This window comes from Cydia splendana, chromosome 18, assembly GCF_910591565.1.
Source record: "Cydia splendana chromosome 18, ilCydSple1.2, whole genome shotgun sequence".
NCBI lineage: Eukaryota > Metazoa > Arthropoda > Insecta > Lepidoptera > Tortricidae > Cydia > Cydia splendana.
The window spans coordinates 4,758,161-5,046,518 of record NC_085977.1 but is presented as its reverse complement, the minus strand read 5'-3'; the positions used below and the strand labels follow the sequence as shown (position 1 = coordinate 5,046,518).

Sequence of the window (288,358 nt, the reverse complement as noted above, 5' to 3'; positions counted from 1 at the left end):
AAAGGTTTTTAAAGTGTAACACCTCTGGAGTTGCAGGCGTCCGTAGGCTACGGAGACTGTTACCGCATGGTATGCTTGTTTGCCACCGACGATCAAAAACAACAAAACAAAAAAAAACGCAACAAAAACTGAAAGAAGAATAGGTAAGAAAATCCTTCGTCTGAATCAATTTGACACGCTGTCACAGAGTAGGCATTTGTTCATTTGCTCGACCACTGGCTTGCGAAATTGCAGAAAGGCGATGCCCTTATATTGAGTCCCGATCTTAATGAGATATTTAGAATGGCGTTTCATCATCATCATCAATGGCGTTTTCGAATGAAATGGAAATCTTTTCCATTCTATGAAACTATAAAGACTACTTAAATTATTACTTTAGGGCACTAAATTCAGTGGATAGTGGAAAAAGAATTTACGATACGCTTTGCCTGAACTTATGCCTTATTAACTATAAGGCATAAGTTCAGGCAAAGCGTATCGTAAATTCTTTTTTGAAAACGATATCTAAGTAAATTGTTTTGTAGATGATTGGGAACACATTGCCTTATACTAAAACGCAAATACTATCTCAGATCCGTTGTGGCTAAAAATGATAATTATAATGAATAATGATATTAAATATAGTACTTATCTACTAAAAAAGGCAAACGATTCATTATAAAGAAGCCGTTTAAATACGATTATTGACTGTCGCATGTTCACACATATTACGATATCTTGCGCGATCGAAAAGCTCGTAGCTCTCAGAGGGGCTACCGCGACAACCGAAATTCACAAATTGCGGGGATCTTTCTTTTTTACTCCAATGAAGGCGTAATAAGAGTGACAGAGGAAGATGCCCGCAATTTGCGAACTTCGATTTTCGCGGTTATAGCCCAGTTCTCCTCAATCGCATTTAATTGCCTATTTTAGTATACATACCGGACAATGAAACGGTTCCGAATCTTCGGAATAAACGTCTCAATTTAAGTATATATATATATTTTTTTGTAATATTACTTTAAGTACCCAATGACAATAAGATATCTATTACATTTTATTTACACTGTGCCATTGACTATTTATATGAATACAGTACCTACATACTGCATTCATTCCAACCCTTCACAAGCGAGTGTGTGGTCACGACCACGAATCGCATGAGTTGAGCGAGCAAAGCGGGAATGCCACGGCTCTCGACTGACGAATTCCAATACTGACTGATCACAGCATGTATGAGCGGGAGTGTGCAACACTTACCAGTGGATTATACGCTTTCAAGCGAACACGGTCAATGACATGGTATAATATATTATTGTTATTACTAGCTACTGCCCTCGAATTCGTCCGACGATGATTGATAAAACGTTTTCTATGTCCTTCCCCGGGCCTCCAACAATATTCATACCAAATTCCATCTAAATCCGTTCACCAGTTTGAGCGAAAAGAAGTAACAGACAAAGAATTACTATTGCAATTATAATAGATTTATATTAGTAGGAATTACTCGTTATTTTCTGGGAAATTCCGAGATTTTGATAGTGTTTCAAGTACCATCGCTACGTAACGTAAATCTCTCAAAAACAAAATAAAGGCCTGCCAGTAGTACATTTTAAATTCAGCTGATTCACGGCGTTACTTTTGGTACCTATTGTGTGAAGATCAAGTGAACCAAAATAAAAATTGTTCAAGGAGAGATTTTCCAATATGAACATCTTTCTGTGGTCTGTTGGTCCACTAGGTTTAGCACTGTTGTTGTAACATTTTCAAAATATCTCGGCGTGTATTAATAAATCCTCTCAGGACATTTATTATTTTCCGGCACTGTACACAGTCTAGTGTATGTAATATCCCTAAAAGCTAAGACGGTCGTTTGTTCACCCGGTAACAATATCCTTTGTCAGCAAGGAAAGTAATCCTCGCTCTAAACCGCTTTAAAAACTGCGAAAGAACAGTGGCCCAAGGAAATTATTTATTTAAAGGGTTTGAGACTTTGATTGCGCCTGCCAACGTATCTGCATCACAAAGGAGACTCTTTTTAATTAGCAGACAATTCCAAAGTCTCCTGCGCATATAAATGAATGAAGATTAGCGCGGGCCCGTGAACAGTTCACTTCCCATTTTTCATTTGACAGGGGTTTGAAGATTCCACTTTATTTTAGGCACTTAATTGAACGAAATGAAGATGGCTCTTTTCCGCACCTGATAAGAGCGAAAGTTTTTACAAGGTTCTTAGCCCTTAAAACTTTCTTGCACTTGTGTTGTTAGTACTTTTTTAAGGAATATGAGAAGTTCAGATAATATACATAAACGTTCGTTCAAAATAACTCTTGTGAATACATTATCGAAGAGTTTGACGGTTGCTCAGTATTTTTTTTATGATATAGGAGGCAAACGAGCAGACGGATCGCCTGATGGTAAGTGATTACCGCTGCCCATGGACACCCACAACACCATAGCGGTTGTAAGTGCGTTGCCGGCCTTTAAGATGGGAGTACGCTCTTTTCTTGAAGGTTTGAAGGTCGTATCGGTCCGGAAACACGACAGTTCATTCCACAGTTTAGGTGTGCGATATTATCTGACCTAAGTAAAGGACCTCCAGATAATTTGTCAAATATTTTTTTACGAAATTGAGGCAGTTGAAACGCTCAGAAACAACATCTCGCGGAACGGACTTTTTTATCCAATCCTTTAAAATGCAAATGATTCAGTATATGAGCAACCTAATCAAACTGAGTTTAGATGACGTTTTTCGAACAAAACAAAGGTCTTACATACTTACCAGGATTTTCAACGTACGCATGAATTTTACTCATACGACAGACAAGATCCGCTTCCCAATATTTATGTTAAACTTACCAAAGACGAAGTTGAGAAACAAACTCAAGCTTAGACTAAAGACACTTCCAACCGCACACCGCACGCCGAAGCAAAAAAGGACGATTACTTAATCCTCTAATGATCAACTTTCACAATAGCGGCTCAAGTTGCTTACTACCATGAAACCAAACAGTCGTATGTGACATGACTAAGTCAATAAGATAAGCCCATTTGCTCCAAGTACGGTACGGTAATTGAAAAGTTTGTCCAGTGCGAACTCCTGCTCAACTGCTGCATTTTTAAAGAGAAAGTTGCACTTAATTCTAAAACAAAACAGAGGCCCTACCGCGAAACACGTTCGACGTGCTGCCTCCCTGTCACATTTACGTACGAATTTACAAGTGTGACAGGGAGGCAACACGGCGAATGTGGTTCGCGGTAGGCCCGGTATACATTGTTAACAAACAACTTTGGGCGTTCGACACTACGGCGTAAACTGTTAGATACAGCGTCTAACTATACACTAAACTCGTGCATAATAAAAATATGTGTCAGCTGCAGAGAAAAGGTCCCCCCTGAATAGAAGTATGTAGCAAAGGTGCTAAGCTAATAGTATTGCTGACTGCACTTGGTCGTTCGCGCTGTACCGAACTCTCTATACTCTCTAGCTCTACTATACAACACGTCTGTAAAAAATTTTAGATTTCGTCCTAATATTAAAATTGCTATCATCAATCTGGACTCTGGACTTGGGTATAACATAGAACCTATGTTGCTGAATTTTTGAGGGAATGAGGTATTAGATAGATAACTAACTTTCATGTTTTGTGCGACTGAATACTGTACACCACTTAACAAAACAACACCTATGTAATTTAGAAATAAGTATACTTGCAAATAAAAAATTTTTATCTTTATCTAATGAATGTTTTTTTCCAATAGAGGACATTTTGAGAATACAACTACGACCAACATGTAATCATGTATGTCCTACTTCGGTAATACTTATATTTGTCATATGAGTTATTTTCCTTGAAAAATTATGATAGTTTATCATAACAACTTTTGTTTTTGTTATTATTTGATTCCCCGAAGTTTGTAAAAGATATCGCGTACAAAAAACAGCATTCAGTGAATAAAACGTTAACTTATCGAATAATAAAGTCCGTTGGTAAATATTTTTACTACAGGAAAAACGTACCAAAGTAGTAAATGAAATATCTCTCCTATCCACAACTTCCCCGCCATAACGTCTGATCTCGGCGAAAATAAAATTTACTACGTGGCTGAAACGAATGTGTTCCGTTGCTCTCGGAAAAAGTTAAAAAGATTACAAAGTTTCTTGTGGCATGCGATCGCGGTGGCTGTCTCGGCGGACGCGTTATTGTTTATATAGGACATAAAGACGGCTAGATGTGTCCGGTGCATTTACCTATCGATGCGTTTAGTGCTAAAACATTTGAACATCATATTATAACAGGTAAGTCATGTCTCATTTTTCAAAACTAACGGAGAAAGGTGTATGTTGTTTCCCTGTTCCTCTTAGGAGTAAGATGGCAGAGAATGTCAAGCGAAAGGATAGATGTAATAATCCCATAATAGGTGTATATTTGATGCGGTTTCTCGAGGGACTGTAAGTAGTATGGCGTTCATCAAAAAAGGTGTATACCTACAGGTACCTAGGGGTCAGCAACGAGAATGTAAGGTGTGGAATTGCAGACGTTCATAGACCACAGTAACCGCTTACAATCAGCAGGGCCGTAAGCATGTCTCCACCGACATGGTATAAAAAAGATAAGTTATTAGAATTTATGTGACAATTTGTTTTCAAATATGATAAGACTGATAAGGCTGGATTTTTACTTTTTTACGAATAAAATATGTAAGTCATTAACTAAAACCTCTTCAATAAATTTGGTTTATTCCAAACTTACCTAAGCCCATCATAAAATTGAGTCGGTCCGCCAATACCCTCCATAGTTACCTGAAAATAAAATCCAACGACGTTATCCAGCTCGTTAAATGTAATGATTCCTAACCCCCACTAATATATTTTGATTTAATTCTAGGATGTCGTTCCGAGCGCCGACTATCCGAGGCCACAGGGAAACCAGTGTAAATGGTATCTGTGGTAAACATAAGTAGTTCATCATCATATTAATCGAATGACGTTATCTGCTTAACACGTTCACTGTCCCGATACAAAAGGATATGACAAAGTCACACATACTTACGTGTGATTTCACTTTGATGTTGTGAACCCATAGTGGAAGCACGGACTCCTGAAAGCCTCATGACCCCACATTGAGGGCAACCGGACAGGGCATGAGTTAATGTCTTCCGCCGTCTAATGTTTGCCCTGTCATGCGCTGCCCACATCCAACGGTTCCCTACTAGAACTACTGGGTCCACCCAATTGGGCCCTTAAGTGGCTGCGTCCTCCAATTCGCTGTCGCCACTCAACGAGCAATGTGCCTGGCACGACTTGGTTCTCTTGATTTCAAATTAGAAATGAAGAGATCCCTTCATAATTTGAACCTGCAGAGAAATTTCGATCTTTCCTAATTACCCCAGTATAGTAATATACTGAAATATTTATTGGGTATAGAAATTTGATATTCGCTGATTTGGCTGCTGTCACAGACAGCGCTTTAGTGTTTATGTTTAGTTCTTAAACTGACCATGTGGCGCTAGTAGTACGATGGTGGACGGTCGGTCGCACACGTTTACTTACCGGCGTTAATCGATATAATATATTAATTATTTACTAAAGTCTTCTTGTTTTTCTTATATCGCCAAGTATATGACTAATAACAGTAATAACTTTTGGGTAAGATAACTTTTTTGTTTTGTTCTTCTATTGCACATGTCTCGACTTACGCTGGTTCAGACGAGATAGATTCGGGCGTTCGCGCATTAATGGACAATACACGGGTAGAATCAGTATTAGGTAGTGCCGCCTTGGGAACGGCTGCCCCCGCGCTGCAGATGGTTACTTGAGTTACATTAATGGGAGGCAAAAGGTCTACAAAATAATACTTACGAATATACTTCTATATTGGTATAAATAGACAAAGTCAAATGGACAATTTTCCACAAGACGTATTCACATATTTATAACAATAATAAGTATTGAAACCAGATTCTTATACCTTTAAACAAGCAATTCTTGAGTATGTATTTATTTTTTTCGGAGATCTCGGACACGGCTCTAACGATTTCGATGAAATTTGCTATATGGGGGTTTTCGGGGGCAAAAAAACATTCTAGCTGAGTCTTATCTCTGGAAAAATTACGCATTTTTGAGTTTTTATATGTTTTCCGAGCAAAGCTCGGTCTCCTAGATATTTATGATTAATAATAGATTTAGATTTATTTATTTCATAATAGCATAACACATAACTTTATAAATTGTGATCATCATGTGATATTATGATCGTCAAAAGGGAACAAAAATAATGATACCTACAATAAAAAACCGGACAAGCGCGAGTTAAACTCGCTTGGAGAGGGTTCCGTACGTCGCGATAAGGAATATAAGTCTAAAAAAAATAATGTATTTATTAACCATTAAGACTAATAGTTACTATACCTGTATTGTAATAATTATTAATTTATTTGAAGATTTTTATAATGAAATTTTGTTGTTTTAAATACATGGTTAGTTCTGAACTTGTCAAAGGGCCCTTCAGGTCTTCTTGCAGAATAATTTATGTATTAGAATTTTGAATTTTTAATAATGAATACAAAAAAAAAATTTACTAAGTTAGAGTCTGTTTGGAAAGAGAAGAATAGTGGAATGTATTGAGCCCCATCTATATTGTGGTATTCTGCCTTGTAGTGTATTCTTTAATTTGTGGGCTAAAACCGAGCGATAAAGGGTATTGTGATATTTCATTTTTTGTCTTATCCCGAAAATTTATATTGAAATCTCCCGCTATAATAATCTCTGCGGCACTCAGATTAGTGACGTCAGGCTGCGCCCGCCGTTCAGATCGCCCCGCATGCGCGTCCGCGCTGGGTGCCTGCGGCACCCAGAGTAGTGACGTCGGGCTGCGCCCTCCGTTCAGATCGCCCCGCATGCGCACCCGCGCTGGGTGCCTGCGGCACCCAGAGTAGTGACGTCGGGCTCCGCCCGCCGTTCAGATCGCCCCGCATCCAGATTCCGCGCAATCGAGACGCGCGGCGACTGATTTTGTGACACTGACATTGATATTAAGTTAAACATAGTGCCTACATTCTTTTTGCGTTGGTTAGGCGTAGGTATTTCTGTTATTTCAAGATAACAGATATACGTCTGACACAGCAGTTCGGCCTTGTCATTTAGCTACTTAAACCAATTATTTGTTATATGTTTGAGCACAAACCTCTCTCGGATGCTTCAGGCCTTCGGCCCCACGCAAAGCTTGGCCCTCGACCTTCGCACTAGCTGTCCACACCACGTTTCACGTAAACAATTGCGGTTGTGACTTGTGGCCCTGATACAGCCTACCCGCAATTTCTGTTCTTAAGTCCGACTCACGCTTGACTGCAGACTTCTTACAGGTTTTACACTATAACTTGTATGTACACTATAACTGTTCTCTGTTTGAGCACTAACCTCCCGCAACTCAGCCTTCGGCTGCGCGTTTCAATGAGCCTCTGCGGGATGCTTCGGGCCTTCGGCCCTACGCGTAGCTCGGCCTTCGGCCTTCGCAATAGCTGTCCACACCACGTTTCACGTAAACCATAACGGCTGTGTCCCTAAAACAGCCCAACCGCGTTTTTTTTTCTTAAGTCCGACTCACGCTTGACTGTAGATTTCTAATAGATTTTCCTGTCATCTAGAGGTGAAGAACTATTATGAGTATTTTTTTCAAAATTTTTGACCCAGTGGTATCGGAGTTAAGGGGGGGGGATGGTCATTTTTTGCCTATATTCTTAAATAACTTCTAAATTATTTATTATAAAATTATAAAAAAAATATATTTGAGAACCTTAAAATAAGCCCTTTCATTTAATATGTAACACGATATGGTTTGCAAAACTTTGTTTTATTAATTTTCTTATTTTGCCCCCAAAAGGACCCCCTATATTTAAAATTCATTTGTTTTCATTACATGTCCGTCTTTGGGTCACAGACTTTCATATGTGTACCAAATTTCAACTTAATTAGTCCAGTAGTTTTGGAGAAAATAGGCTGTGACAGACGGACAGACAGACGCACGAGTAATCCTATAGGGGTTCCGTTTTTTCCTTTTGTGGTACGGAACCCTAAAAAGAAAAATAACAATTAATAGAAAGTAAGACTATATTAATCATACTGGGTAGGTATCTACTATATGGGCCTCTTCAAAAAAGGGTCAGACCTTCCAAAACCCCGTAAACTTCACGTATGCCTGCACAGTAACTACGTTCTATGCGTGTGAGCAGTACGCTTGTTTGCCCCTTGGCTAGATGAGTTAGATTTATAGGGGTTAACAAGATAATAAAATAGGAAGGGAAGAATAATATTCGTATACTTGCTGTAGTTCAAGAAATAAGAGGTAAATTATTACAGTTAGACCAAGAAAAGTCTGCAGTGATTTTAATGACCCACGCAATGCAAGTGTTATTTATACGTCATAATTTCATAGAAGTTTGACGCTTAAGATAACACTTGCACTGCGTGGGCTACCTATCAAAGTCGTTGCAGACTTTTCTTGGTCTAACTCTAGTTGAAATGGTGGTTGAAAAAGTGAAATATTGTTTCCTAATTCCCTAAATCCAAAAAAAAATTAACCCATAATTAATGTAAGTAAGTAAATATTCTTTATTGCACCAATAATTATACATTTTACATACATGTAAAACTACAAAGAAATGTAATTAATTAATAATAATTGTATGTAATTAATTTGTAGGAATGTAATTAATTATGTGTACAAGACGCGAGAGTTTAAAGTGTTATTTTAAGCCATAATAACCCTCAAAAAACTCAAGAGTCCTAATTAATCTATGTATAAAAGCCATGGCAACTTCTAATCAAAATAAACCAAAAACAGCCTGTTAACTAAAAAACAGTGCTTGATATTGTTTGTTGTCTGTCTTTACCCAAAACCGGGAAAATAATGAACCATTACTTACTAAAATCTATACACAAAACATGGTTTGTCGCTCTCTCCCTCATACGAGTAACAGAGTATTAGGTACTCGTATGTATGGATAGTAATTATTTGTGAGTATGCTTGTCTTTAAATCCATCTTGTCTTCTACAATTGAACAAATCTTAGAGTATGTTAAGTTTAACGCCGAGGGAAACGATAGGTACCAAAATTTAAGGCAATTTTAACCGCCTACTGACAACTCTCTACAGTATACCAGTACCGGCAACTACTTTAGTTCTCCTGTTGATCTCCTGACTAGGTTTCGCAAAAAAATCTATGCCTTATCTCGCTCTAATACATTATTTCATAAAATGTATTCAAATTGACTTAACTTTTCCAGCAGTGCCGATATTCGTGTAGCCATGACAAGTTCGGAGACCACACAGTTATTCTTAAGTGAGATATTAAAGTTCACTCTCATCCTTAGACATTTGACCAGTAGTGTAGTACGCTGGCGTAGCATATTTAAAGTGAATCTCTGTGAAATTGTTTAGATACAGACGGATTTTTCGCACTGTCTCATGTTAGATATTCCTTCACAGGGTTATTTTGTTAGGGTCCTTAAATCCTGAACTTTATAGATCTAAAATCTTTTTCCGGCGAAGGCAACAACGACGAATATTCTTAATATTGAACTTGGCTCTCATTTCACATTTATGTTGTTGATGGGATACTTATTCACTGACTTACATAATCTTGATAACTCAAAGGCTGTATGCAGCTGACGACGACGTCAACCATAATTAAACGTGTTTTAATGTATCTCAGTTAAATCCACAACATTGTGCAAGGGTCCATATTGGGTTGCATACTAGTTTAGGTCATATCTTTGATGCGCATAACAACTTGTGTCATAATCATCATTGCGCATACAAATGAAAAGTCATATTATATTGTGTCATACATTTTCAGCCATAATATTTGATGACATACTCAGCAGTTGTCATAAATTTTTTGTGCATATAGGTTTTGATTATAGTGAATCAAATGTCATACCAGCTAAAAGCATAATTATCGATATTTATAAGGTTTTTACGTATAACGTTTTGTAGCATAATAATTTTCAACCATAATGGTTTACATAAATAATTTAAGTAACTAATTTTAGCTTCTCAACAACTCCTCGAATAAAACCTTTTCCCTAATCTCCGTCCAAACACTTAATTCGACGGAGCTCCGCTCACGCGGGGCTCCTATTTCTGCGTAGTTTGCCCTTCGGGCATCTAAAGCAACCTAACGAACCTAACCTACCTATTATGATTAGTTTCTTTTATGACCACTAAATATATGACTTAAGTTTTTATGTCTACATTAATACTATGCACTGCAATACTTCGAACGAAAAACAATTATGGATATCAAGCAAATGACTTATAATTTTATGCGAATTAAATTAATGAGTACAAAAATTATGACAACTAATTTATGACAAAAACTCAGTTATGCTCTGGAATAATTCTGACTAAAGATTTTTATGACTTACAATTTTATACATAAAGTGTTATGACAATTAAAAATATGACAAAAGTTGTTATGCGACCAGAGGGAGTCCCATTGTGCAAACATATATTATCTAAAAGCAAGTATACTTAGGGCATACTGAAAATTCCTGGAACGGGCCACTTAGAAAAAATAAGTCGTCTCATATATCAGAATCCAGAAACTTTCAGTATGGCCCACGTACTATACATAGAGTAGCTACACGCGTGCGCCCGTGAGGGAGAGAACATACGCAATGCGACGAAATTAAAAACACTTTTTAATAAAAACAACGTAATTTAGTCGGGTTCACTGTCGCCCACCAAGCTTAGGTGGGATAACAACAATGCGTCTACCGTGGCATATAGGAGGAGACTATGACGCAAAAGTGAGACTATGAGAAGGAATAACGATAATAGCGGTGTATCTGCTTGGCTCCTATTGAAAGTTCCATAAGACCATCCAGTACAGACTTGGTCACCTCTATAGAATACTTGCTTTTATAAACAGACGTAATTTAAACAGATCCAGTAGGGATATTATGATGGTCGTTCTTGTCTACGTGACATCGTGATAAAACGGAGTCCGTCACTTTCTATCCTACGGTGTTAAAAAGTGACAGTAATTTTATCACGAGATGGATAAAGCCGTCCAAATACGCCGGCAGAAAAGTCGGCCAAGTTACTGTTTATTAAATATAACGCACCTATATTCTTGCTCCAATATTTAAACATGTTTCGAAGTAACCTGACGCACCCGTCAGGATTACCGTAATGGATTAGTTCAATTCGGGAAGAAACAGTTACAAAGTAAAGTTTCCTCGGGGGAAATGTACAGGGTGAATATGGTACGGGATAAACCTGTGCCTTTTCAGATCATATTGTCAATTGTACAATTTTTTTTTTTAATATCTTTATCATAAAAGAAGTTCCTAGTTTTATTAGATTTCCTTAACTTTGCGACATCTACAAGAAAGACGTGAACAAGTTAAGCTCTATCCATACTATCCATACTAATATTATAAAGGCGAAAGTGTGTCTGTCTGTCTGTTACCTCTTCACGCTTAATTTACGCGTGATTTAGTTGAAATTTGGTATAGAGATAGTTTGAGTCCCGGGGAGGGACATAGGATAGTGTTTATGTCGGAAATCATCCCTGAAGAGAGTGCAAAGGGGGGTGGAATTGAAAGAGTTAATGCATTGCCTAATAATGAATGATTCTATTAGCATTACCAGGCGCTATACCTACTTAAGCTGCTGTCACTAATTCTACGCAGACGAAGTCGCATGCAAAAGCTAGTATTACATATGTATGATCCACCTAAATAGTAATAAGCAGAACCTTTTAATTACAACATACAATGCTCAGTGGAATATATCGACGCCGGAAAGCAAACACGTAGTAACCCACACAAGGTCAAAAAATGTTTTATTGCATTTTTGGAATTTCCAATTTTTTCTGCGTAGATAGGTCGAATCCACGTGCCAATACGATGAAAAATGGGGAAAATAGGAACACAAAATTTTCTCGTTTTTCTTGAAATGTACTCAGCAAACACGCAGTAAATAGCAAATAAAACAAAATAATTTAAATCATTGTATTTACAGCATTTTGAATTCCATACAATTTATACTTTTGTCATTTACAACCTCCGTTGGTCTGACGCAAGTGTAGGTAACTACGTGTTTGCCGCTCATGAATGTGAATGTCTTGCAGTTACGCTATTTGGTGGGAAATAATGTTTAGTCGAGTAGTGGTTTAACACAAATTCACACACTATTAAAATATGAGAAACATGTCTTTTACTACGTTTACAAGGATCAAGTAAAACTACCACATATTAATTACTTCACTGTTGTAGGGCGTAAGGTTTAAACTTCTGCGCCTTATTTCGTTTTAACGCGGCTATCGCGGCCATTACTTGAACGTTTGCGCCGTCGCTCAGTCAGTGCGGTTCGGGGGGTGAAAGTGAGTCGACGTGTTTGTAATCAAGTAAAATATTACGGGGATTTTGGATTAAAGTGATTATTTTTATTTGAGAAAGGAAGTTTTTTTTTTCAATTGTAAGCATGTAAAATTGCAATATTTACGGTGTGTGTATCGGTTTTATGGTACTTAAATAAAATTTGGTCTTATGGTATCTGATGAAAGTTTGTTTTGTCTCAAGTGGACTAAAAATTTTATAAGAGGATGTAGACACCACTTTTTTTTAATCAAACGTCGTTGTTATACTTTGGTTAGATTTTGATCTCCCATTACGTTATGTCTTTTCCAAAGTGGACTTCTTATTTTGTAGTTGGTTTTACAATAACATTATTAGATTTAATTATATTCTTGAAAATTAAACAAAAGTTATGTGTTTTGTTTGGTCTTAAGAATGCTTATATTGATTTTAATAGTTCAAGTCATCATAATAGATGTGTTATTTTCGTTTATGAATCCCGAAAACATCTTCACATTTTAGAAGTATACATTTGAAATGTCGTGCAATTTACTTTAAGATGCCATTAAAGTCATTTTTAAGGGTGTGTTAAAAATTTTGGCAATACATTTAATGCATTCTAAATTGCATCCAAAAAGAAAAAAAATACTGTTACAGCATTTTGTTCACCCAAAATTTCTAAACCACAACGCTTAAGACTTTATTCCAGATATCTTTTGTCATATTCAGGTGGATTACTGCGTTTTTGCTGTCCATACAAATTTTAAGGAAATGCTATCCCATACATTTGGTACTGGCGTTTACTACGAGTTTGCGCACAGTGTAAAAAAGATCAAAACGTAGTAACCCACAAAACATGGTCTTGTAACAACTTGCGGTTAAATTTATTTAAATGAATTTGAAGTCCAGAAAATTTTGAATGTTGCATCCAATTTTGAGTTAGTTATGTTCATAAACAACGTAGTTATGATTTTTTTTCAAAACTCGAAAAGTTTTTCGTCTCTGGTGAACAATTTGGTTTTTGTGGGTTACTACGTGTTTGCTTTCGGGCGTCGATATTAAATTCACGACTCATCTAAAACAAATTTGCTGTTAATAGATAGCAAGTAAATATTTAATAAAATTAGGGTAAACCCTCAAGTGAATGAACACCGCCCAGTGAATGAACAAAATATTTTTTTGTCTAAAATAAGAAATATAGGCATTTCTACCACTTGTCGTATTTTTTCTTATTACCTATGCAATTGCAACACGTGATAAATCTATTTTCGACCAGTTGGAGTATGACTGGCGTTTGAAGTTTACGTGTTTCTGGTTTTTAGGTTTTGTATGGAAAAATTAGATCCCAAGTATGAATAGTGTATATTTGGAGCAACATATGAAGAGCTTATTTAATGTTAACCTTTAGAAAGTTTTGTTATTTGTTTAGATTAAGAGTTAAACCTTCTATAAATGTACATTTTGTTGACTTATTCTGCGATTAAGTCTTTATTTTTTATAGTTTCATTACTGGCTTATCAAACGTTCAGAAACCAGTAAATGGACGGGTGTGTTGATTTACTGGAGTCGTCAAGATTTTTTCTTTTCCAAATTTAAATGTAAACGTAATGTTAGTAGAAACTATTCCCCGATTCTGGCCCCACCTCTCAGTGGTCGCCGATCCTGACCCCAGGGCCGATCCACCGCCCCCGCTGAACCTAAAAAAAAAAAAAAAAAAAAAAAAAAAAAAAAATAGCCCCCCATTTGAATTGATTGCGCTAGGTCTCAGCAGTGCCCGGCGCCTCCTTCAGGTACTTACGAAATACGCTAATTAAACAATACACCTTGCTCACCACGGTAACAATAGGCTTATCGACCCTTTTCTATTGTTCGATCTCGACTCGGGCGCGTTATTGTGTTACCGAGTATACTACCTGGATGGACCCTTCACCCACCGACGTCTTCATTCATGCCTTCTTTATGTGTGTATTATACTGTAGGTGTTTGTGATAGGTATTAGCGATAGGTATTTGCAATAGGTATTACCGATAGGTATTTGCAAAAGGTACTTATTTGCGATTCATTATCTTATTATCTTACAACCTCTTGGAGCTATTTCGATTTATAAGGAATACAGTTCTAACCTAACCTAACCTAATTAGAATTTACACAAGTAATCCGTCGGTAGCCTAAACTAACCTAAACCTTCTTTTACCAAACCTAACTTGACCTAACTAAAAACCTAACCTAACTAAAATCAACCTAACTTCTCATTTCAAACTAACCTGCTTTCACCTAGTCTTCGTTCAAGTTATGTTTTAACCTAAATACCTAAACTTCTTACCTATCCAAACTAAAGCATCCTACATATCGTATACATACTTACCTATATTGTGCATATTGTATTGTGTTATTTTATTTAGTTTTACCTATTTCTAACTCACTATTTTTGTCTGCGATAAATGCAATTCTACCTAATGTAGCCTTTTTTATTCTTAAACTTAGTATGTAAGTATGTCTCATTATCTAATACTATATGTTTATTTTCACATACATTTTTATGTTCTTTGTAACACGATAGAAAGTAAACTCGTAGCTACTTGTTTCTTTGTATTATTAAAATAATAACTAGGCGTGTGAGGCATTTCTTGTGCACTTGTTTTCATTGTTATAACAGCTTAATTGCTTTATTGATAGACGTCTATTATATTTTATGCTGACAATGGATTATTATGTGGATATAATTTGGGTTTGAGTACAGGGAGCGTCTGTTTAGATGAACTTGTTGAGACATGTTACTTTGTATGATTTTAAAAAAATAACGAGACGTGTCAACTGGTTTCAACATGATTTAGTCTAATACGTCGGCATTTCTTGTGTGTTGGTATTCATTGTTATAACAGCATAATTGCTTTATTGGTAGACATCTATTATATTTTATACTGACAATGGATTTATTGTTTCCTATTATGCTTTTGAATTTGGGTTTTAGTAAAGAGAGCGTCTGTATTAGATGAACCTGTTGAGACATGATTTGAACGATACTGTATCCTGCTCACTATCACAGTATAAAAGCCGAAGAGAAATGGCTTTGAGTAAGTATTACTGTCGTGGCAGTCCTCTGTATCAGAGCTCCTTGTATCTACTGCAGTATATAGAAATATAGTGTTAATTCAACAGTGAAGTGTTTAAGTGTTTATAGAAAGACCCAACAATGGATGTAAGTATGTCTTTTATTACCGTAACTTACTTTGTTTTGTTTTCACTTGTGTTCTTTGTGTTTTAATTATCAAGATTGTAGACAGTGTGTAAATTATTGTTTTATATTGTTTCAGTTCACTGAAAATACTTTCAAGAACTATTACTACCCGGATGATAATAAAGACGAATCAAGCGATGAAGAGGGTACGCTTGGTCTCAAAGTTAAACAAGCCATCGCAAAGAAACGTTCAGGAAACAATATCGATAGCTTCTTTGAACGACCTAAAAAGCAGTCTAAAGTTGTGAAACGGTCTTCAAATGTGAGCAAAAGTTCACCAGACGGTGTTGCAAACTTGTCATCCGGACAAGACGACGGGGCCTATGCATCACATTTGATTAAAATCGAGATATATGATATGCATAAAATCAAAAACGTCCCACCCATGGAACACTGGAAGCATGCGGACTTCAGATTGAAATATTTTGCGTTGGAAGACGATTTGGAGCTACAAAATACGCGAAATATTATTTATAACATAACAAAGCAATTAGCTTCTAAGGACAGTAGTGTGAAATATTTTATAGATAATAAGAAACAGTGATAGTTATAATTATTAATGATAGTAGTAGCTTAATGATTGTGTTAACGTATTTCTCATTTTTTACCTCTCCTTAAGTACATTTTCCATGTAACAGATTTTTTTGTGTCGTCTCGTTTTTTAAGTAACAAAGAATGTTAAGAAATATTTTGTAAATAATAAAATTAAAAAAAAAATGTGTGGTTTAAAAGGTCTTTGTATTATATGAAAAAATAAAAAATCTTATTCAAGTACACGTATTATTTTATTTCACAAAAAATGTTTTAAACATATTCCTTAATATAAGGTCATTACATACAGAATTATCAGAAAACAAACTTAGCATATCTGTCATAGTTTTTCCATGATATTTAAAATACAAATAAACTAGACAATATTCACCACAAACTGAAGTAAAATGGTTTTGAAGAGGTTTATTGTTATAAAACCACTGTCTGGTGTTTCTTTTTAAAAATAAGTTATGGTAACCTGAAGGTTTCCGTCCGAAGGAATCAAAATATTCTCCTATACCAGTAACATCAATGTGTATGGCAACCCAGTGAGAGCCTGGTTTCGTGTCAGGGTCCAAATTACTAACAATAAAGACAGGTAGATCGACCCAAATAGGTATTTTGTTAGCAGCAAAAACATTTGATTCAAAAAGTGGGTTTAATTTCTTCATACAAAATTGAATCTCATTAGTATCCATAATTACTTAATTAATAACAATTTATGTCTTGATGATGCTGCAAACAATGACTACAACAAAATAAAGTAAACGAAAGAAAACATTGTATTTATATAATTATGTTATTCAACTATTATAATCTACAGACACATCACGGTTTTTGTTTATTTCAATAATGTTGTCAAATTCTGCATACACGATACAATTAATGGTGCTAGTTAGAGCCGAATCAAAGCGTACTTCTATCCGAACACTTCCATGTCTAACAAGATTCCAGTGTGAAGTTGAACTAGCAGATAAATCAGGGGTTAAATCAAAACATAACAAACAATATCCTCCACCATAATCTGTTCTACTTATTCCATTACCTTCGTTGTGAAAATGAATACCAGTTCCAGAAAATAAGGTGTGATATGCCGCCGCTATTAAACCAGAACTAAATGACGGTTGTAATGTTTTAGAAGGAATTTCATGACCATCTACAAACAAACTAAATGAATTCATATTATAATTTTGAAAATTAAATGGATTCAAAGCTAAATTTCCATTAAAACCTGAATTTGATACAAATCCAATAATACAGCGTTTAGGAATTTGCCCGAGAAATATATTATCCAATGTTTTACCCTGGACCCCTGTTGGTATTGTGAGAACCTTAACTTCTGCTCTCGTAATGGGGTCCTTCGCAGTCGTTGTTGCCAATACTTTTTGATGGGCTAACAAAACGCTAGGATTGATTTTTGTTCTTCTAACAATGAGACTAGCATCTGTTATTTGTACTTTAAGTTTTTTATCTTGATGACAAATTAAATTAAATGATTCTTTTGATCGGACTAACTTAATACGCAATTCAACACCATTTATCAAGAATTTCTCTTGGTTAAATATATCGCCATGCAAATGTCCAATCATTTCCACTTCCTTACTCTCTTTGATAAATTCTAGTCTTTTCTGAAATCCTTTGTTGTTGGCGTCAACGGTATCCATAAAACCTGGGGTATCCTCATACCATAACCCACAAGTAAGATGGGTTTTTTTGGCTGCCGGTCCATAGTTGAGAAGATTTTCCATATAAGCACGGTAAGCATATGTATTGTTTGGGGGTGATATGAGTTTTTGATTTAAATATACATCAAGTTGGTTGAAAAGGGAATGTAGCCAGTTATTGGTGGGTCCAACTCCGGCATCTGCTTTTAATTTTGTCCCATCTTGATTCAATACTTTAGCAGTAATATGTAACATTGTGTGTGATAGATCAATGTAGTCATCTCCTGATCCAGGTACTTGAAATTCAATGGGGCCATCATCACTTAAAGATGAAATTGGTTTGTAATGAATCCAATGTCCGCTTTCAATACTTGTTTGAGTTGATGGAAGGGCAAATATATCTAATTCAGATTTTGCACATTCACATGAATGACTGTGTAGAAATGACATTATTTAACTTGAAAATATATCGTTATTTTTATTATTATTTCTACTTCCTCTTCGTCGCGATGCTTTTCGAGTAATGAGTGGTTCTCTTCTTTTATTCGACATTTTATACCCAGATCCTGACATGAGAGAATCAATTTTTTCATCAGCCTTTCTTTTTAGGTTAGCGCTCGCTTCCTTAAATCGTGATCGAATGGAACTATCCATAGGACGAGAATTTACCATATCAGTTAACAAACCAACCCCTGCCCCTAAGGTTTCTTTTCCAATGGTTTTTAAACCGCTAGATAACAAAGGGAGCACTGATCTAAATAGTCCACCCAAAAAACTGCCTATACCATGTCCTCGTTGATATGGAACTCCCTTATAGACAATACCTATCCCAGAGCCGGCTTGGTGTGAATAATAATGTTCGTAAGGACAAGAGACTGACGATCTGTTGTAAATCATTTTACTCGTTGAAAGTGTAGCTTCACGCAAGAAGATCCAAATTGAAATGGTACTCTGACACCAGTCGTTGTTCTTATATCTATTTCAATGGTATCGAACTCTCTTCGTAAAACTGGTACATAATGAGCGGGTGAGAAGATGTGAGTTTTATAAGCTCCATAAATGAACTTAGTTGGATCTAAAGGTATTATTCTGAGTAATGAAGTAATAACATCTCCGACTACTTGTGGGTGTATTATATCAGTATAAACAAATATTTGAGATGGTAAACCTAAATATAAATTTGCAGGGCTTTTTCCTAATGTATTTTGTTTTAAATTTGTTTTCGGTTTAAAACCCAATTGCAGACTTAGTATCGGAGTTGTAATGATAGATGTTATTTCTTTATTTGTTGTTGCTATTCCAACCAGTTTTGTTAATCCATCATATCGAAATTTCACGTTATTTTTTAACTGTGGGTTTTCATTAAACGCTTGAAGAAAATGATCTATATTATCATATGTAGTGGCTGGTATATGAGTTTTTATATCTACTATTTTTGTAGTTTTGTCGGTGGGTGATAACACCTTTTTCTTTAAATAAATGATGTTTTCGTGCTCTTGAACATTATACATGGAACAAGGATATTGAAATTCCACCAACCCAACTACCCATTCTCCATCCAATTTAATGGTCTTTGGTAATTTAGTTAAGAAATGTGCAGTCGTGTTATCCGTGTAGTAATCTGATGAACTATTACTTAACAAAGTTAGATAAAAACTATTTTCACTCATATTTTCTTTAAGTTTGATTCAGGTATCCAAGAATTAAATTTATTAGGATAACCTTGCCACTTAACTAGTATTTCCTTTCTGCCAGCAACTCGACGCGAGCGTATTATTTTATCAATTTTATACTCGTTGGAGGGGAGGTAAGTTACCTTTTGTAATTCTTTAGAATAAAATGTACCAATGATGGGTTCACCTTCTAAATCCTTTATTGTATAAACAACTCGTGGCGATCTGTTAATAATCGAATCAATAATAAATATTTCATCACTCCAATTACTTTCATAACCTTTTTGAAACACATGCTTATATTTAGTGATTCTAACATGATCACCTACATTTAGTTTTTTAGTTTCTAATGAAATTTGCCTATCTTTTTTGCGATCATATAAATTACACCAAACAGTCATAATATTATTAGAGCTAACATCAACTGGGCGCATTTTAATGCTAGAATGATAGCTATGGTTGTAAGAATGTAGAAGATCTTGTAATATATTTGTGTAGTTATATGTATTCTTATGAGTGAAGTAACGCCACATTTTCATTTTAAGTGTTCTTTGAAACCTTTCTACTATACTTGCTTTAATTTCGGGGTTATTAGTGGTATAATAATTAATATTTTTGCTCTTAAAGTAATCTCTAACCGCCTTTGAAACAAATTCTGTACCTTTATCAGATTGGATGTGACGGGGAACAGAGCTGGCTTCAGTAAATATGCTTTCAAAACATTGTTTAACAGTTGCTGAATCCTTCTTCTTCATGGCTCTTGCAAAAGCATATTTACTGAACACATCAATAACACAAAGAATATATTTATACCCATCATTATATTGACTATAAGTACTCATATCACTTAAATCAGCTTGCCAAAGTTCATTAAAGTTCGAGAGAATGTATTTATTTCTAGTAAATCGTCTATGAATAGGTTTATGCAGCGTGTGCGTATCTTGAGATTGTAACCATTTTTTCACTTCCTCTTTGTTCATTTGACCTTTCATTTCCTTTGATAAATTATTTAAACTGCTATAGCCAGCTGGATTAGAGACGTCATAATAGATTCTGTTAATATCTAATAAGGAGTCCATCTTTCCCACTCTATTTTCTTTCCGGATCGCTTTTGCTCCCGTGTAGCAAGAGGCGTAGAAGTATTATTATCTTTATCTGTTGAGGCTCTCGTCTTCACAGATGTGGAGGGGGTAAAGGGTTCAATCAAAGGAGTACCATTAATAAATGCTAAATTTGTAGGATTACCTATGCATGACCTAGGAACTTCGATATCTTTTAAAAGTAAAGCAAACACTTCCCATCCAATTGGCTTAGGACGTTTAAGACATCTAACGGTGTCGCTTACCAAATCAGTAATATTACTATTTTGAATGGTTTGGTTATTTATAACAACTTCACCAGTCTGTTTCCACCAAATTTTCGGTTTACTTGAAACAATGTAATCTAACAACGTTCGAGCTTTTTTTTCATAAGATTTAGGTAATATGTTTATAATTTTTGACGGACTAATTGGCATTAGTTCTTGATTTATTTCGCCAGGTGGTGTATTAAACGATGACGGTGTGGCTGCTTCAGTTACATTATCTGTAACTGACTCATTATTTTCAATCTCCTCCTTTTTGTTCACTTTTGTTTTTATAATATCATTACTTTCGTTGATGACTTGATCTACCCCCTCCATCACGATGGGTATTCTAAACGGTTTTCGATCTGTTTCAATAAAATGTAGAAATCTTTGTAATGCTTGAGAATATAACGTCCACTTTTCGCGATCATTCATTTTACTTTTAAGGATTTTTTGCATTTCTCCATCTAGCCGAGATGAGGAATTTTCGGGTGGACTCTCATTCCTTTTCAGCCTTTCAATAAAATCTGATTCAACTAATAACATTTTTTTTGTGTTTTCCATTTTGTTTATGATAAAGAGTTCACTAAAGCACTTAAAACTGCACCTAAAATAATAGGTAGAAATGCACCTCCTTTTTGAACTATAACAGTTTTTATTATTTTATGTTTCCCTTTCGAAACTAATTTTCTTAAAATATCTTTATATTTTTTTAGTTTCGTCTTTTCTTTTTTTTCTAATGGAATTTTCCCATTTAGGACGTTATAAATGCACTCACAAATAATGTTGATCTCTTCATCGTCACAAGATTTAAGTAATGCAGTACGATATTTGGGTTTAAGCAACTGCAATGCTTCAAGTAAATGTTTATATGTGTTTACTCTTGCATGCATCATGTAGAACTGACTAAAATATGGTGATTTTTATCATATTTAAACCCCTTTTTAGGTACATACACTGTGCAATGCCCATCAAACGGAAATATTTTTGTTTTAAAACGGCATATGTCATTTGTATTTTGTTTCAGGTCAATCATGAGGTAACCATGAGCCTCCTTTGTAGCATCTTTGTAGGCTTCGTCCACAAACTTTGAGTTTTCTGGGTAAACTTGTCGTGACAGGTAGCGTATTTGAGTTTTGTCCCTGGGATTTTTAAAAAATATAATGTAGCTTGTATTCAATGAAATATCACGTTGACCTCTACCTTGATGAAATACGTTTTGTGTAATATAAAAAACACTTAAGTTTCTATGATGACTACCTTTCGTAAAAATGTCAACGATTCGTCCATCTGATTCTCTCATCAAATCATCTATAATAAGAAGTTTAGGTTTCTTCCCATCAAACATTGAAAAATCTGGTATTCCTTGACTATAATTTACATTTTCCAGATTGTAGAGAGGTTGCATTTCATCATAACACCAAATAATTTCATCAAATTCAACATTACATATCTCTTTGGAGTTATTCAAAAAGTTTGTAACAAATTGCGTTTTACCACACCCACTAGGACCTGCGACAATGGTGGTGAAAGGATGATAAAAGTGAATCATTATTAAATATCGTAATCTATGTGTATGTGTGTATGTGTGTGTGGGTGAGTGTTGATATGTTAACGGATGGACTTTAAATGGTAATATTCAGAAAGATGATTACTATTTAAACAACTCAGATATAGTAGACAAAAAAACAAAACAAAATGATTACGTAAATTTTTTATTATTATTTATGATCACACTTTTAACATTATTTTTTTTGTTTCATATTTACAAAAATACCTTAAAAGATACAATAAAATAAAATTTATACATTTTTTTACATGTTTACAAGTAATACCGTAAAAAATATACAATGTACAAACAATAATTTGGAATTCGAATGTTCTGTGTGATTATATTACAACTTTGAAACTTTTTCATTATTGCGGTATTTTATAATGACCCCACGCTAGAGTGTCAGAAGAGTTTTCTAATAAGTACCGTTTTGTATCTTCATGCGATAATGATATTTTATTTATTTTTTGAGTGAATATTATATGTTTTATAGACTTAAATCTTAGCATTTGGGCGCGTTGCAAATTTTTATTAAATAAACACGTTTTGTAATTGTCAAGAGTAAATTTTTTTGTATCACATTTATTGACTCCTTTGGCTTTTGATAAAACACCGTATTTTTCGGTTTTCTCATCATTCTCGTCATATTTTTCAACATCTAAGGTATACATTTTAGATCTCAGACCTACAAACTCTTTTAAAATTCTACCATTATTTTCATCTTTGAAAAACCCTAATCGCTTTTTATTTATTAACGGCAAATCATATTTATTGTTAGGAGGATAGTCAGATGTATCAAAATATAAATTAAGATCTGATTTTATATCTGCGTAATAATTTTCCGTGAAAATTTGATATACTAAGCTATCAGTATCTGTATAAAGAAGCTTAAGATTGTCTGGATATTTGGTTTTCATGTAGCTGTAGTGAAAGTCATACATCAAAGTTTTCGATATATCTAATACGCAAAATCCCAGATAAATCGGTTTATTATAAAATATTTTAGTTTTATTCAATTGAACGGCCACTAAATTCTCAGAGAATATGGATAAACTATGGAACTCAGGTTTCGCTATCAAAGATTGAACCCCCTGCGTTTTTCCTCGATTTTCCCAGTGATTTAATAATTTGACATTTACGCGTTTTGCAACATTTTCCATGGTTTTACCGAACACTGAATTATTCATTAGTTTAAAGAAATCTTTTTCAAAATCGGATGATGCCTGTGATCGCATGTGGGTGTTCAAATCTATGTAACTTTTTAACCACATAGACTGCTGAAATTTAAGAATGCGATGGATTTTACTCAATTTCAAACCATTCTTCAAACACTGTTTTAGATTTCTATAATGAATGACATAATTCGTTTTTTTATTTAAATTAGGAATTAATTTTTTTTCTTTGGAATTACCCAAACAAACGTTTTCAGGACAAAATGGCAAATCTGAATGAGAGTCATGCAACTCGTTAGGGTATTCGAGATCAACTTCTAAAATTAAACCATGATCAGCGTCATCAGATATATTAAAGTCAGTATCTGTATTAACCCATTCAAATTTACCGGTAGGAAGACATTGAGACATAGCCCACCCGTAAAGGTTATTTGCATCAAAGTACATAAGAAATGACGATGGGATATTTTGATTATAATCTTCCAAAAAAATATTATTAGCCTTCGCGTATCTATTACTACATTGTGATATGCCACCTCGAATATTTTTTGATATAAAAGCTATTTTATCGATATCAGTTAGGAGTTCTAGTTTTATTTTTGTAGTTCTTAACATTGCATCCCAACTTAATCCCGGAGCAGTATAATAATGAGCGGGGTCTAATCCATACGTCTTAAGACAAAGGTTTCTAAAATTTTCAAATATATCAGTTAGTAATAGAACATCAGTTTTTAAATATAAATCAGAATAATCACCCATATTTTTGCATTGAAAATGAGACCAAACATCTTTTGCGTGATCATAATCCTCTTCTGAGATGTGACTATCAGACAAGGAACTAAAGAAATCATCTTTAGAGGGAAGAGCTGTTAAGTTTAAAGAATCGTATGATGACATGTGTTCATAGGGATAGACACCCTTTCGTAATAAGCGTTTAAAATCCTCCTCGCATGAAAAATTCAATTTTAATTCATGAAATTGTTCAGGCAACAAGTTTTTTGCCAATTTGTCAAGACTACTGGACATAAATTTAAGTGAATCGACAAATCTCAATTTAATTGTGCGATTATTTATTTGTAAGCTCTTAGAAAATGAAATGTATTTCTCTTTGTTCTCTGGAATCAGTTCAATGTCGCCTTCCGCCAAACCAAGCCCATGCACTATAAAATGACTATCATAGTTACACAAATTATGGAAAAATACAGGTACAAAATTAGGTGCCCTGTATTTTTCATAACAAAATGTATGTGCCACTCCTTCATAAAGACCAGTATGGTAATTATAGGAAATGACTGAATCCTCGTTTAAATTTTTATCACAAATATAACATGTACTACTCTGAGCAATATGCACATTATTTGCATTAGATAAAGGCAATGGAGTTTTTACAAAAGTATTTCTCCTACAAATGGCCTTTAAGTCTTGTTCCATATACTTCATAAATTCCTGGGTGCAATTTTTGCCTTTATATGTTCTGTACACTGACAATTTATCATTATAAGAACATTTAATGTAGTATCCAAAACTATATACCTCATGTTTTTGTACATTTGTTGTTGAGGATGTAGTAGGATTAATTGTACCTGTTTGAATCGGGTTTAGAAAGGCCTCGAAATCAGCATAAATAACAAAAGGTACCCTTAATTTACGTTCATAATTATCGAAAGTAAGTATATTGGAGGAAACGTTTTCATTGAACCAGTTTTTCTTTTTCTCCTGTTCTGAAGGTAAATGTGTACAAACATGGAAACAATCGTTTCTTTGATGATTCATTAAATTGTTGCGAGTTGTAAAGTTCGACAAACAACCATCACAAATATGTGCAGCATGCTGTGTATTTGATAATTGTTTAGATACTAACCTAGATAAATTTTTGATATAGCAATAATGCCCCTTACTGTCTTTGGATATGTACAATAAATTCAAGTGGGTAGCTTTTTTGCACTTTGTTAAGTGTAATGGGCCTACTACGTCATGTTTTTTACTTTTCGAATTGTATTCAAGACCAAAAACGTTTATACTTATATCATTCATTTTTTCAAATTTTTGAATATCTCCAACCTTAAGTGGGAAAGTTAAATTTCTAAAATTTAATTTATTTTTATGCGCTATATACGATTTCGCAGTGTTTGAACGATGACTTGTAGGTGGATACAAGCCTGACAATACAGCCCATCTAAAACATTCATGATCATTATTTTTTACATTAATAACTGCTTTTCTGTTCTGAATATCACGTGGTAATTCGATATAGGAAGAACCACGCAATGGATTAAATTTGTTTACATTGACATCTAGATAGTTAAATTTTACTAAACTCCATCCACTGTCTTTTCTCTCAAAGTTAAATAATTTTGTTAATATATCTTTAACAACTGACTCGAAAATATCAACTTTGTCGCTGCTAACATCAACTACATTGTTACATAATTGGAAATCAAATGTATTATTTACTTGTTTGCTCTCTTGAGTAAAATCCGCATTCAAAATAAAGTTTACTTTTAAAGCATGGTGATCAGTGAGGGAACGATCCAATAATGCAAAGATTTTCTCTTTATTTCCTAGTAAAATGGATTCGGGAGTAAATGGTTGGTGAACATTTTCATTTAATAGTATTCTGTAAGTGGCCACCCTATTCTTAAAAGCATTTTCAATTAACTGAACATTAACCCATTCAATGTCAGCCCTTAAAACATTATTTTTGTGAAGATTACTATTTAAATGATTTTTAAAATATCTTTTAGAAACAAACTTATTACACACAGAACATTCAATTTCATGATTATTATTTGTACTCACAATGACATCGGGAACTGGTTCGGATGATGTTGATGCTACAGGTTCAGCAGCTGCTGAACGGTTTTTCTTCACCAAGAATTCTTCGGTCTCCAAAACTACAGCTGTCCTTTTTACTCCCCGTCCTATTTGAGAAGATCTATAACAATACATAATAAACATAAATATCTTAATGTCAGATAAAATAAAAATAATTACTAAAACGGTTGGTTGTATATACTAACGTAAGTCTTTTCGACACTGCTGGCAATAGGCCCGCATCATCAAAACTCCATCAATCACATCTGATGACTGAGTATTCCCCTTGGAATTTTTGATATGCCCATCACATGGTGTATAATACGGTATAATATCAGAATCTTCCAGTAACGAGTGAGGTAATTTGTTTGATATATACCACATTCTTATATTTCTATGAAAATATGCTAAAATAAATTCTTTACTTAATTCCTCAATCTTATTACGAGGCAAAGTGAGACCAATATGATAGTAAGTAAACACCATTATGGAAAAGGATATCACAGTACAAGCACGGCACCAAAACACTGAATGATATGAACTCGAGATACCCCGCTTATATAACCAGCACTCTCCCACCCCACGTTTATCCTAACAATAAGTTCTGGTCACAACAAGTTAGGAGGAACCCATCCTTTGTTAAACAGGTACTGGTTAAGAGTTATAAACATGTATGAACAGGAATACTTTTACTTACGCCTCTCGATGTAGTTGGCTCACAAGACGGGCAGCCTCGCATAGATCTTCATTTTCTTCTATTTCTTCACAGAGTCTGATAAGTTCAAGATCGTAGACATCACAACTCAAAGAGTCCATTATGAAATGAGAAATCATACAGTGCTTTCTTTCATTTAAATAGTTGACTACAGGTATAAGATTTCTAAGAGTGGGGACTGTAATCTTTACAAATGAGAAGTATTAAATTAAAACTTGTTGTAATGTGATACAATAAAAATAATCTGTTACATGGAAAATGTACTTAAGGAGAGGTAAAAAATGAGAAATACGTTAACACAATCATTAAGCTACTACTATCATTAATAATTATAACTATCACTGTTTCTTATTATCTATAAAATATTTCACACTACTGTCCTTAGAAGCTAATTGCTTTGTTATGTTATAAATAATATTTCGCGTATTTTGTAGCTCCAAATCGTCTTCCAACGCAAAATATTTCAATCTGAAGTCCGCATGCTTCCAGTGTTCCTTGGGTGGGACGTTTTTGATTTTATGCATATCATATATCTCGATTTTAATCAAATGTGATGCATAGGCCCCGTCGTCTTGTCCGGATGACAAGTTTGCAACACCGTCTGGTGAACTTTTGCTCACATTTGAAGACCGTTTCACAACTTTAGACTGCTTTTTAGGTCGTTCAAAGAAGCTATCGATATTGTTTCCTGAACGTTTCTTTGCGATGGCTTGTTTAACTTTGAGACCAAGCGTACCCTCTTCATCGCTTGATTCGTCTTTATTATCATCCGGGTAGTAATAGTTCTTGAAAGTATTTTCAGTGAACTGAAACAATATAAAACAATAATTTACACACTGTCTACAATCTTGATAATTAAAACACAAAGAACACAAGTGAAAACAAAACAAAGTAAGTTACGGTAATAAAAGACATACTTACATCCATTGTTGGGTCTTTCTATAAACACTTAAACACTTCACTGTTGAATTAACACTATATTTCTATATACTGCAGTAGATACAAGGAGCTCTGATACAGAGGACTGCCACGACAGTAATACTTACTCAAAGCCATTTCTCTTCGGCTTTTATACTGTGATAGTGAGCAGGATACAGTATCGTTCAAATCATGTCTCAACAGGTTCATCTAATACAGACGCTCTCTTTACTAAAACCCAAATTCAAAAGCATAATAGGAAACAATAAATCCATTGTCAGTATAAAATATAATAGATGTCTACCAATAAAGCAATTATGCTGTTATAACAATGAATACCAACACACAAGAAATGCCGACGTATTAGACTAAATCATGTTGAAACCAGTTGACACGTCTCGTTATTTTTTTAAAATCATACAAAGTAACATGTCTCAACAAGTTCATCTAAACAGACGCTCCCTGTACTCAAACCCAAATTATATCCACATAATAATCCATTGTCAGCATAAAATATAATAGACGTCTATCAATAAAGCAATTAAGCTGTTATAACAATGAAAACAAGTGCACAAGAAATGCCTCACACGCCTAGTTATTATTTTAATAATACAAAGAAACAAGTAGCTACGAGTTTACTTTCTATCGTGTTACAAAGAACATAAAAATGTATGTGAAAATAAACATATAGTATTAGATAATGAGACATACTTACATACTAAGTTTAAGAATAAAAAAGGCTACATTAGGTAGAATTGCATTTATCGCAGACAAAAATAGTGAGTTAGAAATAGGTAAAACTAAATAAAATAACACAATACAATATGCACAATATAGGTAAGTTTGTATACGATATGTAGGATGCTTTAGTTTGGATAGGTAAGAAGTTTAGGTATTTAGGTTAAAACATAACTTGAACGAAGACTAGGTGAAAGCAGGTTAGTTTGAAATGAGAAGTTAGGTTGATTTTAGTTAGGTTAGGTTTTTAGTTAGGTCAAGTTAGGTTTGGTAAAAGAAGGTTTAGGTTAGTTTAGGCTACCGACGGATTACTTGTGTAAATTCTAATTAGGTTAGGTTAGGTTAGAACTGTATTCCTTATAAATCGAAATAGCTCCAAGAGGTTGTAAGATAATAAGATAATGAATCGCAAATAAGTACCTTTTGCAAATACCTATCGGTAATACCTATTGCAAATACCTATCGCTAATACCTATCACAAACACCTACAGTATAATACACACATAAAGAAGGCATGAATGAAGACGTCGGTGGGTGAAGGGTCCATCCAGGTAGTATACTCGGTAACACAATAACGCGCCCGAGTCGAGATCGAACAATAGAAAAGGGTCGATAAGCCTATTGTTACCGTGGTGAGCAAGGTGTATTGTTTAATTAGCGTATTTCGTAAGTACCTGAAGGAGGCGCCGGGCACTGCTGAGACCTAGCGCAATCAATTCAAATGGGGGGCTATTTTTTTTTTTTTTTTTTTTTTTTTTTTTTTTTTTTTTTTTTTTTTTTTTTTTTAGGTTCAGCGGGGGCGGTGGATCGGCCCTGGGGTCAGGATCGGCGACCACTGAGAGGTGGGGCCAGAATCGGGGAATAGTTTCTACTAATGTTTGTGAGCTTGTTTTTTGTGATTTTGCATATAAAACGCAAACGCATTCTGATTCTTTCAGCCAGTATTGGAACAAACCAATTTTCTTTAGTCCATTTACTAGACTTTTCATGCCTATGTATGAACCAGTAGACTACTTATAAAAATTTGGCTTGTTCATTTATTAGATTTCTACTAATTCTATGTATGAACAATGTAACGACGAACAATGTTTATTATTTTAAGCATTACTTGGGTCCAGTGGCGTAGCTAGCATGGGTGGCACCCGGGGCGGAAATTGTGGGTGTCACCCCAAAATTCAATCAAAATTGTAAAATATGTTTAATATTTTACAATTATAAATTTACGTTTAATATTCCATAGCTCACAATTTACTCCATCGCTTTCATTTTAGATTCCATGAACTCTCAATAATCCACACCCGCGGGTGTTGCCTCTGCGCGCGTTCTATGACACGGGCAAGGACAGCATCCGCTCGGTGTAACCCACATTTCACAAGTGTCATAAGGGCATCTACATGTTGGCTTGGGCTCCGCGCACGCCTCGCAAAGGTCCGAGTCATCATTGTCCCGTGAAAGATATACAAATAATTTACGTTAAAAAAAAATTAAAACTTTTTTTGCCAAGTGCGCGATTTGAAAGAGATTCTGTAAAATCCCATTTCACAATGAATTTCAAATAGTCCAGAGTCACCCAATTAGAAATAGTGACATAGCTTCTCAATTACAGAAATAATCACATAATAAAAAAAAACTTTTCTGAATAAAAAAACCTACGAGGCGCCAACACATTATTTTTACATACCAGGAACCCCGAGACATTTTAACCATGCATTTCTGAGGCCAAAATAAGGAAAAATACGAAAAGAGTTTACGTCAATTTCGCCAAAATAAAATTGTTTTTCGATTTTTTGTACATAAAATATAAATGCTATAATTTGTAAAACTGTCACCCAAAAATAATTTTAACTTTTTTTTGTCAATTACAGAAATAATCACATAATTTTAAAAAAACCTTTACAATGGTCCTGAATTAAAAAAACCTACGAGGCGCCAAAATATTATTGCTACATACCAGGTGCCAACGAGGAACCCGAGAGATTTTAACCACGCATTTCCGAGGCCAAAGAAGGAAAAAAATATTATAAGAGTTAGAGTATTAGGTCTTATTGTTTTCGGGGGCCCTTGCGGATACACTTCGACCCATAGGGATCTTTTGTGCAGTTACCCCCTAGAAGAGATCCGTCAACTACTCAAGAGCTTTTCCCACCATATCCATGTGTCGGATGATGGAGCTCATGGGTAGCGTTTTAAAGTCCTTTGGTTCCAGGTATCCTGCTCCAAAGTCCTTTATTCTTTGTCTGGCGAGGGCGTAACATTAAGTGTCTTACTGTCTGTTCCTCTTCGCCACACATACGACAATCGGTGTTGTCAGAGTGTCCCATCTTGGCCAGAAATCCTTTGACCCCGTAATGGCCAGTAAACACCCCCGTTATGATTTGGAGTTGTCTTTTGCTAAGTTTCCAAAGCTTTTTGCTCCAGCCGGAGTCTATTCCTTGCATAAAGAGCTTTGCATGCTTTAGACCCGTCAGACTATCCCATTCTTCCTGGTGTTTGGTCTTGGTATGGTCTTTAATAGCCGTTGTGATGGTTCCCTGTGAGAGCCCCACGAATGGTTCCGGACCTATAAGGTTACTTACAGATCCGGCTCTGGCGAGTTCATCTGCATTTTCATTGCCTATGAATCCCTCGTGCCCTGGGATCCATACCAGTTGCACCCTGTTTTGCCTTCCAAGCTGGTTCAGAGCTTGGACGCCATTATATACCAGTCTAGAGTCCACTCTGGGAGCTTTGAGCTCTTTGAGAGCGGCCTGACTGTCGCTGAGTATATAGATAGTCTTCCCTTGGGTTCGCCTAACTATATTCTCATGCACACAGGCAATTATAGCGAATGTCTCGGCTTGGAAGACAGTGGCGTAATTGCCCATGCTTATACTACTACTAAAGTCATTTGCATAAATGCCTGCCCCCGTACCAGATTCTGTCTTAGACCCATCTGTGTACCATATGATTGATACGATGTCGTTTTTATCAGAGATTGGTGCTTCAAGACCTTCGGTCCACTCAGCCCTTGTTGGAATTTTAACGTTAAAATTCTTATGGAACACAAACTTGGGTTGCATCTTATCGCAGCCCATGTTCGTAATCCTTTTCATGAAATTGTCACATTCCATGTTTGTGTGTTTGGTCTTTGGCTTGCTATCGCTCCAGAGGTCTGTTAGGGTCAACCTGTGTAGCGATTTCCGCGCCTCAGATTGTATCACTAGGTGTAGCGGCGAGAGGTCTAGCAGTACCTCCATCGCCGCTGTTGGCGTCGTTCTAAACGCGCCAGTAATAGCCATGCATGCCGTTCTTTGTATTTTCATAAGGGCATCCCTGCATGTGCTCTTTAGTGTCCTTGGCCACCATGCCAGGCATCCGTACAAGATGATTGGTCTTACCATCATGGTATAGATCCATCTTAGTACCTTTGGGTTTAGACCCCACGTTTTGCCATAAGCCGATCTACACATTCCAAACACTCTAAGTGCCTTGGTGGTTGTTAGTTCGACATGCTTTCTCCAGTTCAGCTCTTTATCTAGTGTAACGCCTAGATATTTCACTTCATTGGACATTTCCAGTACCCTTCCATAAAGCTTCAGCTGCTTCATGCCATTAAGGGTCTTTTTCCTGGTAAACGGTATTACCACTGTTTTGCCTGGGTTTATGAGAGTTGATGACAGTTGCACCATCTCTCCACTTGCTTCAGTGCTTTATTCATGATTTCCGATACTGTTCCCGGGAATTTCCCGTTTACAAAAATCACTAAATCATCTGCGTACCCTACCGTATGTATTGGGCCGTTGTTTAGTTCTTCCAACAGTGAGTTAACTACCAGACTCCAGAGAGTTGGTGAGAGAACCCCACCCTGTGGACAACCCTTCGTGGCCGTAGCTAATATTTCATCTCCCATAAGGGAGGATTTTATTAGTCGGCTATTTAGCATAGTACCAATTAGATATGAGCGCCGCGCCGGCGCGCCGCCGCCGCCGACAAAATTTACGCGCCGCCGCCGCCGACGCTGCGCTATCGGCGTGGCATCGGCGTGACCTTGTTAGATACTACTACTTTCAGAATCATATAATATATATTTTATCTAGTTTAGATCTTTAACGGCGCCAGTCTGAATAGCTTATAGACATTCAAAAGGTATTTTAGGACCATATAATTCTAAAATATCGATGGTAAATTCAAACTTTTCTGTTTGGTAACCGCGCTACTAGTGTTAGAGCAACGAAATGACTAATTTTGCCAGCTGGCTAGCTCATCCGTCATTCACCGCGAATTCAATTATTGCAAGCATGGTTTAAATGTCTTAAAAAGGTGTAAAAGGGGGTTAATTTCAGATATTAAGCATTTTCACGCCCAAAGGTCCGGCCGTTGGCTTTGCACGGAAGGCATCGGAAACGGAATCAGGTCTCATTTTAAGCTTGGCCATTGTTCAAATTTCAAGCTTTGCTCTCTCGCAGACCAATCTTTGGCCTCGCATCGCTCGCATAGAAGTAAGCCGCTATCTGAACCTCCAAGTTTTCGGCCCTGTTTGGAGCGTAACTTTTGGCCTCGCCTTTAAAATGCTTGGTTCTTCTCCAATCTTAGCTCCACTGCAGCACGGCCTTTGGCCTCCCACGAATGCAGCTACAGGAGAGCCCCAGAGGTCCTTAACACTGTGGCCACGGTCTTTATCGGCCTTCGGTCTTGCTTACACTGGACCAATTCCAAGCTCTGCCCTCTTGCAGCTTGGCCTTCGTCCTCGCACAGAAGCGCGCCGTAATCGGCACTCCGCGCATTCGGCCGTCAGCCAAGCTCACACTTGGCGTTCGATTCTAAGCTGTATGCTTACCTGCAGCTCAGCCTCTGGCCTCAGATGGGAAGGCGTCCGAATCTGGTCTTCGGTGTTAGGTGGAGCTCGGCCTTGGGCCTCACTTTTTGACATAAACCGGTTTGTTGGGTCGATATTGGTTAATAACGGAGCTTGATTTTCCTCACTTCGGCTCTTTGGACAGTCGACCAGATGTTTCCTGATACAGTCAATCCGCTACTTTTTACTTAGGGGTCATCCATTTATTACATCACACGTTTAGGGGGAGGGAGGGGGTCAAGAAAATGTGACATGTGTGACAAGGGGGAGGAGGAGTCACAAACTTTGTGACGTCACTTTAACTTCATCAGTAATCGAAAATTTATTTAAATTATTTTATACGCTAATATACATTTAAATAACAAGTTTTTGAAACGAGAATCGTTTTTATTCGTTTAATTTTATTTCTTAATCAGTTTGGGTTATAAAATTACTAATATTTCTTTTGTCAAAAATATTTTGATAAAATATTAAATAAATATTTGCCGATTTCGTTGAAGAAATGTGACGTCACACCAGGGGGGAGGGGCTTGCCAAATGTGACCAAGTGTGACAAGGAGGGGGGAGGGGTAAAAAAACCTAGAAATTCGTGTGACGTAATTAATGGATGACCCCTTAGCACAATAGATAAGGGCCTCGCAAAGATCTTCCGGCCAGGGCCTCGCCAAGATTAAGACCGCCTCTGATGCCGCTCGATACCGTTTATACTATATAAAACTTTTTTCGTACCTTTATTCAATAAATTTTGCTTGCAATTCAAAAATGCACTTATTTTATAACTTTCTTACAGTAAAAACGTGTAAATTCGGTAAAATTTTGGTTTTAATTATTTTTTCATTAATCAAAGGTGTTTCAAGGCCACGCCGCCGATTCGCCGCCGCCGCCGACCGATTTTGACCGGCGCGCCGCCGCCGGCTAAATGCCTATCGGCGCTCATATCTAGTACCAATCCATCTACAGATTGTTGGTTCTATGCCATGTTTAGATGCTGCAATATTGATTGCCTGATACGTGGTGCGGTCAAATGCCCCCTCCATGTCTATAAAAGTGGCCAGACATAGTAGAGTATTAGGTACGTCAATTTCACGAAACATAAATTCTTTTTTCAATTTTTTTGTACGTAATGTACAGTCAGCCAAGAAAGTGGTCTACCACTTTTCGACTCTATCATCTGATTGATAGAGTCGAAAAGTGGTAGACCACTTTCTTGGCTGACCGTAATGTAAAACATAAAATATAAATGCTATTTGTAAAACTATCACTCAAAAAGAAATTTAACTTTTTTTGTAAAACCTAGTTTTTGCAAAGTGTACTTGTCACTTTTTTACATTATATCAATAAGGGTATTTAGACTAGGTCCCATAGTAGCAACATCGCCATAAAAAAAACATTTTGCACTAAGTAACAATAAAAAGATGCTTTTTTTAGCCTGCTGGTGGTACTGGACTATGAAACTAGGCGAATTCCAAAACAGTTTATAGGACATTTTAGTCTTTAAATATGATCAGGAATATTCTGTCAAAATCTCTCGGGTTCCTCGTGGGCATGTTGTATTTTATTTCCTTAATGGCGGTTGTGCAATCTGCCACAGTTTTACGAATTTTTATAGATGGCATTACTGATGTTCACGGTCGGGTGTCACCCCCCAATAGGGTGACACCCGGGGCGGGCCGCCCCCGCCGCCCCCCCCTAGCTACGCCACTGCTTGGGTCTAACCTTTTTCTGCAAAATGTATTGTTCCAAAGATTGATTTTCGTTTTCTTATTCATTATTTAACATATTCCTGTTTTATTGGTGAATAACATTCATTTGATTACATTCTAATCTATTTGAAATCAATATGGACGGGTAAAAAATATATGAACGCTTTCGCTTTATCTGCTAAAAAATGCTGAAAACGCTTTTCTTGTTTTACAATGTATTTTTAATGCTGATTAAACACATGAAAATAATGTTCATTCACTGGGTTTTGCGGTGTTCATTCATTAGTTTTTATGTTCATTCATTAGGTTTTTAGGTATGTTTTGATAAATTCTTGGATAACTCCAAAACTACGACAATAATAGTAAATCGCAGAAATTACATTCTTGCTTATTAAATGAGGATTGATTAAATAGCTAATTATTATTCCAATTATCAATAATGCTAAGAATATTTTTTCAAAATTGGAAAATTGCTTAAGTGTTCATTCACTGGAGGTCTTACCCTATGTTTGAAGATACAAACTAACTAAACATATACAATAAATAACTAAAAAGAAATATTAAGGAAGGATGAGCTTCTTGAAAATCTTTTCTGAATTTCTACAGAATTTCCTCGCGTTATCGCGAAAAGATTAGAGCTTTCATTGAAAACTAAAACTTGTGGAAGCCAAGTTAATAATAAATGACTTTATAACTGTTTCCATTTAAAACGTAATTAGTCACTTCTTATTTTATTTGAATTTTAAAGCAATGTAAAGATTACTATTAAGATTAGATTACAAATAGATCACAATAAAAAAATTAGGTACTTAAGACTTATCATTTGTATAAAATGAACTACACTTACTTGATTATTATAATAAAAATCAGCTTTCAAGCCTTCATCTGGTTCATTACATAGATGACCATAATAACTCCTTACCAACCGTCTCAGTTAAACGGGAGACCAAAAGGTTCTTCTCTCTCTCTTCTCATTGTGTAATATTTTTAAAATGCATACCAAACCACACCAAATATGTATACTAATACAAAGAACGTTACAATTTTCCCATAGGATTTTCGTAAAAGTCTGCAAAGATTTTGACAGCACACGCAGTGCAGGTGTTAAATTATTTTAAACGTCAAACTTCTATGAAATTATGACGTATATATAACACTGGCACTGCGTGTGCTGTCAATATCTCTGCAGTTTTTCTTGATCTAACTCTAACTACCTAACGCGGAACATTACATTGCCTCTATGGGGTATTTGACTACTAGTCAAATCAGTTTCTTTTTTCGAACTGTCAAAACGATTCTGCTACTATGGAATTTATATGAAACACTAGCATGTAACGTCACAATCAAATCACCTACTCTTTATAGTTTTATACGGGATTTAAAATATAAATTGTGTCTAAAAATAACTGCTGTCTACGTTTCTCTATTAATCTTCTGGTGCTTTATTTCATGCATGGTGTAAAATAATTTATTTTTAAAAGAGTTAAATACCCTATTGTACCATTAAAGCTAAATATGTATTAAAATCCCAGCACCCCGTATACATAAGGTAATATCAAACGAAATATAAATAAATTGCCTCCCCAGAATTGTCCCGGAGACGACATTTATTGGTTTGTTTGCGTTGAAAGTTCTGTTGACGCCGCTACCTGGAGCCCAATTCGGATTCAACAACTTGTTACGGTTTTGATTTTATTTTGATACGACCTTAACACATTCACTGCCCCCGACGCACATGTGCGTCCACCGTCATACAAGTTTGTTCCTAGGCCACGCCCCCTGGCAGTGAATGCGTTAAGAGCCCATCAAGGTGTACACTAGCGCCACTGCTAAATAGTCGTGATTATATAAATTTAACGATAGCTATTAAAAAAAGGAGGCCGCTACGTACTGTATTTTGTATTTAAGTACCTACCTTTTTAATACATCAAACTAGTTTTTAAGTGGCTGGATTCGTCAAAATGTTATGCGTCCAAAGTTAAAACGGCCGTTTTTGTTTTGAGGTTATAGATCGACGAATCCAGCAACATAAAAACTAGTTTGATGTATTCAAAAGGTACTTAAATACAAAATACAGTACGTAGCCGCCCCCTTTTTTAAACATCTTTCGTTAAATTTAAATAATCACCATTATTTAGCAGTGGCGCTAGTGTGCACGTTGAGGGGCTCTCAACCTTTGAACGCCAAGAACATCTAAAGCTGTCGCTACTAGTAGTGCCCACCGCGCCAAGGACTACAAGTGTTATGGCGGACGCTGTCAAAGTTACCTTCACACTTACGAATAGGGTTCACATTAGCTCTCTTGCACCCGGGATCTTGGCGTTTTTTTTTTGTTTGATGTGGAGGTAAATTTGGATATTGCTGGCCCGGTATCCGGCAGCATGCCCGACTCGGCTGCGTTGGAGATTTTTCTCCCAGCCGCCTACGGACTAAACCACTCCACCCTGTTAAGTATTTTGTTGCCAGAAACACAGCGGTATCGGTATACGCGTTGTTTCTGGGTGTGTAGTTGTGTGATCCGGGAAAGATTTGAGTGTAGAGTACGTGATGAATTGTGAAGTGTTATGTGTGTCTTGAGTGTAGGGTAGGTACGTGTGTGTTTATGCATGAGTGCAAGAAGCGATCGTGTGACCAACTCTATACACTGCGAAGATGAAATTAGAAAAGCAAGGAAAAGGTAAGGTATATCAAGGTTTGCAGTATCTTGGCGTTTGAGTGATGTTTGTGTTTATGACATAAAGCGTTCAAAGGGTTAAAGATTACTCACACTGATCGGTGCATGCGAAATGAAGGGAAAGTCGTACGCTTAGAGAATATAACTAAACGGCCTTGTCTATAATTTTCTGTACAAAACAGTCTGCCGATTTTTGCGAGGAAGGCGGGGAGGGGCACATCAAATGTATACGTAACGTAAAAATTGCCATGTCAGGTAAACGTCAGTCCATACATTGTGTATGACCATTGGCCTCCTATTCTTGACAGAGGGGAACGCCTGTTAATGGCTACTCCGTTTGGTTATATCCTCTAAGGTTGTACGTGAGATACGCGCCAATCATCGAGACGATCGTCAAAACCAGTTCAGAAACGTAACAAGTTGTCTAGTCTGAATGGGGGACTCCTGCCCGCAGCGATAATACAAGAGTTGTTTATCGGTGTTCGATCTGCACAAGTTTTACGCTGAACGTTACTTTTGTGGTGTTTTTATGAAGATTATTTTATGAGTAGTCCCCTGGGGGGCTACCGCGAAAACCGAAAATCGCAAATTGCTGGGATCTTTCTCTTTTACTCCAATGAAGTCTTAATTAGAGTGACAGAGAAAGATGCACGCAATTGCCGAACTTCGATTTTCGTGGTTACAGCCCTGTAGGGAAAAAAGTGCGATATTACCTGTGACATTCATACTTGGGGCCATGGATTCGAATCCAGACTAGTAAGCACTTGAAACTTGAAATCATACAGGAATATTCCTTGAACTTAACTATGTGCACTTTAGCATAGAGAAATAAGGTTAAGAGTGCTCAATCCATACCTACATGACTATCATTATTTATTAATCATAAGCTGTATGGGAGGTACGGTAAAACTTTTTACTGACTTTTATCAAATGAAAACTGTGTGGGAGTTGTTGAGAAAGAAGAGATTGAGTGATTCGGTGAATGGATACACGAATAAAACCATTCGGTCCAATATATGGTTGCGTTCAGAAACATCTTATGTTTAAGGTAGAAAGTTAAAAACTTTTAAAACATTTTCTCTATTTGTCTTTGCATCTAGCATAAACGTAAGTAATGATGATTGTGAAAGCCTAATTAAACACGAGCAAACATAAACAAGTCCGTATTGTTATAAAACTAAGTTTGAAACAACACTTCTCGGCAGATAACACCGGCCGTTCTAGTGTTGGTAAAGACTCGAGTCTTTATTCGAATTCTCAGCCATAGAGCTTGGCTGAGTTTTCTACACTTTACAGCTGGCAGTCGTATTGTAGTACACGCCCCGTAGACATCATGCCAACCGCTAACGCTCAGTATCGAACGAAACGCAACTGTCACTGTCACACTAATATGGAAGAGTTATAGAGAGACACAAAGCGATTCGATAGCGAAGCGCAAGCGATTGTCACCTTGGCTAGGCCGCCAGGTTTTAGCAATCTTATTAAAGCCCCGTTGGCACTCAATTCAAAGTCCTTAAGGTGCAGTCGGTTCAGGCAGCAGAGTTATTGATAAATCGTAGCGCTTTTTTACATCACAATACGGTTGCCAAAAATTTAATTAGCAATTTTGAGGCATTTTTCTAGTAACTTCGTCGATTCGAAACTTGATTTCATGGCTTTCGCTCGATAGAAAAAAAAATAACGAACTTAGGTCTAAAACGCACCTTAAAAATTTGTAACAAAACGGGGCTTTAAGGTGCATCCACACCTGCACAACAGGTGCAGGGTGCAGGTGCAACTTTTGTGGAGCAACACCTGTGCAACACGGTAATATTTGGTAACTTACCTGGTCACTTACTTCAAACTTTTATATTAAAGGAATAATCTATTCAGTTTGCTTTTTATACGTCCTTGCAAATAGTAATAATAAACTTTATCTACACACATATCATAAACTGTCTATGATGCCTTCAAAATCCGTAAATAATGGCCCACATTACGATAAACTGTTTTGTTACAGCAAATTTCTTATCTGTGAAAATGTGGTAATAGTTTCATTACTATATCAAAATCGATTTGGTAATGCATTCAAATTTCGAACATCTCTGAAAAAAAAAGCAATTTGATTTGACCCCTATTCTAAGTATCAGTCGAGATGACGTTTTATTCAAAATCAAATGACAATTGCATACAATATTGACAAATCTCACATGTAAGTTGGTATCGAACGATAATTGCGGTAATCGACCCCGACTCTAGTTTGTCTCTGAATTAAAAAAAAACTACGGATGTGGGACGTGCGTGAAAAAAGTTTTCATTTGCTGCCATTTGACGTACAGTTTATCTTTTAATTAGTTTGTAAATAAAAAATAATTTGTTTTGTTGTTTTCAAAGTAACTATGACAAAAGTTTCGTGTAATATGTGCGATAAAGATATTTCGGAGACGCCATATCATATCCGCGAGTTCCGCCAGAGAGCAATGTCGGCTGTAATATGAGGTTAGTGAATGTATCATAGAAAGTTTATAACATGTGTGTAGATAAAGCAGTGTATGTAACTGTACATAATTAGGCATTAAAACACTCGTGTGATACTATTATGAAACTCATTTCATTCGTTTCATAAACCCAAACTCGTATTTTAATGCCTTTCATTATGTAGCAGTCACATAAACTACTATTAAAATACACAAATAAAAAGAAGTTGAAATTCGCAATTCAAGAATGAAGCATGTTAAGCGTAGTCTCGTAAAAACTAGTTGAGTTTTTTAATTTAGACTCTTAAGACTCTCTATCAACTCTAGCTCCCTCGATGTACAGTCGACGTCAAAGATATGTTTACATTTTTCGCCTTATTCCAAAGAAGTAAGGTGCAAAAGTGTAAACATATCTTTGACGTCGACTGTACTCTTGCTTTACGAGTACGCAGCTCCTTACAGGATATAATCAAACGGAGTAGCCATTAACAAGCGTACTCCTCTGTCGAAAATAGGCGGCCAATGGTCATACACAATGTATGGACTGACGTTTATCTGACATGGCTATTTTTACGTTACGTATACATTTGACGTGCCCCTCCCCCGCAAAAATCGGTAGACTGTTTTGTACAGAAAATTACAGACAAGGCGTCTCCGTTTGGTTATATCCTCTAAGCGCAGCTCCGTAGCGCTACTAGCGCTTTTACCGAGCCCCGCGACGGGCAGTGGCGCCCACATAAATTCCCATTTATCGCTTTACCTGCCGAACTTTCTGGACGCCTCACCCACTCCCCCAAGGAAACCCTATTTTATATAACTTCTTTATTCCGTTCAATGGATTTGGGGTTTCCGCGCACCGCCGAAAGTTAATTATACATGAACACAGATGTTTATTTTTGCGGAAATAAGTATGAATTTGTTTGTGTTCCTTTGTTAAATTGCCGGGAAATTATTGCCGTTCCATGTAAGACGCAATTCCTTGAACGATGGCGCCATGGGATTGTGTACACCTACAATATCTACATCTCGCATAATAACAAAGAAAATAAATATTAGATTTTCATTGTAAAGCAGGGAAAATAAGAACTGGAGACGAGAAAATAACGGCCAACCTCGACATGCCTGGATTTAATAAACTAACATGAATTTTAATGTTTATTCACGCTCAAATGCTATACGAAACAGCTATGTAAATATATACTGGAAAAACAGTGTAGAAATATGTATAATACGAAAGTATCATCGTCTCCTAAAAAACTCAACGACGGAGAATACTTGTATTTATTTTATGTAAATGTCTGTTTTATGAAAATTAACCGGAGTGTTTGGGTAGTGTATTCCGTCCGAGACCGCTCTTCGGAGAAATATGTTATCAATTTGATATTATCCTCAGTGTATTCCGCTCGTGCATATTTATTTATAGCATGTGCGATGGATAGACATATAATTATTTATCTAATATTTTAAACTAGCTTCTTCCCTAAACTTAGACGACGTTTCAGTAGCTTTCACATCGTTTCATGAAGTTGTGTGCTTATTTTATAACCTTTGCTTTCCGGTCATCAAGGTAAAAGTGAACAACCGTAACAAAAAAGTTAAGTGGTTGACAAAAGGTATACGGAAATCATGTCAAACTAAACGTAAATTATATCTTAGATACAGATTAGTAAAATCAAATAAATTGTATAACAGTATTGATCTAAAAAAATATGACAATATATTAAGAAAATGTATTACCAAATCGCAAAGAATTAATAATATTAATTACATAACAAAACACAAAAATAAATGTAAAGCAACTTGGGATGTCATATCTGCCAACTCGACAAAAGCTAAGAATTTCAATGAAATTGACTGTGTGAATTTTAATAATAAGACATTTAAGGATCCTCAAGACATTTGTAATTTATTCAATAATTATTTTATCGACATTACCTCATCAAAATCTAGTATAAATAGCAACCAGGCAAATGTTACAGAAAACATAAGTAATCATCCTTCCACAATATTTTTAGAACCTGTAGATGCTAATGAAGTCTTTAAAATTATAATGTCTCTGAATAATAGTAAGGCCTGCGGTTATGACGACATTACATCAACAATTCTTAAACTAATTGCTAATTGGGTATGTCAACCTATAGCTCATATTATTAATTTATCCTTTTGTCAATCTATCTTTCCGGAACAATTGAAACTATCTGTCGTCAAGCCCTTATTTAAGAAAGGCGACCATAGTGATCCCAACAATTATAGGCCAATAACAATCGTTCCAGTAATCGCTAAAATATTTGAAAAGGCTATGTGTGCGAGATTAATAGGGTTTCTAGAGAGGAAAAATTTGCTGCAACCGGAGCAGTACGGTTTCAGAAAAGGTCATTCTACTGAATTGGCATGTTTCGAGTTTGTGAAGCATGTGTCTGAATGTTTGAATAGCAAAGTACCTATAGTCTCGTTATTTTTAGACCTTAGTAAAGCTTTTGATTATGTTGAACATGGCAAGCTTCTCGCGAAACTTGAATGCTATGGAATTAGAGGAGTAGCACTTCAATGGGTAAAAAGTTATTTATCTAATAGGAAACAGTGTACAGAAATAGTAAAAATTGAAAAAATTAAGAACAATTATGTTAAAGTTAAATATCGGTCTAATTTTAGAGAAATTAAGACTGGAGTACCTCAAGGGAGCAACTTGGGCCCCCTTTTATTCTTGGTATATATAAACGACCTTCCTCTTACTATTCCCCACAAGTGCATATTATTCGCGGATGACACTACAATATTAGTAAAGGGAGAGAATATTCCATCATACGAAAATAATATTAATGATGCCTTGGCTGACATAAAAAATTGGACATTTTATAATAATTTAAATATAAATATGACAAAGACATTTTTTATTCAATTTCATTCATATAATAGTAATCCATTGCAATTAAATATTAATTATAATAATGTTTCTATATCGAGTTGTGAAAGTATTAAGTTTTTGGGATTATATATTGACCAGCATCTTAATTGGAAGGAGCATGTTGATTATGTCTGCAGCAGATTAGACCGATTCGTATTTGCGTTAAGAAAACTGAGACACACTATTAATGCTGCGGCGTCGATTACAGCCTATCACGGTTATGTGTCCTCGGTGCTTAATTATGGATTGCTACTTTGGGGCAACTCTGTAGATACTGAAAGAGCCCTCCTGTTACAAAAGAAGTGCATCCGTGCTATAATGGGAGCTTGGGTGACTGACAGTTGCCGGCCACTATTTAAGGAATTAAACATACTACCATTACCTTGCATGTATATTTTAAAAGCGTGTCTATTTGTAAAGAATCGCCCAGACATATTTAAAATGAGATCTGAGTTCTTCTCAGGAACTCAGAGGTCTCAATATCAAAATCTAATATATCAGCCAAGATGCAACACGGCCATATACAAAAATAATGCCTATAATATGTGTATCCTTATATACAACAGTATGCCTGTTGATTTCAGAGGTCTAAACACAACTGAATTCAGGAAGAAAATGACAAGCTTTCTGTTAGAACATTGTTTCTATAGTGTCAAGGAATATATTGAGCACAATAATGCAGATAATTAATATTATTTATTATAATCTAATTCAATATAAATTTTATGTAATGTAATGATAATCAAACAATGTAATGTGATGTATTGATAATAGTCCAATTGATGAAGTAATGAAATGTCCTATACAAACTTTAGAGTGTAATTTATTTTATCGTAATTGTTATTACATGTATTAAAATAAAATTCAATAATATAATTATTTTCTGTCTCGCATATGTGCAAGACTGAAAATTATTATTGTTAGGTAATATAAAATTTGCGCATCGTTTCAGTACGATAGAATACTGGACAATATTCTACAAGAACATCCTGTAACTATAATTAAGTATTCTTGCAAATAAATGATATTGATTGATTGATTTGATTGATTGAAACTTCGTCTGCGTGGAATTATGATGATGATTGACAAAAAGTATTTTAATATCTTTCTTCGGGTGTCAAATTATATCCATACCAAATTTCATCCAAATCGGTTCAGCGGTTTAAGCATGAAGAGGTATTAGACAGACAGACAGACTAAGTTACTTTTGAATTTATAATATTATTATTAGGGAGTAGAAAACATGCAAACACAAACAAATCTGTATAATCTGAATGCCGCTCTGTTTATTTATCTTGAAACAGGTAGGTTGGTAACAACTTTGCTTACTTTAGTAAAGCGTAGTGATACAGAAAGCAGCCTGTGGCTAGGTTGGTTCTATTATTCGACTTTCGGTCGAATAATAGCGTTTCCAATGTATAATACACTACCTAGTACAATGTTAGCAACAAAAACTAGTAGGTACTAGACATAGATAAATATGTTACTTGACAGTTTCAAGTTATTATAGAATGTCGTTTTAAAATCACAGCGTAACTTCGATATACATAGTGGCTTCTAGATTCGTGAGACTTAAAAAAAATCCAGTATCCTACCCAAAACCCAATTCTTTAAATCTTAAAAAAAAATAAACGGTCGTAAGCGACACTATGCCTTTGTGTCGTGTACCGTAGTGTACCTATTCAATCGGGACTCTGTACAATTTAGACCTAAGTATTACGGGGTCAAAAGAGTTTTGGCCAAGATGGGACACTCTGACAACGCCGATTGTCGAATGTGTAGCAAAGACGAAGAGACAGTAAGACACCTAATGTGTGAGTGTCACGCCTCCAGATAAAGAATTAAGGACTTGGAGCAGGCTATTTGGAACCAAAGTTCAAAAGGCTATCCATGAGCTCCATCATCCGGCACATGGAGATGGTCGAAAAAGCTCTTGAGTAGGTGACGGATCTTTCTTAATTAATTCGGGGGTTATTGCACAAAAGATCCCTATGGGTCGAAGTCGCATAGGGCTGTCGAAATTATAAGATAGGTAAGATAAGATCGAAACACACGTTGAAAAAAGAAAGGATCCAGCGTTATTTAAGCGGAAACACAGTTAAACAACAAAAAGCTACCTCAACAAGGTTCCGACACTTAATAAAGGAAATTGAACGTCCCTGATAGGTTTTTCATGTAATATATACAAATGCATAATTCAGAGATAAATGTAAATGTTTGCTACGCCGTGATTCGCGCGAAGCCGATCCACCGTAACACGAGACGTTGTATTATGTATGAGGCCTTTTCAATTCATTTGGGCAATACTCCTGTACCTTTGTCCTTTCCGGGTCAGTTATTTATTGCCAGTCATTTACACTAAATCTGCCGAAAGTATACACATGAAGAGGCGTTAGCCGCTTTCAATTGACTTCGTCATGTGTTAATGTGTGACGGTTACTTGGTAAATTAGTTTTGAGTTTAAAGGTGGGTATGGGCACCCTTCCGCAGGGCACAGACTTGGGGGACCTTTCATAGGCCTTTCATATTTTTTCTATTGTTGTTTAATTTTTAAGTAGGTTTATTTTAATGTTAGTTTAGTTTTGTAGGTAGTTTTAATTTTAGGTTACATTTATGTTATCTCCTCTGTTATATTATGTTCATCGAACCCAAAACAAATAAAATTGAGAAACCTATTCAAGGTGGGTTCAACCCACTCGAATTCGGATCCGACACTCGTTCCGACACCGACCGAACGATTAATCGTTCGTAGAGGAACGAGACGAGACGTTATCTGTGACTCTTAATCATCCACCAACATACGGTCGTATCAAAACCTGTTTTAAACCGTAAAAACGTAAGTCTGCATCAGAATCTAATTCTCGTCAGTAGTACCAAGCCAATTCGAGATTTAGTTATTACATCTCATTCTAATATCAAACATCAAACATTTATTCAGCAAGTAAGCCACACGGGCAATTTACATGACAAATTTTTACGTAATATTTTTTAAGTAATAAAAATAACCAAAAATTACAAAATACAATTACAAATACTGATCTGTCAGTATCAAAAGTGACGTTATTGGTTGAATGTTGACATAATGCGCAAAGGAGATTGGATCCATTCCATATTGGAATGATGTCAGATCCATGTTAGTTCAGTATCACATTATACTGTTGGAATTTGCCTGTAGTCTCTTGTACCCTGAAATACTTTGTGTGGCAGCACTGGCAACCATTGCCATTTGTCGGCTCACTAGCGGCAATGGCGGCCGCGGTCATCAACAAATCCTCGCACGTCACTATGATTGCAACTGGAATTGAATGTTAATTAGCTCGTATCTGAGTTATTTTGATCACTGACTGCTTCCCTCGTGTTCAAAGTTAGATATTAACTTAAGTAGGTACAGTTGCGGGACTTGCGGGTGTGTATTTCATGAGACTACCGCGTTATTGTATGAATTTTATGCTCTTAATGACCTTAACTTATTTTTACCTACATATGTATAGTCTGACATAAAAGAGTAGACATTAAAAAGTGGCAATACCTACTGTAGTGTCGTCCCTTTCAAATCAATCTTTAAGTATTTAGTACCTGGAGACGCCATATGGCTGTCATTTTCTGCATGGTATAATATACTCCGCCTGGTACTCCATTCCCGTCTTTTCTAGGTCACCTAACTGACACGGGCCTACGTCATCATGCGACAGCGCTATATGATAATATGCGATAGCGCTATATATAGCGGCCATGTTGTTGTGACGTAGTCCCGTGTCACTCTGGGAATGGAAGACCATGTTTTATTAGACTATGATTTTCTGTACAAATCAGTCTGCCGATTTTTGCGGGGCAGGGGCACGTCAAATGTATGGCTATTTGTACATGATTTGTACGGAACGTACAAATAGCCATGTCAGATAAACCTCAGTCCATACAAAAGTTTGCAGAGTTATGCCAGGTTTTCGGCGGGTAAGCTCTTAAAGACGACTCCGGTTATTAAATGCCCTAAGAAATCAATATATACGCGACGACACTACAGTATTGCCACTTTTTAATTTCTACTCTTTTTTGTCAGACTATACCTGCTCAATCATAGTTTTACGGTGTACGAAGAAATATAGTTGGTCAAACCAATTTGTCAGTCAGTAAGAACCAGTAAAACTATACTCATCCTTTTCTTTTGGGTAAGTATAGGTAAGTATTCTAGTACTAGTGTAAGACAAAGATAGTATGATTATCTCTGTCTATGATTGAAATGAGACAATCCATTGACAAACTATAGGCCTCGTGTTTCTGCCTCATGTTAGGTATTCATCATCATCATTGGCCTTTACGTCTTCTTCAGATGTTTATTACAGCTGCTGTGTATTCCGAGCGTCGCATCTTTTCTTGTGACTTGTTAGGTATTATAGGTAGAATTTCAGCTCACTATTATAAAGCCATTTCAACATGTCCAAAAAATAAAGTCCAGTCTTAAATTAATATTTGGGTACCTACCATTCAACAGAACATTGTGACCGGTGCAATCCAAGCAAAACCATAAGGCTGCCTTTCCACTGAGGCGGAGATGAGCGGAAATGAGAGGAGACGAGCGGGACTCAACCGACAGCAATGGTTGTAATCCAACGGAGCGGAGGAATCAATTGCAATGACCTCCGCCTCAGTGGAAAGACAGCCTAAGTCATTTACGCATAAGTAATAAAAACTACTTCCTACAATATAAAAGCTTGTTTTAGGAACCATCCCAAGATCAAAGATTTCAAAAGTAAAAATAAAATTCCGAGTGAACATTGTGCACTAACGAACATGTGCAAACGCGATATGTGCACCAACGAACTGGCCCAATAGGGAATATTAGGCAAAGCTCTGCGTAGGTGGCACAACTAGCACATACAGTAAACAAACATCAATGACACATCATGCGTCACTACGTCAATCACATGGCCTACCGTGAAACACGACAATCGAAAGTTCGGTTTCTGCCTCTCTATCACTCTTGCATATTCGAGCGATAAAGAGGCAGATAACTAAAATTTCGATTTTCGCGTTTACCGGTAGGCCCTTGTTAACAAACCGCCTTGATTCATCAATGTCATATTTTATTGTCTGTGAAAAATGTCAAAAAACAATTTAAGGCACAGTATGTATAAGTTAGTCTATGAATCGAAAAAGAAATTCATAAGAAATGCATAAGAATCCTAAGCAACATAAACCTAACAGATAGTTGTCGACCTCATTTCCGTAAACTCAACATATTAACATTAACATCTTTATACAAACTCGAGATAACTAAATTCAAAAGAAAATATAACGACTTCTTTCCACTACCAAAAGACCCGACTACCTCAAATTTACGCCCTAGAAATACAATTCCAGTTCCATTTTCAAATTTAAGTATCCATAGCTCTAGTCCATATATAATGTGCATAAAGATTTACAACAAGCTTCCAATAGATATTAAAAACGAAAAAGTTGACAATATATTTAACAAAAAACTTACAAAATATTTACTAGACAACTGTTTTTATAATATGCAAGAGTTTTTTGAAAGTTAAATTTATGTTAGGTATATGATACATATATATAATTGAAATATAAAGATCTCATGAATGCAATATTTCTACAATTATTTATATTGCGATTAAGTTTATGTTACGTAATATTATTGTTAGATTGTAAGTTACATACTTAAATTGTAGTGCCCTTTCTGGGTTCATAGCTTGTTCACCATTCTAATGTAAGACCTAATTGTACCTATGAAAGCAATAAATTACTGATTACTGAATTTACTAGAGTCGGTAGTGCTGCACGCTGGCCGCAGAACATTGCAGTAATATCCCCTATTCGTAGTGCCCATATGGCCCGTCTTTATGGAGTAATATACTTATAAGTAAGTCAATGCCCAAGATACTAACAAAAAGTAAGTATTGAATGCGACTCCTATAGGTAAAGGTTAGACTTTTCCCCGCCAATTTGTTTCAATTTAAAGTAAGCCGTTTGTCGATATGCCCGGCCGGGAATAGGTATCTTCCGGGATCCCAGGAAAACACAAAAAGATAAATATATTGTGGTATTACGCACCAGGAAAACGGATAATATATATTAATGTTTTTTTCGTTGGAAATTAATAAGTACGTTTTCGATTGGTTTTGAGGAGGGTTTAGACAATAGGTAAATGGTTTAACTTGTAACAAATTGTACGAAAAAAATATCTTTTTTATTATTAAGATACTTATAATTGAGTACCTATAGCGGATTAAATTAGAAGTTGGTGTATGTATGAAAGATATACTAGAGAGAGAATAGAGGTATTGGCAGATCCCAAGAAAAAACTGTATTATTTAACTAGTCCTTCTTACAACACAGCCTATAATTATAATGTATACTGTACCATAACTTTAAATCTAAAAATATTTTACAGAGTTGAAAATTAATGAGCATAAAAATAGGAAAAAAATAGAACTCATCCTTTTTTTCACACAGATTTTATCTATTTATGTATACACACATTATATTACAAGGTTGTAAAGGTGCACTTAGAAAGGATTACTTGAAATTCAAGTCCTAAAGTGTGAAAATACGGTTGAAAGTTTTGAACGTCTTCGACGCGGACGGAGCTCGGAGTCGCAAGCAAAGTCAAAGTTAATGGTATGAAAAAAAAAAAGTAACTTACATCAAGGTTTTAGTTTCAATAGATAAGACAAAGAGAGACCCTACACTAGCGTCTCCCAAGCGACACCGTCTAGTCAACTCCGTGGCTGCTGCTCGACGCAACGCTGGCGCAACTGTGCATCAATGACATCATTTTCCATAGCGCTAACTAGTCACCGACGCTCAAAAGACGCTAGTATGGGGTCTCTCAAAGTGTGAAAGGGTGAAAAGAACCAATGCACTGAAGAATGACGTCACGGTCACGGTACGGTGTTGACTATCTAATTAACTTTGAAGAGGTGCCTGGTGTGAGCCCAGTTTAAGAAGGTCTTATTTAAACGTATCTCTTAATTTAGTTACGACTTTTTATCCTAAAGTGCTGGTTACGTGACACCAGTTTAAAAAAGGCTTAACTCAGTATAGCTTTCAACTGAGTTATGGCTGTTCATATTGGTGTGGGCACGAGGATAGTAAGGTTATTTATAGCGGTTATAGAACACTTTAGTTCATTAGAGTAGTACCCATGTCGGGTAACTGTTGGGACAATGTTCTTGTATAAATGTCATCTTCTGTACACAGTTTGTCAATAAAGTGTTTCTATTCTATTCTATTCTATTCTATTAGAGTGAGATGTGTTCATATGCAAGTCTTAACTATTTTTAATAAGGTAAACTACAAAGGCATTTTTGCCCAGCAGTGACATAGGTTGTTGTTGTTAACTATAGTCTGCATCTTTACGTATTTAAATAAAAGTAAACAAAACCTACCCTAAATGGCTCCTTAGACCAGTTGAGGGTAGATGAAAACATTACATGATCAAATAATGTAGGTTAAAGTCAGGTCTTGCATTGACAGATCCAGGCGGTTTTGTATTTGGTTGGTTAACCAATAAATGTTAAAACTACCCGAAACGGTACAAATTATTTGTTTACATTTATTTAAATACCTAAAGATACAGAGTATAGATAACATTATCTTAAAACACTACTTGGGACCTTTGAACAAGAGACTAGGCCTAGTGACTGCACCTTATAGTTTGCCCTATTTTTTTCTCCTTTATCTTGTTAAATTACATAGGTACGTAGTTTACCCCCTAAAGGTGACGTTCCATTTCCAACGACAGCTCCAACTACCGTCGCGACGTTACTGTGAATTGAGATTGTCATTCATTTTACTATGCAAATTGACAGTAACACCAACGAGTCGCCACGGACTACAGCTGTCGTTGGAAACGAAACGTCACCTTAATACTTAAAACTCAATAAGTCTCAATTAGTTCATTTATGTTTTATCCCCTTTCTTACAAATATATAAGTCAAAAACGACAAACGATTAATTAGCAAATTGAGGCTTTCAGCATGTTTAAGAATATCGCCATTATTTTCGAACTCAACTTATGTGGTTTTCATCAGGCCCGCCGTTACACCAATCATGATAAATTCTTAAAACGGCGTAAAAAGATTTTGTCATAAACATTGTATAAAAGAATTGGTGCAGTCTTCGATAAGCACTTGAACTGGAGTGTTTGCGAAGCAAATGCCACTGATTGCCTGTTTGCCGATGTACTACATACAACATTTTTATTTCCTTCGACATTCCGCCCCGTAAGCAAAATCTGTAAGCTTTTTGTACAGTCGCCATCAGATATATCGGAGCGGCTAAGGCGCTCACAAATATCTGAACAGGCCTCAGGTTTGTTTTATGGGTTGCGAAAGAGTACCTCGGCGTTCCTGGGACCTCGCCGTATAGCAGCGAGGCGGCAACAGAGGGGTTTTAGTGGGTAAACCTGGGGTCTCATTAGCCCACAACAGGGAGTCCCACATAACCATCCCGGCCCGTCCCCGCGCCGGGTGGTATGCATAAAGCATTTCCCCTCTTAAAAAAAAGTTTGTTTTATGGAAATCCTGAAATGATACGAGTTTCTGAGAAAAACCAAATTATGACTTACGAAAATGCGGACAAACAATACATTACGACTTAAAACTTTATGGGAAACAATAGATACCCACTTTATTCTGCAAATAAAATATTTTGTTTGTGTTTTCGTAGCTCGCTGTGGAGAAATGCTGCCAACAGCGACGTCAATCCGCCCTGTCATGTGCAAATACCTATTATCGGAGGAATCGAGAGGAAGCGTTTAGATACTCTTGTTAACCCGCGATTTCATATTCTGATATCCTTAACAGTTTTGAATTATTCTCGATTTGGTTCACTAGACTTATATAGACCGGGATATTGATATCGGGAGGTCGAAAACAATACAAAAGGTAATCACTGTACTGTTCGCGCGAACACGCTAGTTTTCTCTCCTGTGGGCAATAGTTAACAGCTTGTGGGCATGTAAGTAATGATTTTATCATAGTTCTCTAAATAAAAGGAGGACCTTTTCACGTGGATAAGGGTTAAATAAGAAAATTAACCTTTATAGCCCTTAACTCTCGTGTATGTCTACAGGAAAGACATAACACAGTGATCTGTTTGACCTTAATTTAATGCAAACTACGTTAGCTAAGAAATTAACAGGTCATTTGTTGCGCCTTAGGTTAATTATAAACGATATCGTCGACTCGTTACTATGATCAACTTTTATTATAGCAGTAACTCTGAAATCAAAAAAAAATCCCTGCAAATGTTTGATTGAATTTTAATGTGGTTCATCTGATTCTTTTTGCGATTTCCGGGTTGCTCTCAAAACAAAGGTTACAATAATGAGTACAGTTGTCTATTATACCTACATATATCTTGTATCACCTAAAAATTAACTTACATCCTGAATAGTATAGAATTTTAAGCTTATTTTAAATAACTTATTGCTACAGGCATAGAGAAAAAAATACATAGATTGCTCACTCCATACATCAGTTTTGGTACCAAAAAGACTAATATTTTCATAGTCGACATCTAGCATCGAGTAGCGAAATTATTAGCACTACTAAGTAGCAGTAGTAGTACTGTCAAGTGACAATAGATGTACCTAGCAGCGACCGGAAAGTCTTATGTTGTTGAGCATTAGACTTTCCGGTCGGTGCAGTGCTGATAATTCCGCTACTCGATGCTAGATGTCGACTATGAAAATATTAGCCTTTTTGGTACCAAAACTGATGTATGGAGTGAGCACTCTTGTCTTACTATATTTGTCTATGCTACAGGCTATTAGACTACGTTAATTATAAAGTCAACAGCGAGCCATTCGCCGCGTATTGTTCCAGACAAAGGCCCGACTGAGATCTGCCGCGATTATCTCGCCCCCAACCGTTCAGCAGTGAGCTCCGACCAATGAATAACCTTCATCTTTAACCAGTTTGAAGATTTATTTCTTGGAACATACCTAGATCCAATTATACAGATATTAATTAAAGCAAAATACCTGTATTTTGAGCCGTGGCAATAAGTATACACACATCATTATTATTTACTAAACAGTTTATTATAATTTTAGTCAATAGCGTATAATTAAGTTTTAAAATTACCTCTGACGCTTCGAGGACGGCGTTGTCCCGTGATTTTCTCTATTCGTGAGTCGTCAAATTTAAATCCGTGTGTCACACATACCTTAACTATCACATTTTTTTTAGAATGGAAATATAATCTCGACGAGCCACCACGAAGTTACTTCTTCTTCTTTTATTTTAGAGGCGGTCTGGCCAAACACGTTGGCACAAATTTGCCAATGTCAATGTTTTTTAGACTTCTACCTTTCGCAATATAAGCCCGAGAAGACATACATTTCGATTTTTCGACTACCCTGTAGAGGGTAAATCGCAAGTAACAGATAACCGCAAACTCATAAATATCGTCAGCGGAGGCGAGCGAGCAATGCGTCAAACAGCAATAACATATTTTTTTCAATTACGATGCAATCCCCATGTATCATGCGCCGCGATGACCCGAATTGGAATATTTGTGCAGACCTTGCGGAATCCACTTTAGCTTTGAATATTTTATATCAAACTTGGACGTTTGATGGAGCGTTTAATGCAATTCAGTAATGAATTTTAGTTAACAGCTCGATTATTTGATGCAATCCCTAGTAAGTCTAGTAACACACGTCATACTCACTACTAGAGTCTGTTTGGAAAGAGAAGAGTCGTGGAATGTATAGGACCCAATACATTCCACGACTCTTCTCTTTCCAAACAGACGCTACTAGTTTTATAGGCACTCTATTACTTTTATCAATAAGTAATAACCTAATAACTAAATTGCACATTTGAGAAACAGAAAGTGCAGTTGATTCAATAAAAGTATCAAAAATTGGTACAGACCGTATTCAATACTTACCTACTCAAATAATGTTAAACCCCAAAAAAGGAGCATAAGCATGCAAGTAATTTCCCGATAGTTCAATAAAGTACCTTATTGTATGGTATGTATGGTATGTATGGTAGTATGGTTGAGCAAAATAAACTGCTACAATAAATTCCGGAAGAAAAAGTATCCCCCGCCCCGTCCAGTATCTAATAAAGTTATCTTTAAATCGATTAACAAAATGAATATAATCCCTCTAAAAGCGATTTTTGATTACTTCCAACCTGACAGCTGGCAGGAAACCGAGGGGCAAATTAATTAAACGTATTCAAAAACCGGGCGCCGAGTAATAAGCTTAAAGTTTTAATTGGCCAATCTAGACCCTTTGAGAGCAAAAAAAGATTATTTGAGCGTAATAATATCTAAAATTAATTGGACTGAATGAGAAAAAACTTATTTGCAGCCGCCACGGCATATTTGCAAAGCTATTGAAGGTTTTAATGTACAATTTTAAGAATAATGGAATTTCTTTATAAATTTGGATAAGTAGTTCGTTTAGTTTTAAAAACCGTTGAAGATTTCTCTAGTAATACCAATTATAATTGATCAATTTGAAAAAAAAAGGTCTTACAGAAAAAAAGGAATCACAATTTTGGGTACCTAAGTACTCAGTCATATAAAATAAGCAAGCATAGTTATCTATAATTACATAAATATTATCATTAAGCTTCTTATTACATTTATAGCAAGTTAATACACGTACTAACTAAAATGAACACAAACATTACATACATTATAAGTACAAACATATTTTTGCCAATTAGGAAAATCTCTTCCTGGCCTATTTGAACTTAAGGACTTAACCTTTTTTAGCAATATTGTTCATAAATATAATAGTCACCCTACAACAGAACAGGTGACACAGCAAAATATATATAGCAAAATTTTGTGTCACCAAATAGTACGGGAAGTAGTGTCATAAGGTGCAAATTTTGGTATCGGACTTGGCACAGATGAAGTATACGTAAAGCTAAGCCAGTCCAGCCCGGTAGCCATCCGCCACCCCCGGTGGGTGTCTGTCTACCGGGCTCAATTAGCTTAGCTTTACGTATATTACATCTGTGCTAAGTGAATTCATCCGATACCAAAATTTGCACGTCCCATACATTGGGTGACACTACTTCCCTCACTATAATTGATATTTAGTTTTTAAGATTCTAATTATTATATGCATGAGAGTCTATGATATACCTTTGGGCCTTTCTTACTTGACAATATAGGTAAATGATATTTGTTTGATTTGATACAATTATTAAGGGTGCCCAAACATCGGTACCCTAACCAATATTATGGGCTGTATAATGTAGCAGGCCACTCGCAGACAGATTACTGGCGCGGGTCAGCCAATATCCGGCAGGTGGGAGGAAATCAACTCGGCGCAGGAAATGTACTCGTTTGCTGCCGATAACCGCTAGCTGCAGTTATGGGCTTCATTACAGATACGGAGTGTCAGCTAGCGGGGAATATTTGCGGGTATCATGACAAATTATTTGGCATGTATTTTATTGCAAGAGTCATCATCATCTTCCTCGCGATATCCCGGCTTTTTGCCACGGCTCATGGGAGCCTGGGGTCCGCTTGCTAATCCCGAGAATTGGCGTAGACACTAGTTTTTACGAAAGCAACTGCCATCTGACCTTCCAACCCAGAGGGGAAACTAGATTCCTCATGATGTTTTCCTTCACCGAAAAGCAACTGGTAATTAATAATTATATCAAATTATTTTATTTAATATTGTTTGCGATCGTAACGTTATATTTTTAAACGAGCTAGCACAAAGCGTCGTGATCGAAGCGTCTCGTGTTCATGAAATTTAGATTTTTGTTTTTCGCGGCAGGTCCACAGGTCGGTTACCGCCGGGTGATGCCGCGGGATGCAGAATTTCCCAAACTATGGGTCGCGACCCATTGGTGGGTCACGTGTAAATATTGAGTGGGCCCTGAAACTATGAAATCTGAGCGTTACCAATATAATAAAATTTTATGCCCCCTTTTAAGACGACCAAGGTGGGTCTCGAATTTGCCATTATTTGTTAGGTGGGTCGGAGCCCAATCAACTTTGGGAACCACTGATTTACACTAATTTCCACACATGTCTGCATGTTATGTATAACTAGCAGGTGGATTTAGTGCCCCAATTACTGCCGATCGAGCGCAATGATTCCATTAAACATGCAAATTGTGTATGATCGTGGTGCGTTACGCGAACAAGGCGTGCGTTAAGTGGCTCACTGATTAACAGTCCGCCGGACGGTATCGGCCTGTCAGTTAGAACAAAATTTTGACAGTTCCGAACAACGGACAGGCCGATACCGTCCGGCGGACTGTTAATCAGTGGGCCCCTTTAGCGCTGTTCTCCTACATAGCTCGTCATTGCCCAACAGGCCAGTTGAATTAATTTAAAAAACCGGCCAAGTGCGAGTCGGACTCGCGCACCAAGGGTTCCTTACCACCTACGCAAAAAACGGCAAACAAATCACGTTTGTTGTATGGGAGCCCCTTAAATATTTATTATATTCTGTTTTTAGTATTTGTTGTTATAGCGGCAGCAGAAATACATCATTCTGTTCATCAAAATTTCAACTGCCTAGCTATCACGGTTTATGAGATACAGCCTGGTGACAGACAGACGGACAGCGGAGTCTTAGTAATAGGGTCTCGTTTTTACCCTTTGGGTACGGAACCCTAAAAAAAGACTCATACCAACATAAGCCTCTTTTGTTTGCATTGCACGGCATTGCAGCTCTATGAACTCGTTTAATTAATAAGGCTAAACAGATACCTACGTCCGTAATCCAAACCATTCTATAAATTACCCAGTCGGGCAGAACACAAGGCGTATGGTAACCAAACGTAAAATTTTCGATTATAGTCCCTTTAGCCGAGAATATCTTGACAAATACCCTAATAAAAAGGCTCGGCGCCCAGCCGGGACGTTTGGAAACCCATTTACAAGCTTTATCGCGGCCATGGAAATAATAACTCGGGCCGTTATCGTCCCAAATTGATCTAATTTAAAATTATTGTTATCGCAAACCTTTTAATTTTATTACGGAGGATCATAACGGTTTTTTCGCAGATAACGCATACATGTTACTTTGGTTATAAATATTTGTTGTTTCCCGCCGTACAATCGCAATCATTAAATTACCAGAGCGCTGTTTCGGCATTCGATAAAACGTCGCAAACTGAATTACATCTCGGTAACTTTTTAATGAACTTCCACATGTCAATTATTCCATTCGAGATCAAATCGGGACATTAATTTGAGTAGATATCCGGGCTTTTATTGGGTCGCAATCGGGCCGCGGCAGGCCGGGCTCCTTTTGATTGACGCCGTATTCACTCGGAGATATAATTGCCTCTTAAGAGGAGAAAACATTGCTGAAATGATAAAATATTATTTGTGTGTGACAGGCTTTGTGGCGGAATGTGTACAGGCCATATCTCAAAGACACCCGTTGTAATTAAGTAGACAATGAGAGTTCATATTCGGCGGTGGGCGGGAGGGGTCCATTGTGCCTGGCTCGTTATCTGCAGACCAGTCTTTTTAGCTTTGTACAACAAATTGCCTTCCCTGTAACAGTTTACTTGGAGATCGTTACTTGCTGTCCGAGCTGTTACGTTTTATATTGACGTCAGGCGGTAATAAATGGAGACTAGACAGCGATGGAGACTGATTATACGGAGTGCCTGCTCATCGAATATCATCGTCAATTAGGCTATCCTTACACGTACCTACATCAGCAGTTTATTGCCTCACAGTCCTTACTGAAGGAACATAATCGACGACTAACTCGAAAGTGAACATATACTTACTAGGAATCCTGTAGACGGAGTTTAGAGCAATTATTTCATGAAACCGATGCTGCCAAAAATACGGGGGTGCGGGGGACGAGGTGAGCGAGGTCCCGTGCCGTGATTGGTCCGTTCAAAGACACGGACGTCACACAAAGACACTTTCGACTCGAAAATGGAGTAAAACTACCGTATTTGTGGCAGAGGGGGTAGAGCTACTATGCTCAGTCTGGAGGATGTCTTGTCTGTGACTTAACATTACAGCTGTCAAAGTTGCGTTACATTTTTTTTATCAATCCTATGGAGCGAACGCGTGGTAGTGATAATAATTAGCAATAATATTAACTGTAATGAGGTACCTACTTACATACAGAAAGAAAGAAGAGGCTATTAACTTCGTTAACATCCCACACACACATGAACATGTGGGGGTTCTTTAGAATCCTATTTAATTTTACCCACACATCTAAGACGTAGTCAAGGGCCTGAAAGCCGCGAAAAACCTCTAAAAAACAATCGAGTCATAAACATTAAACGAATTTTACGTTCATAACCGCTGAAACGTAATTACACCGTCAAAAGTCAGCATAATTGTGGCTTCAAATAAGACTGGTGACGGAAAATGCCTGATGTTATCTCAGACGCTAATGCTGAGAGAAAAAAAAACTTTATTTTCTTCCATAAAATAGATACAAAGAGCGAGATTATCCGGATTTTAGGGCCGACATCGATTCAACGGCGCGGAAGGCAAACAATCGTCTTTTGTTGTCCATGCCCATTGAAGTTAGGTAATTAATTATACCCGCCGCCATTTCGCAGATTCACTTGCTGAGGAGCGTGGGGATTGACTCGCACCCTGTGCGTTACTTCCACCGTTTGAGGTGATGAAAACCAAGGCTCGGAACCGGTTTTTTCTTCATACAAAAAATACCGGTATTATTACGTGCTTTTTCGTTCTTTGGTTTGTTATTTCATTTTTAATGGGACAATCTAATAATAAGAAATTGTTACCTAAATACATGATTCAGTCCCACGTAAATACCATAAAATAATTAAAAATATTGGGTTATTTTGGGATTTAAAAAAAAAACCTGTTCCGAGCCTTGATGAAAACTGAAAGATTTCAATGCTTATTCTTGTGCCGATATGTAGTAGGGTAGTAGATAGTAGTAGTAGTAGTAATCACTTTATTACACACAATACAGGTTTACATAATATTTACAGAAATAAAGGTACAAAGGCGAACTTATCCCTGTAACGTATCTCTTCCAGCTAACCTTCGAGTAGATGAGGGGAGAATTGAAATTAGATAGACAAACTTACGGAATGCTAGGTACTTCATATTTTAGACGGTTCTATAATATTTTAAAGGAGCCAGGACTGAATTTAAATTCAATACCAATACAAAATAACCTCTACCTTTCTTTCTGTTTTGTTTCTGTCTCTGACCTAACATGTAAGGCTTGCAGCAATAGGCCTGATGACAAATTTTGAAAACCCTTTTAATATCGTCGGTACACTTGTATTAGTTCCGAAAAACACTATATTTCAGTTATACTCATAAGATTTAACATAGATAATTGCATTTTATTATAGCTAGTTTAAACTTCGCGCGAAAACGCCTCGCATGCCATTTGTGACGTCATTATTTAGTTGGTGGTAGGGTGGTAGATATTGTTTACATACTTACAGTTACGAATTTCCCTTGAATCCGAATGATATTGTTAATTCAGCACCATATATTACGATTAGGGATGATAAATACATTACAAAAATTTATCACAATAACTCATTTTACACAAAAACTCTCACACGGTTGCAGTTTAAGATGAATTATTTAGATACATGTACATTTTGAGTGAAAATCACCGAACGCCGGTTTTACTTTTTAATTTTTCATTTTTTCTAGTTACGACAGCCAACATGGCAATGATAGTTCCATTCAGCCAAATAATTAAAAATGTTTGTTGTTGAAATATCGTATTATTTAGCATTTTATTTAAGTAATAACAAATAGATATCTACTTTATATCGTGTAATAATATTTTTTGGACGTAATAAATGTTTAGTGGCGAAATAACATTTTTTTTGCACCTTTCGAACTCTTTGGTGCCCACGTATAGATTTCGGTCAATGAGGTTGTCTATGTTGTCTAAGAAATATGTTATGGATTGATGACGTCACTGTTTGGAACGTTTCTGATTGGCGTTTCAGTAAAAATGGCCGATTGTCGAATTTTGCACTTTTATTTTATTGAATATATTAATAATCCTTCAGTTTATACTGAGATTGGGCCATTTTTTAGAATCATATTAACATATATGTTTCGTTGAAACCATTATTTCCATGATTCTTTGTTACTTGCAACAGGCCTATTGTACAGTAAATCAAATTAATCTTACATTTTGTTATTAGATATCATTTTATTCGGCAATTTCATTCGAATTGAATTTTCGGAGAAAAATAATTATAATTTCTATAAGTGGTTCCTTGGAAGGTTTTAATTAAAATATTAATTTCAAAACCGTCAGGGGTGAGGGTCTAAAGTTTTGGAATAAATACCTACCGTAAAATGGGGTGAGTTGGGTGAAATTTGACTCTCATACCTCGATAAAATTTTTACATGTGAAAACTGAATGGTGTATATAATAAGTGGTTCGGACGTTTGTATTTTATTTTGGGTAGTTCCATTTCATAACTTTGACGATAAAGAGGGAAACCCACCTCACCCCGTAGTGCCTCGTATTTGGGGTGAGAGGGTTTTTCATACAAAGGTGATTTTGGAAGATTGTTGGGTCGATTTTTTTTTATTATGCGTATTACTATAGCCCCATTTTAAATTGGAATACATTATTTTTGTAGCAGTAGCCTTAAAATCCCATCTCACCCCCCTCTCAAACCTTCTTTCCCCATTCATAACCCAACTCTCCCCGCGAAACCTACTCGCCCCGTTTTACGGTACTCTGGACATCGGATGATGGTAGCATGACGTAGGAGGAAACGGGGTCATTCGAAGCATGATTTTAGGGGGGGGGGGTCAAAAATCGATGACGTAATTTATGGACAGCCCCTTAACAGTAAGACACTGACTAAGTAACTGTGCAAACAGAATAATTTTATTAGGTCCAGTCGCCATCAGATATACCCAGCGGTCAAGGTGCTCACAAATATCTGAACACGTCTCTATTATCAAGGCGCTAGAGTGTGTGTTCAGATATTTTTGAGCACCACGGCCGCTCAGATATATCTGATGGCGACTGTACTAGAAGATATACAAGATATCTCTGGAATCGTGACCCCGAGGTTAAAATACACAAGGTTTCCCATGGACAATCGTGAAAAAAATGTACCCTCGGGTCCATAACGTTTCGTCTACTTTAGGTCCTCTTCATTTTTTTCGTTTGTGGTTACTTGATTAGCCTCATGGGGATTTTATTAAGTATGAAAATGCAACTTTACGATCTATAATGGTGAAAAAAAAAAGTTAAATCTAATGCACAATTTTAAATTTCTTCAATCCGAACACACTCTAAAAGTTTTTTTTTTATGTAATAGGCAGCAACCGAGCAGTCGAGCCGCCTGATGGGAAGCAGTCATCGCCGCCCATGGACATAAGCAACATCAGAGGAGCCACTTACGCGTTGCCGACCTTTGAGAACCCTAAAGGGGCCCACAGATTACCGTATAGTATATCAGCCTGCCGTTGTTCGGAACTCTCACCTTTTGCGATTAACTGACAGACTGATATCGTCCGGCGAACTGGTAATCTGTGGGCCCCATAAAATACCTGCTTCTTGAAGAACCCCATGTCATAGAGTTACAAGTCAACACAACGCATGAGCGAAAGGCACCGCTCATAAAGCGGTATTAGAGAGCTGAGGGCCTACCGCCTTAGAGCATTTAATAACCGGAGTCGCCTTTAAGAGCTTACCCCTCTGCCGAAAACCTTGCACAATTGTGCAATCTTTTGTATGGACTGACATGGCTATTTTATTATCACTCTAACAAAACGCGTCTGTTACTATCAAGACAGATATGGCCGCTAGGTGGCGACAGCGCCACGCGCGGCTTATGGCTAGCCACCAAAATTGGTGTGGAACGGATGTACTTTTAACTACCTGTGGCAAAGCGATGAAATCGCGGGGTGAGCCACGCCTGACGTTACGTACAAATCATCTAGAAATAGCAATACATCTGACGTCCCCTCCCCCGCAAAAATTGGCAGACTGTTTTGTACAGAAAATGACAGCCAAGGCGTCTCCAGTTACTAAATGCTCTAAGCCTACCGCGAACCACGTTCGAAATGTTTCCACTCTGTCGCATTTCTAAATTCGTACGTAAGTGGGACAGGGAGGCAACACGTCGAAAGTGGTACGCGATAGGCCCTTTGAGCCGTGTTTTGTTTTTACACGGATTTTGTTTGTTTGTTATCTCGACGTCACAATGCGTTGTTTGTTGTACGCGATTTTTGTCGCGTTGTGATATGCTTTCGTTTAATGTGTTCGGGTTATAATGGTCTGATAAGGGACGGTGTATTACGTGGGGGGAAAGACTATCAGATTCAGCTAACCTTCTCATGAACTGAAAATTCGTTAGAGTCTGGCTACTGAAATTTAACCCAAATGTTTGGCGGGAAATTCAAAAAATCTTGGGCTGGTCACACTTTGTGTAGTAGGAATTATAGTTTTGATACTAGAAAATATTTTTGGTTTTCTGTGCAGTTGTGCACACGTAAGGTACCTAAGGATGTAAGTTAAATATACGTTGACGTGCACTCAAAGTCAGCTCACATAATTTCTACCACTATGTAAAGTACAGAAACGGATAACACATATGTTTACACTTTCTCACCATATACCATTATAACAAGGCGAAAAATTAAATGTAGTGTAAATAAGACCTAGCTCGATAATACCGTAATATTAATCCATCACCAAAAAAATACATAAATCTATGCCAAATATGCTAAATTCTAAGTATCAAAATATTTATAGAGCACCAACCTTCTAATTTGTATACATTCGTTTAGGAGTTGTAAACATTGCAGTTTTTCGTTATACAACGCTACACGTCGACTTCGCACATTGTCGTAATTATTAACGAGCTTAAATAATAGTTTGCGAACCTCACTCAGTATAGACATTATTCATATTATTTAAAATAAACCCCTTATAAACCGCAAACAATTTGAATTTCGACTGTGGGCTAATTTCAACTAATCGCTTTTAGCTTAATAATAACTTTTTCTTAATCTTCATGTTTTACATTATTACCTAGTGACATATATGTCCGGATAGCGGAAAACAGGTGTTGTGTGTGTTGTGTGAGACTCTAGTTAATAATGTAAAACATGGAAGTTATTTTGATTAGTTGAAATTATCCCGCAGTCGAAATTACCCCGCTGCACCTTAAAGGATTAAACTATAAACAGAGTGCACTTATTTTATTTCGTACAGGTATAAGATCGGTAAAAGAATAATCGATATCGTATTGAAATCGAATTTTTGACGATTATTAAAATTTGAATCAGGCCGTGATTCGACGTAAAGTGACGTTATGATTTCCATACATAGAAAAACGGTGTTTTCTATGACTTGACTAGTTGGACAAAGTGTAGCAATGTCATCATTAACTATTTTATAATAATGGGATGTTTATAATGACATCGAGGAATTTGTTATGTTCAATACGGACTCTAGACGCCTGAGATCTACTAGTTGTTACGTTTCTGTATAAGGTGCAGCGGGCCAATTTCGACTGCGGGATAATTTCAACTAATCGAAATATCTTCCATGTTTTACATTATTAACTAGAGTGACATAAATGAGCATTTGATGACATGAATGAAATGTAAATTTTTTTCCAAAAAAAATTTACATTTCATTCATGTCATCAAAATATTGACTTCTTGGGCTCATTTTACTCAGAATCATTTGTACATTCACGCCTCATACATGAAAAAATGTGTCCCAAGATTTCCTTTCCAGATCGTCACATATTTGCATGAAAAGTTTTTTTATTTGTATGAACGTGATGCACTGGAAAAATATTTTTCACATCAGCAGCTCGAACAAGGGTACTTTGCTTCTTAAAAACAGTGAGCAAAATGCGATTTTGCTCACTGAGTCATTTTGTCTCACTCAGTGAGCAAAATCGCATTTTGCTCACTGATTGTGTCTCACTCAGTGAGACAAAATGACATTCAAGTGACCTTTATAGTCATTTCAACATGCGGGGTCTAATACAAGTTCGATATACTTGGGTTCTATTATCTCTGTCCCTCTAGGTATGTTCTCACTGCTTAGGGTGAAAAATTTTGTGTACTACACGAGATCAAAGTTATTTACATCTCGTGCGCTTTTGAATCCCTTACTACGCTCAAGATTCTAAATTAGATTATAGAATCTTTCGCTTGCACGGGACTCAAAATAAGCACTCGAAGAAATATCAAACTTTGATCTCTTGTTGTACAAATAACTATTTTCATATAATATTTTGGGACACATTTTTTCATGTATGAGGCGTGAATGTAAATGATTCTGAGTAAAATGAGCCCAAGAAGTCAATATTTTGAAGACATGAATGAAATGTAAAATTTTTTTGGAAAACGCTCAAATGTCAAGATTGCGAAAAAGATGTGTGTGTTGTGTGTAACTCTAAATCACAAGCGTATGTTGGCTTACACGTGTTATTTGATTTATTGAACAAGCTTTTATACGTATGTCGGGGCGTGACTCCAGAAGGACGTATTGCAGCGTGACAGTTCATAGTTTTAGACGCCTGTATACAATAGGGTATTTTCCTAGTAGTCAAATCAGTTACTTTTTTAGAACTGTCAAAACGATTTGCTAATATGGAATTTATATGAAACATTACATCGTGACGTCACGATCAACTCTCCTACTTTTTATACTTCTATCCGATTTATTAAATAGAACTTGTGTTTAAAAATAACTCCTATTCCTATCTGTGTTTTTCTAATAATTATCTGGTGCTTTATTTCATGCATGGTGTACAATAATTTATTTTAAATACAGTATAATACCCTATTGATTAGCAATGTTTGACTACTAGCAATGTTTGCTGTTTGGAAGTTGTAACGAAATTCATAACGTAGAGAGTAACGCCATCTATTGGCGTTTTGTTGAACTAAGATGACAGGTAGAAGGCTTTGGAACGTCAAGAGGTTTCTCTTGGGTGAACGTAGGCACGAGTTGGCATTTTTGTCGTTATGTTGGTAGACTGGTCAAGCAGGTTGACCAACTTGACGTTGAGGGGGAGCACTGGAGCAGCGAGGCTCCGCCGCTGGTGTTCTTCTTGATCGGACCGCGCTAGAGATCGGACGTACTCGTTAGCCAACCTCGTGCCTAACTCGCCACGTTCCTGAAGGCTTATACCTGAAGGATTATTCTGAAAGCTTATAGAATTCAACGTTCTTTATCCATTTAGCTAAGTGTTTTATTCCAAGTGTTATTTTGATTTCTTATGTTTCATTAGAAGCTTACTTTTGTGAAATAAAGAAAGGATGTGTTGTTTTGAAAGGATGTGATCTTTTATTTTACAACAAATCAGTTAGCATCGGTATAGTAATTGGTTATTTTTATCATTTAGTACTGAGTTATAGTAGGCGCTAGTATGGTTAACGAGTTCGAATGCTTATTTCATGCACTGGTAGCATACTAATTTAGCTGTGAAGTAATACATTGAGGTACTATGCCCACTGCCGTCGCCCGTGCCTCCGTCATTAGAAGTTGGGATCCCGTGTCTCATGGATTGCTTGCACAGCCACCTGGAAGCGTGGTGTATTTCCGTGTGTTTTGGTGACCTACATTCCATAATCTGGACACGTGGTAATGGTAAGCTCACGTGTCTAACCTTCATTGAAAGGTGAGTGCAATTCATTATGTTATTTGGTGAGAATTATTGTGAAATTGTGAATTATGATTGAGGCAGTCTAGCATAACGGTTGTTACGTGACGTCATCTCTGGGATCGTTACGTTTCTTTGTAATCCATTTAATTCGAAGCGATCTTGAGTTATTTTGATTTGAAATCCATACTGTTAATTAAAACCAATTAAGTATTAGCTATCACGACGTGATATTATTTCATCGCTCACTTGTGAATCTACCCTCAATAATTGATTTTTCATGAAAATACAATTAATTTTAAAAATCCATTAAAATCTAAGTGATCTTAAGTTATTTTGATGTGAAATCCATATTGTTAATTAAAACCAAATATTGGCTGTCGCGACGTGATATTATTTCATCGCTCACTTGTGCATCAACCCTCAAAAATTTTTTTTCATGGAAATACAATGCACCGTTAGAAATTGATCCTGCTGATTTGCCAATGCATAGGATTATGTAATCTTTACCCTGTAACGTTTAGTAATTAATAAAATTGCAACAAATTATTGCCCGTAATGCCGTGATTAGGGCATGCAGTACCGGTCCCGGTACCAAGAATTTCATTTCCCGGTTCTGGGCATGGCCGGAACCGGGATTCCCGGTTCTTCCCGGTTCTCAAGGCATCTTTTGATTACTTTTAAGAAATTGTTTGTGTTAGCGTACAATCTTTATGAATGAACTATTTTCATATAAATAATTGCATAAGAATGAATAAATGACTTATTTTATTGTAAACAAACACTTAATTGGCGTTCCAACCTATTTTACCAAATTAACCGGCACACTGCCTCCGCCTGGGCCGAGCCACACGGCCCGGTCGTAGCGTAGTCGATGCACTCAGCACTATAGGACGGCACGGCCTGCCTGCACGGATATCTACTTTACTAGGTTAGTTTGTCGGGTTATTTGAGTCCGCCGTTTCATAGCACCATTATTAAATGTTATATATAATGTCCCGAGCTAAAGTACTAAAACATTACTACTATTGAAATGGGAATAAATAGTCATATGATGAGAACCGGGAAGTACCGGTACCGGGTCTTCAGTACCGGTTCTTTTGACACTATAAAATTCCCGGGAATTCCCGGGAATATGAGAACCAGGAAATCCAGGGAGCATGCCCTAGCCGTGATAGATCACAAATCGTGCATACTATGGAAACATGAGCTACGCATATGAAAATGGATGTTACAGTGTCCTGCAGCAAGAGCCGAGCGAACTTGCAGACACCATTACGCCCGTGACACAGAAGCAGCTGTGCAGTATCTTCTGTGCTGGAAATATTTTTTTATCATTTAGTACTGAGATATAGTAGGCGCTAGTATGGTTAACGATTTCGAATGCTTATTTTATGCACTGGTAGCATACTAATTTAGCTGTGAAGTAATACATTGAGGTACTATGCCCACTGCCGTCGCCCGTGCCTCCGTCACGTAAATATGTACTCGTATCATCCTATAGAAAATCTTTCCTCGGAACTTATTTCATTTTTCTTCCTTTTCAGCTTACTCGCCGAGCAAAAATATATCTTGAGTCTTGACCCTTTCTAAGAATAGCACCGGGTCAGGCGGTTGTAATGTAAGAATCCTTGCTTTTATTATTCTACAGGTTTTATACCAAAATAATATGAGTAGGTAAATGGGAAGTTTGTAACATGATATTAAATCATTTATTAATATAAATTATTAAAGTACATAAACAGGAATATCTAAAACTAACTGCAATTAAAATAACTAAAACTAAAAATTAAAAATACTTACCTATCAAAATTTGGTGCCCTCGGGAGGGTGCCCAACACGCAGGCAGCGTTCCCGCGCTGGATTGCGATTGCAATTCTCTGCGCGAGAATGGTAATGGTGGTATGTAATGTAACATGATGGTATATTTAACTATCAAAGCGTATAAATAAATAATATTATACCTACAAACAGCAACACTCCTAAGTCCTAACTGTCCATTGGTGGACCTTATGCCTTTTGTAATAAGGTTTAGGTTTACCGATGGACAGTTAACAGTGTGGGCGATCGTACGAGTATATAAAACGAGGATGGTATTGAGATAATATTGGTATTCATTTTACGTTTCTGAATACATGTACGAGTATTATGCCTATAGGTACCTACAGGGTGGCCAAAAATATTAAAACGAATGTAAGTACTTATATAGTGTATTCCTGGTCAAATTTTAAACAAAGATACAAATACTTATCGCATAGACATAGTAGTTAGATATCATAGGTCCGCTTATTTAGTATTATAAAAATAACACAGAGACACAACATTGCAACTGAATAGGTATTAATACGGTAACCGCTATCCATAAGGCACATAGACAAACCCGCCCTGTTGTTTAACTTTGCCAATATCACGGACCATAACCATCCATAACCGAAACGGAAGCAACAAGTAGACCACACAGCAAAGAAACCGGCGCATCCCGCGCCAATAATTGCAGGGATGTTATTCATAAACGCACTATAGACCGTGCACGTTCGAACAACCGTGGCCAATCTATGGGACACAGTTATGTGGTAGACTGAGCAACACCGCAGTTCGCAAATTGCGGGCATCTTTCTATTTTACTATTAAGGCGTAATTAGAGTGGGTAAAGATGCGGAGTAAGATGCCCGCAATTTGGGAACTTCGGTGTTAGCGGTTGGCTCTGAAGACGACGACGACGGACCGTCTACCGACCTTTGTGCTGCGCGCATGCTGGCAACCTGGCTGGTAAGGGTCCTTTGTTTATATGTAATATGTATATATTTTTCTTGGTTTTGTGATGTTAATGAGAGCCAAATATTTAATTTGCACATCTTTTGTCCATTATATATGTAAGTAATGTAAGTAACTTATTTACTTATGTTAATATTCTGTGCTTTTTCCGTGTGTGTATACATATATTCCTATGGTTGTATAAATTGTACAGCAAAAGTTTTCCGTGTATTTATCTACCGTTGGCTATGACAGTGATTTTATAATATATCTACCTACTCCTCCTATTATCAGTCTTCAGTTGCCGCCGCCGCCGCCGCTAGTCGCGCAATGTCGAGGCCGAGCCCCGAGCCGTGACAGCCGTTGCGGCGGGCGGGTCGGGCGCAGAGTACATGAGCACAACAAAGCCTAGACGTCACAGCCAGTACGGACGAAATATTGCATGGTACTGTAGCGATTTCGCACCGACGAGTCAAGAGAATACCCACTACCGTGGAGCTAGGTCAAGTTACAGTATAGCCGATCAAACAGTCGAGACGTGTTTTGCGAATCACATATGATACACGCATGAAAACCTTTGTTTGCAGCCAGCAGCAATTCTCTTTTTCTGTTCTTTTTAAACGTGGCTCGCGGCCGTAATTTCTCTCCCCGCCAATTACTTTGTTTCTACAGTACTAGCATTGTTCAGCAATATATGCATTGCAGTGATGTACTACGGAAATTCCCTATTCGGGAACATTCCTCGTAACCATATTCCCCAGAAACATTACTCTGTTGTTGTATTTTCTAAACTTTAAATTCAATAGAACCATGGAAAATAACTCTTAATTTAATTCCTTGTTCTAAATCTTCATTGAAATGTCGTATTTTTTGTATTTTCAACTATACACTGTCTTGATGATGTCTTAAGAGAGGTTTTAGGTAATGTACGAATTCTATTATATTGTACAAAAATAATGATAGACCATTTTTAAGGTTCCGTACCCAAAGGGTAAAAACGGGACCCTATTACTAAGACTCCGCTGTCCGTCTGTCTGTCTGTCACCAGGCTGTATCTCATGAGACCTCACGGTTCATGAACCGTGATAGCTAGGCAGTTGAAATTTTCACAGATGATGTATTTCTGTTGCCGCTATAACAACAAATACTAAAAACAGAATATATTAAATATTTAAGTGGGGCTCCCATACAACAAACGCAACTTTTTTGCCGTTTTTGCGTAATTGTACGGAACCCTTCGTGCGCGAGTCCGACTCGCACTCCTCGGTCGGTATTTATAAGTCCTTTATACATTTATCACTCTTATTTCAGTTAGGTATATTATTGTATTGTATTTAAATAATTTATTTTTGCAGATAACCTTTATAAAATTTTGCTCATATAAAAGATGTGTTTCTGTTGAAAGTCATAATTCCACATTATTGCTTTAAACGGGAATATTCCAGGCAAAGTGCTCGTGAATTCCCGGGCTCAGCACTATGTACCTACACAGATTTCAATTTTCATCCTGCGATGGGTTTAGATGCATTTTATCAAAGCTTTTAACCCCGACGGGGAGTGCTGTGTGTTCAGCCTTTTGTCTATGTCCTCAAATCAGATAGAAGAACTATACTTCTTTTGTTTCAGTTGTTAATAGATTGTACCAGTGGGGAGACACTCCTGCCTTCGGGCAAACTCGGCTCCGTTCGGCTCAGCATTGCTCCGAGCAATTATTAGGGTTGACACAACTTGACGTCCCTTTGCGTGCACGACCACAGATAAGATGATTACTTGAATTTTGACAACCCTAAATAGTCGAAAGGGATGCCATAAGTTTGAAAGGGATATCATGATTCGACCCTGAATCGCTGTCAAACTTCGGTTTTGTAGGAAGTGTCCCTTCTGTACGGTAGTACTATGAGGTACTTATTCTATGATTGTACCAAAGAGAATTGATTATAATAAAGAGGTAAAGTCTAAGAAAAAAACGTACCTTTTGGTTTGACATCCAAAACAGATGGGAGATGGCGCTGTACAGCGCCATTATGTTTTGCGGTCACTGAATTGTCAAACGTCAACTTTTGACAATCCGAGTTTCCGCAAAATGTATGGAGCTGTACAGCGCCATCTCGTTTACCTGTCAAATTCAATGCACGAAAGTGTCTTAAGGGCCCAGTACACAATGGGCCATCGCCGGCCACTCCAAGGGACGCATTTATGCGTTAGAGGGAGCAAGTGATATTGCTATCTCATTCTACCGCATGGCTGCGTCCCTTGGAGTGGCCGCCGATGGCCCATTGAGTACTGGGGCCTTTAGATTTTACGCATCTTACTCAATCAATGTATTTTTGATTGTACCTATTATCGTTAAGTATGTTTTGTATAGCCCATCAGAGGGCGCTGATGTAGGCAGTAGGTAGGTATACTAGGTATTTCATTATTTCTAATAATAAACGTTACGTACGTTCTTGGAAAAACTTACTTTTAAGGCTCATTTAGAAGAGGGAAGAACTCGCATGCGAGTTTCATTACATTGCGGGTTTTGATCGGTCGATTAAATTGGACGTAACCAAGAGTCCGCCATGTCGCATGCGCGAAATCGCATGCGAGTTCGCGCGCCGTCTTAATAAAATTAGCCCTTAGAAATAAATTGAAATATTCATCCACGCGAAAAAAACACAGAACAGCCTCTGTAAAGTAAAAACAAACTCAAACGTTTTTCTTTTCACTACATTATGTACCCGGCAGTGTGGTTAGCCCTAAGGTAAAGAATTGAGGAGGCTCCCGCGGCCACTTGCAAAGTTCCCGGCGACAGCTGTTCGCTCCGAATGGCCCATTAAAATTCTACTCCGAAAGTACTGTATGAATCAGCCAATTAGCTTCAGCTTATTTTTATACAGTTTTATGAGTGGCTGCTTCGTGTTTTGTTTATTTTTATATTTGTAATTAGACCAGCTCGTTTAGGCTCTCTTTATTCTTCAAAAATTGATGAGAATGAATTTTATCCACAAAAGTGACAATAGTTATTTGTACAACAATAGATCAAAGTTTGATATATCTTCGAGTGCGTATTTTGAGTCCCGTGCAAGCGAAAGATTCTATAATAGATTCACGCTAGTTTGTTTAGCCCTCGTGTCTTGAAACCCTCGCAACGCTGTAGATTCCATTTTTCGAACCATCGCTCGCAAGTTTGGAGTCTTACGAGTGGTCGGGTATCAATATTAGCGAAAGGAGATAACAGCAACTTTGCCCCCTTGTAAAACAAGTAACTATTGTTTACGTGGTCGAGAATTTTTGAAGTGAAAACTTCTATAGCAGCGCTGTGCACTTTTTGTGATAGGGAAAAAATGTTAAACTCGCGACAGGTCACGTGACCGTATGATTCGTAAGACGTACTTAAAGACGGACGCGTGACCTGATCGAAAAACTGTTATGGCTCCTCTACACGATGCGCCAACGTCGGCCAATCCAAGGGACGCAGCTATGCGGTAGAATGAGATAGCAATATCACTTGCTCCCTCTAACGTATAAATGCGTCCCTTGGATTGGCCGACGTTGGCCCATCGTGTAGAGGAGCCATAACAATGTCATTGAGTTTTCACTTGTGCCGGCACTCCCGGAGTGCAACCCGTTGTTTTTTTTTGCAGTATTTTAGGAAAACTTACGATGTTTCTTCTCGGTAGTTCTCAGTTTAATGTTCTTAAATACTTTTTGCTATGCAGACTAGATAGGTACCTACTATCCGTAACACTAGTATTGTCAGTGTAGTGATCGGTAGGAAATGTTCTCAAAAATGCCTTTTTTGTGTCAGGAACTCTTTGTTACCATGTGTCGAGGCGAGCATATTTTTTTATCCCATTTGTAACAAAATGATATGCTAGTGTGTGAACTTAGCATATCATTTTGTGAAATTCCATAGTATTGGTTTTCACGGTAAAAACGCCAGAACTATTGCTAAAAAGTATCAGGAACTCTAGAACTATGGTACATGCTAATAGAACTCCAATAAAAACGTGATCTGCTAGACTTTGATATGCCAACTTCACAGACATTCGGAATCAAACGAAGGAATGTCAATATTATTTATTCATGTAATTCCAATTGATACTTAGTGCCTAGACCGCATTAGACTTTGAATAATGGCGATCCTAGACCGCATTAGACTTTGAATAATGGCGCTCTAGTTAAAGTAAGTAAGTCTCGTAAGTAATTCTATTGAGTCAATGGGAAACAATAATAGTTTAGAAATCGTCTAATCCAGCGGTCGGCAACAAAGTTTGTTTAGTTTTTCATACAAAACTATACCACAGCTGATGAAAAGGCGCAGTAAAAGGGTTAAAGAGGTATTCCCCGTTGGATATATGGATATTACGTATCATTTTATGATTAATATGCACCGTATCTGCAGTACAGTTCCATAAGTCTCGTAAAATAGGTACTGAAGTAGGACTGTATCACTTAGTAAAATTGAAAAAAAAAACTAAATGAAATTATTTTTGAAATTGGTTTTTTAGGGTTTTGTTCAGGACAAGTCTGAACATAGCTTATAAAATATTGTATACTTAACTTTAGTGTTAATATTTGTTGCTTGCAACATTTTAGAATAAGTTTGTCTTTGACGCGCTGTCAGCGCTCTCTTCATTCTGTGCCATAACTGATGTAGTAGCTTTTAAAATTAGCTTTCAATAAAAGTTGATTATTATATAAATCTAATCGCATTTTGATTCAAACATGCGAATGTTGGTCCTTCGAGATTATCAAAAAGTTTAGAATCAGTGGTTTAGTGATTATACTACGAAGATCGCTTGCTGGCAGGGCGAAGGTGACTTGCTATATCTTGTCGCCGCCCGCCGCAACCTTGTCCAACCCATAGCTTGGACGAATTTATCATTGTGATTTCGGTTGATATTAACCCGAAATCATTTATCGCCGTGCTGCAACCATCATCGCGAAAGTTCCAGTTCGCCGGCACAAAGGAATTTTTGTGCAAGTACCGGCAGATTTGTATGAGCGGTACATCGAGAACACTTTGACAGATTGTCAACTCAGGTGGGACTAGATTGTAAGGTTGGTAGTACGGAACTTCGTCATCGGTGCGTGTGTGACTGCCCTTTCAGAGTTGGCGGTAAAAGTGACAAGTAGCTGTCAACAGTGACGTCTGTCAATCGAATTTTTCTTCACGGTTTGTGTACTGCATAAACATACAGTTATTATAGTTTTCAACTGCAATTTTTAACAAATTCTGGTACGAAAGTGCGGGTTTGTGCTTAAATAGTGTTTCCAGTGGTATTGAGCGTTTGTTTTGTGAAATACGGCAATGGCGGAGCTTAAGAAGTTAAAGATTATGCGCGGCCAAGTCAAGGCGTCTATGACTCGCATCGAGCAGTTTGTTAACGACCCCAATAGTTTAAATTCCGCCTCGTTGGAGTCCATGGAGGCTCGTAAGGAAAAACTAGCCTCGTCCCTCAAAGATTATGAGGCAATCCAACTTGATATATTGAACCTTGATGACAAGGACACAGAGGATGCAGGTGACTTTGAGAACCGCTACTTTAGCACGATGGCTAAGATTAATGAGACTCTCAGGTCTCTACGAGGGTCAGATACAGTTCAAGTTGCTGGAGTTTCTTCTTCGAAGTTGCCCCATGTTGATATACCAGTGTACAATGGTAAGGACTTTACCCTATTCAAACCCTTTTATGAAATGTTCATAGCAGTGATTGATAAAAACAAAACATTATCAGATGTACAGAAGTTGTTTTACTTGAGAAAGTTTTTGTCTGATGAAGCGCTATCTGTCATTGTAAATTTGCCTTTAGTCAACGCCTCATATCCAGAGGCATTAGAGTTATTAAAAAAGCGTTATGACAATAAGTCCAGGCTTATCATAAGCCATATACATGTTATCTTAGACATCCCATGCATGGCTAAGGGAACTGCGGCCTCTATAAGGTCATTTGTATCACAAGTGCAGCAGCAGCTGCATGCACTTAAAAACTTAAAGGAACCTGTTGATAAATGGGATATGTTGCTCATTTCAATATTATGCAGGAAGCTAGATCAATATACTAGCCGGGCTTTCCACTTAGAGAGAGACCCACAAATTCTTCCAACAATGTCGGAGTTTATTGAATTTTTAGAAAGGCGTGCTATGGCGCTAGAGGATAGTTTGCCTCAAAAGGTTACCCTAAATGAGAATGTAGGTACTCCTAAATTCAAATCTTACCCCAAGGTTGCTAATGTTGTAGCATCATTACCTGGTTGTAAATTTTGTACTAAACCTGGCCATGCAATCTATAATTGTGTGAAATTTCAGGAAGCCTCCGTCGAGGACCGCTTGGCTTTTGTGCAAGAGAAGAAGCTGTGTACAGTTTGTATAAACTCACACTCAGATAAACCTTGTAAGTACAAGTTTAAATGTAAATTATGTAAAGGCCATCATAATACCCTTTTGCATACTGAGGATGCTTCAGATGTCAAGCAACCAGCGGCGGCATCTATTGTTTTGACATGTGTCAAGAAGGCATCTTATAAAAAAGTATTACCTACAGTGAAGGTAAAAATTGTTGATAAATTTGGCCGGGATGTTTACTGCCGTGCATTGCTTGACACCGCCTCAAGTGAATCTTTTGCCGCAACTTCTCTTGTAGAAAGGCTAGGTTTTGCCACTGAGGCAGAATGTGTAAATATAATTGGTGTCAATAAACAGACCTCCGTTATGGATAGGTCAGTAATTATTCCTGTGGGGTCTTGTCAATATGAAGACGTTAAATTTAATGTTGACTGTCATGTTGTTGATGATGTAACGGCACATTTGCCACCACAATATATTGATTGTTCAAATCTGAAATTTCCAAGCCATGTCAAACTTTCTGACGAAAACTTTAATGCACCATCAGAAATTTCATTGCTATTAGCAAGTGATATTTATTTTGAATCATTATTAAATGATTGTATCAAATTGCCTGAGGGGCTTGTCTTGCAAAGCACCGTATTTGGCTATGTTGTTGGTGGCAAGATAAACCAATCTGGCAATGTCTCAAACACTGCTTTAGTAACAAATTTTGCTGTTAGTGACAGTACAAAATTAGAAAATGTTATGAATCAATTTTGGCTAGCCGAAAAGGTGCCAGAACCCCAACAAAAGGTTTCTGATGAATATGAAAAGGCTGAAAAAATATTTCAGGAGTCTGTTACTTTGAATAATAACACATTTCAGGTGGACATTCCCCTTAAACACCCCTTAGGTGAACTAAATTTGGGTAACTCCTTTTCGGCTGCCTTACAAAGATTTTACTCGATAGAGAGAAAATTAATGAAAAATGTAGAGTTGCTAGAGCAGTATAAAAAATTCATTGATGAATATGTTGAATTGGGACATGCTAGGGAGGTCAATATTAACTCTTACGATATGTTGAATGGACCAGTAAGCTTTCTAGCACATCATCCTGTTTTCAACGAGGCCAGCAAAAGTACAAAGCTTCGTATCGTGATGGACGGAAGCATGAAATCCAAAAATAAGCTGTCTGTCAATGATGTCATGCTGAATGGACCTGTGGTGCAGGGTGAGCTCTTTGACATATTAATTTTGTTTCGGACCTATTTATTCACCTTGATATGTGATGTTCAAAAAATGTTTAGGTGCATTTTGGTCAGCCCGGAACATAGATGCCTTCAAAATATCCTCTGGCGGGATAGTCCTGGCCAGCCCATCCGCTGCCTTCAGCTTCAGACAGTTACGTATGGCTTAAAGAGCTCTACATTTCTAGCTACTAGGTGTTTGGTAGAGCTTGTAAAATTATTTGGACATGATTACCCGCTTGCGTCTCAAGCCATTTTGAATAATACATATGTAGATGATGTCATAGCTGGTTCAGATGATATCAATGATCTTTACCAACTTAAAAATGAGTTGATTGAGTTATTTAAATTAGGTAATTTTAAATTACATAAATGGTGCTCTAGCTACCCAGCTGTTCTGGACGATTTGCCAGAAAATTTGAAGTACTTTGAGCAAATAAACTTAGATTCAAGTAATGTGATAAAAACTTTAGGTCTGAAGTACGATATTACTTCAGACACCTTAACATTTGAGTGTCCCCCCTATGATGAGGATACCAATCATACTAAAAGAACAGTTCTTTCATTTATTGGAAAATGTTATGATCCTTTAGGTCTCATAGCTCCTATAATAGTTTCAGCTAAAATATTTATGCAGCTTTTGTGGTCTATGCCCTTGGGCTGGGACACAGCTTTACCAGATGCTGAACTTAAGGCATGGAAAACATTTCTTGCTAATTTAAAAATGATGGGTAGAGTCTCCTTGCCTAGGCTAGTGCATAGTCACGAATGTATGTTGGTAGAGTTAGTGGGTTATGCAGATGCGTCTTTCAAAGCTTTCGGTTGTTGCATTTATGTAAGAGTTTTTAAATCAGACGGAGTTGTAGAGTCGAAATTGCTTTGTGCCAAGTCAAAAGTGGCCCCACTGGCTAAAAGCCTTACTATACCACAGCTGGAACTAAACAGCGCTCTACTATTGGCGCAGCTGGCATCTAGAGTCAGCGAAAAGCTAAAAGCTAGATTTGCGCATAATACATATTTATACAGTGACTCACAAATAGTTTTGTGCTGGCTTAAGTCTACAAAAACAAAAGTCAATACTTATGTTAATAATAGGGTGAAGAAAATTCTGGAACTCACAAACCATGATCAGTGGTCCTATGTAAAGTCATGCGATAATCCCGCGGATTTAATTTCCCGCGGAGTGGAGCCCCAAAGCTTGCAAGGAAAGCAATTGTGGTGGCACGGCCCTGAATATTTGTCACATGGGGATTATGTGCACCCTGCATTTGATAACAAGGCTCTCAGTCAGTCCTTGCATGATAAGCATTTTGATATTAATATTAACGAAGGTTTATCTTGCAATGTTAGTCAGCGGGATGATTCATTCGAGCATCTCTTTGAAAAATATTCTAGTCTACATAGGCTTCAAAATGTTATAGCGTATATTTATCGCTTTTATAAAAATGCTTCTAAGTCAGGTCATCAATATGACTCTACATTGCTAACCCCTAAAGAGCTTCAAGAAGCATTAATTGTCATTATAAAAAATGTGCAAAGGAAACATTTTTCTAACGAAATCGAAACATTGCTGTCAGGTAGGTCTCTTAAATCAGGGATAGCAGATTTACATCCTTTCGTGGACCAGCGTGGTGTCCTTCGCGTGGGCGGCAGGCTGCAAAATGCAGACATTTCGCAAGCTAGAAAGCATCCGCCAATTCTCCCGAAAGGGTCATTTTTTACTTCATTATTGATTAAAACGGAGCACCTGCGTCTTTTGCATTTGGGTGCCAGAGCTGTTCTGAGTTCTCTAGCTCAAAAATATTGGATAATTAATGGTATTAGGGAAGTAAAGAAAGTAGTAAACAAGTGTGTTACATGCTTGCGTCTGAAGGCTGAAGCTGCAAAGCAGTTGATGGGTTCTTTGCCAGTAGAGAGGATTACAGCTAGTAGAGCTTTCCAGTATGTTGGAATTGATTTTTGTGGTCCATTTAGCACGAAAGTTGCTAGAATACGAAGACCTCTTGTTACAAAAAGCTATATTGCCCTTTTTGTATGTTTTGCTACAAAGGCAATACATGTAGAGTTAGTGTCGAACCTTACAACTGAAACCTTTCTAGCATGTCTCGATCGTTTCATATCTAGACGTGGCATGCCCACTGTTATTTATTGTGATAATGCTAAAACTTTTAAAGGTGCTGCAAACCAGCTCAAAGAATTGTATGATTTACAATGTTCAAATGAACATAGAGATTCTGTGTATCGATATTGTAATAAGAAATATATTTCATTCAAGTTTATACCAAGCTATGCGCCTCAATTTGGAGGCCTCTGGGAAGCCGGAGTCAAGAGTGTCAAATTCCATTTAAAACGTGTGGTTGGAAATCATTGTTTAACTTTTGAGGAACTTTATTCGGCGATCGTTCAATTTGAAGGGATCTTGAACTCGAGACCCTTGCTATCCTTGGATCCTAATGAGGGTAAATACTTGACACCAGGTCATTTTCTTATTGGTACGGCAATAACAAGTTACCCAGATGTTGATTTAACTGAAGTTCCAGTTAATCGATTAAGAAAGTTTTGGGGCATTGTTACTAGATTAAAGCAGGATTTCTGGAAGACATGGTCTAAAGACTACCTCTGTCAGTTGCAAAGTCGTCCCAAGTGGAAGCATGACCTACCAAATTTAAAAATAGGTGATTTAGTTCTTGTCAAAAATGTAAACACTGCCCCGTTGTGTTGGCCAATGGGCCGCATAGTTAAGATATTTCCTGGAAAGGATGGTAGAGTCAGAGTGGCCGAGGTGAAAATGGGGGACAAATTGTATGTCAGACCTATTACTAAGCTGTGTCCTTTACCTCTTGACTAAATATTGTCTGTCTCGTTAAATTCTTGTCTTTGATCTGTAAATCTAAATTTAACTCAACTCGCCCGGCCCAATTATGTTCAGGACAAGTCTGAACATAGCTTATAAAATATTGTATACTTAACTTTAGTGTTAATATTTGTTGCTTGCAACATTTTAGAATAAGTTTGTCTTTGACGCGCTGTCAGCGCTCTCTTCATTCTGTGCCATAACTGATGTAGTAGCTTTTAAAATTAGCTTTCAATAAAAGTTGATTATTATATAAATCTAATCGCATTTTGATTCAAACAGGTTTGATATGAGAATATGACGTATAATTTGTGGTATATTGTACAAAAAAAATCAGCCATATCGTATCTGGAGGAGCCCAAACTAGGTATGTTTTGAGAATTATTTTTGTTTTAATTTAAAAAAATAGGCTGAAATGTAATGATGTGGTATATTTTTAGAATCGCCTCAAAAAGCCCTTTCATATAATGCCACACAAGACAGGTTTCTAATAAAAAAAATTTTTCTCATACAAAAAAAACAATGACTCGGCACTCCCCTCCTAAGGGAAATTTTGCCTGACTGCCGGTAAAAAATTTTGTTTTGACCTCTAGTATGCGTGTGCCAAATGGCTAACCTGTACATCGATTTGCGGTTTGTCTATGAAATTGGGGCCGTACGGCTGCCGCTATTTGGGAGACAGAACGTAACTGTCATTTGTGGCAAAAAAAGATCATTAGGACGCTGTCGAAAAAATAGTTTTTGTAGGTACGTACTTGAAACCGCTAGCTATGATATAATGAAAGATATGTCTTGTAGTTACTTGTAGGTACTTTCTGAAACTGGTACTTTTGATATTATATACCTACAAGCATGGTAAAGCCTGACCAATAATATATGATCATTGTCAAGAGGGCGCTGTTATTCTCGTGTATAGGGTGACAGTTCCGTTTAGTATGAAAAACTTAGTTCCAGTGAAATTCCGCAACATGGCGCGTGATCATATATTCCGGTCAGGCTTTACTCCTATCTATTAATTTGCTGACTATATTTATGACATTTAAAATAATAATATCTAAGCGCGTACCTGTTATTTTACCACGTGTAACCTACCCATCTGCAAATTAAAAACAGTGAATAATTTAGACTTACCTATGTATTTAAATTATTTACTGTCAAAGAAAACCAAGATAAACATGGAGTCGGCATTGATATTAATTGATGCACAAATGGCCGGAAATATTTGAGTTGATAATCTGTGACCGAGTTTTCATGAATACTTAATTTATTTTTGCATTATGTATTAACATTAAACTTTAATGTACGTTCTACCAATCTTTCTCCATGTTGTAGCATAACGTATTTATACCTAGATTACTTATTTTTAGGGTTCCGTACCCAAAGGGTAAAACGGGACCCTATTACTAAGACTCCGCTGTCCGTCCGTCCGTCTGTCACCAGGCTGTATCTCACGAACCGTGATAGATAGACAGTTGAAATTTTCACAGATGATGTATTTCTGTTGCCGCTATAACAACAAATACTAAAAACAGAATAAAATAAAGATTTAAGTGGGGCTCCCATACAAGAAACGTGATTTTTGACCGAAGTTAAGCAACGTCGGGCGGGGTCAGTACTTGGATGGGTGACCGTTTTTTTTGCCGTTTTTTGCATTATTTATGTGCGGAACCCTTCGTGCGCGAGTCCGACTCGCACTTGCCCGGTTTTCTTATTTATAACACGCACGTTCGGCTCTGCGTTGATGAAACAAACTCCAATTTTATTGCACTTGGGCTCAGCACAAGCATACAGAATACAAGGAAGGCACGGAGCGACGAGCGACACAGCCTTCTCGTCTCAAAGCCAGCACACGACTGCCGGCCACGCCTTTTTCGAGCTGTATACGCACGAAATGTTGAAAAATATTCGATTTCTTAAAAAAATATATGATTAACATTATTCTACGTTGCATTTGTAGTGTTGGTTAAACATTTATTTTATTTTAAAAATAACTTTAATCGAATAAACCGTTTAGTAGAAATAGGCAAAGTTAGTCGCAAAACGGCCTATCGTAATGTTCCTTTATTGGAAAAATTATAAGTCACAGGAAAAAAGTCAAACGTTACAAATATTGTACATAAAACGTAGATTCATATATAATTTTTTCTTGAACCGTTAAGAAGATATATACTCTAGAAATTAGGAGTTTACGGCCAAAAACAGCGCGTAGCGCCTTAAATGCAAGATCCTATACTAATACCTATACTTATATTGGGATCTCGCCCATTTATCTCTTTATTTGAATTGTACTTGAACATTATTTGAAGTATGTTACCTACTTAACCTGCTTGGAAATAATTTCAAGTACAATACAACCTACAGATTAAATTGGTATTGGTATTGGAATAAGGATGTTAAATTTATTTGTAAAGGCGATCAATATTATTTATCAGAAATAAAACAATTTTAGAACGTTTTCTATCACATTAAATAGATCAAGGTCATTTTTTGGACTTGAAACATGGCTGACACTCAATTCAGCGCCACTACCATGAATCTAGTATTAAACTGGATTGGGCATGAGTGGTGGGGATAACTGACAGAACGGAATAGTCTTACGTATCTTTCAGTAGGAGTAGTAGAGAAAGCGCTATTATTGTTTGTCCTTGTCACAGTCTCACATATTGTTTGTTCTCATCTTTTTTTTAGTATGGATAATGGTGGGCAACAAATAAATTCGACCAATCATAGTGACGCATTGCGTATGTTTTGTCCGTCACGGAGGCACGCGTATACCAATTCTATAGGATCCTACCTTCTATGGCCACTACGCATAACAAGTGACACGGGAAGTCTGTTCTTATTGCGCGATAATACAAGCATTTTCACAATGTCCGATTAAATACCGGATGTCGGATACGACTGAAAACTAGGTAAAACTAAGCAAAAAATAAAAAAAGTGCCATTTATACATTTAACTTTTGTTTGTTGTTCAAAAGAAAGCGTTAAAACATAAATAAAAGGACTTAATTGATACCAAAGGGCATTTTCTAGCACCTGTTTTTCTCTTAAAGTCATTTGACATCCGATATCGGATCTCACAATAATTGAAAATGCACATCAAGTTGTTATACGTATAGGTGTAGAATCAAGGCTCGGAACCAGTTTTTTCTTCATATAAAAAATACCGGTATTATTACGTTCTTTTCCGTTCTTTAGTTTATTATTTCATTTTAATGGGACAATCTAATAATATGTAGTTGTTACCTGATTACATGATTCAGTCCTACGAATTGTTAAAAATATTGGGTTACATCGAGGTTTTGAAAAAAACCGGTTCCGAGCCCTGTGTAGAATAGTATGCCTGGGTTAGGGCCCGGCTAAAGCGATGTTTATTTATAAGATACGATCTTCTCGCTACAAAACCCGAGTATTTAAACTACCCCAGCGGTACCATGCATTTAGCTGGAATAAAGTAGCCTTTGTACTCTCAGACTCTATCATTATGCAGATGCATGTTTAGCGTTCTCCGTATAATATACTGCGAGTAAATAAAGAAAGAAATGGTTCTCGCATTTAGAGTGGGTTGAGGCTACGTCGATTATATTGTGTACAATTGGAAAATAAAATGGATGCTTAAGTATTTTCTACATTAACAGATATGTCGAGTAACTTCATGCAAATATTCAAAACAAATATAGGTAGGTACTCGTATATATAATTCATGGATGTGAGACGAGGCTTCCTTTAAAAGGCACTTTCAGAACTTTTAACAATTCTTAAAGTTTGTACAGTCACAGTCATTAATTGCAGTAAGGGTTTTAACTAATTTACTTACGTTACTTACGCTACGAAATGTTGAATCCAAAGATATCTCTAAGCGTCACTTGCACCACACCACTAACGCGGGATTAACCGGTTAAACCGTTAACTTAGTGTCAAATTGTACTGGCAACCAAGATAACTCCAGTTAACCGGTTAACCCCGGGTTAGTGTGATGGTGCAAGTGGCCCTAAATGGCTAAACAATTAAAGTTTTTGACTGTAGATGTTTTGTGCGTTATTTTTATGTTAAATGATGTGGTACTTTCTCAATAATGGCATACGTTCTACGTTAAGATATCGTTAGCTGCAGCACAGCACAGAGCCATCTAGCGGATCATTTGACGTAATTACTCAAACAAAAGCAAGATTGTACGGTCTATCGCAAAATAATAGCCCCCGTTATCGCCCGTCCACACACCGCAAGTAATTCCGCGCCCATCCAACGCACCCGCTACACTGAAAAAAAACAAGTGAATAGAATCGCGAAATGGAAAGCAGAAGGCGGCCGAGATAACGGCTCTTCAAAAAGGGAAATGTTTAAAACAAAATTCAAAAGGGAAAAAGGGAGTATAAGTAAATTGTAAAAGTGCTACGAGTGCCTTTTGTTTACGTTCGTCAGCGTCGGGCTGCGCTGAGGGCCTACCGCGTACCACGTTCGACGTGTTGCCTCTCTGTCGCACTTGTAAATTCGTACGTAAGTGTGACAGGGAGGCACCACGTCGAATAAGGTTCGCGGTAGGCCCCCAGGTAGTTGTTTAAATCAGAGTTGAAGTAGGCGACGTCAATTAGGTACCGTCCTTTGACTAAGTGCCGTGATATCTTGCCTTTTTATTAAGTCTGGCGAAATATATTAGTTGTAATATTCTATTGCATAGATAGCAATGAGGTTTTTAGTTAGAGTCAAATTCCTGGGGGCCTAGCCAAGAAGACAATCGTTGATAGAAATTGCCACTCGGAACTTATAAAATGTAAGGAAACAGTCAGGTGAATTTTCGTAGCATCTATCAATCCGATCCACATTCCTTTTGTTTTTTGATGTAAGTACAATTGTTTTGGTGTAGGTATACCTTGCCTAGGCCCTCTGGGCTTCTCGTGACCAAGGCGCAAGGTAGGGTGATTCACTTTTGTATGGAGAAAAAAAAGTTGTAATATTTTTCCTGACTTTGCTCACCAATGGAGTCTCCCCACACTAAAAACTATCTATTTCAATTTTCAAAAGAATCGAATAACGTTTAGAGGTTGCACAAGTTGAAAAGGTAGAGTGAGAACCCCATACATTGCGTGAAAATGAACTATGTTCTAAAATGACAAAATATAATGATCTAATACTAAAATCGAATGAGAAAACTGAATTTTGCGTCTAAAACACGATAAAAGCACTTTTCCTTTGAAAACAGGTGGAAAAACTGGAAAATCTTAATTAGAACATTTATCGAGTAACCAAAATCCAAGTTTACTACTAATTTTAAAATTTATTTATATGTGGAAGTTCAGTATCACACTACTCTCCGCTTTGATGGTAGCCGCTTAAACCATTTTCTAATACCCTCCGATGTAGAGTCGTTGGTTATTTGAAAAATCTTTGTTGAAGTTGTGCAACCTCTAAATGTTTACCGATTTTAATTTTTTTTTAACGTATAATTTTTTCTTATCAGTTAGAACAAGAATTCGAGCAAAGTCAGATGAAAATCGAAAATTCGGAAAAATGAAACACCCTAGCGCAAGGGCACAACGACACGTCCGAAACCGTCAATCCAAATTATTGGATGCATGTAAAATGTGCCAAAATCGTAAAAGCTTAAATCAATAAATTTTATTTTATACCTAGTATACAAAACCGGAAAAACCCATTCTACAAATCCGAATCAGAATCATGAATTTCTTACAATGCTTTTGATAGTTTTTTACATATTATCAGCCTCATAAAATATTATACCTACGTAAATACTAATTTTGGCAACTTAAAATTTAGAAGGAAGCAGGCCGCGCGGTTTTCATTAGAGCCGCCATTTGCACGCTTCATTGCCTACACCAATCTATTCCAGACTTTATAATAGCGGAATGTATTTCTAAAGACCCTTTTAAGTTTGGCGAGCTTTGCAATTGAAATAGTTGGGTATTTCGGCTGGAGCCGTTAGGCTTGGGGCGTTTTCAAGCATAGAGAACGAGTATTTTACGAATATTCTACTTCGTTTTCTTGTTAATGAAACGACCAAAAACATAGGTAAAAAAATTGTTTACCAGCCATACTCTGGATAGTGAATTTATATTAGGTCATACTGGGCAAATGCCGAAATCGCGAAAAAAACTAGCTGTTTTCGTGATATCGGCATATGCGGGGATATCATGGGACCAATGCCGATATCACGAAAAAAAATTAACTGTCCAATAGAAATCAGCGGCATCACATCAGCCGGAATGTAATTGTATGAAACAGCCAAAGTTTTTTTCGCGATTTCGGCATTGGCCCATAATAAAAGTTGTTCAGTATGACCTATTAATGCAGAGTATGGCTGGTGATTAAAATGTCATTCTGTATAACATGCTTTAAAAACAAAATTACTGTACGGCTACCACCAGTTTTGACATTGACAGATTAGGTCGCGTCTACGTAAATTACTTTCTATACATCTCGCTTGCACTAATATGCGAGTACGAGCGAGATGCATAGAAAGTAAGTTACTTAAACGTGAGTGAATATGTCAATGTTAAAGTGGTAGTGCTTCAGGTGAACAAGATCCGAGGCATCTACAGCGTGTTTTATTTTTTATTTCCGTTAACTTCGGCGTTTGACTAAGTACTTACATTTCAGGAAACTAAATGACATAATTCGTTTTACGTAAATTTAGATAGATATATTTTTTATATAAAATAAATGCTCCATCTACCGCTATTGTAAAACAGGCATAAAGGATGACTCACGTTAGACCGGGCCGGAGCTTCCGGAGCTTACTTTTCTATGACATGACAGGCGATCACGTGATGCTTTCCATAGAGAACGATGCGCCGGAAACTCCGGCCCGGACACGGCCCGGTCTAACGTGAGTCATCCTTTACACTTAACTCAACCAAAAAATTAAACTTATAACAGGCTAATGTCACGTCGGACATCTGAGATAAGAAGACTATTTTTTTTCTTCCGCTATTTCAAGTAGCTTATTATTCAATAATGAGCTATCTAAAAACTGAAGAACAAACAAATTCAAAATCTATATTTAATATTTCATTTACGTACCTACATCTTCGTTTTATTTAATTAGGGATTGCAATCCGGTCCGGCGGATCCGGTAATCCGGCCGGATCCGGCACTTTTTTGGAGCTACCGGATCCGGACCGGATCCGGGAAAATAGAAAAAAAGACCGCACACAACACCTACTGTGCGTTTTACGTGAGATAAAGGCGACGGATAGAAGAAAGAAGTTAAACAGAATAAAGAACGAATGAAAAAGGTCCAAATTTAGTAAAATAAGAAGATATTTAATATGACGATGATTGAGAACAGAAGATGATTTCTTCTTATTTCATGTTGGTGGCACGAATCGGCACGATACGACGATTACTTAAATACTTAGAAGTAAAAATTAAAGGATGGAGATGTCATGGAAGGCATGTATAACGACCGGTCTGGCCTAGTGCTGGGTAGTGACCATTCAGTGACCCTACCTATGAAGCCGATGGTCCTGGGTTTGAATCCCGGTAAGGGCATTTATTTGTGTGATGAACACAGATATTTGTCCCTGAGTCATGGGTGTTTTCTATGTATATAAGCATGTATTTATCAATATACTATAGGTACGTATATATATCGTCGCCTAGTAGTACTACCCAGCTAGCTAGTACCCATAGTAGGTACAAGCTTTGCTTGGGTCTACGAGTAGGTCGATCTGAATAAGATTGTCCTCAAATACTTTTTCATGGATTATTAATTTATTTATGATTTAGGCTATAAAACTATTTTAAGCAAGATAATATTGGCGCGCATTTCATATATTTTTGGTTAAAAGTAAAATATCTTGTTACTAGAATGGATGTCAGCGTTACAAATAATTCCATCAAAGAACAGTTACGAAAACTTGTCCTTTCAAGGAGTTCCAATTCCAATTCCCATCCCATAATTATCCCATTAACAGGCTTTGGAATCTAATCTAATATATAATTAGGTATATTGTAAACGTAAATTTGAGCAGAATGTGAATGATTTAATATAATAAAGTTAATAAATGACTTAGATTTCAAATTTTATTTTTTAATTGACTGACATTGTGACACTTTTTAATACTTAGGGCTCAATTAGTCGATGCAATGTAATGAAACTCGCATGCGAGTTAAAGCATTTTTGGTTAAAAGTAAAATATCTTGTTACTAGAATGGATGTCAGCGTTACAAATAATTCCATCAAAGAACAGTTACGAAAACTTGTCCTTTCAAGGAGTTCCAATTCCAATTCCCATCCCATAATTATCCCATTAACAGGCTTTGGAATCTAATCTAATATATAATTAGGTATATTGTAAACGTAAATTTGAGCAGAATGTGAATGATTTAATATAATGAAGTTAATAAATGACTTAGATTTCAAATTTTATTTTTTAATTGACTGACATTGTGACACTTTTTAATACTTAGGGCTCAATTAGACGATGCAATGTAATGAAACTCGCATGCGAGTTTAATTACATTGCGGTTTTTGATCGGTCGGTTGAATTGGACGTAACCAACAGTCCGCAATGTAACTAAAATCGCATGCTAGTTCGCGCGCCGTCTAAATCAGCACTTAATTTTATTTTATTGTTAAAAAGTTATTTCTTATTAACTTCAAATATTTTGCGTGTGACTTTTATGAAACATAAATTATTAATTACTTAATGACTTTGATAGGGTACGTTAAAATGAGCACCGAAAATAAATGAATACCAATTTAATATGCATCACTAATGTTTATTTTACTAATTACTATGTATTTTAATAATGCATAGGATTATAGCATTTAACTTTAACGCCATATTTAGCATTTAATAAAATGGTGGCACATTCATAACTACTTAAATGTAATTTAAACACAAATTTCCCACTCGATCCTTTTAGCTAAGCAATTAATTGTGCGCACATACATTATAGCACATTTATTATTAATCCAATATAATCTGACATCGAAATGTTAAATATCGCGCTGTGTAACGCGGCTTCAATTAGAGTTTACACAATCGAACCGATAACTAAGCACGGTAGCGCGTCAGTCAAGCTCGTCAGATTCAGACCAAGATAAACTCTGCTTGGCATTTGCAATAAGTGTGGCAGTGGCAATGTCATTATTAATGTCAAATTTCTATTAAAATATGACGTTTACATGACACTCCTTTATTTTGTTGTATATAAGTCGGTGCAAAGTTACTTAGATGGACTCTAACAACAAAGATTAAATTTAAAAGTGGAAAAATTACTGTCTTGGGTGAGACTTGAACTCACGGCCTCTGGATCGATACTCCAGCGCTCTGCCATCTGAGCCACCAAGACCTCATCCATAGCCAGCAAATCTTTCCACCATATTATGGGTCAAGGGGACCCTTAGCGACATCTACCGTAAGAGTGTTACACTTCTTAAACGGCTACCGGACCAGAGGCCGTGAGTTCAAGTCTTACCCAAGACAGTAATTTTTCCACTTTTAAATTTATTCTAAGCTAATAGCATAGTGGCCTGCGGAGCCAAATATTTCCATAGCAGTGTAATATTATTACTTACTTTGTAAAAAAAAAAGTCATTATTTCACAGTCATATGCAATGTACGTATGTTTGTAAGCATGATCGATACTTAGGTACTTTATGAGTTGTGTATCCAATTGTTACTTCTGTGTATCTTCCTATTTATAGGCAGAACCGAACTAGCCCTGTTTCTACTTATTACCAAAATTATTATCTTATATTTAATGGAACTATAGGTCTTATTGTATATCTACAAGTTTAAACATATTGTATGTGACTGTTTGTTTCCTAAATAAATTGAAAAAATTTTTTTAGTAAAGTGTAGGAATTCATACTTTGAATTTAACAGCTAATGTAGATTGGCGCTGTGCTCTGCACATAAGGCGGTAACACTGGTTATTAAAAAATGACATTTGATAGTTAATTTACCACAAAACATTAAAATTGGTAAAATAGTCACTCATATCATATTGGTTGTATGATCTTTGTCTATTTTTTTTTGCTGAATTTTCGAATTATATATTAAATAAATATTGAAGGTAAAATGCTGTTTCATTTATTCGAATTACAAGCCAAACTAACTTTTTTTCACGTCCATCGATTCGGCTTATATCGCTCAAAGCTTTATCTTTGGTTGGTCGAGATTGATAAATGATAATTAATATACAGACTTCACAGTCTGTATATTGTGTAACAATATAGGTAGGTATGTTTATTTCCTCAATTTTTCCCATACACTTAGCAGATGGCTATGTTCAGCGCGAAATAGGTACTCTGATTCAATCAATCTTTTATAGCGAACTTGGCTCATTTTTCACATACACGCATAAACTGTGACATATACGCTTAATACGTATCCACGTTAATATTAATTTCAATTTACAAATTCAATACCTGTAAGGGGATTAAGACCCGTTCGGGTTCGGATCAATCTTGAGAGTGTATATGGACACTTCACATAATGGCTTACCACCGGCCCAGACTATATAGACGTAAGTCTATTAGAAATTCGCGGCAGTTATGCCCTTTTTAAATACAATAGTGACGTAATCCTTCCGTATTAAAAGGGCGTAAGTTTGTTAAAAAGTTTAGGTGATACGGCTTTTTTAGTTTGAATAGTAAAAGGGCCCGGTGTCCCGCTACGCCTTTCGCCTTAAATGTTCACCTTTGTAGTTTTGACCGACATTTTCTATATTAACTGCTAGCTTTATGAAGATTATTTTTACTAAGTCTTGAAGGAAAATTAGGTTGGTTACTGGTAAATTCTTGTCCGTGAGTGGTAGGTATTTAAGTATTAAGTAAATACGGGTTACGGCACCAGTAATGGACAAGAACAAATTATGGTTTTTTTTTCCGTAAACTAATTTTTTAAGAAATAGACACTATATGGCGCATTATCTATGAAAAGGGACCTTATTGTCGATGGCGCTTACGCTGCACAGCGTCGCGCGGCATTGGATTTATATCGGATCATTAATAATGGCGTAAGCGCCATCGCCAATAAGGTCCCTTTTTATAGATAACGTCACATATTTTTAAACTAACAACACTATGTTCAGGTAACTGATGGCTATAATAACTAGTAGGTAAAGATCATAAAAGGTGGGCTATAGGGCATTACACCTTTACTGTCTATTACTGGGTTTAACTGCTACTGTGCTTAACATGTCCATGATTGGTGCCGTCACCTTAACTAGTGAGTACTTGGACTTACAGTTTGAGCACGAAAACCGTAGGTTCAGCGGCTGAGGGCTGAGGAGTGAGGAAGTGGGAGAGTGCGCTGTGGCTGGATCATAATGATCATATAGAAATTTCGTTACCTGCCTCTCTATCGTTATTGCATATTCGAACAACAGAGAGGCTAAGGAATATAAGTAGTAAATGTATGTTAGCAGTAGGCCGTCTGGCGAGAGGGCATAGAGGCAAGCGGGGTGATATTTTGCTTACTTTATATTTTACCTACTTGTGTTGTGCGCGAAACATAATGTCGACAACGAAATACAAACCAGCGGCGGTAGCACGGTCGCGTTTTTATCGCTTGTCACCGTGGCTGTCACGTTAGTAAGTAAGTGCGAAAGTGACGCGCATAGTGACAGACGATAAAAATGGAACCATGCTGCGCCCGCAGGGCTCGGAAACCGGTTTATTTTTCAAACCGGTTTCTCTCATTCACCCAGGAACAAAATGGATTTCGTTTCCGTTTGCGGTTACCGGTTAAAGAACTGTTCTATTGAGATAGGTACTGATTTGTGCCAAATTCGTTCGCCTTCCGTTTATGTGGAACGAAATTAACCGGTTAAATTGAAAATATCGAAGCGAGAAAGAACGAGTAAGTATTGCTATCTCTTTTACGTATGACAACGAGCTTAGCCAAAGAAAGCCAAGAGTAACCGGTATTATATTGTTTCCCTGCGAATCATAAAATTCCGTTCCCTCTTCTTACAGGTTAGGAGAGAGAATGTAATTTTTTAGTTCGCGTTCCATCAATTAACCGGTTTTTTAATTAACGAAATAATATAACGGTTTTGGAACGATATTAACAGGTATTTTAATACCGGTTCCGAGCCCTGATACAAACATACATGTATGTTACATACATGTATGCTAATATTACAATTCCACAATTAATCCGCTGGCTTTTTACCCTATGGTTAAAGGAGGGAGGGTAATGTTTATCATGTGTATAGGTAATGTATGTATACATTACCTATGGTAATGAGGGTAATGTTTATCATGTGTATAGGTAATGTATGTATACATTACCTATACACATGATGAACATTACCCTCCCTCCTTTAACCATAGGGTAAAAAGCCAGCGGATTCATTGTGAAACTGTAATGTTAGCAAAGGCTATCTGATACCTAATTAACAGGAGGAAAAGACCCTTTGTGATTCCCCTTTCGCCGCCCAATTCTGCGTCTACAAAAGTCCCCTCGCATTTAGATTAGAGGCACATTCAGAAATTTAAAAGATGATACCAACCTGAGGTTTTACCTTTCGCACTAATACAGAATGGCCCCAAAATGCGTTGACAATTTTAATGCGGCATATTGTTGAAAGCTGAAGCAGAACGTTTTATTTGAATGGACATAGGCCCCGTGCATGAATTATAGGGGACAGCATAAGAGCCGTCAGACTTTTGGCGTAAATGTGTCGTTTATGTTTCCGATGTAGCCCACAAGATGGCAGAACCTACTATGCACAAGGAAACGTACCGACGAGAACGGTAGATGGTAGCGTTGCTTTTGCAATTGTACATGTGCACATATGTTTCCGATTCAGGCCACAAGATGGCAGACCCTCCAACGCGTACGGTCCCTATAAGAGTATAGGGACAAGAGTAGTTTTGTGACTTGTTTTATAATTTTTATCCTATTGTTCGAAATATTCCATATATCTATCGGATCTAGTTGTGTCCAACTTAGTTTTAGATTAATTATGGTTTAAAATTTTGCCACGCTCTAGTAGTATTCATGTATGTACTGACTAAAATAAAAGAACATCAACAGCGAGACATCCCTTTATCCTACGTTTGTTACAACTTAGTCTTAGATTAGTTATAGTTTTAAATATTGCCACGCCCTAGTAGGGTCCATGTATGTACTGGCTTAAATAAGAACACCTTGTAATAATACCATGGCTGCAATAAATGATTATGATTATGATTATGATTAAACATCTGAATACGCTTCTAGTACTGCGGACTCAACAAATAATGCAACGTAATTAGAAAAAGCACATAATGTGAACATTAGACTAATTAGATTTTTATTATCTGCCACAAGCAGGCTACCTGCGGTATGTCGTTATCTTTGCTAAAACTTATGTTTATTTACCATCGTCCGCTGTTCACTGACGATTCATAAATTTCATAATCCTTATTACAAATATACCTACAAGGTCCTCCGAGGGTTATTTAAAGCGGCCCACAGATTACCAGTCCGTTGGTCGATATCAGCCTGTCAGTTAAACGCAAAATGTGACAGTTCCGAACAACTGACAGACTGATATCGATATCGTCCGGCGAACTGGTAATCTGTACGGTTACCATCACTTTGTCACTGACATAAACGCCGTCGAGAACGTAATTTACTTTCTATACATCTCGCTCGCACTCGCATATTAGTGCAAACGGGATGTATAGAAAGTAAATTACGTTCTCGACGGCGTTTATGTCAGTGACAAACTGATGGTAACCGTACTGTGGGCACTTTAAGATTGTTGCTGTCATTGATTAAATATGTAAGGGCCCATACTCACTGCGTATCTAGGAATTCTAGGAACGCGCATCCACAGCGTGTATTTTTTTTATTCTACGGAGCAATTTGTATGCGCTTGTACCGATACAAACGCGCGTTTGCTTCGATACACGTGCGCGTCTTTTTACGTTGTATCGATTCAATGCGGGTCGAAGGCGCGTTAATAAACGCGGTGTGCCTAAACTCTAATGTAGATATATTAGGTAAATGTAGGTGTGCAAAGGTTTACAAGCTGCGTCTGACCCGCGCCTGTATCGATACAAACGCGCGTCGACGGCGCGTAAAAAACGCGGTTTGCATAGGCCCTACGTAATGAAAGTTTGCGATGTTAGAATATACAGATAAAATAGATGCCAGAGATGCAACCATCGCAAAGACTGACAAACGTTAAATAATTTCTTGTTACTGCAAGAACCCAAGTGAACATTCAAATTACTCTCTCCGTCTGACATACACGAAGATCTAGCGCCGGAAAATGGTATGGTTAATACGGGTAAGTGCGGCTGGCCTTTGTATGAACTCGTAATAAACACTACTCAATGTGTAAACAGGCCCCAATGTAAAGGCCAGCCACACTTACCCGCATAGCTTACCCGTATCGTCGGTGCGAATAAATAAATCGCCATGTATTTTTAAGCTACTTTTCAGGAGACAAAAATAACTGTTTATTTTCCTGTTTGTAATATATTTGTTGCACCTGTATTTTTTTTCTAATAGATCAATGATTTTTACATGATACTCATGAAGAAAATAAACAGTTTTTATCGTAATTTTTTACAATATATAATTTTAATCAAAATTTTGCTACATAGCGACTTAAATTTGGTTCATTTAAAATCGTCATGTGTTAAGTTTGTACACATAGCGATTTGTTGCCAAAGTTACATAGTACGAGAGATGATACATAGCGATTTTAGGGTCTATGTCGGGTAATCCATTCTACAATAAATCACCATGTGCAACATTATCGCCATCACCCTTGACGGAAAACAAGGCATTTAATTTCGTTATGTGCTAAAAAATCACATAGCTATTTTTTTTGTTTCTGTTCTATATTTTTTTGTACAAATGTTGTTCTGTGTTCACATAGCGGAATTGTTATTTTCAAAACTAATAAAGATATAACAAAAATATTTATGTGGGTCGACGGGAAATTGAAAAAGGAATTCAAATAAGTATGCCAAAATCAAAATATGGTAAAAAAACACATAGCGATTTTTTTATTCGCACCGACGGTATGTCACAATTGATTGACCTTACATGATAATGAGAGTAACGAAACTAGACAAAGAGTTTGGTATACCTACTATCCTTATCACTGGATCCAGTAATCCTACCATAAGTCACTGACAGTGTCAAAACTCAAAACTGACATATACGCTAACGTCTACGTAATTTACTTTCTATACATCTCGCTCGCACTAATATGCAAGTACGAGCGAGATGCATAGAAAGTAAGTTACGTTCTCGATAGCGTTAGTGTCAGTGCCAAACTGGTAGTAGCCACACAGGCGTCTAGTACCCGTTCATCGGTGGAGGTCAGAGAATGCATGCCAAAGGATGCAATTTTTAGAGTTCTGGGTTTAGCGTAGTATTAACGTTGCCAGACGTTTCCGTTGGGGGCTGTCCATAAACCCCCCCCCCCCCCCCTAAAATCATCCAAAAATCATGCTTCGAATGACCCCGTTTCCTCCTACGTCATGCTACTATCATCCGATGTCCAGACCCCCACCTCCCTAATTTGAAATGACGTAACTTATGAATAGCCCCTTGGGAGAAACAATTTTCAATATCAAGCACCAGTTTCTAGGGCCAGCTCTTAGGCTAACAGGATTACAGAGGCAAAAAACATTCCCCGATTAATCTCTAGTGACCTCAGGTCTGGGCTTTGAATTTAAAGCACTTAGCGGCTTTCAAAATGATGGGTTGTTAGGTACCTACTTATGATATTACATCATTTACATCGGCGATGGAAGCTACGTGGACGACATCGATAATATGGACCAAGTCTATACTCTGTATCTGTAGGTATTTAAATAAAAGTAAACAAAATCTACCCTCAAATGGCTCCTCAAGCCAGTTGAGGGTAGATGAAAACATTACATGATAAAATAATGTAGGTTAAAGTCAGGGCGTTCAGTGACTGATCCAGGCGGTTTTGAATTTGGTTGGTTAACCAATAAATGGTATACACATACATACATACATACATCACTGGCTCAGTGACCCAAAGAGGATCTTGGCCTCTGACACAAGAGAGCGCCACTCCGCCCGCGCGCGCCGCGTATAAATGGTATAACTACCCGAAAATGTACAAATTGTTTGTTTACTCTCTTTTAACCCTTAAATGCATAGTGTTGCCAAATGTCTACAAAGCATTAGATAGCTCACAGATTAAAAAAAAAAGGCTTACGTTCTTGAACGCACCTTTATACCAAACGTCAAGTAGTAGGGTGATGATTTAAGGGTTAAATTCACGCAATATTTTTAATTTATAAAAATTACATTCGTTTTAAGACGAAAAGTCGGAAAGCTTGGAAAAATCCAGAAGTTGATAATTTTTAGTAAGTATGTGATTTTGAACGGTGTTTTCGGGGTTTGTAATTTTATATTTAAAAACTTTATCATAGGTATATCACAAATAGTGTATCTTTCTAATGGTAGTAAAATAATTCATATATCTATTACTGAAAATTACATATTTACATAAATATGATTTAGCCAATTCAACTTCTAACACTGATTTCGCAGTGAAAATCGAAGTTATATTTTTTTTTACTATTTTTCCTAGAATCGGCAAACAATTATGTGATACATATATTAATTTCGGGCAAAAAGAAAAAATCATGCATTTAAGGGTTAAACCTAAAGATACAGTCTAGGTATACGTGACACTCTCTCGATGATTCAACTATATCTATAGACGCGCGCGAGAACGCAACTAATGCTAGACCGCCTGAAACGCCTTGCCTCGCATAGAGTCTGTGCGGAAAGAGAAGAGTCGTAGAATGTATGGGCTCCCTTACATTCCACGACTCTTCTCTTTCCGCACAGACTCTAGCTAATAAACTCTGGAATGAACGTTTATTTATTTATTTATATTAACAAATTAAAACAATGTTTTTTAGGGTTCCGTAGCCAAATTGGCAAAAAACGGAACCCTCATGGATTCGTCATATCTGTCTGTCTGTCTGTCCGTCCGTATGTCACAGCCACTTTTTTCCGAAACTATAAGAACTATACTGTTGAAACTTGGTAAGTAGATGTATTCTGTGAACCGCATTAAGATTTTCACACAAAAATAGAAAAAAACAATAAGTTTTGGGGGTTCCCCATACTTAGAACTGAAACTCAAAAATATTTTTTTCATCAATCCCATACGTGTGGGGTATCTATGGATAGGTCTTCAAAAATGATATTGAGGTTTTTAATATCATTTTTTTCTAAACTGAATAGTTTGCGCAAGAGACACTTCCAAAGTGGTAAAACGTGTTGTTCGCCTATTACGTAGTACGCTGCGTCATACTGTTTGTCTTGCCCCGAGCAAAATAAACTATGTTAGTCTTACCCCACCATACCTTACGTCTTATTGACGCCACGTTAATTCAAGGGGCGTTTACTATAAGCATAGATGCAAGTCCACATAAAAGGTAGAATCCTATAGAAGTGGTATACCTACGCGTGCCTCCGTGAGGGACAAAACATACGCAATGTGACACTATGATTGGTCGAATTGATTTGTTGCCCACCATAATCCATCCTAAACTTACGGTGGGGAGTGGGGAACAAATAAAAAGTGAGACTTTGACAAGGACAAACAATAATAGCTCTTTCGCTGCTACTCCTACTGAAAGATACATAAGACTCCTGTTCGGTCACTTCCCCCACCTTTCATGCCAGATCCAGTTATATACTAGACTCATGCAAGTCCATCAGATTCGCTTGTCAACGGCATTGAAAGCACGACCAGTAGGTACAGTCTACAAACTGCGATCGGCTAATCTGACCTCTCCTTGAAACCGCTCGAATCCTTTCAAGTTTCAAGTCCCGGCTGCATGCTGAACTTTCAAACAAGCATTCCGTCCCTTTCACTCATGCTTATAGAGTGAAAAGGATATTAAATAAGCATTAGTATCGCAAACTTGGGTGTAAGATATTAATCTGTAGGATTAACATGAAGGTAGCTAATTAATATAACTTACTGTTTATTCAATATAACACATTCGCTGCCATAGGAAGTATTTGGCCGTATTTGGAGCGGCGATCTGGTATGTTTATGTTGCGAGCGATATGCGTTGAATTCAGACCTATCTACGCCAAATTAAAAAACTTTTATTTTATCATTAAGCTTCACACCTGCGAACCCTAGTCCTAGTAGTGTAATCAAAACAAAAGTGAAACGCTAACAAGTGCTCGGCCTAATTCGCCTTCAGAACTTCGCCGATCGACGTGTAGCGTTCAATCGTTCATTTACTTTCACGTTACTGTCCAAACTACGAGTAAGTAATTCTAATCAGTGAGGTTGTATTTGTATTTAATTACACAAACGGGTCTACCGCGATATAATTTCATTGTTTTCACCTTAAATTCCGACGTTTCAGCTGAGTTGCACCAGTTGTGGTCACGGAAAACCAATGAAATTATATCGCGGTAGACCCGTTTGTGTAATTAAATATGTGTACAAAACACCAGGTTGTATTTGGATTTAGAAAGCATTGAAATATCGCCGGCAAGGGCAATTAAAAAAGGGGTATTAAAAAATAGGACAACAAAAAAAGTTATTTTTCAATAATTAATAAAAAAACATGCTTGTCACGGTATAATAATGAGAACAATTTTATTTTTATTTTTACATACTTTTATTTAGCTTCACTGCGTATATATACCTACCTATATCTCTTTGTATATATGGTGCTTCTAATCTTGTAACTTAAATTTGAACCACTTCCGGGTGTCTGAATGAGCTGAAATTTCGCATACTTCCATATTTCCGATGACAATGCAATAATATGCTAACATGGAGCTGATCTGATAAATGCTGTCTGAAGGTAGCCAAAGTAACTCTTCGATGAGAAAACAAACACTTTTTAGCGAGTTTAGGCTCCTTCAAAAGGTCTCGAGGAGTACTTGATAGACATGCAAAGAAGAAAAAGTACAGTCGGCAATAAAAGTGTGTTTCAAAAAATATTTTTGACGGTTACTTGTTTAAACTTCAATGCCGTCCGGCTTAACCGCAGCGATCGGATTATCTCTGTCCATTTCATTTGCAAGACAAACATGCAAGGGGCTCATTGAAATGATAATTTGGGTACCCGCTTACCGTGTAACTGAACAGTTTTAGTACCCTGTCGTACTCGTAGTCCAGTAGGAGTGGCTCGGATTGCTTAAATTAGTTACTGTGACAAGGTGATAAAATGTTCTGAGCATAGTGTACTAGTCGAGTGAAGTTTGGTTTAAATGAGAGGGCCTACCGCGAACCACGTTCGACGTGTTTCCTCCCTGTCAGATTTACGTACGAATTTACAAGTGCGACAGAGAGGAAACACGGCCTAGCCAAGATGTAAATCGTTTGCGCCATAGCGAACGAAACATTACCGTTACCTCTCTGTCACTCTTCCATATAAGAGAGACATTAGCGTTTCGTATACAGTGAATTATTGATAATTATGTACAGTCAGCAGCAGAAGTTGCTAAGCGGCCGAGGTGTTCAAAATTACCTTGACACGCTCTTATTCTCTTAACAATACCGTCAAGATCATTTTGAACACCTGGCCCGCTTAGCAACTTCTGCTGCTGACTGTACGTATTTTGTTTCGTGTAACATCTGATTCAGCTAGGTACTTTTGAATAGTTTAATTAAGTTTATACTTATAGGTACATTTTCTTCTCTAAAGTAGTTGATTGGATCTTCCCTAAAGGGGCCCACTGTTTACAGTCCGCCGGACGGAATCGGCCTGTCAGTTAGAACAAAATTTTGACAGTTCCGAACAACTGACAGGCCGATACCGTCCGGCGGACAGTTAATCAGAGGGCCCCTTAATTCTTAAAAAGTGAAAAGTTTCCTCGGCACAAAAATGACACGATGTTTTTTCGCGTGACACTCACACCTCCCCATCTTATTTTCCTCGGATTGTACCAAAATCGGCTTATACCTACTCGCATTTACAACGAAGATTTTTTGTTAAACACGCCTCAGCGAAGACCTAAGTATCAAACGCAAAATGAATAAAGCCAACTCAAAGCTAATAGCACTGAAAGGACCAAGGAACTTTGTAATATGAATATTTTTTCTAAACATGCTTTGAAGAGTCGCTGAATAAAATTGCGCTGAATAGCATAATAAACATAAGTAGGAAATATATTAAGTATGTACCCGTAAATACTTAAGATATAAATACTCAAGATTGTATGAAGACATTTATGTTATATTATATAACTGGGTAGACTTCGCAAACATACCATGTTGCTTAGGTACAATAGGACTGAGACTTTACCAGGCTGACATTTCAAAAATGACAATCGAATGTCAGTCTTTCTTATCGAAAATAGAACACATGTTTGAAATGCCGTATGTGGGAAATATGTATCCCTTAGCCTGGTAAAGGGTTAACTCAAGTTAGTTAATTTCAAGGGAGCGTAAATTTCTCAAAAACACATAGGTATTCTATTAAGTCCGCTCTGAAGATAATCAATAATACATTTTTATTTTTATATATCTTATACCTATCTTATATCTTAGTCTAAGATACCGCAACGATTTGCTGCGCCTATCAGTTTTATCAATGATTTAATTATTCCTTATTTCTAAGTAAAATGTGACCGCAATTAGGTACGTATTATTTTTTCACATTCTGTTAGTTAGGTGTAATGGTAAGATCTTATGTAAAAAGGTACCTAAAAGTCCTTTTTGTATTTTTCAGACCGATAAATTTGACGAAATATTTCTTGTTTAAGTTTCAATTTACAAATACATAATATTATTTACACTATCTATTGAAAAGAAATAAAGTTTATTTCTAGGTGAATATTAGGTACATACTAATTAAAAAAAGTTGAAAGAACATAGGTTATTCGTTGTTAACCTTAAGGTTAAGAGACCTACCTAAATAAATAATAAAAGCCACCGTCTTCTTCTTTCCGCATATTTTTCGAAAGTGCCTCCATTTAGCCCGCCGCGCATGCGAGGTCTATTTCAAAACATGTCCGTTGTTAAGTATTATGTACATTTCATGTGAATGGCGGGATAGAGGCAATTTCTTAAAAGCTGTTCACAATTTATTATCGAGAACCTCTCAATGAAGCTCCAAATTTGAATATTTCGGCTCAAAACAAGCTTTGAATGCCATAACATAAATAACAGCAATCAGAGATATATTTTCCATGGGGATATATTTTCTACAGGATATTAGATATGTTTTTATTCAGCAACCAAAAGTTTTAGGGCTTTAGTACGTCTGGCAAACGAATTAGTTATAAATACAAAGGTAATTCGCAACTCGTGTCGATTTCAAACACTCCCTTCGGTCGTGTTTTAATTTATCACCACTCGTTGCGAATTTCCGTTTTTCCGCACATGTAGGTATCGTAAATAACTATTGCATTTTAAAAACAAAATTCAACTTTTGGAAATGTTCTTACTAAAGGGCACGCAATTTCAGCGCACACCAAATACGAGTAAGTAGGACCTACCTACCTAATTAATAATAAACTTGTTTGCCACCGATGTGGTATAAAAAAAAATTACCTATGTATATTTTTTTTAACTTTATTGCACAATACATGAAGAGGACAAATGGCGGATTTAATGCCAGAAGGCATTCTCTACCAGTCAACCGGGCCATGGGCTAAACCGAAAGAACTAGTTTTATTTATTTTTATTTACTGTATGAAAACGAGAAAATTGCAGCAAAATTTAATGTTTTTAAAGGTGCAGCTAGTTCATAAGAACAGCGACACAGTACGTTGAAACGAGCAGTGGGTAGTTGCAGCATTTTAAACTATAAATCTAGCGGTTGAACCGAATGCAATGCCCGAGGACCGTCATTAAAGGCTCGCGGCGGTCCGTTGAAGAATGTAGCAAATAAAACCTTCAATTACTATCACAAACTCGTTTCTATCTGGTCTCTGCCACTTTAAAAACACCCTTATACTTCTTCAAATACGATAGATATTTGGATGTAGTTGAACGTGAAGATTGGAGGTTAATAATGTGGTTAGAAATCTGCGGTGAGCGCGATGTTACCTAAAAACGGTTGCAGCGGTTCCATGTTCTCTTTGTCTAGCTGTTTTCGCTATAGCCTAGGTATTTGATTCAACATAATGCAGTAGTAATTTAACAAAGCCTCTAATTACCTTGAGGAGAATTTTATAGCAGGATCTTCATCCGAATTGTACAACTATTTTTTTTTAAGTTTTCAAATAACTAATACTGAACAACCCAACAATTTTAAATATGTCATCAGTGTCTTCCGGATGTAAGTACCTAGTATACCTAAATTCAATATACGCGATATAATCCGTTTTAATAGTTTTATTTCATGTCATCAGAGTATTTAACTTACTCGTAAATATTTTACAAATGACTCAATGACGAATATTTGCAGTAGTAAATTTTTTTTCGTGGAAAACTGAAGTAGATAATAAATTCTGAGCACAAAACCGCCCTATATTACAGGCGGCGTAGTTTGTAAATAAATTTGCATGTTCTGTGAAGATAATCATTCAGAAATGTAATAAATGCTAATTTAATTCAATTTCTTTTGAATACTTGCTGACTCATGTAAAATTTCACACGTGACGTGCTCTATACCTATTAGACTATCGATATATTTAAATTATTATGCCCTAGAAATCGCTTAAAACGCACACTAACAGGCTTGATGGATCCAAAGTCTTCCATCGCCGCAATCCTGACATTTCGCATGCATCAAATTCGCAAAGCGGCTTAGGCGCGAGTGCATCCCCGCGACGTGCGGGCCGGGGCCGCGCGTTCCACATGAACCGAGCGAGCACGGGTGACATTTTCTATTCAATTTAAGTGGTATCCAGACGGGACTGATCAAATCGGTCGATTTGATCAGAAATGAAATTGGCGTCAATCTCCAATTTTAAATTTATGGTGATATTAAAGCCCTCTAAATTGAAAAAATGCCCCAGAACGAAAGTACTGGCCTCACAAATTGGTATTCTTGCGTCCGCACCTCATTTTATCGGTAATATCGGTCATTATCGGCGGTTGAATTCGGCGAGCCAAATTGGTATTGGCGTCCGCACCTCCTGATTCGATCGGGCAATTGAATCAGATTGGCGAAAAATTTACTAATCTGGATACGCCTTTAATCTGTAATTTGACAGACTTTAAGGGGCCCACAGATTACCAGTTCGCCGCACGATATCAGTGGCCTATTTTATAAAGCTACAAGTTACAATTTACAAGCGGAAGTCTCTTTCTAACCCTATGTGTTAGAACGAGATTTCCGCTTGTAAATTGTAACTTGTAGCTTTATAAAATAGGCCACAGCCTGTCAGTTGTTCGGAACTGTCACCTTTTGCGATTAACTGACAGGCTGATATCGTCCGGCGATCTGGTAATCTGTGGGTCCCTTAAAGTCTATCAGGCCATTTCTGTCAGTAGGAAAAAGCGGCAAATTTAAAAAATGTGGGCGCCAAGGGTTATCGTCTCACAGAAAATTTGAATTTAGCGCCTTTTTCTATTACTGACATAGTTGTTTGACCAGCTGTATGTATATGGGGCCGTGGCAGTGTGATTCTAATTATTAGACCACAAACAATTGACGGGTGGTGCCCCGGAACAACGATCAAAGTGCAAGATATGGATTTTCTCTCATTATGCAAAACTTAAAATTAATGCCTAGGTACATATTATTTATAACATAGCACTGGTTACGACCTGACGAATGGTGATGTGATGGCAACCGTTCACGAATGTCTTGTTGGAACATTTCGATCAGCAGTTCACCAGAAGGCTCCATTCACACTTGCTCGGTAATCTACAACAATGGCGGCCGGATAAGGCAGGTGCAAGGCGGCGATAGCAGCGCGCAAACATGCCGCACGCCGATGGATTGACTGCGCTTAGGCCCGCCACACTACGAACATACTTAGACATACCATAGAGTAATATAAGTCGGTAAAGAAAGAGTGGTAACTGCATACATCAGTTTTCTTACAAACATTTCGTAGTCGACATCCAGCGTCAAGCAGCGGAATGTATCAGTACTGCTAGTCGACAATAGATGTCACAAAGAACGAAAACTCTAATGCTCAACCATTTTCAGCTAATATCATAACCGGATTAACCGGAACTCTATTTTCAACTACTTCTGCTTATAATATTAGTTGTAAATTGTTTTAGCAGTACATTTTTCGTCATTAGCGACACTTGTGACATCTGGTGTCAAGTAGCGGTACTGATAATTCCACTACTTGACTTTAGATGTCGACTACGAAATGTTTGTAAGAAAACTGATGTATGGAGTTACCACTCTTTCTTTACTTATATTTCTCCATGGACATACGCAGCCATGCTGTTAAAACCTTCAATCTGCTCAGCGTAAGGCTTCGTTTGAATTATAGTCAGGTGCTTAGCTTCAAATGTGTCATCCATTCGGCAAAACATGGCGTGCATGTAGCTTTCATAGGCACAAAAATAAAAAGTAGTCTTCTCACAATTTGTTATAAGTACAGAGAGCTGTACGTTAGCCTTTTTAAAAGTACAATAATAATTGTAATTTTTTCAGGTTGAGGATTCGGCGTTGGTAGTCCCAATAGAATCTTGGTGATTCGAATCTCGTCCAAGGCAGTAATATTTACTAATTTTCCTTTAATTAAAAATATGAATTCTTCATTAATAACAATTATTTCGTCTTCTTCCCCTGCTTCCCCTTCCCCTTCTCGTGGCGCTCTCACAGCTGGCTATGAATTGTAAATGCGCGGACAGACGGCCTGGCGCGCTGCCATCGGTCTAAATGATTAGTTGATTGTTATTTGATTAGCGTTAAATTGTTTTTATCGTATGATTAATAACAAAATTGTTAATTAATCATCTGCATTCTTCCCCCGCCACAGGTTCAATTGTTTTTGATCGTGTTACTTAAACTACTTAAAGCGATAACAACGGCGCGGCTTGCTAAGTGCAGTAATTTGCCGGAAAAAGCACAACAACGGGAGATGTGGAGATCAGTGTCAGCAGACCTCATAAAAGTCTCTAAATCGGCAGTAAAGACAAGGCGTCAGCTATGTACGTCAGCACATCAACGCACGTGATACAGTATCAAGCCGTTCCGAAAGTTACCAATTATGGCGTTATTACAGTGTATATGAGACCCCATGACTGTATATGAGACCCAAAAAGATCCTAGAAAGTACTAAGATGAGTAGCAGGACTACAGAACTCAAACAATTTAATCAGCAGCCCTCATAAAAGTCCACTTAGTGTTCTAAATCGGCAGTAAAGACAATGGCGTCAGCGCCGTCAGCACATTAGCGCACGTGAAACCTACAGTAAATTGAGCAGGCCGCGTAGCCAACCTGCCAATCGCTAACGCTCCGTAGCGATTGAAACGCAACTGTCACTGTCGCACTTGGGTATAAGGAAGAGTGATGGAGAGACAAAGCGTTTCGTTGTCGAAGCGATAGCGATTATGACCTTGGCTAGGCCGGCTGTTCCGAAAGTTACCAACTATGGCGAGATAAGAAGTGTATATGAGACCCCATGAGGCTTCCAAAAAGACCCTAGAAAGTACTAAAATGAGTAGCAGAACTCAAACAGTTTAATCAGCAGCCCTCATAAAAGTCCACTTAGTGTTCTAAATCGGCAGTAAAGACAATGGCGTCAGCGCCGTCAGCACATTAGCGCACGTGATACAGTAAATCGGGGCCGTTCCGAAGAAAGTTACCAACTCCCTGGCGGATTACGGCCGGCGAATGAAAACGAGCTGCTAATGAGCATCGCGAGTTAATTGACACGGATATTGGTGTAAATAGACGGCGCATGTACGGTTGCCGGACGCTGCAGTACCTTGACGCGATTTGTGTTGCTGTTATGCTGGAGTAACCTCGATATGGCTTTTTACATATTACTCCGACTAAGAAGGACCCGTGGACGTGACCGTCGGCCTAGAAAATCACCGACCTAATTGGTCTAAGCTCCTGCTTCAAGGAAATGAGGAGCTTACATGACGTCACCGACTGTCCATGGTTCTGCTTACATGAACTGTCGTCGTCGTCGTCGTCGTCCCCGGTATTTAAAACCTTCAAGAAAAGAGCGTACTCCTATTTTGAATGACGGTAATTGATATCAGGCGATTTGTCTGGACGCTTGCCTTGCCTCCTATATTATAAAAAAAATACGTGTTAGGCGTGTTTGCGTGGTCTACATCAATGCACATCCGTGTTAATTGCTGAGGGCACTATTCAGTAGGTAAGGGCGCTGAATGCTGATAAGACAACAATGGGACCTTAGGAACTGCCGAATGGAAGCGGTGAGGACTTTTTAGATGACTCAGATACCTACTCCTAGTTGGTTGTAATGGAGACAATGCTTTCTAAGAAATTTTATACAATTATATTGTTCTCGACGGTTCTTTATAAAGATTCTAAGAATAACAATGAAAGTTTTAATGGAAGTTACAAGGTACCTATCGAAATGAACCGCATTTCTATCAAAGGAGCGAAATCAATCTAGAGTAACAAATCTTATGAGTCTGAAATAGAAGAACTGGGTGCTATGAGAATTTACGCTTTAATGAATTCAGAGTTTAATTCGTGAGTCGAGTACTACTACTACGTGACTCAAAGGGACTAGAGTCATTTAATTAACTCGAAGACTAGAGTCCGAAAGATGCGGACTCCAAAGACTCGAATCTACGCAACTAACACTTAAATTGGCCAATCTAGCAGTCAACTTCCCATCTACCTATCTATATAATCCGATTTCATTGTTTGGGTTCACTTCAATAGATATCTGGGATTTACAAATAGAGGTATGTATATCGAGCTTTTATGAAATGAAACATTGCATTGCAACGTACGTAGGGTTACCAGATATCAGGAATTTTCCTGACATTACCGTTATATTGCCGCTTGTCAGGAATGCGGACGGAATACGAAAATGTCAGGAATTTCAGTGAATGACCAGACTTTTGTATTATGTACATTACTCAAACTACATTATTCAAATTTACTTACAAAAGTAAATCCAAAACAAATCTAACAATGTATCAAGCATATATAGATAGAGGCGCTTACGGTTAGCCCACCACCAGGAATTTTGACAGAAAATCCCAAATATCGATCTGGTAACCCTAAACGTACACAGCGGTCTGCACTGCTACTGCAAGAGCCGTATACACTTACGTAAACCCTAAAACCTCACTTTTCGTAGGTAGGTATTACACGGTATCGTTTTAGTAGTGTTTCGATTAGAACTTATTGGTAAGAAATTATCAGATTAGTTGGGTAAAGTCAGACCAAGCAGTGCAAGTGTTATTTAGAAATAAGTCATAACTTCATAGAAGTTTGACGTTTAAAATAACACCTGCACTGCGTGTGCTGTCAAAATCTCTGCAGACTTTTCTTGGTCTAACTCTACCCGTTTTTCAGACTACCGAAATTTTCAAAACAAAGTTATATTATATTCAAGAGATTTTATTTGAAAATATAGATTTATATGCAGTCGTTCCCACGACGACAACACAATTAGTCATTCTTTGTTGCCTAGCTAGATTGTGAAGTATTCTCAATCCTCTTTTATCATTATAGTACCTTCATTCCTTTATCATTCTATTACCTTTATTATAGAAAGTAATCAAATTTCATATAGCCACGTCTAACTTTTGCCTTTTGCCACGAAAAAAAATGCAAAACGGAACCGTTGAAACTGTTGAAAGTAAGCAGCCACACAGGGCTACTTTATTTGCTACAGCTAGTCGCCAGCGGAGTATTCCAGATTCTTCCCTTAGAATATTTCCCGACAACACATTAAATTATTAGATTAGAACCAGTATTTCAACTCTATTAACTAAACTATTTACATTAACATTTTCCAACCTATTATAACACGATGCAGTCTGAGCTTGACAGCCCCGATTTGTCGGAAATTATTAGCACTATATTTCAAAAAATCCTACCTTACCTAACCAATCATTAATATCATTATTATCTACAGTTTATGAAAATACAGAAATTCTCATTGTGTCCCAAGAATGATGGTAATATAATTACCTGTAAACGTTGCCATGAAAGATCCGGTTGGCACTGATAACTGATGTCCCAGCAAAATGTCAAAACAGAATTTTGTACTACCCGGCGAATAAGCGGCCTATGAAAAAGTTAGAGACATCACAAATTTAAACCACCCACCACACATATGTAATTATGTTTTAATAAAATATGTGTTTCTAAACGCGAAAGTTTTAAATGTAATAAATCTACCTTCAAACTACTGTTTATTCGCTTACCTTGACATTTCCACGCTGACTGGATCGGGAAGCAATAAATATGACCGACGGAGACTCCAAGTTAGCTCACAGCCGCCAACAGCAGCTGAAAAATATCAGCTACCTTCAATTTCGGATTGGAAACTTTCAATAAGTTATTTACAACCGGCTTACAATACCGCTTTCAGCGCTCTGCGGATTATTTACAAATTCAAATTTAAATTGAGAGTTGGACTGAAGTTTTTAAACCGGTTCGGTTATCCTTTCTGCTATATCGGGATTGGGGGCTATAGTTTTGTGATAAAAGCATTTAGTTTCAAGTGCTTTCCTTTTCCTACTAGTTTGTTCTGATATTGTAGTACTTACTTAAGTATTTAATACTTTAATTACCGACGTATGAAAGATTGTTACTTGTGTTTTACAACTAGGTACATACTTATATAAAATTTAATAATATAGTAACAGCACCAGTCATGGGACATTTAAGAGGAAATTTGGAGTATTTATGATATTTCCCTTGTACATGTAAATGGTCTTCCGCTTAGCGTGTTAAAAGATGAAAGTCCTATCCGCCTTTCATGTTTTAGGCGTGTTGTATCAAAGATACTGCAATGAGTTTCCACATAATTAACAAATTAAAACTATGCTTTTTTTCTCCAGTCATGGACACCAAAGCTCCAGTAATGGGCCCCCGGTAATGGACGTGAATCCAGTAATGGGCCCCCTATAATGGACATTGCTCTATCAGTATAAAATTTTGAAATGGGGAATAAGTTATGGCAAAAAAATCAATTTTTGGTATAAGCTTTTATCGCTGAATGTATTTTTCTTTCCACAGCCAATTATTATTGTATTAGATTCATCGAGACAATTCTAATATACCCAAACACAATTAGTTAGGGTTTATTGCGATAAAGTTCCCATGGCCACCTCCTGTCTCCATCATCAGATCAAGTCCATGTTATCATAATATTGCATTATCATCCGATTTGCATACTTAATTACGTACTTACACAAAATTTCAACTGAATCGGAAATCGAAAAGTGGGTCAAATTCAGCTACCAAGATTTGACCCACACTAACTAACAAGGCAAGTTAAATAAAAGTTTGGAAAAACGATATTAATTTATCCTAAGTCCGAGAATACCTCCTGGTTGACATATTTCGTAACTACATTTTACTTCTGTATTGTTTAAAACATGAAATTATGGCATGGCAAGCATCATTATGTCAATTGTCCCATCATAGGAGGTATGCAGTTTTATAGCTCCTATAATGGGATTGGGCCAAATACCACTATTTTTTTACATCTGTGGAGTCACAACATAGTGTGTTGTATACCTTATCTCATGGTAAATGCAATTAACAAAACACATTCTAGTTTTCATCAAGTATTAATTAATTAAAATTTAATAAATTAACTCACCTCTCTTAGCGAAGTTGTTAAGAATTTTTAGTGATATTTTTTTTCAGTGGCACGACAACTTTTGGGTTGACGCACATTTCTTAAAAAATAACCGAATTTAATAAAAATTCAAACATAATCAGCTCTAGGACTCTTATTTATGATAAAAATATATCCAGTGTTTATAAACTACTTTTATATACTTATTTTAGAGGAATTGTGTTTTTTTGTCCCATTACTGGTTCCGTGTCCATTATAGGGTATACTACTAATAGTCGTTTTATATTTATTTACCTACCTTCTTTTTTAATCCTATGAGTATCATGAAATTTAATTTAAATTAAAAACCATCATTCACACCTAAACCAAAAGTACTTTTGTGGTGAGTAAATGAATGTATATTTCACAAGAAATTTGAGAAAAGAGAATTTGCTGTCTCAACAAAACAATTTAACCGCAGTCGCTCAAATCCCTTTATCAATGCAAATATTAAGGTACATTAGTACAATTCCAAGAGCATTTGCGTATTTTATACACGCATTAAACTTGCAGCGAGATGGGACATTACAATGAATATTCATCCTGAGAACAGAAATACATTTCAAAATAGATTTGTATTGTAGATCAGGGCTTTTAGTAGTAGTAGTAGTAGTAGTAATCACTTTATTGTACACAACACAGGTTTACATAATATTTACAGAAATAAAGGTACAAAGGCGAACTTCAAAGGTGCCTGTTACATAGGCAGAGCTTATAGCAAGTACTATGTGAAATTTTTACACCGTACCGCTAAGCATATTTATCATCTTCAGTAGGTATCATCGCCTGATGTACCTAACCTTCTGAAGCCGTATCAATGGTTCCATTTTTATCATCTGTCATGCCATGCGTCACTTTCGCACTTACATATTTGTTAGAACGTGACAGGCATGGCGACAAATGATAAAGAGCCGTCCATCTTAGCCCTACAGTTCTGAAGACGCATCAACGGAGCCACGCAGTTAACTAGGTTAGGTTACACAAAAAGGAAATAGCTGTCTTATGTTCCCGTAGGTTAAGAATATGGAAGCCTAATTTCTCGTTGTGACTTTAAATATTAACGAAGATTTGGGCTGGACCAAATTTGTGGACATTTGTTGAATCTTCTTTTAGGTCTGTAGGTCTACAGAAAATACAAATTAGAACCTACATCAGCGTGACCATACATTTATATAAATAGATCAGAAGTGGTTTTACTAGCCGTTATGTTGGCAAATGGTTGGCAAACAGGCCCGCGGCTGCGACTGACAGCAAATCTAATAGCTCTTGAGCGCGTTGACACACTACAACGGCCCTTTTCTTGCCCACTAGTGTTTGCCTTTCGCCTATTTTTAAAGGCGCCGATATTGGCATTAACCAGATTTGTACCTACATCATACAGATGTGTCACGATGCTTGTCTTTATAACACTTCGAAATTACCCGAACCTTATTTTTTGATTACTGTTTTACAATGAGTCGCCATATTTTATTGAAAATACCTCTGTTTTTAAAGAAAGTTGGTACATTTTCTGTAAGATTAAAAGACAGCGAAACAGTTTGGAAAGAGTAAACGAATTAACCAATTAGGTACCTATTAGGTATGTTCTTCATTCGTTCATTCACAGTTCATTAGTCCATGATTAACTCTGTACAGTCAGCGTCGTATAGTAGGTAGCATCCAAAGTATTGAAATTGTTCGGTACGCCATACAAATTATATGGTGTACCGAAATATTTGAATACTTTGGATGCTACCTACTATATGACGCTGACTGTACAATAACCTAAAACATTTTCAAAAATATTACAGAATTTAGAACTTTGAAAGAATTTTGGACACTAGACGCTTACGTAATACCTCGATAAATTCAGAATAAATTACCTAAAGCTTTTGTCTCAGCAAAAAGTAAATGGCTCCGCGGAGACGTCAGTTTACGCGAATTTTCTTTTTCATGGGAAATTCGTTATTACGTCGCGTAGGCTAAATAGTCATCATCATCACTTTTACCTGGCCGTCAAATTCGAATGTATTTAGTTAAATGCTACCCTTTAGGTATTAAGTGGTTGCAACTTGCAGATCATAGGTATATTAGCCAGCGAACTCGCATGTCAGTTGTTTATTTAGATACTTAGGGCATACTGAAAATTCCTGGATTGGCCACTTAGAAAAACCGGCCAAGTGCGAGTCGGACTCGCAAACGAAGGGTTCCGTACCATTATCTATAAAAACGGTCACCCATCTGTAAGCATCACAATAGTTGATATCCTGTATGTTACTTTATACTGATAATAATCACATGTAGTATGCACCTGACTTTATACTTTTTGGTTATTGTATCTATGGTCATGTTTGTTGAGGGAGAACTGTCAGATTTTGGCGGCGCTTGATTGCCCGAGGTTATGTTGGATTGGTTCCTTTGTAATCTTATAATTAATCCTGTATGTCGCTGTAATAAAAGAAATATTACTGGAAGCAGTGGTTTGTGTGCTAAACCCCTTTTACTGAGCATTAAATCTATGGATGATTTCAACTCAGAAAGCGGGATTGTGAATTCAAATGCCCACATAGAAATTGGTTAACTGTTTTCACCTGTATAGAGGTGCTATATTGAACCATCGCACTGGGAGATTTCGGCACAAGATCGGCAGAAGTAGAGGTTTACAGTGAATAAAAAGTGCAAGCCTTTGAAGAGCAGAGGCGAGTCGAACTCGACGCAAGATGAGTTAAAGGCCCGACCACCTGCGGTCATAAACTACAATTTTGTCGGAAGTGTGCAGACCTGCGGTGAATGTGGATGTTCATTCACTGCAAAAATAGGCTACGTCAGCCACCTGAGAGGTCACGATCATCGTTCTCACTAGCCAGTGAATACTCAGTCGCCGAGGCCGAAACCGGCTAGGACAGGATGATCAGAGGTGCGTAGCAATGTATGTTGCTTGGTTTTTTTTTAAAAAGTTTGAGTTTGTTTGATTGACAATTGGTTTCATTTGCTTATCATAAAAGGTGTTTTAAATTTGCAATGTAAGTACTTGACGTTTGCTATGTATTGATATAGTTACTAACCCCTGTTTTTTTTGTCATTGTTTGTTTTTGGTCTGAGAGATGACACGTTGGAATACAATGAGAATAGATCTCGACGAAAACGCAAGCAAGCAACCATCAGCTTCATCACAGTGAGATTGGTGAGACACAGAGCCAACATGGTTACGAACGAAGTCAAAAGGGTAAGGATGACATTGTGCAGTATTCAGGTACAATATAGGTGCTTAGTGAAGTTAGTTATTAACACTGAGTTGTATAATGACATTCGGTGAATATATACTAGGTATTATTACTATTTTGGATAGTCTAATGACACTAAAAGGTATTTTATTTCTAATGATGTATGAGTATATAATGCCTATATATGGCAAGAGATAACAATAAAATTTTATGGATTGGTATCACAGAGGTTATTGCCATGATGAATTGATAGGATAGCGAAGATGAGAGGAAGAAACTGATAGCGGGCTAGAATTGTAGATTGGCCCATGACGGTTATCAGTAGAAAGAGTTAAAAGAGGCTTTTACCAAGCACCACACTTATTGAGATATAGCTCTATTTCTATATTCCGGTCTCTAATTCAGAATAGGTGGTAATTTATAATAGGTGGATGTGCATATAAATTATTTTAGATAAAAGACTGAAGTTAGTTTTTGATTTGACAACAAAGAAATTATTTATAAACTTTTGTATATGAAAAAAAAAAATGTTAGTTGAAGATATTGAATGGTATATTCTACATAGGTAGGTACATGCATTTAGTTTCATATCATTGTTATATTGGAAATTATCAATCTGGATACTTAGAGAGAAACACATACAAACAATAATGAATGAATGAAATTACACACAGTATAAATTCGAAATTTGAAATGACACAGGTAGTTTCACATCTATTTCATAACATTTATTTAAAGGTCATGCATCTCAACAATCCAATTCATTAGATTATGTAATTCATTCTGAAGCCTGAATTTTGTATATGAGCAAGGTTTATATAATTTAAAAATGAAAAAAACAGATGTGCAGAATTTTTGGAAATTGTCCAGGCTTACCTCATGCTTCGCATACAAATCAAGGAAGTTTACATTAATGATATTAATATTTCAAAATGTAAAAGAGACTTGTACTATGAATGGTGTCACAATTATTTTACATCAATTTACCAAAGAATTAAGTTTGAAAATATAAGTAACAATTTCAAAGCATCATTATTATCATTCAGGGAACATGATGCATGGTCGCATTGTGGATACTGACATTGCATATTAAAATGAAAAGGTTAAGATCTCCTTGTAGGTATTTAAAAGAAAGTGAATAAGTTCACTATATTTGGAATTCTTGAATATCTACTTCATACCTTCGAATTGTTGACAAGTGGTATTTATATTTAAACCTTATTGCACAAAATAGGTATACACAAGTGTTCAAATTTGTTTTTCTAAATTTATAAATTTAATGCAGGTCTTGTCTAATGACTCTAGTGAAAGCGTTTGTTGCACGGGATTGGCTAAACAAGAACAGATTACTTTTCGGTGTTGACACAATATTTATTGTCTAATAATATTGCATAGTATTCAGTTATATTTTTAAAATTTGACTAGGTATATGCGAAGTTGAAATAGTACAGTTATACATCTGTAATACCATGGATTGTGATGAAAAATGATTATGATTACAATCCAGTAATAAACCACAAATGAAACTATGAATTATTGTTGCTATGAAATACAATTTATTTGTGGCTTTATGGTTTCATTTGCATAAAAACTTAACAGCTGGTGATGCCTAATTAAGTTAATCAAATGGACGGATCCTAGAGGTCATAAATTGTGGTATTTGGGTTGCTAAGAGGTGGGTAATGGTCAGGAGTAGTGTCGGTCGAATGCAAAAGCAGATTACTTGTGTATACATTATCAATTATAAGAGGGTCCATTTATAAAATTAAAATGTTGGCAAGAGCAGTGCCTGTTTGAAAAGACAAGACTTAAAGAATTCTCATTGAAGATTGACTTAAAGAGTAAGGTCGATGAGTGGGTACAAATAATCTCACAAGTTTTAGTGCAGGGTTAAAACCCATGGTTTTGTGCAAAAGTCTGTGACTGACTTAAACAAAAGACTCAACACCAGAGTAAGTTGAATGAACGAATCTAAAAGTATATAACATTCAAATTTAAGGTGGATGTGTAGGGCTGTCCTGCCGACTAGCCACCAAAAGATGGCGTGATTGTGCACAAATTGCGGATTATCACTATTTCTTTCAAAACCCAAACAATTTTCTAAGATGTGTTAATATTGGCGCAAACAATAAAAAATATTACGTCTAAATCGAAATATATTCCACTCAACAGTGTCTCATTTCATCAAAATCTGACAAAACTGCAAAATATTGCAATTTCATGCATTCACGCACACTACCATATCCCCCAGTGTCAGTCTTGTGACCATTAAGCCAAAACAGACTAGAGGTCGCTAGTACAGAAGATGGCTTTTCTGATTACTCTCATTAGCTAACTAGGGACAAAAGTGTAAACTAGATGGCGCGGTGTAAGAGATGAATTTTTTTGCAAGATTAATTTAAGGTAAAGGCGCATCCAGACGAACTGAATTTAGCACCAGAATGGGCGGATTGTCTATGGTCACGGACGGTATATTCTGTAAGGCCTCGACAGACCTTGCTACAAATACCGGAATGGAACGGAAATCACATGCAATTATCGGTGAGGTATATAGAGGTCCATACAATAAATTCGTGACCGTATGCAGACCTTTATTATTCTTTTTTGCTCGACGCTGCCTTCGACTGCCATACATTTGTTATACTACCTACATAAGCAATACCCACATTATATGCACGTAGCGTACGTTTCGTGGCTCCTGGCCGAGGCGTTAGCTTGGTCCGATTTTAAGCTACCTACATTCCAAATTGTAAATTTCAAAGGTCACGATTACATACTTTCTACAATGTTTGTTTTCACACCGCAATGAATGATGAGTGTTTCCAAATGGTCCAAAAGAGCTTTTTCCAAAAAAAAAATAGACCTGAGTCTCACAGACCCTATATATTATAATAATTTGTTTATCTAGTTCTTCCAGCTCAAAATCACTGGCATATTCAATCCTGATAGTAAAAAAATCCTCCAAATATTTGTGGCTTTCCATTACAAATGGGTCCTTATACTTCAAGTGCAATAAGGTCCTTTCCAACTGAAATTCTTATAAAAAGGTTCTTATTGCACATGAAACATAAGGACCATTGCATTGTCTGAATGGAAAGCCACATTTGTATGGAAATTGTAGATTCCACTAAGTAGGTACGTCAAACCATGAAGTTATATTGTTTAAACTGGAGCGAGTTGTCAGTTTTTTTGCCATACTAATTTGAACCTTATCACCGAGACAGAATGTTGTTCGTACCAGACTAGAGAAAACGGTCCACATGAGATAGAAAAACCTGAGCCCTGTGTCTCACTCGCACATGTTGCCAATGTTAAAAAGATACCATTGTGATAGAAATTATATCAATATACTACTGAAATTCATTACCTTCTTATACTATTTTAGTGATGCTATATTCTAATTACAGTTCTGATATCTTTTAAGTAATTTGTTAATTATTATGATGTTAATATTATTAACTGATTAAGCCAAGCATGTGCGCAACAAAAAAAACAGTAAATTGAATATGGTAGAAATTGTAGTAACTTTGAATATTAATTGGTATCCCCAACTTGATGACGATTAGGGTCACCATGATGTCGGTACGATTTGGATCGGTCTTACAAAATTGTTATTTCCTACTTAATGTAAAAATAACTTTACCTAAATAGTATACTAATAAATAAATAAAGATATACTTATTTTGGCATGTTTAATTATTCGGTTCACGTAATGAGAGCTACATAATTGCCAAAAATTAAATCCGAAGTCCTTACATTACAGATTGGACATTACAGACTCATATTTTTATACATAGTATTTAATTACTGGAACGTTAATTCTAACTATTTATATATATGTAATCGATTCTATATAGGTTGGGCCGACATTTCCGTCAGTATACAAAAGCGGCAAATTTGAAAATGTTGTTTCAATTACAGATCTACGATGACTTAGCGTCATAAAGAATAGCTAAAGTATGCAAAAGGGAAGTCATCACGTATATGAACACACCATGAGTATGATATTGATAGTGACAGGTATTTTGTTAAATTATGAATTATGAAGAGCATAAATAGTGTAGAATGCCGGTTTACACAGTTAAATGTAAGTTTTTATTTCGTCGTGTGCTAATATTTTATCATTTTAGTCAATAATCAAGATAATTTCGTGTAAAAACATAAATTGTTACGCTACGCTAGGGCTTCACAAAATGACTAGTATCGATAACCAGTGGGCATAGTAATAATATAAATTTATTTGCGTTGCAAGTGTTGAAAGTAGGAATTAAATTCGCAACGAGTGGTGATAAATTAAAACACGACCGAAGGCAGCGTTTTTAATCGATACGATTTGCGAATTACCAAGTACAACTACAACGTTTTACCCGACCCTGGATATTTGTCTCGCTCTCTCTTATAGCTGTCTTTGATAGAAATAGAAAATATTTATTTGGCGTACAAAAACATACCTACATTACGGTAAGTGCACCATAAAGTTAACAATACAGTAAACATACACCAAATAGGATGCCGCTCAGCATAAGCAGTGTCTGTAAGACACTACGCTGGTTTTCACCCAATACGTACGATGGACGTACGGCGGACCACCTTCCTCACAATAAACCACGATCGCATTGATCGCGATCCAATACGCCCATCCCATCTGTAACAGCTTTTATAACGACTAAAAGCTTTATAACGACTAAATTAAGTAAGGTTGTGTGAAGCGTTTTACAGAAGAGAAAAAAACTATATCCATCTCTTTTCTGGGGCAATTATACTAGCATAGGGTAAATACAGTATGATTCTCTCTGATTATGCACGAATGAGAAAAGATCCTGGCCAAACTATACATTCCATCTTATGCTAATATCCCACATTCATATGACTTATAATAATAATAATAATAAATCCGTTTATTTAAGACAACATAGGTCCAACACATCGCATTACAATTTACATAGGATTAACAATAAAATAATAAACACTAGAAATTTTGAAATATTTGAACATTCCTGACATTTATAAAAAGAAAACAACCAAATCACATTTAAAATATAAAACTGTTTAGATAAAAATAATAAGTTACTTAAATTAGAATAAAATCATTAAAATATTGTAAAATCGTTGTCAAAAATATAAATAAGTTAAAAATAATAAAAATGTCAACAATTTCAAATTAGGCACAATCAGACGAATTCATAAATAACATGTTACTAATAAAATCCAAAATGAAGTAAAATATAATACCGATACATTATTATTTTTTTTAAAACCTAATAATACTATATACATACCCTACTTTACATTATTATTTACATGTATTAACATGCAGTGGTTCATGTAAGGGCAATCAAACCTGCTGGAGATCATGTTCAAGATGGTGTTGGGGCTAGCACGCACTCTGCAGAGCAAGGACGCGCACCGCCTGCGCAGAGTGGTGAAGAAGCACGCGGTGCGCGCCTCCGCGAACATGCCCGATGCACTGCAGTGGCGCGGCAACCCCAACATCACCCTGAACGCATCATTGTATTGGACGCGTAGGGCGCTGAGAGATTTGCGTGTGTGATGAACCCATAGAGTGCACGTATACAATGAGGTACAGTAAGCTCGGAAAAGAGTCACTTTGACCTCTCTCGTGCATCGCACAAATCTACGAGCCAGCATATTCGCTCTGACTGCCAGCGCCCTACGCTCCCTCTCGATGTCAGCTTCATCCATCAAATTGTCCGTGAGCAGGTGACCTAGGTATTTAAATTGCCTTACATGACTAAGTTCTACCCCATTCAACCTAATTGGAGGCACATTTTCTGGTAAACGAGTCCCAGACCTGAAAACCATTACTTCACTCTTTTTAGAGTTATATATCAGACCGTGACTAGATGCATAGTCTTCACATATCCGAAGCAGTTTCCTTAACCCGCAGACCGACGCGCTCAGCAGCGCCATGTCGTCCGCGTAGCTCAGGTTATTAACACACACGCCATCTATGTGGCAGCCGACATGTTGGTTGCTGAGCGCGACGATCAGCGCGTTCACATATACATTGAACAACTTCGGTGAAGTCAACCCACCCTGTCTGACCCCACACTGTAACCTGTAAGGCTCGGAGAGCTTATCGGCCCACCGAACATTATTTATTTGATTATTATACCAATATTTAAAAATATTAATTACTCCAACAGGCACGTTAGACTCTCCCAGCTTTTTCCATAACAGATCATAACGTACTAAGTCAAAAGCCTTAGATAAGTCGAGGAAACAGGCGTAAACAGGTGTTTTCCGTGTGGTATAGTACCTAACGACATGCTTAAGGCTCAGTATGGCGGACTCAGTAGACAATCCGGGTTTGAACCCAAACTGATTGTCATGGACTGTCAGATATTTATCCAACTGAACATTAAGCAAGCCGTCAAGAACCTTAGCCAGAATGGTCGCTAAGGAAATAGGCCTATAGTTACTCTTATCCGATATATCTCCCACCTTACTCTTTACTATAGGCACTACAATAGTTCTCATTAATTCCATAGGCAAATATGAGTGGCGGAGACATAGCGAATAAAACATTGCAAGCACTCTGGGCAAATGCGGCCCGGCGTAACGAAGGTGCTCAACACTGAGACCATCGTGACCGGGTGACTTTCCTCTAGACATCTGTTTGAGCACTTGTGCCACATCTTTAGCCAAAATTTCGAGAACTGGGTCGTCAGATTTAATCTCAGTGTCAAGCATCGACGTGGACGGTCCGAGTGGTGACTTCACCGCAAAATGGTTTTTAAATAACGTGGCTATTTCTAAAGGGTCGGTCACACCATTCATGCTCACAGGCAAGCCAGGCGCAGGGTTTAATTTATTAGTCGTTTTCCAGAAACTCCGAAAATCATTCCTTGAGTGATGTAATGCAAGTTTGTCCATTTTAATTTGATCTTGATGGTTTTGACACCACCTTAATCTTGACTTATATATTTTACGGCTTGCACACATCGCCTCATATAACCGACCCGTCGAAGGTTTACCGGATTCATCCCACACCTTGAAGGCTAGTCTAGCCTGCCTGTGTGCCTCACCTACGTGCCTATTCCATCCAATAACACACTTCTTTTGTCTTTTGGGATCACTACCACGATAACTTAGCATAGCAGCCTGTCTGAGAGCAGTCACGATACTCAAATATATACGACAAATAACACTTTTGTGCCCCTCATTCATACAAAAATTAGACCTACAACAATCACTCATTTCGTGTGGAAAGTCAATTGAATTTAATAAATCATTACAAAGCATTGTATAATGGCTAATCTGATGCGCATTTCTGTGCCCCCATTTAACCTTAAGATTATTACAATCAATTATGATTATGGTCACCCTAATTAGAAAGAGATGGAGGGCTCAGGTTTGACCTCTCATGTGGACACACTTTTTGGCCAGTGTACACTATCCAGTTTACTCTCTACGTCCGTGCGTCAAACACGTACAAGTGAAGTACTAAAACGTGACGTAATGGAACGGACATCTCGGGACATTTTTTTAAGTGGTAGTACGGAATGCTGACGGTGTAGAATGAGCCCAAAAATGTGCATGGACACAAAGTTAAATTTCAATGCAGAACTGAAATATTCATGTTTTAGTTTAGGGGAAAGTACCTACCTAACCTAATGCAAGCTTTAAAGCTACTATTCCATCCGCTTACCGAGCGCGTCGAATGGGATGACCGCTTGGGCTAACCAGTATGGTCGTATTTTCCGATTATTCACAGTTCTTAGATCTCTAGAGGGTTCAGCCAAGATGCCAATCATTTGCGACAGAGAGACGTCAGAGTTTCGTTCGCTATGGCGCAAACGATTGATATCTTGGCTAGGCACTCAGTTCACACTACGTTGGACAGCGGTGAGAGAAACTCAATTCCCTAGTACTCGCCCGATATTTGTTTTACTCTGCCTGCTTATTAATTAACGATTGATCCGACTTTCCTTCTTCAAAGAATAAGTATTTCAAGTTAATTACTAAAGTGATACAAAAAGCTTAATATCACTAATAGATATTAGAAGTACTTATACATGCAGAGTGTAGTCTAGTCGACAAGTTCAAAATGGTGAAAAATAGAGATACTACTAAAAATACGTGTGATACCTGGATTCGGATGATGTATAGAAAAATGTATTCGAAGCGTTTATTAGAACACAAAAAAAATCAAAAGTTATAGACATAAAAGGCGGAAAAGAGAAGATACCGTCAACCGGGATGAATAGGGATGATAGGGGTGATAGGGAAGGTCTTCTAATAAGACCGCGTTTTCGCGTAGCAGCACGGGATATGGTAGCTGCTCTCACTGACCCAAGAAGAAAATCCACCCTGTATGTATACCTTTTCGTTGCCTGACCTAATATTAAATAAGTTTAAATAATTGGTCAATGCACAAATTTATAATTCTTACGTGCTATTTAGTAGCTACTTCATAATACCGCATGAGTTTGTGCCGCACCATAACGATAGTACCTTGTAGTCGACCGGGGTACCACATTACGATATTATATAATAATAGTAGACAGTATTAACAGATTCTGCCCCATGTTCCGGCCCTGCCCAACCTTACGTGTAGCAGAGGAAGAAAGTTGGAAAGGGGCAGAATCTGTGAATACTGTCTACTATAATATAATAATGTGATACTCCGCTCGACCGCAATGGTATAATGGTTATATATTTTTTGATTCATATATATTTTATATAATTGTCACAAGATTTAAAAGAATTTTGGGTAATTCTTAACAGGAAATGAGTTCTGTGTCGAAACTTCGTAACAATTGTCATGTTTCTTGTGACAATTGTCATTAGCTTCGCCAAATAAGTACCTACCTACTTATTTATTGTATAATAGTATGCTGACTAGGTATTTTTTTACACTTAAATTTCATAGTTTTTTTAAATATTTACTTATCTTGAAAAAATTAAAAACTTCGTAATGTTGATTGATCAAGTGCGGGCTAAGCGTATTCAGTGCACTCCGCGAGCTCTTGAGATTTGCCTCAAAAATGGCGTGAATGGCCGCTAAGACCGAAATACTTGTTTTTAAATAATTATGTCATGCGTCGCCTGTTTGGGTTTGGATATGTATATGTAGGGCACATACTGACTGATACCATGGACAATATTGTATGTATGGCCATGGGACAAAACGGAAACGTACACATGCATTAGGGTATTTAGAGCCAGTAGACAGTATCATAACAACCGGTGTAGTGGTAGTGGTTACGAAGAAATTAACTAATTACGATTTTTTACTTTGGAGCAGCCTGTATGTGTTAGTAGCTCCTGAGGTAACCTTCTTCGACCTTTCTGATTATCTTTCTTATTTATGACACTAATAAGATTCTGACTTTTAATAAACGTCATTATTGCCGCACATTTTCGAACGAATTGTTAAAAGCACTGCCAAGGATTAATACAATACAGGGTATATTGTTTCAAATAAATAAATCATTCATTATACATACCACATGCTACAAAGTATATTTCAGAGTTTTTCAGGGCGAAACATTATTCCATACTTTATTCATTTTAGGCCCTGGGTAATGTTTAAGTAATCATAACTATTACAACACAGTAAACTAAAGAAAATAAAAGTATTTTCTTATTGTACTATTAAATTAAAAAAAAAACAACATATGATTTTACCAAATTTGAGTATATTTACAAATAGGTACTTATTTTTTTCCTTTTCACTGGTTCTGTTGTGGCCAGGTGATATTTAGGAGTTCACTCCCGTAGGCAGGATATCGGTAGCGGATGTTTGTGTTTGATGATCAGCTAAAAAGGATCAAAATAGATAATATTAACTAATAAGGAATGAGGATAATAAATTTTAAGAAAATCTAGTTGAGACTGGAATAGTTTTAAAGTTACTTAAAATGAAATTACTATACTTAAGTTTTTATATTATTTACAATTAATAAGCTTATTTATTTATTTAATAACATTTATACAACTTTATAACAAAACACTAAAACTTATATAAAAAAAAACAATTAATTAAATTTGCCCTGTTACTATGTATGTTAGTTAGTGTATCTAGGTCAAATCTTGAAAGCTAAATTTAGGCTTACGGCTCGATTCGGAAAATGAATTAGATTTCTACTAGACTTCAACAAGTTACAATACGGATAATTTAAAGATATTTGTAAGGTAGATATGTCAAAGGTCATTGGGCGTTTTGTTCGGACATATGACCCACAGCGTACACAAACGAAATAGGGCTAGGTATGTAGGTAAATGTATCTGCTACCCACTGGTATGAGTCGCATTCTTGCAAGACATGGGAGAATTGAGAAAAAAATAAAAATCATTTCTCATCATTATAGCATTTTTGCAATGAATTAAGTCAGAACTATTGGAATTATTTCAAATATACTTTGAATAGCTGCTGTTAGATTACGTTGCTGTTGTTATATTGTTTAATATCAATAGGAACAAAAATAAAATCCAGTTCTAAAAAAACAATATTTTTATTCTGCTTGATCAAAATCAATTGTTAATTCGTCTAAAAAGGCAGCAGCAGGCGCGTCAATCACTTCTTGATGCCTGGCCCATGATAAAAAATAGACTACGCTTGCAGCATGTGCACAGCTTCCGACGGTTTAGGCGGAGTATGTCACTTTCTTAAGAGGGCACTTTCGAGTTAGGTCACGTTCTAAGGACGTCACTTTCTGAGGACGTCACATTCTGAGTTCGTCACTTTCTGAGGTCGTCACATTCTGAGCACGTCACTTTCTGAGAACGCCACTTTTCGTGGGCGTTACTTTCTGAGTACGTCACTTTTTTATACTAAGATTTAAGCGTATACTTACACGAACAATGGATACCAGCAATCAGCTGTACGGCATACGGCCGCTTTTATGTATGACATATACAGGTTGTTTTTTCAGTCGCCATTGAAGGAAAATATGAATCTATAGAGGATAACGGGCGTCTGAATCCAAACGGCAACGACAGTTTCCTGTTATCGTCTATAGATTCGTATTTCCCTTCAATGGTCACTGAAAAAACATTCTGTATGTCATACATAAAAGTGGCCTTATACCGTACCGCTAATATAATTTCTGGTATCCATTGTTCGTGCAGGCGCACGGTGCACGTGCATGCTAAAAAAGTGACGTACTCAGAAAGTGACGAACTCCGAATGTGACGTCTTCAGAAAGTGGCGTTCTCAGAAAGTGACGTACTCAGAATGTGACGACCACAGAAAGTGACAAACCCAGAATGTGACGTCCTCAGACAGTGACGTCCTCAGAAAGTGACCTAGCTCGAAAGTGACCTCGTAAGAAAGTGACATACTCCGCCTAAACCCTTCCGACGGTAGTGCGATGGCCTTGTATACACGAGCAGTAATAGTTTTGAATACTATTTCTTCCAATAACAACACACAACACTAAGGGCCAGTTGCACCAACCACATTTGACAGACTGATCAACGTCAGCCGGCGCGCCCCGGCGCCTTACTATGAAACTTTCCATACATCAAAAATTAGCGAACTCTTTAACGGTACGAACAGTTTGGTGCAACTGACCCTAACACTATCTCGTACACATACTGTTGAATAACTTTTTTCTGCCGGTTGATACATAAAAAAAATTACATATTTAAAAAAGTGAGATTAAATTCTCTATTTTAAAACTAGTTTGGTCTCTGTACGGGAAAGTTCATAAAGCGGGTCAAAAACGCCCAATGACCTTTGACGTTTCCGCGATTCTGGAGGTCCTCTTGAACGATTTCGACAAGTTATGACTTAGATATCCAAGTCACATCTAGTCGATATCTAATGTAGATCTAGTTGATCTCTAAATCGTTGCAAGATCTTGTGATTATCTCGAAATCCGAATAGGCCTGTTACTTCCCGATTTCCGATTGAGCTGAAATTTTACATTCATATGTAACTTGGAGGTTATTCCCACTAGTTACCACCATGTTGTTACCACCATCGAACTTTCCGTTTTGGTTTCTTGTGAACAATATGATAAATAATTATTAAAGCGGCAGCTGCACGACGACGTACGTCCATGGTTCCTGAGTACAAACTGGTCGATCGTCGGATTGCTTGCCGCGCGCGGCTGCCGCGCTATAATTCAAGATGGTGCCAAAAATGGCTCGCGAGCCAAAATACAGATTTGCCGCGGTCGAACAATGCTTGCGCGGCCGCCGCGCGATATCGAGACGCGGCTTAAGAAAAAGTGACCAAGGCCTCCAGTGCCCCGGGGTGGAATCGAACCAGCGTCCTCTGCTAGGTCACGGCGGCAAGGGCGAATTTTTCTATGTACAGTCGACGTCTTTGATATGTTTACATTTTTCGGTTTATTACAAGGGAGTAAGGTGCAAACATGTAAACATATCTTTGACGTCGACTGTATGTACATATTATTATATATTTTAATGTTTGTTATTACCTATTTTAATTTGTTTGACATGCCTAGAATTAATTTGTTATTTTAGAATAAGAATTGCTGTGCCCTTACAGGGTCCATGTCACTGTACTCGAAATTGTATTGTAACACCTTTATGTAGCAACATGGAAATGCAATACACAATAAACAATGATGATCGGCCTAGCCTAGTCAAAAAGAATCTGAAGTGGATATGCATGATGCAGTTTGCAGGACAGGACCAGGTGCAAAAAAATATAAAGAATTAAATACGAATGTCACACATCGTGACAAACCATAAACGTTTATCGATTATATTATATATTCCTATACATATTTATACTCGCGCACGAAGGGTTCCGTACCATTAGGCCGCCGCCCCACTGCTGCGCACGCTATGTACACGACCCACGTTCCTATTAGTAGGAGATCCCACATATATGGTCGACCTTCACCAACCTGTCTGACGGATGAAACTATGAAAATATGAAAGAAAATATGTTCCAGAACATAAATAAGGGGTCATCCATTAATTACATCACACGTTTAGGAGGAGGGAGTGGGTCAAGAAAATGTGACATGTTGTGACAAGGGGGAGGAGTCACAAACTTTGTGACGTCACTTTAACTTCATCAGTAACCGAAAATTTATTTAAATTATTTTATACGCCAATATACATTTAAATAACAAGTCTTAGAAACGATAATCGTTTTTATTCGTTTAATTTTATTTCTTAATCAGTTTTGGGTTATAAAATTACTAATATTTCTTTTGTCAAAAATATTTTGATAAAATATTAAATAAATATTTGCCGATTTCGTTGATGTGACGTCACACCAGGGGGGAGGGGTTTGCCAAATGTGACCAAGTGTGACAAGGAGGGGGGGAGGGGTAAAAAAACCTAGAAATTCGTGTGACGTAATTAATGGATGGCCCGTAAATAGGGTTGCCTAAAGAAATATGGTCAAGGCTATTTTTAATAAACTTTTGAAAAAAAATTTTTTTTCGTCAAATTTCACCGATTTGTCTGACGAACGAAATAAGTTTCAATGGAAAGTATACAACTTGTACAACATAAATAAACTAGGTTGCCTATCTTTTTCCGGTCACTATTATGTGGTTGCCGTGTTTAAAGAGGTGATTTTATATCGATAATTGCACTCATCTATCTGACGCTTGAATTATACATCAAAATGATGGCAATTTTATTGCAAATACAATGGTATAGGGTTGCCTGCGAAAATCCGGTCACAAATAAGGGTTGCCAGGATTTTAAATAAAATAAGAAGGGAAGACTTTAGCGATAACTCATAAACGGCTTAACTAAGCAAGTTATTTTTGACCGGATTTTTGCAGGCAACCCTATACCATTCTATTTGCAATAAAATTACCATCATTTTGATGTATACTTCAAGCTTCAGACAGATGAGTGCAATTATCGATATAAAATCACCTCTTTAAACACGGCAACCACATAATAGTGATCGGAAAAAGATAGGCAACCTAGTTGATTTATGTTGTACAAGTTGTATACTTTCCATTGAAACTTATCTCGATCGTCAGACAAATCGGTGAAATTTGACGAAAAAATGTTTTTTCAAAAATTTATTAAAAATAGCCATGACCATATTTCTTTAGGCAACCCTATTTATTTATGTTCTGGAACATATTTTCTTTCATAAAATATAAGTTTCATCCATCAGACGTATTGGTGAAGGTCGACCATATATGTGGGATCTTAGACCATATACAAAATTTCGTGGGCTTGCCCACGGTTTGTATTAAAACGTGGGCCGTGGATGTAGCGTGCGCAGAAGTGGGGCGCCGGCCTTAAGCAAAAAACGGAAAAAGAATCACGTTTGTTGTATGGGACCCACTTAAGTATTTATTATATTCTGTTTTTAGTATTTGTTGTTATAACGGCAACAGAAATACCCGGAATGGTGGTGTGGTCTGGCCTAGTGGGTAGTGACCCTGCCTATGAAGCCGATGGTCCCGGGTTCGAATCCTGGTAAGGGCATTTATTTGTATGATGATACAGATATTTGTTCCTGAGTCATGGTTGTTTTCTACGTATTTAAGTATTTATATATTATATATATCGTTGTCTGAGTAGGTACCCACAACACAAGCCTTCTTGAGCTTACCGTGGGGCTTAGTCAATTTGTGTAAAAATGTCCTATAAATGTCCTATAATATTAAATACATAATTTGTATGAAAATTTCAACTGTCGGACGACAACGGAAGACGGACGGACGATCAAACGGACAGCGGAGTCTTAGTCTTCGCCGTATTCCTTGAAAGGGGTTATTCTATGGGTCATTTGCAATGATTTAAGTCCAGTCAACCAGGGGTCAAAACTCATTGGTTTTCAAGTTATATGAGTTTTTAGTTTTTTGTTTACAAAACCCGCCTTTCGACTAAAAAGTGGTAATTGTGAAAAAACTACTCAAATTTGGACGTAAAAAAACATTCACCTAATAGCCAATAAACTACTGATTACGTGAAATAAAAAAAGATTGCCAAAACTTTCCAAAATTTTCAAAAAAAAAGGATTTGAAGTCACAATGTTTTTGTAATTTTCCCCAAACTTTGTAACATTTTAAGGCATTACTTTAAAAAAAAGTATGACACTTTGCGTACAAAATACAGAAATGAGTTCCTCAGCTTTCCAAAAAAGTACGAATGTCGACATGTTCTCTTAAACTTTTTAAAATAATAATAATAATAGCAGAGCAGGTAGGTACCGAAGACAAAAAATGCTTACGTAGAAACTAATTACCGTAATGACTTGACATGTATTAGGTACTTACCGAAAATGTAAAATAAGTTTATGGCAAAAATTTCATTTTTGGTACAAGCTTTTATCGCTGACTATACTTTTCTTACGACAGACAACTAATACTCATTATAAATTCTAAAAACCCCTAACACAATTAGGTTGCGTTGTTTCATCACAGAGTTCCTATGGCCACCTCCTGTCTCCATCATCAGATCAGTTCGACAGTACCATATTATTGTATTGTCATCAGGCGGCTTAGCACGGTCGTGTTTTTATCCCTTGTCACCATGCCTGTCACGTTCTAACAAGTATGTAAGTGCGAAAGGGACGCGCATAGTGATAGTCGATAAAAATGGAACCGTGCTGAGCCCGCAGAACTACATACAGCTGTAAATTTTCATGACGCTACGATCCTTGGAAGATGGTTAAATTAGTTACCTTAGATTCCATTACATAGTTAGTTACATACAGGTCGAGAGTTCCTATGGCCACCTCCTGTCTCCATCATCAGATCAGTTCGACAGTACCATATTATTGTATTGTCATCAGAACTACATACAGCTGCCAATTTTCATGACGCTACAATCCTTGGAAGATGGTTAAATTAGTTACCTTAGATTCCATTAAGTACATAGTTAGTTACATACAGGTCGACCTAATAAAAGCCTGTTAATGAGTTTTAGTTTAGGCGTCCGTATAAATAAATCCAGCGAGTAAACCACAACCACAATACTCTTGCGTACAATAGTCTAATTTACGGTGAACGGGAAAAAAATAGAGCGGTAGGTAGGTAGTTTAAAAAAACGTATGCAGAAAAACGCACAGCTTATCTATGGAAGAAGTACCCTTCACACTCTCGCGGACTTAATAATAATTTATTATAAATGTTATGATCTTATAAATTTGTAAAATCAATGAAAATTCATTTATAATTTATGAATATATAATTTTTATTTAAAATCATTGAAAAATTATCACCTTACTACCAATCCCAGTTTTGAACTGATAATTGATTAACGAAAATTCCTAGAAACCCTTAGAAAGCAAATCTGGCCTGACCTCCGATTAGGTAGTTACATGTACTAATGTAGGGATCAAATTTTAACGGAAATGGTTTGTAAGCTAAACTATTACAACATATTTTGTGAATTATATACCCTTACGTTATTACCATCTATTGAGTAAATTAGACACTACTTAGTTAGGTCACCTGTGTTAAAGTGACATCTATGTTGGTTATTATTAAACTGAATCTCGCCATCTTGTTTTACATGGATAGTGTAAAGATCACTCACACAAACAAGCGCTTAACTAAAATCTTCGCATTTTTCAAATGGTTTTTAATTAAAAATATTGAATAATTGGTCATTATTTTTAACTTGGCGACGACAGACGATTATGCACTACCTAAACATCAAGGTTGTAAGTGCTGTAAATCTACGTATTAAGAGAAAATTGACCAATAAAATTGTATGAAATTCGCATAAGGAGAACCACCTTAAAGAAGCCTTATAAAGTAGGCTGTGTAGAAGTAACTTGGAGTTAATTTTTATTTTACATTTCTTTTCAATTCATTAAACTTTGAAAGTATCCTTAAAATTTGGTTTATTGTTAGGTTTAACACATGGTACATTTATGATTTTATGACGAAGACACAGTGATGACAAGAGAAATAGATTGGTGATATTAACCATGTGAACCATGATTCATAAACACAACATTTATGGTTGCAGTTTTACAGCCATAGCCGATTGGCTCTAACTATTAAAAAAAAAGGTGTATAAATATATTGGAATGTAATTACTTCCAATAGTTTCAATAATATAGTAGGTTGGGTAATGACGCTAGTATTTGCTACGGTGTACTTGGTGTAGTATATGCTTGTACCTATTTGGAGCCTTTTCTTTCCGGGTGCATGTGACCCCGAGGTTTAGTGTTGCGTTTTTTACCATCCCTGTGGCTGAATATTACTATGGTGAAATGTTGCACGAAGTTTAGGACGAAACATCAGGACCATCAGGTTATTGAATAAATATCTGTTTATATAAATTCAACAAAATAAAACATGATTTGAATGTAATCTTCTCAAAGTTGATAAATTGATGAATATTTATTATTTTATTTTATTAATGTTGAGGATTTTTGATGAAGATAATGATTGATATCCATGACGACATTGACGTCTAATTACAATTTTAGTAACGATGATTAGGTGTCTAATACAAATACTTTATTTATAACGCTAAGGAAGATCTTAGGTACCAGAGGTCCAATAATGATGATGATGTAGGTATATGACTGAACATGTCTACTAGTTAAGTAAGTGTCGATGTCGGCGACAATGTTTGCTCCATGACTATGACAGGGTCAATAACTGGCCATATCGATGATAAAAACGGAGCTGGATGATTTCGATGACAATGTCGGCGATAAAGCTTGACTGACCACTTTGATGACGATATATAGATGACGTTTATAGTAAGATTAATTGATGATGGTAATGATTGACTGGTTCCATGTGTATAATCAATGATTAAATTGTTGACGAGGACTGAGACTAAAATGATCGTTGCTACTGCCAATAATTATAACATTTGTTTTTATTTTTTTTATGTTACAACGCTGGTAACCTGGCTGAATGGATGAAGTTGATAATGAGCGAGGGCTTCGCAGCAAGAGCTGACTGAAGTAAAGGAGGTTAAACTGTTAAGACGGTGCTGCCAGAAGTGGGCAGGGCCCAAGCTGCCGATGGACAGGGCCACAGAGCGAGGAACCGTGCCGTGTTCAAGATTACTGCCTTCTGCATCTGATCCTTGATCCAGCGACCAGCGAGAGTATCTACAGGTGTTGTTTTGGACTCTTAGCTGATAAGATTGCTATTATATTAATATTATGAATCTAGAATATAACCGTTGAGTTTTGGCAGACTGTCTAGTGCAGGCCGTAATGGCAGACTGTCTAGAGCAGGCCATGACTGTTTATTATGTTAGTTTATGCTTTGGCAAAGTTAGGTTCTTGTAATATGGCCCTTGTTGTCTGATCCAAATAAATATATATACATATTAGTTTATACTTTGACAAACTGTCCAGCGCAGGCCTTGAAGGCAGACTGTCTGGGGCAGGTCGATTGTTTATGATGATTTATACTTAGGCAGACTGTCTAGAACAGGCTTTGATAGTAGCCTGTCTTCTAGAGCAGGCCATAACAAATTAATTAAAATAATTAATTAGGTATGAATGTGCAGACTGTCTAGAGCAAGCTTTGATAACAGCCTGTCTTCTAGAGCAGGCCAAAACAAATTAATTCAAATAATTAATTAGGTATGAATGTGCAGACTGTCTAGAGCAAGCTTTGATAACAGCCTGTCTTCTAGAGCAGGCCATAACAAATTAATTCAAATAATTAATTAGGTATGAATGTGCAGACTGTCTAGAGCAAGCTTTGATAACAGCCTGTCTTCTAGAGCAGGCCATAACAAATTAATTAAAATAATTAATTAGGTATGAATGTGCAGACTGTCTAGAACAGGCTTTGATAGCAGACTGTCTTCTAGAGCAGGCCGTGATGGCAGACTGTCTAGACAACTCAAGTCTAGAGCAGGCCATAACAATTTATACTTTGGAATGATATCTAGAGCAGGCCATAAGGGCAGACTGTGAATGTTTATGATGAATTATACTTTGTCAAACTATAGAGTAAGCCTAAATGGCAGACTGTGATTGTTTATGATAAATTATACTTTGCCAAACTATTTAGAGCAGGCCTAAATGGCAGACTGATTGTTTTGATGAATTATGTTTTGCAAATCATTTAAAGCAGGTCTTAATACTGTGATTGTTTATGATGAATTATGTTTTGCCAAACTATTTAGAGCAGGCCTAAATGGCAGACTGATTGTTTTGATGAATTATGTTTTGCAAACCATTTAAAGCAGGTCTTAATACTGTGATTGTTTATGATGAATTATGTTTTGCCAAACTATTTAGAGCAGGCCTAAATGGTCTTAATACTGTGATTGTTTATGATGAATTATGTTTTGCTAAACTATTTAGAGCAGGCCTTATAAGGGTAGACTGTCATTGTTTATGACGTTTTATACTTTGCCATACTGTTTAGAGCAGGCCTTGAGGGCAGATTGTGAATGTTAATGTTGGCTTATACTTTGGCAGATGTCTAGACCAGACCAAGACTGTAAGTTAGTTCATATGTATTGAAAGTTTATTGAAAGAAGGCTATTAATGCTACCAGGTGCTGGTTGTATTAAATTACTGTTTAGTGTTTATATGATCTCAGGTTATAGCATGTGAAGATTGTGAAGTGTGAAGACTGATTTCTCAATAAGGTTAATATATGCAACTAGTCATTGGTTGTGTGATTGACTAATAAAAGTCTATAGTCAGTCAAGTTTACAAAAACTGTTCTTATGAATGTTTGTTTGATATCGATAAAGTTGTTATGATATATTGCTGTTGTTATTAATGTACAATTGTTTTTAGTGAGAGGACTCACTATAAATAAAAGGACGGCCGAGTTGTAAGCATCACAATAGTTGATATCCTGTATGTTACTTTATACTGATAATAATCACATGTAGTATGCACCTGACTTTATACTTTTTGGTTATTGTATCTATGGTCATGTTTGTTGAGGGAGAACTGTCAGATTTTGGCGGCGCTTGATTGCCCGAGGTTATGTTGGATTGGTTCCTTTGTAATCTTATAATTAATCCTGTATGTCGCTGTAATAAAAGAAATATTACTGGAAGCAGTGGTTTGTGTGCTAAACCCCTTTTACTGAGCATTAAATCTATGGATGATTTCACATCCAAGTACTGACCCCGCCCGACGTTGCTTAACTTCGGTCAAGAATCACGTTTGTAGTATGGGAGCCCCACTTAAATCTTTATTTTATTCTGTTTTTAGTATTTGTTGTTATAGCGGCAACAGAAATACATCATCTGTGAAAATTTCAACTGTCTAGCTATCACGGTTCGTGAGATACAGCGTGGTGACCGACGGACGGACGGACGGACGGACAGCGGAGTTTTAGTAATAGGGTCCCTAAAAATAAGTCGTCTCATATCATATACAGAATCTAGAAGCTTTCTGTATGGCCCATGTACGTTGCGGACTATTGAGATAACATCCAATTCAGCCGACCAATCAAATTCAAATACCGCATGGTAACTAAACTCGCATGCGAGTGTTCGCATGGTCTAATATCTAAATGAGTCATAAGAGGCCGATTCTGTTTTAATAATTTGATATGGTTTTTCTTCTTTTTTAGGATTCCGTACCCAAAGGGTAAAAACGGGACCCTATTTACTAAGACTCCGCCGTCCGTCCGTCCGTCTGTCACCAGGCTGTATCTCAAAAATGAGATCTCGAAAATTTGCTCGAGATCTCGCGAGATCGAGATTTTATTTCCTAGCTGCAAGCAGCCATAGGCTACGGTATCCGCTTTCTATTACGTACTTTCCAACGTTGAAAAAAAAACAGTAAATACTAGAGAACACGCCATGATTGAAAGAAACGATGCAAACCACTGCCGTAGTGACTATAGGTACCTACTCACCGCAATACCAATGGGGTTGGCCGGTGGAAGTTTTTAGCAGATGGCGCCATCATAGCTTGCCCCGTCAATCCCTAGAATTGTGTCAAATTTTTGTTTTTTTAATACCCTGGATGCCAGCTCTTTAAGCCAAATCTCATAGAAAAAGGGGCAAGCTATGATGGCGCCATCTAGGCAAACCTTTGACAGTTGCCAACCCCATTGGCGACTGAGGTCATTATATATGCTAATATGCTATCTCCTTTACCCTTGTAAAGACAAACCAAGAGTGAAAGTGACAAGTGACCTCAGTCGCCAGTTGGTATTGCGGCTACTATAGGTACCTGATGGATAGTCACTACAGCAGTATTACTAGGTACTGGCTCCAATTTCACCACGGTGACAGGTGCGACAATTGTAAAACATCACTGTTGCTGACGTCACAGGCATCCTTGGGCTACGGTTACCGCTTACCATCGGGCGGGCCGTATTCCTGTTTGCCACCATCATTGTTTTATTAAAAAAAAACTTTTATATCGGAAAAAACAGATATTTCTCTTGCTAAGTTTATGACAATTGTCACAAGAAACCAGGCGCGGATCCAGCCCTCTAAAAAGGTTGTGGTCACAGCCACTCCAAAATCGGTCAAGTGCGAGTCGAGGGTACCTGATGATTCCCCGACCAATAAATTCGCAGAGGGATCGCAAGCGATTTATTTCAGTCCATACACACTTAGATATATAACTACGCTAAAAAACTTCTTCGGCTGTAAATTAAAAGCTGGCATTAAGCTAGAAATAATTGCCCCTGTAAGTAAATAATCTATATTCTTGCAAATAATTAGGGCTCTGTATTCAGCTGGGGTACCTACCCTAATGATTACCCGACCAATTTATAGCACAACAATTACACAATTTATAGCACATTGTCGATTCGCTTGACAACGTTTCGCCGAAAATCGTTTCGCAGAGTCAATTATTCGTAGATGCAACTTTTGGTCGACTAACTTTTGGTAGACTCTTGATTCACATATCATTCAGTTCGCTTCTGTGTAAATTAGCAGACCAATTATTAGAAGAATTACATTTGGCGGAGTAATCTTTTCATCAAGCAACCTTTAGTCGAGTAGGTAACGTTTTACTTATAACTTTTTTTCAAGTTTTTGTCAAGTGGCACTCAATCACACTACATATAAATAAGTATAAGTACTGTGGACGGTTTTACCTGTGGACACTGCCGGTATTTAAAGAACTAATAACGATACACTACCATCGTGAACTTAAAAAAATGCATTTTCTTATATTACTAACAATCCGTTATTCACCGTTTTTTTTTGTTTTTTTTTCTTTCTATAAATAAATATTATAGGACATTTTTACACAAATGACTAAGCCCCACGGTAAGCTCAAGAAGGCTTGTGTTGTGGGTACTCAGACAACGACGATATATATAATATATAAATACTTAAATACATAGAATACAACCATGACTCATTTATATTTATAAATGTAGGGAGATTTTTTTTTCGACTCTTAAAAAAAATTATGCCAATAGCTAAATTTTTATCCTCGTAATATAAATGTGTTTTGTGAATTCGGTAAATGATACAAGTGTGTAAATAATCACAAAATAAGCTTCAAGGTTTCATTGTTGTTTTCTACAGTTTTCGCATTTTGCCAGATGTTTAATTGATACCTAAATACTAAATAGTATATGGTTCATAAAAAGGAGGTAGAGTAGTGTACCTATGGACACCCTGACTAACGAAAAATCAAGCTTTATTCGTCTAAAGCTTTGCGTACTAAACGATGATTACGAGGTCTTTGTAGACCCTGGAGACAATATCAAGTCCAAAAGTTTACCAAATATGACATACGATTTTTTGTAAGGTCTATGGAGCCCTTTCCATACCCATGCGCTCTAAAACTCCTATGACAGACAGTTAAAAGCAGGAATTATTTTAAGAAATTGTACAAAAATTTCTGAATGTATAAATTTAAGACTCCATAATTTAACAATTTAAAAAATTGCTGTTTATTCTGTATCACAAATAATTTGAGTTGTCAGCTGATATAAATACTTATGACAGCTAGGAGTTCTATTTAACTAAGTAGGAGTTCTATTTAAGGCACCGTAACGTGTTTCGGCCAATGGTTAATTTACTCGGGCAATTTTGACGTTCACCAAACGATCACTCTACGAAAAGTAAATCTACGTAGGTATCGATTAACTGACTACTCTGCGTATAACTAATGAAATTCTGCCAAATGTGTCTCTGCCAAGGCGTCTGCGAAACAAAAATCGGTGTAATTCTACTCGGGGAATCAACAGGGCACCCTATCAGGGTTGTGGGCATGCCCACCGTGCCCACAACGGTGGATCCGCGCCTGCAAGAAACACTACAATTGTCACGAAATTCCGACATATAACTCATTACCTGTTAAGAATTACCTACAATTCTTCTAAATCTTGACAATTGTCAAGAAATATCTGTTTTTTTCCGATATAATAAAGTTTTTTTAAATAAAACAATGATCGTGGCAAACAGGAATACGGCCCGCCCGATGGTAAGTGGTAACCGTAGCCCATGGATGCCTGTGACGTCAGCAACAGTGATTTTACAATTGTCGCACCTGTCACCGTGGTGAAATTGGGGCCTGGTTTGCGTGGACAGGGCGGACCGCATCACGGCCGCCGGCCGTAACATCTATTCCATTCCTGGGTGAAGGGGTGGGCAAAACCGTAAAAAAGAGGTGTCTTTGTCGAAATAGTTTGGTCATATTATGGCATATGGAGGTCTGGAAAGTGATTATTCCTGTCGAAAATACACTCAAGTATTGGATATTGTAATCGTTATGTGTCTGTCTGTTATAATGAAGTCTAGAAAGTACATTTCATAACTAGTTTTAATAAATACTTATATGCATTTTATTCCATCCGGACAGAATTTTACGACAGCATTTTTTTTTAACTTACTTGTAAGACCTTTGTCTATTTTCTAGTATAACAGTTTTCTTCCAAATAGTTGTAATAGGGGTTGTAGACCCAAAACCACCTAGTGCCTACGATTATTCGTCGGACTACGATTGCTCTGTCATATTGCGCAGGCGCTTTTGTAGCGTAAGGATAAAATTATTACACGAATCTATACCATGACATAGAATAGAGTGTACTCTTTTAAAGAAAAATCTAATATAATGCTTAAATTATTCAAAAATAAAATAAAAAATGATCTAAATTAATTTAGTAAATTACATGGATTTGAACATACTTTGATTTTAAAAAGTTTTAGATTCTAGATAAAGCATTTTGTAGCAAAGAAAGCGACGTTGCAAGTTCGTGCATTGTTCCACAGTATAAGAACAGTAGTGAATCTTCATAGAAATGTGCCGCTGCCGGCTTGAATGTGTGCGTGCGCGCCGGGCGCCGTGTACGCACGCGCTGCCACGCACACATTAGCATAATATACGGGGGAATACGGTGGCGGCAGTGTGGGCCGTACCGCGACTGTGATCGCGCGCATTCGAGTACGCTACCCGCCCGCTCGCATTTGTCTGCTCTGACGGTACGCCTTAATTTTTTTGATCATGACTATGAACAGAGGCAATAGTATAAGTAAGGTACTAGATTGAAAAGCTTGATTATATCACTATTGTATACAATACTTTTTCTACGAATCAACAAAAAAGTTGTTTTCTCGATTTTGGCCACCGTAGCCTATGGAGACTAACAAGCAACACTAAGTGGTTTTCGTAGTCTATGGATGTTGCTATATTAAGGGTATCACATGCGCGTTTCTGATTTATGAACCAATTGTTTCTACTATACAACCTAAAATAAATAATTAATTTGAGCTATGGTTTTGTTTCGTCCTCTTCACCGCGGCGAGCTGTGATTGGTCATTTTCATTATAGTTGACTAAACTGTATCGAAATGAATATTATAGTTGAGTTGGGAGCCCGTACATTAAAAATACCCATTTGCAGTTTGGTATAAGAAATCTTAATTCAAAAATTACAGTCGTACAGTAGAAAAAAAATATAGTGTCTCAATAAAGACTCCTCAAACCCGGACTTGTCATTCTTCATAATACCTACTTGCCCATGCTTCCCTAAAACCTTTTTACTATTAAAGTTATACGTAAGGATGAGAATTCACTTTAACCGCTAACAATAAAGCGTTCCGAACATGCAGAAACCGGAGGAATATTTTTCTGTATCGAATTTATAATTTTTTTAATAACTGCCATTTCCTAATGTTAATATTTAAAAAGCGTTTTATTTATACTTCATTTATGAATTGATAGAACATTTCATTATATTATAATAAATAGAAACGTAGTGCTACTCATAATACGCAAATATATTTAACTAAAAATAAAAGCGACAACCCTAAGCGCCAACGCAAGAGTAGGCAAATAACTTGCCGAGCGGCCTTAGATTCACTACTGTTCTTAGTGTACTGTGATTGTTCGAAATCGCCACGAGCGCTTTGCACTGTTGCCAGACTGGTTCGCTGTTTGTTGTTTGGATATTGAGAAAACTTGTCAATCTTGCTTGACATTGTGTTGTCTATCGTTCCACGATTCCGTATGAGTTAGCGTGTATTCCTTATTGTTTTATTCCTGTTACTTGTTGTTATTTGTTATTGAACTTAGTGTTTTGTGTGATGCAAGTCGTTTCGTACTAACGCACGTGTGCGTACGTACTTTATGTTTGAAAATCCCTTAGAATGGGGAACAAGAAGGGACGAAAATCTAGTGCATCAGTGAGATTGAAGCGAAAACGAAAGCAAACATGCTCCGGAATGTCGTTACAAAGCTGCTGCACAGTAAGTACCTACCTACAATAACATACTTTTACCTCTCGTGACATGGATCCGTGCGTGAGAGTATTGTTTTGATTATCAAGGTTACTTTCAATGATCAGTTTTAACAGGCCGCATACTAGGGGTTTAGTCTAGCAGGCCACGTTTCATAGAATTAGACCAAAAAAAGTCTGCAGCGATTTTCATAGCCAACGCAGTGCAACTAGTGCAAGTGCTATTTATAATTACGTCATATTTTCATAGAAGTTTGACGTTTACTGATCAATAACAAGGTACAAAAGAAGAATTTCCTTGTCATCCTTATGTCTTGCCTAACGAAATAAGAATCTAATGATCTCGTTAATTGCATGGAATCTTTATAGTATAGCTCAACTACACTTTATTCTTCTTCCAGGCCACCTGATCCACATGACCAAATTGACAGTGAAGTGTGTCAATCTGCTAAAGAAACCACAAATCAACCTGAACCGTAAGTTTTATTTGGATGAGTAATAATATTAAGTAGGTACTTATGTTTAATTTTACCTCACAGCCAGCTTAGCCTGCTTTTATGCTGGCTTGCTAGCTAGAACCAAACTGGTGGTACCCGCAGATCATCATACCTTACCCACATGTCAATATTTAACAAATTCCTTACAGCATGGATACAATTGGAACCATACTAGTAAGCCTCCGCTGTCTATTTTGTCTGTCCATCTGTCCATGTGAATGAAAGCAGTATGTCATGAACCGTAATATGTTCATATTTGAAGTTTTCAGTGCGTTTCTTCTGTTGTTACTTACAAATGATAATAAATTGCATTAGGTACCATAGTGTGTAGTCAATAAGTCGGTCAGCAGTTAAAAATTTCTGTAAGGCAGATACAGATGGACTGCAACCTAACTGCAATTTGTGTATGAACTGCACGCCAAATGCAATGTCAGCATGCAGTTTCCATACAAGTTGCAGTTGTGTTGCAGTCCGTCTGTACCGGCCCTAAGCAGTTTGTTTTAAGTAATACAAGTAAATGATTTTGTGAAATAGGTCCGTGTCTGGTGGCTATGTAAATACCTTCAGTCCCAATATCTATCTGTAATTTAATTGAGTTGACTTGTTTTAAGCAGGAAATTGTAAATAAGTCAAATTACAAACATGTTTTGGTTTGTCATACATGGAGTCGGACACATAATGGAGCATGATGGTTACTTGTTTGATTACGGCTTGTTTATATTTTTCATTGTTACAGATCTTTTTCTGCTTATGTAGACTATTTGAGTGAAGACACTGAAGGAAATGATTTTAATATAACACATGAAAATATACCTACTGGCCCTGAACAGTAAGTAAAGATTTTATTTTATATTTATTACATGGGTTCAAAACATTGACATATATCTAAAGACTGGCCTTACATGGGCGATAATTTGTGAGTGACACCGCTGAACAGCACCATTCTTAGTGTAATGCCCGTATGGGTCTTTAGATATATTTAAATGGTTCAAAATAAGTGAATAATTGTATCCCAACAATAACATAAATGTGAAATGAGAGCCAAGTCCAATATTAAAAATATGACTGTCGTTTTTAACTCGCCGACAAAATAATTGAGATCTATATGGGTCCCAAGTTCTGTGCTGTGTAGAAAATCCTGAAATTATAAAGGATTTGACTTGGCTTTGATTTTGTAACCTTCTCTGAAAAAAGGGAACCTATTACTTACAAACTACTTAGTACATTTTTCTTCCTCACTCTATATAGAATATGGCCGGTGAGAACCTTTAAGTTTTTGTGATCTCTAAAGCCTCCTCTCCATATCACGATATGGAGACGGGGCTTAAGATGTGCCTTGACTCCCTTCTCCCAGTGAAGCAATATACATGTGAAACTGTATTTGTATGAAATATTTCTATAAGTTTATTTCTATAAGGTAGGTTTAATTAATGTGTTGCTTTTTTATTAATAATTTTCTATAATTTCAGTGGCCATGAACCAAAATATGGCAGGAGGATTGCAAATGTGGACCAGTTCTTTGACAAGTTGCAAGAAATATCATCTCATGGCCCTCTCAATTGCGGATTAAAATCAGTTCAGATCATATCATATTAGAGACCCAGCCTACATAAAAGAAGCCATTCATGAGAAAGAGAGGAAGAAAACATCTGCGCCACCAAGAAAAAGAAAACTAGCCGCTGAAAACAGTGAAAACATACGCCCCCCCGCCGTCGTCGTCGAAATAAATAAACGATGAAAACTGGTTTATTTGTATTATTCCAAATATAACATAATAGTGTTCAAAATTCAAAATTACACAAAGAAAACCGAGATGTTGGTTTTTATTTTAATGGTTCTGCTAGGTAATGCAAAAATGACATTATTAAATATTTTTTCAAACTGCTTTTATTATGTGTAATTCTGAACACTAGGAACTTTTTAGGCTTCCGTACCCAAAGGGTAAAACGGGACCCTATCTATTACTAAGACTTCGCTGTCCGTCCGTCCGTCCTTCCGTCCGTCCGTCCGTCCGTCTGTCCGTCCGTCTGTCTGTCACCAGGCTGTATCTCACGAACCGTAATAGCTAGACAGTTGAAATTTTCACAGATGATGTATTTCTGTTGCCGCTATAACAACAAATACTAAAAACAGAATAAAATAAAGATTTAAATGGGGCTTCCATACAACAAACGTGATTTTTGACCAAAGTTAAGCAACGTCGGGAGTGGTCAGTACTTGGATGGGTGACCGTTTTTTTTTGCTTTTTTTTTCGTTTTTTTTTGCATTATGGTACGGAACCCTTCGTGCGCGAGTCCGACTCGCACTTGCCCGGTTTTTTATTTTATTAATTGCCTTTCCATGCCCAGTGGCGAATTTGCAGTCTTGATCGCCCTAGGCCCCAGGCCCTGAAGTAAGTACAGTCACGCTTTGTAATTGTTGAGCCATTTAGGCTCCTAATGGTCTAAGATCCCACATATATGGTCGACCTTCACTAATCTGTCTGGCGGATGAAACTATGAAAATATGAAAGAAAATATGTTCCAGAACATAAATAAATAGGGTTGCCTAAAGAAATATGGTCAAGGCTATTTTTAATAAATTTTTGAAAAAAAATTTTTTAGGCAAATTTCAGCGATTTGTCTGACGAACGAAATAAGTTTCAATGGAAAGTATACAACTTGTACAACATAAATCATCTACGTTGCCTATCTTTTTCCGGTCACTATTATGTGGTTGCCGTGTTTAAAGAGGTGATTTTATATCTATAATTGCACTCATCTGTCTGACGCTTGAATTATACATCAAAATGATGGTAATTTTATTGCAAATACAATGGTATAGGGTTGCCAGGCTTTTAATTAAAATAAGAAGGGAAGACTTTTAGCGATAACTCATAAACGGCTTAACTGATCAAGTTTGTTTTAATTTTATTTGATTGAGTTTTTTAAGCACTATTTTCAAGATTTTTTTCATATTTTTTGGACAGGTGGTTCAAAAGCTAGAAGGAAAAACCTTTTTTTTTCTTTCTAAACTATTATTTCCGAAATGATTCACTTTATCAAGAAATGTTGTTTAAAGACCCCTATTTATTTTGAAAGGCCTATCCAACGACATCCCACACTGTGAGGTTGAATCAATAAAAAAATTGTCACACACATTTTGTTTCTTTCAAAGCGATTATATCCGAAAATATTCACTTTATCAAAAAATGATCTTTTGAGACCCCTATTAATTTTGAAATACCTTTCCAACAACATCCCACACCATAGGGTTGATACGAAAAAAAAAATCCTAACATTATTTTGTTTCTTTCGAGGCGATTATTTCCTAAAATATTCACTTTATCAAAAAATGTCTATTTATTTTAAAATTCATATCAAATGACATCTTACAACGTAGGTATCAATCGAAAAAAAAGAAAAAAATGTATGTGACCATTTTTTTCGCTTCAACCCTGTAATGTGACATGTCGTTGGATAGTTCTTTTGAAATAAATACGGTTTTTTAGGAAACATTTTTTGATAAAGTGAATATTTTAGGAAATAATCGCCTCGAAAGAAATAAAATGTACGTGAGGATTTTTTTTTCGTGGTAACCCTATAGTGTGGGATATTCTTAGAAAGGTCTTTCAAAATGAATACGGGTTTTAGTAGAACATTTTTTGATAAAGTGAATATTTTCGGAAATAATCGCTTTGAAAGAAACAAAATGTGTGTGACAAATTTTTTACCGTTTCAACCTCATAGTGTGGGGTGTCGTTGGATAGGCCTTTCAAAATAAATAGGGGTCTTTAAACAACGTTTCTTGATAAAGTGAATCATTTCGAAAATAATCGTTTAGAATGAAAAAAAAAAGGTTTTTCCTTCTAACTTTTGAACCATCTGTCCAAAAAATATGGAAAAAATCATGAAAATAGTGCTTAAAACTCAATCAAATAAAATTAAAACAAACTTGGTCAGCTAAGCCGTTTATGAGTTATCGCTAAAAGTCTTCCCTTCTTATTTTAATTAAAAGCCTGGCAACCCTTATTTATTTGTGACCGGATTTTCGCAAGCAACCCTATATAGTAGTATACCCTATAATGGACACGGAACCAGTAATGGGACAAAAAAACACAATTCCTCTAAAATAAGTATATAAAAGTAGTTTATAAACACTGGATATATTTTTATCATAAATAAGAGTCCTAGAGCAGTAAGGCTACCGCCAATACCGAAAATCGTCAATTGCGGGCATTTTTCTCTGTCACTCTAATTACGCCTTCATTGGAGTAAAAGAGTAAGATCCCCGCAATTTGCGAATTTCGGTTTTCGCGGTAGCCCCTCTGATTATATTTGAATTTTTATTAAATTCGGTTATTTTTTAAGAAATGTGCGTCAACCCAAAAGTTGTCGTGCCACTGAAAAAAAATATCACTAAAAATTCTTAACAACTTCGCTAAGAGAGGTGAGTTAATTTATTAAATTTTAATTAATGAATACTTGATGAAAACTAGAATGTGTTTTGTTAATTGCATTTACCATGAGATAAGGTATACAACACACTATGTTGTGACTCCACAGATGTAAAAAAAATAGTGGTATTTGGCCCAATCCCATTATAGGAGCTGTAAAACTGCATACCTCCTATGATGGGACAATTGACATAATGATGCTTGCCATGCCATAATTTCATGTTTTAAACAATACAGAAGTAAAATGTAGTTACGAAATATGTCAACCAGGGGGTATTCTCGGACTTAGGATAAATTAATATCGTTTTTCCAAACTTTTATTTAACTTGCCTTGTTAGTTAGTGTGGGTCAAATCTTGGTAGCTGAATTGAGCTACTTATCGATTTCCGATTCAGTTGAAATTTTGTGTAAGTACGTAATTAGTATGCAAATCGGATGATAATGCAATATTATGATAACATGGACTTGATCTGACGATGGAGACAAGAGGTGGACATGGGAACTTTATCGCAATAAACCCTAACTAATTGTGTTTGGGTATATTACAATTGTCTCGATGAATCTAATACAATAATAATTGGCTGTGGAAAGAAAAATACATTCAGCGATAAAAGCTTATACCAAAAATTTATTTTTTTGCCATAACTTATTCCCCATTTCAAAATTTTATACTGATAGAGCAATGTCCATTATAGGGGGCCCATTACTGGATCCACGTCCATTACCGGGGGCCCATTACTGGAGCTTTGGTGTCCATGACTTGAGAAAAAAAGCATAGTTTTAATTTGTTAATTATGTGGAAACTCATTGCAGTATCTTTGATACAACACGCCTAAAACATGAAAGGCGGATAGGACTTTCATCTTTTAACACTCTAAGCGGAAGACCATTTACATGTACAAGGGAAATATCATAAATACTCCAAATTTCCTCTTAAATGTCCCATGACTGGTGCTGTTACTATACCATTGTATTTGCAATAAAATTACCATCATTTTGATGTATAATTCAAGCATCAGACAGATGAGTGCAATTATCGATATAAAATCACCTCTTTAAACACGGCAACCACATAATAGTGACCGGAAAAAGATAGGCAACCTAGATGATTTATGTTGTACAAGTTGTATACTTTCCATTGAAACTTATTTCGTTCGTCAGACAAATCGGTGAAATTTGCCGAAAAAATTTTTTTTTCAAAAATTTATTAAAAATTGCCTTGACCATATTTCTTTAGGCAACCCTATTTATTTATGTTCTGGAACAGATTTTCTTTCATATTTTCATAGTTTCATCCGTCAGACAGATTGGTGAAGGTCGACCATATGTGGGATCTCCTACTATAACTAAATTGCTTATTCAATACGTACATGTCCAATTTAGCTAGATCCCTAAATGGATCAACAATCACGGAGCGTGACTATACTAGCCGCCCCTTTCTCAGCACCTATCATATTATTATAAACTGCCGTCTCTAATATCTGGCCACCCTAGGCCCGGGCTTTAGGGCAAATCCGCCACTGACCATGCCTGATATAGGGGACAAATGGGAATAGTATTATTCTCATCGGTCGCTTATACCTACAGAGCCGAAAAAAATATGGGCTCCGAAGGGAATCTACCTTGAAATGTTGAGATAGCTCAATTTAGGTACAATTAGTACCTTTTTAACATAAAAAAAAACTGAATACAGTTTTACTAATACCTACAGCAAAATTAAATCATAAAATGTTTCCTTTACGTAAAATAAGCTAAGTATAGACGGTCAAGCAAATCTTGTCAGTAAAAAAAGGCGCGAAATTCAAATTTTCTATGGGACGATATCCCTTCGCGCCTACATTTTTCAAATTTGCCGCCTTTTTCTACTGACAAGATCTGCTTGACCAAGTATATTATAAAGATTTAAAAGGTACTTCCAGGGCCCATAGATTTTTTATACCATGTATAGAGTTGACCTAGGGAAGTCTGCAACGATTTCGATAGCATGAAGAGCAAGTGTTATTTTATACGTCATAATTTATTTCATAAAAGTTTGACATTTAAAATAACACTTGCACTGCGTATGCTATAACAATCGATGCAGACTTATCTTGGTCTGACTCTAGTTGTTAGATCAGCAGTCGATGTGGAACAGAAACATTTTATTTTATTTCACATTTATTTATATTATCTTACCTGTATAAGCGCCATCTGTTCATTGAGCCGCGCGACTGTTCAACAATAGTCGCAATAGCGCTATGGATCTTAACTCTTGAATAAATACAGAGATGGCGCGCAAATCAAAACCAATCGATACAGACATCCAAGGACACTTGCTTTACTCTACACCTTATAGTAAAATAAAAGTATAGTCTTGACAAAAAAGAGTAGAAATTAAAAAGTGGCAATACTGTAGTGTCGTCCCTTTCAAATTTAAGAAAACGGGACGACACTATACACAGTATCGCCACTTTTTAATTTCTACTCTTGTAAGTGTCAGGACATTTTCATCAGGATTGTTGGTGTGAAAATCACGGAAAATTATTTCAGTTTCCTATAGGCAACGAAATTTCTCTTACCAAAATTTCATTTATTTGAAATTATTTCTACGGTTTAGCACTCTTAGGCTAAGCATTACTATAGGTAGGGGAGAGCGGGGTGAGACGGAGTGGCGGGTAAGACGGGGTAGAGGGTTTATTTGGCGATACGACTGACCAACCAGAATCCCGTTAGTGCATGACGATGCGTCGCCATCATGGTAATCAGTTCACACGGTGACCGGCTAGACAAAAGGTGTCGTTAATTATTTATTTGCAAAAAAACGGTTTTTGTCATATTCCTTGTCATTATAATGTTTTATTTGGTTTGTGTTTGTTTCCTTCATATCATCAGCACAAATACAGTGTTGATTTATTCCTATGGACCAGCAATCACGCCAGCAGCTAAGGACTTGTTTGATTTCAAATACGTAATGGTTTTTTTAACAAAAAAAAATCAAATTTCATCAGGCGCAGGGGGGCAAGATGGAGTACATTGCCCCTCCGTAGTTATAAAGTGATGAAATTGCAGATTTGAATGTATTTATTTCTACTATCGTAGAATGGTGAAAACGCATAAAAAGAAAGTCAAATAGAGGAGAATGGTCAGCAGAGGCCATGAAAAAAGCAGTGGATGGTGTTATAGAAGGGAACATGGGGTACATGTTAGCTACAAACATATTTTCTATCCCGCAGACGACTAAGAAATAAAAGTGAAAACAGTTTGTGAGAACTTATTAGACGACGATTCTAATAGCCATCAATTAAAGTTTTGTTTAGGCCCTAATGATACTGTTTATATGAATCATTCCTATAACTCCATCTTGTCCCATAGGGGTACCCCATCTTACCCTACCTAGGGGGCAAGATGGAGGGAAGGGACCTTTTGCCATTTTTAATTTTTTTTTAATTTAATTAACGAACTAGAGTTCCTACTAAGTGTTGAGTATGAAAGACTAATAACCAAAGATACAAATAAAAATAACAAAACCTTAAAAATAGTTGCATTTTCAGTTTTATTGGACTTGAAATCTTAAGTACCCCGTCATACCCCCCTCGCCCCTACTCCTGAAAACTTAACGTTCCATAAACCAAACTGTTTTTCTATTACCACATCCTATTCCCTTAGCAGCAAACATTGGTAACATTTCCCGCTTCCTTATAATAAAGTCGTAAATAAAAAATCAACCCTCCGTCCAAGGCCGTATTACCGCGAAACAATGTTGATAAAAGAATTTCACTGTACAGAGAATGACGTGTCCCTTACGGTCGTAACTCATCCTCTCTCATATTACTTTCATACGTCTCTGGGTTTACGTAACTTGCTCATATTGGAGGCAAAAACCAAAAATAATGTGTCATTTCCGAGCGAGGATAGCGGAACTACGAGCTAGAACACGATAAAAACAAAATCTAACGTCCTGCCTATCAGGTATCTCAACGTAGAATGAGTCAATGATGGGTCATGACAATGGTGTAGCGGTTATTGGACACTTATTTCATTTGTTTGACCGACTATGTTAAATAATATAAAAATTTGAACCCGCGAAAATTATGTTTTGGCCTCCTAGTGTTGTGATATCCATTATTTATAAAACCGCCATCTAGCGGTTTATTTTTACACTAAGACCGTATGTTATACACAGTCATGGTTCTAACCAGTTTTTTTGGTTCGGACAGCTAAGGTGGTTATCGCGCAAAATACTACTAGATGGCGTAGTCTTCTACAGATTGTTCAACAAATATGTAATTTTTCCTTCTATTCCATTACATTACTTGCTGTGCCGTGCGCGAGTGAGAGCGAACTAAACTACACAGGATCTCTATTTTACTGTTTTCTTTTTCCTAAGATATATCATGGCTGGTGAATCTTACAATGAAAATAGTGATGTTTCGGCGATATTTTTCGACCTAGATAACACTTTAATTCAGACGAGGAAGTGTGATAGCAGAGCTTGCAATAAGGTATGTAAAATTTCGATTTTATAATTTGACATTGTCACGGTCATCTGTGACCCACTGCCAGTGCGCGCGCTGTCATCGCGTATATTTTTTGTGTTACGTAGTTTCTTGTCTTGTCTATTGCACCGCGTGTTCTCGCGTTCCAGTGTGTATGTTTATAAATAGGATATTCTTGGTTGGAGAACGCGGGCTCTGCAGCCAGATTTAGATAGTTTGGAAGAGAACTCGAGCTAAATATAACCGTGATGTAGATCGTTTGGTCGATTCAACGTGTGCCGCCTGTTGGCTCTCAGTGGATTTCAGTGGAGCGCGAATCACGACGTGCTCGCCAAAAAGTGTTTTGTGACAATGGGTGATATATCGGAGTCAATTCAGAAATGCGTTCTCATTCTGAAGTCCGCGAAAACAGACACAGAAAAGTTCGCCGCACTTTTCATGGTGACTAAACTAGTGAAGGCGAAAGACTGCAAGGCGAACGCGAAGAAGGCGCTGTTTGAAGCTATCGGGTTCGCATTCCTGAAGAAACTGCTGACATGCACCTTAGAAGATGACTGCCCGCCCTCAGTGTATAAGTCAGTGGCACTCTCGGTTCTTACATGCTTCTGCAATGAGCCGGAGCTTGCCACACATCCGGAAATGCTGGCTAACATACCGGTATTCCTGGACATAGTGCAGACGTCTGACGATTCAGACTATGACGACAACCTCATCATCATCAGCGAAGCATACACATGTCTACAGTGCATCGCTGAGCAGGAAGCGGGCCAGAAAGCTCTGATCGAAGTGGGTGCCATAACTAAGATGTCTGAAATCTATTCACATCAAAGTTTCCAAACAGATGAAGCCCTTAACATTCTTGTGAAATTGGTAAGCAGATATGGCCCTGCTGCCTGGGGCAATGACCCTAAACCGTTCCACGCTTTAGTCAACAAAATAGCATTAGATTTTGCCACAGATCAATCGGAAAGGAAGTTTGAGTTGGCTACTATATTGAGTGCATTGTTATACAGTTGCAACAAAAGCACTGTTATACCTGGATCTGCAGAGGAAACTTGGCCAATGAGCATTTACAAAGCTCTGCATGATATCTTGACTAGCAAGATTGGCAAAAACCAGAGAGATCCCGCTTTGAAACTAGCAGCTAACATTGTAGATTTACTTGGAATCGAGTGGACTTTCAACGATGAAGAGAATCCTAAGAAGTTCTTCCTTTTGTTGCTTCAGTTGTGCGCTATTGAAGTCAGAATGCAACTAGATGACAGAAGTTTTAAGCAAGCCTTTGCCAATGCTGATTTAATCACTGCTTGCTTCATTGTACTGGAACTATCCATCAATTACATGGCTACAGATCAGCTGGACTTGGAACAGAAAGAGAAACAGTCCGTCTACACAAGCCTAAAGGGAGCCTTTAATGCTGTTGTCTCACAATTGGGTAAAGTATCCAATGACAAGAACAGGGACAAGTTACCTGATGCTGAAAAGGTGTATGTTTGTGCCATGGTCAGAGTACTATTTGCCTGGATTGCACAGGAAACCACAGCTATGCGTGAGCAAATATATGCACTACTCCCATTCATGTTCCAACTTGCCAATGACTCTTTCCATGCTTACCGATCAAGGAAACTAGCTGAGAAGAACCAATCAGAAGGAGAAGCAATGGACATGGACACAACACTAATGGGTCAAGTTGATTTACTCCGTTTAATGTTACCAGCTCTCTGTCATTTGGTTGTAGAAGACAAAGCCAGAGATATCCTGTTCAACTTGAAACAGGAAGATATCCTGTATGAGGCTGTAAGCTTCCATTGGTCAATAGTTCACTACAAGAAACCTCCCGTACCAAAGTCAGAACGCTTGAAAGTCAAAACTCAACCTGAGGCTGCTATAGACCCTAAAGTATTAGAAGACATGAAGGACTCCCGAGCAGCCATGGTCAGCCTGTGCAACATATTCATGAACCTTACAGTACTAGCACCTAAAATTGTAGATAACAGTGTACTGTTCAACACTTTACTGAAGTTTATCTTCAACAACTTACCAGAGCTGAAACAAATTCCTGAAAACCTGGTTTTGCATGGTCATCTAGCTGTCCTAGGCCTTCTTTTATTGAAACAGCTAGCTAGTAAGGTAAAGAAGAATGACTTCTCAATTTGCAGTTACATTCAGTCTACAATTCGTTTTCTCTGGGACGCATACAATGTTGATGAGTCTAATGATCCCACTGCTCTTGTTGTGTCCATGAGTTACAAAGAAAACTGGAGTGAAATTGCTGATCTATGGTTCCTTGGCATGCAAACCATGAGTGGAGTCCTAACTATTGTACCATGGATCTCAGAGTTTGCCATTGAGAGTGGCTGGGCTGAGGGCATTGCTGAAATGCTTGCCAAGGTAAAAGTTGGTACACTTCCCCCCAATGTCAAATCTGCATTTGAGGACTTCCTTTGCAGACTAGTAGACTCAAATGAAGGTGCTATCCCAGTCCTTAAGAAAGGCGGAGCACTGAAAATGTGCAGAAACCACCGATTAATGGACTTAGGCAAGAAATTGTTTGGAGACTAAGTAGATAGAATATTTATGATAATTTGTCATACATTTTTATACTAATGGTACTTAATTTTGAGTTGTGAAACTTGTGAATTTAACGCCAGTCTTCTCTATCTTTCCATCTTCCTTAATACATAAAACTATATAAAATGTGTTTTATATTTTCGCTAGTTAATGTAAAATCAGCAGCTGTGCTGCACTTAGGCTCTTTGAGAAACTGTTAAAACATAAAAAACAAGCAATTATACAATAAATTCTGGATGTAAAAGTATTCGTTTCTTTTTTTTACAATTTAGTTTCCATGATAATGACTCAACATAGCAAGAAAATGTCAATAAAATTGTTGTGAGCTAAAGTTCTGCGTATACAAAAAAAATAACAATGGGGTGATTCTTACTCATTGTGACAATTACCTGATTTCCTTGCCTACGTACTTTATTGTTGTTCATAAAATCAAAAAATAATAGTAGTGGCCATCATCATTATGGTCCACAATAATCTTCTGAACTTTGCAGCATAGTTCTTTATCCACTTGATTCGTGGAACTGATACCTAGGTAGGTAGTTTTTATCGGATTAGGAACCAACGCAGCCAAAGGAAAAATACGTAGTCCTCTCTCTATCACACTCAAACATCAGTACAAGCAAGATGGACGCAGTCGCTAACATAAACGCCAAGCGTGAACTTGTGGTACGGCTACAGTTGACGCTGAATAGGTTTTTCACAATCTTAACCACATACGACTCATAGGTAAAGGTTCGCTCATTGTGACGCAGACCGGGAATAACCTTACGAGCGTAACGAAAGTGACAATGACAGTAATTAGAGGAGTATAGAAGTATCAATTTCGGCTTGGATGCTGTGCCAAGCAGGTGAGTGAACGTCTCGCACGAGCGTTGACCCGGGCTATTCCCGTCCCTTTCACATCAACCAGTTAAGGTGTGATCTCCGAAATCCGTAACACCTATGGGTGGCTAAAGACCAGATATACTGGATCCCCTTAGACCAACTTTCAGTATAGGAATAATGGAGATGCTATTTTCAGTCTTGCTTCCGTATGATCTTTATGTACCGCCGTGCCTTTTGAGAATGAGCTCTTGAAATGAAATGAAAGACCAGGTATACTCTGTATCTTTAGGTACTTAAATAAAAGTAAACAAACAATTTGTAAATTTTCGGGTAGTTTTAACATTTATTGGTTAACCAAGCAAATGCAAAACCGCCTGGATCTGTCAATGAACGACCTGACTTTAACCTACATTCTTTAATCATGTAATGTTTTCATCTACCCTCAACTGGCTTAAGGAGCCATTTGGGTAGATTTTGTTTACTTTTATTTAAGTACCTAAAGATACAGAGCATAGAATCGGACCATGCTCTCTGCATGGCATTTGCAATGGCAAAGTGTGACAATGTCAAATTTTTATGAAGAGGCACTCCCTAATTTTCTGTTTAAGCCGGTGCAGAGTTAACTAAGACGGACTCTACACGTGACAAACAGCGAGTAGAACGAACGTGATACTTTAGACTTTGTTTATAATTAATTAAATTAACCTATTAGATTAATGTTCTCTTTAAACTTGAATTTGTTCTAGAGACAAAGGTACTAGAGTTAGATCAAGAAAAGTCTGCAGCGATTTTGATAGCACGCAGTGCAAATGTTATTTATACGTCATCATTTCATAGAACGTTTGACGTTTATAATAACACTTGCACTGTCTCTCTCTGTCTCTGTGTAAATGTAACATTTAGGTAAGTAGGTACTTATGCAACACATATTTGACTACCGAACATTGCCAGTTTTTTTTTAATTTAAGAGTTGAGTTGGGCTATTAAAATAGAATCATTACAAACAACTTTGCGTTTCAAGACGAGACATGATGATTAATATCGCCAGAATAAAAGTGACTCGCTTATTTACGTCTAGGTAATGTTTTTGACTTTCATCATTGAGGGCGTAGACTACGTTGGTCGCTGAGGTAGCTGACGCATTGTTTTATCATTTGTACAAAACGGGCAATAAAGAAATGAACGATACTAACTACTAGCCATTATATTATTATACCATGCTACTAGCCTAACCCCGGCTACACACGTAACTATAAATCGTAGCGATTAATCTATGCAGTCCGATTTGCGCAGTTATCTACCGTGTGTATGACAAATCGTTACGATAATCGACAACGATTTGTCATACACACGGTAGATAAAACTGCGCAAATCGGACTGCACAGCTTAATCGCTACGATTTATAGTTAACGTGTGTAGCCGGCATAACGATATTAACATCACATCATGGTATAATAATATACTCCGCCTGGTACTCCATTCCCGTCTTTTCTAGGTCACCTAACTGACACGGGCCTACGTCATCATGCGACAGCGCTATATGATAATATGCGATAGCGCTATATATAGCGGCCATGTTGTTGTGACGTAGGCCCGTGTCACTCTGGGAATGGAAGACCATGTTTTATTAGACTATGCGTCACATAATCGCATGCGGTTTGCGATACTTTGCGGCATTTGATCGATGGATTGAAATCGTTGCTCCTACTTAGCCAGTAGGTACCGTCTTTACCATACCATAAGGGCACACGGGGCCCGCGCCCAGACCCCCATCCACAGGGGGCCCCGAAGGGCAGACAGTATATTTGACTACCCATAAATAGGACATCATAGTAGAAAAATGTTAGTTTAATTCGCTTTCTTTACTTTCCACAAGGGCCCCAAATTCTTATGTGCCCAAGGGCCCCAGCATAGTTTAAGACGGCCCTGTACTTAGCCGGCCAAAATCGATCGCGTATCTTAAATCGCATGCCATTTGTTGCTGCGTTTATAGAAGTCTTCAGTTATGAAATAGCGATTGTGGAAGGCTTAACTGATTCAGCACTCGGCAGTAAAGATAAATTGACTGATAGTATTATACGTTCACGTTATTGCAATGTGCACGCAATGAATAAGCTCCAAGCTGCACGTAAATCACGTGATGTAGACGTTGCACAACTGTTTGGACGAGGTATTTGTCTGCCGAGTGTCTGCTGATATGACAAGCGACCTATAGGTATTTATTGTCATAATACATTAAATTGAACGAGGCTCCCTTTCCTTTATTTTTTTATACTTCACCTTTCCGCAAGTGCTAATGAGCAAAGTTTATTGCCAGAAATTTCCACCCCTTCTTTGCAAAGAATTATCTGCTTTTCCAATCTCCTAGTAAACACATGAACCATCTTCGGTCTCACTCCTCTGCAAACCGTTCCACAATAAGCCCTGAGATATTCTAGCCTTTTAATAAAGGATGATCATATAACCTTCATCTCTATAGCTTGTAGAGGTCCTGGAACAACAGTACGGGCTGCCGCGCGAAGCTGCCTCTGAGAGCGCCACCAAGTTTCTGAGGGCCTTCCGCGCGCGCCCTGATGACGACTCATTCGCGATAGACGAGTGGCCAGCACATCTATGGAGAAACTGCTTGCCGAAGAACTATAGACACATCGCCAGTGAGTATACTTGGAAGCTCTAGATAAATGTTTTAAATCCAGTATTTCCTGTAAGGCCTGCTTGCAGAGCACGACCAGGTTCCTGAGGGCTATCCGCGTGCGCCCTTGCGACTATTCAATCGTGATATACGAGTGGCCAGCGACCCTATGTAGAAACTGCTGGTAGATCGCCAGTAAAAATTCTTCAACTCTTCAACCATTCGTTAACGTAACACTAACAAAAAGTATATTTCCTGATGTCACTTCGCCCACTTCCAGATCAGTCCTACTATTCTAAGTGACAGGCTAAGTCCGATCAGAACCCCACCTCAACCATCGTTATCGATTATAACCTTGATATCATTCAATGCGGCTATTTGGACCAATATCCAGGCAGGCCGTTTCTCTAGACTCTGAAACAAGACAAACAGCTTATCCGTTCGCTTTGTATTTACTGAGCATTCAACCTTGTTGATGTAGACCCAAGTGCAAATGCCACCGACTTCTTATCGTGACACAAATATCCTTGTGTTTAATGCCTTACATTGCGAGATATGGAAGGGGTGTGTCCAGCGAAAAGGAAATTTACGGCCACTGCGCTGCAGACAGAAATACACAACATATCGATTACCTCTCAGAGCTTGGTAGCTACTTTGTATTTAGATACTCGTACATCTGTTCTACACGTTACAGTTGATGGGAATTTCATATTTTAACGGTATGTTTAGGTATACGGCTTCGTAATTATTCTAGTAAGGTAAACATCCTAGAGTGCCCTAGAGCTCGACATGCTAATGTCCAATAGATAACACCCTGCTTTCACCTGTTGACGATTAGTTAACTCTAAAGATGTCATGCTCTGAGACCGTGACGAGCACTTGAACGTCTATCTTATCCTTCTATAGACTCGACTTTGAACGTGACCTTCCAACTACCTTTGCACTGCGGCGCAATAACAATCACGGATAAACCACTATTTAGGTACCTTTCCTTTCAACTCATTATCTCAATGTCCTCATAAACTACAGTAAACATTTACTTACGGTACAGTTACTTACAATAATTTGTCAAACGATAAAGCACGCAAAAGTTTGACAAGCTATTCTGTCACTGCAAATAAAGTCGTTTAAAAATATTTATGCTCGCGTTTTCGCGTAAGATATTACAGGTGACTGTACAATATGGCTCCTAGCCAGGTCTTTGTGTCGTCAGAACAATTTAGTGTTCCCCAAATAAGTAGGCGTAAGCCTAGCCTCAGAACAATAACAACATGGTAATACATAAACATTTCATATTTCGTCACTACTTGGAAAAGATCTCGTAGCTCTGTATAGTCAGTATGCATCCCATACATTAGTTACCACATTTTTCTTTTGATTGACAGAAGAAGATACAGTTTTATTTCAAAGTAGTGACGATTTATTATTTTGTACATAAAAATGTTTGGGCTTGATACTAAGGAAATTATTGGAGTGGGTATAAGGCCATCAGAATAGTTTTATTTATCTCTGTGTCATCATTTACGTCAATTTCGTCAGACGCATGTATTGCGCCCCACGCGATATTATTATCTTAGATATTGTAAACAAAATGATGCTCACGCGCAAGTGTGAATGAAGGAGATAGATGCGGAGATGGAAATAGAGTGGAAACATCTTTTTAAATTATTTAGTGTATTTCACAATAGGAGTTTTATTTTTAACTGCGCAGCCAACGGAAATCACTGAAGCTTAGAGTTATGTCTGGGATGTTATCATTTCATTTTGGATAAGTACCTCCTACGTATTAAATGCTCCCATTTACACGTGTCCTTAGATCCTGATTTGCTGAAAACTACGTGACTATCAGCAAATTAGAAACAAAAATAACAAATTAGTATCCAAATTTCTGTATGGTTCACCAAGTTACATGCAGGCACTTACCTTATAATGTAAGATACAAATCTACAAAGTAGATATCGCGGCCACGTTTACCTAAATATTCAATTTAGTTTACAACAAATACATCGTCATTCTCCATTCATTATAGGTGTGACATTGATACGCAGCAGGTAAAGGCCTCGCACTTGACCGTGTTGTGTTAGCAAGCAATTTAAATCAATATTCGTTTAGCCACATGTACCTACGTGTAATAGGTTTATTTATCACGATACCGTTGATAGTTTGATGAGATACGGCATAAAGAAGCAGGTAGGTAGGATATCATTCGGCGAAAACACATCCTGTATTTTTCATAGTGAAAAATAGGTAAATAAAAAACTTCCTGTTTGGTTTGGATAGGTAGCGGAATTTCTCATATCTATACTATAGTCTGTATCTAGGTATTTAAATAAAAGTAAACAAACAATTTTGTAGATTTTGGGTAGATAACATTTATTGGTTAACCGACCAAATACAAAACCGCCTGAATCAGTCACTGAACGACCTGACTTTAACCTACCATTATTTGATCATGTAATGTTTTCATCTACCCTCAACTGGCTTAAGGAGGAATTTGAGGGTAGATTTTGTTTACTTTTATTTAAATACCCAAAGATACAGAGTATAATCATCTACTGTCTCGAGCTAAAGGAGGGTTATAATCTAATATAGGAATCTGTTCTAAAATCAAATCATGATCAACGCTAAAAAAATCGGGCAAAGCAAATGCGACTTTGATATGCATTATTTTTTTACTAGCGACCAGCCCCGGCTTCGCACGGGTTAACAAATTATACACCTAAAGATTCCTCAAGAATCACTCTATTGATAGGTGAAAGCGCATGAAAATCCGTTCAGTAGTTTCTGCGTTTATCGCGAACAAACACACAAACAGACAGACGCGCCGGGGGACTTTCTTTAATAAGGTGTAGTGATTTAATTGTCAGCAAAACTAGGCAGTATTCGTGATGTTAACGTAAAAGAAAGGTTGATCTTTTATGGGTACCGTTTTCATACGTAGGTACTTGCTAACATATGTCTTAGTTTTCCCAATTACGAACTGTTGCATAAGTTCCAGTGGCGTTTTCCAGCAACCTAGTGATTTTCCACGCCACTATTTTTAACCCAAGGCGACCGTATTGCGCGTTCCACCCAACTCACTTCGCTTTTTCGATGTTTAATCATTTCGTTCAAGCTTTCCTTTTGTTTCAGAAAATATATCTGAAGAATGGCTAAAACTAAGATTTCAATATTTGTCTCTAACACCTGACGTTATCCATCTATTAGAGACTTTGAGGTACGTTTTCTTCCACGGTCCGTTTATTTATTTATATTATGCAGAAATACTCAATGTGACATAAGGTTTGTTGAACCCTTATCGAGTTCATTGATAAATCATTTCTCCATGATATAATAGCTCTTCATCCAATTCATTACGTAACTTGTGATATAATGAGGCAATTCTTTGTTTTGTTGTCAAATATGCGATAACGATAATGGTCCTGTTTGGCCACTTAAACTACGCATTGTTGTTCAACTTTAAACATGGAAATTGCCTAATGTACCTACACACTGTATTAAACCTACGATATCCTGATGTTGGTGTTCTGAAATAGAATTTTAGTCCGAATGCAGCTGAAAGCTTTTATATTCGCACGATATCTGCGTTCCGTCATATACAATTATACCTCGGTAATTACGCATTTGGTTATAATGACTTGCATTAAAAGGGTAAGATCAAAATTTAAGTTTTTCAGTGACTTTCATCAGGAATACGTGGGTTCTCTGACAGAATTCTGCATGGTGTTATGTGGTGTAACAATGTAAGCATCTAAGATGCCTACATCAACAATTCGACATTCATTTAACCATCATTTTCAGAGACCGTCTAGCATGCCAGGTTTGATTCCAGTGCAGCATGCCACATAATACTATGGATATCAGAGCACTGAGTATATATTTTGAAAACTTTCATGATAAAGTCAGCACCAAAGTTTTGGGAAGACATCGTCTTTATTGTCTACTCAGTAAAGTATGTTTTTGAAAGTGTGGATGTCCTCCCAAGCGTGTTGGGCCGACTTTGATCACATCGCTAATTAATGACTTGTTTTTCAACAGTTCTGTTGTTGCTCATCGAGTGACTAAACTCGGGCGCAGCGAGCGCAACACTTAGGTATTGAATTGTGTTTGTAAAATATATGGGGAGACATCATGAAGGTAAAACCATTGCCGCAACAATTTCATAACAACTGTGGATATATTTTCAAACCTGTATAACTTGAGCTCTAGCTTGTTTGAACACGCTTTATAGAACGGACTTAAAACTGGTCTGTACGACGCGAATTGGTCGGTAAGGATGTTAGATTAATAGCCCTGGTTCAAAGTTTCAACAGCATGCAAAGTGAAAGTACTCCACTTCGCACGAAGTTATAGCTACAAATATCTTCACAGTTGCTACCTGTTTTGATAATTACTGTCATGTTAAGGCACCAAGCCAATTATTAACTAGTCTGTTACTAACCATGTGAATGAATAGGTACCTAATGTTCTAATTCTTGCAATAAATTATCGGCAAAATGCAAAACATGACATTAAGAGCAGTTCCGAGCCATTTTCATGTGTAATTTATAGCTACTATAAATTGTGCATGGAACATTAATTCATGTGTCATTTCAGCTCATAAAATGCTCTTGCACTGAGCTTTTACAAGTGCAAGGACATTTGCATGTATAGTGTGCTGAGTTACAGCACGCAATAACAGTAGGCGACAATGAATGAACAGGGAGGATTACCTACTGGGTCTGATCACGAACGGGCCTTCGCGCGCCCAGTGGCAGAAGATCCAGCGGCTGGGTCTGCGCAAGTACTTCGACTGCGTGCTGGTGTCCGGGGACCTGCCGTGGGAGAAGCCTGATCAGCACATCTTCCTGGAGGCCTGCAAGCTGCTCAACGTCGAGCCGAGACATTGCATCATGGTTGGAGACAAACTTGAGACCGACATTAAGGTGAGTTATTTAGTACCCGGCGCACTTACTCTTGCACTTTATAAACTCGCAAGCTCTGCAACCAATCTATTTTGTGTTTGGAGAGAGCTACCTATGTACCATCACGCTCCGCGATTGTTACGCCATTTATGGTCCTAGAAAAATTGGTTGTTCCATACTTACGCTATGGAATGTCCAATTTAGCTAGAACCCTAAATGGCGTAACATTCCCGTGTCTGTACATGTACTTTGAGAACTTGCATTTTTTGTAACTTAGATTTTTGATGCATATTAATATTTCATTTATGATACTCTTTTTCATTATTGAAGTAAAATTGAAAAGAAAAACACAGGATTAAACTACTCTCAAAATATCTCCTGTACATTTTATGAGCCTCAAACTAACCCATGTGTTGTCAACATTGAAATGGAAACACGCCAAGTATAATAAAATTAACAATTTACTAAGAAATGCGTACGAGTATTGCTACTTATACCAATACGATTTTGCTATAAAAACTGTATAATAGTTTCAAACATTCTTCACCTTTCTCAAGAAAAGTATCTCATCAAGATTTAACACTAGAATTTTCGTTATTTTCAGGGTGGAAAGGAGGCAGAGCTTGGCGGCACCGTGTGGATCCCCCTCCAAAAAGACGAAGAGTCTTCCGACCTACCCGACTTCACCATTGACAAGGTGACGGAGCTCCCTGAGGTCCTTCCCAACTCCCCCAAACTTAGGCGCGTCGCCGCGCCTGACGCAATCTGTTGACGACCTTGACTATAATACTTATGACTATAACTTGCTAAGCGGTCAATATGACCACTACTGACTCACTGAACTTCAGTGGAATCTGCCAATTTAAATCCTCGACACCCATTCCTAAATTAACTCTGGTGAGGCTACTGACATGTGACTATAACATTATTTTATATCCTATCTAATAAGAAAATTATGCACGGAATCGCCCTATAGGTACTAGTAGTAGTCAAGAAGAGATCTCAATCGGCCGCTTTCTGGTCAAAATTGTGATCAATCGATCACACATTCACGATTGATTTAAGTACAAAAGTAGCTTTGGGGCTATTCATAAATTACGTCATTTCAAATTAGGGGGGGGGGGTCTGGACATCGGATGACGGTAGCATGAAGTAGGAGGAAATGGGGGCTTTTGAAGCATGAGTTTTGGATGATTATAGGGGGGGGGGGGGGGTCAAAAATCGTCAAAAATCGATGACGTAATTTATGGACAGCCCCTTTAGAGTGTAAGTATATTTTCTATAATGAAAATTATTTTTTCAATGTCCAGAGCTTGTCAAGTTACCAACGATATGTTGCAAATGTAACTAGACCTTTTATGAGATCTGAGTTGTGTATAGAGAGTGACATTATAGTTTATTTTTTGAAGACTTGTATAGAGAGTTGGTAGGGCTATCGGATATATTTTTTATTATAATGTATAGTCATTCTTATAAGCTTAGCATGATTTCGTTGTATTATTTTTTAAAGTATTTAAGGCTGATGTAAGCAGGAGCTCGCCACTATTCATGTGATACCTAGTAGGAGGTAAGTAGTTTTTTGTTCTCAATAAGTTATTTTCTAGACGATTTATGTGACTCTGGTCACAAAACTATCGTTTCTAAAAGTATTCAAGTACAAGGGTTGTTAAATGTGTTGTTTATTTTTGTCGGTAGTTCGTATGTAATCTAGACTGGTAAGATAGATGTGGGACATGTGTATATTTATGTAAAAAACGTGCTCCTACATAACTTGAAACAGTATCATGAATCATGATGAAACTTGAGACTTTTTTATTGTTACCCTATGTACGAAAAGTACATTTGTCTTCATGCATTTGAAGATTGAATTTATCGAGGTTGACTTTGTAATATTGTTATTCTTAAATGGACATTTACTTTATGTGAAGATTTTGGACTTGGAAGTGATTTTGAAACTTTAAATGCTACATTCTGGACTTGCAGCAGTTGCAGCTGTGGGAAGAAATCATATCAAAATTATTTAAAATTGATCGGCCAAAATACTCTTATGATGGCAAAAGTGAATGTGTACATAATAAATATGATATTTTACTACAGTGGTTGTTTCATTTCTAAATATATGAAATTTACAGAAGTTAAAGGCACAATACACTTTTTTCAAACTAATAAACGTGAGCAAATCATACCAGTATCGGAAAAGATGAAATGATACTGCTAGAGATGTTATTTTACAAATGGGATCCAACGATACAAAATTCGCAAAAATAATTTTAGTGAAAAATTTAAATGCTGATTTAGTTGTTTGTGGGTTAGTTTAGTTCCCTTTTGCGAAACTATGTCTATAAGTAGTACTATGTACATATGTAAAATAAAGTACTTATACCATTAACTCTATGAAACTGCACTGACGTCAACGCCATATTTTTTAGGGTTCCGTACCCAAAGGGTAAAACGGGATCCTATTACTAAGACTCCGCTGTCCGTCCGTCCGTCCGTCCGTCTGTCTGTCACCAGGCTGTATCTCACGAACCGTGATAGCTAGACAGTTGAAATTTTCACAGATGTATTTCTGTTGCCGCTATAACAACAAATACTAAAAACAGAATAAAATAAAGATTTAAGTGGGGCTCCCATACAACAAACGTGATGTTCGACCGAAGTTAAGCAACGTCGGGCGGGGTCAGTACTTGGATGGGTGACCGTTTTTTGCATTATGGTACGGAACCCTTCGTGCGCGAGTCCGACTCGCACTTGCCCGGTTTTTTTCTTTTGGGCAGTAGTGTTTTAATACTAGATTGAAAAAAAAATACGCAACATCAAATAGGGTGATTATAAAAATGAGCAAAACCCAACAAACCTTTGAACTATTGTATAACTCTATATTTAAACTAAGTATACCAGTTTTCTAACAGTCTGACTAGGCCTACGCAGTTCGTAACATTTTAGCTTCTCTCTTTTCTTGGAGCTGTTTCTTCTGTTCCTCTACTGCTAGCTTTCTTTCTGCCAAGAATTCTCCATATTCCTGAAATTTGGAAATACGTAAAATGTTAATTGCTAGCATGGACAATGGGATACTGAGACGCCTGAAGTAGTATAATCCAGCTGTTGAATTAGCTACAATAAATCATTATTGTAGCTAATTCAACAGCTGAATTAGCTGTACATGGGTAAAACAGACAGCCCCATGTGCAGAGTGTGCATGAAAGAAGAGGAAACAGCAAAACATATCCTCCTACACTGTAAACAGGTAGAAGTATACAGGAACCAATACCTAGGGACTCCGTGCACACTGAAGGAGGCAGTTAGCAACCTGAAGACACTGCTAGGTTTCATGGAGGAGCTGGGGTGGCCAGAGTAGTGCTGCCTCGTTTTCACGCAAAATAGGCACAATGGTTGTCGAGTTGCGGAAAATGCTCAGTATAACTCAGGTTCTTTGTAGAGTCGATGCACACGTAGATTCGTGCTCAGGACGGGATATCGATGCTAGATTTCACGTACCGAATCGACTCGACTCACGACTGCGCCAATTATATAGGGAGGCAGCAGTGGAGGAGATAAATTATAAGAATGCGACGAATAAAAGAGATTTAATTAAAATATAAAGATTACATTTATAGCTTAATCTAACGCGTTGTCCTAAGACCCGATGTTAGGTGTCAAAAAGGCCCAGAGTGAGCTTGCACTTCCGTTTTATTAACACGATTGGACCAATTGCCCAATATCGATGATGCGCGGGGTGGCTGCAACGTAACGTGGTGACGTGGGCGCATACGCCGGCGTGATGCAGTGCAGGTGACGCGACGCTGTGACGTATATCGATGACGTAGCCGTGCTATGGTGCAGTGTGCGAGGTGCGTGCCTAACAAACTAGTGCTGTATATATTCATATTTATTTGTACACGAATTATCAATTAATTTGACCATGCAGTTCTTAACACATTCGACACCGCGTACCCGACTCTCGGGCACTCGTAAACTTTACTCAGATGCCGGCATACCCGCTAGTCGGGCAAGAGCTATAAACCTACACGCGACGCCGAAGTGCCCGACAGGCGGGCAAGCATTGCATCTTCACTACCTCAGGGCTGCCACTGCCACTAACAGAAAAAATTGTAAGTCTTCTGATTATTATGTGGTTGAAAGGTTGGTACTTACAGTTGATTATTATATTTTATTACTTCACTTTGTATTTTTATTTACTTTACCTAATGCGATTACAAAATAAAAATTCTTATTAGTTGGTTACGTGAAATTGCATACACGGGTATGTATCAATAGGAGTAAATCGTACAACCTAATTTGTGTTTACGAATATTTAGTAAGTATAGGTATACATCTATTTCATGAGTACTCATAGGATGATTTTTGTGAAACAAAATTCGGAGAAAAATAAACCAAGAAATTCAACTAAGTACCTAACAACATTCTAACTTCTAAGCGGCAGTTCTCAGAAAAAGACAATAGGTCAGTCATCATAAAACAGCACTGCACTGCAACTGCATGGAAGCAAAACGTAACAAGTACTCATACTCATACTCATACTCATTTATTTATAATATAATTACATATTACACGTCAAAAATGGAAATTAAATTAGATAAATTAAGTTACAATTATAGTTATTATGTTACAATAATACAATTACATTATTATTACAGTTTTGGTTGGTATACCTAAATAAGTGTGTCAAATATTATTACAATTGTGATGATAGTGTTAATTAAATTTGTTTCATAAAAAAAAAATATTATCTAAAATGTGAACTTGATTGTAAATTATAAAAGTCATTTAGACTGTAAAAGGCATGCGAGAGGAGCCATTTCTTTAGTTGGCGCGTGAATGAGTTGATGGGTTTTATCGTGGTGATGTCCTGCGGTAATTTGTTATACACTTTGGGGCCCAGTACGTGCATGGTTTTGGAGGACTTAGTCAGTCGGTGGCTGGCGGGAAGCAGGCGTTCTTTGCTTCCTAGACGGGTACGGGTGAGCTTGCTAGTATTGAAAGTGTGTTTGTGTGTGTGTACGTGTTTGGCGATGTTAAATATGTATTGTGATGGTAGTGTGAGTATGTTATTTTGTATAAAGAGTTGTTTTGCTGGTGAACCTGGGGCCGCCATAGATAGTTGTCTGACCGCCCGTTTCTGTAGGACAAAGACGCGGTGCCATTCTGCTGCTGTTCCCCATAGTTCCAGGCCGTAGCACATGATTGAGTGGAACAGGGAGAAATAGCTGGTACGCAGTTGCTTTTGAGGTAACACGTGGGCTAACCTACTAAGAGCGAAACACGCACCTGACAATTTGCCACATAAAGTATCTATATGCTTGTCCCATTTAAGGGAAGAGTCGAGGGTCACGCCGAGAAATTTTGTGTAATGTACTTGTTCGATGTTTGTGTCATCGATCCGAATGTGTAGTGGCTTAGGAGGTTTGCCTCCGAGATTGATGTGTAATAGTTGTGTTTTCGATAAATTTAACACTAAGCCGTTATTGGTGAACCAGTTCTGCATCTGTCTTATGTCGGCACTGATTAGTTCTTCTAATCCCCGCACAGAATGGGCTGTTATGACGTCACATGCGTCGTCGGCAAACAGATACATGTCACCTTGGACGATTGAGGGAAGGTCGTTGACTTGTATCAAAAAGCATACATTTGCCAAAGACGACCCCTGGGGGACGCCTATGTCGATGCCGCCTAGTTCAGATGATACTTGGCCGTTGTTCAAGGTCACCGCTTGTTGACGGTCCTTTAGGAACCCCAGCAACAGTTGATAGGCTGGGCCACGGATACCTAGGTGATGGATTTTTTTTGCTAATACGTCATGATTGCATAAGTCAAAGGCGCGGGTCATATCACACAATAAAATGGCTACATGAGAAGACTTTTCTTTCGCGACCATGATTTTTTGTATGGTTTCGCGTATTACGTTTATACATGATCTATTTTTCCTATAAGCATATTGCTTATCACTGATTAAATCGAAACGTTCGAGAAAAGATGTGAGTCGTTGACAAAGACAATATTCGAACAGTTTTCCAAGAGCCGGGATTATGCTTATAGGTCTATAGTTTTTGATGTCGTCATATTGTCCTTTGCCCTTGTAAATAGGTACTACCTTAACCATTTTTAAAAAAGTAGCTTTGAATAGTTACGATAATTAGTACGTTCGTACACATACAATAAAGTCGCAACTTCTTTGACAAAAGAATGTAGTTACTGTGATCATACACTTAACCCTGGAGATGTTGTTTACCATCCCTTATCTATTTGAAGTTTGCGACCCGGGTTTTTTTTCAACCCGGTCTCGGTGTAAAATTGCAATCGGAGCCATTCCGTAATGGTTTGTGATGTGCTTCGGACGTTGTTGTGTTGTGTTAATTTTCATTTTGACGACTCGGCTTGTTTTTTGGACAACTGTGATTTCTGCTTTCTTACTGGACTTTGTGGTTTAGCCTGTTGATGATTTGGCTTTGTGTGATTTTATTCATTTCCTACTGCCCCACTGAATGCATTGTGATAATTGATAAAACGGGGAGCCTAAACAGATGAGATAGATTAATTTTATCCACGTACTTATACGAAAGTTACTTGGCACAGCCCTGAGCGTCCGCCGCTTGCCCGACTAGCGGGTTCGCGGCGTGCGGCATTGAGTTGCACGTCGTTGCCCGACTAGCGAGTACAGTCGGTTTTTGGGGTATTGTTTGAAATTTTGCCTGGTTGCGAAAGTGTTAACTCTTTGACTGCCAGGTGACAGGTGAATTCGGACAAGGTTCACGATGACGCGCCGCGCACGATAGGCGTGGCGTTCAAATGGTTAAAAAAAGTTTGGTCACAGAATAAATAATAGTACTAGGTACAGAAGATTCACTCTAACAAAACGCGTCTGTTACGATTAGGACAGATATGACCGCTAGGTGGCGACAGCGCCACGCGCGGCTTATGGCTAGCCACCAAAATTGTTGTGGGACGGATGTACTTGTAGCCACCTGTTGCAAAGCGACGAAATCGCGGAGTGAGCCACGCCTGGTTTGGTGCCATACAGCGCCATCTACTTTATTTGTCTCATTCTTTTTAGAAGGTATTGAATGTTATTTTTCCTGTTGCTTGATGTTTTCATCAGAATCATAATTTCCAAAGTAACATGCTGGTCAAGCCTGGCTAATTATTGGATGCAGCTATGTGGTGGAGCAAGATTCCAATAATTCTTGTCTTACTCCCTCAAACAAATAACTGCATCCCAAAGATTGCTAAAAATACTGAATTAAAACCCCCTTGACCCTTTGAATGCCGCGCCTATTACATATACTGTGTCATCCCACACTATAACCGCGCACGTCTGTGGACGTCTTTGACGATCAAGGGGTTAATAGTGATTTTAACCTTTTCGACGCCATGTCAAACACAAAAGCAGTCACCCGGACGCCACGTCACCGAAGTGTCAAAACTGAAATTGAACTTTATGCATATGCACATAGGTCTATGTTGCTCTGTGGTCTGTGACCGATTAATCAGTCTTTGGCGTTGAACCTGCGGTGCGGATATATCGGTCATTGGCGTCCAAAAGGTTAATGCTTAGTAATCAGTGACAATGGAAGTGTCAACTTTAAATAGTAGAATTTGAGATTTTTAAAACAGAATTTACCTTAGCATGTAAATCTCTAACTATTTGAATCCCGCAAGTCCTGGCCGTGGCAATCAGCATCGTGCAGATCTCCTGCAGCGGCCTCCACTCCAGTGGGGGATCTTGCTGCTTTATTTTAGCTATTTCATACAAATGCTTGAATGTGATCTTTCCACTTATCTCCTTCCCTGAAATTGTATAGATAAAATATTTTAGGACAGTCATTTAAAAATGCAATAAATTTTGATAACACGTCTCAAATAGCTTGTTTAAAGGTATTACATATACAGGTATTCAGATTATAACGCATTCTTGAATATATAGGCATATATTCAAATTAAACACAATTCTGTAGCAACTATGTCAAGTGGACGGAAACAGGCACTGGACGGTGAACTGACGCAATTACCCTATCACTTAAAGACCACAGCTTTGGCTAGTCAATCAAAATATTGCAAAAGTGTGCAGTAGGAGGTTTAGACAGAGACACTGGTAAGAGGGGATTTTACAAAAAAAGCCTTCATAAGTGTAATAGATACATAAAAACATCAACCAGTAGGTAAGGTATTCACCAATAAGATAAAACATTTATACACATTGATTTGTGTTTACATTATTTTAAGATCCAAAGAGAATAGAGTAAATAGGACTCTCATCTTGATACAATGCATGGGTAACGTACGTAAAGGCAGTTACAATCACAATGTGATACTAGCAAACTTTTAAAAAGCTCACCAGAGTCCATAGCACCCCTGTTGATCCCAGCTGCTTGTTTAAGAAAATAACTTGCAGGTGGTTGATGAATCGTCAGCTGGTACGATCGATCCGCATTCACTTTCACTCTAGTCGGCAACGGTATTCCTTGCTTAATATTTGCAGTCTTCTCATTGAAGTCTTTGCAAAACGCAGCTATGTTAATGTTTCGCTGAAATATAGGTTATAACTTTTAAATACAAGATTATAATCTTAATTTAGGAGAAAGACAATTAATTATGCATACCTGTCCAAGCATAGGCCCTAAAGGTGGACCAGCAGCAGCCATTCCAGCAGGAATATTGGTTCGTAGTTTAGAAGAATGATCAATCTTATCAGCTACTTTCTTCATAGACTTAAGTCTTGCTACTGATTTAGACATGGTTAGAAGAGAAAGACAACTCTACTTAACTCAAATGATAACCTGGAGTATCAATTATTTTAATAAAGATAGAATAAATAAATAAAGTTCATTAATTTCATAACATAACCTACAACGGCAACTACGGCAAGCGATCCTGTCAAAATTTTAAGGCGAGCTGTTTGAGATACTGCAATAAACGCCAAATATTGAGAATTTTTGGACTGTTTCCATTAAACCTTGGTCTCAACATTTACAAATTTAAAAAAGTTTAAACTGTCACTTCAGTTTTGTCATCACTTCATTCACCATTCATTCTTTTTTTTTCTCGTAAATGTTTATAAGCGATTTAAATGTTTAAAAGGTGTTATAATTGAAAATAATTATATTTATAACTAAATAGTCCTTAATATTTCTTGTGATTTAAGTAACTGCACCCATTAGCAATCATGCGTTCTAGTTAAAAAGAAGTGTTGATAAAAACGCAATATGTGGTCGTTTTTCTCGCGAGATCCTACAAAGGATTTTCCTTATGAAGTGGGTGATCCAGTGCGTGGTTTAGAAGATAAGACTGTGTGGTCTTTGCACAAGGGAAAGAAGAGGGGTACGCAAGATGAAGTATCGATATTCCTGTTCGACGTACAAAAGAATTCGGAGACGATGTTCGACGTAGCAAAGGCCTCACTCAAGAAACTTAAGACTATGAGACACCCTAGCCTTTTACATTATTTAGATAGCTGTGAAACTGAGAAATTTTTATATGTAGCTACAGAATATGTAGAGCCTTTAGCTACCCACATAGATGATATGAAACTTGAAGGCCAACAAAAAGACTTGTTCTTAGCTTGGGGAATTTTCCAAATTACTGTAAGTACTGCCACATATACATTTGTATCCAGACCTTTAGTTCTAGAAGTAGTTGGTTGCATGTAACACAAATATCAACTATCCTAAAAAAATCCTCTGCATTTTTAACTGCACTCATAACATTTTTATAAACTTTATTCTAACTTGGGACTAAGTGTATAATCTGGCAAGTTATTTTTATCTACTTTCAATGATTGTTTTCACTTGTAAGTGAGTATAAATGTAAAGGTCCTATGACTTTACAATATTTAAAAAGAACTTAAACTTGTTTGTGCATGTTGTAACTTTTTTTTTACAGAGAGCACTATCATTTTTCAATAATGATGGTAACATGAGACACAACAATGTCTGCTTGTATTCTGTCTTTGTCACACAAGCCGGAGAGTGGAAGCTCGGAGGCTTTGAGTTCCTCACTTCGCATGGACAGGACACTTCAAACCCTATTCCTATGAAAATTCTACCGGCACTTGAAATATATGATCCTCCGGAGAAAAAGGATCCGGCCAAACTGAAGGCAGTTACAAAATGGTATGATATAAGTTAAGATCAAAACCCACTTAGCTCCACTTACACCAACCCCCTAAGCCGGGGTTAACTCGTTAACCCAGTGTCAAATTTTACTGGTAACCATGGTAACTCCAGGTGTAACTGGTTAAACCCGGGTTAGTGAATGATGCAAGTGGCCCTTACAACTGTAAGATATACATAAAATGGTGTTATCAATATCACTTGTACATATTCAATTTCATTTCATTCAGTAGATGTTATCACTTGTACAAATAATGAAAGCAATGAGTCATGACATGAATAGGCCTGATGACAAATTTTGAAAACCCTTTTAATATTGTCGGTACACTTGTATTAGTTCCGAAAAACACTATATTTCAGTTATACTCATAAGATTTAACATAGATAATTGCATTTTATTATAGCTAGTTTAAACTTCGCGCGAAAACGCCTCACATGCCATTTGTGACGTCATCATTTAGTTGGTGGTAGGGTGGTAGACATTGATACATACTTACAGTTACGAATTTCCCTTGAATCCGAATGATATTGTTAATTCAGCACCATATATTACGATTAGGGATGATAAATACATTACAAAAATTTATTACAATAATTCATTTTACACAAAAACTCTCACACGGTTGCAGTTTAAGATGAATTATTTAGATACATGTAAATTTTGAGTGAAAATCACCGAGCGCCGGTTTTACTTTTTCATTTTTCATTTTTTCTAGTTACGACAGCCAACATGGCAATGATAGTTCCATTCAGCCAAATAATTAAAAAAGTTTGTTGTTGATCTATCGTATTATTTAGCATTTTATTTAAATAATAACTAATAGATATCTACTTTATATCATGCAATAATATTTTTTGGACGTAATAAATGTTTAGTGGCGAAATAATATTTTTTTGCACCTTTCGAACTCTTTGGTGAGGACGTATAGATTTCGATCAATAAGGTTGTCTATGTTGCTCTAAGAAATATGTTATGGATTGATGACGTCACTGTTTAGAACGCTTCTGATTGGCGTTTCAGTAAAAATGGCCGATTGGAGAATTTTGCACTTTTATTTTATTGAATATATTAATAATCCTTCAGTTTATACTGAGATTGGGCCATTTTTTAGAATCATATTAACATATATGTTTCGTTGAAACCATTATTTCCATGATTCTTTGTTACTTGCAACAGGCCTATTGTAGCAATTTGACAGTTTTCAGATAAAATATTATTTTGCTGCTTCATATGCTATTTTATGTTTCATAATAAAATTTTATTTATTTTTACATTTACGGATAACTCAAAACTAAAAAACTCCTACTAATTAAAATTAAAAAAACAGTAGATAAAACCTTGTAAACTTAAAAAGTTATGTCCTAAAACTTATTCTGGGCATATATGGGTAACATACATTTTAAAATTTATATTAGCTAATTTATTTAGAGGCCTTATTACACTACAAATTACCAAGAATTATTTTGTAAGAGACTCTTAACAAATTATGCTTTATCTACAGTTCATCAGACATGTGGGGCCTCGGTTGTCTTATCTGGGAGGCTTTTAACGGCCCCCTCAAAACCCAGCCAGCCCTCAAGACGCTGGACTACATTCCGAAGCAGCTGTGCACCCTGTATTGTGAGCTAGTCAGTGCCAACCCTACATCTCGGCCCAACCCTGCTGATATTATTACGAGGTATAGTATATTTAGGGTTTGCTAGCCAACAGTGAACCTTGGTGTGGCAACCAGTGTTGCCAGAATATGCTGTTCTGTGCCTAAAAATAATATATGTAATAAAAAGTTATGATTGAAAAATGAAAGCCATTTACCTACTACTACCGAACTAAGTGTATAATCTGGCAAGCTAAAAAGTTATGATTATGTTTTGTTTTATTCACTTCTCAGGTGTCGAAAAATGGGTGGCTACTTCAAAAACGACCTTATAGACACTATGCTGTTTCTAGAAGAGATCCAAATTAAGGACAAGATCGAAAAGGGTCGGTTCTTCTCCACGCTCAGCTCGTACTTGGACAGCTTTCCAGACGCTGTGTGTGTCCACAAGATACTGCCCCAGTTGTTGACATCATTCCATTATGGGGACGCGGGGTCGGCGGTGTTGGCGCCCATGTTCAAGGTATGTTCATACGAGATATTGATTGAAGAGGTGTAAAGTATAAGAAAAGACCGGCCAAGTGCGAGTCAGACTCGCTCACGAAGGATTCCGTACTATTACGCAAAAAACGGCAAAAAAAATCACGTTTGTTGTATGGGAGCTCCACTTAGATATTTATTTTATTTTGCTTTTAGTATTTGTTGTTATAGCGGCAACAAAAATACATCATCTGTGAAAATTTCAACTGTCTAGCTATCACGGTTCATGGTTGTGTGCATGAGCCTGGTGACAGACAGACGGACAGCCGAGTCTTATTAATAGGGGCCCGTTTTTACCCTTAGAGTACGGAACCTTAAAAAAGTGTACTCTTTCTTAAATTATCCAACGCTTCTACTACCAGTGTTGGTTCATAAATTGGTGCTTTGAAGTTTAATGGGCTGTTTAAATATTGGAGTTTATTGATTATGATTGGCGTCTGAATGATCACTCAGACGTTTCTCAAATTGATGTTCAACCAATATGGTGGTAATTTCGAGTATAATCTAGATTCTGATGACCGGTCTGGCCTAGTGGGTAGTGACCCTGCCTGTGAAGCCAATGGTCCTGGGTTCGAATCCCAGTAAGGGCATTTATTTGTGTGATGACACAGATAATTTGTTCCTGAGTCATGGTTGTTTTCTATGTATTTAAGTACATATTTATATATTATATATATTGTTGTCTGAGTACCCACAACAGAAGCCTTTTTGAGCTTACTGTGGGACTTGGTCAATCTGTGTAAGAATGTCCTATAATATTTATTTATTTATTCTAGAAAATGTAGAATGGTTTTCAGTAGGTATGTATCGTCTGTTAGCTCTATGAAATTATGACTTTTTGTTATAAAGAGATAAGATGGTAGTGGTACCTACATCTAAATACCGAGAAAATGTTAATACAGATGTTTAAAAAAAATTTAATCCATTTCAGAGAAGATTAGAGTGTAAATGAAATTGAAAGAAAATATTATGTATAATTTTTATTATAAAAAAAGTTTATGAGCGGTTCATAAGCATTGGTAAGGTTGGAAATAGTCAGGACATGCGTTTTTTAAGAGAAAATTTATGATAAATAGGTTTACACTGTTTAAAAGGTCAATTTTATATTTATATTATAATTCAGTTAAATGGTTTAATTTAATATGTGTGCCAAATCAATAAATCAGGGATTCATTTCATACTCATTTTAATTTAATTTTCAGCTAGGTAAACTGCTAGACGAGGAATCGTACCAAAAGCAGATCGTGCCGTGCGTAGTAAAATTGTTTGTGTCAAATGATCGCACCACGCGGTCGCGGCTGCTTCAACAATTAGACCAATTCATAATGCATCTGCAGAACTCCACGGTAAGTGCACATTTAATAAAGGTTGTCTTCTTGATAAGTGAAATAAATTATACGTTATAGAATCCAAAAACACGAATTACTTTTATTTTGTAAAGATGCGATGAAAATACTTTAATAAGTTTTGACCTACCTTTTTAATTGCCAATAGAATTTGAGACCGAAATGACAAATTCAAACACTTCAAGGAAATCAAAATTTTAAGTATTTATGTATCCCAATATTTTCTCCACACTCATACACCTACAGTAAAATCGGAAACTAGTGAAACTATTAAAGTGGTCGTATTAATCGAGTTCTATTGTGGTTACTAATTAAAACTGTAAGGTAAATCGACCGCGACTCAATAGTAGGTACCTGGTTTCATTACAGTCCAAAAATCTGGAATATCGACACAAAATCTTACTTTTAGTAGTAGTAGTAGTAGTAATCACTTTATTGTACACAACACAGGTTTACATAATATTTACAGAAATAAAGGTACAAAGGCGAACTTATCCCCAGGCGAACTTTTCCACAGGTAAACGACCAAATTTTCCCACAAGTGGTACACGGGTTCTTAGACACCAACCCCGTTATACGCGAACAGACAGTCAAGTCCATAGTGCACCTGGCTTCGAAACTTAACTACAATAATCTCAACGTTGAGGTGCTGAGGCACTTCGCGAGGCTCCAGTCTAAAGATGACCAGGGCGGCATAAGGTATGAGTAGTTAGGAATCTAGACAACAACCACGATATACGCGAACAGACGCTCAAGTCCATAGTGCATCTGGCGTCGAAGCTCAACTACAATAATCTCAACTCAACGTTGAAGTGCTGAGGCACTTTGCGAGGCTGCAGTCTAAAGATGACCAGGGCGGCATAAGGTATGTGTAGTTAGGAATCTAGACAACAACCACGATATACGCGAACAGACGGTCAAGTCCATAGTGCATCTGGCGTCGAAGCTCAACTACAATAATCTCAACTCAACGTTGAAGTGCTGAGGCACTTCGCGAGGCTGCAGTCTAAAGATGACCAGGGCGGCATAAGGTATGAGTAGTTAGGAATCTAGACAACAACCACGATATACGCGAACAGACGCTCAAGTCCATAGTGCATCTGGCGTCGAAGCTCAACTACAATAATCTCAACGTTGAGGTGCTGAGGCACTTCGCGAGGCTGCAGTCTAAAGATGACCAGGGCGGCATAAGGTATGAGTAGTTAGGAATTTAGACAACAACCCCGTTATACGCGAACAGACGGTCAAGTCCATAGTGCACCTGGCGTCGAAGCTCAACTACAATAACCTCACCTCAACGTTGAAGTGCTGAGGCACTTCGCGAGGCTGCAGTCTAAAGATGACCAAGGCGGTATAAGGTATAAGTAGTTAGGAAGTAGTGACACAAATGAATTGAGAAATGTATACCTATAATAGAAAACCTTACAGATGTTTACTTGAACTCGTGGAACTTACTAGACCACTAATAATCATTCTTTGATCTATGGATGGCTTGTTAGAGTTATGTACAGCCATCAGATATACTGGAGCGGCCAAGGTGTTCACAGATATCTAATCACAGCCTGTATTATCAAGACGTTAAAGTGCATGCACAGATATTTTTGAGCACCTTGGCCGCTCCGAGGTTGGCAACTGTAAAATTGGCCTAAAAAATATTTGACGAAAATATTACAGTTTATTACAACGGCAACCCGGTTCTACAATTCCTCTAGAGTCTGTGCCGAAAGAGAAGAGTCGTAGAATGTATTGTTTCTCATATATTCCACGACTCTTCTATTTCCTATTAACTCCATAATATAATATATTTTTTTAGGACAAACACCACAGTGTGCCTAGGCAAGGTGGCGGCGCACTTGCACCCGCAGATCCGACAGAAAGTTCTCGTGTCGGCGTTCGTCCGAGCCACCCGGGATGCCTTCCCGCCCGCGCGGCAAGCCGGAGTGCTAGCGCTCGCGGCTACACAGCAGTACTTCCTGTTGGCTGAGGTGGCTAACAGAGTTCTGCCGGCGTTGTGTCCTTTGACTAACGATCCAGAGAAACAGGTAAATGATCCAAGTTGAGACAGATTATTCCTCTTTAGAGATTGTGCTTAGTGATGTGCCGATGAGAACGTTCTCGTTTCTGAGAATTCCTTTCCGAAGAAATTTCTGGAAATTTTCCAACTTTCTCGAGAACGTTCTCTTATTAGCACAAATAAGTTATGAACAATCTTAACTCTCAAAGAACATTTCCGAGAAATATCCGAGAACGTTTCCGATAGATTTCTCTGTTCTCGGGAAAATTTCGAGAACGGCACATCGCTAATTGTGCTTGAGCCTGCGTTGTTCCACAACAGTCCGTATACAAGGTGTAACATGAGGAAACCGAATAATTTTAACAGCGTATTCCTGATCATATTTAGAGACAAAAATGTCCTATAAACTTTTTTGAAATTCGCCTAGTTTCAGAGATAAATATTAATTTAAAAAAAAAGTAGTTTTTATTTTTAAATAGTGTAAAAGGCCTTTTTGATGGTGATGTTGCTGCTATAGGACGTAGTCTAAATATCCTTATTGGTAGATGTCAAAAAGTGACAAATAACACTTTGCAAAAAGTAGGTTTTACGAAAAAAAAATTTAAAAATCAATTTTAAGTGACTAGTTTACCTACAACATTTATTTTTTATATGAAATACATTCAAAAAATTGACAAAACAAAACAAAAAAAAAATTTTTTTTTTGGCGAAATTGACCTAAACTTATATTACATTTTTCCTTTCTTTTGACCTCAGAAATGCGTGGTTAGAATTATTCGGTTTCCTCATGTTACACCGTGTATTGCCCCAGTGACAAATAGAGTCATACCAAACTAACACTGCATGGCATTTGCAATGACAAAGTTTAGCAATATCATCATTAATGACAAAATTCTATAAAAGTATGACGTTTAAATGACATGTCCTCACTTTGTTCTATTCAACTATACCTTTATAGATAAAGGGATATATAGCTTAGAATAAATTTAAGAGTGGAAAGGGGTCATCCATTAATTACATCACACGTTTAGGGGGAGGGGGGTCAAGAAAATGTGACATGATGTGACAAGGGGGAGGGGGGAGTCATAAACTTTGTGACGTCACTTTAACTTCATCAGTAACCGAAAATGTATTTAAATTATTTTATACGCTAATTATCATTTAAATAACAAGGTTTTGAAACGATAATCATTTTTATTCGTTTAATTTTATTTCTCAATCAGTTTTGGGTTATAAAATTACTAATATTTCTTTTGTCAAAAATATTTTGATAAAATATTAAATAAATATTTGCCAATTTCGTTGAAGAAATGTGACGTCACACCAGGAGGTAGGGGTTTGCCAAATGTGACCAAGTGTGACAAGGAGGGGGGAGGGGTAAAAAAAACCTAGAAATTCGTGTGACGTAATTAATGGATGACCCCAAAGTGGTAGTTCAAGTCTCACCCAAAACAGTAATTTTTCCACTTTTAAATTTATTCTAAGCTTAATAGCATCGTTCGCAGACGTTTCTGCTTGTTAAAAATAAAAAAAGGGATATATGATCGCATCATCATCATCATCATATCAGCCAGAGGACGTCCACTGCTGGAGATAGGCCTCCCCCAAAGGTCTAAAGGAGGAAGGAGGAGGTATAAAGGAGCGCCTTTATTTATACTTAGGGCATACTGAAAATTCCTGGAACTGGCCACTTAGAAAAAATAAGTCGTCTCATATCATATATCAGAATCCAGAAACTTTCAGTTACGGCCCACGTACCATAAAAAAACACACGATTCAAATATAACAGCGCCATGTAGTGAGTTACGACCTAAGAATCATGTCGTCTCTCCAAAACTACTAAGGTCCCAAGCATGATCTAAGGCGCCTGGTTACTTTGACCCAGTTTTCTGCGTAGGTATTATAAATAAAATTATTTACGCTCAAACCCAAAAAACCGATCAAGTGCGAGTCGGACTCGCGTTCCAAGGGTTCCGTACATTACTCAATTTTTAACAATGTATTATTTTATGTGGAACGTGAATGAAATGTCTGTAAGAAACCCGTAGGGTTTGGATCAAAAACTAAGTCATTAAGTCCGACTCACACTTGACTGCATATTTCTAATAGGTTTTCGCCACTTTAGACCCAGTAGTTTCGGAGATAGCGGGGGAATGGTCAGACAGATATGCTTTATCTGACTTCCTCTAGTTCCTCTAAACCAAAAACATAGATAAAAAATATAAGGTTGACGATTTCTGATGACATTGTTCTCATTCCGAAACGAATGTTGTCATCGTTCATTAAAATGTGTTCAATTTATTTGACCTTTTAAAATAATCGAATCGCTTCATGACTTCAGTGTTGAGACAAACAGTTCGTTAACCTGTGTTAATAGAGTCTGTGCGGGAAGAGAAGAGTCGTGGAATGTATTGAATTCCATACATTTCACGACTCTTCTCTTTCCGCACAGACTCTTATAATGCTAATATTTTTTTTTGCTTTAAAAAAAAACAAGTTGATTAATAGTATAATTTTCTGTTACATTAAACTGCAACGTGTAGATCAATTCAATTAACCATATTCAAGCCCTAGACAGGCTTAATCTATACATATAATAAAGCTGAAGAGGGTCGAAAGTCTGTACATGGAAGATATTCGAAAAAAAGTTGGCTGGAGATACTTAGAATCGATAACAGAACACGTTCCAACAGTTTTTAGAATTTTTGTCTGTTTGTCTGTTTATCTGTTTATCTGTTTGTCTGTTTATTTGAACGCGCATCACGTGAAAACGGCTGAACGGATTTTGATGCAAACTTTACTAATCTGTCGAGAACATCCCCGGCCAGGTTATAGGCTATAAAACTTCAACCCCTAAAAGGGGGGGTAGCCACAACACTCGATTGACTTAAGTTTGCCTCTGAATCTTATAGCGCTACTTAGGAAGGAGGGGCAAACTTTTTTCAAAGATGTGCTACCACTATTATATAGAGTACCCTGGTAAACTAACAGATGGCGCTGAATTTAATACGTGTTGACATGAATATGCCACCGAGGAAGGATTTTGCCAAATTAACTCTAACTTTAGAAGAGAGGGTACGGATATCAACAAATTTAATTGAATAATTATGTTGATTTAATAATACAACAAAATTAAACGACAGTAAATTAATTGTCCCTCATTGCACAGTGCCATCTTTTGGGGACAGTTCCCCAGTTTACTCAGTAGTAAACATTAAGTAATCAAGAAAACTAAAAATGAGTTTACATAGTTACGTAGTGGTAAAATAAACACACATATCAACACGCGTATAATTGCATAATTATTTAAAATTATTAATTTTCTCCGTCATGAATTATACCTAATCGACTAAGGGGCTGTCCATAAATTACGTCATCGATTTTTGACAATTTTGGACCCCCCCCCCCCCCCCCTAAAATCATCCAAAAATCATGCCTCGAAGGACCCCGTTTCCTCCTACGTCGTGCTACCGTCATCCGATGACCAGACCCCCCCCCCCCTAATTTGAAATGACGTAATTTATGAATAGCCCCTAATCGTAATTATATCGCATCCATATCAAATCCATATTCATACGTATACTACAGCATTTAATAATGGCCACAAAGGTGGGTAAGTACTTTGAAAAAAAAAAACATTGACCTCTGTCATTTGCAGTGCCGGATTAACCCTTTTAATCAAAATAAGCACTTGCTTAGGGCACCACGTCTAGGGCGCACCAAAACCGTAGGCAAAAAAACGCACAGGCTGCATCAGCATTGCAGTCGTCGTGGAGTAAGTACCTACATGAAACTTTTATACGTGTACAAGTACCCATCTAATAACGAAGGGTCGTAGGGATCAAGTAAGAGAGTGAGGGTACGTAAGAACATCTCCAACGTAGGCTTTCGATTTGACCTTACGCGGAGGCCCTTAAAGTCATGGAAAAATATCTTGCTTTCGGGCTTGCGGCCAGCCGATTTTTTCGACATAGGTTACCGATTTTATAGCGAATAATGCTCTCTTGCACGCCAGATTTGTCGGCCAAGCCGAGTTGCTCCTTAGCCGCGATCCTGAGACCAAACTGTCAAAGTGTTATAAGGGACCCCGTGAAAGCCGAAAACTAAAAGCATTCTATCAAGTAGCGCTTTCGAGTGAAGCCAAAGAGCGAGCAGTAGAAGAGTCGTGATTACATGCATAAATTCGATTTCAAGCCACTCTTTTGCAGTTCGGCGTTAGGTCTTATGCGAGGCCTTCTGCCTTACGGCAAAGTTGATCTTCTGCCTTAATTACACTTGGGCGTGGATCCCAATCCAAGCTTTCCTCTTTCGCAGCTGGGCCTTCTGCCTTGCTCACACTTCGCCAATTCAATTCACTTGGTCAATTCCAAGCTCTGCTTTCTTGCATCTTTTCACCTCTCTTGCATCAAACAACCTCGCTGAGACCCTTAAATATCGAGCCCTATGCGAAGCTAGGCTGATAAAAAACTGTCCCATCCCTGCTCTGTATGAAATCCTGGATTCGCGCCTGGTTGGGACTAGATATGAGCGCCGCGCCGGCGCGCCGCCGCCGCCGACAAAATTTACGCGCCGCCGCCGCCGACGCTGCGCTATCGGCGTGGCATCGGCGTGACCTTGTTAGATACTACTACTTTCAGAATCAGATAATATATATTTTATCTAGTTTAGATCTTTAACGGCGCCAGTCTGAATAGCTTATAGACATTCAAAAGATATTTTAGGTCCATATAATTCTAAAATATCGATGGTAAATTCAAACTTTTCTGTTTGGTAACCGCGCTACTAGTGTTAGAGCAACGAAATTACTAATTTTGCCAGCTGGCTAGCTCATCCGTCAGTCACCGCGAATTCAATTATTGCAAGCATGGTTTAAATGTCTTAAAAAGGTGTAAAAGGGGGTTAATTTCAGATATTAAGCGTTTTCACGCCCAAAGGTCCGGCCGTTGGCTTTGCACGGAAGGCATCGGAAATGGAATCAGGTCTCATTTTAAGCTTGGTCATTGTTCAAATTTCAAGCTTTGCTCTCTCGCAGACCAATCTTTGGCCTCGCATCGCTCGCATAGAAGTAAGCCGCTATCTGAACCTCCAAGTTTTCGGCCCTGCTTGGAGCGTAACTTTTGGCCTCGCTTTTAAAATGCTTGGTTCTTCTCCAATCTTAGCTCCACTGCAGCACGGCCTTTGGCCTCGCACGAATGCACCTACAGGAGAGCCCCAGAGGTCTTTAACACTGTGGCCACGGTCTTTATCGGCCTTCGGTCTTGCTTACACTGGACCAATTCCAAGCTCTGCCCTCTTGCAGCTTGGCCTTCGGCCTCGCACAGAAGCGCGCCGTAATCGGCACTCCGCGCATTCGGCCGTCAGCCAAGCTCACACTTGGCGTTCGATTCTAAGCTGTATGCTTACCTGCAGCTCAGCCTCTGGCCTCGGATGGGAAGGCGTCGGAATCTGGTCTTCGGTGTTAGGTGGAGCTCGGCCTTGGGCCTCACTTTTTGACATAAACTGGTTTGTTGGGTCGATATTGGTTAATAACGGAGGTTGATTTTCCTCACTTCGGCTCTTTGGACAGTCGACCTGATGTTTTCCTGATACAGTCAATCCGCTACTTTTTACTTAGCACAATAGATAAGGGCCTCGCAAAGATCTTCCGGCCAGGGCCTCGCCAAGATTAAGACCGCCTCTGATGCCGCTCGATACCGTTTATACTATATAAAACTTTTTTCGTACCTTTATTCAATAAATTCTGCTTGCAATTGAAAAATGCACTTATTTTATAACTTTCTTACAGCAAAAACGTGTAAATTCGGTAAAATTTTGGTTTGAATTCTTTTTTCATTAATCAAAGGTGTTTCAAGGCCACGCCGCCGATTCGCCGCCGCCGCCGACCGATTTTGACCGGCGCGCCGCCGCCGGCTAAATGCCTATCGGCGCTCATATCTAGTTGGGACTAAAAGTAAAAATGTACAACTGTCTATCAAATAGTGTTGTTTATATCGAAAAATTTTCGCGCTCGCTTCGCTCGCGTTTTCAATAACTTTCTAAGATATGATAAAGGTGACATTCGGGTGGCGACTGCAGCAGCATTACTCTATTGCAACGTTACTGCTGTAGCACTGTCAATTTTCGTGATAATATTATGTGACTGATTTCCATACTAAAAGTAAAAATGTACAACTGTCTATCAAATTGCGTTTTTTATATCGAAAAATTTTCGCGCTCGCTTCGCTCGCGTTTTCTATTACTTTCTATCATATGACAAAAGTGACATTCGGGTGGCGACTGCAGCAGCATTACTCTGTTGCGACGTTACTGCTGCAGCACTGTCAATTTTCGTGACAAAATTATGTAACTGATTTCCATACTAAAAGTAAAAATGTACAACTGTCTATCAAATTGCGTTTTTTATATCGAAAAATTTTTTGCGCTCGCTACGCTCGCGTTTTCAATAACTTTCTATGATATGATAAAGGTGACATTCGGGTGGCGACTGTAGCACCATTACTCTATTGCAACGTTACTGCTGCAGCACTGTCAATTTTCGTGATAAAATTATGTGACTGATTTCCATACTAAAAGTAAAAATGTACAACGGTCTATCAAATTGCGTTTATTATATCGAAAAATTTTCGCGCTCGCTTCGCTCGCGTTTTCAATTACTTTCTAAGATATGACCAAGGTGACATTCGGGTGGCGACTGCAGCAGCATTACTCTGTTGCTACGTTACTGCTGCAGCACTGTCAATTTTCGTGATAAAATTATGTGACTGATTTCCATACTAAAAGTTAAAATCTACAACTGTCTATCTATATTACGTTTATCGAAAAATTTTCGCGCTCGCTTCGCTCGCGGGAGAACGACTGGGAAAAGGGGGCCACCATGGTCTAGAACTGCTTAGGGCATCAAAATATCTTAATCTGGCACTGGTCGTTTGCGGAGTCAAACGATTTGGGACTCGCATGTTATACGCATTTCCATGCCTTCCCGAAAAAAACAAATCATTCGCGAAAGTCTCGCAACGCATTGAGGTTACAAGGGGCACGTGGTCTTCCTCAGAAGTTTGAAGAAGACCACGGTGGGTGGCGCTTTAGCCAGGCAGGCTGCTTCGCTTTCGCTCGCGCGCGCTTACTTCAAGTTCCGCCTCCAGGGGAGAGGGAGAGAAATTAGGATTAGAAATTAGCCGCTTACTGACACAGACCGAATTCCACGCGGGCGAAGCCGCGGGCACAGCTAGTAAATATAATATACAAATGAAAACTAAACTAAACATTTTATATTTGTAGATACTTTCCGAAATGAGTAAGAATTCTACATTTTCTTCTTCCTGGGGCCCGTTTCTCAATACAAAAGCTTGTAACTTGTAATACAAGCGGATGCCACTTTTTGACAGCTTTTGTTAGAAACTGACATCCACTTGTATTACAAGTTACAAGCTTTTGAGAAACGGGCCCCAGTTCTTCATATTTGATTAGTTATTACAAGCTTTTATTTAAGTTGCAATGTTTCTATGTATGTATACATATATTCGGGTCCAATCGTGCAAGCTAAATTAGATCCACTTTCTATTATTCGATTGAGTTGAAACTTCACATACGTATGTAAGTTGGGTGACAATGCCATATGATACCACCGAGATGGACACAGAAGGTGGCCATAGGAACTCTGTGATAAAACAACGCAAACGAATTGTGTTTGGGTTTGTTAGAATTGCTTGGATGAGTACAGTCAGCGATAAAAGCTTGATTCAAAAATGATTTTCGCACAAAAATCTTCGCCATATGTTTTCAAACGTCAACTTTTGACAATCAATGTTACCTTTTAATTTATGGAGCCGTTCAGCGCCATCTCGTTTAGCTGTCAAATTAGAAGCACGAAATTGTGTCTTATTCTTTCCACATTTTGCAAAATCAATTTCTTTTTATTATACTATCTATACCTATACTTCTAGGTTCGCGACGCAGCGTTCAGAACTATCAAGGGCTTCCTAGGCAAGTTAGAGAAGGTTTCAGAAGACCCAAGTCTGAAGGAAGGAATGGGTATGTATCAATTAGCACTTACAGTACTCACACAATATTGTGTCTAAAATTTGCTGTCCAAAAACTTTCAGATACTATTCTTATAACTAGCTAACTAGTCCAAAAACTTTGAGATACTATTCATAAGTGCTTGTTGCGAGGCCTACACGATTAAAGTATATTTGAACTGAACTAACTAGTTTCTGCCCGCGACTTCGTCTGCGTGGAATGATAGTGATGTTTGATAAAAACTATCCCATGTCCTTCCCCGGGCTGCACGGTACTCGACTGAAAAGCTCTTCATCATATGTGCCATTTTCAACCAAAAGGGTACTTATTGTCGGTTGTCAATAAAGCGCCATTTCCATAAAGCTTCAATTTGAAATCAACCTTATCGACAACCGACAATAAGTACCCTTTTGGTGGAAAACGTCACATCACGATTGTATAAATTCTATTATCAATATATTTCGTTTACAGAGGCGGATGTCCACACGGCCACTCCATCCCTCAGCAACGCGGCAGCGACGTGGGCGGGCTGGGCGGTGACCGCCGTCACGGCCAAGTTCTACCGCTCGCACTCCGACACGGCGCGCGCGCAGCACCCCAAGTCCGTGCTGTCCAAGCCGGGGTCTCTAGGTAACCATGTTTCACGGCCACTCCATCCCTCACCAACGTGGGCGGGCTGGGCGGTGACCACCGTCACGGCCTAGTTCTACCGCTCGCACTCCGACACGTCGCGCGCGCAGCACCCCAAGTCCGTGCTGTCCAAGCCGGGGTCTCTAGGTAACCATGCTTCACGGCCACTCCATCCCTCAGCAACGCGGCAGCAACGTGGGCGGGCTGGGCAGTGACCGCCGTCACGGCCAAGTTCTACCGCTCGCACTCGGACACGCCGCGCGCGCGTTGCATCCCAAGTCCGTGCTGTCCAAGCCGGGTTCTCTAGATAACCATGTTTTACAGTCACGTACTTATGCTAGGTATACCTATATCCACATATCACCAATCATTTTAGGATATATACTATCGCTCAAGCTCTTTTTAGGGTTCCGTACCCAAAGGGTAAAACGGGACCCTATTACTAAGACTTCGCTGTCCGTCCGTCCGTCCGTCCGTCCGTCTGTCTGTCACCAGACAGACGGACGGACGGACGGAGAAAATAAAGATTTAAATGGGGCTCCCATACAATAAACGTGATTTTTGACCAAAGTTAAGCAACGTCGGGCGTGGTCAGTACTTGGATGGGTGACCGTTTTTTTTTTGCATTTTTTTTGTTTTTTTTTTTATTATGGTACGGAACCCTTCGTGCGCGAGTCCTACTCGCACTTGCCCGGTTTTTTATTTTGCATGAATCGGACACGAAATAGGGAGAAAGACGTCCGCTGTACTTACGCACCTAATGACAGTTCGTTTTTAGTACATTACGATACAATTTCGAAAAATAGGGTATTCGCAACGAGTGGCGAAAAATCGACACTAGTTGCGAATTACCTATTCGCACATGTTGACAGTACAGTCAACGTCAAAGATATATTTACACTTTTCGCCTTATTACAAAGGAATAAGGTGCAAAATTGGCCCTTTAAATTTTGGACATATGTAGTTACGTAATGTGCTAATTATCGCACTAGTGCGGTAAAGTAGCACCATATGTACTGTAAAAATACATATTAACTTTTTTTTTTCAGAGCAACCATCATCGTCAAGCATGTCGACTACGACTTCGTCGGTAACATCGATGACGTCACTAGAGCACAGCGAGTCCGCGTCCGACTACGACCCCGACCACTGGGACATGGCGGCGTGGGGCGAGATCGACTCCAGCGCGGGTACGTACATACATACACAACCTTCATGTCGGCTACTTCGTCGGTGACATCGATGACGTCACTAGAGCACAGCGAGTCCGCGTCCGACTACGACCCCGACCACTGGGACATGGCGGCGTGGGGCGAGATCGACTCCAGCGCGGGTACGTACATACATACACAACCTTCATGTCGGCTACTTCGTCGGTGACATCGATGACGTCACTAGAGCACAGCGAGTCCGCGTCCGACTACGACCCCGACCACTGGGACATGGCGGCGTGGGGCGAGATCGACTCCAGCGCAGGTGCGTTAATAACGTACATCACATACATACACAAAACAGTGTTTCGAGCTATCCAATAAAAGGTTTCAAAAGCTATCGCTTTGGCCTGACATTTTATGATTGACTCACTGACTGATCATCAAAATAGAACAAATATTTTCACTAAACCTAGAGAGCTGAAATTTGGTAGAGATCTAAGGTTTAGTCCACTGATAAAGGGAAAATTAGCGAAACTTGGATAAAATAATATCTGCAATACCTGAAGAAGAATCTTATTGAAATCCAAAAATTAAAGGGCACTCTTTTGTTTCTGCTTCTTACGTATTATACGAAGGCAAGATATTATCCTTAGTGCGCAGGCCGACACGCTGATGGCCGGTTTTTAGAGCTCCGCACAAAACTGTTCGCGGATCTCATTTATTTATATAATTTAATGTGATCTGTGATTTTAAAATCGTTTCGTAAACGAAGTGAGAATAATTGTCCGTTCATTAATTTATTTGATTCATATTTATTACATTACGTATATACAATTTTCCTAATTATCACTAGAACATGTCTTCTGCGTATCACACCCGTCCGCCAATAACCTGAAAAATAAAAATAACATTGTTAAGGTTTTCTGTCACACCATAACCTTAATTAGCACGCTAAACGTGCGGAAAAGTAGGTAGGTCAACACTATTTCTTTCTATTCCTTTTTAACTATCTCTCTTTTCGCATATTTTTTTTTGCTACACACCATATAACGTTGTGTACGTTAAAGCAATTCCTAACTTGTGTTATTCGTAACCAAATGTTGTTAGAATAGTTTACTTTTTGTTATGTGTCACACACAACTATTGTTATAAGCATAACTTTATATGCGGTAAAACATTATCCAACTAGTGTTACTTGTAAACACCACTCGTGTAGAATAGGGATGTCTCCTCTACTTAAAATAAATTATTTCACACCGTGCACGAAATAAAGCACCAGATAGTTATTAGAAAAACATAGACATCAGTTATTTATAAGCTCAATTTCTATTTTATAAATCGGATTGAAATATAAGAAGTGGTCGTACCTCTTAGTCTTAGGATGTAGGCTATATCTAAATTTTGTAATTTTGCCTGTAAATATTATTGGCCTGTATCTGTTTTTCCCCAATAAAGAAAAAAAAAGTGGTGAGTTGGCCGGGACGTCACTATACTCATTTTCATATAAATTCCATATTAGCAAATCGTTTTGATAGTTCTAAAAAAGAAGCTGATTTGACTAGTAGGAAAATACCCTATTGCTAACTTTCTGACTTACAAACTAGTGTATTTTCTAGGCACGGGAGCGTCGGCCAAGTCCCCGGCGAGCAGCGGCAGCGCGGCCGCCGCGGCGCCGCTCCACGCGCTGTGCGAGGACGACTGGGACAACGGCGAGTGGGGCACGCTGCAGGAACAGCCCGTAACAATATTCTCCTTATTTACAACTAGCGACCCGCCCCGGCTTGGCACGGGTTAACAAATTATACACCTAATTCGTCAAGAATCACACTATTGATAGGTGAAATTCGCATGAAAATCCGATCAGTAGTTTTTAGGGTTCCGTACCCAAAGGGTAAAAACGGGACCCTATTACTAAGACTGCGCTGTCCATCTGTCTGTCACCCGGCTGTATCTCATGAACCGTTAATAGCTAAGCAGTTGAAATTTTCACAAATGATGTATTTCTGTTGCGCTATAACAACAAATACTAAAAACAGAATATAATAAATATTTAAATGGGGCTCCCATACATCAAACGTGATTTTTTTTGCCGTTTTTTGCGGAATTGTACGGAACCCTTCGCGCGCGAGTCCGACTCTTACTTGGCCGGTTTTTTTATTATTGTTAACAATTTGAGCAATATTGTCCCTATCTCACATATTGTATTACGTTTCAGTCAGCAGAGGCGGAACTGGTGAGTCCCTCGGAAACGTGGAACAACTCCGCGTGGACGGAACCTGCCGTCAACAACGCTAACGCCACATACGTGCGCCCAGCGCTGCAACACAAGGTAATAACTATATATGATAGTCTCAATAAATAATGAGTACAATATAACGAATACATATTTTTTATTGTGGCTTTAAAGGTAGGTACATTGTTTGACCCGTTCGGTTAAAAACGAAGGTGACTGGGTATAGTATAAACAAAGAGAATAGAGTATATAGAGTTACTGTCATGGTACATTATGTAGCCACAGTACATTTACTGCCATCTTTCGAGAGTACGCTGAAGGTTATGGCGCCTTCGCTCGAAAAGATTGCACTACACCTTTGGCCTAGTGTCGTGTAGATGGCGCTAATATTAATATTTAACATGTTAACACATATCAGTGAAAGAATAAGAATCAAAGTCAAATGGCGTTCTAACAATTTTAATTTTCTGTCGAAAGATGGCAGTAAATTTACTGTGGCTACATAATTTACTTTGACAATCCGCCTCTTATTCAAATTCTCTTTGGTATAACTAACTCCTACACCAAATAATGCCACCTTTCCTTAAACTGAGCACCTCACACCGTTTAATTCTTGCTTTATCTCGCGATATCTAGGGCGACAAGCCGGACGTATCTAACTTGGACACCCTAATTAGGGTGGTATTCCATCTGTCCAATATATTTGTCCAATGTGTATTGCGTCTCACATTTTGCTTAATGAGAGAGTGAGACAGGTGGACCATTCTAACACGGTCGTCATAAACAATAGGGTATTTTCCTACTAGTCAAATCAGTTACTTTTTTAGAACTGTCAAAACGATTTGCTAATATGGAATTTATATGAAACATTACATCGTGACGTCACGGTCAACTCACCTACTTTTTATATTTCTATCCGACTTATTAAATATAACTTGCGTTTATAAATAACTCCTATCTGTGTTTTTCTAATAATTATCTGGTGCTTTGTTTCATGCATGGTGTAAAATTTAATTTAAATACAGTATAATACCCTATTTGCAGGAGCACCGGCTCGCGGCCCAACAAAACAGTAACGATTCGCTCGGCGGCTGGGAGGACGGAGAGTTTGAACCCATTGAGGAGAATGTTGATGGTAAGCATTTATGAGTCGATCAACTATTTCTTATTACAAGCTTTTACTTAAGTTGCAATGTACCTATGTAAGTATGTAATATGTACAAACGTACGGGTCAAATCTTACAAGTTAAATTAGACCAACTTCCCGGTTTCCGATTAAGCTAAAAAGTTTGCATACATATGTAAGTCGGGTGACAATGCAATATTTTGGTACCATCGAGCTGATCTGATGATGGACACAGGAGGTGGCCATAGGAACTCTGTGATAAAACAACGCAACCTAATTGTGTTTGGGGTTTTTAGAATAGTCTCGATGAGTATTAGTTGCCTGTGGAAAGAAAAATATAGTCAGCTATAAACCAAAAGTTAAATTTTTGTCAAAAAGTTATTGAATGTATCAAAACACATCTTTCACTGCGGCGTGACCGACTGTAGATAAAGCTTCTCGTTGCAGAGCGAAACATATTGAGCAATTTGTGGCTTAAATAATTTGAATGACACGGTTTGCCACCTTATTCATAACACTTTACGGGCCTTATTTATTTACATTATGTTTTATCCCTTTCGCTTCTCGTTGCAGAGCGAAACATATTGAGCAATTTGTGACTTAAATAATTTGAATGACACGTTTTGCCACCTTATTCATAAAACTTTACGGGCCTGATTTAGTTAAATTATGTTTTATCCATTTCGCTTCTCGTTGCAGAGCGAAACATATTGAGCAATTTGTGGCTCAAATAATTTGAATGACACGTTTTGCCACCTTATTCATAAAACTTTACGGGCCTGATTTAGTTAAATTATGTTTTATCCCTTTCTTACACATACAGTCAAAATACATAAAGACAAACGATGAATAGTTAATTGAGGTTTATGAATAGGGGGGTTACTATATGTCGGTCTCTGTGACAGTGTTGTGTTTATAACAGGCATTTCTTGTAGTTAGTTTGTACTGTCTGCAAAAACAGTTTTTATAAAAAAATAAACACCACAAACAACCTTTGCACATGGACCATAAGAGGGCTTTTGATGAATGTAAATTCTAACTGGTAATTTTCCTACAAAAATGGATGCTAATGACCTTTCATTTACCCTATATAACCTTAATAATGGAGTGGTCGACTACTCTTTTGAAAATTTCTAATGTACGTACTAACGGCAACACATTTGACTGAGCTTTGGTAAACCTTATTCCGTTGCAATATAGTTCACGTCAATAGTATTTTCAGTAATATGGCTCCGTTCTTTACAGAAAACAACGCCGTGAAAATGGACGAGATGCGACGGAAGCGTGAAGAGCGCAAACTACAGCGTCAGAGAGAGATGGAAGCTCGGCGCAGCGCGAGAGGGCAGGGGCCCATGAAACTTGCTACAAAACTCACGGCGCCGCCACCGCCTTTCTAAATACAAGTACGGTAACTAGTGAATGCTCCCGGGACTGATATTGCATCCCGGGAATTACCGGTTCCGGGACTGATTTTGTATCTTAGAAAACCAGGACCGGGAGCACACCCTTGGTAACTGTCGAAAGCGTGAATAGCGCATACTATAGCGACTGAGAGAGATGGAAGCGCGGGGTCAGGCCCTATCAAAATTATCAAATTCGCTACCAAGCTCACGGCGCCGCCACAGCCCTTCTTGATACAAGTATACTGTGAACTTAGAATTTTAAAAGTGGAAAAATTCCTGTCTTGGCTGAGCCTTGAACTCACGGCCTCTGGATAGCATCTGGATGGCTTAATAGCATCGTTAGCAGACGTTTCTGCTTGTTAAAAATTAAAGTATACTGTGGTTACCCTGTTTCAAATAACCAAGCAGAGACCTAGGTACAGGTCGGTTAAGGAAAGCTGGCATGAATGGTATGAATATTTTCATTCACTCATTCGTTCCATTCGTGCCAGCTCTTGCGAATCGACCTGTAGGAGTGTAGGTATGCCATTTTTAATGTGAACAGAGTTGCGAACTTGCTTTTGACTGTGGTGCAGTTGAAGACTCTGACTTCCCACTCACATGCTTTTGGCAACTGTAGTTGCCAGCTGTCACCCTTATTTTATCATAATAATAGAGGTCACTGAAAAATATCAATTATGTGAGTGGATATGGCTGATTTAGTCCCAAACTGAGCCACTATAAGTTACTATTTCTCTTACTAGACTAGAGATTGAGAAGTGAGCTAGTATTGAGAAGTAAAAGTACTAATACTAAGGGGCTATTCATAAATTACGTCATTTCAAATTAGGGGGGGGGGGGGTCTGGACATCGGATGACGGTAGCATGAAGTAGGAGGAAATGGGGTCATTTGAAGCATGATTTTTGGATGATTATAGGGGGGGGGGGTCCAAAATCGTCAAAAATCGATGACGTAATTTATGGACAGCCCCTAAGCGGAACGCTTCAGTTGTCAGAGTCATTGTCAGAAGAGACAGTTATCATTCTAAACTCTTGTTAAGATTATACGGAGGCTAGCTCAAATGAAGCCTCAAAACATGAAACCATAAACTTTTATAAACAGAAAAATGTTATACAACATGGCAACAACCTTATTTTGGAATGCGTGTACGAGTACCTTCGTACTCTACTTCTTTTAGGTGTTCAGCAACACTTTTCAAAATTTAAGAAATATACAAATGTAGTGCATGATTATTTTCTATCGTTTTTTCACGGAAACGTACGAACGTGTCTTGATATTTCAGTCAGTCTCGGTACAAAAGGTTGACTGAAGTGGCATGCCAATACGAACGTTTCCGAGAAAATACGATGGAAAACAATTATGAAATACACCTGTGCAGTCAGCAGCAGAAGTTGGTAAGCGGGCCAGGTGTTCAAAATTACCTTGACACGCACTTATTATCTTGACAATAAAGTCGCGTCAAGATCATTTTGAACACCTGACCGGCTTAGCAACTTCTGCTGCTGACTGTACGACAAAACTTTTGATGGCCCCCAGTTTATGTTTTATGGCATGGCGTATATGTGGCACTTTCGCCAAACAAAAATGTGTTTTATGCTAACGAGATAAAGGTGATTGTTGGTAAAGCAAAGTTTCTATCCTGATCTTACCAGACATTCTAAAGCAGGGTTTCTCAACCTTCCTAACCTTAGGAGTCTTTTTTCGCACTCATTCGTCCATATATAATTTACGACGAAAAAATCTTCACTGACTCCAAAGGGCTTTATGGTAAAAGGTTGAGAAACACTGTTCTAAAATGTTACTATATTAATCATTATTGTAGATAATATTGTATTATGATTATTTATTGTTATTAAAATTATAAATATTTTTAATTTACTCAAGTTTTAATTATTGTATATAAGTACTAAAATGTATGTATTTATCAAATCACTGCAGCGAATGAAGCGAAAATGTCAAAATGTTGATCAGTAGCTCAGAAAGTTTGGGAACAAGTGTTATAACTGATGCACCAATAGAGCGTTCCAGTGAGATTAGAAGCCAATAAGGCGTTTTAATTAAATATAAAGTGTTCTATACAGACCACAGACAAGACATCCTCCAGACTGAGCTCTACCCCCTCTGCCACAATATACAGTAGTTTTACTCCATTTTCGAGTCGAAAGTGTATTTGTGTGACGTCCGTGTCTTTGAACGGACCAATCACGGCACGGGACCTCGCTCACCTCGTCCCCCGCACCCCAGTATTTTTGGCAGCATCGGTTTCATGAAATAATTGCTCTAAACTCCGTCTAGAGGATTCCTGGTCTATGATTTAGACAAAAACGTACCACTTTGTCGGTCAATAAGCGATTAGTATGCGATTTGTATGTAACGTCTTACCCCCTTATTCATAAACGCGCTACAAATCTCAATTAGCTAATAATCGTTTGTCCTTATCTGTCATTTTGACTTATGTATTTGTAAGAAAGGGCTGAAACATAATTTAACTAAATCAGGCCCGTAAAGTTTTATGAATAAGGGGTTAGTGCCTTATTGATAACCGACAAAGTGGTAAAGTCGCCATCAGATATATCGGAGCGTCCAAGGTGCTCACAAATATCTAAACACGCCTCTATTGTCTCTGCGTTAGAGTGGGTCCTACCCCCGCCCACCAGGGGGAGTATACACCTGCCACGTGTGTGAAACAGGGACCCTCTCTCGCATATGCCTATCCTCGTAAGACCCAAGACAATTTTTGCGCTTTTGAATTTGGAACCGTCTTTTATTTCTATAAGAGTTCATAAAGGCGTATCCAGATTAGTCAATTTTTCGCCAATCTGATTCAATCGAACCGATCGAATCAGGAGGTGCGGACGCAAATACCAATTTGACTCGCCGAATTCAACCGCCGATATTGACCGATATTACCGATAAAATGAGGTGCGGACGCAAGAGTACCAATTTGTGAGGCCAGTATTTTCGTTCTGGGGCATTTTTTCAATTTAGAGGGCTCTAATATCACCATAAATCTAAAATTGGAGATGACGCCAACGATTTGATCAGTCCCGTCTGGATAGCACTTAACTCAAGTTTCATGTGTACTTGTACAAGTACGCGGGGACTTACGAGGCTATAGGTACAACCACGAACGCAAGTGTCGTCACCGGGATGCTGCTTAAAACATCTGACACAGATGAAAAGGCCTCTATTATTAGAGCGCGTGTTCAGATATTTTTGAGCACCTCGGCCGGTCCGATATATCTGATGGCGACTGTGCTTTTTGCCTGAAAATGGTTCAATTTTCAATTTGTATTGTTAAGGTGATCTTCGCAACCTACGATTTGCAGGTTTTGGACCCGATGTGGTAATTTATTATATTGTAATTGATATTTAGAGTTAGACCAAGATATGTTGCAACGATTTCGATAGCACACGCAGTGCAAGTGTTATTTATACGTCATAATTTCGTACAAGTTTGACGATTAATACATTCATTGCCGATGCATTACGATTAAATAGTTTCGTGACGAGAATTCGCGTCTTCGGCAATGAATGGGTAACACAAATAACACTTGCAGTTCGTGTCCTATCAAAATCGTTGCAGACTTATCTTGGTCTAACCCTATAAAGAATTGGAACTGTTATTAGATAGGTGAGAGAATTTAATCCGCATTTTTTTCGGTCACGTCTCTATTGACAGTTTGAGATTCTTAGGGCCGTGGAGTTACTTGTCAAGAATCCATTTTATAAGCCCAATTTTTTTCGAAATATGCACTTTTCCATTGTAATATGAATTAGGAAAATTTACTGAATGTATGTATATTTAATATTACTTTTCCAAAAAAGGTTGGTTTTGGAAAAGTTAAATATTTTCTCAAAATATGCATGTTCTAAAATTAATAGATTATTATTTTCTTTGGATTTCAATATAATCTAAACTTTAGGTATACCTTTTTTGCACTTGCAAACTTACGTTACTTACTACAGCATAAATGTGTCGCTTAACTTCAAACTCGTGTAAATCCATTCGACCATCGCAAATATCTACCCTATTACCTTTTCTTAATACCAAAATCGCATAATCAGACAGATGGATTTACCCGAGTTTGAAGTTAAGCGACTCAAATAGGCTTTATAAATAACATTTCCATAGGCTTTACTAACATTGTTGGTGTATTTTAGACATAACTTGTGTCTATAAGATGGGCGTCACAACATCAACCCGTCTATAATCGATCGACGATTAATTTCAAAATCGATTGTCTTTGATCGATGTTACGATCGACGATTAATTATTTAGGTCAGGGGCCCACAGATGACCAGTTCGCCAGACGATATCAGCCTGTCAGTTGTTCGGAACTGTCACCTTTTGCGTTTAACTGACAGGCTGATATCGTCCGGCGAACAGATAATCTGTGGGCCCCTTTAGGTAATACATTACTCCTTTTTTTTTGGGAAAGTGTATATTCTGAAAAAGCATTTCATATTTTACTATAAGTTGCCTGGGTTTGGGAGTTTTGAATAGTTCTTCACAGGCCCTGAACGGTAGAAATCCGTCGCCATATTTTACTCTAGCATATAACTTCGCTTTGTACAGTCGGTTAGCTCGAGGCGGGCGCGTGCAATCGGAATTCTGTACCTTAGAAACTGAGTCAATTTAAAACGTACACTATGTAAAAAGTTACAGTGGACCGACGCCTGCTTTGATGTTTGCGTAAATGCCGACACCGCACAAGAACACAGTTAGGTGATCACAGACTTACCCAACTGCCCAATAGATAAAGAACATTTCAAATAAGACACGCTAGCCACTAACAATGGCGATGTATGCAGCGCGGGTGCGCGCGGTCCTTATAGTTCTTGTCATTTAATATATGTTCTGTATGGCCCGATGGTTGACTGGTAGAGAATGTCATTAGGCATTAAGTCCGCCATTTGTACATTATTTTTATGTTTTGTGCAATAAAGTTTAAATAAATAAATATATACTTACTTTACTCTGTGTCTCAGGTACAGAATGGGTATACCGTATACCCTATTTGTTCTTTAGAACTAAAATGTGTGAGATTTTGAACTCTATTTCTTAATCAATAAGTTCCATGGAACGAATAGGGGAAGCCACGGAAATGAGGGTGTCAATTCGGTGTAAGTGCTTGTGTGTGTGTGTTACTGTCGACATTCCGGGGCCGGTACTTAATATAGCTGTCTCATTCTCACAATGTTGGCCAAATACTCTTGCTCTTTCTTTGGTACTTTAGAAACAAATGATACATGATTTTATATCGCCAGGTGACAAGCAAAACTCACTAATTACCACCACAAGTCCATAGCCATAGTGAACCATATTAGTGCTAAAAGAAGGTTGACTTTTGTTTAATTTTTTTTTAGTTATTAGTGACTTGCTTGTCACCTGACGATGTTAACCTCGTATGTAATTTTAAGGATGCGAACATGATAGATGGCCTCATCAAGGGATCATCATTAATCAAGGGTTTCTTTCGTGTAATAAAGGACAAATAAATAAAATTAAATAGATAATTATGTATGTATTACCTATATGATGGTTGACTTGGAACAGTTAAGATTTAAATATGTACAAATTATCGATTTCTTTCAATGAAATTAGGCATGACATTTAATCACGATGGCATCACTTAAAATTACCTGAGCAATTTTAACTCGTGTAAACGTCAATTTTAAAACTCATTTAAAAGAAGAGTACCGGTAAGTTGTTTTCCATTCAGAGACAGGGAATGTCTATTTAAATTGATGACTTGAATAATGGGATTCATTATGACTACTTCAACTATCGTCCGTTTCGAGCAAGTTAAAAAAAATTGAGTCGCCATTTTGAATCCCACTATTTGAGTCACAACGTCATAAGTGATGGAAGTTGGTTGGAACAGACTGAGTCGGTCTATGAATTTTACTAGCATTTTACTTTATCATTACAAGCATTTTACAATCATGTTACTAGGAAATTTAGTGGAACATACTTTCTGTAATAAATCAATTTTTTTGGTATTTGCTCATTGAAAGCTCTAGTAATATTTTATCCTATCCGATACGCTTTAGACTCCGAGAAGATTGTATAGATTATTGTAAGAAGCCTTAGAGAGGCAGAATTTATAAGTTTAGTTTACTTTTGTGGGTGCGCGGGTTTTGGGCAAGACCTTTCTTCTTGACATAAGGGTGCCGTTCCACTGAGGGGAGATGAGAGGAGACATGAATCAACCAATTACAATGGTTTTCTCTCCGCTGGATTACAACCAAAGCTATTGATTGATCCCGCACGTCTCATCTACTAATCTCCTCCGCATCAGTGGAAAGGCAGCCTAAGAACGAGATCTGCAGATCGATGTCGAGTGTGTTATATCGTCAATTTAATTCATAAAAGTTTTCCGAGCGATGCTCAAACGATAGATCGATAAGTTCAAGTAGTAAACATGTCAAACAGAAAGGCTACGGCCAAAAGACTTGCCGCTAAAATATGGAAGTATTCAACTTCTCACATGTATACTAAATCGATTTTTTATAATTATTGTGGAAATAAGATCGACATTCTAGAGAGGGTAGAATGCATCCATGTTTTTACACTTAAACTGTCGACGGCACAAACAGATGTACAATTTTCTACTTTATCGCAATTGAATAAAGTTCGAGATTGTATAACTTTGTTCCTTCGTCAATACATCAATTACGCAGCTAACTTTAAATATTTATTTGTTAATATCCATTATGAGAACTAAATGTCCTTAAAGTAAATTCAGTGTGGAGCACATATATAACCATGACAGGATTTTAACGATTTCAGAGAATATTAACAATATGAATGTATGAGAAATATATAACAGATTGTACCTATATTCAAACTAAAAATGGATTTGAACTAAATATACTGGGGAAACTGTTATTGTACGTATGTTGATAAGTTTTCCGATATTGAACTGATATCTAAGTCGCGTGGTAAATATTATTCTGTCTGCAACTGAAATTTACACTTCTGTAAATAAAAGTTTAAAATTTACAATTCTGTTTTTTTTTTCGAGTCTGCAAACAATGTTGTTTTTGTGTCAAGATCATTTTGAACACCTCGCCCGCTTAGCAACCTCTGCTGCTAACTGTAATGTACCAGACTAAAATTACAGTTTTATTGGCCCAATTTGACCAACCAATCTGTCGTTTTTTTATAAAATTCGTACAAACTCCGGTAGTAAAATGACCAATCGAAGGTTTGGCATGTAAGAACCAAGCTAAGTGTCTATCCTCATCAATCTCATCATATCGGCATCAGAGCTAATCTCGTCCAGAAGTGACCCGCTATCTTCCGGATGTCGTCCACCCAACGAGCCAACGGACGCCAGGCGCTTCTTTCATCCGGAAGCGGCCACCAATCCGTTAACATTTTGGTCCACTTACCATCACTGCCTAGCAACATGTCCCAACTCCATTTTAGTTTGGTAATGACACGTAATGACGTATCCCATCTTGTGTCTATCGCGTTCAAAAATCAAATAAATGAAACAAAATATAAGTGAAGCATGATGTTTTTATTAGCAGAAATAATAATGTAATGTTAGCAACTATGTTATAATTAATTAAGTACGATTTTGCACATATATATTTCTACATAACATGACAATCACAATATATATAAACGAATCTATGGAATGAACACAATATAACCGTGCGAGTATTGCTTGCTGGTCACTTCACCTATCTAGTTAAATAAAGAGTTAGTAATAAGTACTAAAATATACATTAGAGTATGAGACCTTAATAATTCGAATAGTGAACTTTCTACGGGCAAAGCGTAGATTTACAAAAGTAACCAACAATATTTGAAGCCACAATAGGGTATTTGACTACTAGTCAAATCAGTTTCTTTTTTCGAACTGTCAAATCGATTTTGCTATAGTTAAAATTTTTTGAACTGATCTTGTTCACTTACCTGTACTAACAATGGCATTGTTCTATTACAATCCTATTATCTGCTTTTGTTCTTGTAGGCGCCAACCAATTTACTTACAAAATAAGTTAGAAGTACAATGCATGTATATTGAATTCTAAACCTTATTTCTTGTTGAATGGGGTTAAAATGGTCTAAAAAGATAATATCATATTCAATCTTTTGGAAAGTCACATGCACCTTAGCCACGACAGGGACGTATTCGGTGTTAAATAAAATACGTAGAAAGATAAAAATGTTTATTTATTATACATATTAGTTAACAAAAATAATCACATTTAATCAAAATCAACAAGTTCTTATACAAATATATATCAATCTTCAATCTGCAAAATATTTTACATACTACTAGAGCCAAAAAAAGATACATAAGTGTATATATAAAAAAATAATCCCATGTATCCAAAACCAACAGATTCTTATATAAAAACATGCCTATAATCTTAAAACTATAAAATATTTTACATACGTGATATACATATTAAATAAAATATGCAGAAAGATAAAAAAAGTATAATTATTATACATATTAGTTAACAAAAATAATCAAATATAAGCAAAATCAACAAATTCTTATACAAATATATGTAAATCTACAATCTGCAAAATGTTTTACATACTACTATAGCCAAAAAAAGTTACATAAGTGTATATATAAAAAATAATCTCATGTATCCAAAATCAACAGATTCTTATACAAAAATATGCCTATAATCTTAATAAGTACTACAAAATATTTAACATGCGACTAGAACCACAAAATAGTATAAATAATGAGATGTTTTGATAACAGACAATTTGATAACAGGCCAGGTAACAGGCCATAAAATTTCATTATATTATCGGCTCTATAGTCTTATCATAAGGATAAAAATGCTTTGAAGGTAAGAATAACACTTCACACGTTTTGCATTTAGAGATAACAGATGTGCCGCTAGGGTCGTACTCGCATTGTTGCAATTGATAAGCACGTGGTTTATCTGTTTATGTCGGAATGTTATTTAGTGGTATTTTTTTCTGACCTACACCTAAATACAATTGTAATAAAAGAGCGGGCGAGACACCAATAAAAAAAAATTACCTGGCCTGTTATCAAATTGTGGGACACATTATGATATGATAGTTTTAAATCTTAGTGTCTAACTGTTAAATATTTTGTAGTACTTATTAAGATTATAGGCATATTTTTGTATAAGAATCTGTTGATTTTGGATACATGAGATTATTTTTTATATATACACTTATGTAACTTTTTTTGGCTATAGTAGTATGTAAAACATTTTGCAGATTGTAGATTTACATATATTTGTATAAGAATTTGTTGATTTTGCTTATATTTGATTATTTTTGTTAACTAATATGTATAATAATTATACTTTTTTTATCTTTCTGCATATTTTATTTAATATGTATATCACGTATGTAAAATATTTTATAGTTTTAAGATTATAGGCATGTTTTTATATAAGAATCTGTTGGTTTTGGATACATGGGATTATTTTTTTATATATACACTTATGTATCTTTTTTTGGCTCTAGTAGTATGTAAAATATTTTGCAGATTGAAGATTGATATATATTTGTATAAGAACTTGTTGATTTTGATTAAATGTGATTATTTTTGTTAACTAATATGTATAATAAATAAACATTTTTATCTTTCTACGTATTTTATTTAACACCGAATACGTCCCTGTCGTGGCTAAGGTGCATGTGACTTTCCAAAAGATTGAATATGATATTATCTTTTTAGACCATTTTAACCCCATTCAACAAGAAATAAGGTTTAGAATTCAATATACATGCATTGTACTTCTAACTTATTTTGTAAGTAAATTGGTTGGCGCCTACAAGAACAAAAGCAGATAATAGGATTGTAATAGAACAATGCCATTGTTAGTACAGGTAAGTGAACAAGATCAGTTCAAAAAATTTTAACTATACTATGGAATTTATATGAAACACTAGCATGTGGAGTCACAATCAAATTACCTACTCTTTATACGGGTTTTAAAATAGAAAGTGTGTCTAAAAATAACTGCTGTCTACGTTTCTCTATTAATCTTCTGGTGCTTTATTTAAAACATTCTAAAACATTTTTTTTAAATACAGTCAAATACCCTTACTAAAATATATTGATAATGAAACTAAGGTGAAATGGCAAGCAACTCGCTAGCGGATCTATGAAGTTTAAACTAATAAAACAAAATTATATGCTAGGACATCCAAAATCAATAGCACACCCCATCAAGCGCGAATTTTCACAGAACCAACCAAAAAATACCTTTCGTTTGGTGGCAGTCATGCACCTTATTTTGAACTCGGTAAAGCTCAAATTCGAGCAGCAATCACAGTGAAAATACGCTTTTGACGGATAGAACAATTGACCCTGCACTGTAAACACGGCAACCAAGCAGAAATCACAACAGCTCAAGCAGAAAAATGGGTGGAATGCAGCCTAAATTTTAACACTTAAACTTTTTCAGACTGGTGTTTTTGTTCAGCGATCCTTCTGTGATTTTACCACTATACTAGCAAACCAAACTGATGACCAGGGTCGTAATACTTCTCATTCACACTTGCATGGTCGTAGCAAGAGTGAAAGAGACAGTAATATGACCGCGGTCGCCGGTTTGGTGAAAACGATGTAGAAATCATGGGATTATCGCTTGAGAAAACACAAGGATAACAAGCCCTTTCGACAGAAATATTTCAAAAAGTGTTTATGATACACAGGCGGCTTAATACGAGTGGGTGAAAAGGGTGCATGATTAATAAGTTATGTGATGATGTGATAAATGAATTTAAAAACAGGTCAGAAAAACAAACTACCTGTTAACGACAAAAACTTTTTTCTTATAAAAAAAATATGTAAAGAATATGTGACAAACAAAGACACTTAAACAACCTTTAGCATTCATTTATAAGCTGGTAAATGTAGGTTTAAGTAGACTATAAGATTTATGTAGTATATACAGAGCGACATCGTCACTCAGTGACAAAGCTCTTTCAATAAAGAATAAAAAAAAAAATAACCTTTAGCAAACCTAGCTGGTTAGCATCGTAATTCATCAATTTTCTGTCTATGTATAACACTTAAAAACGTGGATTATATTAAAACTTTCATCATATACTTATCAGAAAAGGATGTTTACGACCAACAGACTAGTTTGCTCTTTATTCAACACTAATAGGAAACACTGGTAACTTATTAAGTCGCGTGCGTATTATGCATATGTAGAGAACGCTGAGTGCTATGGCGTAGTGCTGTGGGGTAATGACGTGTGGTTGCGAAGACTGCTCGGCGCGCGGGACTTACAGTTTAGAGCGCAGGTCGGACGTCCCGGCGGCTAATTGTCAGGAGGGATCCTCGAACCTGGAAGATTTTTTACTTTGGATAAAAATAGCAAAAGTACCTACACTTTGGGATAAGATCTGATCTGATCTGATTTAACTCGCTCTGTGTTGTAGTTTTATCGCTGTACATTTATTCAGGTAATACTATGACATAATTTCTACTTCAAATTATTCCTAAATAACAAATATATCCTTTTAAATTAAAGTTATCAACGGTATCATAATATGATTAGAAATAAGTGCTCTATGAACGAAGTTTTGTACAGAGCACTAAAAAGTAGTAGTATTTACTTTTTACTTACTATTTGGCCGACATGCCCCAATTAAATAAAAATCGATACCTACCGAATATGCCCTTGAACGGATCATCAGTTTCTTTTTTAACCGACTTCAATTTCATAGAAGAAGAAGGAGGTTCTGTATTTGGTTGTGGCTATGTTTTTTTTAATGTATGTTCACCGCTTACTCCGAGACCCGTGGGCCGATTTGTTACTTTTGAGATTTACGAAATATAATATCAATATAAATTCGTTAGAAACTACCACCTATACAAGATACATAAATTTACATATTATAGATACAATTTTATAATTAAAACATCGAATTCCTAAGTGATTGTTGAGTTTTATGAACATTTTTCTTCTATATGTTTACATAGCACAGACTATTTGTACAGAGTTCTTTCTTTATTGCCACTTTACAAATGTCACATCAAAAAGCCTAAATCCGATATAAAATTAACAAAACTCCTACAGAAAAAGCTAGTAGGCTCAACTGACCTCATATTCATAGCGTTAGAGTTGCCGGGCTCCATCTTGTAGCCGAGGGTCTCGTAGAACTTGATGAGTTTATCCTTGCAGTCTAGGGACATCTTGTAGCAGCCGACCTCTTGTGCTAGGAGGGAAACTGTCACTACGATCCTGCAAGAAAGGGGGTTATCCGGGTTATAAATATCTGTGGTAAACACAAAAATAAATGGGAATAGGTCGAGCGATAGACAGGCGGAAGAATTTTTGTGTTTCGCGGTAGGCCCTCTGTATTTTACATCTTATATGTAAATAGGGAAGTGCCACAACCGGTCCGAATAAAAATTGTACGTAGGGTATATATGTACGTATTTACTTATTAAGTAAGTCACGTACATCTGTAAAACAATGATTGGATAATCCATGACGTGCCAAAAGGACACATTTAGGGCTGTACATTTATACAGGGTGGCCAAAAAATGTTTATTCCCGTTGCCAGGGAGGTTTTGGGATTATACTGAGCAACTTTTACTATGGGACGAACCTCCAAAATTTACCCTCCCATAGAAAATGGACCAGCCAAAATGTATGAAACAGCCAAATTTTTTTATCGCGATTTCGGGGTTGGTCCCATAGTAAAAGTTGCTCAGTATAATCCCAAAACCTTTCTGGCAACGGGCATGCACTTATTTTTTGGCCACCCTGTATAATACGAATACGATCGGTGATACAAGGTTCACCGGGTCAGCTAGGATCGAAAACAATCCTAGCAAAATTATTAATTATTACTTACAGTTTCCCCAACTGCTTTCCTCTGTACGTATCATTGACCACCACATCCTCAAGTCGCCCACGCTGAAAAATGCAATAGCAATGTTTGAAAAAAATCCGCTTTTGTGATATTTGCACAACGGTAAAAAGTAGATATTACATAGGCTGTACCCACTCGTCGAGAGACCCAGAGACAGGCTGAGAACGAATGTGTACATTTTGCTCTTCTCTTCTGGCTCTTACTCGTGTCGTCTCGCCATTCTCCGATTGGGTAGGTTTGTTTGCTGAGACTCGGCGAGATGCTCTCGACGAGTGCATTACTGCCGGCATCTCAATCTTATTTGCACTCATTGACGTATCATATATCAGGACTGGTCTTACGGGCAATAAGAATGGGGCATGAATGGGGCCAGTACAGCGGTGTGACACCGCTACAACGCGATTGGTTGATGAGTTCGCATCGCGCGCGGGATTGGTCGCAACTAGTTGCGTTAGACTGCACGATTGGCTCGAATTCGTGAGTGACGCCGCTGAACTAGTACCATTTTTAGTGCCCGTCCTGAGATATCCGTCAAACGCTATGGTTTCCTTTTTACACAGTCCAATTATCTAAACGTCATTGAGTTCATTCTAGATCTGTGGTTCTTATAGGCAGGATTTGATAGAATAGGTAATACCGTAATGTATATAAAGATAAAGTACACAGTCGTACCAAAGAGCAGTTGTGAATGAACTTCTGTTCCACGGTGAGCGTGGCGGCGCCGATCAACTTCTTGATGCGCGTGTCCTCTATGACGGTGACGTAGTAGCCGCCCGACTGCTTCATTTGCGTGAAGCGCTCTGGAAATATAACAGTGGAATTTAAGTCAAGGGATTAAGGTTTAAAATCGTACAAATTAAAGTTGCCTGTATTAAACTTTAACCGAATGATAAATATCGTCTCAATTTTTTTCGGTTAAAATTTGTCAAATACGGTTTACAGATATTATTTTGTTTTTGGCCCCATATTAAAAGTTGTTCAGTAAGTATGACCAACATATTCACCACTCAAGAGTTTGGTCAGAGATGACAAAATCTCCTTGTATAATATAATGTCTGGTAATACTAAAAGAAAGATCATTAGAGTGGAGTTAGATTTATTATTTCTGTATGATGCCATACGATTAAATAAAAATTATTAAGCAATGCCTTTCAAACATATTGTTTTATCATTATCATTAATTAGAATAATTAACCACCTTTTTTTACGCAACCTAACAAAGAAACCAGACCGACCAGATTCTAATTAAGATTCTTAATGTGACTGATATTTACGGAGTTATTGCGAAAATCGCGAACAGGAAGAAAATCAGGGTTTAGGAAAGGTTGCCTTGTGCCGGTTCTGAAGGTCATCCACTTCTGACATTTATATAAACTATGTGCGGAATTCGTTGTATATTAATATTATGCCTATTGGACATGTTTTTATCAGCTGAAGCGGATAGAGTGGCCTATAATTTTTTTAATTCAAAATAGTAGCATAATGTTTATTACTTTTCTAAGTTATTCTGGGTTCTGGGTCGTACAGTCAGCGTCGTATAGTAGGTAGCATCTAAAGCTACCTAATGACGCTGACTGTACATAAAGTTTTTCATTAGTACCTACAGTAAGGCATGGTATAATAATATACTCCGCCTGGTACTCCATTCCCGTCTTTTCTAGGTCACCTAACTGACACAAGCCTACGTCATCATGCGACAGCGCTATATGATAATATGCGATAGCGCTATATATAGCGGCCATATTATTGTGACGTAGGCCTGTGTCACTCTGGGAATAGAAGACCATGTTTTATTAGACTATGCAGTAAGGTAAATCATGAATAAAAACTAGGTCGGAGTTGGCATAAAAATCGGCCAAAGACTGTATTCGGTTTCGGTCAGACACTAATGAAAATACAATACAGATTGTACATTTTCCTCTTTTGAATACTGGCATTAAAATTAGGCACTAGAGCCACATGCGGGCATTATAAATGTGTCGCTTAACTTCAAACTCGGGTAAATCCATTCGACCCTCTCAGCAAATCTCTACCCTATTACCTTTTCTTAATACCAAAATCGCATAATCTGACAGATGGATTTACCCGAGTTTGAATTTAAGCGACTCAAATGTTGTTCATACCATAGCATGTGTTACTTTATAAGAGTGTCCATCATATTATGAATGAACCAGCAATACAGTTAAAAATTAATAAACATGTATAGCTAGAACATGCATTTATTGGCACTATCATACATACATTTCAAAATTATTACTTTTACTAACACTGTGTTGTTAAATATTGCACATGCTTGCTAAGTAGTTGGTATACAAATGAGTAATGGTCAAATGTAACCTTTCACTAAGAGAAATTTACAATAAATAGTACAGTTGGTTCCCTAACATAAGTATCAACTTTTCCATACAATTGGTATGGGAACTTGGGTACTTAAGTTGGGGCACTGACCATTCATTAAATTAGCAGCTACTGGGTAAAAAAATACTGTAGAGGCCAAGACCCACTTTATTATTTACCCTAATTATTTCTACCTTACTTGGGTGGATCAACTATTTCTTGTTGTTATTTTGTCCCATCAGCCAGGAGACAAGTCACACAATTTGTTAGAAGAACCGTTATACCACATTTCACCCTGAAACTACCCCAAAAATGCAATTGAATTATATAATAAAATAAATTTAAAAAGCCCTTTATTCATTATAAAAACGGTTACATATAAATTTAAAAATAAAACTAAAACTTAAATTAGTGTCATTCATGAATCCCTAGTGGGTAAAGACCTTTAGGCCTTTGAATCATATAAATGCCATAAAACCAGGATTTAAGGAGAGACCCAGGGGAAACATAACAATGTGGCAACGAGTGACAAGAAATACTTGATTCACCCACATAACTCCCTAGTCATAAGGTGTAAAACTCACCATCAAATTGTTTTTGTGTGACATTCCCAACACTTGTAAGTTGGCTCAGCAACTGCAGGAATCCTTTGTCATAATCTGACCGCTGCAGGGGTCTCACAACCATCCAGTCCTCACCCGGCTGCGCTGCGCTTATTTTTGGCTTGAATGTGGCAGGGCTTTTACTGAAGTCCAACCTCTGCAGAAGCTCGGGGGGGTAGAGGTACTCTGATTTTGCCCCCTGAAAAAGAAATAATGTTATCTATCTTTTGTTCTTTGTATAATGCAGGCATGTGAATATAAAAGAACATCTTAAATACTCAGTTGCGGATTTGCCTCAAAGCACAGTAGGCCCAGGCCTAGGGCAGCCAGATATTAGGGGTGGTAGTTTATATGGTGGGTGCTGAGAAAAAGGTGGCTAGAGTTTACTACAGGGCCTGGGGCCTAGGGCGGCCATGACTGCAAATCCGCCACACTAAATACTTGAAGTAGTTTCAAATTGTAAGTTAATTTATAGTTTCAAAGTAAACTAAAAAGATTTATTTAAATATGCAATAGTAGGAACAAATTTATTTTTCCCGTTTATCAAAGATAACATAAATTATAAGATTGATAAGGTAAACAATAGCTTTGATACAACTTTAAATCAAATATATATTCATTTTATTATTATCTAATCTTGATCTTACCGGAAATCAAAACGGATATCTATGAAGCAGGACATACTGTCTTAATGATTAAGGGTAAAGTTATTTTAGATCTATATAGGTATAGAATCAAGATAACAATATAATTATATAAACGCAATATTAACAATAGAAAAATATTTTTAACAACTGGTTAACGAGTTGATGTACCTAAATGTTCGTATGTTGTTCAAAAATTTAAATAGTCAGAAATAAAATATATTTATAAAATAGTTACCGAGATATTTCTTTCCATTCCCATCGTAGAGTTTTTGTGTAGAACAGTTAGAACTTTAAATTATACACCATTATTTAGCTGAGTTTATTTATGGTAAAAGTCACCACGTCATCGGTTCGTGAGGTGACCATAAAATAAAACGTAGACGCGAGATCCTCAGAGAACTCTAGCTTCGGCTTCACAAGTTCACGGCGTAGCAAAAAGTGAAAGTAATCTGTATTAAAATTTAATACTCGACTCGATTGTAACCTCCAACCAAATGGATTTGGTCGGTTGGTAATTTAACGTCAATTTGACAGCAAAAGCTGTTTAAGATAATGTTAAAAACGTGTAGAAATTGTAGACAAACGTGGTTTGCTATGCTTTATCACTGTCTTGAACTAATTAACCAGCTGATTTGCCGGATTGACATTTGGTATTGGTTGTAGGTTATGTAAAAAAGGCGAAATATTTAAAATGTATTAATTTATTAGTAAATAATCGTGCTATCAATAAACTGTTCGAAGTGTGAAATGGCTTTGTTTAAGAATAATTTAGTGAAAATGCATCAGTGCTGCCGAGCGTACTCTGTATTAAACAGGGTTTTAGATAAAAGGTTAAAGCTATACAATTCTGCGTCAATTCTTACTAATACACAACGATGGTTGTTTCATGAGAGCGAACGTAAAGGTGGATATAATACAAAAGAAGATGTATCGACGCTCACACACATCAAAAATGGTTTCAAGGAATTAAAATCAGAAGTAAAACTATGGTTGCAAGAAATGAAAGACTTAGCCCTGACCGATCCATTACTTATCGCCAGACCAGGTATTTATTAAATTTGTTTCATTTTTACATCTAAATCTAAAAACATTAAGTTCTTTTGATATACCTAAGAGTAGTAGTCTAGGCCAAAGAATGTCTAGGCCTGAGGTCTAGGCAGTCTAACTTTGGTCTAACCTAGCGGCTTAGCACGGTCGCGTTTTTATCCCTTGTCACCATGCCTGTCACGTTCTAACAAGTATGTAAGTGCGAAAGGGACGCGCATAGTGATAGTCGATAAAAATGGAACCGTGCTGAGCCCGCTAGTCTTTGTATTATGACGAATTAATTGCAACCATTTATCTGACCGATCTATCAAAAACAGCTGAGAAAAAAAATCTAAATATTGTTATCTGCCTCTCTATCACCCTTGCATATTCGAGCGATAGGTAACGAAATAACGATTTTGCGGTAGGTCTTCTGATCGGGTAGTAAATTGGCCCATCGAATTGTTATTTTATTTATTATTTGGGATGTAATATAAATCAGAATAAATTTAGTTTATTCTTTTAGCAAATTCTTGATTTTATTTAATCTATTAAGATTCGATGTTTTAAAATGTAGCTCAAACAGTGTGCAAATAGGTTGGCAACCCAAACCATTTTTTGTTCTGGCAAGATGAAAAAAAAAACAATACGAATGTCATATGGTATTTTAAAAATATCCGTTACCTACACAAAATAAAATCGGTTGTAACTTCTGTTTTGTTTTTACTCCTTTTGAGTGCGAGTGACGAAAATAGCGAGACTTAAGTCGATTGACGAAATTTTTCCTTCAGTGGCACGAAAGCTCGCGTGGGGCTGAAGGCCGGATGTTCTCTAATATAGTAACTGTCGATCCGTCTCCGAACTACAATAAAAACAGGAGTTTGAGCAATATATATCAGAAGTTTCAAAGTCTCCTCGGCCGTGGTGCGGATATTGAAATCGGCCGCTGCGCTAAAGAGGACATGTTATCTGCGAGGGGCAGTACGGTCGCATCAGAGGACAGTTTCATTACGCCGGTGTCTTCGGTCGGAGATCTGATGGCGATGTCACCGCGAGGCAAGCAGGCACACGAGTCAGCTGATGTGACGAGTGACCTGCTCACGGGAGCTGACTTCGACAGTGTTTGTGATATAACTATGCAGGAACTTCAACATTACGAGGATCCTTTGTACATCGATCCGACAAGCATGGACTATCTAGTAAAGTGTGCCGAGTCCACTCGCAGCAACAGTCACGTAGACCGCGGCAAGGAAAGCTTGTTCATAAAATTCGATCCGCTTTACGCTCGTCAGAAACCCCCAGCCACTCCTGAATCCCTCCCGGACTCCACAGAGGCTGACGTTGGCTACGAAACAGGAAGTGCTGCATCCATTTTCGCTGACAACAGTGTCGCTACGCCAAAGCATTCAATGTCTGTGGGATCTATCTCTAGTGCATGGGAAAAACCTACTCAAGTGGTTCCACCTGTCAAAAACGATTTACCCAAAACTGAAGCTAAAGCAATGCCGCAGTTGGTTCGAAGTGCCTCCGCAATCCTATCTTCTAGTCACGTAGCTACAGACAGGCTAATAAATTTCATTGGGAGCACTCCGCCTGTCGCTGCTCCGCGCAGTCCTCATCACCGTTCCAACACCCACCAGGTAGACAGACTACATTCTCTTCGAATGATACTCCAGAAGCAGGAGCATGAAGGTTTATTACTCCGACAGGAAAATGGTGATCTAAAGTCTGCATTACACAACATTGAGAGTAGATACACAAGTACTGTTGAGGAGTTAGAGTTAAAAGTTAAGAAGCTTACGGACGAAAAACATAATTTGATAGAGAGAGAGAACCAGCTACTTCAGCAGCTTCATGATAAGAACCTGAATAACAAACAAATGGGTGTAGTGATGGAAGAATACGAGAAAACTATATCTTCTCTGATCGGTGAGCATCAGCGGGAGCAACTACTGACACAGGAAATGCAACAAAAACTAAGTGCTGAACGAGACCAAGCCTTAAGTCACTTAGCGAGCATGGAAAGCTCATTCAACGACTTGCTGTCCAAGTATGAAAAATGCAAAAGTATTATTATGGAGCATAAAGAAACAGAAAAAATATTTGAGCAGAAAATTACAGAGTATGAAGCTGGTTTGAAAAAATATGAAGAACTCTATACAAACTTGAAACAGATTACTGAAGAGAGCTTGGCTAAAGCCAATGATACATTGGAGACTGTGAAGAAAAACCACAGTGTGGAGTTAACAAAGTTAAATGCCACCATCAAAAAGCATGAGATCAAAATTTCGTCTTTGGAGGAGTCCCTGGCTCAAAAAATAAGGGATAATGAAGAGTTGACAAGAATTTGTGATCAGCTCATTAATGAGGTGCACTAGAATGCATCTTTAGTGCACTTTTTTCGAGATATTTGTGACGTTATCTATGAAAAGGGACCTTATTGTCGATGGCGCTTAGGCCATTAGTAACGATGCTCCGAAATAAATACAATGCCGCGCGATGCTGTGCGGCGTAAGCGCCATCGACAATAAGGTCCCTTTTCATAGATAATGCCCCATTTAACTGTATTCTAAATCTCTGTGATGAATCTCTACAATTATGACATTATTTTGACTTTTGTTGTAGTTGGATATATTATTATAACTTTTTGATTAGAAACATTATCAAAGAATGCTATCTTTGTTTGAGCTTATTTGATATTCCATTTACAGGTCTTGGTGCTTGTTGACTAATTTGTAGGAACTGTTTTAAAAATGTAAATTTTTTATAAATTCCATTAAAAGTATAAGACAGCTTCTACTAACTAGATTAGACTTTGAACTTAAACTTAAACATAAAATATGTGTAACATTTAATAATTACAAACTCAATTAACAAATTATGTGTAAACTAATCAAGTAATGTCCGTAATGTCCTTATCTTGTTGTTAATTGCCTTGTTTAGATGTTTGACTGACTTAAAATATTTATTTCTTAGTGTTTTCTTTTTCATCTTTTTGCTCTATGTCACTTAGTTACTTATTACGTCCAAATCCCGCCTATGTTTTGTATAGACGGATTAATAGTGCTCCTGGCTGTTATATGACATTGTGTGACAGGGACAACATAATAAAACACTATCGATACTATAATTTTGTTCCTGCCACAAATAGTAATATAACTTTATATAACAGCTATACTCCGTATCATTAGGTATTTACCCTCAAATGGCTTCTTAAGCCCGTTGAGGGTAGATGAAAACATTACATGATCAAATAATGTAGGTTAATGTCAGGTCGTTCAGTGACTGATCCAGGCAGTTTTGTATTTGGTCGCGGTTAACCAATAAATGTTATAACTACCCGAAAATTTACAAATAGTTTGTTTATTTTTATTTATATACCTAAAGATACAGACTATAGTGTGAGACCACCATAAGTTTGGGTATATTAAAGATTCTACTATAAATTGAGAAATTTAAAATGTGTAACATATTAAACAGTTTTTAATTTTTCTTTTTGCTAAAGTTTTTGTAAAACCCAGACTTCTTTACTGTATCTAATCATGGGACTGAGGTGTAGTGTTTCTTCATTTATAGTTCGTTTTTTAGGGTTCCGTACCCAAAGGGTAAAACGGGACCCTATTACTAAGACTTCGCTGTCCGTCCGTCCGTCCGTCCGTCCGTCTGTCACCAGGCTGTATCTCACGAACCGTGATAGCTAGACAGTTGAAATTTTCACAGATGATGTATTTCTGTTGCCGCTATAACAACAAATACTAAAAACAGAATAAAATAAAGATTTAAAGGGGCTCCCATACAATAAACGTGATTTTTGACCAAAGTTAAGCAACGTAGGGAGTGGTCAGTATTTGGATGGGTGACCGTTTTTTTTTTTGCTTTTTTTTTGTTTTTTTTTTTGCATTATGGTACGGAACCCTTCGTGCGCGAGTCCGACTCGCACTTGCCCGGTTTTTTGTTTAGCATTAGAAAGAACTTCAAAGAAGGTAAGCGATCTTGACATGTCTTTTAATTGAAAAACGCTTTATAAAAATCAGTAACTATTACTTATGAAAGCAGAAGACTATAAATGATCGTATTAGATTCATAATTGTTACATATTTGCCGTAACTTATTTTTAAAACGTGTTTTTCAATTAAAAGACACATCAAGATTGTTTACCTTATTTCTAATGCTAAAAAAAACGAACTATAATAAGGCTACAAATATAATGACCACCAAAAAATACTTTGGTACCCTAAATAAAAAAAACATGCTTACCAAAAAAAAATTACTGAACACCAAAAACATAAGGCCTAAAAATACAAAAGTACCACCGTTTTAATTACGACTGCACTTCAAATTGTATTCAAATACCAAATATATTGAATGATCACCAAAAATCATTAATGATCACCAAATCTTGAAGACCAAATTAATGCGATATTTTCACCTAAATAAACCACTCTGATTACCAAAAAATGTATACAATTACCAAATAATGTAAACTGAAGCCAAAATTACTAGCCCCTCCCGCTCAACCCCCCGTACACCGCACCTAACCTAACCCACTTAACTGATAGCAGTTCAAACTGATAGCAGTTGAACCTACTTTTCTAGTAGCATAACGAAATGCTACTAGAAAAGTAGGTTAGGTTAGGTTTGAACTGCGACCCTTACAGAAAAGAAATGCTATTAGAAAAGTGGGTTAGGTTAGGTTTGAACTGCGACCCATACAGAAAAGAAATGCTACTATAAAAGTGGGTTAGGTTAGATTTGAACTGCGACCCTTACAGAAAATAAATGCTACTAGAAAAATGGGTTAGGTTAGGTTTGAACTGCGACCCTTACAGAAAAGAAATGCTACTAGAAAAGTGGGTTAGGTTAGGTTTGAACTGCGACCCTTACAGAAAAGAAATGCTACTAGAAAAGTGGGTTAGGTTAGGTTAGGTTTGAAACTACTACTACTAGAAAGGGGTCATCCATTAATTACGTCACACGAATTTCTAGGTTTTTTGACCCCTCCCCCCCTCCTTGTCACACTTGGTCACATTTGGCAAACCCCTCCCCCCTGGTGTGACGTCACATTTCTTCAACGAAATCGGCAAATATTTATTTAATATTATATCAACATATTTTTGACAAAAGAAATATTAGTAATTTTATAATCCAAAACTGATTAAGAAATAAAATTGAACGAATAAAAACGATTATCTTGTTATTTAACTGTATAGCGAATAAAATAATTTAAATAAATTTTCGGTTACTGATGAAGTTAAAGTGACGTCACAAAATTTGTGACTCCCCCCTCCTCCTTGTCACAACATGTCACATTTTCTTGACCCCCTCCCTCCCCCTAAACGTGTGATGTAATTAATGGATGACCCCAAAAGTGGGTTAGGTTAGGTTTGAACTGCAACCCTTACAGAAACGAACTGCTACGAGAAAAGTGGGGTAGGTTATGTTAGAACTGCGACCCTTACAGAAAATAAATGCTACTAGAAAAGTGGGTTAGGTTAGGTTTGAACTGCGACCCTTACAGAAAAGAAATGCTACTAGAAAAGTGGGTTAGGTTAGGTTTGAACTGCGACCCTTACAGAAAAGAAATGCTACTAGAAAAGTGGGTTAGGTTAGGTTTGAACTGCGACCCATACAGAAACGAAATGATACTAGAAAAGTGGGTTAGGTTAGGTTTGAACTGCGACCCTTAGAAAAGAAATGCTACTAGAAAAGTGGGTTAGGTTAGGTTTGAACTGCAACCCTTACAGAAACGAAATGCTACGATAAAAATGGGGTAGGTTATGTTAGAACTGCGACTGTTACAGAAATGAAGTGCTACTAGAAAAAGGTGACGAAGTGGATTAATTAATTTAATAGGATAACGATACATTAAATATTTGCACATTTTTAATAAAAATGAGGTTACAATTTTGGTGGTCATTTACTATTTTTGGGTTTACAACGATCATTTTGGAGTAATTTGCTTTAATAGGATAGCAAGATTTAAAAATTTGGCTATCATTTCACATTAAAATGGGGTTTGAAATTTGGTAATCATTTACTATTTTTGGGTTAATAATTATTAGTTTGGTGTCATTTCCTTTAATAGGATAGTAAAATGAAATAAAATTGGTAATCATTTCACATTAAAATGGTGTTATAATTTTGGTGATCATTTATTATTTTAGGGTGGTAAAATAGATTTTTTTGGTATTAAACTTTACTAAATCTGGTGATCAGTTAAATAGCAGCCATTTAATAATAATAAAAGACGTTTATTCAAAAAGTTTGAACATTTCACCTTATTCTACAATATTAGCCTTTGTTTAGGTACACATCCGTCTAAGATCAGTGTATCTAATATTTATGCTATATGCTTGTACTTAGATTGCATTTTTCTGAAATAAAAACCCGTAATTAAGTGATGTTTTTTTTTTGCATACTTTCATAGGATAATAAGAAACAAGTTATGATTGCAAATTTTTTAGGCCAAAATACTAGCTCTCTAAATTATAAATATACTTGGTCAAGCAGATCTTGTCAGTAGAAAAAGGCGCCAAATTTGAAAAATGTAGGCGCGAAGGGATATCGTCCCATAGAAAATTTGAATTTCGCGCCTTTTTCTACTGACAAGATTTGCTTGACCATCTATAGTTAACATTTTTAACAGAAGGGTTGGAATTGGCATGTAACAAACAGGTAAGTACTTAATATATTTTGGACCAACATATCACCAAAATTGTAGATGGAAATAGATTTAGATCTTTTTATGTGATTTTAGCTGTCGCTGCATTTCGTATTTATTACACAATCCACTCACCATCAATTACCAATATTACCATCACATCTTTCCAGGTGAAACCGACCTAATCTGGTGTTTCAACGAGCGCTCGGTCCTGGACAAGTTCGTGGCGACAAGCGACAGCGACCACAACGAAGGCTTCAGCACATGCAAATTGGACATGAGTCCCGCGGGCCGCGCCCTGTTCCACGGATATCTGGACACTAGGGTACCCAAGGATGGAAGGATAAAGAAGGCGGGGTATTGCGCTCTAAGATCGCAGCGAACCCGGGTAAGTTGTTACAGTGTTGCTCTACGTTAAGAGCCAACAGGAGTGGTCATTCCTCCATACAAACGTAGTCCTCGTTTTCCTCCGTGGTTTTTGAAGCTAGAGCAATGATTTTTTCAACACAGATTAATATTGTCAATATCTGTGTCGGACCGTTTTGCTTTTTTTGATATTTTTCTTTTTTAAGGCGCTAGAGCCCTTCAAAAACGGCCAAAATGGCCTAATAGACTATGCCGCAATGAGAGGCGTAGTATTCAAAACTGATATCAATTAGCCAAAAAAGCAAAACGGTCCGACACAGATAATTTCATAATCATTTAGATTTCCAAATTTGGTTACGATTGGTTAAGTTTTGGGGGAGGAAAAAGAGGACTACGAAACCTCGATTTTTGTCATTTTTACGCAGGATTTTTCGCCTCAGCTGCAGTTGTCCCTATCGCACTAATTTTAGGGGCGGAGTCAAGTTTCTAAATACGTACACAGCCAGAAAAGTGATGGGCAATAGTCGACATTTAATGTCGATAATCTAGTGATGTAAGAAGTTATCGATAAACCGTCTTGTGTGAAAATATCTAGATCCTAAGATACAAGGGGTTTTGGGTTGAGAGTAGGGAACACATTTTTGTAGTTATGATATACAATCTATTATGAACTTTTTGATTCTAATATTTCAAATTAGAAATCAAAATCAAAAATATTTTATTGCATGGTTAAAATGGGTTAACAAAATTTTTAGGTACAGGCACGCTTCGTAATTGTCGAGCAATTTAGGGTCCTAGCTGAATTGGTTGTTCCATACTTACTCGTGCTCTATGGAATGTCCAATTTAGCTAGAACCCTAAATGGCTCAACAATCACGGAGCGTGACAGTACAAATGATTCATGTTCTGTATATCCTGCCCTACAATGGCGTTAATATTTGGTTGTCATGTCTATACTTCGTTTTTAAGCATTATTGAAAAAAAAAATAGTAAATACTAATATTAACCACTAAGTACATAACTATTACAAAAAAAGCTAAATAATTATACGATTGCATGCTTAAAAAAGACACGTCACCTTCACTCTAATGCTAAACAAACGAAGAATAAGAACTAACAGCGATAAGACCGCCTGTTGCTACCTTTATCTACATTGTAAATCGGTTTTAGGGTTCCGTACCCAAAGGGTAAAACACGGGACCCTATTACTAAGATTCCGCTGTCCGTCCGTCCGTCTGTCACCAGGCTGTATCTCACGAACCGTGATAGCTAGACAGTTGAAATTTTCACAGATGATTTATTTCTGTTGCCGCTATAACAACAAATACTAAAAACAGGATAAAATAAAAATTTTAGTGGGGCCTCCCATACAACAAACGTGATTTTTGACCGAAGTTAAGCAACGTCGGGCGGGGTCAGTACTTGGATGGGTGACCGTTTTTATAAATAATGGTACGGAACCCTTCGTGTGCGAGTCCGACTTGCACTTCGCCGGTTTTTTTTAAATTTGTTTTTATGTTTGTGGTGTAATAAAGAATATTTTAGAGTCAGACCAAGAAAAGTCTACAGCAATTTTGATAGCACACGCAGTGCAAGTGTTATTTATATGTCATAATTTCATAGAAGCGACGTTTGAAATAATACTTGCACTGCGTGTTCTATCAAAATCGCTATAGATTTTTCTTGGCCTAACTCTACTTTAAATTACATAGTAAGGCCTAAATTATAAAATAAGGCCCATCAATGTTTTTTTTTTGTGTTTATTAAACTTGATATTTTGTCTATAGTATTAGCGGACATGGCCTCAAAATTTAAACCCGCTTAAGAATCGGGCCTTATTTCGTGCATTATATACAATACTACCCATTTTTGTGTAGTCATTATTTATACTATAGAAGCATTGTTTGAGTAGCCAATTATTTAAACAGTATTTTTTTAAAGGGCAACGGTGGCAATATTTTAAGGTCTGGATAATAAGATACAGATCTTAATAAGGATATCAATGTAAGTGAATGTTACCATGACTACCAAACAAACAAATGTGATAGAATTTGCCAGCTGGCATTGTAACATTCAGACAGTTACCTATGTACCTAATCTGAAATATGAATAAATTAGTAATATTTTAAACAGGAAAGTAAACCGAATTCTGGCCTTTTGCTGGACACAATCACAATAGTAATTTGTTTTACAAGAGGGCAAAGTTTATCGCCACCGGTTGATGCATTTGCAGCACCAATGGTAGAAAATGCAAGCTCATCATCAACTGCATAATCGACGTTTGATATGACTATTGAATCCGAGCTTTTTGATCATGAATCATGATAAAACAAAATTTTAGAAGGTCGCAGAATAGTGGATTTAAAATATTTATTTTCTGTGATCTCAAATATCAGGCACGATCATACAAATTGTACATTTGCTGATCTTGCCTTTGTCATTGAAAGACGTAAGGGTTTACACAGAGAATATATATTTAAGTGTAATATGTGCAAAAAAAGGAAACGATACACTCTGAAGACCCAAAAAGAAAATGTTAGTAAATACTGCTCCTCCCCATGGTTACTTGGTTCCTTATTCAACCTACCTGAAATTAAACGAGTAGGTTAGTAAATTATATCATTTTACATTATAAAGTTAAATGTTTAGGTATCTCAATCACTTACTCACTGGTGGACATGGACGCAAAATTTTTGCCCATCTACTTATACTATCTTATAAAAAATGAAATTTTGAAAGTTAGCACGCTTAAAGTTCGTTTTTTTTGCATTAAGGTAACAGATTTTGACATGTCTTATTAAAAATTACCATTGAAAAATAAGTCATAGCAAATATGTTAGAATTATAAATCATATTAATCATATTAATGAGCAAGAGCACCCTAAACCGGCGAGCGTGTATGAGGAATGTTATGAATGTGAAGGAAGCGAAAGTGGTATGTCAGGATCGTAGCAAGTGGAAATCCGTGGTCTCTGCCTACCCCTCCGGGAAATAGGCGTGATTGTATGTATGTATGTATGTATGTATGTATTAATCATATACTTTTTTTATATTCTTTTACTTTCATAAGTAATATAAACTAATTTTTGAAAGCGTTTTTCAATAATTATTAATAAAAAGACACGTCATGATTGTTTACCTTCTTTCTAATGCTAAAAAATAACGAACTATAATAACCGGGCCTTATTTGGTACAGAACCTTGATTTGATAGGTACATCGGATATTCTGGGCCCCTGAGTTTGTTACGTAAAGGACAAAATGGTGACATGTGGTTAGAGCTGATACTGTTAAACTAGTGGTTCTGTGCGCTAAGTATAAAAAATAAGCTTCAGCGAACTCATTAAGCCTAGAAAAAACCCTACACCCTACTGCCACTTAAGTCAGTCTTGAGTCTTTGAATCAATTTCCGTAGTAGTACTACTACTACTAAGGTACTAGGAGGTAATAAGGCCTATAGTAGGTATAATAAGGCCTACCTGAAAAATAATGTTCTTACAACAGTGTAACCGTGTTAGTTATTTGAGTAACATATATGTAAAGTGATACAATTAAAAGCTAACAGCAAACCAGTACATAAATTATATCTTATGTACTTCTTATGAATTACACTCTTCTAAAGGTTTCGGCTAATTACGCTTAATTACTTGAATAAAGGTAGATGAATTGCGTGCGGTCCAATAGGTAACCACAACTCACGGAGTCCAAAACAATAAGCTGATCAGCAAAGTCAAGTAAACAAAGCCAAGTCACAGTAGTAGAAAGATTATCGAGTTCCGTAAACGTAAGCCGGGTCAAAAAATTCAATCGCAACACAGTAAGTAATAAGTGAACGCCTCGTGGCAGTAACCACAGTATAAGAACAGTAGTGAATCTTCATAGAAATGTGCCGCTGCCGGCTTGAATGTGTGCGTGCGCGCCGGGCGCCGTGTACGCACGCGCTGCCACGCACACATTAGCATAATATACGGGGGAATACGGTGGCGGCAGTGTGGGCCGTACCGCGACTGTGATCGCGCGCATTCGAGTACGCTACCCGCCCGCTCGCATTTGTCTGCTCTGACGGTACGCCTTAATTTTTTTGATCATGACTATGAACAGAGGCAATAGTATTGAAAAGCTTGATTATATCACTATTGTATACAATACTTTTTCTACGAATCAACAAAAATAATACTTTAAACTAGTAGAATCATACAAACAAACCAAACCAAAAGTATACAGCTAAGATACGGGAGCAGCCGCGATACCTTCATAATACTGGTACGCGCCCCGGCCGCCGCGTTGGTTGGTCAATGACACCTTCTCGTAACTCATGAGGCCCTGGTACGTACTTGCTCCGCGCTAAATTAAATTTTTAGACAGTTGTTTTCTCGATTTTGGCCACCGTAGCCTATGGAGACTAACAAGCAACACTAAGTGGTTTTCGTAGTCTATGGATGTTGCTATATTAAGGGTGTCACATGCGCGTTTCTGATTTATGAACCAATTGTTTCTACTATACAACCTAAAATTAATAATTAATTTGAGCTATGGTTTTGTTTCGCCCTCTTGACCGCGGCGAGCTGTAATTGGTCATTTTCATTATAGTTGACTAAACTGTATCGAAATGAATATTATAGTTGAGTTGGGAGCCCGTACATTAAAAATACCCATTTGCAATTTGGTATAAGAAATCTTAATTCAAAAATTACAGTCGTACAGTAGAAAAAAAATATAGTGTCTCAATAACGACTCCTCAAACCCGGACTTGTAATTCTTCATAATACCTACTTGCCCATGCTTCCCTAAAACCTTTTTACTAAATTTATACGTAAGGATGAGAATTTACTTTACTTTAACCGTTAACAATAAAGCGTTCCGAACATGCAGAAACCGGAGGAATTTTTTCTGTATCGAATTTATATTTTTTTTAATAACTGCCATTTCCTAATGTTAATATTTAAAAAGCGTTTTATTTATAATTGATAGAACATTTCATTATATTATAATAAATAGAAACGTAGTGCTACTCATAATACGCAAATAATATTTAACTAAAAATAAAAGTGACAACCCTAAGCGCCAACGCAAGAGTAGGCAAATAACTTGCTGAGCGGCCTTAGATTCACTACTGTTCTTAGTGTACTGTGCAGTAACGCACGAAAAATAACATTGCAAATTGTCGGCAATGAGGCGCGCGCGGGTGCAAGCGTACGCATCTGTGTGCGTGCATTACACACACAAATACAGTCTCTCACGCCCCGTCAGAGCGACGGGTATATTCAGCTTGAAATCTCAAAATTGACTTTTAGCTCAGCTCCCGTTTCGTCTTAAAAGTACGTGCTGCTTGGACTTGAGTCCCGCGGGCTGAGCCCTGTTCCACGGATATCTGGATACTAGGGTAGGTACCCAAGGATTGAAGAATTAAGAAGGCGGGGTATTGCGCTTTAAGATCGCAGCGAACCCGGGTAAGTTGTTACAGTGTTGCTCTACGTTATAAGTACGTGCTGCTTGGACTTGAGTCCCGCAGGCCGCGCCCTGTTCCACGGAGATCTGGACACTAGGGTACCCAAGGATGGAAGGATTAAGAAGGCGGGGTATTGCGCTTTAATATCGCAGCGAACCCGGGTAAGTTGTTACAGTTTTGCTCTTTTCTCTAAGTACCTACGTGCCTATTGGACATGAGTCACGCAGGTCGGGCCCTGTTCCACGGATATCTGGACACTAGGGTACCCAAGGATGGAAGGATTAAGAAGGCGGGGTATTGCGCTTTAAGATCGCAGCGAACCCGGGTAAGTTGTTACAGTTTTGCTCTGTTCTCTAAGTACGTGCTTATTGGACATGAGTTCCGCGGGCCACGCCCTGTTCCACGGATATCTGGACACTAGGGTACCCAAGGATGGAAGGATTAAGAAGGCGGGGTATTGCGCGTTAAGATCGCAGCGAACCCGGGTAAGTTGTTACAGTTTTACTCTGTTCTCTAAGTACATGATTATTGGACATGAGTCCCGCAGGCCACGCCCTGTTCCACGGATATCTGGAATTCTGGACACTAGGGTACCCGAGGATGGAAGGATTAAGAAGGCGGGGTATTGCGCGTTAAGATCGCAGCGAACCCGGGTAAGTTGTTACAGTTTTACTCTGTTCTCTAAGTACATGATTATTGGACATGAGTCCCGCAGGCCACGCCCTGTTCCACGGATATCTGGAATTCTGGACACTAGGGTACCCGAGGATGGAAGGATTAAGAAGGCGGGGTATTGCGCTTTAAGATCGCAGCGAACCCGGGTAAGTTGTTACAGTGTTGCTCTGTTCTCTAAGTACGTGCTTATTGGACATGAGTTCCGCGGGCCACGCCCTGTTCCACGGATATCTGGACACTAGGGTACCCAAGGATGGAAGGATTAAGAAGGCGGGGTATTGCGCGTTAAGATCGCAGCGAACCCGGGTAAGTTGTTACAGTGTTGCTCTACGTTATAAGTACGAGCTGCTTGCACTTGAGTCCCGCAAGCCGAGCCCTGTTCCACGGATATCTGGAATTCTGGACACTAGGGTACCCGAGGATGGAAGGATTAAGAAGGCGGGGTATTGCGCTTTAAGATCGCAGCGAACCCGGGTAAGTTGTTACAGTGTTGCTCTGTTCTCTAAGTACGTGCTTATTGTCATGAGTCCCGCGGGCCACGCCCTGTTCCTCGGATATCTGGACACTAGGGTACCCAAGGATGGAAGGATTAAGAAGGCGGGGTATTGCGCTTTAAGATCGCAGCGAACCCAGGCAAGTTGTTACAGTGTTGCTCTACGTTATAAGTACGAGCTGCTTGCACTTGAGTCCCGCAAGCCGAGCCCTGTTCCACGGATATCTGGACACTAGGGTACCCAAGGATGGAAGGATTAAGAAGGCGGGGTATTGCGCTTTAAGATCGCAGCGAACCCGGGTAAGTTGTTACAGTTTTGCTCTGTTCTCTAAGTACGTGCTTATTGGACATGAGTTCCGCGGGCCACGCCCTGTGCCACGGATATCTGGAATTCTGGACACTAGGGTACCCGAGGATGGAAGGATTAAGAAGGCGGGGTATTGCGCTTTAAGATCGCAGCGAACCCGGGTAAGTTGTTACAGTTTTGCTCTGTTCTCTAAGTACGTGCTTATTGGACATGAGTTCCGCGGGCCACGCCCTGTTCCACGGATATCTGGAATTCTGGACACTAGGGTACCCGAGGATGGAAGGATTAAGAAGGCGGGGTATTGCGCTTTAAGATCGCAGCGAACCCGGATAAGTTGTTAAGTTTTGGTCTGTTCTCTAAGTACGTGCTTATTAGACACGAGTCCCGCGGGCCGCGCCCTGTTCCACGGATATCTGGACAATAAGGGTACCCAAGGATGGAAGGATTAAGAAGGCAGGGTATTGTGCTTTGATATCGCAACGTGCGACGCTAAGTTTGCCTTACAGTTTTACGCTCGAAACTCCTTTTTTAAGACATCGCCCCTGAGGTTAAAGACGTGCCTCGTCGAAGGTATTTACTACGGCCGCGTGTGCGTTTGCCTAGAGTGAAGCACGTCTACACAGACTGCTGCTTCGCATAGCACTTTCGTTCCCTTTCGGCTCGTTATCTAATTATTAAAGCTACTCCTTAATGTACCAGGCCGTACAAACAGCAACACTCCTAACTGAATATCGCTGGACCTTATTACAAAAGGCATAAGGTCCACCGACGTACAGTTAACAGTGTGGGCATCGTATAATGCCATCCACCTACTTCAGAAACATTTACACCTACATTCCCACAAGAGGACCTTTTAAATTTTTTTTTTCATTGCAGAAATCATTCAAACGTGAATCCACTTTCGACTGGCATCTATACAACACACTGGTGATAAAGATACGCGGCGATGGGCGCTCCTACCTCCTCAACCTATCGTGCGAGGGCTACTACGATATCACGTGGAACGATATCTACCATTACGTCCTGTACACCAGGGGAGGGCCTTACTGGCAAATTGCTAAGGTAGTTACGTTTAAAAATTCATCACTCGTCTACTCTCCATATATTAGATTTAGAACATTACCTAAAGAATTAAATAAATTAAACTAAGACGTAAAGTGGAGCAAACTATTGTTGAAGCCGCGAATCGAAAGTAGATGGCGCTCTACATGCTATACATGCTGGCACAATATGTGGTGATAATCCTGTGCATATCTACTTCAGCCTGTCTAATTTGCTACTACAATATTTTGCACTAATACGCGTGTATGCGTGCTACTATGCTAGCGATACTTTATTTTTAGTGTTCCGTACATAAACTTTGTTCACGGAACACATGGGATATATCACTTCGGTCTTACAAATCAGTTATTGAACGAAAAATCGGGGCTCGGGCAAGACTCGATGGAACCGGTGTTCCCAAAGGTCCGGTGTCCGATCACTCTTAACACATTCACTGCCTCCGACGCACATGTGCGTCCACCGTCATACAAGTTTGTTCCTAGGCCACGCCCCCTGGCAGTGAATGCGTTAACCAACTCAGCTACAGAAGCTTACCAGAACTGTGCTAATACTGCTAATCTTTCCATTCCTTCCTTTTTGTTTACACGCCTTAGGCATAGCGACATCTACCGTAATAATGTACTATATTATCAAATTAATGTTGAAATTCATAAATATACCTTTTATTTTGGTTTCAGATCCCGTTTTCGAAGTTTATTCTAGGTTCGAAAGGCAGGCTCCAGGACAAGCAAGTCCGGGTGCGGCTCGATAGAGTGACGCATTTCGGCATCACCTGCTGCGACAAGATTAATGGCGAATTCAATTTAGAAATAGAATATATTGGTAAGTTACTGTTACGTCCTAGGTACCTATATAGGAAACTATGCGTAACATGCAATGAAGTGTTTGGAAATACACATTAACAAAAATAGTTTTTTTTAGAACAGGGCTTCACAACCTTTTTGGGAATTTCAAGTCCCGTTTTACTTACCTATAACTTCTTAGTATTATCAAGTATTTACTTTTCCTTTATTGACTGAGTGAGCGCGAAACGTCTCTGGCTGTTCTCCTCAACCGATTCTCGTATTCGCGATTCATAATTTGAATGTTTTCAAAATGTCGCAGCCATGTAAGTTTGCGAAGTCTTAGCTCACTGAGCCACTAATAGTAGTAGGTACTACTGCTAATTTAATTAAATATTGTTTTATTCGGTTTCAGGTCTAGAATTCGATCCAACGCACGATGAAGAATTTGCATATGAGATGTACAAAACGGAAAGATATATTGTCGGTGTTTAAGTTACTTACCAATTTATGTTAATGTAAATAAACAGATTTAAATAAATGATATGTTATTTGGTTATATTTTCTGGTATCGTCTTGGGTCGTCCCATTCGTTTTTCGTCAAGTTCTTAAATTAGTCCTATTCTGCTTTCGTCACTCATTCTACATTGAAAGCCACCGACGATTGTGACGAATGTAGAATGAGTGACGAGGTACTATTTTCTAAGGTATGGAACTTGTATGGAATTTTAAATAATATAAATAGGAGTAATATTTTACTACCATTTAGAGATTACAGGTGGTAATTTCCATCGAAATATTATTGTATTATTGATCAAATTTAAAATTATTAAGTATGCGATAATATAAACAAACAACTTTGTCAGTAGAAAAAGGCGCGTAATTCAAATTTTATATGAGACCATATGTCTTAGCGCCTACATTTTTAGGGTTCCGTACCCAAAGGGTAAAACGGGACCCTATTACTAAGACTCCGCTGTCCGTCCGTCCGTCTGTCACCAGGCTGTATCTCACGAACCGATAGTCAGTTGGAATTTTCACAGATGATGTATTTCTGTTGCCGCTATAACAACAAATAAGGTTTACTCGGGTAATTCCGAATGTCGAAAACTGTCGGATAATTCCGAAAAGAGACTTTTATTATGATGGAATTAAGGGTGATTTTCATCTGAATTTCGGAATTATCTGACATTCGGTAATACCCGAATAAACCTTACTAAAAACAGAATAAAATAAAGATTTAAGTGGGGCTCCCATACAACAAACGTGATTTTTGACCGAAGTTAAGCAACGTCGGGCGGGGTCAGTACTTGGATGGGTGACCGTTTTTTGCATTATGGTACGGAATGGTATGGTATGGTGCGAGTTCTTGCGCGAGTCCGACTCGCACTTGCCCGTTTTTTTTTAATTATGCCGCTTTTTCTACTGACGGAAATGCCTTGACAGACTACATATATTTCACAGCGGACGTTCCGCTAGCTGCTTGCCCCGTGTGCAATAACTAGTCCCTTTGTGTTTCACTTCGTTCTATCGTCTGTTATATTTTTCGCACCTGCAACACTTAGCAGCTGTCAATTCCACATTGTCTATGGTCTAGCAGTAATTGGTAGTGGACTTGACTGATGTCATCGTTATTTCCTAATAGTTTGTACTGTGGTAAATGTTTATTTAATTATAAAGTGCAGACATTGGCATAAGATTCCAATCTATCTGTATTCCTAATTAGTGATTTCTCTCCAAGTGCGCAGTTGTTCAAGGACATGCGGTATGTTTGCTTTCGAAGGTTTTCTTTATGATCATATCATATTAGGAGTGATATTTCCGAGCGTAGGATGTTGACCTTTTTATTGAGATGCTTCGTACAATTCGTTGTCTCCAAAAGTATCATGCTAGCCTTCACTTAATTAGGACATCGAGTAAAATATAATGTACTCACGTTGACTCACCTTGATATTTATATTAAGTATGATTATGTATTTCCAGGTATAAGATTCGTCAATGAACACTCTGTTTAAGATATAGTGAGAAAGTTTTAGCAGTACCATGTCAGGTACGGAGCAAAATATAGTGAACTCAATGCAACAATTGTCTGTTCAGCCAAGTCATAGTGGTCATACTGAGAAACCCACGCAGGTGGTCACTCCCGCAGTGAACAGAAGTCAGCTGTCTTCAACGCCGAAGGTTACGCCCGTAAAAGCGAACATAGTGTCCCCAGCTATTGCTACAATCGACAGACTCCTGAGCCTGGGAGGAAACACTCCCCCACCCCCGCCAGTCCTCACCCGCACGTCAGACATGGACCCCCACACGGTGGAACAGCTGCGGGCCGTCAAGGAACTGCTCACTGCTCAAGAGGAAGAAGCGCAGAACCTCAGAGATCTCAATCGGGAATTAAGAGATCGTCTCGAGGAGTGTGAGACTAAAGTCAAAAAGCTCTCAGAACAAAATGAGGAATATGCTGAAAAAGAAAAGGCTCTCTCGCAGCGCGTTGCAGAAAAAGTTAAAAATAATAAACAGATGAGTGTAGTCATGGAGGAATATGAAAGAACCATCTCATCCCTTATAGGGGAACGTGAAGCTGAAGCCAAGAGATGGGGAGAAGAACGAGTTACACTAGTCCGGGAAAGAGACGAAGCTGCATCACATCTGGCGTCCATGGAACATGCCTTCAATGATGTTCACACAAAGTATGAAAGATGTAAAGTCATCATACAAGGCTACAAAGGCAATGAAGAGTCCCTAAAAAGGTCCGTAGAGGAGAACAATGATGCGATACAGAAATTAGAAGCGAGGTATGAGACTTTGCGTCAACATGCCATGCAGCAGTTAAACAAGGCTAATGCTGAACTTGACTCAGTCAAAAAGACACACCAGGCTGAGATATTGAAGCTGAATGCCATGTTGAAGAAGAGTGAAGTACACGCATCGTCCCTGCAGGAGTCCCTCGCGCAGAAGATCAAAGACAATGAGGAGTTGACGGCCATCTGTGATGAACTCATCAACAAGGTCGGGTAAACACTTAATCTAAATACTTACTAATCTTAAGTAAGCCACATTTTCATTTCACTAACCTGCATTTAATATTTGTGCATTTTAAACAAATGCTTAATGAAATTAATTGTAATAATTAAGTAAATGCTTAACTATAACTTTAATGTGCGCCAGTGCTGTTACCATTTCTTCATTGTGTGTAAATTGTAAATAATTCTCTGCAATTAATTGAAGTAATGTCCCTTTATATTTTTGTACATTTTTTTATAATTTTATACTTAAGTTTTACTTTTTTTTGACATTGAATATAAATTTCATAAATTCATTTAATTTTCGAAGCTTACTTTATAATTTTGTAATTCAGTATTGTGTTTGTATTTTCTGTAATTTATTAACATAAGTAATAATGAAACTGGTAATCTGATGAGACTTATTATTTTATTTTCTGGTTATTTTGATATAACTTCAGTTGTAAAATAGTTTATCCAAAGATAAAGAAAAAGTGGTAAAGGTTTGGTAAAAAAAAAAGATTGATTATTTTGTAGTAACATAACATTTATACCTGCCATATTTTATTTGAATGTTAGTATTATCTTATCTTATATAATGAAGTATACATTATTGTATCCATAATAATGTGGGGAGTTAAATTGAACATCGAAAGACTAACTCAATTAGCTATATCAAGCCAGCAATCAGCTCTGAAAGGCAGATAGTTGCTTGTCTAGTCTATTAATAGAAAATATAATAGATTCAAGCTATAGGTACATAGCTTACAATTTTTTATGCCTCTTTTTGCATCAGTAATAAGAGAACTTGATTGAAGACTCTTATGTAATTTGTGCTTATTTGTGAATTATAAAACGACCCAAATATAGCCGAAAAACTCCCAACTATATTCCAAAATTATTCAAATATCTTCATTCAGTAGGGTTAATATGGTCGGCTCTCTATCATTTGTCACCATGCCTGTCACGTTCTAACAAATATGTGAGTGCGACAGTCGTCACTTTGGCATGGCATGACAAGTGATAAAAATGCAGCCATGATACCGTCGCAAGACTCATGTGAATGTCATAGTTATATGGCAAAATTTGTTTAATTAATAGGAAAACTTCAACAAATTAAAAAGAACACTGGTATTTAAACTTAATTACGAATTGAGATTGTGGAACTATAGTTGTAGTACTGAAGGCCTACCGCGAACCACGTTTGACGTGATGCCTCTCTGTCGCACTTGTAAATTCGTACGTAAGTGTCACAAGGAGACAACACGCCGAACGTCGTTCGCGGTAGACCCTCTGGTCTATAGTTGGGTAATTTTACAGAAATAATTAAGAATTTATAATGTATGTACTTTTATGGTAAAGTTAGTAGAATGTGCAATACTCCTACAAGGATAACCAATGAGGCAATACGGAACTCATTATGATTGTCAAAAGATAACTATGTATAATTAAAAAATAGTTGAATTAGGCCTAGTAGTAGGGTTTATAACCCACTTCCTATCTAGGTTTTAATACTTGATACACCATGTACATCAATTTCAGCTATTTATGAATATTTCTTGTATAGTTTACGCCATAAGTTATTTATTTACAGGAAGCTGATTAAATGTACATTGTGCCTTTGAAATCTTCTCCACATCCGGTCCATTAAGAAAAATACTAATGAGATTCATAACATGATAAATAGTGTGTAACTTGTATATTTAATGTCTTTAGAAGCTCTTTGTTTACCCAAGAGTGGGGTAAGAGCGGTTGCGTCGTTTTATCTCATTTTGATATTGTCTGAGAATAGGGACATTAGTTCATATTGCATTGTGTGCAGTGGCTAATTATAATATGAGATAAAGCCATTATTAATTGGTATATTTCCCAACTTAATATCGCTGCACAACAATTACGTAGCGTACTGCGCGTGTAGTAATGTATGAATTCATATTTAAGGAACGCCACACTGCATCGCACGCACGAGCCACGCGAGCGGTGTGACGTCATTCATGAACATCTATACATTACAACGCAAGTGCAGGTCCAGTCGTGCTCGGTGCTCACAAATATCTGAGCACAATGCTATTATCAAGCGTTTGAGTTCATGTTCAGATATTTCGGTCCAAGTCCTGTATGCAAATATTGTTTTATGGCAACTGTCCCTTTTCTCAAGAACAACACAATTTGTAAAAATAGTTAGTGGTTTTTGAAACCTATTTAAGTCAAGTATTTAAAGTTTGGGCTCATATGTAAGCCAAGAGCCCTATATCACACATACTGTGAAATACATACAAAACTTCAAAACAAAAATCGAATGCTGTTTTAAACAACAGATGTGATAGTATTAAAATTTAACTCATTACTAACTTAAAACATGTTCGACATTCCACAGTGTTTTAAGATTGGAATAACTATAACTAAAACTCATTAGTCGTACTCATATTCATCCTCATATTTTACAATCACTACGCCATATAAAACAAAGTCCCCCGCCGCGTATGTCTGTTTGTGTTTGTATACGAACTACTGAACGAATTTTCATGCGGTTTTCACCTAACAATAGAGTGATTCTTGAGGAAGCTTTAGGTTTTGGCACCCCCCCTCCCCCCTCCTTGGATGGCGCCCGGGGCCCTCCCTAGTTACGCCACTGACTGCAATCTATGTGAATTTAATAGTTCTTATGCAACTTGTGCAATAAGATTATACTCTTTAGTATTAATTTACTAAGTACATGCTCCATATGCCTGATTTATCCTATTTCAATGAATACAAGTAAACATTTGTAAAATGGTTTATCTCGTTTAGAACCTCTTTTTGTAACCGGTTAAAAACGTTGCCGATGCTATCCAACCACAAACAAGCAAAATCTCCCCCTCTTTTAATGTCGGTTAAAAACGTAGCCACGTCAGGGTGCAGGGTCGTAAATCCGAATGGATCCCCGAATTCGGCTCGGTTGTGACGCTAGGGTGGAACAAACGTCACCAACATACATACATACATTCAGTGTTGGCCGAACGTTAATTGCAATTAACCATTATAATTTGAACCGTAAACCGTAACGGATGGTTACAGTTCACGGTTCAATTTATAATGGTTAATGGCCAATAATGGTTAATTGCATTAACGTTCGGCCAAGACTGCATACATTTCGCTGGCCCAATATTACAGGGTTCTACGAGTATGTTACAATTTCAAGATAGTTGAAATTCGACTTAATGTCACTATGACAATGTTCAAATTTCAGTTCGATAAAAGTGAAACATAGAACCCTGTAATATTGGGGCAGCGATTTATAGACAGCCAAAAGCAACTATTTCCATAGATGGGTAAAAGTAAACATTTCCTTGAATGTCATACCCATACCCACTTATAAATTGTAACCCTTTTCCTGCTTCAGCCATTTCTCCAAAGTGGCGAGTTGTGGATAACGTCATTTTGCCTAGTTAAGTATAATTTTGTAATCATTATATATTTTTATAATACCTATGCGTAATTTATCATATTAGGTTACTTGCAATTTATTCATATGAATAGAACGAAATAAATCAATTCCATATTTGTAATCGTTGTATTATTTCATATACTTTGGTACCTATCTACTACAGTAGACACACTGCATCCTCTATAATACGCGCATAGCGTTGTCTCGCTTAAACATCGGAGTGACGTGCGACTCGGATGCAGTGTGCCATGCGCCATACTATTCGTTGCAAGAGAGCGAAATTGGACACTCGACAAGGTGAACTCGTCGAGATCTTCTTCTACCTAGCGTTATCCCGGCCTTTGCAAGGGTCCGCTTTCCTATTACTTGCTTTCCTCCACTTTGCGCGATCCTGGGCGTCGTCTCGTGTGAGCCCGTTTACGCTCATATCTGCTTTCACGACATCGAGCCTTCGCTTTTTTGGTCTGCCTTGGGGTCGGGGGCCGTCAACGTCGAGATATTATCAAAAAATCCTGGCTGGTACGATATGTCTGAACAACTGTTTTAGCACAAAAAAAATATTTCTCAGAAGCGAATTCAACATCACAAACTGGCAACTGAAGTAGATGGCGCGGTACGCAGGTTTTCAATGGCTGACGTTTTACAATCAGTTACCAAAAAACGTATAAATAACACCGTTCAGCGCCATCTACTGTACCTGCCTAGTTTGCCTTCTGTGAGATATGATACAAATCTGATTAGCTGGCATTGAAATAAAGACAAAAATAATATATACATTTTATTACACTTTCCCGTTTCAACACTCGTTTCAAACATAGTGGAAGACTACCGATCAACGTTCACTTGTTTTTCTTCAAGATTTTGTATGTGTCCTTACTGACTAGATAACTAACGGCCGAGACCACGGTGGAGGCGGCCGTGACGCCGCACAGCGCGTGCAGCGCGGGGTGGTCCACGTACCCGAACACGGGGGACGCTAGGGTTGTGCCCACCTGAAAGTAGCATTATAAACATTAAAACTAATCCATTAATAAAATAGGTTAGCTATTAAGTATTAACAGTAGTTTATGCATTAATTGGGTTAATAGCAACCCTCCTACAGTTGGACAATAACCAATAAAGAGGGTTTTTCTTTGAAATACTGCGGGCGAAGGTTCATTGCACATTTCATTTCAAATATTGACATGCTGTCAAAAAACCAAATTACAGAACATTATTTATGCGGGAGAATAAAATCGATGAAAATATTATTGCTCTTTGTAAATGCGCGTGCAACAGAGATAGGAAATGACGGGTCAGCGTGCGAAATTCAGTGGCACAGCGTGAAGTAATCTAGCCGTGGGCGAAGTCGCATCTATGAGGCCCTTTTCTTCCACTGTGCCCGAAGGGGCCTCGCGCGAGGCCACCCTAAGGGCGCGAGGCCGTGGGCGACGGCCCACTTCGCCCACTTAAAGCGCCCTTACTCCATCTATATACTATAGTTACCTAAGTGCTAATTTTAGTTATCAGTACATACCAATAGTAACTGAATGGCAGTGTTGACTTTACTGATGAATGTGGGAGCAAGCTGGGCGGTGGGATGTGTCACGTCGAAATACCTACTCAGTGTTCTCTGTAAAAAAAGTCTGAATTGAGGAACTTTTATTATATAAAAAATATCGTAGGCCGATCGTAAGATCAGGCAGATCGTAATGTTCCTGTGTAATTTTTTGACGATAGTCACATTAAACCAATACATAGGTAGGATAGGTTCGTTAGGTTGCTTCAGATGCCCGAAGGGCAAACTGCCCAGAAATAGGAGCCCCGCGTGGCGGGGCTCCGTCGACTCAGTGATCGAGTCAAAGATTTTCACGTTTCACGATATGCCTAGGAATTTCACGATATGCCTGATCTTACGATCGGCCGCTGACATACACATTAAATTAGAGATGCCCTGAATAGTGAATTTGGCCGAATAATTACCCCCCTCTCTCGGCCGAATACGGAATATTCGGCATGACATGACATGCGAACATTTTGAGTCACAATAAAATTATTATGAAAACTGTTCGCCAACAAAGCACAACATTTGCTAAGATATATTTTTATATTGAACAGAATTAATTAAAGAGTCAATCAAATCAGACCCATGATAAAAATAAAATATTTTGTAATCAACAAATGCTCAAAATCGTGCCTTTGTATTTAACTATTTTCCAAGAATACATTTTAAATATTAAATATACTTACCTAGTTTTTGGTTGTTTTTTTTGTGTAATTTTTCTTTTTAGGTAGGTGCAACAGATATTCGGTATTCGGCCGAATAGTAGGCAACATTCGGCCGAATACCGAATATTCGACAAAGTGGCCGAATAGACCGAATACCGAATAGTTGCCGAATATTCGTGGCATCTCTACATTAAATGCTATTAAAATGTTATGAATTAAACTTATGTGTTTTATAAATCTGATAAATGATACTGCTGACAAAACTAATTTAGGCGACTGGCCTCCCACAAGAGGGTCTGACTGAACAATAGTTTCCATTTTAACTCAACATAATAATACCGAAAAAAGAAATAAACTTACTGGGGGTGGCAAGCTGACATATCTGATAACAAACGCGGCCACAACCAAGGCCACATCCCTGGCCACAATCAGCACTGTCAGAGACAACGGGATGAGGTTCTGCCAGGTGAGCGTGACAAAAAGTGTCGCCACAAGTATCTTGTCTGCCAGCGGGTCGAGGAAGGAGCCCATGCGGGAGGACTGACTCTCCCATGTTCTTGCGATCCAACCGTCCAGCTGAAATATGGTAATAAAAATAAATAGAATTGAGTTTTTTCTTAGGAATATTTTAACTTATCTAAAATACAGATAGAAAATACATTTAAAAAGGTAAATATTGTTCTTATGTTGAAAATACAAAATTTACAGCTTTTTGACAAAATATTTAGGATAGGGCAATGGCCCTATAAACTAAAGAGTTTTAATGTCTTTTGTATTTACAACTTTACTTATTTAACTATTTATTATACATAGAATGGAAATAACATCTTATCATAATAAAATGATTTCTTTATCCTCACCAGGTCTGTCACTCCAGCAAAGGTCACTAAACCAAGAGCCAAGTGATAATTGTCTTGTACAATTACATACCCCAAGTACGGGGAAATTGCCATCCTGGTCACACACAGGAAATTGGGTATTGTGAACATTCTATCTTTCTGTAACAGACAATAATATTACAGATATTTTTATAAACTAAGATATAGGTAGGTTTAGGTTGTAAACTAAGATTTCACCTCAACAGCTTCCTCAAACCTTTCTCTGACTTTGGCTTTTGTTTCAAGAATATCTTTCACTAAATGCTCTCTCTTCTCCCGCAGCTTTTGCCCAGTTAGCTCCTTCTGATGTCTGATATCACGGACCAGCTCTTCCCCCCGCTGTCTTATCCTGTGCTCTGTGTCCTTTAACTGTTCTTTCTTTTGTTCGAACACATCTTTCAGTGCCTCAGCTTTCTTTTCTAACTGAAGCAAGTTTTTCTTTTCGTCCGAGTAATACGCACAACCCAGTGGCAGAAGCTTTAAGGAGCTTCTCGCGAGAATAGGCCTCTGCTCTCTTACAAATACATCGCATTCTCGCCTTCTGTTGCTACTTGTTTTGCAGTACAGAGTTGATATTTGTCTCAAAAAAGTAGATCGCGCTATTAACCGCATTATAAAGGAACGAAACAGCAACTAACAGAAAGACGTAACAAAGAACGCCAGCTTTGTTTTCAAATAACGTTAGAAAAGATAATTTAGCCAAAGATGAATGTTTTCAATTCATCACATTGTAATTTTTAATTTTCCGACTTTTCGCCAAAAAGGCAAGCGTGAACATTTGACTTGACGTGCCTTTGACAGTTGTCATATCACAGGTAGTTTCAGATATTACTATAAACGTACATTTTAATTTGATCCCCTGATGATCCGGTCAAAAGTTTTAATATTCGAAATTTATCAATGATGTAAATTTTTATTATAATTTTAATATAAAGGAATAAAACATTTATCAGGAAAGAGTAGATAAAACCATGTCTAGAACATCACCTTTGTGTGTGAAGTGACAGTGACAGATTTAGGTTTACGGTCGAGTTTTGCTGAATAGACAATTTATTAATAAATAAACAGTAAATTTGTTATATTGTAGAAGTGCCGACTAATAATCTGTAGAAATAGTAATTTTCTAGTTTCTGACAAATTTGCCTTCATAGCCCGAGTATGCTTCTCGTCCAGTAACACCATTGTTTTGGTTCGTATGTTACATTGTTTTGGGGTTTACGTAGATTTGTTCGATTGTAACATTTATTTCTCTCAGTAGATAGTAGTAGGCTCGTCGACTATTACTATCTACATAGGAACAGTCGATTCCGCCAGTGAATGAATCACTTTTGACCTGTAGGAGAGTGAAATGATAAACAACAAATGACATAATTAATTTATCTGTTTACTGTAAGGCGATACATGTACAATGCTATTTGCAGTATCATAATGAAGGAAACTTCCAGTGGGAAGTAGGAGTTGCATTTCATACTGTTAGAAACAGTTTTTAATGCACTGGTAAAATGGAGGGCCCTGAAAAAATGAAGGAGGGGGAACTGAAATATCTGTTACGCCTCCTGGACGAGCTGTCGCCGGAGGTCTTTGAGGTGAGTCAAACAATACAAACAATTATTTGTGTTTTACAACTATAATATTTGTGAGTGATATGGAAACATATATTTTACAAATTGTTCATTGAACACTTTCAATAAGTAGGTCTCCAATTCTTATACAAAATACAAAATAAAAGCAGTGAAAGTGGGACTCAGTATTAGTATGTTTCATATTCAGTACCATCTTTACCATAAGGGCACACGGGGTCCGTGCCCAGGGGCCCCGAAGAACAGACAGTAAAAATATATTTGATTACCCATAATAACTTTCTTTACTTTCCAAAAGGGCCCCAAATTCATATGTGCCCAAGGCCCCCAGCATAGTTTAAGACGGCCCTGTTCATACTAGTATAAAAATATGATGGATCTTAGATTAATCTATTGTGCTACCATGACTACCATCATTTAATATTATGGTATTTCATTGCCTGATTTTCTATTAACTCACTGACTGACTTGATCTACTACTAATAATTATCTTCTCATGTATCCTTTTCTTGGTTATTGAATTAGAGACTATACATCTCTCTTATATTGTAGTAGGTAGTTATTTATGTTAAGATTATTATAACGGTGTAAACATACCAGGTATTGGTTGTTGTATTTATAAATTTGCTATCTATTTTTCACATTACTGTATGATGTCATTCTAAATCTTGTATTGACTTGTGAAAGAGTGCTTAAGTCCTACTTACTTGCAGAATACATTTTTGAATTTGGGGTTATTTTAAAATTGTATATTATTGAATTTTACTAAATCTTAGTCAAGCAAGGGATTTAATGATCAATTGTTTTGAATTATAATCACAAATATACTCTTGTGTTCCTCAGGAAATACTACAGTTCTTCTATGACATAGAGGAGTCCAAACCATGTAGAGACATATCAAATGAAACCTTAGCATTTTTGAAGCGAAACCTCATCAGCAACCCAGTCACCACCTCCATCATCCTGGGGTACCTGCAGTTCCACCTCAAGCAAAATAACTTGAACACTAACAATATTCAGACACTTTATCTTGAAGTGCTAGTAAATGATCTGTCAACAACAGATAGCATTGATAAAACAATCACACTTATGTCTTTAGTGAAATGGGAAGACCAATTTATACCCCAATTTACCCAACAAGTCCTCAAACTGGTCTCTGATGATACATACAGACAGTATAAAAAACAGATTCTAATTGGTTTAGTACCACAACAAAGACCAGAACTCTTAAAGGTCACTTCTGAGTTTATACAGCAGAATGAGCCGCAGAAAGAATTCAAATTGACTCCAGAGTACATGCTGGAACTCTGTTACCAAGACAAGACACACTGGCTTTTGAAAGCCGCTCAAGTGTACAAGCACCAACTACATGATATGAAGAATGTTACATTCAAAATCAACAATTTCACTAAGCAAATACTCATAATGGTTCTTATAGATTTGACAAACAGCCCAGAAACTTATGACTTACCATCTCTAGTTCACCAATTAACTAATATCTTTTCAATTCTGGACACATATTCCACTCCTGATGAACAGCTACAGTTCTACATCACGGAAGTAAAGAGAGAGTTGACTATAATTAAGTTTTGTTTAGAAAACAATTGCAAAATCATGACCACGTCAATATTTAGCCAGGCTTTGACGCAAAGTGCTCTGGCATTAATTTCCCAAGTGTGCAGACTACCAAAAGTAGACAGATATAAAGTATCAAGACTTTTGAATACAAATAATGATATTATAACGGAATTAATGTCATTACAAGGGAGTACCAGGAGACAAAAAGGTGATCAGAATTTAAACTGGGACATAGTGACGTATAACAGCTACTGCGCTATCACTAAAATTATAGACACAATACTAAATGCAGCTGAGAGCTCTGAGGATGCTGTTGAAATCACGAATTCTTTAGACGAAGTAAAACGCGTGGTCCTATCCATACAACCCATGCAAGCATGCATCGAAGTTATCGAGAACATTTTCGCATGCCTTTTCTTGAGATACGAGTTCTTTTCTTGCCACGAACATTATCAAGAGTTCCCCTGCGGCACCCATTCAGACTGTTCATACTTTTATTCAAAAAAACAAGTGAAAAATCCGAAAGGGAACAAGACCGTCAGCGCTGGCTTCATGTGCAACGCTATGACGATGCAGATTGTTCTGAATACATTGAAATTGTGCTTAGAGTCTTTGGAAGATAATGTGAACGCAGAAACCACAGACAGTGTGGTCCTGTCGAGGTTGAAACGCCTTGTAAAGGTTGTGAACCACTCTCTTTGGAAGCTGCAGTTAGTGTCCACTCTCCCGCCCGACACGGGTCCCTTGCAACTAAAACTGTGCCTGGATTATGTTGAAGTTGACGACAGCAGTGAGGAGGAGGATCGCGAGCTTGACTTGAGGAGTTCTAGGAGAAAGCTGCGGGTGCGGAGACGACACACGAACCCTAAACCTGATGCTGATCAGGTGATGTTAGCATCAACTATATCTGCTACTGATGATGGTAAGATTTTCTGGAATTCGTTTTCGTATAGTCTGTTTACGCTAAACTTGCACCGATTTGGCAGTTACCGTACCGATGTATGGTCGCGCTAAACTTGAAGTAACACTTAGCGTAAACGCTGTAGGCGGACTATCAAAATTACGGCACGGGTTACCTGCTTACTTTGTTTGTATTATTTATACGCGATGTAATAATAAAATTACGTATTACAGTTACCAGCTCCACAAAAGGAAACATTGACTTCATCTCAGTGATGTTGGCGAAACCGAACAGCTTGGTGGCATTGGCTCTCTACCACAATGATTTCTCTAAAGCCAATCAAATCATAGAGGTATGTAAAAACATTTTATTGAATAAAAATCTCCTTATTATTGATAAAGCGTAATAAAATACTATGATCATTATATTCATTATTGTGTTATGAACTTTCACATTAAACAAAACTATCAAAATGAACAGGTCACCTACCTACCTCAGAAACTCATAATTCAGGAGGGTCATTACAAACGAACTTCGATGTAAACTTCAACATTATACCATCCCATCACCTACTACCATAGACAAACGAAAGTACTAAGACGCGTAAAGTAATCCAATATATTGTAAAACACGCCAATTTGCCCCCTGACTAGATGGCGCTGTACGGCCCTGCACATGTTACAGTATCTTATTTGCGTGCTCAATGTTTTAAACTTCTTTCCGCGTCTCTTTTCCTTTGTAGGTTATCATCTTTAAAAAAAAATGTTTCCAAGGCATCAGGAAATAAGTAACAGCACTCTCATTGAATAATCCTTCTGTCACAAAGTCCTTATTAAATGCTCGAGCTCCTCATAAGCCTCCTTCTCCTTTTCCGAAGGAGTGTAAATGACGTCACCGGTACTTTTCCTGAGCACTCCGGGAGGGTTCCATATTGCGTATAGTTTAGCTTCCCTTATTGTTTCTTGAGCCTTGAAACACTTGCACACGAGGCAGCAGCAACAGCGACCTGAATTAGACAGTACAGTCACAGAATAAATAATAGTACTAGGTACAGAAGACTCACTCTCTAACAAAACGCGTCTGTTACGATCAGGACAGATATGGCCGCTAGGTGGCGACAGCGTCACGCGCGGCTTATGGCTAGCCACCAAAATTGGTGTGGAACGGATGTACTTTTAGCTACCTGTACCAAAGCGATGATATCGCGGAGTGAGCCACGCCTGGTACAGTTGAAAGTCTTAATTTATGACCAATTTTGTACCTTGTCACAGTGACAATAGTATGAGTTCTCTGGCGACTTGCATATTGATTCTCACTATGACCAGGTACCCCAGGTACGAAATGGGTCATTAAATTAATACTTTCCACGTTACATTATTTAGTTTGTCATTAAATTCGGCAGAGGATGCATTCTAACACTCTGGAGTCTATTTGGCTAATATACGCAGTATACGCACTGAGCACGACGAAGTCTAGAGGTTTTCACAAGACACTAGAGAGGACTCTTCAATAAAGGAGCGAACTGGTTTTAAGTCGAATTAATCAGATAATTACACTATTCGACTCAGATATACAGCCCAATAAAAGTAATACGACATTTATACTAATTTGGCAGTCTAATTTCGTCGCGAATTTATAAAGGTAGATTTTTCTACCTGGAAGATCAATTTTGAACAAGCAGTGTTTTTTAACGCTCTCAAGCCAGCATCAAAATAATGAATTCTCTTACCTATAGTACACCATAGAGGGATGGCTAGAACAATGTAAATAATCAGCCATATTTGCACTATACTCCACACCCGGTTTGCCGAAATATCACGTGCTGTACGAGTTAGATTGGTTCGATCTTCTGATTCAGTATTGTTGGCATCTGTAATATAAAATAGGTCAAATATAAACTCAGCAATTTATGCAACTGTCTGGCCGGTGGTGAAAAAGCGACGAGTTTATTTGTAGATGTAACAATTGCATGCAGAGAAAAACGCTTTTTGCTCACCGTCGGCGGTGGAACAGCTGCCTTACCCCTTAATCGACTATTAAAGACAATAATTTTGCGTATAATTCACCTATTTCAACGATGTGATGTGTTTTCGATTTGTCTTCACTATTTGTATAGCTATAATTGCTGCTTATTGAAGAATTATTTTGATACATTTTTGTGCTTACAATATCATGATCTTGTGTCAGATTAGTTAGCTGGAAAAGGAGGTATTTTGGTCATTCATATATCATGTATATGTTATAATATAACTTAAAAAGCAGCCGTATGATATGATTACAAAGTGCACAAAACTATTTAAATAGAAACAGTTTTGATTACCTTAGGATTCAGTACTGTATTATATTTGCCATCAAGGCGTGTGTTCCGAAATGTTTTATGAGAATTTTTCCTGTTATATCTGCAAATAACGAACAATAAATTTAAGATACCAGTTAACATCTACTGTGGCCTCAGCAACAATTGAAACTATTGCCCTAAATTTTATTCTTTAACACATTCAGTGCCGAAAACCCGACTATCGGGTATTTTATGATTTCGTTCCTAGGCCGGACGACCCGATAGTCGAGATCGTAGTACTACAGCTTTATATGACGAAATTGTTGTGGCCTGATGCGGATGTCTTGTTAGCCTGTTTGGCAATTAATGTGTTAATTTATATCTTTGGAAGCACAGACCAACCCCTAGGCGGTTTTCTGTGCTTGGAAGCGATGCACGATGCACTTTTACCATTGGGGATCTGTACCTACACCATCTACGCTAGATTAGTGCATGATATACCTTTCAATTTCGGGATCAATATCCAATGCTAAAGTAATTCATGGGGGCGTAACATTAACAATTATTGTAAGTATTCCATTGTCATCATTCCTCCCCTTCTCCATAAATCCTACAATTTGTGTTGTTCCTTAGTCCCATCTTGGACAAAAGTTCATTGACCCCAAAGTGACCTATGAAGACCAATTATTATAGGTATTATAACCATATTTACCTACTTGCTTAATTTGCTGGTTCTATTGCTTAAATGAATGTGTTCTCTGTCCATTTCGATATCATCGTCTACAATCGAAATATTTACTTTATAGTCCGTCTTGCGCCTAACGATCTTATTATGACTGTGGTCTGTATTCAAACTGTATGTTTGCGTTATCACTGTAATGATTAGTATGTAAATTAGCATTTAGGAACAAGATTCCAATGTTTATTTTGATCATTTTTGCCACTATCATGTCAATAACAGTAACATGACAAATATGTCAATAAAGTCAAATGATTTTTTAATTGTGATTGGAACTTTTTGAATCATTCGCCTGAGATTTCTGATTGTTTCCGTGAGGTTTCCGTTGATTGTTTCTGATCACGCTTATTCGTTCGCGTTTTGAAAATTTAGATTTCAAGAGAAATAAATAAATATGAGCCCCTTAAAACTTAATTATCTTTAGATAATAGATATAGATCATAAAATGGCCCACTTGAATATATGAAATATTACCACTTCTCTTTGGACTTTGTTTTAACAATTCAATAAAAAAATTTAGCATTCCCAGAGCCCCGCTATCTTCGCGTCTAAGAAAACAAGCCGCTTATTAAAAAGTTTAATTTTATTTTCAGATGTTCGATCTAGCCGACGCCGAGATCGCAACAGAGGTCTCGTTCACCGAGCAGCTGCGCCACCTGGTAGCGAAGATCAAAAACATTATTTACTACAAAGGCGACACTCCGTACGCTACCAAAGAACTGTCCGCCCTTTCTGTTGTATCCACGGAAGTTATGGGCTTGGTTGAAGGGTTTCTAGCTTCAAACAGGCCTCCTAACTTTTCGTTTGACGTGATTCAACTAGCGGCCTGCCATCCTCACCTACAGCTGTACAGCCATCAAAACGCCTCTTTTATCAACGCTGTAGACATTCTTTTAAGCAGCGGTCTGAATAGAGAAATAACATATGGATTAATCAATGTTGTTGAACGAAAACTGGCTGAAGTACGCTCGTCCACGGATGTGGCTGCTGTTAAAAAAATCAACTACATCAGATTCATCGAAGATATAGCCAGCGTTACCTTCGAGATCTTTGGCAATACGGAAAAGTCCTTCGATTTCATCGACAACGTGTGCGGCCTGATCGCCGACTGCCGAATACCGATCAAACATAAAGAGTTCTGCAAAATGAACCAGCTGTCTAAAGAACTGCGTCAATGCTGCGAGGATTTAGCAGACATCGTCAAACCTAACAAGACTAATATCGATCCGAATCTGCTGCAGAAATACCATCAGATTTACATGAACATCGTAGCCGCGTCTGACAAAGACTTGTGTAATATTGGAGAAGTATCTCGACACGGAAATAAGAAGACCAGGACGCACTACCTAAGGATGTGCTACATGTATTGCAAAACAGTATCTCAGCTGGAACTAGAAGAGAATGCAACAGCCGCTACAGAATCCTCCTACTTCACAGTATTAGATAAACAACTGCACGACATATTCGGCAGCATGATCAATACCAAAGAAATTCCAGTTACGTACTTGGAACCTATTTGCAAGAAGCTAAACGTGAATCTGATACCAAAATTGATATTGAATTTTTGCCCATCGATTATACTCACACCTCACATGGAAGCTAGCGAGATGAACTTTAACAATTTGCTTCAAGCTGTATATGAGTTTAAAAATACGGAGGAAAATTTGTTTTTGGAACCAGATACAAATATGGCACCTTTACCACGCGCGCCGACGCCTCAATGTCTCACGTACATCGTCTTAAACAATTGGGTACTGGCGCATTTGATCAAAAAGATCCACACATCGCCGAACGACAACAGCTTTCAGCAGAGCATGGACGCGCGAACGAGATACCTCAACAACTATATGGACTTGGAAAGATTTAACTACACCAAGGTCCTCTTTGGAGGTAACAAGTATTTAGCGTCTCTCCATACCACTATTGATCTCGACAAGTTGTTCCTGTTTTTGCCTCAGCTGATTGAAGCTGGGAAGTTACTCAAATGCCTGAACATAATTGACGCACTCTCTGAAAGACAAGTACTGTGCAGTGCTAACTTGATGAACCTGAGAGATTTAATACTGTTCAAACTGGCGATTCACCCTAAGATAGAAAATAATTGGAAATACTGCCAGTACCTGAAGTGCTCTGAGTTGAAAGTGAATCTCATTCTAAACAATTTGAACAGTTGGCCCGCTGAAGGAGCTCTGGAGGTGTTGGACTATTTGAGGTTCCTACTGGACAGGGAGGTATTAGACGAAGATTTACATGAGAAATGCTCCAATTGGATGGTTAAAATACCATTGTATAATCAGGTAAACATTATCTCGACATTTTTTCGGCTTTTAATTACATAAGTACAGTAGTGGCGTTCAAAAGTGCATGGATAGATGTCGACCGTAATGCCTTAATATTACGGTTGAAACATCTCCATGCACTTTTGAACGCCAGTGTACATATAGGGTAAGGGTATAAAATCCCATTGACATTGAATTATTAATCCAAAGTTAGAAGGCATTCTTTTACATTAAATACCTTTGAATGCAAACTTTGAAAGATACGTTTTTGGTTTGTGACGTTGAACTTTTATTTTCAGATCGCATCAATAATGGGCTCCAGCCATTGGTACGACGTTTACGAGCATTCGATGAACAACCCCGAGAATGTTATCGAAGTTCTAATGGACAGCCAGCAATTCCAACTTTGCCTGGACTGGGCCGAGGTCCACGAGGTCTCGGAGCACATGAAACACTTGATCACCATGAATCTCTTACGACAGCTGTTTGAATACACTAACCAAGCCACTCCTTCTCTGGTTGGTGAACTTTTGTCAAGCTTGCCAACTAGTCAGGCGATGGATCTCATCCAAGAGGAAATGTCCAAAGTCAGAAACGTCGAAATACTCCAAGTTTGTGTAGACTTTGTCTCCGAGAACTCCTCCGATTGGAAGTCATTTGAAAACATCAAAATCGGGTTGCAGATCATGCTGGAAATAGATGTGAGTTTACGTCAAATGTTCTGGGAGTTGATTGAGAAACCTCTGCTGATGCTTGAGCAATTTCTCATGAACGCCAAACTAGATGTACTCTCTGTAATAATTAACAAGATCTCAAGCAATTTGAAAAAAGATCCGAGCGGAGACAACTTATACTATAACATAAAGTTGATAGATAGCATAGTGATTTCAAGGAACTCTGTGGACGCGTTGCTCCGTTTCTACGCCGAAAAGGCTTTAGACATGAACCCTAAGAACACTTGTGTTGCTCCGCCAAAACCTTCGGAAGATTCCCTCATGCAGTCTATAGATTCTATCAACATTGAAGCGGCGTCGAGGCCATTTGTGATGCCGGAGCAGGTGCCCTCGAAAGAGCAATGGGCGGAGGACTATTCGACGGATCGGTGTATGGTGTGTCAAACGTCTATATTCTCTATGATCATTCGGAGGCATCATTGTAGACGATGTGGCAGGCTTGTGTGCCATGTTTGCTCGAGGAATAGAATGCAGGTTAGTGGCCACAACTTTTATTTTTCTACGTTCATTTTGTTAATAAATTGTGTTTTTATCTCGAAATATCTCCAAATTTAATTGAAACGTTTTAAACCATTTTAACAATGACAGGCATTGTCGATGTATTGGTGATTCGCTAGTTAGGACTAACATAAGTATTTAGAGTTAGACCAAGAAAAGTCTGCAGATATTTTGATACGCAGTGCAACTTTTCTTGCTCTAACTCTACTGAAATTCGATCATCAAAGCTCTCTACCATATATTATTCAACCGTAAAAAACTTTATTTCTTGTTTGTCATTCAAGGTGCCAACATACCCAAGCAGCGTAAAATTCCGCGTATGCAACGATTGCTACACTCAAACAACCAACAAGAAGCACTCCTCAGACCAAGACAACATGATGCTGAGCAGTAACTCTGACTCTGCCGGCAGCGGCGTCACTTGTATGGACTGGTGTCTGTCGAACAATTCTGGGAGAAATGAGGCTGTTAGGGCAGAGTTTGGGTTCGAATTTACTCCGAATGTTACTCTGTGTTTGAGTATTATGAAGATGCATTCCATCAGCTTGGAATATCCCAAGTAAGTACAAAAAAATTACTCAACTTAGACATGGACTATGAATTACCAATTTTGAGAAGGACGTCCTTCCTGTGTCTGAAGTAGGAGCGGTAGGAATAAGTAGAACTGCTAGGCAAATAAAAAAAAACCGGTCATCGATATTGTACATACTTGTTGTTTCATTACTGCCCTGGTTTTTGCTCATGCGCATTAAAACTTCATGAAAATTATTATAATTCTATAATTTTGGTTAACTATCATATCGACTTATAGAATATAGTCTTATAACAATAACACAACTTAGTGGTTAGAGATAGGTATGTATCTATATTTTAGCGGGTCTGATTGATCAGGTATTATATCTGATTGATAAGTCCCTTTCAAAGATAGATGGAACCCGGCATGGAACCTGGTTATTTTTTGTCCTCATCTCACTCTTTCTTTACTCTGTTTCACTCTTTTCTGCGTCCGCAGGTTCCTCCTAGACCGAAGCGACGAGATCGCCCGCGCACTCTCCGGCGGAGGCGACGCGAGGTTACTGGTGCGCGCGCGGCGCTCCCTGCTGCTCGCCGCCGCCGAGCTCTACTCCCGAGCACCGCACGAGATCGCGTGAGTACTTGTTAATCATATTGTTCCATCGGCAGGTTCCTAGATCGAAGTGACGAAATCGCGGCGCTTCCTGTCCATAAGGTGGTTCGCTTTCCACATAAAAAAAAATTGCTTTATATTAAGTAATTACACAATATTACTACATAAATATGTGCACATCTGTCTACTTTCAAATGTTTATTTGCGCTTAATTGATAGTAAAACTTTGTTTTATACAGAAATCACGCACAAAACGCTACTTGTGCATTGATAAATAATAAAACGTTTTTTTGCGTGATTTCTGTATAAAACAAAGTTTTACTATCAATTTAGCGCAAATAAACATTCGAAAGTAGACAGATGTGCACATATTTATGTAGTAATAGTGTTATAACGCAATTGTTTTTTGTATGGAAAGCGAACCACCTACAAAAAAAAACGAGATCGCGTCAGTATTATATGCCATCGTATTGTTAACTGACTCGTGAATTTTATTGCAATGATATAAAGCACACAAGTGTTTAAAAAATTTGAGAGTGCTGGAACTTATAATTTTTACACAAGCAAAGTACATACCTTAGTACTAAATAGAGTTAGAAAGTAGACCTTTTACTATAATCGTATTGACCAACGGTTCGACCAACTATTTCAGACATTACATAACTTACGTTACTTATATCTTAGAAGTATACTTTATTTTTCACCAAAACACAAATGGGTAGAAACAGTAAAAAATTAAAATTTAAAACTTATAAATAAATTATATTTCTTAATTTATTTATGTGATCGACAATGACATCAATTGTATCATCGACGGCGTCAATAAGGGTCGGTTGCACCAAACTGTTCGTATCGTTAAAGAGTTCGCAAAATTTTTATGCATGGAAAGTTTCATAGTAAAGCGCCGGGGCGCGCCGGCTGACGTTGACCAGTCTGTCAAATGTGGTTGGTGCAACTGGCCCTAATACTGGCAGTTTTTCACAGTGGCAGTGGACGCGGACGCATAGCGGAGACGGGAGCGGCGCACGCGGCGCGCTGCCTCGCACACGCCGACGCCATGGCCACGCTCGTGCAGCAGCAAGCGCACCACCTCGTGCCGCGCTTACAACACCCTAGTAAGTGGCGCGTTCGGCCGGGCGTGCAGCGTCGCGTCGAGCGTCCAAGATATGTCAGCACTGTCAGCAGCCTTAGAGCATTTAATAACAGGAGCCGCCTTTAATATTTTCGACGTCGTGTCAAACACAAAAGCTGTCACTCGGACGCCACGTCACTGAAGTGTCAAAACTGAAATTGAACTTTATGCATATGCACGTAGGTCTACGTTGCTCTGTGGTCTGTGGCCGATTAATCCGTCTTTGGCGTAGGACCTGCGGTGCGGATATATCGGTCATTGGCGTCCAAAAGGTTAAGAGCTTACCCCGCTGCTGAAAACCTTGCACAATAGGCCTGTTGCAAGTAACAAAGAATCATGGAAATAATGGTTTCAACGAAACATATATGTTAATATGATTCTAAAAAATGGCCCAATCTAAGTATAAACTGAAGGATTATTAATATATTCAATAAAATAAAAGTGCAAAATTCTCCAATCGGCCATTTTTACTGAAACGCCAATCAGAAACGTTCCAAACAGTGACGTCTTCAATCCATAACATATTTCTTAGAGCAACATAGACAACCTCATTGACCGAAATCTATACGTGGGCACCAAAGAGTTCGAAAGGTGCAAAAAAAATGTTATTTCGCCACTAAACATTTATTACGTCCAAAAAATATTATTACACGATATAAAGTAGATATCTATTTGTTATTATTTAAATAAAATGCAAAATAATACGATATTTCAACAACAAACTTTTTTAATTATTTGGCTGAATGGAACTCGGGAATGGAACTATCATTGCCATGTTGGCTGTCGTAACTAGAAAAAATGAAAAATTAAAAAGTAAAAGCGGCGTTCGGTGATTTTCACTCAAAATTTACATGTATCTAAATAATTCATCTTAAACTGCAACCGTGTGAGAGTTTTTGTGTAAAATGAGTTATTGTGATAAATTTTTGTAATGTATTTATCATCCCTAATCATAATATATGGTGCTGAATTAACAATATCATTCGGATTCAAGGGAAATTCGTAACTGTAAGTATGTAAACAATGTCTACCACCCTACCACCAACTAAATGATGACGTCACAAATGGCATGCGAGGCGTTTTCGCGCGAAGTTTAAACTAGCTATAATAAAATGCAATTATCTATGTTAAATCTTATGAGTATAACTGAAATATAGTGTTTTTCGGAACTAATACAAGTGTACCGACGATATTAAAAGGGTTTTCAAAATTTGTCATCAGGCCTATTGTGCATACTTTTGTATGGACTGACGTTTATCTGACATGGCTATTTGTAGGTTACGTCCAAATTTGACGTGCCCCTCCCCTGCAAACATCAGCAGACTGTTTTGTACACAAAATGAAAGACTAAATGCTCCAAGGTCAGCAGCGTGCACTGAGGCAACTCAAATATGTGTGACATGGACGTCGCGCCGGCTGCCTCACTGGTCTCCGCCGTGTCTACTAATCGAACACGATTTATTGACTGTACATTATCCTGAATTACATTTTATGTGACTCACCAGGCTTTATGGGAAGAGGTATTTGTCTTAGAATAGCCGCAATTCTATCCTTTTATTTGTGAATTTATCGTGACTATTCCATATTAATTGAGTAATTACTCTTATTACCACCATCCAAAATACTAAAAAGGCAACTGAACTTCATATATTATTTATTCAAGCAACTAAAAGTTTTTTTTTTTGATCAGGTCAAATAGTCCGTTCCCTACTAGAAGCCGAGAAATGGGAGTTGGCTCTAGAAATAGCCACAAAATCTGGGATCCCCCGCAACAGCGTGTTAGCCGCTTGGGGCAAGGCGTGTCTCAAGGCGGGGTGCTTCAAGCAGGCGCGGGAAAAGTTCGCGCATTGCTTCAAGAATACTGTGAACGTGTGTATGGAGGTGGCCGAGGACTGCGAGTACGGGAGGGAGGCTTCTGAGCAGTTCTTGAATAGGAGGTTGCAAGGTAAAGGAAGTTTACAAACAAGCACTCTGTTTAGAAACATAAGGTTACTCTTTCCTTAGCTAGAGCAAACTTGGGGTTATAAATATTCAAGCGCGTGTCACTCGGTATTTTACATCGTACCGTTGCAAGTATAGTGCTGCAGTGAAAACTGAACCCCCACTGCTGCTAGAAATTTGTTTATATGGGGGGTCAGTTATCTCTGCAGCTAAAAGCGCCACCTAACTAGTTAGGTCCTTGTCAGGACTGGCACACCACGCGTCTTCCAATCGGTTTATAAAAAACCGGCGTTTCAGCAAGGCGTGTCTTAAGGTGTATGCTTTAATTTTTGCCCTAGCGTTAAAACTACGTCCTCAAAATTAGCCGGCCGAGGCATGTCTCCACCGACCGAGCTGCTTCGCGCGGCAATTTCCTCGCGAGGCGGCTCGTTCTGTGTGGACCCGCTGATTTTGAAGAATTTGATGTTTATCTTTTATATAAAGATATATGCTACATTTTTAACCAATACCCAAAAAGAGGAAGTTTTATACGGACTTTACGAAATAAAACCGTATTGATTTATGGTTTTTCAAACGTTTTAAGTACCTACTTGTTCCTGTTCAGGTTTAAGACAGTCGGAACGTACCAGCTCAGTATCAAGCACCCAATCAGAAGGCCGGCCTCGAGCCAACCCTCCCCTCCTCAACGAGATCATCAGCATGCTGGAGAACATGAACTACCCCGTCAACCAGCACATCCTCAACAAGGCGGAGACTATGAAGGTACGATCTGTTTAGTAAGACACAGTATCAGCCAATCAAACCCGCTCTCGAGCCAACCCTCCCCTCCTAACGAGATAGACAGAGAGCTAGCTACGGAAATAGGTTTGCAATTTATAGAGCAACGAAATCCCTCTAGTTAGTGTGCCATGCTATCATTATTAATTAATTCGGGCGCCTGGCAGCTGTTCAGCGGTGGGTGTGAGAAGTGTCAAATAAATTGAAGGTGTACAATTTATAGAGCTGAGTTTGGTGTGATATAATAGTTAATTATGTATTTAATTCGTATATAACATTGCCAGGCGTTTTAATTGGGGGAAAAGTAGTCCTTATTACTATAAGGTCCTGTTTTCGGTCCCCTCTATAAATTGCACACCTTCAATTTTTTTACAACTCATTTGTTGCCCAACCACTCTCACACCCACCGCTGAACAGCTGCCAGGCGCCCGGATTAATTAATAATGATAGTATGGCACACTAACTAAAAGGGTTTCGTTGCTCTATAAATTGCAAACCTATTTCCGTAGCTAGCTCTTAGACCAAGACGATATGAACTACCCCTTCAACCAGCACATCCTCAACAAGGCGGAGACTATGAAGGTACGGAGATAACAGACTAGACCCACTTCAAAGTAATAAAGTCGACAAGTTTATTTTCTTTGGTTTGAAACCTACTGACTGCGCCAACTCTTCTTCAATCTTTGGTAAAGCTCAGGGACAGTAAACCCAAGACCCAATAATGAAATAGATGCAGCAAATGCTTGTATTCCTTGTGTTTTTCAATCAACTACTCCAAACATTACTAACTACTACTCGGTTGCTTCCCGTTGCTTGCCGTACTAACTGTATGTTTGTTTCTACAATATTTATTAATAAGATTAATTGCGCCATACAATAATAATAAGATTTCGCGACAAAGCCCCGTTTTAGTTTAAATAATATCTACAGAAGTTTAGGAGTAGTAAAAGTGCTGTATCAGATCTAACATGCATGAGCTCAAATTTCAAATGCATAGCTTCTCTTATTAACTTTAATTTTCTCTTTCAGTCTACAAACGAAAAACTAACATCGCATAACGCAAGCAAAAAGCGTATCCAAGTCACCGAGCCAGCCCTCAACATAATGCACACGCTAGCAAGCGTGAAGAAAATCAAACAGGGCGACTACAGCGACTTCCAAACTGCCACCGTCCAACCAAAGAAAAGTCTCGCACAAGGTACAAGCTTTGGTTTGCTTTGCTTAGTTTGGGGCTAGGTTGATCTTTGTAAGATGTCTCCTAATATTTATTTTATTTTAGGTTTACTTAGAAGAAACAACAATCACGAGCCTAAAGTAGACCATCTAGTCAAAAAACTAGACCCGTTCTTTTATAAAGAATGCGTTTACTACTTAACCAACTACGGTTCCCACGTAGCTAACATAGCGTTCTATATGAAGTATAAGAATATGTCGGAGGTGCTGACGTATTGCTACGATAACTTGGTGGATAAAGAGACGTTTACGGAGTCGGTGTATATGGAGTGTTTGAAGAAGGATAAGGTGAATGAGCTGCTGAAAGCTATGAGTGATGTGGATAGCACGCTGGACTTGTGGTCGGTGAGTTTAAGTTTTACCCCCTTATTGATAAAACTTTACGGGCCTGATTTAGTTAAATTATGTTTTATCCCTTTCTTACAAACACAAGTCAATAAAGATATCAAAGATAAAAACAAACGATTCGTAGCTAATTCAGGCCCGTAACGGGTTTATAAATAACGCTATTAATAATGTGTTTTTAACCATTCAATGAGACCATTTTTTAGAGGCTTAGTTGCGAGTTATTTGGTTCCGTCTGGTCTTTACAGTCCTACATTGTAGTAGTATGTATTTATTTATTATTACTGACCGAAAGACTAACGCGCATGGGCGTACCCAGCATTTTTTAAGGGGTGGGGCAGAAGTAGGGGAGGCTGGGATACGTTGTAACAGGGTTCGGTTAATCTGCCCAAAAGTTCTTAGCGTCTGCTCAGAGACCAGGGTGGGGCAACTGCCCCACCTTGCCCTACTTGCCGTGGGTACGCCTATGCTGACGCGTATTTTGGCGACCGACAATATCGACAAACACATTAAAATTACATTAACGCGCGTTCATAACGTACATAAAGGTAAATAACTACAAAATCCAAACCAAAGTCATGTTTTTATTTATAATTCGGTGACAATACGTGTCTAATTATATAATATAGGTATAATACTCATGAAACACATTGCTGTAATGACCTCTGCGCGTTATTATCCTTTGAACGCGTTATTTGAATAATCCAACGCTAATAGACGCGTGACGCATGTCAATGAATTAAAAGGTACCTTATGTCAGCTGCATAAGGTACTTTTTGATATATGTTCTATTATCGTTTGTGCATACAATACGATTCCAACACTCACATTTGCAGGAATACATAATGCACATCTGCCGCACCCTCGAAGCCACGAAGCGCCTAGAAGCGCTGTACGCGCTCCAGTGCGGCTCCGGCCAGCACGCGCGCGCCTCCGCCACCTGCGCGTTGCTGTACGCGCGCCCTGTACGAAGCACGCCTTTCACGATATTACATACCCGGAGTGGGACCTTAGCGGCCGCGCACCACCATCTCTCGCAGTGTGTGCCCGCTGCCAGTAAGTATTATCTTCGTCGTATTAAATGTCGTACAGTACAGCGCCGTACAGTCTGCGCCAGTCCGCCAACGCGAGTTCCTGACGTTACGCCTCGGTACGGAGTGAAACATGTCGAGCGTTTTTCGACTTAAAATGCGTGACTTACCCGTTTTTAATATATTTAATATGTCTGTCTCACGGAAGTTTTGTTATTAAAATTATCTTCGTCGCTTGCCACGTCAGAAAGAGAGCTTTCTTCACTCGTTTGGCTGGCTTGGGCCAGCACGCGCGCGCCTTAGCCATCTGCGCGTTGCTGTTCGAAGCATGCCCTGATAATACTGTAGTATTACACAGTAGAAGTGACTTTATCCACCGCATGCGTGCCCGCTACCATTAGTATAGTTGCCTGAAATAAAATATTTTCATTCATTCATTCATTAAGTGTCAACTTTATCGTATTCCATTGCTCATATTCTAATCCGTGTTCATGTTAATTAAAACTAAAGACAGATGTACTGAAATAGGGTGTTATACTGTATTTAAAATAAATTATTTTACACCATGCATGAAATAAAGCACCAGATAATTATTAGAAAAACACAGATAGGAGTTATTTTTAAACACAAGTTCTATTTAATAAATCGGATAGAAAAAATACCCTGTTGTATTAAAATTCCATGTGTAAATTCTCTTTTCCAGGAACCAACGACCCGAAATCCATCCACTTCCACCTGGACAAAGTGACGATAGACAACCTCATGACCACGATATCTCGGCAAATGGAGGTCGCTAAATATTTAGCGGCGAACGAAGCGGCCGGGCGACTACCTGTTAACGTCATAGATGAGGTTATACCAGTGCAGAGCAGGAGGGACCCGGATGCTAAGGAATTTAGACCACTTACGTTGTTCGGATCTAATACGGACAAGATACGGATAGTTGCTTTGATATTGGCTACGGGGCAGTCTGTAAAAGACGGATTCGACCTAGCCTTCAAGTAAGTACTTCATGATCATAGTTGAGATCGAGTATAAATGGTACCTATGACTAGAACGCCATAGTCCTAAGACGCAGCGACCGAAGCGGCCGGGCGACTACCTCTTAACGTCATAGATGAGGTTATACCAGTGCAGAGTGGGAGGGACCCGGATGCTAAGGAGTTTAGACCACTTACGTTGTTCGGATCGAATACGGACAAGATACGGATAGTGGCTCTAATATTGGCTACAGGGCAGTCTGTTAAGGATGGATTCGACTTAGCTTTCAAGTAAGTGTTTTAAAATTAAATGGTTATACCAGTGCAAAGTAAAAGCCACTTACGTTGTTGGGATCGAATACGGATAGTTGATTGTCATACCAGTGCAAACTAGGAGGGATTCGGATGCCAAAGAGTTTATACAGCTTACGTTATTCGGATAAGATACGGATAGTGGCTTTGATACTGGCCATGGGGCAGTCTGTGAAGTATGGATTTGACTTGGCTATCAAGTAAGTACTTTAAGCTTTAAGGTTGGCAGCGTCTGAATTAATATTCATAGAAAAATGAATAAATGAACAATTAAAGCAGTCGGGTACAGTTAAATGTAGATGAAGTTACACAGCAGTTTACAAACTTAGGTGAACTGAACAACATTGCACAACATTGAACAATAGAACCCCACAAAACTCACCAATCAGTTTGACTGCAACTGATAAAATGACTTATTTATATCCTTGTAATACAATTCAATATTGCAGCATTCGTCAGTTGATCTGATTTGTTTGAACATTCTATATTTGTCTACAGGGTAATAACGGAGCACAAGCTGGACTCTATGAACATCTACACACATGTAGCCAAGTACCTGGTGAACACCGACCGGTTCATGGAAGTGAAGACTCTGGCCAAGTGCATCAGGGAATCCAAGGAAACTGCGTCCAGGTGAGACGGGAAGGAAGAGGAAATATGTGACTTTTTCAATTAAAAGGTACCACAAAGACAATAAAGTATCCTTTTGTTTGAAAATGGCACATTATATACAACATGAACACTAGTGGCTCTGTGAACTGTACTTCCTGGTACTCATGGCACCGCCATTTTGAAAAAAAAAAATCAAAAAGTGAATCGATAATAAGTCCATATAATTATCGAACCTGCCGGCCTAGCCAAGGTGACGATCGCTTGATTCGCTTACGTTTCGCCATCGAATCGCTTTGTGTTATCAGCGTTAGCGATTGGCATGTTGTCTACGGGGCCAGGTCACAAAGAGAACACCCGCACAGACAGAAAGCTGGACAAAAAAGGCATTTTTGCCTCTTGTTCGATCAATTAACAATATATGTATCTGCCTAAAGAGGATCTTGTTTTTCGTTGTGTAGTCGACGTCAAACATATGTTTACGCTTTTGCACCGTATACTCGATATCCTTTGTAATTACTAATAAAGTGAAAAATGTAAACATTTGTCGTCGACTGTACCATCGCAATATTGCGACGTATGAGGCGTTGACAATATTTATTATTTTCGAGATTATGCGGTCCACACACAACGGGTCACCTCAAGACGAAATAGCCGTGTGAAGCAGCCCTATCTATGTATAGACGTGCCTCGCTCGAAGTCAAAGCATGCGTTGTTGCTGTGCCTCAGACGAGGCACCTGATAGACCTTGACTCGCGAGGCGGCTCGTTGCGTATCGACCATCCTATTGATGTCTCTTCAGCAGTTTTACAATTCGACTACCTATTTCAAACGTTCTCTGTATGTTTAATGTTACAGCTTGATGAGCGACCAAGTGCTGGAGTGGGGAGTGGGCGCTGTGGTGGCGCGGTGCGAGGCGCGCGGCCAGCTACACGACGAGCAGGCCGAGCTGCTCATACAGCACGTCTCCAGCCTCAGCATTAAGGTAAGTCTATCTACGTTTATAAGATTTTCAAAGATTTCTCCGTTGATTTTTGCTGAAAATACCTGGGGATCAAATCGGTAGCTCTTTAGCTCTACCATTAACCGGGTCCACACAGAGCGAACATACGGGTTATTCCCACTAGTTACCACCAAGTTCTTACCAGTGGTAACTACTGGGAATTTTTATTCCCAGTAGTACCACTGGTAAAAGGTGGGATTTTTTTTCCTAGTAGTTACCACCAAAATATTGTTAGAGTTCAATACTAATATAAACAGTCACCTACAATAATTTACGGGGTGAATATGTAGGTAGGTTAGTTACCACTGGTAAAAGGTGGAAAAAAAAAGCCCAGTAGTTGGCTGCCACTGGTAAGAACTTGGTGGTAACTAGTGGGAATAACCCGAACATACTCGCGAGGCAAACCGAGGCACGTCTACACTGGCCGTTTTGTGCGCGAGGAAATTGCCTCGCGCGCATGATCGCTCTGTGCGGTTCCGGCTATTGCCGTCCGTTCTGAACCGTGTATAACCTCTAGGACTGTTAGGATTAAGATTAAGACGTTTGTTATTGTTGAAATTTACATGAACTATTTGAGTTTTCCATTGACGTATTATATCTATGGACTGGCCTTACGGGCACTAAAAATGGTACTAGTTCAGCGGTGTTACTCACCAATTCGAGCCAATCGCGCAGCCTAACGCAGCTAGTTGCGACCAATCGTGCGCGTGATGCGAACTCATCAACCAATCGCGTGCGTGATGCGAACTCATCAATCAATCGCGTTGTAGCGGTGTCACACCGCTGTACTGGCCCCATTATTATTGCCCGTAAGAGATCCTGAGATTTTATACGTCAATGGAGTTTTCTGTTGTCGAGTTGAATGACAGCTGCTAGCGCCATATTTACTCTGTATAGTTTATTGAACGTGGTGTCAAGCACATGTCAGCTCGGTCTTGAACTCTTGTATTTTCGACGTGCACTTACGAGTCTTACGCAGGGGCTGGACCAAGTAACTTTCTTATCAACTTATACTTGTGATACGAGTTCGTCTGTTGTCAACTCATGGCTGTATTCCAGCTCCACCTGGACATTAAAACAAAAACATGAGCCGAGCATAGATCACTGGACAGATTTACTAATATGTACATCAATTTGCATTTTTTTTTCTACAGATATCGTGCTATTTACTCTGCCGTAACGTAAGCAACGCGTACATCCTGGCGGCGCGCCACGACCGCACCAACGAGCTACGCAGAGTCCTGCACGAGGCCGAGCGCCTCGGGCACGACCAGGTGCGCTCCGCCTGCCTCAAGCGGCTCACCTCCAAGTCTACCATCAACTGAACATGCAGCTATATGTTCAAAGCAGGACTCTTGTTTGGTTTTGGTTTGGAGTGGCACGAGTGATGAATAACGTCCACACAACAGGTTGCCGCGCGAAGCAGTCGAATCATGCCTCGGGAGAGACGCGCGGCTATTACTCCGCGAGGCAAGCCAGGAGTTTTGTGTGTATCCGCCTAATAAATAAAATCAAACAACACTGGTAAAAATAATACGCGAATAAGTATTCTATTCATAAAAGGCGCTGACAGTATAATTTTTTTATATACAAGACGCATTAATTTGTGCAAGGCCACTCTCTTAAGGTGCAATACTTGTATCAATTTCTTGACTGAAATTAGCTTTGTTCTGCTACACTCATAAACTTGCTAGAGTAACACTTGCACAGCCTGGGCTATCAAAATCGCTGCCAACTTAGCTTGGTCACAGAATAAATAATAGTACTAGGTACAGAAGACTCACTCTCTAACAAAACGCGTCTGTTACGATCAGCACAGATATGGCCGCTAGGAGGCGACAGCGCCACGCGCGGCTTATGGCTTTCCCCAAAATTGGGGCGGAACGGATGTACTTTTATCTACCTGTAGCAAAGCGACGAAATCGCGGAGTGAGCCACGCCTGGCTTGGTCTAACTCTAACTAGAAAGTGATTTAAGTATATACCGTAACTGGCAATTCTATCTTATTGCAAAGAATTAAGGCCCACAGATGATCAATTAAAAGTGTTGCTGTTAGTATGTTCATAACTTGGTTAATTTCAAAAGTATTCGCTGTTTTAATAGACCTTTTATAGGAAAATATGATAATAACACAAGTTATAATGTGCATACATGTGACACCGTAAGATTGTGAACCCGTTAGTTTATAATCTAACGTAGGTTAGGTTAGATTGTAATGTCCCTACCGTCAGTTTATAATTTAACTAGCGAGATTATAAACTGACGAGTGTTTACAATTTTACGGTGACATATGCATAGCCAGACGGTTCCGAAGTATAAGCACTATAGGCTACCAAACACAATAATATTCGAATTTTTCAAATGACACTGTATGCTCATATTGCTTGTCATTATAACTAGAGACGGTAGCTAGTCAGTTCATTAGAATAAGGTTACCAACTTACATATGGCTATATATAATTAATCATGTTCAATGTATATAATTTTAAAAAGATTTTGACTCAGAATGCAATGCAAATTAACTGTACTATACACCATTATTTTATATAATGTAAGTATATAGTCCATTTGTATTATAATCAAAACACATTTATTATATAATGTGTTATAAAATGAATAAAAATTAAAATTAACTACAGTTAAAATAACTAAAGCTAAAAAATTAAAAATACCTAGGGTGCCCATCACGCAGGCAGCGTTCCCGCGCTGGAGTGCTATGGCCAATCTTTACCCGAGAAAGCTGCCTGCGCGGGGTTCACCTGTGGCCTCCCTTAGGCGTTATCATTTGCATTTGTACTTGTTTATAAATTAGAGAAGTGACGGGAAATTTGATAAAATTACAACGTGGTTAGGTTACCCACATTGTATTAAAAATTTAATATTGTAGATTTGATTAAGACTGCTGGTGCAATAACTCCTAAAATCATTTTTTTTTTATATATATAAGCAAAAAGATTTATGATAGTATGTTTTGTTAACCAAATCAAATGATTTAAGTATTAGCGAATATGTATTATAGTATTGCATGATTTTATATAAGTTTTGTTGGGTATATTGCTAGTTTAAGATGTATTAATCATTTCTCTTTTTGTTTCATAATAATATATCGTGTGTTGCTATTGCTCTATGTATGAATGCAAAGTTTCATAATTGTAAAAAATAATGTAAGTATGTATTATTATAAATTAATATTTTGCATGGGTCTGAAATAGATACAAATTGTTATGTTAGAACTCACATAAATGGTTGTATATAGCCCGCTATAATATATATTTTTATATTAAAATGAAAAATAAAGTGTTATAATTGGCAAGGCTCAAAATACATATTTAAAATTCTATACCTGGTGCTTGATATTATTAAACCAAATGAAAGTATATAATCTTAGATTTAGGTATATTATAATTTGTATTGGTCTCATTCTTATTGTGATATTCTAAATTCTATAATGAATATGACATGATTGTTATTTTAATATAAAATCACAAAATAAAACATACATGAAATCAAATACTTAGTTTTATTTCTGAAATACATATAATAGATATCTATGCTGCCTAGCTAGTTTGATAATATAATTGAGGTGCACGAGCGGTTAACTCATAATAAAAAACCGGCCAGGTGCAAGTCGGACTCGCGCACGAAGAGTTCTGTGCCACTACGCAAAAAACGGCAAAAAATCACATTCGTTGTATGGGATAGTGGGGCACTTAAATAATATTCTGTTTTTAGTATTTGTTGTTATAGCGGCAACAGAAATTATTATTATTATTTGTATCTCCGTTACAAACTCTCGGGTTTTTATTATTATTATAGCCTTTTCTTCCATATCCATTTTAGTTTAACTATGTATTTTTGAACTAGTTGTTTTATTTATTTATATGGATCCCTCTCTGGGTGAAGGCCTCCTCCAGTTTTTTCCATCTTTCTCTCCAACAGAAATACATCTGTGAAAATTTCAACTGCATATGTATCACGGTTTATGAGATACAGCCTGGTGACAGACGGACAGACAGCGGAGGGATGGGGTCCCGATTTTACCCTTTGGGTGCGGAACCCTAAAAAATATTAAAATTATACCAATCCATGGTAATCTACACAATATCAATAAAATACAACCTCACAAATATCAAATTACTCTTTCTTAACCTAAACATCAGTGTATACTTTATTGTAAGCAACAAATACGCAAACTTATCCCTATAAGAAGTATTTTTAATTGTGTGAATATTAATTTGCAACATAACACAATAACTAGTGATTTTATAAATGATAAACAAACATGCTATAAAAAAAACTTCAAATAATATTAAAGATTTTTAATATTTATTTGAAAATGTAGACTTAGATGTATAAATAAGTTGACATTGGACGATGGTCAAGGAGGAACAGAGCCTGCGTCACTAGCGCATGGACCAACTCTTCCATCTCTGCCGAGAGAAGAGCACAGTTCAATGGACCTCCAACACACTTAGGACACCATGGTGAAACACTCACAACTGTTTACTTCATAGAACACATTGCGCACTATATTTTCAGTCTCTTGACACATTGCCGTGGCATTAGATGCCATTACTGAGTTACCACTGCCTTCTTCTTGGGTTTTTTCAAGCGTTTCAGTCCGTTAACGCTCGTCCTCAGTAGGTTTGTATATGCTGTACTGAATTTTTCCACTTCTCTTTGTTCAATGACTGTAGATATTTTCTTGCTGCTAGATTGTGCCCTAATTAAACATTTGTACTCCGGGTTTTTAACTACGGGTGTTCCGTCCCGCGGCTCAGGTTTAGTTCGTCCATCATCTGAAATAAACAAAAAAATTAAGAGCAAATTTCGGATGTAATATTACATTTAATATACTCGAACAGTACTTACATCTTTTCATCGTCATGGTTATGGATCCTGAAGCACGTGCCTTTTGGAATAGCTTAGTAAGTTCGACGAGGAACTGAAAAGTAAGAATATGTTGATTACAGCAAATTCAATGTAAATTAGTTTGAAAGAATGAAACAAGAAAATCATAGTCACCTCGTCATTACCAAGCAACACCATGTTTATTAATTGTTACAGTCGTTTATAATAATGACTACCAATCGTTTTATTCAGGAATTTGTGATCAGACCAGACACAAATTACACATTTTGAACGAAAATTTAATGAAAGTCAGACTGCACCGCACTTCTACAGCAGGCAAATGACATGTTACACGTTGACGTTGTTGCTGGCTATTCTCACGTAGCTTTTTAGTTCCATACTTTTCTGCATTTAAAGAATAAAAAATATTATCCCTATTTAAGAAACGATTAATATTGAAAAACAATAATTTATATATACTTTGTTTTAATTTAAGACATCAGATGTTTTGTTATGTACTGTTTAAAACTATGATCTACTCAATCGTGTTCATGGCTATAAAATGTCGTGCGTGAAACAAAACGTTACTCGTCTGAATAGCTCAATGTTTTTTTAAATTGAAGTTTTGACCAAGGTATATTTTTTCGTACATCTCTGTCCTGGCTAATATGAAACACGTTAATTTTCAGTTTTACTGGAAATTACCAAGGAAATTTATATAAACAAATATTTTTACTTAATTGAATAATTTAGTTACAACGTTCGGATTTAATTTAAACATTTGAAATGTTTTATTTGATGGGACATGGGACTTTACCGCATTAAAAATACAGGTAGGCATGCAGTATATTTATACGCGGTTATTTCCCGTTTGTTAAGGTGCCACTTGCAGCAGAAATGCACGCTAGCTGGTGAATATTATCTATTTTGCCATATATCAAGTTATTCGAGAGATTGGTGTTGGTGCCTCTAAAATTATACCCTCTCCCGTATATCCAATAATTTTACGTCAATCTTTAATTTCCTAATTAAATTATCTACAAGTAAGTACCTACTATAAATTTATAACAATAATTACCTAGTATATTTATATCAAATAAACATAAAGTTTTTAAATTAAAGGAAACTTGCAGACGCCTCTGCTTACAAAATTAATGAAACATGCAAATTATACACTACCTACTCAAATTTTCATACATTCGCTTTACATACCTACATAAGCGCACGAACCTGCACGAACGGATGTGCCCTCTTAAGTAAATTAATTTGACTGCAGAGTTGCAGACTCAATTCTCTGAAGTCTCTCGCCTCGCTCGATACGTGTCAGTGGTCAGTGTTGGGTCAGTGGCTAAGTGTTTGTGTTTGCATTTCGTTGTTATTATATTTCGTTTCATTTCTCTATTGTTCGTCATGTTACAGCAAGGTGAGTACTTTAAATACCAATAACTAATTACTTTTACATACTGGTGAGTTACATACGAGTAAAGTATTAAACACGATTATTAAACTTTCAAATAACTTCTCTAAACTTAATGAGTATAAGACGGTTATGAGTGAGCTCATTGAATACTGAAGGACATTCTCATTAATTGTAATAGGTACCATGTGATCATTTTGCACAGAATGCACTTTCAGACACTTTAGAGATATGTCATTACTTAATGCCGAATTGTGGAATTACAGAATTGTTTCGTGACATTGACAAAAAGACAATCAATTTCACAAAACAAGATTATTGCATTGTCTGTATCGGGGAAGAAGATTTTACGGAAACTAAAGATTACCAGCGTTTAGTGAACATTATAAGAAACACTTTATCAAAATTAGATTACACAAACTTCATTATATGTTCACCAACATTCAGGTGTAAAAATACAGGTATAATGTTTAATTGGAGGATTGGAACTTTTAATAATTTACTTTATTGTGATAACTTAAAATATGAGTACTCATTTTTACTTGACTCAAATCTCGAACTGTCATTTGAGTACGATATGTTTAGCAGAGCGTCTGGATTTATAAATAACAACGGTGTAAAACAGATATTTCAAGGTATCAAGAAAACTATCTTGTATATAGAGCAATTTAATAAGTTCAACCAACCGGAACCGAAAGCTCTTTTCTCGCCCAAAAAAAATGATATAGGGGTCATTCTCGCATTTCGTGCAAATCGGTATTATTTGCAATTTACCAAAAATGTGATGGTGTTTTCGAATATCTGTTAATGCAAGGTTGTAACATAGGACCTAAAGTATATTGGCCCGCCATGAACAATTCTAAAAAGGTGGTTAGTTTCTTTATATTTACAATTAACCCCCACTATTTTCATTCCTCTCTGCATGTAACGCGTGAAGTTAAACTTTGACCTCCATTTGAACCTTAAGATACTAAAAATAGAAAACTTGTTGTTGGTTCAGTAAACAAGTAATTTAGTTATGTTTTATATCCTATAATATTATACGCTAAGTAATTAACAATAAAACTATACAGCTTTATAAGTGATGGTCCAAGCAATTTCTTCATTACCGACGCGAGAAATGGATTAGCTATATTTTGCTATATAGCAAGGGTATATAGCAATTCCCGCGGATACAACACATTGTTCGTCAGTCAGTTGGCCGCGTGCTACCACAGCGGTCGTCCGTATGTTGCTTTTGACGAAAATACCTACGTTACTCTCGTGTCGGGAAGGAGTGTGGTTCAGATAAATCGTCATCGCCATCTAGTGATATATACAGTAAGTACCAATTGTACATTATTAAAATTATACCTAATTGATGTGTTTTAGGGTTGCCTTTCGTGTGGCTTATTCTGCGAAATCAAGGTCTGATATCAACCGACCTAGGCGACGAAAACTTCCAAAACTTCATTCATATCTGTTTCATTCATTTCTTTTCCTTCCAATTTTGCCAGGGAAGGTAATGAACGAATTTAGAAGGTAATGATAAAGTATTTGAGGCAGTGCATTTAATGGAAAGAGGGTAAGGTTATTATAAATAGAATGTTGGTATAAGCATTTAAAACTGTAAACTGTAATAATATATAGGGGAGCCCAACTGGTGATTTTTTGGATTTAACTAGAGCGCAGTAGATTAACATAATCTGCCGCTCTACATATAATACCAGACCGCACTCAACGATACGTTAGAGAACGGGGCAAATGTTTGGAATAAAGGGCAGAAACTACAGAAATATAAACACAGGCCGATAAGCAATAATAGTGCCTCCGCCGTCAAAAGCGACAATTCCCAATCCGTGCGTGATAAATCTCAGAAAACTGATACCAGCAGTAAAAAGCGGTGTAAAATCCCTCTCAGGGCGGTGGACCATCGCAAGTTCATCCATCTGTGGAATATAGCTTGAGGATCGGAGGACATACGGGCATATCTGCTGTTATTCATGGTGCACTGTCGATGAACTTAAGCTCAAAGGGGACTCCAAGACTTTCAAAATAGGAGTACCCTTGACAATGTATGAATCCTGTTTATTTCCAACTATGTAGCCCGATAATCGTGGTCATTTCGTAAATCCAACGTCAATGGGAGTCAGACAAAAACCAACCAGTAATACTTAGTTCGGAATCCTGATTTGAAACCTTCACTGGATCTAATTTACCAAAATGTAAGGGGTCTTAACACCAAAGTAAGTTTTTCGGGCTTCTATGCTGTTGGTCCAGACTACTTAGGTACCTGCATATATCTTAAAGGGGTGTTTAGAGCATTTGAATGGTCCAATACACTCCATGCTTAATCTGGTACCTACTCTCCACAAGTACATATCCTCACCATTGGAAGATTTCACGGATAAGACCGATCCCAAAGTCAAGGTATTCTTTTCTTTCAGTTTCAGCAAAGCTGTTTGAGTCCATACTCCATGGCACGTTGTCGAAACAAGTGAAACCATTATTCCTGTGCAACACTCAGCATGGTTTCAGAGCGAAACGGTCTGTGAAAACTAACCTGACCTTGGTTGACACCATCTCAGAGCATCTGGATATGGGTATCCTGATAGACGTCCTGTATTATGATTTCCGAAAAGCCTTCAATCGTGTGGGTAACGATGTATTCCTACACAAACTAGACGCTATTGGGTTCAATCCACATTTGCTTAACATTTTTGCCAGTTATCTGCGTGATCAACCGCAGTACGCAACGATCAGCATGGCCACTTCGTACCAGATCCGTACCATACTCGTTCTGGTGACAGCCAAGGTTCAATCTTGGGGCCTTTCCTATTTGGAATAATGGTCAATGACCTGCCCTCGGTTATCCGTAACGCTCGTTGTCTACTCTACGCCGACGATCTTAAATTGGTATATTGAGTTGAGAAGGAGGAGGATTGTAAGTTGCTGCAGGAGGATGTTTCATCTCTGTTCCAATGGAGTCGGGATAACAAACTGACTTTCAATGGGGCTAAGTGTCAAGTGTGTAGTTTTAATCAAGCCCTATTTCCTACACATGCTCAAATTTTTCTTGGACCTGAGCCAATAGACTCTTACTTAGATCAATAGACTCTTGTAATAACAAGAGTCGTCTCAGTAAAGGATCTTGCGGTCATATTCGATACGCGGCTAACATTTCACGACCATATCAAAGCACTTGGTACTGTAGCTTCAGTAGATTAGGCTTTGTCACTCGCAACGTCAGAGAATTCCGTGACCCCATAAAAGTTTATTACAATGTTCTGGTCAGAAGCAAGTCGGAGGCGTCAGGCCTGGATCCCTTACGAGTCAACGTACATTCTACTATTGGAAAAGGTCCAAAAGAATTTCCTTAGGATGTATTACCAAAAAATATTTATTTTAGGAACCTTGGGCTTGATTTCTTTGGAGGTGAGGCACAACTTAAGCCTACTACTTTTAGCTTGTTGGGCTTTTCGTGGAGACTCTGGCTGCCTTGAACTAGTAGAGAGGCTTGTAAGACTTTTTGTACCGGACATTAGAAATATAACCCTTAGGCTTCTCCTGGTGCATCTCCTGTTGACTCATGAGTGCTTGAGATTTTGCGAGTTTATGGAGCTACGGTGGATGGATTGGCAGTCGAGTGTATTTGGATGTTAATTTTAAATTAAAGTATGTAGTTTCTCAGTGTGTTGGTGACAAGACTGATGTAGTGCTGTGTGATCATTAAATAAATAAACAATACGAAATACGTCTTCAATCACGTAAATTGTGCTTGACAATCGCTACAAGCTAGGTGGTAAATCATAAGTCGCGATTGTCAAGCCGGAGTATTTGTTAAGTCGGCTTGATCGTCTGCACAGCGCTTAAGACACGTGATTTTAATGTTGTTCATTATATTAATGGTGTTAATTTTCGTTAACTAAAGTTTTTTTATTGCGATTTCATAAGTTTGTTTCATTACCCTCCACTGATAAAATTACCATCCATGCCCATTTCATTACCAGCGCGTAGTTCATTACCACCAGTCTTATTAAATGAAAAGGAATAAGGATACGAAGGTGCCTTTAGCATAAAAGTGTCAATAAATGAATCCACAATGCATGAAAACCCAAAAATTTACCATTTAAAAGAAAATTTACAAATCGAGAGAACATCACCGATTTGCACGAAATGAGAGAACGACCCATAGGTATACAAACGGACCCGCAGCCACCTCTAAGAAAAAACTCTAATATAACAACGCACTCTCATTCCTTTCGTGCCTAAACGAAATTAAAAACTACAAAAACTCACCACGATTGTAATACAAGTTTCCAGTTATTGCATCAGAATATAGCTAGTGTCTTAAAAAAACAGGATGAGCTAGAAATTGTTTTGGAAGAATATTCCGCACAAAAACAGCCAATTGATATTCTATGCCTAACTGAAACTTTTCTTAAAAAAGGAATGGAACAAAACGTTTGTATTAACAAATACAAAATGGCAGCTTTTTTCTCACGCCTCTGTGAAAGAAGAGGTGGTTCATGTATTTTGCTTAAAAATGAATTAGATTATAAAACATTAAATATTTGCGATCAAATTTCACAAAACTATATATTTGAATGTTGTGGGATACAGATAGAGCAGATGGGACTGATTGTTATCTGTATATACAGAACTCCCTCCTCGAATGTACTGGCATTCTTAGAAAAACTAAATTATCTGCTTTCTAAAATAAATAAAAAACAAAGCAAAATTATCTTGTGTGGAGACTGGAACATTAACATACTCAAAACTGATAAGATAAGCCAAGAATTAATTAGCATTTTGGAAGCCAATAATTTTAAAATTCATACCGCTACACCGACGCGACAATCGTCGTGTATAGACCTCGTTGCCAGCAACATAGCGCAGGTATTGAGCCGAAATGACCATTTAGGTTTGTCAGATCATAATACAGGACAGTTTATCTCATTTGATCTAGGGAGACTAAAATATCTTAGGAACTGGTACGAACATAGACGAGACTTTAGTGCGGAAAATACACAGAAATTTATCAATGCTATACATTCTCTGTCTTTTCATAATTTATATACTAATAATGAGATAAATGCAGCGTTCAGTGAGTTCCATGATTTACTAATTCTCTTTTTTGAATTATGTTTTCCGAAAATTAAAGTGAGAATTACTCAAAAGACTAAAAACTCGCCTTGGATAACGAAAGGGATACGGAAATGTTGCAAGCAAAAGCGCTGTCTCTATCTCTCTTACAGAAAATCAACTGCAAGTGATAAGCCACTTCGTAAAAGTATTTACATTAACTACTCAAAAACATTACGACGTTGCATTAATAAAGCCCAACGTATGGTCAACAAAAAGACAATTAAAACTGCTAGAAACAAATGTAGAGCAACTTGGTCAGTAATTCATCGGAATATTAACACCAAGGGATTTGTAAAACAGCTAGACCAAGTATACAACAATGGAAAACTCATAGATGATCCCCTAGAACTAGCGGAAGCATTTAATAACTTCTTTATAGATCTTACTTGTACAATTAACACGACTACAGCGCCTCTACATAGTTCTCATAAATACAACCAAATAAACTCTATGTTTTTAACCCCCGTATCCGAAAATGAGGTGTTAAACATTATATTTTCACTTAATAACACAAATTCGGTTGGATATGACTTTATAAGCACCAAATTATTAAAATTATGCGCCCAGAAGTTAGCTATTCCTCTGACGTATCTAATTAATCTCTCTATCACCACAGGTATATTTCCGGATCGTCTTAAATACTCGATAGTTAAGCCAATATACAAAAAAGGTAACGCTCTAGACATGAATAACTATAGACCTATCACTCTTATCCCAATAATTTCAAAGGTGTTCGAAAAAGTGATTGCTAAGAGATTATATGATTTTCTACAAAAAAACAAACTACTAAGCACGGATCAATTCGGATTTCAGTCAGGTAAATCGACGTCTCTGGCTAGTTTTTCCTTAGTTAAATATGTTACTGAGTGCCTTGATCGTAAAGAGCCTGTTATAGCATTATTTTTAGATATGTCTAAGGCATTCGATTTTGTAAATCATAAAACGCTTCTCAATAAAATTTACGATTATGGCATTAGAGGGAAAGCCCATGACTGGCTTACTAGCTACCTAAGTGATAGGAGACAGTGTACAGAAGTATCTAAAGTAATTAATGACGAAAAAGTATGTGTCATGTCAGAATATAAACTTAATCGACGAGGAGTTCCGCAAGGAAGCATTTTAGGACCATTATTGTTTCTTTTATATATTAATGACCTTCCCGATGTAACAACACACAAATGTATATTATTTGCTGATGACACGACTTTATTGTTTAAATGTACGAACGTTGATACCTTTGAAAATGAAATAAATGAAACTATTAGAGCCATAGTAAATTGGCTGAATATACATGATCTTAAAATTAATATTGGTAAAACCAAAGCTGTACAATTTAGAACAAATAAGAGCCATGTATTATCTTTAAATCTAATGTATAATAATACTAAAGTAGACATGGTTAACTCGACTGTCTTTTTGGGATTAACTCTTGACGAACACTGTAACTGGAAGAAACATATTGACCTTGTATGCACTAAAGTGAACCGATTTGTGTACGCACTCAAACGGCTAAAACAAATCGCATCCCTAGACACAGCTTTAAACGCCTATCATAGCTACGTGTCATCTGTGTTACGATATGGCGTTATAATCTGGGGTAACTGTGTTGATATTGATAGAGCATTCAAAGCCCAAAAAAAGTGCATTAGAGCATTAGGCGGTATTGGTACAAGAGAATCGTGCAAGCCCTTATTCAAAAAACTTAAAATTCTGCCATTGGCATGTGTATACATAGCAGAAATATGCATTTTTGTAAAAAAACATTACCAATACTTTACCTTTATAGCTCAAGTAAATCCAAATGCTAGAGCTAATCGGTTAAACAAACTTCTCGGTACAAAAAGCAATTTGGCTCTTTATCGAAATAATGTCGATGGGATGACATACATAATATATAATAAACTGCCACAATACTTAAGAGACATGCCACTTATTAAATTTAGAAAAGAAATTATAATATTTTTAAACGAGCACATATTTTATAGCATTAAGGAATATTTAAACTTAGATTTTTATTAATATTGTGACATTTTATTTATTATTAATTATTGTTATTCTTATTTAATGTTATTGTAATTGATTATGTAATTTATTGTAATATAATGTAAATAGGTTTTAAAATATTTTGCATGCCTACTAGTATAAGGTATTGACATTATCTGGACATAATACAATTGACTCTACCAACTTATCTGTACATAATGTTAAGCAAAATAAACGCATTTCATTTCATTTCATTTCATTTCATTTCATTTTTAATTCGATAAACTATTAAATCGTGGGCAACGTGGGTATTGGTCTCGGGTATTGGTATGAATAGACGTCATAATGAGATAACTAAGACTGTTTATTCAACTCTTCAAAACGACCTTGTTATAAACTCAATAATATCTTGATAAAACTCAGCTGTTCATGATCTAATTTAGATGGTTAATAGCTTAGTAGGAATAAAAGTGTATCTATATTTCACGTTTCGGCGTGCGAGCGGGTCATCGCTGTCTCGCTTATACTAGGTATACAGGATAAACCGCCGGAGCAGCGTGCGGTTCCGCTCGAGTGTGATACTGATATCGGATGTATCCTATGATCCTACATCCGATATCGGATCGGACAATGTGAAAACGCTCTTATTGTTGTCATACCAGCCCCCTACGTCACGGCCGCCGCCGTGACAGCGGGCGTTCTCGGCAGCGTCTACTACGCCTACCACATCTACCAGAACAGAAAGAGATTGCCCACGGAATGGACGCAAGTCGGTACCCTGGAGCATATCTACGCGTACCCGATCAAGTCGTGCGGGGGTATTGCCATGGAGACGGCTATGTGCACGACATTAGGGCTGAGAGATGGCTGGTTAAGAGACAGGTGAGATTTATGATGATGATGATGATTGATGACGTTGGCGATGGTGAAACACATGTGAATAATTTAAGCCTAAAAATAAGCGTTATTCAACACTGAACGCACGGTTATATCTGTCATCAAAATGAAATCTCTGTGACAAAGTGTAGGCCCTGGACAGGCGTGGCTCACTCCGCGATTTCGTCGCTTTGCTACAGGTAGATAAAAGTACATCCGTTCCACACCAATTTTGGTGGCTAGCCATAAGCCGCGCGTGGCGCTGTCGCCACCTAGCGGCTATATCTGTCCTGATCGTAACAGACGCGCTTTGTTATGGCTCCTCTACACGATGGGCCAACGCCGGCCACTCCAAGGGACGCATTTATGCGTCAGAGGGAGCAAGTGATATTGCTATCTCATTCTACCGCATGGCTGCGTCCCTTAGAGTGGCCGGCGTTGGCCCATCGTGTAGAGGAGCCATTAGAGAGTGAGTCTTCTGTACCTAGTACTATTATTTATTCTGTGCCCTGGAGGCGTATATGGATGACTTTATCCACCTGAAAAAATAACTGTCACTTTTAACACCGCGGGATAGAAAGTGACGGATACCGTTTTATCACGCTGTCACGTAGACAAGAACGACTATCATATCCGTGCAGGTAGTTTATATGATTTAAATATGTACTTAGTTCGAAGTCATTTAACTTCTATGCCGAGGGTGTTTTGAACACGTTTTCTACATTATTTATTGTTAGTTGCTACTTACGGCCTACTCCTGACGCCAGCTGTAGCTTTTATTTCCAAGGCATGGAGCTTCGAACGTGTCGGGAGCCGGTGTTGCTCGAAGGCATGGAGAGTCGGCCAAAAGGTGAAACGTGCACCCCTGCCCGAAAGTTCTGAAATTCTAAGGAGCGTTCTAGAACTCGTATAAGTACCTTTTAATACTGGCGAATCGCAAATGCACAAGTACTTACCTAGTTCTAAATTATATCAAAGGTTATGAAAGTTTCGACGGCCTCCTAGCCTAATAGTCGGTAGTGACCCTGCCTAATACGAAGCAGGAGGTCCCGGGTTCGAATCCCGGTAAGGGCATTTATTTGTGTGTTCATCACAAATATTTGTTCCTGAGTTATGGATGTTTTCTATGTATATATGTATTTATATATATGTGTATATTATATGTAGGTATACATATATCGTCGTCTAGTACTCACAACAGAAGCCTTATTGAGTTTACTGTGGGACTAGGTCGATCTGTGTAAAATTGTCCTATAATACTTATTTATATGAAAGCTGCTTACAAATCACTAGACTAATGTGATAAGGACCTAATTAGGGCTAATTTAACCGCAATTTGCAACCGATAAACTAGATAGTGGAGTCAAAATGTTAGCAATTGTTTTTAGGGCGAGATAGTAGGTATACCTACATAAACTATTATTATAATTATGTAAATATGTACCTACTTTATTAGAGTTAGACCAAGCTAAAGTTGGCAGCGATTCTGATAGACATTTCTTACTTTATTTATGACACTGTACCTGTGTGGTACCTGCCTATCAATCTCTCGTTTAACGTTTTCAGAGTGTTGATGGTTGTAGACCAGAAAGGCAACTTTGTGACGGCCAGAAACTACCCGGAGCTATTGTTGGTTCAACCCAGCGTGAGGAACTCTATCCTCACGCTGAAGCACCGCGACATGGAACCCGTCTATGTCAACCTGGTTGAGGTAAAATTATTAAGAATTAAAATATTTCAGACGAGAAAGATTAGGTCAAATGTTAGTGCGTTTGCGTTGAAAGACATTCCCGATCGCAAATTCTAAACGTCGACCGGAGGAGGATGGAAGGCCTTTTTGGACTGAGTCATTCCAAAACAACTGTTGTAACATAACTATGTTAATACCTAGGTAAATTCTCATCTAATCTATCAATATAGTCCAAAATTCTAGAGAACCTAATTATGTAAATAAATATTAGTGTTGCCCACCGCCTTGTTTTTCACCGTGAACGTAAATATACGTACCTATATTATCTTTTTGTAATATATATTAATGACCTGCCAAAAGTTACAGAACACAAGTGCATAATGTTTGCCGATGATGTATCACTACTCTTCAAAAGCCCCACGAGTATAGACGCCTATACAAATATAACCGAAACATATGTTACAATAGTAAACTGGCTAAAAGAACACAACCTTGTAATCAATAACAAAAAGTCCAAAATTATCCAGTTCAGACCACACCAAAAACGCGCCATAGACATAAGCTACTTAGCAAAACAATTAAACATTGAAGAGGTATCGGATTGTACACTGTTGGGCATCACTATAGACACACATCTCGACTGGAAAAGACATATAGCAAGACTTAAAAATAAACTAGCATCATTTGTTTATGCCTTAAGTGTACTTAAATCTAACACAAACGAATCATGTGCACTTACAGCATATTATGGATATGCGCATTCCGTGTTACGATACGGAGTTTTATTGTGGGGACACAGTACTGACGCGCATGATGCCTTTGTCATGCAGAAAAAATGTATACGCATAATCGTAAATATCAAACCATTAACTAGTTGCAAACCACATTTTATTAGACTAGGAGTTTTAACCTTACCTTCAATTTGCATTTTAGAGTCAGCCACATTTGTTCGTAAAAATATCCATCTATTCAATTTTAATACAAACCCCCGCCGTAATTTAGATTTAATTCTGCCGGAACCAAAAATTGATATCTACAAAAAAGGCCCATACTACACGTCGATACTAATTTACAATCATATCCCCAGTTATATCAAATCAGAAGAAAACAACAATACATTTGAAAGAAAATTAAAACAACTTTTATTAAAAAAAGCATATTATACAATAACCGAATTTATGGAAGAAAAGAAATTTTAGACATAGTACGTCCTACAATAAACCTATTGATTAATATAAAATATTCTAAATATCTATATAATGATAAGTTAGTTATACGTTTGTAAAAGCCACTAGAGTTATGTGTTATGTTAGAGATATATTAAGTACCTGTAACTTAAGTGAATTATGTATGTACTTATGTTTGCTACACCCTTTTCAGGGTCCATGTGATACCATAAGAAATGTAAATACCACCTAAAATGTACCATGGAAGCAAGAAATAAATGAATACTGAATACTATAGGTAGTGTGTGAATATGTTTAAAAGACCCTAAATTCAACCGTTGTTTTCTGCGTTAATTTTAGGTGGTTGCGTTGCAGAGCCCCAAGACAGCTGTGGTGTGGGGAGTGACGGTGCCTGTGTTGGACTGCGGGTGGGAGGTCTCTGAATGGTTTTCTAGGTAGGTTTTAAGAGATTATTACACCTTTCTGAATTTAGTAACTGATGATAGGTACGCAGCAATACGTAGAAGTTGGATAGAGATGTCTCCATAGTGTCTCACGCGTCTCTGTCTTCAGTCACAAAATTAATTAATTCATTCATTCACCAATTCAATATATAAAACTCTTTATAGCTTACTAATCTTTACACGTGATTTTCAACCCCCATCTCTCCTCCATGGCGAATACATTTTGACCGCATGTCTTGTAAACTATTTTTGTGCCAAATTTCATCCAAATCCATGCAGTTTTTGCGAGATTGAGCACCAAATATCCAAACTAAACATACAAACGTTCACACTTAATTTTTTATCCCAATAGGATTCTTTCTTTATTGCTTTCGCCATGTCTGAGTTTTAATTGATCCTGTAGGGCTAAGATGGTCGGCTCTTTATCATTTGTCACCATGCCTGTCACGTTCCAACAAATATGTAAGTGCGAAAGTGACGCTTGGCATGGCATGACAGGTGATAAAAATGCGACCATGATACCGTTTCTGATGACAATTTATTTACAAACTTTAGATCTCTTCTTGTTCATCATATTTTCCAATTTTCAGGCTATTGGACATGTCTGCGATCAACTTCCGCTTAGTGTACTACGCGACGCAAAAACCGAGGAAGTTGGATCTGATGGGGAACACGTTTTACAAATTCACCAAGAATGACACGGTATGTACCTACGTGTACAGTCAGCCAAACTATTAGCTTAGCACCCCTGCAGCAGACATATTTGTGTGCTGAACTAATAGTTTTGCTGACTGTATCTACACTTATTTTCTGCTGACAAGTAAATAATAGTGGACGTTACAATAAGCTTATGTCCAAAGCTCTGAGGAGATCTCTCTCTTGACAAGATCTGATGAACTAGGGGGGGGGGGGGGAGGGGATATCGCCGAAGGCCTAGGGGGGCCAGAGGCCGCAGAGGGGTCATACATTGTGTGTAAAATTTGAGCTCCCTGCGCCCTTGTACCTAGATACAGCTCAATATACCATAAATAAATGACACAATGATTGGGTTAAAAAGTTAATTTATTTTATTGAAAATCTATTAATGAAAGATGCAGCAGGTATTTTTTGCCAGCAGCATGAAATCAGTAGCCAAGCATTCTTTTCTTGTTTGTACATATATTATGTACAGTGTATTAAAATAGTAAGACAACACTCAATATATTTTTGTGGTTGTACATGTTACATAGTTTCTTCCCTTGACCCTGACTTTGGAGCACCATAAAGTATTGGTTCATATGCCAAGGCTGCAATGAATATCCAAGTCACCTGAAACAAAATGAATGCTTAGTTTTTCAACAAACTCTGTAACATTTGGTTATAATACTTATTCTGTACCAGTCATATGACAAAAAAAAAACTAAATGTTTTGTGTAAGTACATGTTATGATTAATTTTATATAGTGTGTAGGTACAGTCAGCTGCAGAGAAAAGGTACCACCACTACATAGAAGTTTGTATGCAGGGGTGGGACCTTTTCTCTGCAGCTGACTGTATCTGCGCCTGCCAAAAGAAGTCATATACAATGTTTCATAATATGAAAAAGTTTCATTAATATGGTTGATAATGTATATGTATGACAACAGCCCGTCTGGCCTAGTTGGTAGTGACTAGTGACCCTGCCGGTTAAGCTGATAATCCTGAGTTTGAATCCCCAGTAAGGAAATTTGTTTGTATAATGAGCACAGATATTTTGTACCTGAGTCATGGGTGTTGTCTATGTATTTAAGTATAGTTTGTCAAAGGACTGTCTCATTTCAAACAAAGACAGAGAGAATCATACTAGCTTTGTCATATACCAGTACTAGCACCCAAAAGATAAGTATGAGTATAGTTTTCCTGGTTCTTACTGACTGACAAATTGGTTTGACCATCTATATATAGTTATCTAAGTACCCTAAGTACCCACAACACAAGTCTTCTTGAGCTTACTGTACAGTCCGACTAGAAATTGTAGAAATTAAAAAGTAGCAACACTGTAGTCTCATCCCTTTCAAATCAATTTAAGAAAATGGGATGACACTACAATATTGCTAGTTGTTAGTGACCTATGAAGGTGATGGTTTTGCTTCCCGGGAAGGGCATTTATTTGTGTGAAGAACTTTTGTTCCCGAGTCTTTATCTATATTTGTAAAGCCTTTACCTATATACCTTTGCCTTTACACATTCAATTCACTTTCCTATTGAAAAACAAGTGCTTGCCATTGCGCATATGGGTACCAAATTTAATCTACACCGTTCATCGGTTTATATTTGATGACGTAACAGGAACACATTAGTTATTTTAGCATTAATAACATATTTTATATACTTATTAGTAGGTATAGTAGGGATAAGTTATTGACTCACTCTTACCTTTGTAGGGACATTGTTTCGTGTTGCATTTGTGGGTGCATAATCCATTTTTCCATGACACTGTCACTATAGATAGGTAGATATTCACAATGCCTCGGTCACATTGGATCCTTTGGGTGAAATGCTGCGTACGGCCCACAATCCTTTGATCGTAGCATACATGATAAGATCACCAGCTAAGGGCAGTCCTTTCCTAAGCAGTTTCAAGTTTCAATAGAGGCGATTTTTCAGACGGCGCCTGCGTCTAAGCGACACTTCCGCGTTGTTCGCCGCCCACAATAATGTTGAAGTATGCTTTTTATTACAAATTCTAATTTACAAACACTATTATTCGGTATTTTCTTGTGCTTCGGTAAGTTATCTGCAAGGGGATAGCTCGCGCTACATATCGACACCTAGGAGGCGATAGCGCTTGTCAAAAGTGTCACTTGGCTAGACAATGTATGACAGATGTCGAATCCCGGTAACGAAAGTTTTGCGTTTCGTTACAACATTGCAACTTGGCTAACATTTTTGTATTCGTTAATATTTTTCGACAGACTCATCTACGGTACCTGTCATTCCCATACATTTTTTATCGATTCGTTAGCGATATCTTTTTTCGAAATGCGTTTTGGCTAGGCCCCCAGCTCAGACACCGAAAAATAATGCTATCCAAAAACCCTTAAGATATTTTTTGAGCTAACAACTAACGAGGCTTTGTGACTTTGTTCTAAGATTGTGTTTCCTAATTTTCCACTAGCTACTTTGGCTTTGATTATTTTTTCTTTTATTTTCAGGGAGCGCTCCCAGATGAGACCTCGTACCACATAATCAACGCGGCATCCGTCACCGACCTCAACGCGCGACTGCGGTCGTGTCAGGTCACTCACCACACGTTCCGGCCAAACTTCGTGGTACAAGGCCCGCAGCCTTATGAGGAGGATCGTTGGCGATTCCTTAAGATTGGAGACAATGTGTTTGAGGTCATCAAGCCGTGCTTGAGGTAAATGCGATTTAATGTACATAACTAAGGTTTCATGAGCGGGTTCTTTGTGTTTGCACACGGAGCGTAGTTCCTGCACACAGAGCTACGTGCTTGCGTGTGTTAAGACACTTGCAGGGAAGCAAGTAGGACGCGAGCTAGTGTAGTGGAGGCAATATCAGGTGGGCTTCTTTCACTCTACCAGCCCAAGTTGAAAAGTTCATTGCTCTTAGGTACAGTCGCCATCAGATATATCGGAGCGGCCGAGGTGTTCACAATATCTGAACACGCACTCTAACGCCTTGACAATAGAGGCGTGTTCAGATATTTGTGAGCTCCGATATATCTGATGGCGACTGTACTACATACGAGACATTAAATTTGTATATCAAACTTAGGGAAAATGAGCTAAATGCACTATGTGCAAGTATTTATACAAGTCAGAATTTAAATGGAAAAAAATAAGAAGATGGAGTAATGTTTTTTACAGATGTGTACTGACAACGATCGACCCGGAAACGGGCGTACGCAGAGAGGAGCGGGAGCCACTAGAGACTTTGAAAACGTGAGTTTCTCAAATTATGCCAATTAGAGTAGGTAGAATAAGGATTTAAGTGATTTTCTTGCAAGCACCTGAAACAATTATAACTTGTTCATTTTATATAAAAGTTTAAGTTTTTAATTGCCGTCATTATAGCCAACATTGCCACCAGGGGAAACTTTGCCCAAAACGACAATTTTAAACAAATTCGTTAATGTAGAAAAATTTAAAATGCTATTTTTAGTAGAAAATAGGTTATATTTCTGACAAAACTGTATACCAAACATGTGCACAAGTTGACTAGGGAATTTTCAACAAGTTGTCAAATATAGGGTATATTTAGGCGGTAAAAAATTGTTGAGAAATGAATGCAAATAGAAAAAAATTGAGAACTCTTTGACAAATATTTCCGGGTTTCAGTTATAAAACATGAAGCATAGATTATGTCCATTGAGGTTTAATCTAAAAGGCCTAAAGACACAAAAGTTTTGGCGGTGGGCAATGTAATCCGGTAATTTACAGACCTATGGATGCCAAAACGGCTTAGGGTTGTCACTTTTGACTAATTTACCCAACTTCGCAAGTAAAAGAAGGTTATGTTTGTACACTAAAGTAAGTTTATAAATATATACTGTATTTAATTGGTCTTATTATCCTTCTAACTATGTTTAATCCCTTTAACGCATGAAAAATACAGCATAATAACTCATATTTTAGGCCATTAAACTATTGTAACAGGTTTTCTCTAAAGTGACAACCCTAGCCTTTGTAAAATGCTTAGGTGAGTCTTGTATGGAAATGGCCAAAAACGGGTAGGCAACATTGCCCACCAAATTTATTCAAAAGTTTTTACACTTCTCGCCAAGTTATTAACAGGGAACGGTAGGATTGCGTGAACCTTAGATATCATCTTCATACGAGCTGTATTTGACCACCAAATTGACGTGGGCAATGTTGGCACAAACGCCGGATATCTTTGCCCGCCCTCTAAAACGCCAAAAAAGTGGGTAAAAACATGATTTAATTTTTTTTCTACAGTTAAACTGATGCGCTTGATCACTATGGACGTGCTGAGCAAAAAGTCATATGATGTGATATATTTTTTTGAGAAATACGTGTTTTTTTTTCAAAAAAAGCGGGCCAATTATGTTCATTATATTGTACTTTATTACTATATAGACATGTCGATCAGTTCATCCCTGAATAGGTACTTCGCTTCTCTGTTTTTCCCTATGGTTGACTGGTAGGAGAATGCCATAGTGCCACCATGGTATAGTGCCATTAAGTCCGCCTGTTGTTCTCTTTTTTATGTGCAATAGTGTTTACAATAAATAAAAATACCTATTTGCTGATCAAATTAGTACAGAACTTTATTTTTACATCCAGCTACCGTCAGATCTCGGAGCCGGAGGAGCGCCGCGCGTCGGGCCGCGCTCCCCGCATGGGCCTGCAGCTCGCGCTCCGCTCCGGGCGCGGGCTCGTGGCCCTCCGCGACACCGTGCTCGCCGCGTGACCATAGTCTCAAACTGACTAGCACTTAATAGTTTTCTGTTAACTCTCACCAATTTCTTTGTCCAATGTGCATTGCGTCTCGTTCCCTATGAGACGCAAATACATGCACATTGGACCAATATATTATTGGACAGATGGAATACCACCCTGATGTAGACGGTGCTGTCCGCCGAACTCGTGTTAGGAAAACTGTGCTACATAAAATATAATCTGTGAAGCCATTTCCGTTAGTAGACAAAAGCGGCAAATTTAAAAAATGAAGGCGCGAAGGGTTATCGTCCATAGAGAATATGTGTTTCGCGCCTTTTTCTACTAACAAAGTTGTTTAACCAGCTATAGGTATTTGGCATTAAAACGAGCATAATAACCAAAGAATATAATACTCACTAGGAGAAGAACGGTAACTCGATACAAAAAAATGTCCCCAACCGTTTATACGTTTATACTAGTGGCGCCGTCGTTGTGTACCAATGGAACTAAAGTTGACAACCGGTTTAGCCTGGCGGGTATTGGTAGGTAGTAATTCTGTTGATAAACATATTTGTTATTTTCATATCACGAAATATATGAAAGATGCAAATATTACCCCTTGTTTGTGGTATTATCAATTAATTTAAATAAAAGGCATATTTATGTTTATAAGTTTTATAACATTGTATTATTTTATTTATTAAAAAAATGTTTTACATATAGAAATATACACTGAAAATTAAACCCTGACAACTTAATAAAAAAATAGACATTAGTAAAGCGCATTCACAAAGTTTTCAGTATAATACAAATAACTTTAGGCATGCCTACCTATTACACTTTACACACACAGATACACTACACTTTACACACGGCATTTTACACAGATTTCCAACTTGTATTCATACATTTCTTCACGGTTAATTAATACGCTTTCCAGATGCGTTATGACGCGGTTCCTTCTGAACCCACTAAAGCTATGAATTTCACTCAAATATGTATCTTCAACAGCCGTTGCTCCGCATTTAGCACATTTTCTATGTGCATTGCTGTAATCCATGTAGGTACAGACTTACAGAGTCTTAAGTGGTAGTACCGCTACGTTGTATTTATTATTTAAAGATTTAATAACTAAAATTTTCGTTATGAACTTTAACCACAGCAGTTGGACAGAGTCATTGACAAATATTTTTTTTTATTATGGTGGGTAGACGTACCTACCCTCCATATATTTTATGAACATTGATAAAGACAGTTGGAAGCAAATATTCATTATAAAACTTAATCGCTTGTAGTTAAGTTTTAACTGTTTTAAGTCCCGTTTTATGATTAATAATGTAAAAAAATCGTGAAAATTTAAATCTTAGTTGGGAGCAATGTTGCTGTAGAAAAATGTTTTTATTTGATTACTGGCAACTTTTTCTAGGAGGCCAAAGCACACATAGAAGCTTCAGGCGCATACATGCGCAATTATTTGGGGACATAACTTTCTTAGGAAGTGAACAGGCCTTGATAATAACACTCTTGAAGGTGCTTGAAGGTGTGCCCAAAATTATGAGAATTTAGTGCCCCAATTTTATAGTCTGTATCTTTAGGTATTTAAAAAAGAGTACCTAAACAAAATCTACCCTCAAATGGCTTCTTAAGCCAGTTGAGGGTAGATGAAAACATTACATGATCAAATAATGTAGGTTAAAGTCAGGTCATTCAGGGACAGATCCAGGTGGTTTTGTCAATAAATGTTATAACTACCCGAAAATGTACAAATTATTTATTTACTTTTATTTAATACCTAAAGATACAGAGTTTTATAGGATTAGGAAAAAATAGGTAGGACAGACCTAAATCTCATAACATAGGTAACTATTCTTTCAGTGTCTGTAGCTTTATTTTTTCGTTATTTTACGAACTGCAAACGTAAATCACTATATACCTAAGTAATCAAAATGCATGATTTATGTCTCTACTTAATTGATCTGTACTATTATTTAAGTTCCTTATAAGTCTAAGATTTCCTTATAAGTCTGATGCTTAATAATTTTAATTTCCTTATTAGTATTAGTACATTTTAAAGTAGGTAAGAAAAAACATGACAAACGTATTTTTCATGTACCTACCCAAGTAAAAGACCTAAGAAGATTGTATAAAGCCGAAATGGCGCATCTTATGTGCCATTCAGTGACATAGTAGTCCTGTAACAGTGTCAGTCGTGGCGTTTAAGGTCTATAAAAGTGATGTAATAATGACTCTTGTGCTAATTTGTTGTCAGTAACGCCATTATAGTGTTAATTTATACTATAGTAGCATTTGAGATTCCATTATAGTGCTTTTTTTTATACTATAGTAGTATTTGTAATTCTATTACAGTGCTTTTTTATATTATTGTAGAATTCATAGTTCCTTTACTACGCAATTTGCTATCAAGTTTTCCATCAAGTATTGTGAGTGGTTTTGTTGTGTGTTTACTTCACAAAAAAGGTACTAAATAAAATGGTGATAAGTAAACACTTCATTAACATGCGTCATTTAGATGTCGAATAATTCGATCCTTAGTGCAAAAAGTATATGCGACGGAAGTTTCACCGTTAGAATAGTATAAGGTTAATGAGGAATTTTAAATGCGCCCTCGATTTATTTATGTTTTTAATAAAATAATTTAATAAAATAATATGATATTCACCATAGTTACTACTTTACAGCCAAGAAGTAAATCCGACGCTTTTATAGGCTAACTATAGAACTTACGGTGAAGTATTCACCGCCATCATGAATAAAATTAGGGTTCCAAAAGAATTTTGCTGTGACCCAGTTACACCTACAAACTCTTTAGAAAGACATAGGATTTTTATTAAATTTAGATGTAGTCATTATTACTGTTGCTTTCTTTTTCAGTGTGATTGGTAAAAAATATGCTAATAATGGATGTCGATAAATATCTAAACCGTCACGATTTTATGCTTGTATTAAATCATTGCTTGATAAATCTGAGCTACAATCACTAATATCACTGGGATCTTTTTTATCAATTCATTAATATAACAAATATTTTATGCGGAACCACATTATGTGGCTTAGGCCTGAACTTATATAAGCAAGATATAAGTAGACATTACAGGTCAAATGTATCATTTACAAGTAGTCGTTTTCTACCTTTATGTATCTAACTCGGTTTATAAAAGGCATAAAAACTCAGCTATAACGCTGTTGTCTTTTAAAAGAAAAACCAAAACCACTATACAACGGTTTTGTGATATAAAAGAGAAATTGTGACGTTTATAGCGATGAGATATAATAGGGATTTAAAAACTACTAAAAAGCGCTTTTTAACGCTCTAAATATGTCCCAAAAACGCTACTACAGAGCAAAACAGTTTTATAATAGTGTTCATATGACTACTAAAGTATTATGTACTATAGCAGTTATCTCTAAAGCCACTATATCCTGAAATCGTTGTATAGTTGGGTTTTTGTCACTGTTAAAACACAAAACTATAGCGGCTAGCAGGGAACCTTAATAGCGCAAACTACTAAAGTATTATGTTACATACTATAGCAGTGATCTCTAAAGCCACTATATCCTAAAATCGTTGTATAGTTGGGTTTTTGTCACTGTAAAAACACAAAACTATAGCGGCTTGCAGGGAACCTTAATAGCGCAAACTACTAAAGTATTATGTACTACAGCAGTGATCTCTAAAGCCACTATATCCTAAATTCGTTGTCTAGTTGGGTTTTTGTCACTGTAAAAACACAAAACTATAGCGGCTTGCAGGGAACCTTAATAGCGCAAACTACTCAAGTATTATGTACTATAGCAGTGATCTCTAAAGCCACTATATCCTAAAATCGTTGAATAGTTGGGTTTTTGTCACTGTAAAAACACAAGACTATAGTGGCTTGCAGGGAACCTTAATAGCGCAAACTACTAAAGTATTATGTACTATAGCAGTGATCTCTAAAGCCACTATATCCTAAAATCATTGTATAGTTGGGTTTTTGTCACTGTTAAAACACAAAACTATAGCGGCTACAAAGGGAACCTTAATAGCGCAAATTAGTTGTATAAAAGTGATTCCAAATACTATTATACAGTAATATTGCTCTATAGTGGTTATATTTGAACCTGTTATGGTACACGCCTATAACGGCTCTATAAAATGATGAAGTAAACCTTTACATCAATTGCTTATAGAATATATTAGCTGTATAAGCCTATAGAGCAAAAAGGTGTTGCCAAACGCTTTTATACGACAGGTGGTCACCTCTGAAACCTTAATACGACGTCTATACAAGCTTTTAGCGATAAACACTAAAATTATAGGACTAAAATGTTACTTGGGTACCTATTTATTTTTTGAGAACAAGAAATGTTTAATGTGAATCTATAAATATGGTGCGTTAATCTTTGGTATAACTTGTAATAAATTAATAATCGTTAATGACAAGTATATGTACCTGGTATGTACCTACATATTGTACGGATAGTTCCCAGTTATAATTATAAATGTATTTACTTTTCACACCACCTATTCGGAAAAGAGCTTTTTCTTCCCTGCTAGGAGGGATCAAAGAGGCACTTTTCTTCCCTGCTAGGAGGGATCAAAGTAACGAACTTTTCTGTTCTATCACACTATTTTAACATTTTTTTGCACATTATTTTTTTAGCTTAAATAATCTGTTTAAGCATCAGATTGTGTCAACACTAAGATTTTTTATATTTTCCTCATAGTTGATGTGAAAAGCAGTATGTGTCACACGGTGTCAAAATTATTTCGTCTTGGCGTTAACACTTGAATCCCTCATTACGCTCAGGATTCTACTTTAGAATCCCTCACTACGTTCGGGATTCTATTGTGGAATCCATCACTTCATTCAGGATTCAATGTACGCCCTTGACGGAAATATATTATTTTGATCCCTTGTAACACAAACTACTATAGTAGAAGTACCTGTATGAACGACCAACTACTAGGCACCGGAACAAAGGAAAACTCCAAACGGTTAGATTAGGAATGTTTATTCAAACTACTTGATTACATTCACTTGTTTAATACTCTAGACGCTTAAACTCAACATCCATTTACTTTATTACTCTAGACACTTAAACTCAACATTCGTTTACACATCAATTAATTAACTTAGCTAGCTAGCAAGCCTAGGCAACCTAGGCTACCCACAGCCGTGAGCACGTCACTCCGAATAAGCTACCTATTTCCACGAACGCTCCAAACAGAATGCCCGGTTTGATCCACTCCCGACCAAGACCCGTTGCCAATATGGCGGGAAAATAGAGCCTCGCGATTGGTGGACGACATCGCGTGATATCGATGACGTCAACCAATCGTTGAACGATATTATTCGCCCGCCAAGACATCAACCAATCACGTTATAGCGATGTTGCCAGAAATAAACCATAAATGTTACTAGTGTAAACCATAAATCATTAACTAAATACGACTATTGAAAATAAATAATTGGTCAAATTGATAAATATTAACGTTAAAAATAACGTAACCTAACAATCGGCTGTCCTGACATCGTGTGCGTCCCGCACACGACACCAGGTGGTAACCTAAGCAACCTAACAATCTGCTATCTTGACTATTTAAAACAAACTTATTCAACAAATTAGTCTTAATTATGCTTAACATTTTAATTATTCATTTATAACTTTTACATTACAATGCAAATGCAGACATTGATCTATCAAGTAATATTTAACATACATGTAAAATAATAATAGTTATTTTATTAGTAAATTTTAACACTAGTCTAGTTAACATTATAGTTAACCCAAATTAAATTTAATCATAAACTGCAAAATTTACGAAGCTATCATGTACCAAAATAAACTATAGGCTACATACATAATCCAAGTAATCAATCAATCAAATTTATTTCAGGCAAAAAAAAATACCCATACAAAATATTAAATTTAAAATTATTAAGATTAAAATATTATCATATAAAAATTTGAAATAAAAATAAACTTAAAAACATGTCAACAAAAATTACAATAAACAAAAATTACATTAAAATTAAATTAAAATCTACTTATATATTTACATTAAATTATACACTATGCCTCTGGATCCCATATGTAGGTTATTCCAGTGCCTCCAGAGTGTACCAGCAGTATCTCCAGGAATGAGCTGAAGCCGACTGTTGGAACTGTCACGTACTCGGCGCATGAGGGAGGCAGTGCGTTTACGGATTATCGGAATAAGTATAAGATTTTAATTTAAATAACAAATTCTATGAACAATCGATTGAACATCGAATCTAGTGAACCCAAACGATCGATTGATTGGGCCATGGGAACATCAAAATGAAGTCACGACCGATCGATTATGCCGTGAAATACATTATTTACATCAAACGAGTATTCTGAACGATCGATTAATCAGAATACCTACATCCCCTGAACGATCGATTAATCAGGGTTCCCTAACCTCCTGAACGATCGATGCCTTTCAGGATGCCTATCGACGCCCGTCCGAGCCGATCGATTAATGCTCGTAATGGCAGTCGAAGGACTTTATTCGACACTTATTGCACCAAGCCGCGAACCGATCGATTCTCGCGTACTTGATCTGTAACAACGAAAAAAACATTCTGTAGCAAATCAATCTGGATAAAATATCCTAACAAATATGATATCCATAATAATATCCATGTTCTAACTCGAATCGTTTCCATCATCGCTCTCAAAATCATCATTAGGCTCTTTTTCATTAACTTCTAGAGCGGTCACGTCTATCCACGGCTTCATGCGGTCAGCAGCTACGGTCGTTGACCGCCTATTTTCTGTATCAACTAATCCAGGTATTGGAGCTACAACATAGCGGTCATTGCCTAAGACCTTACTCACGCGGTATGGCCCTATAAAAGAAGGCATTAATTTCTTGCTCTGTCCGTTATTATTGAAACAAGTTTTTGTTATTTTAACGATTCTTTATATATACGTGAAGGTGTCCTTCCCAAATCATAACTCTCTTTTGTTTAGCCTGCTCCTGATCTATCCTAGCCTTAACACTGTCACGTATTTCACACAAATAATCATTTTCACGGCTATCGAAAACGACGTCATTGAGCATGGGGCTATTCATAAGAGTTCATCACATCCGACGGCTTCCTACCTATAGTTTTCTGAATGGTGTTATTCAGACCCCATTGAATGCGTCCCAAATGCGTATCCCAACTTTTCTCGCCATGTTTAACGCTTAGTGCCTTGAGAGAGTCTAAAACTGTGCGGTTATACCGCTCAACTTGGCCATTAGACCTGGGGTTAGCGACCGCATTTAAAGCATGTTTTATTCCTTTATCTAAGCAAAACCGTTTGAACGTGTGCGAGGTAAAACAACTACCTCTGTCACTAACGAGCCGGTCAGGGTTTCTAAATATGCTAAAAATGTCTTCTAGAACCTTAATCGCATTTTGGGCATTTGTGTTTCTGACAGGTCTGAGAAAACAGAACTTGGTAAAACTATCAACAACCACCAACAAATGAGTAAAACCCCTTAACGACTTTACAAAGGGTCCAAGGTGATCCACATGAAGGGTGTGAAAGGGGATCTCTACCTTTGCAATAGGGTGCAGTAACCCTTCGGGAGCGCCTAAATTGTTCTTTGCATATGCATATTCAATACAGGCACCCACGTATTTATTGACGAACCTGGACATTTTGGGGAACCAATAGTTACTTTTGATTCGTTCTAAGGTCTTCTCAATCCCAAAAAGTCCAATTTCGTCGTGATTGAGTTTACACACCAGCCACCTTGCGCCCCTCGGTAGCGCCCACCTGATCTTGTCCTTATCCCCGTCCAAATAGCGAAACAAGCGATTATCTTTAAGGACAAAATTCTGTTTGATATATTCTAATCCCTTTTCGTCTAGATCACTTTTCAGAATGTCAATTATTCTGCTCCACTCAGAATCGCCTAACTGCAGCGTGTGAAGCCAATCTTCGCTACGAATACCCATTAACACCGGAAACTGATCCTCGAGACATTCTGACGGCTCAACCGGATTTCGAGATAACGCGTCAACGTGACTCATTTTTACTCCAGCCCTATACTCGACAGTACAATCAAATTCCTGAAGGGTTAGCCACCAGCGTGCTATCCTTGGTATCAGATCACGCTTTGAAAATGTGGAGCGCAATGCACTGCAGTCGGTTATAATATTAAATTCCTTCCCAAGTAAATAGACTATAAACTTACGAAGGGAACACACTACCCCTAGTGTTTCCAACTCGTAAGAGTGGAAGTTTTTCTCCTCGGGAGACGTTTGCCGACTAAAATGCCACTGGGTGAAAGTTCTCATTACCTTGTGTTCGTTGCAGAAGGATCGTAAATAGCAAGAACCAGCCTATTAACCAAAATCGACTTTAGACTCAAATGCTCGTTCCTGTTCGTCACTCCACTGCCAGACGGCGTCCTTTTTCAATAGCTTGCTAAGAGGGGACGAAATTTGACCAAAATTCTCTATAAATTTGCGAAAGTAACTGCCTAGGCCTAGGAACAGTCTCACATTATGAACATTCTGGGGATGAGGGAAATTGACTACGGTCAAAATCTTCTTTTCACCGGGCCGAATACCACTAGCGCTAATTTCGTAGCTAAGATAATCAACCTTGTCACACAAAAACTCGTATTTCGACAGATTCAATGTCAGATTCGCCTGTTCAAACATTTGCAGCACCTCTTCAAGGCGTTCTAGACACTGAGCAAAGTCCTTTCCAAAAATGAGTACATCATCAATGTACGCGGTCGCCTTACTAAATCGCGCCGGACCAAGTATTGTGTTTATCATTCGTTGAAAAACTGCGGGAGCATTCGCTAGGCCGAACAGCATACGATTGAATTCGTATTGGCCGTCCGGCGTAACGAATGACGTCAGATGTTTGCTCTGCTCAGAGATCGGCACCTGGTAATAGCCAGACGCGAGATCAAGAATTATGAAACAAGATTGACCCGCGAGACGCGCTATTTCATCCTCAATAATGGGCATTGCGTACCGCTCTTTATTGGTTACTGAATTAAGCATACGGTAGTCAACGCACAACCTTGAGGAACCATCCTTTTTACGCACAAGTAGAATAGGACTCGCGTAATCTGAAGTCGATTCTCGAATCACACAGGCGTCTAACATATCTCCAATCATCGACCGCACTTTCTCCCGTTCGTGGTGTGACAACCTGTATGGACGATAAACGACTGGACGCTGACTATTAAGTTCTATACTCATTTCAGTGATGCCTGTACAGCCTAGGTCTCTCAAGGAAGTAGCAAAACAATGCTGATATTTCGCCAACAGCTCCATCAGGTTCCGTCTTACGACAGCTGGTACACCTCTGCCCACATTCACCTGACTTTCATCTAGCGCCTGCCGAATATGAGTCTCACCCTGCGGAACATCACTACCCGCTTCACAACGTTGACAATTTCTGCACGACAGAAGATAAGCTTAGCCGGGATGCGACAAGATTCTGAACATGGCACGACAAGTACATTAATGTGTCCATTTACCGCTCGACGTAACCCGCCGCTAATGAAATACTGCTCGTTCGGCTTTCCTGCTACACAATTTTTCAAAAGAACCTCGCCGTTGAAAGCCAGCATAGCTTGTGCCATGACAGAAGCAGTTCCATAAATTTCAATTGTCCTAGCTGGGTAAAACATCAACAAGGCATCGCTATTATCAACAAGCTCTGAAGTAGGCAGCTCCTTCCCTACATCAAAGAATTGCAATTTATTACTACCAATACATGCGCCTGTTCTGTGAACGACTGTCCCACAAGAACAGGGACCTCTAGCCAATGATCACTCACAACCTTGAAAGGTACCTTAGCTTCTACCCCATCGACGTTCATATCGAGACTTAGATTCCCTAGCGATTGGACTAAACCATTACCAAATCCCTTCAAGATCTGAGGAATATTATGTGACAGACCTAATCTACTAGCAGTTGTTTCCCTTATGAGCTTAGCGTCGCTTCCGAAATCTATGAACGCCCTCAACTCAGCACTGTCGACCTGATATCTTTGTAATATTTAGAGCCTGGAGAGTCCACCATGTCTACGCTGTCCTTAATTCGCATAGTTTTCTGCACTGTACCGCTAGTATTTGCTTGCACTTTGTCATCTGACTTAGAGAAACATTTCTCCACAGTGTGGCCGATTTTATTACATCGCGCACATTTAAGCAGCGGCTTAGGGCAGTGCAGGAAACTATGACCCCTTTCTTTGCAGTTGTAACACCCTGTACCGTTGGTTGATCTATTGCTATCTATCAGATTTAGGGTTTGCTGTGTTTTGACTGACTGATGTAACATCCTATGTATACCCCATCTTTCGCAAATAAATAACTTATGACGTATCGAAATTCCTATTCCTAACATTCGATCGATCAGATTGGTTGGTTTGATTATAATCCCTATTACTGATATGGATGTACAACGTACACGTACAACGCTGGGATGGGTACAACGTAGTGCCAAAGCCCCGGATTTAAGTGTCTTGTCCGTAATACCATGTATTATGCACTCAGCTGCGCGGGCATCTACTATCTCGCATCGATTCACCAGACTCAACTTCTCATAATAGTACACCTCTATGGACTCATTGTACCTACTCTTCCTCCTAATCATATCCTCCAAGGTCTGGCCATAGTTTTGTTCACATGGAAAAACACTCAACTTATCTTGCCACTCGGCCCATGTAAACAAAATACTATTCAGACTCTCATACCATGTTTTGGCCAAACCTTGAAGTTTCTGCATAGCAAAATGCGTAGTTGTTCTTTCATCCCACCCGTACACCGAGGCGCACTCGTTCATCTTCTTCAACCATATATCCATCCTCTGATTTTTTGATGAAGGATCAAAATTTGGCAATATATTCTTATGATCGATTTTCTGTAATGGTTGGGGTGCGCCTTGGTTCACGGGCAACGATGCTAGACAGTCTCGCAGATTTTTAAATATATCGAGTAAATAATTCTTTGAAAAGGAAGGGCTACGTGACCTGTTAATCCGTTCTTCGGTGTCAGGCTGTCGTGATCCGCGCTCAGCTCGACGCTCCTCATCCTGGCCCCTCTGAAAGGCGTTAACGTTCACTGGATTACAATTTAATCTATTCCATTGTTGTCCGGGATTCGAACCCGATTGATGTATTAACTACTGTAACTTCAGCTATATAAATAAGGTATAGTATCACTAGGCTTAATTTCAATCGATAAAATAAGTAATCGAACGAAAATACTACCCACAATCTATCGTAAAATGGTATGAACACTAAATAGCATTAACAAAGAAATCGTTTGTTAAATTTAAACTGTTAACGGTATATTATAGCAATAACCACAGTTGAGATTTTAAAATAACATCACTAGGTAATACTTAAACTTTGTCGTTAACTTTTAAATAAATAACGTTCACTTGAAATCACTTCGCACAAAAATAGCTTACTATTGGGGCGTGTACTTACGTTTTAACTGTTCTTGTCACTTCTGAAATATGAACGACCAACTACTAGGCACCGGAACAAAGGAAAACTCCAAACGGTTAGATTAGGAATGTTTATTCAAACTACTTGATTACATTCACTTGTTTAATACTCTAGACGCTTAAACTCAACATCCATTTACTTTATTACTCTAGACACTTAAACTCAACATTCGTTTACACATCAATTAATTAACTTAGCTAGCTAGCAAGCCTAGGCAACCTAGGCTACCCACAGCCGTGAGCACGTCACTCCGAATAAGCTACCTATTTCCACGAACGCTCCAAACAGAATGCCCGGTTTGATCCACTCCCGACCAAGACCCGTTGCCAATATGGCGGGAAAATAGAGCCTCGCGATTGGTGGACGACATCGCGTGATATCGATGACGTCAACCAATCGTTGAACGATATTATTCGCCCGCCAAGACATCAACCAATCACGTTATAGCGATGTTGCCAGAAATAAACCATAAATGTTACTAGTGTAAACCATAAATCATTAACTAAATACGACTATTGAAAATAAATAATTGGTCAAATTGATAAATATTAACGTTAAAAATAACGTAACCTAACACCTGCTACCTGCCTATACCTAATATTAATTTTGTAAGTAAGTAAGTAAATAATTGAGTAAGTACTTCATTATTCAAAGAAAATAAGTAAAAAATTATTAAAGCATTAATCATAATAAAAAAACCTGTCTTTTTCGTATTACCAAAGGTAATTTAAAAAAAATAAGCTAATTTAAAATAATATTGAGTAAAATGGTAATTTTAAATGTACAAGGTAAAGGTAATTTAGCGATAGCCATATTTAAATGACATAATATTAGGCATCTAATAATGAATAATACCTAGCCTACCGATCTGTACTCTCTGTAGTTATCTAAGTACCTAATGTTTGTAGGTTTGTTATCAAAATATAAGTAAGTATTTAATTTTATAAGTTTTATAAACCAAGTCCCCTAGTGGTCTGATTGTTCTAATAAATGACCTTGATTTAGAATTGATTTTGATTCTGTTTGCTTACCCGTTATCACGAAGTTGCATCAGGATAATTTTGCCATAATTAATGAAATTTTTAGCAAAAAGAGAAAAATTAAAGTAGCGCATATAATAACAACTATCCACAAGTACATAGGTAGATTAGGTAGGTGCAATTTAATACCCACAATAAATTAGATCTCATGGACAAAAATATATGAATACATTTGTCTATGTGACAAACATTTACACCGTACTAAAATGGATGAATTAACATACCTACCTAAATGTACAGTCAACAACACAAGTGGTTCAATTTGGGGACATTAAGTAACCATGTTACACACGTTACACATTTGAAAATTCCTCAGAGCATATTATATCTGTGGAAAATTCAAATTCTAATGAACATTATAATAAGTAGGTACATATAATGTCTGCTGCACCTTTAATTATTTTATTACATATTTGTGTAGAATGTGGAGACAAATGATGTGATTGCAATTACATACCTACGCAGTTTAATAGAGCAAGATGATAATATGTACTTAATTTAAAACAGCGCTGATAATACCGTGAAAATGCATGTTATCACTCATTATGTACGTGAACTCAACTTATGGTGCGATATACTTATATCACTACCATGGTAAGTTGAGATATGTCATTAGTTAGTTATGCAGGTAGGTACTCGGGTAAGATTAACTAGAGTTAGATAAAGAAAAGTCTGCAGCGATTTTGATAGCCCACACAGTGCAAGTTTTATTCATACGTCATAATTTACGTAATACGTTTAAAATAACACTTGCACTGCGTGGGCTCTCAAAATCGCTGCAGACTTTTCTTGGTCTAACTCTAAACGTTTACTACGTTAATAACCAATATTTATTGTTCTTCTTATTCTTCTTATTTTTTAAATGGCGTTCTTTGGCACAAATTTGCCAGCCATTAAATATTTCATTGACGTTTCCTCACACCCGGCGGTAATGCGCAGGTGTGGCGCCGGCTGGCACTTAGCACGTGGTAGCTAATACACATCCAAATAGGCGGGTAG

General features: G+C 37.6%; 14 protein-coding genes and 2 long non-coding RNA genes across 16 annotated transcripts; 11 read left to right on the top strand and 5 right to left on the bottom strand.

Annotated features, from left to right (window-relative positions):
• Window positions 1-73,816: 73,816 nt before the first annotated feature.
• On the top strand, window positions 73,817-77,746 carry LOC134799404 (uncharacterized). Its single transcript, XM_063771798.1, has 2 exons — window positions 73,817-74,286; window positions 74,934-77,746. The coding sequence occupies exons 1-2, from the start codon at window positions 73,935-73,937 to the stop codon at window positions 75,011-75,013; spliced, it is 432 nt and encodes a 143-aa protein (XP_063627868.1). The 5' UTR covers window positions 73,817-73,934; the 3' UTR covers window positions 75,014-77,746.
• Window positions 77,747-89,958: 12,212 nt separating this feature from the next.
• On the top strand, window positions 89,959-195,010 carry LOC134799431 (uncharacterized). Its single transcript, XR_010145405.1, has 2 exons — window positions 89,959-90,110; window positions 194,378-195,010. It is a non-coding gene; the product is annotated as an uncharacterized LOC134799431 (long non-coding RNA).
• On the bottom strand, window positions 134,428-204,902 carry LOC134799423 (probable glucosamine 6-phosphate N-acetyltransferase). Its single transcript, XM_063771826.1, has 7 exons — window positions 204,685-204,902; window positions 203,785-204,001; window positions 201,536-201,663; window positions 200,846-200,907; window positions 200,086-200,226; window positions 199,136-199,325; window positions 134,428-134,437 (listed from the first exon to the last, which is right to left on the bottom strand). The coding sequence occupies exons 1-6, from the start codon at window positions 204,706-204,708 to the stop codon at window positions 199,307-199,309; spliced, it is 591 nt and encodes a 196-aa protein (XP_063627896.1). The 5' UTR covers window positions 204,709-204,902; the 3' UTR covers window positions 134,428-134,437; window positions 199,136-199,306.
• LOC134799204 (uncharacterized) lies at window positions 137,175-138,797 on the top strand. Its single transcript, XR_010145356.1, has 3 exons — window positions 137,175-137,481; window positions 137,873-137,947; window positions 138,705-138,797. It is a non-coding gene; the product is annotated as an uncharacterized LOC134799204 (long non-coding RNA).
• On the top strand, window positions 146,679-158,907 carry LOC134799422 (N-acylneuraminate-9-phosphatase). The gene is made up of 5 exons (XM_063771825.1): window positions 146,679-146,884; window positions 152,754-152,928; window positions 156,039-156,123; window positions 157,609-157,831; window positions 158,415-158,907. Exons 1-5 carry the CDS (start codon window positions 146,777-146,779, stop codon window positions 158,580-158,582), a joined length of 759 nt encoding a protein of 252 aa, XP_063627895.1. The 5' UTR covers window positions 146,679-146,776; the 3' UTR covers window positions 158,583-158,907.
• Window positions 146,986-149,693, top strand: LOC134799413 (neurochondrin homolog). The gene has a single exon (XM_063771811.1). The coding sequence runs from the start codon at window positions 147,230-147,232 to the stop codon at window positions 149,438-149,440; it is 2,211 nt and encodes a 736-aa protein (XP_063627881.1). The 5' UTR covers window positions 146,986-147,229; the 3' UTR covers window positions 149,441-149,693.
• LOC134799424 (large ribosomal subunit protein uL11m) lies at window positions 160,676-166,692 on the bottom strand. Its single transcript, XM_063771827.1, has 4 exons — window positions 166,429-166,692; window positions 166,164-166,353; window positions 165,450-165,616; window positions 160,676-160,832 (listed from the first exon to the last, which is right to left on the bottom strand). Exons 1-4 carry the CDS (start codon window positions 166,561-166,563, stop codon window positions 160,734-160,736), a joined length of 591 nt encoding a protein of 196 aa, XP_063627897.1. The 5' UTR covers window positions 166,564-166,692; the 3' UTR covers window positions 160,676-160,733.
• LOC134799426 (N-terminal kinase-like protein) lies at window positions 166,772-188,775 on the top strand. Its single transcript, XM_063771829.1, has 14 exons — window positions 166,772-167,409; window positions 167,708-167,937; window positions 169,440-169,616; window positions 169,827-170,055; window positions 171,275-171,418; window positions 171,936-172,117; window positions 173,232-173,460; window positions 181,376-181,463; window positions 181,923-182,081; window positions 183,131-183,271; window positions 184,852-184,973; window positions 185,451-185,564; window positions 186,513-186,603; window positions 187,840-188,775. The coding sequence occupies exons 1-14, from the start codon at window positions 167,032-167,034 to the stop codon at window positions 187,989-187,991; spliced, it is 2,436 nt and encodes an 811-aa protein (XP_063627899.1). The 5' UTR covers window positions 166,772-167,031; the 3' UTR covers window positions 187,992-188,775.
• A 10-nt stretch (window positions 204,903-204,912) lies between the features above and the next one.
• LOC134799428 (complex I intermediate-associated protein 30, mitochondrial) lies at window positions 204,913-221,806 on the top strand. Its single transcript, XM_063771830.1, has 5 exons — window positions 204,913-205,494; window positions 212,307-212,524; window positions 220,301-220,486; window positions 221,164-221,308; window positions 221,684-221,806. Exons 1-5 carry the CDS (start codon window positions 205,197-205,199, stop codon window positions 221,761-221,763), a joined length of 927 nt encoding a protein of 308 aa, XP_063627900.1. The 5' UTR covers window positions 204,913-205,196; the 3' UTR covers window positions 221,764-221,806.
• LOC134799403 (transforming acidic coiled-coil-containing protein 3-like) lies at window positions 206,085-208,450 on the top strand. Its single transcript, XM_063771797.1, has one exon. It carries the CDS (start codon window positions 206,300-206,302, stop codon window positions 207,851-207,853), a length of 1,554 nt encoding a protein of 517 aa, XP_063627867.1. The 5' UTR covers window positions 206,085-206,299; the 3' UTR covers window positions 207,854-208,450.
• Window positions 221,807-222,866: 1,060 nt separating the features above from the next.
• LOC134799401 (transforming acidic coiled-coil-containing protein 3-like) lies at window positions 222,867-227,815 on the top strand. Its single transcript, XM_063771796.1, has 2 exons — window positions 222,867-223,033; window positions 223,252-227,815. Exon 2 carries the CDS (start codon window positions 223,312-223,314, stop codon window positions 224,281-224,283), a length of 972 nt encoding a protein of 323 aa, XP_063627866.1. The 5' UTR covers window positions 222,867-223,033; window positions 223,252-223,311; the 3' UTR covers window positions 224,284-227,815.
• Window positions 227,816-228,459: 644 nt separating this feature from the next.
• LOC134799400 (probable cardiolipin synthase (CMP-forming)) lies at window positions 228,460-231,557 on the bottom strand. Its single transcript, XM_063771795.1, has 5 exons — window positions 230,979-231,557; window positions 230,763-230,900; window positions 230,263-230,478; window positions 229,211-229,306; window positions 228,460-228,686 (listed from the first exon to the last, which is right to left on the bottom strand). Exons 1-5 carry the CDS (start codon window positions 231,390-231,392, stop codon window positions 228,534-228,536), a joined length of 1,017 nt encoding a protein of 338 aa, XP_063627865.1. The 5' UTR covers window positions 231,393-231,557; the 3' UTR covers window positions 228,460-228,533.
• Window positions 231,558-231,794: 237 nt separating this feature from the next.
• On the top strand, window positions 231,795-255,324 carry LOC134799399 (zinc finger FYVE domain-containing protein 26 homolog). The gene is made up of 18 exons (XM_063771794.1): window positions 231,795-231,969; window positions 232,202-232,366; window positions 233,204-234,860; window positions 235,073-235,191; window positions 238,450-240,153; window positions 240,435-241,343; window positions 241,652-241,926; window positions 242,380-242,514; window positions 243,478-243,608; window positions 245,316-245,570; window positions 246,171-246,328; window positions 247,373-247,541; window positions 247,623-247,921; window positions 248,758-248,977; window positions 249,656-249,953; window positions 250,743-250,877; window positions 251,712-251,838; window positions 253,011-255,324. Exons 2-18 carry the CDS (start codon window positions 232,283-232,285, stop codon window positions 253,179-253,181), a joined length of 6,846 nt encoding a protein of 2,281 aa, XP_063627864.1. The 5' UTR covers window positions 231,795-231,969; window positions 232,202-232,282; the 3' UTR covers window positions 253,182-255,324.
• Window positions 235,199-238,152, bottom strand: LOC134799397 (uncharacterized). Its single transcript, XM_063771792.1, has 5 exons — window positions 237,834-238,152; window positions 237,160-237,238; window positions 236,906-237,035; window positions 236,569-236,709; window positions 235,199-235,845 (listed from the first exon to the last, which is right to left on the bottom strand). The coding sequence occupies exons 1-5, from the start codon at window positions 238,016-238,018 to the stop codon at window positions 235,658-235,660; spliced, it is 723 nt and encodes a 240-aa protein (XP_063627862.1). The 5' UTR covers window positions 238,019-238,152; the 3' UTR covers window positions 235,199-235,657.
• Window positions 255,325-256,160: 836 nt separating the features above from the next.
• Window positions 256,161-257,062, bottom strand: LOC134799203 (signal recognition particle 14 kDa protein). The gene is made up of 3 exons (XM_063771593.1): window positions 256,882-257,062; window positions 256,729-256,801; window positions 256,161-256,655 (listed from the first exon to the last, which is right to left on the bottom strand). The coding sequence occupies exons 1-3, from the start codon at window positions 256,903-256,905 to the stop codon at window positions 256,429-256,431; spliced, it is 324 nt and encodes a 107-aa protein (XP_063627663.1). The 5' UTR covers window positions 256,906-257,062; the 3' UTR covers window positions 256,161-256,428.
• Window positions 257,063-258,052: 990 nt separating this feature from the next.
• Window positions 258,053-274,859, top strand: LOC134799395 (mitochondrial amidoxime reducing component 2-like). The gene is made up of 8 exons (XM_063771790.1): window positions 258,053-258,130; window positions 265,897-266,116; window positions 267,677-267,821; window positions 269,327-269,421; window positions 270,021-270,132; window positions 272,604-272,809; window positions 273,279-273,353; window positions 274,716-274,859. The coding sequence occupies exons 1-8, from the start codon at window positions 258,118-258,120 to the stop codon at window positions 274,840-274,842; spliced, it is 993 nt and encodes a 330-aa protein (XP_063627860.1). The 5' UTR covers window positions 258,053-258,117; the 3' UTR covers window positions 274,843-274,859.
• Window positions 274,860-288,358: the final 13,499 nt, after the last annotated feature.

Bases quoted from the DNA above. Each gene is read 5' to 3' on its own strand.
- LOC134799403 (XM_063771797.1), top strand. From the start codon at position 206,300: ATGTTCTCTAATATAGTAACTGTCGATCCGTCTCCGAACTACAATAAA.
- LOC134799423 (XM_063771826.1), bottom strand. From the start codon at position 204,708: ATGGGAATGGAAAGAAATATCTCG. The intron at 204,002-204,684 runs GTAACTATTTTA...TTTCTTTTTCAG, and splicing joins GAATGGAAAGAAATATCTCG to GGGGCAAAATCAGAGTACCT. The intron at 200,908-201,535 runs GTACGACTGTGT...TGCATTTTTCAG, and splicing joins TCATTCACAACTGCTCTTTG to CGTGGGCGACTTGAGGATGT.
- LOC134799395 (XM_063771790.1), top strand. The intron at 269,422-270,020 runs GTAGGTTTTAAG...TCCAATTTTCAG, and splicing joins GTCTCTGAATGGTTTTCTAG to GCTATTGGACATGTCTGCGA. The intron at 273,354-274,715 runs GTGAGTTTCTCA...TTTTACATCCAG, and splicing joins CCACTAGAGACTTTGAAAAC to CTACCGTCAGATCTCGGAGC.
- LOC134799426 (XM_063771829.1), top strand. From the start codon at position 167,032: ATGTGGTCGTTTTTCTCGCGAGATCCTACAAAGGATTTTCCTTATGAA. The intron at 183,272-184,851 runs GTACGTACATAC...TGTATTTTCTAG, and splicing joins CGAGATCGACTCCAGCGCGG to GCACGGGAGCGTCGGCCAAG. The intron at 185,565-186,512 runs GTAATAACTATA...CCCTATTTGCAG, and splicing joins GCCCAGCGCTGCAACACAAG to GAGCACCGGCTCGCGGCCCA.
- LOC134799399 (XM_063771794.1), top strand. From the start codon at position 232,283: ATGGAGGGCCCTGAAAAAATGAAGGAGGGGGAACTGAAATATCTGTTA. The intron at 234,861-235,072 runs GTAAGATTTTCT...TACGTATTACAG, and splicing joins TATATCTGCTACTGATGATG to TTACCAGCTCCACAAAAGGA. The intron at 251,839-253,010 runs GTAAGTCTATCT...TTTTTTCTACAG, and splicing joins TCTCCAGCCTCAGCATTAAG to ATATCGTGCTATTTACTCTG.
- LOC134799404 (XM_063771798.1), top strand. From the start codon at position 73,935: ATGGCGGAGCTTAAGAAGTTAAAGATTATGCGCGGCCAAGTCAAGGCG. The intron at 74,287-74,933 runs GTAAGGACTTTA...GTGAAATTTCAG, and splicing joins TGATATACCAGTGTACAATG to GAAGCCTCCGTCGAGGACCG.
- LOC134799428 (XM_063771830.1), top strand. From the start codon at position 205,197: ATGGCTTTGTTTAAGAATAATTTAGTGAAAATGCATCAGTGCTGCCGA. The intron at 212,525-220,300 runs GTAAGTTGTTAC...TTTTCATTGCAG, and splicing joins TAAGATCGCAGCGAACCCGG to AAATCATTCAAACGTGAATC. The intron at 221,309-221,683 runs GTAAGTTACTGT...ATTCGGTTTCAG, and splicing joins TTTAGAAATAGAATATATTG to GTCTAGAATTCGATCCAACG.
- LOC134799401 (XM_063771796.1), top strand. From the start codon at position 223,312: ATGTCAGGTACGGAGCAAAATATAGTGAACTCAATGCAACAATTGTCT.
- LOC134799397 (XM_063771792.1), bottom strand. From the start codon at position 238,018: ATGCTAATTTACATACTAATCATTACAGTGATAACGCAAACATACAGT. The intron at 237,239-237,833 runs GTAGGTAAATAT...CGTTATTTGCAG, and splicing joins AGAACCAGCAAATTAAGCAA to ATATAACAGGAAAAATTCTC. The intron at 235,846-236,568 runs GTAAGAGAATTC...TGTCTAATTCAG, and splicing joins CCCTCTATGGTGTACTATAG to GTCGCTGTTGCTGCTGCCTC.
- LOC134799424 (XM_063771827.1), bottom strand. From the start codon at position 166,563: ATGTCTAAATCAGTAGCAAGACTTAAGTCTATGAAGAAAGTAGCTGAT. The intron at 166,354-166,428 runs GTATGCATAATT...CCTATATTTCAG, and splicing joins TAGGGCCTATGCTTGGACAG to CGAAACATTAACATAGCTGC. The intron at 165,617-166,163 runs GTGAGCTTTTTA...ATACAATTTCAG, and splicing joins CAGGGGTGCTATGGACTCTG to GGAAGGAGATAAGTGGAAAG.
- LOC134799422 (XM_063771825.1), top strand. From the start codon at position 146,777: ATGGCTGGTGAATCTTACAATGAAAATAGTGATGTTTCGGCGATATTT. The intron at 146,885-152,753 runs GTATGTAAAATT...TCATCTCTATAG, and splicing joins ATAGCAGAGCTTGCAATAAG to CTTGTAGAGGTCCTGGAACA. The intron at 156,124-157,608 runs GTACGTTTTCTT...ATGAATGAACAG, and splicing joins CATCTATTAGAGACTTTGAG to GGAGGATTACCTACTGGGTC.
- LOC134799400 (XM_063771795.1), bottom strand. From the start codon at position 231,392: ATGCGGTTAATAGCGCGATCTACTTTTTTGAGACAAATATCAACTCTG. The intron at 230,901-230,978 runs GTGAAATCTTAG...TGTCTGTTACAG, and splicing joins GGTTTGAGGAAGCTGTTGAG to AAAGATAGAATGTTCACAAT. The intron at 230,479-230,762 runs GTGAGGATAAAG...ACCATATTTCAG, and splicing joins TTGCTGGAGTGACAGACCTG to CTGGACGGTTGGATCGCAAG.
- LOC134799203 (XM_063771593.1), bottom strand. From the start codon at position 256,905: ATGGTGTTGCTTGGTAATGACGAG. The intron at 256,802-256,881 runs GTGACTATGATT...CTTACTTTTCAG, and splicing joins TGTTGCTTGGTAATGACGAG to TTCCTCGTCGAACTTACTAA. The intron at 256,656-256,728 runs GTAAGTACTGTT...TGTTTATTTCAG, and splicing joins AACCATGACGATGAAAAGAT to ATGATGGACGAACTAAACCT.
- LOC134799413 (XM_063771811.1), top strand. From the start codon at position 147,230: ATGGGTGATATATCGGAGTCAATTCAGAAATGCGTTCTCATTCTGAAG.